This window comes from Hylobates moloch, unplaced genomic scaffold, assembly GCF_009828535.3.
Source record: "Hylobates moloch isolate HMO894 unplaced genomic scaffold, HMol_V3 SCAFFOLD_1, whole genome shotgun sequence".
In the NCBI taxonomy this organism is placed as follows: Eukaryota; Metazoa; Chordata; class Mammalia; order Primates; family Hylobatidae; genus Hylobates; species Hylobates moloch.
In genome coordinates, this window is record NW_026652276.1 from 138,033,502 (window position 1) to 138,299,151 (window position 265,650).

At 48.8% G+C, this 265,650-nt stretch overlaps 4 protein-coding genes across 4 annotated transcripts in view; all 4 read right to left on the reverse strand.

Annotated features, from left to right (window-relative positions):
* The window catches only part of GHRHR (growth hormone releasing hormone receptor), a 15,602-nt gene extending 5,322 nt beyond the window's left edge, over positions 1-10,280 (reverse strand). Inside the window, exons 1-7 of the mRNA XM_032758392.2 lie at positions 10,108-10,280; positions 5,159-5,261; positions 4,925-5,032; positions 4,121-4,218; positions 2,867-2,964; positions 1,990-2,122; positions 1-111 (exon numbers count right to left, since the gene is read on the reverse strand). The exon at positions 1-111 is cut by the window's left edge and continues 43 nt beyond it. Of these exons, the coding sequence (XP_032614283.1) occupies positions 1-111; positions 1,990-2,122; positions 2,867-2,964; positions 4,121-4,218; positions 4,925-5,032; positions 5,159-5,261; positions 10,108-10,164 (708 nt within the window). The 5' untranslated portion in view covers positions 10,165-10,280. The remainder of the gene's footprint in view (positions 112-1,989; positions 2,123-2,866; positions 2,965-4,120; positions 4,219-4,924; positions 5,033-5,158; positions 5,262-10,107) is intronic.
* Positions 10,281-47,768: 37,488 nt separating this feature from the next.
* AQP1 (aquaporin 1 (Colton blood group)) lies at positions 47,769-61,433 on the reverse strand. Its single transcript, XM_032758398.2, has 4 exons — positions 60,993-61,433; positions 51,034-51,198; positions 50,648-50,728; positions 47,769-49,842 (listed from the first exon to the last, which is right to left on the reverse strand). The coding sequence occupies exons 1-4, from the start codon at positions 61,374-61,376 to the stop codon at positions 49,663-49,665; spliced, it is 810 nt and encodes a 269-aa protein (XP_032614289.1). The 5' UTR covers positions 61,377-61,433; the 3' UTR covers positions 47,769-49,662.
* A 19,188-nt stretch (positions 61,434-80,621) lies between these two features.
* MINDY4 (MINDY lysine 48 deubiquitinase 4) lies at positions 80,622-201,698 on the reverse strand. Its single transcript, XM_032758395.2, has 18 exons — positions 201,553-201,698; positions 194,236-194,355; positions 190,577-190,812; positions 186,991-187,234; positions 181,526-181,935; positions 144,009-144,067; positions 135,950-136,056; positions 133,394-133,510; positions 131,867-131,955; positions 122,134-122,235; positions 120,399-120,462; positions 119,209-119,274; positions 113,644-113,711; positions 100,711-100,774; positions 97,367-97,528; positions 90,669-90,849; positions 90,040-90,112; positions 80,622-81,052 (listed from the first exon to the last, which is right to left on the reverse strand). The coding sequence occupies exons 1-18, from the start codon at positions 201,643-201,645 to the stop codon at positions 81,004-81,006; spliced, it is 2,304 nt and encodes a 767-aa protein (XP_032614286.1). The 5' UTR covers positions 201,646-201,698; the 3' UTR covers positions 80,622-81,003.
* A 15,977-nt stretch (positions 201,699-217,675) lies between these two features.
* Positions 217,676-222,801, reverse strand: INMT (indolethylamine N-methyltransferase). The gene is given in 3 exon segments (XM_032758399.2): positions 217,676-219,570; positions 220,995-221,208; positions 222,648-222,801. Coding segments are annotated over 3 exon segments (795 nt in total). The 3' UTR covers positions 217,676-219,143.
* Positions 222,802-265,650: the final 42,849 nt, after the last annotated feature.

A 265,650-nucleotide genomic window follows, 5' to 3' on the forward strand; every position in this document is an offset into this window, starting at 1 on the left:
GGGGGAGGTGGAGGCCAGGAGGCAGGTCAGGTAGACGGCTTCTGCCAACAGCCAGCTGAAGTTGGTCATGGTGGCGAAATGGGAGGCGGCCACGGAGACCTTGCATAGAACCTGGGGGCCGGGACCTGGGTGCTTCAGAGCTGGGACACCCACTGGAGCCCCCCGCAGTCTCCTCTACCCCACTCAGATACAGAACCTCCAGGCCCCTCCACCTTAGGCTGGGACATCCAGCTCCTTGGGCCACCCGAGAGGGGATGTGGTGATATACAGTGAGCGTTAAGAGCACAGATTTGGGATCTAGACAGCCTGGCTTCTAATTACTATCTATTTCCTGTGCAAATCTCCACACACCTTAGCTTTTCATCTGTAAAAGGAAAAACCTCCAATACCTAGCTCAAGTCTTTGTCATAAGGATTAAATGGAAACTACCTAAGACTTACTTCTATTTTCACTTACCCCCATTCTTCCTGAGCTGAAGTCAATCACTAGAGCTGTGACTTATTCAGCCACAGTTCTGTCTTGCAAAAAACACACACAGGCACCCTTGCATTCACTCACTCACTGCATGACTTGATCACCTGCCAGCAGGGGAGCAGGACCACCTCTGAGTTCAGTTGGCTCAGGTTTGATCCCAGCCCCACCCGTGTGCCACTGGGTGACCTTGCCAGTTGCCTCTCCTCTACAAAATGGGATTAAAGTGATGCTTTCTTCTTTAAGCTGTTTTAAAAATTCAAGAGATAATGCCAGCTGACTCTTGAACAACAAAGGTGTGAACTGCTGAAGTCCATTTACACATAGATTTTCTTCCATCTCTGTCACCCCTAAGACAGCAAGATCAACTTCTCTTCCTTCTCCCCCTCAGCCTACTCAACATAAAGACAATGAGGATGAAAACCTTCATGATGATCCACTTCCATTTAAAAACAGTCAATTTATTTTCTCTATGATTTTCTTACAATTTTTTCTCTAGCTTACTTTATTGTAAGAATACAGTATATAACACATGTAACAGACAAATATGTGTTAATCGGTCATTTATGTTATTGGTAAGGCCTCAGGTCAACAGTAGGCAATCAGTAGTTAAGTCTGGGGGAGACAAAAGTTATACTTGAATTTTCAACTGAAAGGGGGCTCAGCACCCCATGTTGTTCAAGGGACAACTATACATATAAAGCACTTAGTGCAATGCCTGGCACAAAATAAGTGCTCAGTATGAAGTATGATTAATTCTTTCATCAGTTAATTGAGGTCATGTGTTAGTTTGCTAGCTGATTTCGCTGTTCATTTCCAGCACACTTGTAGAGGATCTAGCAGGCGCTGGGTCTCCACATTCTGCCCAACTTCCCTTTAATTTCAGTTGCCTCTTATTGTCTCCACCCCACCTCTCTCAAGGTGCCTTCCCAGTTTCTTGGACATGGCCCAGGTCCTCCTGTCTTTGAGAGTTTGTTCACCCTGGTCCCTCCTCCTGAAATGTTCTCTTTCCCCATCTCCCTATCGTTGCTGCCAACATAGCTCCAGGGTCCCCTCCTCCCTGAAGCCCCCTCTCGTTCTCTTCTAGCTCTCAGCTTCCTCCACTCGGGAGTCCCCTAATCTGTGTGCATTCTGTCCCATGGGCTCTTCCTGAAGGAGGGACCCAGCTCCTCCCAGCCCCTTGCATACACACCGCCAGCACAGACCAATGAGTGCTCAGGGAGGGATGAAAGGAAAGGAAAAGGCTGTGCATAGTGAAACGTCGTCTAGGTTGGACTACAGAATGCGGAGTAGAGCATGCAATGTGGGAAATGACATGGATCGACACCACAGTCCAGGAAAGGCATGAGGACTTAGGGAGTGACATGGGAGGGGAACATTTTCCTGTTCTGTAATTGGCCATGCAGGAGCCCCAGGGTCAGCCCATAGGGCAGGGAAGGCTGGGGCAGGCACATCTGGGTCTGTAATCCCACCTCCTCTGTCCCCCACCTGCCCAGCCCCTTCACCCATGGCCATTACAGTGGAGAAGCTGCAGTGGTCAGTGTCGTCGCTGTGGAAAAGGGCGGCATCCTTCATGAACACAGCTCCCGCCTTGAGGATAAAAGTGGTGAACAGCTGGGTGTGGACATAGTTCCGGGGGCAGTGGAGCCTCCTGGGGGTAATGGGAGAAATGAGGAACAAGAAGCAAGCGGGGAGAGGGGATTCTGGTGTGCTGCAACTGGGCTGAGCAGGGCAGGAGGTGAATCGAATCAAGGTGGAGGCAATCAAACTGAATTGAATTGAGCTGAACTTGAGGCTTCAGTTTAACCCTTGCAGGACAGCTGAGCAACCATTCCTGTGCTCAGGGTAAGTGTGGAAACACAGGAATGTCTTGTCCCTGTCTCGAGAGTGCTCATAATCTCAGGGAACAGAGACAGAAACGGCAGGTACTGCCCATGGGAGCCCCCTGGATGATCAGAGACACTCATCCCCATGAGACCAAGAACGGCACAGGCCAGATGCAGTGCTCAGACTTTGAAGGCTGGAGGAGGGGGTGGGGTCTTAAAAGGGACAATGGTCAGAGAGTTGTAACAGTCAAGAGGGGCTCCAGGCAGGAGGCAGAGGACTGTCAGATGCAGATAGGAGCTGGGCTTTCTCAGATATAAATACACTGAGAACAATGAGAATTCCAGCAAATAGAATGAGTGCCACGTGAGCAAAGGGGCAGAGGTAGGAGTGAGTTCTGGTGTTTGAAGAGATGGGTCTACATGGTGGGGAAAAGAGAAGGGAAAGTTAGACATGGGAATGGTGCCTAGATGTGGGAAGTTCATGGCTATGCAGGCAAGGAAGCAGACTTGGCCCTCTGGGAAATAGGGAGCCAAGGAAGGTTCTTGAGCTGGTGATGAGGATGACAAACCTGAGAGCAACCAGGATGGTGATGGCCACGAAGAGGGCTACAATAGAGATGCTATGGCCCATGGTGTAGATAATCTTCACCGTGGAGAAGTAAGATTCCTGGGAAGGGCAGAGACAGAAGAAAGTCTCAGCTTCTGGGCCTTTGGGGGAAAGAGAGGCTTGACAATCATCAAGCAGATGAAGCCTTTGCCATTCCACCCCAACACTCCCCATCTGGAGGCAGAGGTGTCCACAGGTACCATGGAAAGCTCCTTCTATGCACTGGAGCTTTAGTTTACAGCCTGCCTTCCACCTGACCTGCGGGTGAGGGAGGGGCAGTGGCGAGGAGTGGAGATGCTTAACACTCATGATGCTCTGGGGGTGAGGAGAGGCGGCCACAGAAACTACATGTCCCTGGGGAATGACAAAAGCCCAAGAGGAAATCAGCTTGTTTATTGACATCCAGCTTGCTCACCGGCTTGGGAACACAATGTCCCCAAATAAAGGAGATAGCCAGGGACACCTGGGGACAGCCACAGGCAGGCAGGCAAAAGGTTTCCATGGCCAAATGTTTGGATCAGTCAGAGTCCAGCCTGGCCCTGAAGATAGAGGGTGCAGGCAAGGGAAGGGAGCAGGGGCCTGGGCACTGGCCCCAATCCCAGCTCTCCTGTGGGGTCCAGGCAATCACTTCCTGTCCCTGACTCAGTCTTTCCATCTGAAAAATGGTTACAGTCATGCTTTACCTTTCAGAGATCAAGGGGACAGAGAAATGGGATGATGGGTGTGGGAGTGACTTGCAAAGGCCCTGCTGGATGCACAAGTGTGGGGTGTGCTGGCTGGTGTTAGGAGCTCTCTGCAATTACCCTGGGCTTGAGTTTCCCTCACTTGCCCACACCACAACCATGCACACTGCTCCACAGACTGAGGGCCAGAGAAGGAAAGGAGCTTCCCAGGGCTGCCAGGAACCTTGTTTCCTCTGGAACCACTTTAAGCTCCCTGTCCTGGAGGCCTGGGCACAGAACCAAGACAGCAGCCGGCAGATCTCCCACCTGCCCTCTGCCCCGCTTCCCCTCCAAGTAACTTGGCCAGTGGGTCACCCTTGAGTAACTTAGCAAAAGACCTCCTCTCCTCCAGACACTTCACTGCTCTCTGCTGGAACACTACTGTAAGTGGTGTTCCAACCTGCAGGCTAGGGAATGATGGCCCCTACAGTTATACACCCACCCATACAAATATCCATGGCAGTCCTTCCTCTAAGATGCCAGGAGACTCTTACCTCCTCAGCCAGCAGCTCCAGAGGCACAGGGCAGGCCACAGGGTAAGGTGGAAAGGGCTCAGACCAGCCAGTGATGGTACAATCCCGCTTCACAGCCCCTGGGAGGCAAGCAAGACTCTCTAGCCACAACTCCTTCCCTCTCCCCAGGATGGGGCTGGGGGTGCCGTGGACCATCCAGTGACCCTGGCAGGGTTTGCATGGACAGTTCCTCTGAGCAACAGAGAGAGTGGCTCCAGAGGCCTGGGGCCCAGGTCTAGCCTGCCCAGGGACACACTATGGGGCCTTCCATCTCTGGCTTCAAAGGTGCCATCTCTTCACAGAGAGGATTATTCCCCTGAGGGGTGAGGAGTGGTGAGCTGGGCTGCCAGCATCCTAAGGGCAGTAGGGGGAAAAGAGGCCCTCACTGTCCAGGCACCCAGGCCAGGGAGGTGAAGCAGAGCAGGCAGAGTGCCCCACCCTCTCCGTCCTGAGCAGTTGATGGTGTCTTGGCAGTCAGGCAGGCCTGCCCGCCTCCACCCTTGCAGCCAGCCTCCTGCTAACACCTGGAGGGCATCCAGGTCCAGCACTTACAGGTTCTGCACTCTAATACTTTCCTGCGCAGTTAATGCTCTTGTTCTCCCCAGTTCACAGCTCAGGAAGCAGAGGTCAGGATTGACTGACTGGCCCGAGGTCACCCCAGAAGAGGGGAAGTTGGTATACAAACCCAGGTCGGCCTGCCCCCAATCCAGTGATGTGTCTGCCAGATTCTGCCACTTCCAGATGAAAGCACCTCCCTTTCCCACTGCCACACCCAGGACCCCTCACCTGACTCTGAGCTGAAGCGAGAGAAGAAATCCGGGCAGGGGAGGGTGACCCACTCGCCAGAGCCTGCCGTTGGCCAGCACAGCAGCCCATCCCAGGTCCTAGGGCAGCCTGGATAGAGAGCCGGGAGCAGTGGAGACTCAGCCCAGGTGCAGGGCTGCCCCAGTAATCCAAGGGGTGAGGCTGGAGGATATAAAGGAATCAGAGAAGCCGCCACCTGCCTCCTAGGCCCCATACCCAGGGTGGTGTTGGGCATCTCCTCTGCTGCTTGTAGACAGGCACTCTCATCCTCTCTCAGCTGGGTGATGAAGTCACATTCTGGGTGCATGTGGCCCAATACCTGCTGGAAACAGTGAACAGGATGAGCCAAGCCAGTTGGGTGCCTTTCTGGGCTCTGTGGTCCACATGACCTGAGAACAGGGACAAGGCCTGATTCATTTCTGTGCCCTAATCCTAGGCAAAGACCTGCTCACAGTAGTTTCAGGTGTGTTTGGCGGATGTTCAGATGGAAGGAAGGAAGGAAGGAAGGAAGGAAGGAAGGAAGGAAGGAAGGAAGGAAGGAAGGAAGGAAGGAAGGAAGGAGAAAGAAAGAAAGAAGAAAGAAAGAAAGAAAGAAAGAAAGAAAGAAAGAAAGAAAGAAAGAAAGAAAGAAAGAAAGAAAGGAAGGAAGAAAGAAAGAACAGAAGGTCTAATCCTCTCTTGTGCAGTTAATGCTCTTGTTCTTTCCAGTTCACAGATCAGGAAGCAGAGGTTAGGGTTGACTGACTTGCTCGAGGTCACCCGGGAAGAGGGGAAGTTGGTATATAAACTTAGGTCTGCCTAGGTTTGGATGGATGTTTCTCCATTCTGTCTCATGGAAATAAATTCTGAGACACATTAGACAATGTGCTTCCGAAGATCTCACAGGGATGGCCAGCTCCATCCTCATCAGGGCCTTTCCTCCTTCCCTGTGTCACTCTCTTTGCTCTCCACTCCTGCTCCCTGGAAGCAATTCTGCATAAAACTACCTTGGTAGACAGAATAATGGCCCCCAAAGATGTCCACATCTTAATCTGCGGAACCCGTGAATGTGTTACCTTATACGGCAAAAGGACTTTGCAGATGTGATTGAATTCAGGATCTTGAGATGCGAAGCTCATCCTTGATTATCTGAGTAGGCCTGATGTAATCGCAAGGCTCCTTACAGGGTGGGCAGTAGGCAAGAGAGTCAGAGTCAGAGGAGGTGACATGAGGATGTGTGCCGTGGGAACTGAGATTTAAAGATGCTACACTGCTGGTCTGAAGATGGAGAAAGGGCACCAACCCAAGGAAAAGGCAGGGAAATGGATTATTCTCTACAGTCTCCAGGAGGAATGCAGCTCTGCCAATACTTTGGATTTACCCCACTGGAAACCATTTTAAATTTCTGACCTTTGTCTCAGTCTCTGCTTTTAGGGGTGCACACAGGGAGGAACACACGAGCAAATGGGTCACTTAGTAAGTGAGAGAGAAGATGGATGAATGAATGAGCACATGGATGAGTGAGCACATGAATGAGGTGAAGGTGCACAAAAAAGGAAGGAGGGAAGGAAGGCAGGAAGGCAGGAAGGCAGAAAGGAAGGAAGGAAGGAGTGACTGCCTAGGCAGCTGGCTGGTGGAATGGATGAGTATACAGACAGACAGACAAATATATGGCTGGGGAGGTGGATGGATGGATTTGGACGGATAGATGGACGGACAGATGACTGGCTGCGTGGATGGGTGCATGGTGTTTGAGTGAGAGAGCTGTGTAAGGATGGATGCGTGGCTTCATGGATGTGTAGATGAAAGGATCATAGCCTTGATGGCTGAGCAACCCTGAAAGATTATAGTTTAGGAGCCTCCCAGATCTTGTGCTGCAACAGTGGCCATGAGAAATGATCTCTGGAAGCTGGAAACAAGTTGGGTTTTTTTGGGGGGAATCTTCTAGCAGTACTTCTGAAAGTGTGCCTCAAGAACCAACTAGAGATCCACTGGGATGGAAGCAGGAATACGCAGAGATCCAGGGTGGATCCAGCACTTTGCATTTTAACAAGTTCTCCAGGGAACTGGGAGTGAACAGCAGGAATTTCTAGCACTTCTCCTTCCCACCGCCCCAAACTGGAGGAAAACCAAAACTGATCTCCCAGCAGGCCAGAGCCCAAACAGATACATATAAGGGAAGCCAAGTTTACAAAACATACTTTCTGCACTGTGAACTGGGTATACAGCATACACATTTTTGTATAAAACACACATCCAAGTCAACCAGCGTAGATGTCTGTTCCCCCAGGCTTTCACAGGAGAGGAGGGGCTGGGGGAGGGAGAAGGGCTGGATCCTAATAGACCCTGTGCAAACTGTGATCAGAAGCAGGACAGGGGCCGGATGCAGTGGCTCATGCCTGTAATCCCAGCACTTTGGGAGGCCAAGGTGGCGGATCACCTGACGTCAGGAGTTAGACACCAGCCTGACCAACGTGGCAAAACACTATCTCTACAAAAATACAAAAATTAGCCAGGTGTGGTGACACGCTCCTGTAATCCCAGCTGCGCGGGAGGCTGAGGCGGGAGAATCACTTGAACCCAGGAGGCGGAGGTTACAGTGAACCAAGATTGTGCCACTGCACTCCAGCCTGGGCGATAAAGTGAGACTCCGTCTCAGAAAAACAAAAAGAAGCAAGACAGGTACCGTGGGAGGGAGTGTCCCTCTCACAGGGATTGGGGAGGTGGCATTTGAGCTGGACCTGGGGACAAAGGAGCATTTTTTAGAGGCAGACACACACAGTGGGGAGAAGAGCGTCTGGAACCGAAAGAACAGCATGTGCAAGGACAAGGGAAGTGGGAAAAGGCGTATTTGGGAAGTATCAGTTCAGGACTAATGTTTCTCTCCCCATGGCCCACCCCCTCTACACGCACACACCCTCGATGTCTAGCAGGATCCGTGTCAGCAAATGTTTAATTAACAGCTAGTGTTCTTTGGGAGAAATGCAGGCACAGCAAATAGCATAGCAGATGTAAGACCAGGGCTGGGGTCAGAGAGTAGAGACTTTGACCACCAGAGCGGGACAATAGATGGTGGGTGACCACATGGAGAGACCCGAGAGCTCTGCTGCAGATTTGTGGGCTAGGAGAAAATCTGGAGAGCCAGCCCAGTAAGGAGGGTCACCCCCACCAGTGCTACCCTGGCAGGAGAAGTCACTCCTGTCCCGCCCTGCTGACCCCATGGGTCCATGGCTTGGACGCAGCTCTGCCATCGCCTGCTTGGCCCTGCAAGGCCCCAGGGTGCAGATGTCACCCACTACCCAGGCTCCAGGTCTCATTTTGGTGGGTGCCCCAGACTCAGCTCTTGGCTTCCTCCCGAGGACTCAGTAACCTCAGGTCCATCTCAGGGCAGAGCCCCGTTGTGTCTCCCCCACATCTCCCAACAGACTGAGCGCACAAAGCGGGGAAGGAAGAGCAGGAGGGCAGACGGGCCTGTATGGGACTTTCTCACACCATCAGCCTGACATTGACCCTGGGCTGTTGGAAGAGCTGTGGTCTCTGCCTATCCTTCTGCCTACTGCACAGTCTGGCAAGCCCCAACCCTGCCTGGGAAACTTTTCAGGGCCAATCTGGGGAAGCCACTGAGGGCAAAGGATGCCAGGTGAGCAGCCTCGTGCCAAAAGGATGGACAGACAGTGCCCACACCTCTAAGAGAAGGAGGGAAATTCAGAGAAGCCCCACTAATGACTCAGGATGTGTGGTCACGGGGCCAGATGTAAGGAGAGATTCTAGGGAGGGAAGTGGTGGGAGTGGAAGGATAGATCGTTCTAAGGTTTATCCAAATGCTCCTGCTGAATTAGGACTGGCGAAACATATCCTGGGGCTCCCAGTCACCCCCACACACATCCTGGACCCCACCCACCCCTGAGGGGAGGCTCCATTGCCCTGGACCCCCAGGCCTTGCATTTGTGCCTGCTGCTCTTCCTGGTATCTGCAGGGGATGGAGCCCACACTGGCAAACAGTGATTGAGTTCTAGCTTTGGTGCTAGCACCATCTGCTGAATGGCCACCACTAGGTCTTGGGTACCCCTGCTAAAAATACAGCTTTTGCTGTAGAGCGCACACAGATGGCAGCCAGGGGGCAGTCGAAGTTTCCTGTGTTGCACCCCTATGCCCAGCCCTTGACAAATCAGATTCTACTCAATGCACAACGACCCGGGCCAGCGGATATTTCCTCTTTTAACAAAAGAGATAAAAGCAAGGCTCAGGAAGGCTGAGGAACTTGCAGGTCACACGGCTAGTTTCATGGGTCCAGGATTCAAGCCCAAAGCCTGTGCACTTAGGAGCAGGTGTAGCAAGGTGCTCGGGAGGGGCAGCACCCTCCAATAAGGCAGCGGAGGAAGAATGCTTCAGGCCCCCACCATCCCAGAACCTTGTGACTCCCAGCCTGGTCCCTACTGTCACTTGCAGTAAACTCCTGGAAAGTTACTGGGAAACTGCAGCACATTCAGGAAGGGCCCTCTCTCCTGATGCCCCATGCTCCAGCGCTCTAGCCCACGGAGTACTATTTGGTTGCCAAAAGCCTCTCCAGCCCTCGGCATCGTGAGAGGATGATGGATCCCCTAACTCCTGGAGCAGAAGCAGCTGGTCTCCACCAATTCCTTAGGTTCCACTCCTTCCCTGGCCACACCCTCTTCCAAGGAAACCACCAAACTGGAGAGTGGCTCAGAGAGTCATGGGGCTAAGGAGGGGTCCAGAAATCTTACCACGGGAGCGTGTGGAAGCATCACAGTGCACAGCTGAGAGAAAGAGCAGACTGGGAGGACTAAGAGGGGGGCCTGACTTTGTCTCCCCAATTCTGAGGCACTGTCTTGAGGCAGACAGAGTCTCTGTGGCCCCCAGAGGGCACAGCCAGGCCCTGGGGGAAGCAACAAGAAGGTGAGCTCAGCTCAGCCCCTGGAAGGACGTGTTAATAGCTCTACCTAGAGTCACTACAGACTGCTGGGAGGAGGGAGATGAGGGAGGGAGATGACGGAGGGAGCCCCAGCGTCAGGGGCTCTCCAAGCCACAGCCTGCCACCTGCTCGTAGGGAGGGACTCTATAGCCGGAGAAGATCAGTAGGGTCTCCGCCAGGCTCCAGTTGGCCCTGTGGCTCCCAAATCTGGAGCCCAGTGGGAGAGGCAGGAGGGTCTCAGCTGGCTACTCACGGTCGGTAACGGGCTCAACACGCACAAGACATGGGCCCCCCACATCCGGCGGTCCATGGTGAGCCCAGCAGCGGCTCCCTCCACCAGCCTCAGTAAGCCTTGGCTATCTTCCTTCCCCTGCCGTCCCCTGACACAGCCGCTTCCACCGCACCCTCTGCCTCCCCTTCTCAGGTGGCTGTTTGCATAGGCAGGAGCTAGCCAAGGGGACACAGACCGCTGAATATTCACCAGGATTGCAGGACACCTGCTCAGCTCAGCGCTGACCCTGAGGTGGGACTCTGTTTCCGGCAGGCAGGGGCTGAGCCCCCACCATCACCACCTTCTACTCTGGCTGTAAGTCTGCTTGTGTGTCTGCCCTGATAGCAAGGGCCCAGAGAGGTGATAGCCACAGGTCACTTGGTCAATATTCTCTACCACTTTCTTCTCTAAGCCCAGGTCTCTGGTGGCCGTCATTGGAGTGACCCCTCAGATTGATGGGATCTTAGAGAATAGGAAGGGGACCTAAGCCTGCCCTTGGGAAGCTCCCAGGTTATTTGATGTGTGCTCCTAGCCTCATCCACAGGGCTGGAGAGTGAGGTCAGAGCTGTGTGGAACTGGTGGGGAAGGGGAAGGGTATGGTATTAGTGGAGATGGAGGGTTGGAATGGTCTTAGGAAAGGAAGTGTGATCTGTAAGCACTGGCATGGGCTGGCCAGGAATGTGTCATTTCAGCAAGACGTGGGTCCTTTACTGGGCAAGGACTCTGGCCTGGTTGGTGAGCTGAAGCTGCAAGCATCAAGGCTCTGGACTTCACATGGGGGCTTATCAAAATCTCTCCAAAACTCTCATGGCAAGAGGGGAAAATGAGGTTGGTTGGAAGCCTTGTGAAGGATTCATGGGTCAAGCCATCTTGAATAGGGGGAGGACAACTCTCATCGGTAGCAGAAATGAGAAGACTTACACAGCCAAACTATATCGAACATTCATTGCCTGGTCGCTTTTATTACAGTTTTAGACTTTAAAATGCAGGGTCTCCATTGGCCAGGCTAAAGACAGTGTTCTAAATGCCCCTGGATCTTGAACAGCATTTTGAAATGTCAAAGATGTCACCTCTGAAAGACCTGAATATCCCAATAGCCGAGAGGTCCTGGTGTTTGTGTGCACGTCTCCACTCACAGAAGCTGCTGGGCTGCGTGCTAGAACACCAGACGTGTTTACAGCCCGATCACATCATGAATGTTGAAGGCTCCTCGCCCCCGCTACATCTGGATTTAGGGCTTATTTTGACATCAGCAGGGGTTTATTTTTCCATTTTTCTTCATTGTCAACAAAATGCTGAAAAAAAAATATTTCGAAAAGAAAACATGAACCACCCCAAGCTCCAAAACCCTCCTACCCTGTGCAAGTGTTTTCATGAGCTTAACTGTGAAAAGGGTGCAAGCAGCATGCCACACAGAGCTCTGCACACTTTTACACTTTTAGGGGAGAGCAGAGCTCCTCTCTTGGCAGGCTGAGAGCTCACAGGTTGGAAAAGCAGAGTGCTGAAAAGGTATAACTTGAAGAGAAAGCTAGAATCTTCTGTTCCTCAGCTACAAAGAAGCAACAGCACCAGGAAAAAGAGTCTTACGATTAATCACTGTTGATAATTAGCATCAATATCCTTAGCATTAATGATGGCTAATTATTGAGGTTGATAGTGATAATTAATAATAGTTATTACTATCTAAATGAGTGGTTCCTAACCTGGAGCAATTTTGCTTCCCTAGGGGACATTTGGAAATGTCTGGAGACATTTTTTATTATCAAAATAAAAACTAGGAGTTGGGGTGAGGAGTGGGGTGGTGAGTTGCTCCTGGTATCTAATGAGTAGAGACCAGGGATGCTATTAAGCATCTGCAATGCACAGGATGCCCCCACCCTCGACCATACAAAGAATTATCCAGTCCCAAAGAGCAATAAGACCAAGGCTGAGAAACCCTGCTCTAACTGTGCATGTTCCCCAAGGATCCCTGCAGGCCTGTTTCTTCATGGAGCTGTCTTCTCTAGTTAATTCTGTATACACTCAGGATTCAAATTCTGCCTCCATCACTTGCTAGCTGTCATACATTTGGCAAGTCATTTAGCCTTTCTGAACCTCTGTGTTAGTCCATTTGTATTGCTATAAGGGAATACCCAAGGCTTGGTATTATATTTTTAAAAAGAGGTTTATTGCGGCTCACGGTTCTGCAGACTGCACAGGAAGCATGGCACTGGCATCTGCTCTGGTGAGGGCCTCAAGAAGCTTCCATTTATGGTGGAAGGTGAAGGGGGAACCCCTGGTATATCACATGGTGAGAGAGGGAGCAAGAGAGCAAGGGAGATGTCTGGCTCTTTAAACTACTAACTCTTGCATGAACTAGCAGAATGAGAACTCACTCATTACCATGGGGAGGGCACCAAGCCATTCATGACGGATCCACCCCCATGACCCAAACACCTCTCACCAGGCCCCACCTCCAACAATGCAGGTCTATTTCAACATAAGATTTGGAGAGAACAAAACATCCAAAGCATATGAGACTCCGTTTTCCCATCTAAAAAGTGGGGATGATACTAACACCTTCTTTATAGGATTGGTGGGATAAGTGGACAAGGAAAGCCTTGTACTATAAAGAACCTCATACATAGCCTAGATCACAGTGGACAATCATTTATGACAGCATGTAACAAAGATGGACTAACAGCAAATAAGACTGGAACAGCTGATTCTTTGTATGAAAAAATAAGATTGAATCTCTAGCTCACATTTATGAAATATAAATTCTAGGTTAAAAATTCTAACTATAAAACAACAAAATCATGAAAATGCTTCAAAAAATAGAAATTCATTTTTATGGCCTTAGAATAAAAGAGAGTGTCATATAAAATAAAAATCATAAAGAAAAAAATCAAGTGTGACCACATCAACATTTTAAAATGTGTGTTCAAGAGAGGATGCCATAGATGAAAACTAAAAGCATTTTTCTGCTACAAACTGAAAGAAATATTTGCAACCAATCCTGACAAACAAATCTGTAGTATCGAAAATGTATTTTAAAAATATCTAAAAATCAGCTGGTCGTGGTGGCTCACGCCAGTAATCCCAGCACTTTGGGAGGCCAAGGCGGGTGTATCACGAGGTCAGGAGTTTGAGACCAGCCTGGCCAATATGGTGAAACCTTGTCTCTACTGAAAATACAAAAATTAGCCGGGCCTGGTGGTGCACACCTGTAGTTCCAGCTACTCAGGAGGCTGAGGCAGAAGAATCCCTTGAACCTGGGAGGTGGAGGCTGCAGTAAGCCAAGATCGTGCCACTGCACTCCAGCCTGGGCAACAGAGTGAGACTATGTCACAAAAAAAAAAAAGAAAGAAAGAAAGAAAAGAAAAAAATCAGAAAGAAAGATAAAAATAACTCAGTAGAAAAGTAAGCAAATGATATAAATAGGCAATTCAGAAAAGAAGTGAAATATACAGGCCAATAAACAGATGAAGAAATGTTTAACATTACTAATACTAAAGAATATTAAAATAAAAATAATAATAAGCTACCCATTTTCACCTATCACATTGCCTAAAAGTTTAATGTCTACTAACACAGTGTCTGGAAGATGATGTAAAGAAATGGGAGCATTCATAAACTGCAGATGAGAGTGAATTTTGTATAACCACTTTGAAAAACAATTTGATATTATCTAATGAATTTAAGAATGAACATACCCTATAAGCCAGAAATTCCAGTTCTGGGTATTTGCATTCTGAGTTCAGTGTTGTTTATAACATGTAGTAAAAACCAGAAAACAGCACAATTGTCCAACGAGAAAGGAATAGCTAAACAAAATGTGATCTCTTCATACAATGGAATACTATGAGCAGTTAAAAGGTATGAACTAAATCTATTTGTACAAGAGGACTTCACAAAGTTCATGGAAATATAGAATTAAAAAATAAAAAATATAAACTTTATTTCTCAACATAAGCTTTCAAGACACTTTTGTAAGCAATGATACCAACCATGTAGTTCATCCCTAAAACACTAAGAGTCCTGGGAATTTAGCCATGTCAACACAGTCTTTTTTACATTATTACCTAAAGAAAAATGGGTGCCCTTAAAAGATTTTTTAAGATTAGAAAACAAAAAGACATCATGAAAAGCCAAATCATGGCTGTGAGGTGGATGTGTAATGATTTCCTATCAAAACTCTCGCAAAACTGGCCTTGTTTGGTGAGAAGAATGAACAGGAGTATTGAGGTGGTGGAGAAGGATTCTCTAGTGAAGGTTTCCTGGGCATTTTTCTGCTAAAGCTTTGGCTATCTCAAAACATTTTCATAATAAGCAGATGTTATCGTTCTTTAGCTCCCCAGAAAGTCAACCTGCAAAATACCTCGAGCATCCCCAAAACTGTTTTCATCATGAATTTTGCTCTTAACCGGTCTGCTTTTGCTTTGACAGAACCACTTCTACCTCTTTGTAGCCATTGCTTTGACATGCTTTGTCTTCAAGATTGTACTGGCAAAGCCATCCTTCATCTTCTCTTACAAATCTTTGAAGAAATGTTTCAGGATCTTGACCTGCTTGTTTAAAATTTCTGCTGGAATCTCTGCTCTTTCTCCAGTTGATCTGGGTGCAATGCTTTTGACAACCATCAATTGGGAAGTTTGCCCAACTTTAATTTTTCTGCTGGAATTGTGTAGAGTGAACTGATTGAGATGTCTATGGTGTTGGCTATTGTTTCTGCCATTAATCATCAGTCCTTTTCAATTAGGGAATGACCAAATTAATTCTTTTCCTCACAAATTGATGTGGATGGTCTGCTGCTACAGGCTTTTTTTTTTTTTTTTTTTTTTTTTTTTCTGAGACGGAGTCTTGCTCTGTCACCCAGGCTGGAGTGCAGTGGCGTGATCTCAGCTCACTGCAAGCTCTGCCTCCCGGGTTCACGCCATTCTCCTGCCTCAGCCTCCTGAGTAGTTGGGACTACAGGCGCCTGCCACCATGCCTGGCTAATTTTTTGTATTTTTAGTAGAGACGGGGTTTCACAGTGTTAGCCAGGATGGTCTCCATCTCCTGATCTCGTTATCGGCCCGCCTCGGCTTTACAGGCTTTATCTTTAACATCATCTCATCCTTTCTTAAAGGGAATTATCCACTTGTAAACTGCTAATTTATTTGGGGCATTGTCTCCCTAAACTTTTCATAAAGTATCAATTATTTCACCATTCTTCCACCCAAGCTTCATCATAATTTGATATCAGTTCTTGCTGCAATTAAAGCATAATTTATTTTGCTCTGAAAACAGCTTTTTTTCTTTTCTTTTTTTTTTTTTTGAGATGGAGTCTCACTCTGTCACCCAGCCTGGAGTGCAGTGATGCGATCTCAGTTCACTGCAACCTCTGCCTCCCAGGTTCAAGTGATTCTCCTGCCTCCGCCTCCTGAGTAGCTGGGATTACCAGTGCCTCCCACCACACCTGGCTAATTTTTGTATTTTTAGTAGAGACTGGGTTTCACCAGGCTGGTCTCGAACTCCTGCCCTTAGGTGATCTGCCCACTTTGGCCTCTGAAAGTGCTGGGATTACAGGCATGAGCCACGTCACCAGGCCTGCTCTGATAAGAGCTCTTTTCAAACTTATGTCTTACCCTTCTTAGTGCCTCCAACTAGATCCTGTTCAGACACATTATAATAATTTAGTACCAGTTTTTTCAGTGCTAAAAAATTTTGAAACCTATACATAGTTTTTTTCATAATATTTATTTTCCATGAGCTTTCTGGAGACCCCTCACATCAACATGGAGATGTCTTAAAAATATATATTGAGGAACTGCTTCCAGCCAAGATGGAGTAACAGGAACTGTTACCCTCCTACCTTATCAACAAAAATTTCAACCAAAATATACAAAACCTTTTACTTTTAGACATTAGTAGACAAGCTGATCCCTAGAAGCCAGTTTTTTGTTCTTTGTTTTTCCCTAGAGGCAATTTCCAGGCCACAGCTCAAGAAGAGAAACCCAAACATAGTCTGGTGATTTTTATAAGTAAAGGAAATAAAGATTAGCGACTGAGAAAGTCAAGCTTGGTGACATTTTTGAAGCAGAGCACTAGAGAGAGAACGATGACACAGAGACAGAGTTCCACGGTTGTGAAAACAGGTCCTCCCCAATGTTTCCGCCTGGCAGTCTTTGGCTGGATACCTATCTGAGAATGTGTGAGAAGAAGCTAAGGCTGGAGAAAGAATAACTGGAATGGAGTAGGCAGAAAATGCTCAAAACTCACATAGGATTAAAAATAGTCTGTGCTCTCATTAGCCCAAGTGGAAAAAATAAGACGTGTAACACACAGGGCATGAATGTATAATAGTAATGACTTAGTAGTGTGATGAAATTAACCTTAGAGTAAGGTTGCTCTGGACCCATTGTAACAAAGCTTAAGTGCAAACCTTAAAAAGATCCAAAATATAACTTCACTGAAAAAAAAATCCAACACCGCTTAAATAAACAAAATAAAATATAGAAATCAACAGTGTAAAATTCACAATGTCTGACATCCAACAAAAAATTTATCAAGCAGGCAAGGAAGTAAAAAACTATAATTCATAACCAAGGGAAAAATAAATCAATAGAAACAGACCCAGGTCTGACAAAGATGGTGAAATTAGCAGCCACAGATGTTAAAACAATTATTACAAATAAGCCTCATGTTTTACAAAGAGTAAAACATGGTCATAGTAAATAGAGAAGGAAGATATTTTTAAAAGACCAAAATTCAATTTATTAAAATAAAACATACAATATCTGAAATGAAAAAAATAATACACTGATTGCAACTAATAGCAGATTAGACACTGCAGAATGAAGAGCAATGAGCTTGAAGACAACTCATTTAAACTATGCAGAATAAAATGCAAAGAGGAAGAAAAGACTGGGTAAAAACTGGAAAAAAACTTTTTAAAAATAACAGAGTATAAATTAATTATGGAACAATATCAAGGGGTCTAATATATATGGAACTAAAGTCACAGAAGGAAGGGAGGTTCAGAAAAATATTTGAATAACAAAATGGCTGAGCCTTACCAAAGTTGATAAAAAATATATATCAAGGATTCAAGGAGTTCAATGAACAATATAAGCAATAAACTAAAAACACTCCAAGGCACATGATAATTATTATAAATTACTGAAAACAGTAATGAAGAGAAAATCTTATCAGTCACCAAAGGAGAAAAGACAAATTGTGTACAGCAGAACAAAAATAAGAATGGCCATAGATTCTCATCAGAAACTATGCAAATCAGAAGACAGAGGAGAGATATTTTTAAAGCACTTCCAGAAAAAAACTTTCAAACTATATCTATTTATTAATGAAAATATCTTTCAAATATGAGGGCAAAGACTTTTAAAGCGAAATCAAAGATGAGATAATTCATTTTCAGCAGAGCTGCACTACAGGAAATGCCTAAGAAACCTTTTCAAGTCAAAAGGAAAATGAGAACAAACGAAAATTTGGAACTACACTAAAGAATGAAAAGTGGCCAGGCACAGTAGCTCATGCCTGTAATCCCAGTACTTTGTGGGGCTGAAAAGGGAAGATTGCTTGAGGCCAGGAGCTCAAGACCAGCCTGGGAAATGTAAGAGAGACCCCCTTCTCTACCAAAAAAAAAAAAAAAGAAAGAAAAGTATTAATTAGCCAGGTGTGGTGGCATGCATCTGCAGTCCCAGCTACTGAAGAGGCTAAGGCATGAAGATTGCTTGAGCCCAAGAGTCCAAGGCTACAGTGAGCTATGACTGTGCTACTGCACTCCAGCCTGGGTGACAGAGTGAGACCCCATCTCAAAAAGGAAAGAAAAGGAAAAAACAAAAGAGGAGAGGAGGTGAGGGGAGGGGAGATGAGGGAAGAGAAGGGAAGGGAAGCAGAGACTAGAAAAGGTGAATAAAACTGAAAATAAAAGGTCTTCTTTCTCATTTTACACTGTTTAGAAGATAATTGATCTTTATGAATATAGATGCTAAAATACTCAACAAAATACTAGCAAAACAAATGTAACCACATATTAAGAGGATTATACAGCATGGCCAAGTGGAATTTATCCCAACAATTCAAGGGTAGCTCAACATTTGAAAATTAATCAGTGTAATACACCACATTAATAGAATACATTTTTTGAAAAAGATAATCTCAAATGATGCAGACGAAGTATGTGACAAAATCCAACACCATTTCAAGATTAAAAACACTCAGTATATTAGGAATAGAAGGGTGCTTCCCTAACATAATGAAGGCCATATATGAAAAAAAACCCCACAGTTTGCACTCAGTGAAAGACTGAAAATCCCCCCTGCCCTCACCGAGATCAGGAACAAGACAGACTTCTTGCTTTCACCACTTTTATTCAACATAATATTAGAAGTACTAACCAGAGTAATTAGGCAAAAAAAAAAAGAAATAAAAAACATCCAAATTAGAAAGGAAAAAATAAAATTATTTGTTTGCAAATGAAATGATCTTATATGTAGAAAACCCTAAAGAATCCACAAAAAAACTGTTAGAATTAATAAAAAAATTCAGGGCCATACACTTATCTGCATTAGTTCAAATCCTACATCTGCCTATTACTAGCTTAATCACTCTGTGCTTCAGTTTTTCCTTCTCTAAAATGGGGATAACAAGGTAATCTAAAAAGTTCTATGTGGGGATGAAATAAATTGATTCATATAAAGGTGTTAATCAACTAGTCACGGGCACATAAAGCACATATGTTTGCTGTTATGTCACTTCTTATTGCTTCTTTTTGACATAAGTGTCTTAGAAAAAGTATTTGAAATTTCTTATGCTAGCATTTAACTTTAAATTTTTGTCTAGATGGCTTTATTTTGGTAATGATATTGAAACTCTAATACCAGACAAGTACTATGACGACTCAGGCACCCAGACTAAGTAACGAATAAAATAGTCTCTCCGGAAAGGAGCTGAGCCAAGCAGGGAGTTGGAAACCATACATGTTAGACACTCGTGATAACAAAAAGGGTAGGAGTGATGCAGAACACCAACTACTATGTAAATCGTGTAAACTTCCTTGGCTAGTGCTGTACTCTCCAAGCATTTGCTATGTAAATGCCAACTATGTCTGCGTGAAATAAAAACTTGGACCATCTTAAAGCTTTTTTTTGTTTTTGTGGAATTCAAAATCATTTTTGTGGTTGCTGAGAATAAAATTTAGACTATAATATTTCTTTTTATTCATTAAAAAACAAATTAAGAAAAGTTTAAGATACAAAATTAACATGCAAACTTTAGTTGTATTACTGTACATTAACAATGAGTGCTCTGAAAAGCAAATTAAGAAAACTATTCTGTTTACAGTAGCATCAAAAAGAATAAAATAGTTTGGAATAAATTTAATCAAAGAAGTGAAATACTTTTACATAGCAAACTACACAACTGCTGAAAGAAATTAGAGATCTAAAGCAAGGGAAATGTATCCTCTGTTCATGGATTGGATGACATAATATTGTTAAGAGGACAATATCACCCAAAGTAATATATGGATTCAATGCAATATCTATACAAATTTTATTGCCATTGTTTTCAGATATAGAAAACCCCATGCAAAAATTTATATGGAGTTTCAACAGACCCCAAAAAGTAAAAACAATCTTGTAACAAAGCCAAAACTGGAAGTAAGCTGGAAGTCTCACATTTCTCAAATTCAAATCTACAAAGCTATGGTAATCAAAACAATGTAGTGCTGGCACAAAGACGGATATATAGACCAATGGAATGGAATACAGAGCCAGACATAAACCCTCATAGATATGGCCAATTTATTTTTGACAAGGCTGTGAAGGTCGTTCAGTGGAGAAAAGTCAGTCTTTTCAACAAACAATGTTGAGGAATACTGGACGCTCATATGCAAAAGAATGAAGTTAGACCTTTACCTTACACCCTATACAAAAGGTAACTCAAAATAAATGGATAAAGATCTAAATTTAAGAGCCAAAACTGTTAAATGAAAACATAAGGGAAAATCTTCATTACCTTGGGTTTAGCAATGGTTAATTACTTATGATACCAAAAGTATAGGCAACAAAAGAAAAAATAGATAAATTGGGCATTGCCAAAATTAAAAACTTATGGGAATCTAAGAACATTATCAAGAGAGTGAAAAGACAATCCACAGAATCAGAGAAAATGTTTGCAAATAATATATCTGATAAAGCATTAATATCCAGGATATATAAAGAGCACTGTGATGGTTAATATTAAATGTCAACTTGATTGGATTGAAGGATGCAAAGTATTGTTTCTGGGTGTATCTGGATGTTTCTGGGTGTTTCCAGAAGAGGTTAACATTTGAGTTAGTGGACTAGGAGAGGAAGACTCACCCTCAGCAAGATCCATCCACACTGTGGATGGGCACCATCCAATCAGCTGCCAGCATGGCTAGAAAAAGCAAGCAGAAGAAAATGGAAAAAGTTGACTTGATGAGTCTTCCAGTCTTCATCTTTCACCCATGATTGATGCTTCCTCACCTCGAACATCAGAACTTGGAGTCTTATGTCTGAGGACAGGAGGCATCCAGCATTGGAGAGAGATGACTTTGGGCTCTTGGACTTACACTAATGGTTTGCCACAAGCTCTCAAGCCTTGGCCACAGAATGAAGGCTGCACTGTTGACTTCCCTACTTTTGAAGTTTTCGGTCTTGGACTGAGCCACTACCAGCTTCCTTGCCCCTCAACTTGCAGACGGTCTATTGTGGGACTTCACCTTGTGATCATGTGAGTCAATTCTCCTTAATAAACTCCCTTTCATATATACATATATTCTATTAGTTTTGGCCCTCTAGAGAACCCTGACTAAAACAGATTTTGGTACCAGGAGTGGGATACCCAGGGTCCCCACTCCTGCTCTGTGCAGCCTCAAGATTTGGTGCCCTGTGTCCCAGCCATGGCTAAAAGGTGCCAACATATAGTCCCACTGTTGCTTCAGATGATGTAAGCCCCAAGCCTTGGCAGCTTCCACATGGTGTTGGGCCTGCAGGAGTCAAGAATTGAGGTTTTGGAAAACTCCACCTAGATTTCAGAGGAAGTACGGAAATGCCTGGATGTCCAGGCAGAGGTCTGTTGCAGGGGTGAAGCCCTCATGGAGAACCTCTGCTAGGACAGTACAAAGGGGAAATGTGGGATTGGAGCTCCCACACAGAGTCCCCACTGGTGCACTGCCTAGTGGGGCTATGAGAAGAAGGCCACCATCCTTCAGACCCCAGAATGATAGATCCACCAACAGCTTGCACTGTGTGCCTGGAAAAGCTGCAGACACTCAATGCCAGCCATGAAAGCAGCTGGCGTGGGGGACTGTACCCTGCAAAGCCACAGAGGCAGAGCTACCCAAGGCCATAGGAGCCCACTCTTTGCATCACCATGCCCTGGATGTGAGATATGGAGACAAAGGAGATTATTTTGGAGCTTTAAGATTTAATGACTGCCCTGTTGGATATTGGACTTGCATGAGGCCTGTAACCCCTTTGTTTTGGCCAATTTCTCCCATTTGGAATTGAAGCATTTATCCAATGTCTGTACCCCCATTGTTTCTTGGAAGTAAATAAACTGAGTTTGATTTTACAGGCTCCTCGGTCTCATCTCACATGAGACTTTGGACTTGGACTATTGAGTTAATGCTGAAATGAATTAAGACTTTGGGGGACTGTTGGGAAGGCATGATTGATTTTGAAATGTGAGAACATGGGATTTGAGAGGGGAGAGGCCAAGGTGAAATGATATGGTTAGGCTTTGTGTCCTGACCCAAATCTCGTCTTAAATTGTAATCCCCAGGTAGGGAGAGAGCTTGTGGGAAGTGATTGGATTATGAAGGTGAATTATGAGGGTGATTATTATGCTGTTCCCATGATAATGAGTGAATTCTCTCAAGATCTGATGGTTTTATAAATGGTAGTTTTTCCTGTGCTGACACATGCTCTCTCTTGCCTGCTGCCATGTAAGATGTGCCTGCTTCCCCTTCCAACATGATTGTAAGTTTCCTGAGGTCTCCCCCACAATGAGGAACTGTGAGTCAATTAAATCTCTCTCTCTTTTTTTTTTTTATAAGTTACCCAGTCTTGAGTATGTCTTTAAAGCAGTGTGAGAATAGACTAAGGCAAGAACATGCAACTCAACAATAAGAAACTAAACAACCCAATTCAAAAATAGGCAAAGGACCTGAAAGACGTTTCTCCAAAGATTACACCACTGAAAAGATGCTTAACATTATTAGTCATTAGGGAAATACAAATCAAAACCAGAATGAGATAGAACTACTCTGTTTGATATTGCTACAAAGAATACCTGAGGTTGCGTAATCTATAAAGAAAAGAGGTTTATTTCATTCACAGTTCTGAAGGCTGTATAAAAAGCATGACACCAGCACCTTGTGAGGGCCTCAAACTGCTTCCACTCATGACAGAAGGTGAATGGGAGCTGGCATGTGCAGACATCACAAAGTAAGAGAAGAAGCAAGGGGAGAAGGTGCCAGGCTCTTTTAAACAGCCAGCTCTTGTGGAAACTAATAAAGTGAGAACCGATTCACTCACTCCCACCAGGGAGGGCATTAATCTATTCATGAGGGATCTGCTCCCATGACCCAAACCATTAGACCATTAGGCCCCACCTTTAACATTGGGAATCAGATTTTAACTTGAGGTTTGGAGGATTGAAAGAAATTATAGTGTTCCATATCTGGACCCCCAAATCTCATGTCTTTTTCACATAGAGAATATAATCATTCTTTCCCAATAGGCTTCAAAAGTCTTAACTTGTTTCACACCAACTTTAAAGTCCAAAGTCCAAAATCTTATCTGAGACTCAAAGCGGGTTTCTTACAGATATGATCCTATAAAATCAAAATCAAGTTATTTACTTCCAAGATACAATGACAGAGCAAACATTGGGCAAACATTTCCATTCCAAAAGGGAGAAATTAGACAAAAGCAAGGGGTAACAGTCCCCACGCAAGTTCAAAACTCAGCAGGGCGTACATGAAATTTTAAAGCTAAAAAAAATTCTCCTTTGACTCCAGTCCTACATCCTAGCCCCACTGCTTCAAGGAGTGAGATCTCAAAGCCTTGGGCAGCCACACCCCCATGGCTTTTCTGCAAACATTCCTGTGGCTTCCACCATGGGTTAGACTTGAATGCCTGTGGCTTTTCCAGGCTGAGGTGTCATGCTGCTGGTGGATCAATAATTCTCAGGTCTGGAGGACAGCAGTCCTGCTTCCACATAGCCACTAGGCAGTGCCCCAGTGGGGACTCTCTGCAGGGGTTCCAACTTTATATTTCCAAGTAGCATTGCCTTAGCAGAGTCATTCTGTTGGGGTTCCACTCCTTTAGCAGGCATCCTGGCTTTCAGATACATTCTGTGAAATATAAGCAAATGCTGCCAAGCCTCTACCGCTCTGGCATTCTGTGCACCTGCAGACGTAACACCACATGGAAGCCATGAAAGTTTATAGCTGCACCCTTCAGAGAAGCACCTCAAACAGTACCTGAAGTCATTTGACCCTCAGCTGGAGTCAGAGTGGCTGGGATGCAGGAAGCAGTATCCTCAGGCAGCATAGGGCAACAGTGCCACAGACCTCTCCCCCAAAATTATTCTGTCCTTTTAGGTCTCTGAGCCTATGCTGAGAGATGCACATTGAAGATTTCTGAAATGCGTTCAGGAACTTTTTTCCATTGTCTTGACTATAGCAACATCCCACTCCTCCGTAACCAATTTTCTGCCTTAGTTCATTTGTACTGCTATAAAGAAATACCTGAAGCTGGGTAATCTGTAAAGAAAAGAGATTTCTTTGGTTAATGGTTCTGCAGGCTGTACAAGAATCATAGCACCAGCATAGGCACCTAGTGAGGGCTTCGGACTGCTTCCACTCATGGCAGAAGGTGAATGGGATCTAACATGTGCAGGGATCACAGAGTGGAAGAGGAAGCAAGAAGGGAAGGGACTAAGCTCTTTTAAATAACCAGCTCTCACAGGAACTAACAGAGTGAGTACTCACCCACCATCCCCAAAGGGAGGACATTAATATGTCCTCCATGAGGGATCTGCCCTCATGACCCAAATACCTCCCATTAGGCCCCATCTCCAACATTGGGGATCAAATTTCAATATGAGATTTGGAAGGGTCAAACAAACCTAACAATGGCAACTTTATATCCACTAGGGCGGTTATTTTTTTTTAAAAATTAAGGAAAATACCAAGTGTTGATGAGGATGCTGAGAAATCAGAACTCTCAGGCATTGTTAGTGGAAACGTAAATGCACAGCTGCTGTGGAAAACAGTTTGTCAGTTTCTCAAAAAGGTAAATGTTGAACTACCAAACGACCCAGCAATTTCACTCATATATATATATATACACACACACACACACACGTATATATGAATGAAATTTAAAGGAGAGATGCCAACAGATATTTGTACACCAATATTTATAGCAACATTATTTATGATAGCCAAAGGCGGGTGACCATCAACAAATGAATGAATAAACAAAATGTGATTTATTATACCTATAATGGATTATTATTTAACCATAAAAAGGAATGAAGTTCTGATATATGCCACAACATGGATGAACCTTGAACACTTTATGCTAAACAACATAAGGCAAACACAAAAGGACAAAGACTGTATAACTCCATTTATATGAGGTATCTAGAATTGACAAATTTATAGACATAGAAAATAGAATAGAAATCACCAAAGTCTGGAGAAACGAGATAATGAGGAGTTGTTGCTTTAATGAGTACAGAGTTTCTGTTTGATATGATTAAAAGTTAGATAGTGAAGATGTTTCCACAACATTATGAATGTATTTAATGCCACTAAACCGTACATTTTTAAATGGCTAAAGTGGCAAATTACGTCGTGTATATTTTAACCACAATTTTAAAAATGAAAAAAAGAGATGATTGATTGCTTAAAGCACAACTAATAGTTATGTTATGGAGTTTGTGGCCTAGGCAGAAGTAAAAAGTATGAAAACATGGCAAAAAGGATTGAAGGAGGAAAAGAGAAGTATATGATTGTAAAGTTTTTATTCTATATAAAGCAGTATAATATAATTTGAAGGTAAACTGTTATGTATATTTGAAATCTGTGAGGTTCTACTTTTAACAAAATAAAACAAAGAGATATGATTAATTAGTCAATAGTGGAGATAAGATAAATCTTATAAAAAATGATTAATCAAAAAAAGGAAAAGAAGCAAGACAAAACAGAAAGCTGATGAGACAAATAAAAGGCAAATAGCAAAGTTGTAGGAATAAATCAAACAACATCAATCAATAAATTACATGTAAATTACATTACTCCAGTTAAAGAGATTGTCAGATGGAAAACAAAATCAAGACCCAACTACATGCTGCCTCCAAGAAACCCATTTTAAATATAAAGCAAAGATAGGTTAAAAGTTAAACAAAAGAAACAGACCATGCAAATGTAACTGAAAGAAAGTTAAAGTGACTATGTTAATATCAGACAAAGAAAATTTCAGTAAAGTAAACAAGAAATAGTAGCAAGGATAAATATGGACATTCCATAATGATAACAGAATCAACCTATCAAGAGGTCATAACAGCCCTAAATGTGTGTGCACCTAATAACAAAACTTTAAAATGTATGAAGAAAGCACAGAAAGAATTTTTTTTAAAAAAGAAATAGACAAATCCAAAATTATAGTCTGAGGTTTCAGTACTCCTGGGTAATTAATAAAGCAAATATAAGACCATAGAAGCAATGACACCCCAGTAGCAATGAGTATATCCAATGCCCAGATCTTAGTGTGTAATATCATTCCACAATAAAAGGAATCAGGAATCCTTTAAAAAATTGACCAATTTTAACTCTGGGGCAGGAAATTTACAAGATGAATCTGGAACTTCTTATAGTTACAGGAAGTAAGGAAGCACTCAAAAGTTCCACAATAATGGGATTATATCAAAGGGACACAGGAACCAACAGAAAGAGCTCCCAGTGGTCAAAGCTGAAACAATATGAGCAACAAAATTAATTAAATAATATTATATTATAACCCAAAGTATCAAATATATATCCATGAATCCAAACTTATATGAATAAACAATTAGATAAATAGATAAAAGGGAAGAATAGACTAATGGCCTATGCAGACTTCCAAATAATTTATGTAGCTACTCCAGCCTCAAAAAGTGGAGCATAACTCTCCATGCCTTAAACATAGGCTTCCCTTACCAACTTCCTTCCAAAGAGCACAAATGGGAAGGAGGAAAAAACTTTACACTGGAGAAAATTTACAAACACTGTATCAGCCAGGTGATTAAGGATAATATTGACTATGATAAATTATACTCATAGTATATGCTCTTGATATGGTATGATAACAACTGCACTTTACCTCTGTGGTCTTTCTCCCACAAATCCAGTCTAAGTATGAGGAAAACATCAGACAAATCCCATTTATCTTAGTCTGTTCAAGCTTTCATAACAAAAATACCATAGGCTGAGGGGTTTTAACAATAAACATTTATTTCTCTGGAGGCTGAGAAGTCCAAGATCAAGGTGTCAGCAGATTCTGTGTCTGGTGGGTGCCCTCTTTTTGGTTCATAGACAGCCATCTTCTTAGTGGAAAGGACAAGTTAGCTCTCTGGGGTCTCTTTTATGAGGGCATTAACCCTGTTCATGAGAGCTCCACTCTCGTGGCCTAATCATCTCCCAAAGACCCCACCTCCTAATATCATCACATTGAGGTTAGGATTTCAGAAACATATGAATCTGGGGCGAATCACAAACATTCATCCCACCACATCATTAGAAGAGCATTGTACAAAATACAAGACCAATATTCCCTAAAACCGTCAAGGTCATCGATAACAAGGAAAATCTGAAAAACTGTCATAGCCCAAAGGAAACTGAGGAAATATGAAGAGTAAATATAATGTACTGCTTTAGATGGAATCCTGAAACAGAAAAAGGACATTACATTAAAAACTAAAGAAATTTGAATAAAGTATAGACTTTAATTAATAATAATGTATCAACATTTGTTCATTAGTTGCAACAAAGGTATCACACTATTATAAGATGTTAAAAATAGGGGAAACTGTGTGTGAGGTAGGTGGCAACTTTCTGTACTACCTTTGCAATTTTTCCATAAATCTAAAACTATTCTAAAACTAAGAGTTCATTTTAAAAATAACAGTTCATTTTAAAAAATAAGTAAGGATATAGATAATTTGAACAACACAACCAATTTGACCAAATTGACACATATAGAAAAATCTTTATAAATATTTTATCTAATAAAACTTGTATCTAGTATTTTGTACAAGAGAATACACATTCTTCTCAAGTACACACAGAACATTAACCATGATAGACCATACTCTGGGCTACAAAACAAGTCTCAATAAATTGATAAGAATTGAAATCATACAAAGTATGTTCTCTGCCCGTAATGGAATTACACCAGAAATCACTAATAAAAAGGTGTCTAGAAAATCCCCAAATATCTGGAAGTTGAACTGTATACTCTAAATACTATATTGGTTGTAGAAGAAATCACAAGGGCATTAGTAGATATTTCGAACTGATTGATAAGAAAAATATAATGCATCAAAATCTGTGGGGTGCAGCTAAAGCAGTGCTTAGAGGGAAATTTGTAGCACCAAATGCTTACATTTAAAAGGAAGAAATATCGAAACCAATGACCTAATGTTCCACCACAAAAATAGCAGACAAGGACAACTTATGTACAAAATAAGCATAAGAAAGCAAATAATAAAGATAGCATAAATCAATGAAATAGGAAAAAGAAAAACAACAAAGAAAGCAAATGAAACCAAGCCTGGTTTTTTAGAAAGATCATTAAAGTTAATAAATATCTGGGAAAACTCCTCAGGGGAAAAGGAAAGACAGGTTACCAATTTCAGGAAGGAAAAAAATGTTATCACTATAAATCCTATGAATGCTGAAAGAATAATAAAGGAATATTATGAACAATTGTATATCATTAATTCAACAACTTATATGAAATAGACTAATTATGTGAAAGATTTTAATAAAACTCACTCAAGAAAAAAATTATAATCTGAATAGACATATGCATAATTAAGAAATCTGATTTGTCTTTTAAAAAACCTTCCAACTAAGTAAACTTCAAGATTAGAAGCTTTCACTGGTGAATTTTTGCAAACATTTAAAGAAGAAATAATACCCATTTTTTTTACAATCTCTCCCAGAAAAAATGAGGAAGGGGTGCATTCCCAAGTCAGCCAATGAGGTCAGCATTGCTCTGATACTAAAACCAGACATTCCAAGAGCAGAAAATTGCAGACCAACATCTCTTAAAAACATACACAAAATAACCTTCAACAAAGTATTCGCAACTTGAATCCAGAAATACATACATATATATTTCTGGCTCAAAATTCAAGATCCAATCAATATAATTCACTATATTAACGAACTAAAGAAGAAAAACCATATTATTATCTCTAGATACGTAGAAGAAAGCTTTTGACAAAATTTTACATCTGTTCATGACAAAAACTCTCAGTGAACTAGGAATAAAAAGAACCTTCCTTTACCTGACAAAGGAGCACCTGTAAAACACCTACAGTCATCATGTTAAACAATGAAAGAGTGATGCTTTCCTCCTAAAATGGAGAACAAAAGAAAAATGTCCTCTTTCACTACTCCTATCCAACATCAAGTTAGAAGCCAGGAAATAGAAATAAGAGGTATACAGATTTCAATGAAAAAATAAAACTGGCTGTTTTGGTTGAAACCCTAATTTATGTAGAAAATCCAAATAAATCTACAGAAAAAGATCCTGGAACTAATAAGTAGATTTAGCAATGTTGCAAGATCCAAGAATACGTACAAAATCAATGATATTTCCATACATTTGCAATTAACAATCAGAAATCAAACTTTTAAAAGTACGACATATAATAGCTTCATAAAATAAAATACAGATAAATATAACAAAATATGCTGAAAACTATAAAACAGAAGTGAAAGAAATAAAAACCTGAAAAAAATGGAGAGCTATATTGTATTCACAGATTAAAAGATCCAATATTATTAAGATGCAAATTATCCTCAATTTGATCTATAGATTCAACATAATCCCACTTAGCTGTTTCTATAGATATAATTGAGCTGATTCTAATATTTGCATGGATAAACAAAGAAACTAAAATAGCTAACACAATTCTGGGAATTGTGGGAAAAAGTTAAGAACACACGATCCAATTTTAACACCTACTACATAGCTACAGGAATCATGACTGTGTGGTATTGGCAAAAGGATAGGCACATAGATGAATGGAACAAAATAAAAAGCCCAGAAATAGACCCACACAAATACAGTTAACTGATTTTTAAATAAAGGTGCAAAGTCAATTTAGTGGGGAAACTACAGTATTTTCAACACATGGTGCTGGAGCAACTGAATATTTGTTTGGAAAAGCAAAAATGAACTTCAGTCCATACCTCACAACTTTTACAAACTTAACTCAAAATGGACCATAGACCTAAATTTAAACATAAAATAATAAATTACCTAGAAGAAAATATGGAAAAAATCTGCATATTCTTGGGCTTGGGAAAGACTTGTTAGATACAATACTAAAACCACAATCCGTATGGGAAAAAAGCTTGATCAATTAGACTTTAACAAAATTCTACAAACTTTTGCTTTGCAAAGAGAAGAAAAAGACGAGCCACGGACTGAGAGAAAATATTTGCAAATTAAATGCCTAATAAGGAACTTGTATGTAGAATACATAAAGAACATTCAAACCTCAGCATTAAGAAAGACAATGCAATTTTTTAAATCAACAAAAGAATTGAACAGTCAATTCATCAAGAAAGATGCACAAATGGTAAATAACATCTAAAAGAGCCTCAACGTCATATTTCATTAGGGAAATGCAAATGAAAGCCACAAGCTACAAACCACAAACTACACACCTACTACGATGGCTAAAATTTAAAAATTGACAAAACCGACTGTTTGCCAAGATGCAAAGCAACTGCAACTCTCTGAGAACTCTAACGAGAATGTAAAATAGTACAACCAATTTACAAAACACTTTAGCAGTTTATTTTAAAGTTAAATATATACTTACTATCAATCCTTCTCCTGGGTATTTACCTAAGTGAATCAAACATTTATGCTTACCTTCACACAGATGTTTATAGCAGCTTTATTCATAATTATTAAAAACTGGAAATCACCTTTCTTTCTTTTTTTTTTTTTTTTTTTTTTTTTTGAGACAGAGTCTCGCTCTGTCACCCAGGCTGGAGTGCAGTGGCGCAATCTCGGCTCACTGCAAGCTCCGCCTCCCGGGTTCACGCCATTCTTCTGCCTCAGCCTCTCCGAGTAGCTGGGACTACAGGCGCCCGCCACCACGCCCGGCTAATTTTTTGTATTTTTAGTAGAGACGGGGTTTCACCGTGGTCTCGATCTCCTGACCTCGTGATCCGCCCGCCTCGGCCTCCCAAAGTGCTGGGATTACAAGCGTGAGCCACCGCGCCCGGCCTCTTTCAACAGATGAATGGTTAAACAGACTGTGTAACAGTGACACAATATAATATGACTCATCAATAAACAGTAATAGACTATTGATTTATGCGACAATGTAAATGAATCTTAAATCCACTTTGGTAGGTGAAAGAAAGAAATCAAACCCTGAAGGCTACATACTATATTATTCAGTTTATGTGACACTCTAGGAAAGATAAAAACTGTAGAGACAGAAAGCAGATAAGTAATTGCCTAGGGTCGGGAGTGGGGGAAAGGTTTGACTACATAAGTACAGCATGAGGGAATTGGGAGGGTTAACAAACTCTTCTGTATATAAAGTGGTTTTGGATATAAGATTCCATGCATTTGCCAAAACCCATAGACCTGTACACCTCGAACAGTGAATATTACTGTAGGCAAATAGTTAAAAACAACAACAAAAAAAACAAAACAGGATGTCAGGGGTTCCCAAGATGGAATGCAGACTGTGATAATGAAACTGACTGTATTACAAACATATGACACAATCACTCTGGAGATGAAAAAGAAAGGATCGGATCTAAGTATTTTGCCTGGATGCTGTGAGATTAAAGATTAAAAGAATGGTCCATAAACAGTGCACTCTACCTGTCAGGTTTGTTTTTCACGAAAGTATGAGGTGACAAGTCGAAAAATATTTTACTTGTATAATAGAACAGGGCAAATAAGTAAACATACTGTAGATAATAAGATCCAAAGAAAGATTGTGGTTAATGAGAGCTAAAGTTACAAATAAGTAAAGCGAAAATGCCAGAATGAACACACTGTGCTGGATTGTAGTCACAAGTGTCAGTGTAAAGTCATGCTTTTCTTTAATAGATAGATGATGGATCAATAACTTGGTGGATTGATCGACTGATCAATTAATAGATAAACAGACAATTTGCATACAAATGAATTAGTACACATTCATATACTTCCTAGCTCTGTCTGACGAGAGAGCCACCGCATAGAAGCTGGCACGTAGATCTTGATATCTATTAATGATATTTACCATTCTCCAATAAAAAAAATTAAGATTGCTTGACGAAGTTGGTTCCAGGTCTGGGGCAAAAATAACTCAAGATAATCCTGGAGCATCTCATGGTTCCAGAAAGATGGAGAATGCTCGAAAGAAAAGAAGGCAGAGGAGGGGGCTGGCGGCATGCCAAAGAACACGGGAGCAAACCTAGAGGAGCTCCCGACAGCCAAGGCTGGCCATCTGAGCAACCAAATAAATAGGATTGGATTACAATCCAAGGAGTAAAATAAACAGCCGTGAGTTCACACATAACAAATAAACGATGGAGAAGAGAAAACTCTTGCAGAAGGATTCCAGTTAATAAAGGTAGCTGGAATGAGAAGCATAGAAAATTGCCATTAGAACACCCTAGTAATAATTGCTGCAGGCAAACTCACCAATGAATGCAAAAGATTTGTTTGTTTCTTTTCTTTTGTTTGTTTTTGGTTTTTGTTTTGGGGACTGCATCTCACTCTGTTGCCCAGGCTGGAGTGCAGTGGCACGATCATAGCTCACTGCAGTTTCTAACCCCTGGGCTCAAGCCATCCTCCTGCCTCAGCCTCCTGAGCAGCTGGAACTACAAGCACGTGCCACTATGCACTACGCTTGTCTAATGTTTTTTTTTTGTTTTGTTTTGTTTTGTTTTTTTTTGAGATGAGGTCTTGCTTTGTTCCTGATGCTGGTCTTAAACCTCTGGCCTCAAGCGATCCTTCCACCTTGGCCTCCCAAAGTGCTGGGATTACAGGATTGAGGAAAGCAAAGGTTTAAGGAAAGAAAGGATAGTTGTTTGGTCTCAAAGTATCTCCCTTAAACTTTCAAACTAAATGCAAAGGGAAAAAATTTATAACTTTTTAGTGAAGAAACCCATCAGACACCAAGTGATGATGTCCTATTCTTATCATGTGCCTCATGAAATGATGTAACCAGAAGGGCATTTGGTATTCTTCCCCCAAATCCACAACCTCAATGCAATAATGAGAAAATATCTGACAAACCCAAGTTGAGGGACACTGAACAAAATACTTGACTGTCACAGATAGAGGAAACCAAGGGGATATGGTCAAATGCTGGAACAGAAAAAGAACATTAGTGGAATCTGAATAAGGTCTGTGGTTTAGGTATAGTGTCATACTAATGTTAATTTCTTAGTTTTGATCATTGCACTGTGGTTATGTGAGATGTTGCCATTAAAGGAATTTTTGTACTATCTTTGCAACTGTTCTGTAAGTCTAAAATAATTCCAAAATAAAAAGTTAAAGAGACATAGTTACATTAAGAAGATGAAAAGACAAACCACTGAAAGACAAACAAATTTCTAAAATATATGTCTTACAAAGGACTCATACCCAGACTATATACAAAATTCCTACAACTTAATAATAAGGAGATAATTGATTTTAAATGAACGGACAAGATGTGAATAGACACTTAACCAAAGAAGATGTGAATGGAAAATAAGCATATTTAAAGGTATTCAACATCATAAGCCATTAGAGAAATATAAATTTCATCATAAGATACTACTACACACTACTAGAATGGCTTAAAGTAAAAACCCGACAACACAAGTCTTGGCAAGGGTGTGGAGCAACTAAAACTCTTTTACGTGGCTGGTGGGAATGCAAAATGGTACAGCTTCTGTAGAAAACCATTTAGCAGATGAACATAAAGTTAAACATACACTTATACCACGCAACAATCCTTCTAAGTATTTCCCCAAGAAAAACAAAAGTATACATTCACCCAAGGACTTGTACCGGAACGTTCATAGGAGCTTCATTCATAGTGGACAAAACCTGGGAACACCCCCAAATGTTCATCACTGATGGATGGATAAGTAAATTATGGTGTGTGCATACAGTGGAATATTACTTAGTAATAAAAAGGAACAAACTACTTACACACAGCTATATAAATGAATCTCAAAAGCATTATTAAAGCTAAGTGAAAGACATCAGGCTCAAAAACTCCATGCAGGACGATTCCATCTATATGAAATTCTACAAAAAGTAAAACTATAGCAACTGAAAGCAGATGAGAGGTTGCCAGGGCGCAGAGGTGAGATTATGAATTGACTGGAAAGGGTTAAGAGAATATTTCAGGAATGTCAGAAATCTATACAGTGACCATGATAGTGGTTACACTATCGGACACATTTGTTAAAATTCATCAAATTGAACACATAAAATTGGTGATTTTTATGATACCTAAATTTATTCCTCAATAAAGCTGATTAACATTTATAGATTTTTAGTAGAAAAAAGCAAGTTGTAGAATGTATGTGCTTTTTGAATTTAAAAAACCCTATATTTGCGTATATTTTAATATCTACAACTATAAAAATAGGGAAAAGAGGAAAGGGATGGGATGTGGGGGGGATCGTCAAAGGAACATGATCTTTAATTTCAATATTTCAATTGTTAAGAAAAATTTATTTGTACCCTCACTACTTGCACAATTAAAAATATTTAAATTTAATATAGGGGGTAGCTGGTGTTATGGTTTTTCCGTGTGATCTTGGCGGATATCAGAGATATCGGCCGAGATTTTAAGCCGGCCTGTCTATCCCATTAGCAGATGGACTCCTTAACCGCCAGGAGGGACAAGTTCTCAGAGAGCGCGTCTGGTGGATGATGAAACTCCCAGGGTTTAGTCCCGCCTGTACTGGTGCCCCCTGGTGGTGCTGATGCGCAACGGCCGACAGCTCCCGGTCTCAGGATGGCACCAGGCATGCGCAGGCTGAAGGACGCCCAGAGCTGGGGCCGGGGCTTGGAGATGGTCGCTGGGCCTTGGGGATCAGCAGTTTCTGGATATTTGGCCCAAATCTCCCTTGCTGGAGGGCCTGGAAGCGACTCCTTTCCCTGGCTGGGGTGTAGTCCCTCTCCTGCGCCCCATGCTGTCCTTTCTTCAGGCGCAGGCAGCAGTCCTGCAGAGACACAGGGGCCCTGGGACCTCAGAATGGATCCCCACAGACAGGAGCCGCCAGCCCCAGCCCTCAGTTAACTGTGGCTCTGCAGGGCTGCAGGGGCTTGGCGGCCTGGAGCCATCTGCCGCTCTCACATGATCCCCTGAGAGACCCAGCTCTAAACAGGGCTGCAGTCAGGACTGCCAGGGCTAGGCTCTGGCCAGGGTCAGGTGCAGGATAAGGACCAGGACTGAGAGTCCTGGGGACACTCTTAATAATGACACTTAGATGCTTTAGGTTATTAAGACTTTTAAGTCAAGAGCCGAGAGCAGTGGCTCATGTCTCCTAATCCCAGAGACTCAGGAAGCTGAGGTCGGAGGATCACTGGAGGCCAGGAGTTCGAGACCAGCCTGGGCAACACAGCGGACCTTGCCTCTAAAAAAAATTTTAAATTAATTAAAAATAAAAGAAAAAAAGACTTTTGAGTCAACTTTGCTGTTCCAAAGTGAATTTGTTGCTGAACAGAAATGATGGAACTGAGGAAGGGAATCCCTTATCCCCCACTGGGGCAGAGGCACTATCCTTAAGGGCCTGCCTAGCCCCACTGCCCCACAGGCCCTGGCTCCTTCCTCAGATGCCTCTTTCTCCTTCTCCCAGCAGCAGACTCAACCCCTGCAGTCATTTAGGAATGTCTAAAAATGTCCTGTGCAGGGATCATAATGATTGTCACCCTATGATCCACGTTTGTTAAAAATCACCAAAGTGTACACATGAACTTGCTGAATTTTGTTGTGTGTAAATTATTCCTCAATAAAGCTTATTAAAATGTAAAGATCTTTAGTAGAAAAAGCAAGTGGCAGAATGTGGGGGATTTTTTCCATTAAAAAAACTGTATTTGTGTATATGAGAGTTTTTTAATGTCTGGAAGTTTCCACATCAAAATCATTAAAAATAGGGAAAAACTGGGGGAAAGCAGGCAAAAGAGGTAGCACCTGTTAGGGGGAGGGGTGAGGGCGAGGTGTGGGGGGGCAGGTGTGCGGAAGAAACACTGGCCTTCAGCCAGACAACATGAGAACAATGTGACACTTTGTTTTCCTCCAAGCGAAGACGGTGCTTTGATTTGTGCATGGATAACTCATTTCTTTATAAACTTTAAACTTCACTGCAGACTTTGCCCTGTTTCTCCTGGAGCAGGCTTTCACTAGCCAGCCCTGTGAGGGGAGTGGGGCTAGAGAGGTGAGATATATACACCTGTGAGATACGCAGACCCAACTGTTCCTCGCATGTGCCCAGCATGGAGAATTGGCCTCATTTTGCAAAAGGAGAAACTGAAGTACCCAGGGTCTCACAGGAAATTGTTCTCTGAGCTGGGACTTGGACTCAGGCCCCTAGGTTCCCAGCCTTAGGTGCTGTCTGCAGCCCAAGTTGCATGCTGTAACTCCCCTCGAGGCTTTGATTCAAAATTTCAATGTGCTTATTTTGGTTTGAAGTGTTATTACACACTAACTCAAGGCACAGAGGGAGCAGAGCCCCCAGAGTACGATGGGAGCATCCTGAGGAGAGGTGCCTCCCAGGCCCCAGCTACACCCCACACATGCACTGTCCCACCTGCCCCCACTCCCCGGGCATTCCAGATGAGGCAAAGCACCACCTCCAGGCCAGGGAGGGACTGGGACATCACAGACATTCCAGAGAAAGGACCACTTCACCCACTCTCCTTACAGGTGGGGAGACTGAGGACCAGAGAGGGCAGGAGGCCCACCCAGGGTCACACAGCCAATTAGAAGCAAAGCAAGGACTCAGGCCCAGGCTGGTGACCCCGGCCAGTCACTCCTTGCAGAGCAACATACAGATGGGAGAAAAGGCAGTGTCTAAAAATGTGGCCTGAGTCTGGGTAGAGACAGAGCTAGACAGCTAGGGGTAGGGTGCTGAGGAAGGGGACAGCCAGACTGCTGCAGAAGAGGGAGTTTGAGGGCCTGGAGGCTGGGGCACACAAGGTGGGCTTTGTGCTCTCCCTGTGGTCAGGAGTGGGAAACAGTGGCCGGGAAGAAATCAAGGGTGGTGAGTTCCCCAAAACAATGAACAACTGCCACAGGTACAGCATGGATGCATCTCCCAGAAGCTGAAGATTGAGTGGACAGCCCGCAGGCTATCTACAGTATGCTCCCATTTTTATAAAGCTCAAAAATCAAGTGAACCAATATATTGATTAGGCATACAGGCATGAATACAAATGTTTTCTTTTTTAAGCAAAGAAATGACAAACACAAAATTCAGGATAGTAGACACCTTTAAGGGATGCTAGGGGAGTGGGAGAGATGCACAAGCTAGATGCAAACTTTGGAAATGCTCCAGTTCCTGAATTGAGTGTTGGGATCATGAGTGTTTATTATGTTATTAAACTTTATAATTTACACCTCTAATAATTCATACTCATTTAGCGCTTACTATGGGCCAGGCCCTTTAATAAGCACTTTATGTATATTAGCTCATTTAATCTTCACAGCAACCTCATGAGGTGGGTCATTTTCCAGATGAGGAAACTGAGGCACCAGTGATTTGTTGGAGTTCACACACCTGGTATCTGGCCCCAGATTCTGACCCAGGCAACCTGATTCCAGAGCCCGTGGTCTGAACCATTCTACTAAGTTCCATGCATTATTATATAAGTAACAAATGTTTTATTATTTTAATCAAATAAAAAACGTAAAGTGTACTGGGAGAGGCAGGAAAGGAGGTAACCACTGTATCACAGGCAAGAGGGGCAGGGCCTGAGATGGATAGAAAATCCCCCACCAACCCTCCCCTTCCCCAGGTTAAATTCCTCCCCTCCCTCACCCTCCTCTCCAACTGCCCAGCCTCTACCCTTTCTTCAAGGCTCCTCTCCCCGCAGTAGCCTCCCTCATTGCTGACCCCTCTTCTCTGAGCACTGAGGGCTGATGATCCTGTGCTTTTGTTTACAAACGTGGGTGGCCTGGTGCTGTGTACTGGTGTGGTCAAGATAAGCTGGACTCAGCGTGGAAGACTTCATGGAGGAAGCAGCCCTGGTACCCTCTGGGAGGACCTGGAGGGCTAGGCCAGAGCTCCGGCCCCTGGTGCCCCCTTCAGAGATGCTGAGCCTGGGGCTAGACACAGGGGATGCTGGAGTCAGCTCTGACCAGAGGAGGGGGCTGCCCCCAGGGTGGTGGGGGCTGGTGAGTACCAGGAGCAGATGGATGTCTCCTGAGGCCTTCTCCTGGCCTCTCCCTGCAGCTCAACCTTCATCCTTCCCACCCGATCCATCCCTGCCCCACCCAGCTCCCTTATTTATAAACCATACGTCCCTGTGTTCCTGCTTGCCCCTACTGTTTGTCCAAAGCTTCAGCTGCTTCCCTTGATAACCCTAGGACAAGAGGTCCTGGAGAACTGGGGAGGGCCCAGGGGCAAGCATAGTTCAGGGATGCTCCCCCGACCCCTGCTCAGGAACTTCAATGGCTCCCCATAGACACTCCAGGGTCTGATGCATAGAACATGCTCAAAAATCAGTAGCTATCCGATGTAAAATTTTAATTTCAGTTTTTGTGCACAGGAGCTATTCCAGACTGCTTGGCCAAAGGCCTCAAAGTCTGCTGAGGAAATTCAGGTCCAGGGAGGGGAAGTGACTGGCTCTCGCTCACATAGCAAGGCCATTGGGCCCTCTCTACTCCACCGCCCTGCCTTTCTGCCCAACCATTATAGACAAAGGCAAAGAACTTAGGCCCAGACCTTTCCAGCTGTGTGACTTTGGTTGCTTGCCTAACCTCTCTGATTTAGAGTTTCTTCATCTATAAAATGCAAACATTGTCTGTTTTCTTCAATACCCAGCACCCAGAATGGTGCTTGACAAATAGTAGGGCTTGATAAATATTTCTTGGATGAATGAATGAGTAATCCCTAACTCTCAGCTCGTTTATGAGTATCAAGCCAAGCAGTAAATATGAAATGAAGTTCCTGCGCAGTGCCAAATACACAGCAGGGACTTTGCAAACGGTGCTCCTCTTGCCCCCTCACTGACCACGCCGCGATTGTAGCCTCCCTTCTGACCCAAGTCAGGGACCCCTGATCTCCAAAGCCCAGACTCCATCCTGAAATCACAGGCACCTAGAGCTCTGAGCCTCATAAGTTTGCTCAGCTCCCCCAGGCCAGCCTCCTCCCCAGCAGCTCCTCTGGCCTCTGCTCCTACACCACAGGCCTTCCACTCAGCGCCTGGGGAACCAGTGCCCCTGGCCTGGCCAGAATGCCCAGCCTACAAGGCCCGGGCCCCCTGAACACTGTTTTCTCCTCTTCTCCTTTGTTCAGCGAATGTTTCTTTGCCCCTGGAACTGTCTCCTGGGACTCATGGTGGAAGAGAGGCCGGCAGGGATGGCGGTGCTCAGAGCAAGGACAGGTGAGCTGGCGATCGTGCCTCTGCTTAGGGCCGTTCAGGGGGCTGTAAAGGCCTTGGCAGGGATGGTGTGGGACTGTCCTCCATGGACAGAGAAAAGCAGAAATGAGAAATGGTCACAGTAAAAGGCAATCAGAGGTGAGGGCCAACACTAGCTCGGGGCAGCAGAAAGAGCTCCAGTCCCATCTCTGCGACTGAGCCCAGAGGTGACTTGGGGCAGGTCCCATCTCTCTGGCCTCAGTGTTCCCAGCTCTATGACGGTGCAGGCGTCGGGGCTTTGGTCAAACCCCATCACCTCCAGCTCTCATCTGGCTTTCTCGTGTCCTCGCACCCAAGTATCCCCACAGGCAGACACGGCGGTCCCAGGACAACCACGCCAACAAGAAGCTTCCACCTCAGCCCCACCTGCTAAGGAGCCTAACTCCCTCCTCAATGCATTAAGCCCCAGAACCTGCCCTGCAGGGATCCCCGAAGGATCAGAGTCCAGCAGCAGAGGGTAGGGGTGATGTGGGCACGTGGGCAGGGCTTTGAAGACGGTCTCCCTGGGAGTGCTGAGCTCCCAGCTTTGAAAATGGTTCCCCTGGGAGGACCCGGGGAAGGGGCCTTTCTGGCAGGTTCCCCAAGAGTTGGGCTGAGGTGCCAGGGTGATGTTTCCACCCGGATAAGCCCCGGAGTGTGTGGAATGAGAGCCAGGCCTGTGAGGGTTGCAGGGGCTTCCTCCTCCCACAGGCGGGCAGGCAGGACTGGCTCTTGGCTCCTGCAGCAGGGACAGAGAGAGGCTCCTCCACAGTGAGAGCACACAGCAGCCACCTCAGGCCTTCCTCTCAGGGCTGTGTTATGGGGCCTCAGTGCAGGGAGAGACTGCCCAGGGTCACACAGGCAGGCAGCAGCAGGGGCAGCAGATCCCCTAGGGTGAGTGCAGGCCTACCCCTTTTACAAGTGGACCGTCACAGTGGCCCCACCTAACGCTGGTCGCTGGGATGCCAGAGCCTCTGAGAAAGGTCCCCAGACCCCCAGCCCTCTGTGTGTCCTTGACAGTGAAGCTGAGCAAGCGTGGAGCCCGTGAGGTGTGATTTAGGATAGAGCTGCAGGAGATCAGCTAGGGTCTCGATAATAAGGCCCCAAGGCCAACACGTAGACTTCCAGGCATGAGGCTTTGAAAAGCTTTTGGACAAAATCCTCGAGCCAGGAGTGTCTTTCAGGACTCTCAAATTCAATCCCCATGTCTACATGGGGACACTGAGGCCGAGAAAGGAGAAGGGGCTCCTTCAAGGTGCCACGGTGAGTCAGTAGCAGAGGGGAGCCTGGAACTCTGGGCCCCGACTCCTAGCCCAGTGCTCACTCTACTTCCACTGGCTGCAGGGGCTCGGGATCAAGGGAGTCTCGGTGTGCAGAGCTCATCCAGATGGGCTGGGATTGGCCTATTTTGGAAGCGTCTGGATGAGGCTGTAGTTCTGCCTGGGCTCACCCCCAGCCCGCACCACCTTTGCCCACAGCTCCGGGAGCTTGGCACGGACACCAGCCCCAGCTGGTTCCAGCACAATAGAAGGACAGTCAATGATTCATGGAGCCTTCGTTCCTGGGGACCTTCTCCCCCAGGAGAAGCTGCTGGCTCCTGTACAAGATACCCCAGCAGGGCAGCACAGGGATTAATCAGTGATGGGCCTGGAGGGAGAGTGTGGGAGGGTCACAATCTCTTCCTCTCTCCTTCTCTTTCTCCCTGCTTCTCTCTCTCTCTCTCTCTGTCTCTGGCACACCCCATACCTGCCCCCTCTCCCCACTACCTCACCAGCACCATCACTGGGAACTCCAAACCTCACTTTCCTCCTTCTTCCCTCACACCTGCCCTCAGAAGAGGTTTTGATACACTAAGCCACCCTGAGGTTTTATACAGGGCAATCTGAAAGTTAAGGGGCCCTCAGAGATAACACCCAGGTCAGCATTTACAATAGGTACTTTATAGACATCCAGTTGTCTGAAATGGTAATCCATGTTACTTCCGAAAGAAGGTTATGTGGACAAACAAGTTTGGTGAACACTGGCTTAAATAAAATGAGTTCTTACTGCGGGACTTGTCAGAGCCTCTACTCTGCTGACTTGAATGATGAGGCTCCAAGAGGCTGATGTGGTTTCCAAACTTACCTCGCCACCTGTGAAAATCAGTCGATAGCTCCAAGAGCTGGGACCCTCACGGGGCGAGGACCACAGAGGGCAGGTGACTTCCCCAAGCCACTCCACTCAGGCCTTAGCCAGGAGCATGGGTGGCACCTATTGGTAAAGTCCCCTCTGGCTGCTAAGCTGTTTCAAATCCAACTCTCCAGGGTATTTCCCTCCAGAAAAATCTCCCCTAGGGTGGCCTGGGTAGCTTCACACTTAGGGAGAAGGAGTGAAAGGGGCAGGGGTCCGGAGCCTTCCGAATTTTCTGGAACCGAAACTGCAAGCCCATGGAGGCATTCCTGGGCATGGTGTCTCAGACCTCACATTCCCGGAGGCAGATGCAGCTGCTCCTCTCAGCCCTGGAGGTCACTGCCAGCAGCGGAAATTCTTGGAGTTCGTCTGGGATGGAAGCTGCCACCGGCCCGTCAGCTACAATCCAGGCGCAGTAGCGGCTCACCGGCTCCAGGGAACTTCACGAACAGTTTAACAGAGTCACTCCCACCCAAGGGCCCAGGAATCCTCCCGCAGGGCGTGGAGTGGAGACTCCTCTTTAGGTCTGAGAGACACAGATGGGAGAGAGGGGGTAAAGTGAGGCAGGACAGAAAAAGGTACAGGCATAGGAAGGCGAGGAGATCCCTGAGTCCATCTCCTCGCTGCTGAGACCCAGACACAGGGTGAAAGCACAGAACGCTAGAAAAGGGCACCCTGAGGTGTATTTCAGAGCCGCGGCGCGTGCTTGGCGTTGGCACGCGCTTGGCATTGGCACGCACGAGATGGCCTATTGGAACTATGGGGCCACATCCCCTGTGACCAGCCTCCACAACCTGCCTCTGTCAATGATTTCACTGGGACATGAAACTAGCTCTGGCCACGCTATGCCGTCTTAAATATGGAATTCACCTCCCAGTGCCTGACTTCACAAGGAATGTCAGCTGAGGAAATGTGATCAATGAATATAAAGGTTACTGACATTCTTATCACATTTCAAATTTGTTATATATTTCTTATTGAAAAAAAATGTTCACTGACCCAAAAAAATATTTCGTGTATAATCAGTCCGAGGTTAGACGTTGGATCTGGCAAAGAAGATGGATGAGAGCATTGGTCCTGCCAGCCTCGTTTGGCAAGTGAGGAAGGGGAGCCCAGACTCCCACCAGACCCCCAGGAACTTGCTCTTCCCAGCAGGAGAAAGCAACATCAGCTGCCCACAACTCGGCAATGTGCCTCTATTCTGCGACTGGGTCTGGATAAAGTGCCCTCATATTGTTCAAAGGCTAGAGTTAAAGGTTTCCTTGGAGTCCACATGAATCCTGTCATCCCCTGGCAGGCAGTAGCCTGACACAGTCCAGAAGACCCTGCAGCTGGGCCCACAGGCAGCTCACAGACGTGCACAGATGCAGCGTGGGCATTCCTGCTGACAGGCCTGACATGACTCTCCGAAGAATTGAACCTCCTACGCACATGCACATGCACACACACACACCCCCAAAGAGATATTCCAAATGTATTAACACCCTGTGTGCCATGAGCACCACCCCCAGCCACCAACTTTACACGTACATGATTAAAATAAATTTTCTTAGTTTCATTGGTTCGATTTGTTTTGGTTTCCAATTTGAGTTCCTTAAAGGCATAAGTTATTACATCTATTTAAGTTGCATTATGAAAAATATAAGCTAAGTTTAAAGAAAAAAACACTCATATGAAATAAAGCACCAGGGACACGTTGACCCCTTTCAGAATGTTCAAGACTGCTGTGAATCGTAAGCTTCAATCCTTAAGAACTTTTTCATCTGCACTAATTCTCTGATTTGCTTTTTTTGGATTGGACTCATTTGTTGAATCAGCTTCCCTCATATTACTATTTCAGAGGGAGAAAGGATAATACTCTTCTACAAATTATATATCTACTTACCTACTTAAGCTTATTGAGAAATGTATGCCAATTCACCCTTAACGAACACAAGCCAGGCCAGCCTTCTCAAACCAACATTCTACCTGGAGAGCATGCTGGCTCTAGGCAAACTGAGTCTAGTACCTGGTGGTGACATCTGTTAGGAAGAACATGTCTCCTGAGTTCCACATAACTCAAGGCATAGACGGAGCAGAGCCGTCAGAGCGCAGTGGGAGCATCTTGGGGGAAAGATGCCCCCAGGTCCCAGCTGCACCCCACACACGCACTGTCCCACCTGGCCTCACTCCCTGGGCATTCCAGATGAAGCAAAGCACCACCTCCAGGTCAGGGAGGGACTGGGACACCACAGACATCACAGAGAAGGGACCACTTCACCCACTCTCCTTACAGGTGGGGAGACTGAGGACCAGAGAGGGCAGGAGCCTTGGACTCCAGCCTTGGACTGTGTGCCTCAATCTGCTGACACACACATGCACATACACACACCCTTTTTCTAACTTGGACCTTGCTGGATAGGCACCTCTTACTCCTTCCCACCCAGGGTTGATGTGTAAAATATATACCATCCTGGTATGGTGGGGACACCAATCCATCAGAACTATCCCACAACTTTAGTACTGGACAGGGTCTGAGGGCCCCGCTTAACCCACTGAGTGCTGGATTGTGGGGAGGTCTGGGGGAGAATAGAGAGAGGCCAGGAAGCTAGGAAGGCCAGAGAGCAGGGATGGGAGGATGTTACTTGGATAGCTCAAAACAGATGAAAAGATTTTAATATTTTAAGAGCAGGTGGGCTGGGCATGCTGGCTCATGCCTGTAATCCCAGCACTTTGGGAGGCTGAAGGGGGTGGATCACCTGAGGTCAGGAGTTTAAGACCAGCCTGGTCAACATGGTGAAACCCCATCTCTACTAAAAATACAAAAATTAGCCAAGTGTGGTGGCACACGCCTGTAATGCCAGCTACTCAGGAGGCTGAGGCAGGAGAATCACTTGAACCCGGGAGGCAGAGGTTGCAGTGAGCCGAGATCGCACCACTGCACTTCAGCCCGGGCAACAGAGGGAGACTTCATCTCTAAAAAAAAAAAAAAAAAACAAAAACAAAAACAGGTGAAGCTGTACTAGCCCGTATGGCTGAAGATCCGTTGTGCTCTCACCCAGTTCCAGATAGATGCACTGGAATCAACAAAAAAATAAGCAAAATCCTACATGCAGAGAACATGGCTTTATTTGAATGAAGCAGAATCACCTAAGCAGGATGAACTCATTGAAATTGCTGGATACCCTTCGCCACAGGTCTCTCTGCACACCAGGGCCCAAGGTATCAGTGGGGACTAGCGGGCTCTTGAGGGCTAGGGAAGACACCCCTGTAAGCACGGGCTTCACCTGCCTTCTCTACCTACATAATCGCCCCCTTTTTGGCAGTAAGGACAGTAAACATCACTACCTTTGGGTCTTCGGGCCCCCAAGAATGGCCCCACCCTGGCCCCCAGCTCGGCAGCAAATTCCACTCATCATCCTCATTGTATTCTAAACCTAAAGAAAACAAGGCGTCATGCCCAGCAGTTCCTCCATGAAACATTAATCACTGTCCCCTCCTAGAGAGGCTTCTGACCAGTGAATGTGTGACCTACAGGAGTGATGGAAAAATCCCAATGGGCCAGCACACAGCCTGGCCACGCCATGGGTGGGGGCCCCAGCACCAGTTCCTCCGGTGCTTTTCCAGACTCCTGGCTTGGGTTCCAGGGATACTGAGGACCGCCTAAGAATCCCGAGAGAGAGAGAACCCTCCTTGCATCTACCGCATCCCCCAAGAGTGCCGTGGTCCTTGTGGTCAAGTGGCCTTGAGCCACCCACACCCTTCTATTTGGGCCCTCAGAGCCCACAGGAGCTTTGAGATGGATGACGGTGCTGGGAGCAGGGCCAGCACTATGGGCCACTAACTCTGCTGAAGTTTCACCACATCTCTGACCAGTGGACAAATCCTAGTCCAGGGTATTTGAGAAATCAAGTCTTCTCCCCATAACCTCTCAACACCTCTCCAGGGTCAGGAAAGATGAATCCCCTTGATTCTGGAGGAGAAAGTGAAATGTCAAAAAGAAAATATGGATCTGTAAGGATTTCAGACTCCTGAATGTTTAGAAACCCAGAAGAGGTTGATCCGATGCTTGAGATCATAAATATGTGTGGCTGAAGTGAACATTCACTGCCGGGCTCTGGCTGACCTGATCTTCCTAGGGTTCCTAGGGGGCCTCAGAATAAATGGAGCAATTGCAGAACCATAACTTCTTGCTCTTGTGAGTTTAATGGAAAGACAAATATTCTAGGATTCAGTGGCTGCTAGATTACATCCTGCTTCCTTCTGGGCCAGGTGCAGAGGGCATGACCTTCCAAGCCAGCTGAGCCATTCCGTGTGCAAGTCTCAAGGGGAGGGCCAGGAGGGTGTCTGATGGAGATAGTGACCTGTTGTCTGGTCTCATCAGGGACCCAGTCAGAGATGTGTGACAGGTGCCCCTCACCAAGTCACATCACATGTGCAGTTGCCTGAATGTTCAACAGCCTGAGGACAAAGATTGAATCCTGGGAGTTTTCAGGAAATTTACTACTTCCATTAAAGTCTGATGAACAAACAGACAAGGTCTCAGCTGCCCAAGGAGCCCCACTTCATCTGTTATTCCCTCAAACCTCTCCCTGTGTTGGGCTGTACAGAAGATGAGAAGATCAGAGTCAGGGGTAGCCCCAAAGAGATAAGGTGCCTGGAGCACTAAACCCACAGGCTGGAAGATGAGGAGGAGTCTGGGATCACTTTGGCCCAAAGTTATTGCCCCCTGGCCTGATGGGTAGCTGAGGGCCTGTCTTAGTGCATTATTATCCCTCATGGTGCAACATTGCCCTTCCCCTTCTCAGATACTCTGCTGGGTGAACATGGTTCTCAGACACTTTCCTCCCAAGGAGAGGCCCTGGAAGGCAGCAGGGAGGTTTGGGTGACACCACATCCAGTTAGCCCTGGAATGAACTGGCTTCTCCTGATGCTGGATGGCTCTGGGGCTGGCCCTTCTCCTCCCTTCCCCCTCCCCATGCCCACTCTGCAGCAGTAGCTGTCCTCTTCATGCAGCCTGGCTTCCTGGCTAGCCCAGAGCTTAACTTAGCAGGAATCATGACAAAACTGGCCCAGACCACATCGTGGGAAGAGCCTGATCTTTGAAGCCGAGCAGAATAGGTTCAAATCCCAATTCTGCCACCAACCTGCTGTGTGGCCTAGGGTAAATCACTTCATCTTCAGGGACCCTGGCATCCTCTACAAGTGGGTACACCTATCTCTACCTTCCAAGGATGTTGTAAAGATTGGAGCGAATGTATGCAAAATCTCTGGGAGATTCTTCACACATGGTAAGTGCTCAAGAAATACTAGTTCCCTAATGTCTTATTCAGGCCCTGCCTCGTGGCTCTAGGAGTCTAGAAATCATATCTAAGCAATACACGAAAGAAGGCTGTGCCATAGAATGGGGGTGAAATGGGGGTGGGGGTAGAAGCGAATGAGTAGGATTTGAGGTGGGGTGGCTGGGCCCATAGTGGTGAGGGAGGGCTTCAGGCCTAGAAGAATGGGACCAGTTAAGGAGACAAGCCAAGAAGGGCTGTGAGAGATAGCCTCGGCACACCCTCACAGGCAGGCCTGGGATGCAGCGGGCTGGCCCATACCCAATTCCCATAGCTTGGCTGGCACTCTGCCATTTATATGCCCCTCTTCAGCTGGGAGATAAGTTTCCTTATCTGTTAAATAGGCTGGAAGTTTTTGCGAGGGAACGGAAAAGAGTGTGCAGATGTGATGCACTGATTTGCAGGGACTGAGACAGCCTAGTGACCCAGGGCACACTTAAATTAGAAACCCTGTTCCATCCACACGGCCTCAGTCTTCATTGGGGGTGCCTAGCCCCTGGCTCCCTGAGACCCAGCCCCCCTTATAGCACTATCAGCTAGGCATTCCATAGAGGGGACAGGAACCATGTGTCTCCCAGGAGCAGTGCTGGGGCCCCAGGACCTGTCCATACACTATTTCCTGCCTCAGCCCACTGCCATGGTGATATCTGTTCCCTATTATCAGGCACTACTAAGTGTGTGTGCACGTCGGGAGGGTCAGGAGCTGGGGTCCCAGTCTTAGCCTGAAGTAGCCCTAACTGCACTGGGCTCTGACGAGCGAGTCTGTCTCCCATGAGATGCCCAGCCCAGGTCAGATGGGTTGCAAATGTGAGTGGAGGAAGGGAGGAAGGTGGAGCAATCCCTAGTGTTCCCTGGGCCTTGCTCTGTGGAGGGTAGAGGGGATGAGGGGGCTGTTAGACTTCGGGGCTGTTAGACTTCAGTCCTGCTTTCCCCCATCCCTTCCATACTCCAGAATCAGAGACGGCTCTCATTGGTCCATTTAAACTGATCAGAAGCCTGCCCCTTTTCCCTGCCCCCAGGTCTCCAAAGTCATCCCACTGGGCTCTGGAAGTCTCCTACTAGGGGTAGGACCCTGTGTCCCTCAGATGGGGTTCTGTGGTGTGGCTGTATCCATCACCTGAGATCAGGGGTCTTGAAGGCAGAAGGGGAGGCCGTGGCTCCTTCTCAGACTGGGTCTCTAGCAGTGCACTGATTTCCTTGGGGAGGAATCCAGAAACATTTGTGGGGACACAGCATCAAAAGAAGAAAAACTACAGGAAGCCCGAAGGACCTTATAAGTCATTTTCCTTTATTTTCTTAACATATAATGAAATTCCAACTCCAAAGAGACATATATGCAGAGCAGACAGATGCAGGGCCCGGTGTGCAGCAGCCTAGAACCAGGCAGGGGATGGGTGTGCCCCCTCTCCCCTTCATCACAACTCTCCCCACTCCTGGCCCCTGGCCACTGCCCAGGCAGAAACTGAGAAGCTGGAAATGAGAGGAATCAGCCTCATGGTCCAGGGAGTAGCCAGAGACAGGGCCTTGGTTACTAGGCCTGGCCAAATCATTGTCTAGCTGAAACCACGGGCCTCAGTTTCTTTATCTATTAAATGGGCCAGAAGTTCCTGCTAGGGAATGGAGGAGAGAGTGTGCAGATATGATGCACTGGTGATAGCTAAAGGCCTTCTGGTTGTCCCTCTGCTTCTAAATACGTGCGTAATTGTGTCTCTTGGTTTCTGTTGCCATCATGGCTAAGTGCACAGTGGTGGAGCTGCTCTGGCCCTGGTGGAATTGAATGGACTTATGTAGATACAATTCAGCCTTCAAAGCTGATTCTGATCTCTGAACTGTCCTTGGGCTGCAACTATAGCTACCTTATCAGGTCAAAGCTGACCTTTCCCCTCCAGGTCAATGCAGAGGGAAGGCTGTGGCCAGGGGTCACACAGCAAACCTGTGCAGGTTACTCAGCTGCTCAAATGCCTCTGATCAGGAGCTCATGAGCAAGAGAAGAGCTTGCTCCATCCTGCTCAGGACCAGCTGAGGGCTTGGAAAACCCCCAGGCCCAGCAACGGCATCTGCCTCCCTGGGCTGACCTGCATCAGGGTCTTTCTGTCCTCAGGCTTTGGGCTTCAGACAGCTCAAGCGCTCTTTGATAAATATACACCAGCATAATGGTGACCTGTGTCTACACTGACCAGAGGGAGTAGAGAACTGAAAGAATGAGCAAGATAATGCAGTGATAGATGGAAAGACCAACTAAAACTCAGAGAATTAACATGGGTATTCCTCCTTCACCCTCTAAATGGCTTCATTCTGCAACAGCAGGCCCTGTGTAGGGAAGCCTCTCCATAGGGAACACAAAGTTCCAACTACCTGGCTGTCTGTCGATCTCTGCTTTGTAGCCTGTCTGCTCTGTGCACATGTACACAGAGGCGTGTGGCGACAGCCATGCCCCTGGGGAAAGAACACAGGGCAAGTGGAAAGAGCAGCCCTGGTCTAGACCATGTCTTCTGGACCCATGCTGTGTCTGCACTTGGGGGCTGCAGGCCCGTAGAGCTCTGCCAGTCCCTGCCACTTTGCAGAAGGAGGTCGCTGAGGCCCTGAGATAGGGGCGATTCCAAGGTCAGGCAGTAAATCCGAGCGGGTCGGGGGCCTGGGAGCAAGCAGAACTGAAGGAGCAAAGCTTGCCCCCTCCACTGCACCTCCTGGGATCTCTTCCTCCTCCAAGCACCACTGGGAGCAAGGTGCGTGTTAGGAGAAGAAGGAGGGCGGTGCCCAAAGGCACAAAGCAATTACGGTAGAATCCCAGGCATGTGCGCAGGTGAGTCGGTGAGCAACTTTGGGGCAAGGGGGGACTTTCTGGCACACCTCCCATCACACTCTGAGGGGGCGACTAGCAGGTGGGTCCCTTTCTTTCACCTCCTCCACGACTTCAAGGGAGTGAGTTAATTGGTAAATCTTGGTCCCCAGGAAGCTCTGAGGCCAGGAAACAGAAAGAGAAAGAAAGAGATAGAAACACCCCCAAATGAGGCTTGACCATGCAGGTCTGGCAGATCTTGGGGAAGTGACTTTGGCCAGCTTGTCAGAGTGTCTACAGTATGGATTTCACCCCTCCCCTCCCTCCGCCCGCCCCTGCCCCTGCCCCCGCCCCCTACGTGGATGCCCAGGCCAGACCCCTTCTATTTGGGCTTCATCTCCACCCTGGAGTTGATGTCGTCGGCATCCAGGTCGTACTCCTCCACCTGGCCGCTGGTCCACACCTTCACGCGGTCTGTGAAGTCACTGCTGCGTGGGGCCAGGATGAAGTCGTAGATGAGTACAGCCAGGGCTCCCCCGATGAATGGCCCCACCCAGAAAATCTAAGAACAGAGCAGGTGTGTTTAGAGGGCTCCACTCAAAAGCCCCTGGGAAGTGTTCCCTGGGTTACCCCCCAGCCCACTACCCCGTTGGACAGGTTTTCTCCCACCTGGGATGGAGGCAGGTAGGAGAGCCAAATCCTAACATCCTGATTCCAGTGCCCCTCAGAACTGGCCCGGGCCGGAGTATGTGGTAGGGGCACCTCCTTGCCTCTGCGTGGCCCAGCTCAGGCATGGGCAGTAGCAGCCCCTTCTTGAGGAAGGCCACTGCCCCCACACTCCCAGCTTTGGAAGGGCCCCAGAGACCATTGTCTAATGCAAAGCTGGCCTAGCACACCCACATCCACAACCATAAGGGCTAAAATCCACTGAGTGCCTCCTCTGTGTTGAGCTCAGTTTGCAGATAGGGAGTGAGCCCTTTCCTCTTCTCGGCCACCCTGAGAGGTGGGCACCACCATATCACCCTCCGTAGCTCAGGAAACCAAGGCTCAAGCACGCTGCGCAAGGTCATGCTGAACTCGAAAGTGGCTGAGCCAGGATCTGGAGCCCCACTTTCAACCATGCAGCTGGGATGACCTGGAGGCCAGGCAGCATGGGGCAGGGCCAAGCTGGGAGGGCAGAGACTAGGCCTGAAACTGCTCGCAGTGTGACCCCACCCTGCCTCTACATGGCAGGCCTCAGTTTCCCGATTTCCTGTCCTCTGCCTGTCTCCCAGAGCCTCCAGGACAGGAAGGGACACTGTGAGGGTGGGGTCAGGCTTACCATGGGACATCAAAGCTTCCCACCCCACCCCCTGTGGGTCTCCTACCCAGTGGTTGCTGAAGTTGTGTGTGATCACTGCGGAGCCAAAGGACCGAGCAGGGTTAATCCCACAGCCAGTGTAGTCAATCTGTGAGGGAAAGAGACAGAGGGAGGGGCGAAGGCAGAGAGTCGCAGGTGAAGAGAGAGTGAGAGGAGGGAGAAGGTGGAGGGAGAAAGAGAACAATCAGGGTGGGGGACAATGAGACCCAGGGAAAGAGGAGTGCTGACCCCAAGCTGGGCAGGGCCCTGCCCCCAGTCCCCAGCGCTGACCCGCCATCCTCCACCCAATGGCAAGAACCCTGTCGGGAGTCCCACTGGTTGCCCATGGCAGGGCACCCCACCAGCCCCCGCCCTCCCTTCCCCCACCTCCATCTGGGAGGGCCCCTGACTCACAGCCAGGAGGTGTCCAAGGGCTACAGAGAGGCCGATGGCAAGGGGGGCTGAGCCACCAAGGTCGTGGCGCCTCCGGTCGGTAGTAGCCAGCACGCATAGCACCAGCTGGAGGGTCCCGATGATCTCGATGCCCAGGCCCTGGCCTGAGTTCACGCCATCAGCCAGCTGCAGGGGAGAGAGGTGGTGAGGACTGGTGAGGAGGGTAGGCGGGGACTATGTCCAGGACCCCAAGGATACCCAGGTCTCCCAGGCCCAGGCATGAAGGGCAGACCCTCAGATGGACCTTCAGAGCCCATCACAGGGTCCCCGGCAAGCATACAAAACAGGTAGTGGAAATCAGGCCTTGAACCCACCCACTGCTGTTGATGAAACTCCAGCCCAGCCCCTAATACCTGCCTAGACCCGGGCCCCACTCTGCCTAGAAGCTGGAGAGGCCTGGGGTGAGCTGGGGCCTTTGCATCCAGCTGCATCCAGGCCAGGGTATTCTGGGGTACCAAGGCCAGAGGCAAGGGGCGAGCCCCAGGCATGAAGGTGATGGTCAGGAGCACTCCTAGGAGAAGAGATGCAAAAAGGTGGGAAGGCCAGCAGGGGACATGGCTTCATACCCAAAAGTCCAGAACATTCCACCCCATGCCCGACTGCATCTAAATTCCAGGGCTGAGGAGGCCTTCAGTGAGGTCCTGGCTCCCTCCACCCTCTTTCTCCTCTGTGCCTGCCTCCCTTATTGTCTCCACCCTCTCTCTCTCCTTCTCCACCCCTGTCTCTTTCCTTGGTCCAAGGCCTGTCTCCCATTGCTTCTGGCCCTGCCCTCCCTGTCCCTCCTTCTCTCTTCTTCCTCCCCACTGCTGGCCCCAGCCTCACCCTCCCTCTGCCTGGCCAGATAGGCCCTGCCACCACCGTCTGGCTGCCACTTACTCCTGGGCTACTTTTAGAAACATGACTCATGGAAAGAAAAGGGAATGGGAGCTGCCGCGAGGTCATGAAAGCCCTCCCCATGCAGCTGCCCCTAGAGGACCCCTCCCCAGGAAGCCCCAGCACCTTCCACTATGCTTTATGGCCGTCCCAGGGGCTAAGTGCACTCACACAGGGGAGCTGGACCACATTAGCAAATGCTCACTTGCAAAGATGCCCAGATGAGGCCACTTAGGCTGCCTTCTCCCAGGCAGCGCTGGTGCACCCAAACACTTCCCAGCTGGGAGACTCCCTACCCAGCTCCCATCCTCAGGATATGGGAGTGTCTCCAAGGCCATAGGGAATTTTGCAAAATCCAAGGTAGGGGGGCACACCTTGGAGGTTTTCCCAGCCTCACCCTGAGGCCATCCTACAAGAACAATTCTCTTCCCGCTTTTGTCTGCAGCCCTGGGTTACAGGGAATGACTCACATCCCCTCCCCTGCCTTGCAGCCCCAGCTTTGGGCCTTTCCTGGCGGACCCCGGGGCTACATCCCTTAGGTCTGCCAGCCCTCTGGCCAATGACCAGTTTCCTTCTGTCCCAAGGTTGGGCCAAAGAGGCAGAAGCCCTGTGTTCAGGTTCTGACTCTTCTACTTTCTGGCACCATGAGCATGGCCTATCCCCTCTGGTCTTCAGTCTTCCCAACTGCAAAATGGATCTCATTGTCCATGCCTGCTCTCCAGAGCAGCTGGGAGGTTCAAAGGCCAAAGGGGCCGTCTCAGGGCATTTGGAAAGAGTTGTCGACGCAGGAGGGATGGGGCAGTGGTAGTGACTCTTGTTTTGGTTCTTCTCATTGTGTGTGCTGGATCTGGGGACAAGCAGAAGGAGTGACGGCAGGTGGAGCTGCTGGCAGAAGCCTGCCCAGAGTTAGGACAGGCTGAATGGGGTTGAGGCTGGTGAGGCCAGCCCGGCTAGTCCTGATGCCCACCCACACTTGCACCCGTGAGGCCCCTGTCCCTCTGTATCTGAGCCCTCAGGAAGCTCGCGGCCCCTTCTATTCCTCTCTCTTCTGCTCTCCAGGGTTGGCCTAATTGCTAGCTGGCAGAAGTCCTGAAACCAGCCCTTCCCCGATGATTAATGGAGTCATCGCTGTAAGTGGCTGCCGCCTTGCAGAACCCTCCCAGCCCCATCCCTCACAGATGTGACCAGAAGGAGCTCATCTCTTCTGGTTTTTAACCAGGTGTGAGAGCCCCAGCCCCTACCCAAAGACAACATGCTTTTCATGCAAAGTGGGCAGAGCAGAGGGTGATAGTTCCAGGCCCTGTACTCTGAGTCCTCGGGAAGGGGAGAGGTCAGCCAACTGCCCTGGGAATTCTGGAATGTGCCTTCCTGACTGCTGAGAATCACATGGGCTGACAGCCTTCCTCTCCAATACCCACTACCACCACCACCAGGAAGCCTCCCCTGATTGCTTCAACATCTACTGACAACCTTCCTTCAACTATCTAATACACTTGCATTATTTACATCTGGAAACACTTGATAATTCAGAATTGGAAGGGGCACTCAAAGGCCTGTTGAAACTCAATGTCCAGGAAAGAGCAGGTAAAATACTTCAAAATGTACGTTACTGTTTACAACCCATTAAATTTGAAAACTTGCTTAAACAAGGCCAGTTCCCATTGTAGTCACTTGTTTTATATATATATATATACACATATATGCATATATATACATATATACATATATACTATATATATATTTGCACATCCCCAGGTAGTTTTGCCTGGCCCGGGTCTTATTAAGGCAAAAAAAATGTAAGAATCAGAACAATTCTCAATTCTCAATTGTCTTCCCGCTTTTGTCTGCAGCCCTGGGTTTTGTGAATGCAAGTATTACCAAAAGAATAATCCACACATTTCTTCTGAAGCGTCAGAAAGACACAAGCTCTCCATTTTGTGCTAAGCCCTTGTAAGCCCACTACTCAAGGCCCAGTTCAGACCCCACCAGCTCCTAGAAGCCTTCCCAGATCCCTGGCTGGAATTAACTTCTGCTCCCACCCACCATGCCCTCACTGAATTCTCTGTGCATCTTGTAGGAAATCAACCTTCCTGCGGCCTATGTGGGTGCATCTCCTCCTGGCCTGGGAGTTTGGTGAGGACAGAGTGGGGGACCTCTGCCATTTCTCTGCCCACACCTCTGAGGGGAGGCTTACTGTGTGCTGATAGAAGTGGCAGAGAATGCTAATTTTCTAGAACTCCCACCCTCGCTAGGGGCAGCCTGGCTCCAGAGATGCTCTCCGGACCCAGGGCTGTCTTCTTCACTTTCTAGCTGGGAAACAATGGGCCAGTCACTAGCCTCTGGGAGCCCTGGAGGGCAGCCCCTGCGATGGCTCAGTGAGGTGATGATGTGGAGGCTGAGGCCCAGGGAGGATGCAGCAAAGCCAGGATCCTTGCCCCATAGTCTGTGCCACCCTACACTCACAGGTCAATGGGCTGGCCACTCCTGGGCCCAGTCAAGGGACCTGGCTATTCCCAGCTTGGACTTGGGAGCTGGCAGAAGGTGGTTCTGTGGCTGCCAGTGTGTCCTGGCTCTAGGGCAGCCCAGGGATGATCTCTCCAGGCAATGTGCTCTAAGCCCTCCCTGCTACCCATAGGCCAACCAGGGTGGCTTCCAAGGCATGGGGCTCCTGGCTTGGCCTGGGCACCCTGGTGCCCCGGCCTTGGGGAAGAGAAGGCTCCAGAGCCAGGCCTGACTGAAGCTCTGAGCATTCGTTCTCAAGGGACAGGAGACATCAAGGCCTGCCCTGCCCACCCCAGTGCCTCTAGGACTCAGCACTGGGCAGTGAGGGGACCTATGTGGGCCCCAGAGTGTCACTCCTCCATGGGTGTTCACACGTGGACATGGGGGTATTCCTGGTTTTGTGTGCCTCTGTGTGTCTTTGTAGATAAGTGTCTGCTGTGTCTGTGATGACCACATGTGTCCAGGGCTGACTCTCTCTTTCTCTTTTTTGTTAGATTGTAAGTGGTTTATTACACAATAATTAAGTTTTAAAAATCTATAAAAGAACTGGCCAGGCGCGGTGGCTCACGCCTGTAATCCCAGCACTCTGAGAGGCCAAGGCGGGCGAATCACAAGGTCAGGAGATCGAGACCATCCTGGCCTGGCTAACACGGTTAAACCCCATCTCTACTAAAAATACAAAAACAAAATTAGCCGGGCGTGGTGGCCTGTGGTCCCAGTTACTTGGGAGGCTGAGGTGGGAGAATGGCATAAACCCGAGAGGCGGAGCTTGCAGTGAGCCAAGATAGTGCCACTGCACTCCAGCCTGGGAGACAGAGTGAGACTCTGTCTCAAAAAAAAAAAAAATCTATAAAAGAACTACAAAAATCCCCCACTTGTATGCACCAAACAACATAGCCTAAAACTAAATGAGGGGAAAACTGACAGAATTACAAGGAGGACTGGATCACTCTACCACCAGAGTGAAAAATTTTAACAATCTTCTATTAGAAATGTATAGAATAAATGAAGCAGCCAAAAACTACCAATAACATGATCAGGGAGGGTTTGAACCCCATAATTACCAAGCTTGATTTAAGAAAAATACAAAAACCCTGTACCCCTGAATTAAAGAATGCACACTCTTTTTCATCAACTGATGAGGTACTGATCAAGTGCCTCGGCCTCCCTGGGAACAGCTATACCATACAGGCGTCTCTGCAGGACATGAGGTCCTGCAGGCCATGCTGTGTGTTTGCACTGGTATGTCTGATGGCACTTCTGAGTGCCTCACTAATTCCCTGTGTCACACACCCACACAGCTGCCACTACCAGCTAGAGAGGGAAGAGAAGAGAAAAAAAATGAGCCCCCGTGTGAGAAAGCAGCAGGTCTCAACAAGCCCTTTATTTGCTCCCAGAAGCCATTTCATCTTCCTGACAAGAAACAATACACAAAGCAATGGCTTCCTCCCTCCCTCCCTCCTTCTTTTCCTAACTCCAGGGCAGGGAGAGGAAAAGGCTCCATTGGGGAACCCCTGCCCAACCCTCCTTGGGTCCCAGAGCCTGAGTGGCACCACCCAGTCTTGAGAATGTGCTTTGTGTACCGCGTGTGTGTGTCCCCCATGTGAGAGCACATGTGTGTGCATGTTTGTGTTTGTGCCATGTGTGTACACTTTGGAGCAGCAGGACTAATCAAGGGCTAGGAGGCAGTGCCACCTTGACAAGTCTCCACGCCTCTGTGGGCTTCAGTTTCCCCATCAGTAAAATGGAGGCCTTGGCCCAGATTTGAGCCCCAGGCAGTCTCCAAAAGTGCCTCCGGCCTCACATCGGGGTGGTCACTCTCCAGCCCCAGATCCAGAAACCTAAGCACAGGATCCCCCGCAGGCCATCAGAATTGCTGATCTCAGCGTGACACAAAGCCTATGTTGCAGAACCTGTCACCCACCCCACTGGACCCCCGCATAGACTGGCACCCCCAAAGCAGCCTCCCCCCCAGAAAGCATCTACTTGCACACCCCTAATGGCAGGGAGCTTATTGACTTAGAGGCAGCCCCTTCTTCATGTCAACAACAATATCAACAACAACCTTCTTTACACTGAGTAGAAATCTGCCTTTCAAGGGGCCCTGACAGCGAGATTGCAGGCACTGAAAGGAGCTGCTGAAAGGGCCGGGGGCATTTTCCAGCCTTTCTGAATATCTTTTAAGTTGGAGATTTCAGCCTCAGAGTCTGCCCACCCCACTGAACTGTAGCTCCTGGCTGAGTGAAGATAGCCCCTCATGATCCCCCTGGGCACCATTCCATGTGGGCACTAAGCCCCTCCGTCCCCAGGGGGAAGCCCTGACTGAGGGGATCCTGGCCACTTGCAGGGTCTCTGGGACAGCATTTTCCTGCCTTCACCTCCCGGTGTGAGGGCTCAGATCCCAGCCATTCAGGAGGCTCCAGACTTGTTGGTGCTTCCAGAAGGTAAGGGCCATGGCCCCTGCTGGGTGGGGGCCCTAGACTAAGTGGGGGCACCATCTGGAATTGGCTTGCAGTGAGCTAATGGCCACTTCACGCTGCTAGAAGGTTGCCTGGGGTGGAGAAGGGAAGGCAAGGTGTGACAGGAGGCTGTGGCCTGGGAGTGGTGAGCAGGGGGTGAGCCCCTCAGACAGGCATCCCAGGGGGCCTTGTCCCCTCTCAAAGCATGGCCCCTTCGGAGTTCCCAGGGCAAGTCCCGGTCAGGGCCAAGCATCAGGGTGGGCAACACTGCGACCGGCTGGGCTGTTCTGAGGGCCCTAAAGGGGAAGCAGCGTCAGGTTTTTCCATGGTGAGGGAAGTCTCCACCACAAAGCTCCCGCCCCATCTCTGTGCCCTCCCCCTCATCTGGGGCTGGCGGAAACAGTAATTATATGTCCCAGATGTGGCATCACCACCCAGCCCCCAGCCCCTCCCTGGGCAGGACGGGCTGGGCAGGGACATGGAAACTCTGCCTTCCTTTCCCCGGCCCTCCCCTGAGCTCTAGAGGAGGCAGAAGCGCCCCCAGGAGAACTGGTGGCATGAAGGGGCCTCTCACTCTATGGCTGGGGAAACTGAAGCCCAGAAAAACGGGATAAAGGGGAGAGCTTAGGGCTTCAGTCAGGCCCCTGATGCTGCAGGTAGAAACACTTCTTGAGCAGTCAGGCCCCGAATTAGCAGGGCTGGGAGAAGACCCCAAAAAGGGTAGCTCTGCCCTCTGCCTGAGCCCAGCGGGCTGAAATCACAGGCTCTGGGAATCCAGACCCCTTTCCCTGGATGCAGCCCCTGGCCCGAATCCTGAGCCCTCACCACCCTCCTCCCATGAACCCCCAGCCTGAACATAGGCAACAACTCCCGCACCACGGCCCCCACCTCCTCCTAGCCTGTGCTCACACAGTCTCTCTGCCCCTTCCCTCTGCCGGTGTCTCCACATTCAGGCTCCTAAGAAACCTCCTCCTTGATGCCTTCCTGGCCCTCCCACCCCTTAAGTTCAAAAGTTCCCGGGCCCGTCCTGACACCTCTTATCGCACCTGCCTCCTGCTTCATATCACAGGCAGCTGGGCACTGGCTTATCTTGACCTAGGGCTGTGGGCTTCTCTGGGGAGGGAGCCGGGCTAACCCAGCCCTGCAGTGAGCACCCAGCAGTCCCTGGTCATGCTTGCAGGGAGCCGGCTGAGCAGACCAAACAGCAGAAGAATGAAAAAAGCCAGCAAATGCCAGGAATCCTGAGTCCACCAGCATCTCCTACTTCTCAGAGCCCAGCCACACCCTGCTATGTCTCTAGCTCATAGACAGGAACTAGGGCCACACAGGCCGGTCTGTTGTGTGATGCCACATGGTGTTAGTGGCTGAGCTAGGACAGGGACAGGCAAGAGTGTCCACCCCAGCCTCAGAGCCTCTCACCCTTGGCCAAAATTGGTATTTGGCTCTTAGAACTAGCCGGGACCTTGCAGGCTGGATGGAGGCCCACGGTCTCTCTAGGGTGTATCCTGAGCCCTGACTCAGTCAGGAGAAAGTTGTCCCCAACATGTCCTGAAGGGATACCCCCTGACTCACCCCAACCACTTCCTGCCACATCTTTCTCTGTTTTCCTTGGAAATCTCCATGCCAACCACTTGCCCCACCCAGGTTTTGGCTGGGGTGGGGCTCAGGGCCAGAGAGGCTGCAGGAGCCTACCCCAGGTCATGAAGCAGAGTGTGTCACCTGCTGCCCAGACTGTTCCCTGCTCCTCTTGAGGCATCCAGGCCACCCCTGAGGCCCCTCCAGTTCCAGGGCCAGTGTCTGACGGGAGCCCTTAGGGGGGTACCTTCTCTATTTCTAGGCCCAGAGTTGAGGTCCTGAACCCCACCCTTCCACTGTTGGGACAGGACAGCGCCTGAGCCCTCACCATCATGCTTAGCGGCCTTATGTTCAGCACTGCCCCTGCTGGGCTGCTCTTAGCCAGCCGTCCTGGGATGGGTGATAAGCTCAAAGCAATGAAGTGAGTTGGCTGTCTGGGTGTGGCTGTGAGGTCACAAGACCTAAGTCCCCTCTCGAGGGTCAGGGTCCGCAGCTCCAAAGAAGCTCAACAAGTTAGCAGTGGACAGCTCTTGAACCCAGGTGTCTGCTTCCCAGCCCAGGGCCGGCCCCCACACTAGGCTGCTCCTCTTTCTCTCCCATTTGCAACACGCCCAGCCCAAGTATTGGGGTGACTATAAAAAATGAAGGCCAGGGAGGGAATGGGGCACGGGAGTCGGGTGTGGCCTCTGATCCAGATGGCACAGAAGGGGCCCGCCCTCCCGCCTCTACCTCGGATGCGCATACTAGAGTGTGAAGCCTTCGCCAGCAGGTGCAGAGGTTCTGCCCTGTGAGATGGGAGGGAAGAGACGGGGCCAGAAAGCCTGGGAATCACATCTCCTCCCCTACAGGGACGCTCCCCCAGCCCATCATACCCAGCCAAGCTTCAGTGTGAGCTTGACCCTACCCAGCGGAACTCCCTGAGGCCACAAGCTCTGCCCCCACTGGAAACTGAGGCCTGGGGGGCAGAGCTTGATGTGGCCTGCCTGAGTTCTGTCCTGTACATCCCCCGCAGCCACGTCTAAACTGGCTAAAGTCTAAACTCCAGCCCACGGAGCTAATCTTCAATCTTGGGCCGAGCAGAGGTTGGCTGCAGAGGAGGTTGGGTGAGGTGTCACTGTGACACAAAAGTGCTAAGCCCCCCATGGCCAGGTTGAGCCAGCTGCCCTCTGCACCAGACCTTTACCTAGCCTCCCCCAGGCTGCCAGCTGCAGGATCTGAACTTTGGCTGAGAAGCGAGAGGACAGCTGCTGTAATCACTATCTGCCATCTCTGAGGCGCCCTCAGAGATGGCCCACACCGTCCCCACACCAACATGCCCTACCCATAGCCCCGCCAGCCTCATCTCTCTAGACGAGTCCTCCTCTCTGCTCCTTAGCATCTCTCCCTCCCTGTGAGGGCACCCCCAAGCCTGCTCACTTGTCCCTTGGGTCCTCAGAGACATCCTCCAAGCCTTCCTCAGTCTCTCAGGCCAAATTGTCCCCTGCTGTGGCCCAAGCCCGGCCTGAGGTTGCACTTGTCTGAGGAGCTGGGAAAGGCCGTGTCTGGGACAGCAGGCAGCTGCCACCAGGGCCAATTTGCCATGCTAAGCAGCCCAGGAGACATTCTTTTCCACAACTGCCACCCAGTCACCAGCATCTGCTTGTCATTAGTGACCCCAGTCCAGACCCCATTCAAGCCAGGAGCCATGGGAACGTGTTGCAAACTCACCCCCACACACCCTTACACAGCAGCACAAACATGCACACAGTTGACACAAGCACAGAGACTCAAGGTGGCAAACACATGCACACATACACACCTTCACACACACACACGTACACGCACATGCACACACACGCCACACCTCTCAGTGCCTGGAGACCATGTAGCCCAGCGCTTGCCCCCCAGCCCATACTGTAATCCAGGAAAACTGCCTTCAAACAGCCCCAGAAAGTGTTTTCACTCCTTTATCTTTGTCTAATCCCCAGGGGCAAAAGAGTGGAAGAGGGCCTTTCTCTTGATTCCTAGAGGTGGTTTGTTTGGAAACCTGTGTGAATATCGGGGGCTCCCTGAGGGAGTCCTGCTCACACACTTGCAGAGCCAGCTGCAGACAGGCTGGGCATCTGGTTCAGGGTGGCTGGGGACAGTGGGCAAAGTTTCCCCGGGGTGCAGGGCTGCAGGAGAGAGCTGGCGGCACAGGCAGGACTGAGAAGGGCCAAAAAGCTACAGCCAAGGGGCGAGGACCTGCTGGCCAAGCTTATTCCCCATGATAGATGCCCTGCAGGGGACGTTGGCAAGACCATTATTCTCTGGATCTCAGCTTCCCACAGTGCCTGGCAGAAAACAGGCTTTGGGAAGCATGCATAGCTGAGTTCCAGCCCCAGCTCTTCCCCCCAGCTCTCTACGTGACCTCCAGCAACCTCTTGTCCTCTCCATTCCTCAGTGTCCCCATCTGCACAATGGGCAGAGGATGGAACCGGTGCCTTTCAGCATCATTCCAGAACCCCCCAAGCCCAGGGACACCCCACTCACGTCATTGCGGCCAAGCGAGTTCCCAGGCAGGGAGGAGGTGATGCCTGAGAGGATGGCGGTGGCGACGATGGCCCCCACGCACTGGGCGATGATGTACATGAGGGCACGGAAGATGCTGATCTGGCAGCTAAGCAGCAGCCCCAGTGTGACAGCTGGGTTGAGGTGGGCGCCGCTGATGTGGCCCACGCTCTGCGCCAGCGTGGCGATGCTCAGCCCGAAGGCCAGCGACACCTTCACGTTGTCCTGGACTGCCGTCTGGTTGTTCCCCACTGGGTATTTGAAGCCCAGGGCAGAACCGATGCTGATGAAGACAAAGAGGGTCATGGCCAGGAACTCGGCCACCACTGCCCTCCAGAAGAGCTTCTTCTTGAACTCGCTGGCCATGCTGGCAGGGGGCTCGGCCTGAGACCGCTGCCGGGTGCTCAATTCCCTCTGAGAACTGAGCCACAGCCTGGGCTGGGCCTATTTATAGGGCCAGGGGGCGGGGGGAGCACAAAGGGAGGAAGGCCTCTCTTCGCTCCTGGCCCGCCCCACACCGCACGGACCTCCTCTGGATGGATGCAGACACGGCTCTGCTGTCGGCCTGCCAACTTTTTCCTTCCTCCTCTCCCCCTCCCTCTCTCTCTCTCCCTCCCTCTGCCCTCAGCCCTGCCCAGCCCAAGGAGGCAGGCAGGAGGCAGCCGTTGCTCTAATAGGCTTTGGGAAATTCTTCCAAGCTGGCCCCACTCAGGGGACCAGAGAAATCCAGGTGTCTCTGCCCTGTGTGCAAAGCTCAGGGAGTTCCTGAGGGCACAGCCAGGTGCTCCGGAGTGGGTGGGGTGGGCGGGCTGGACTCGGTGGGTGGACGTTGCCCTCCCTGGAGGCAGGCACCATGATCCTGCTGGCCTGACATCCCCATCCCAACCCAGAGAGGCACTGGCCTGGAGTCCCTGGGCCCAGGGCTCCAGAGGGGCAGTCAGGTCCTCTCGCATGGCCACTGCATGCCATGTTAGGGATGTCCCAGAGTCCCCAGTCCCCCAGAGCCAGGCCTCTGTGGATGGGGGCACGGAGGCATCAGAAGGTGCAGAGAGGTTGTCTGTGGCTGCCCTCCGTGCTGCGGTTGAGGGCAGGCCTGAGCTAGGCAGAGCCGTTAGAAAGCCCCCGCCCTGGGAGCCCCCAAACTTCTCGAGAGCAATTTGAACCAATGATTTGCGGGCAGGTTGGTGAAGATGGAGACAGTTTAGGACTTTCCTCTCAAGGCAGTCACACTGGCGGGTCACTGGGAAGGTAGAAGGAATGGCAGCCCCACCTGGCATTGGAAGGTGCTGGAGAGGAGGGAGGGAGGGAGCAGGAGAGAAAGGGAGAGACAGAGAGATGCAGCCTGAGGGGAGAAGAAGAGACAGACAAGGAGAAAGGAAAGACAGTAGCAGGGAAATAGAACAAAAGTGGAAGTGAAAGAGACAGATCCCCAGCCAGAGACAGTGAGACAAGCAGGGCCGAGAGAGACAGAGAGAGCGCAGAGGGCTAGGAAAAGACAAACTGAAGCAGGGGAGATAGGACTGGACCCAGTGCCAAGAAGCAGAAAGGGAGAGATAAACGAGGAGAGGCAGAGAGCGGGAGGGGCCAGACGAGCCCCTGCAGAGGGAGGGGCCGAGGCCCTGCTGCAGATCCCCGTGGGCCGCCTGTGCCCTGGGCATCTCCAATCCAGAGGCCTAGTGTCAGCCAACAAGCAACAAGAATCTGGACTCCAGGGCCAGCAAGCTGTCGGGAATCCCTGGGCCTGGCCGTCTTGCCTGCTGCATGGAACGTGCTGGAAGAACCAGACCCTGGAGGGAGGGTCCCCCTGCGCCCCCTAGGGAGGGCCTGGGATGATCTGGGCTCTCCTCCCACCTCCTGCCTGCCCCACCACAGTCCCACTCGGGAGTGTTGGCATCTTCCCATTTATAGGTGGGAAACTGAGGCCTGGTGAGAGGACTTCTCTAAGTGTGCCTGGGGCAGGGCAAAGATGAGTGGGTCTTATGCCTCTTGTCCAGGGGCCATCCTGCAGAGAATGACACCAGCTGTTACTGGCCACCCCTCTGCCCAGCTGTGGCCTGGCTCTCGGGGTGAATTGCCAGGGACCAGCCTGGTGTGTGTTTGCTGGGGCTGCAGGTGGGGAAGATGCATTCCCCTAAGTGCCTGTACAGGACGGTGGTGGCCAGCAGGCCCTGCCTGCTCAGACAGCCCGGGTGGCCGAAGGTCATAAGTACTTTCTTAGCTGTCCAGGAGAGGGAACTGGCCCCACTGGACTACTTCCTGCGCCCTCCTCTACATCCTTTCCTCTAAGGAGCCCTGGCTCAGCATTCCAGGCTCTGGGAGGCTCCCTCATGCCCCTGGCCCCATGCCCTGGCAGGGACACTGACCCACATGAGGAGCTCTCTGGTCAGTTTCAGGGGCGTCCAACCAGAGCTCTCTCTGCAGGGCTAGGATCCCCTCACCTTGAAGTTTTGGAGGGCAAACTGTTTCTCCTGCAGACCTGGCTCCTGAGGGCAGGGGCGGCACGCCTCAGACCAGGGTCCTCTGGAACATGGCCATTTCCCTTCAGGCCACAGGCTCCTGGGTGTCTCCCGCAGACCTTGTCTACTGAGGGACATACACACCTCCTCCTCCCCTCACCTGTCCCTGCCCTGCTATGTTCTGAGGCTGGCAGGTGCTGGGACTCAGCCAAGAAGACTTGAGGAAAGAAGCAGGGGCAGAGTTGGCACCAGGCCGCAAGGAGCCACTGAACTCAGGCCAATGTGGCCATGCAGAGTGGCAGAGACAGGAAAATGGGCCTACGTGGACCCAGGCATGTCCCGTGTGTCCATGATGGTGTCCGTGGCTGGGTCAGCATCTGTGCAGCCGAGGACCCATTTTTTTCCAGGGGGCCCATGTGGGTAAGAGTCATCTGGAACTTACTAATTTATCCAACGTATAGTTGGATAAATGTTTAGTGTGTGTCACATGCCAGACATTGCTCTGTGTACAGGGGAGACAGCCACAAGCTAGACAGACCAGCTCCTGTTCACATGCAGTTTCCCTCTTGGTGTGAGGGCCCGCAGGTTAGGTGAGGACATGGTGGCTGATGATCGAGGTATTGTGGAGTGTGTGTGTGTGTGTGTGTGTGCGCTCAGCAGAAGCCCCTGTTCTGCATTGGGGCAGGAGGCCAGGGGGACCAGGGGGAAGTGGTCAGGCAAAGCACTTTTGTCCAGGCAGGTAGGTGCCCACCAGTCTCAGGAGGCTATGAGGGTCCTCAGGGTGTCACTCCACCACCCCCTGCATCTCCCACCCTCTCCCCCTTGTGAGTGTGGCCTCTGCCTTTAATACCACCATTATGGCTCCATTCTTTTGGAGGAAGGCATGGCTGTCACCAGGAGGCGCCACCAGAATGCAGGCACGGCCAAGAATGCCAATACAGAGCTCATGTGCCCACCACCTCCGAGGGACCCTCTGGCTGTTACCTGGCCATGTGGCTAAAAAGGAGAAAGGCTTGCCGCTGGAGCCCCAGGCCCAGGGACGTCTCCAACCCCTCCGCCTCCTTCTCCCTGATCTGCCACAAATCCAGGCCAACCAGAGAAGGAAGGAAGGAAGAAAGGCCACAGTGTCCAGCTGGGGCCTGTTTCCTGCAACCCCGGAAGGCTCAGATTGTAAGTGACTTGCCAAGGAAAGGCAGAGCTGGCACTAAAACTCAGGACGCCCCCATCCCAGAGCCCAAATGCAGTTCTCTGAACACCTGTCAGTAAGGGCCCCCGATGACCTGGTTACCAGACAGAAACCCCAGTACAAAATCTGGGGGCTGCAGGCCCAGAGAGGTGCCAGGATGGGTTGGGGGTGGGGAGGGAGGGAGGGGACAGCCTCCAACAACCCTGTATAATTAGGGTGGTGGGGTGGGAATGGAAGCACCGGGCTAAGAGTGGGCACCAGAGGAGCTGAGGGCAGCCAGAGCCACCCCTGTGGTCCCAGTGAGCCCTAGGAGGCTGGGCTCCAGGGCAGGTGCTGTGTGCAGCCCAGCTCTCTTCCAGGACTTCCTGACTTGGCAGGTGCTGTCCCCTCGCCCTCTGCTGGCTCTTGGGTCCTCCCATTGACTTGGGCCTGAGCCAAGCTAATAAAGGGGCTGCCCCCACCCCCACTTCTGAGCCCTGGGCGGGGCTTGAGGCCACTGAAGCTGGGCACTGCCTGGCCCTGCTGACAGCAATGGTCTCGGCAAAGGCTTTTCCAGATGTGCCTCATTCCTGACGTGCCTGGGAGACCCACGTTCCAGCCAGAGCTGGCTGTTCCCAGGACTGTCTGGGCCCCATCTCCCGGTGGGAGAGCCTTGGGCTTCATCCAGAGGAGGGTGGACAGAGCCTCGGATGTTGGCTGAGGGTCCAGACCTTGGGTGTGGCTGAGGCTATCACTGGCCAGAAGCTTCTGCTAAGTGCAGGGCAGAGAGGCTGAGGCGGGATGGACCATTCCTCTGGGGCCAGCAGTGATTTCCCACCCACAAGCCTGGCTAGGGGAAACAGTGACTTCATTCCCTCCAGGAGGGCCATCAGGAAGATGGAGTTTGGGGTAGGAGGGGACTCAGACAGCAGACTGGTCCTGACCATCTAGTCACCATCAGCTCGCCCACAGCTTGGATGAATTTTCCAGAATCATTCAGGCTTTCCTGAATTGGGGCAGAGAACCCTGATGGAGGGTGGGAAGAAAGGACCCAGTCCCCGAAGCTGCTAGAAAGGAGGTGAAAATTCAGAAAATGCTCCTCCCAGCGAATCCATCCCAACTGACCAGTGGCTCCTGGCTTTGCTTAAAGATCCTGCACACAGCATCGGCTGCCATCCCTCTTCTGACTCTGACCTGCCGGCTCTAGCTCTCAGGTCACCCGCACAGGCCTGCACCCACAGGAGGCCATGGGCCAGACTTGGTACCAGTCTAAGAGTGGTCCTTTGCATGAGGCAAGGCTAGCCCTCTCCAAGCCCGGGGGAGCAGGAGGGGCCCAGGCCCAGAGCACACAGACCCAGAAAAGAGACAGGATGGCCCCAGGGCCTCTCAAGTTCCTCTGCCCGGAGCTCTCCACTGACTGTCCTTTTGAGGTCCTCACCACACCTTCCTGCTCTAGACAGAGGCCCCGGCTCCATACCCTAGGCTGGCCGTGCCTAGGTGCTGGCACCCACACTCTTCCTTCTGCCACAGTGCTGTCGCCCTCCTCCCCAGCTGTAGCAGCCCCTCCTGACTCCTCCTCCACAAGAGAACCCTCGGTGAAGGCCCAGGCCGTGCTCATCCCAGGCCCACTGTCCCCGAAGCAGGGCCTGGGCCTCTTTGTCTCTGCCCACCATGCCCTGCTGCAGAGCTGAGCACAGGGCTGGGCATGGTGGGGGCTGATCCTGGTGGCATCTGCTGACTATCTCAATCCCCCAAGAGAAGAGATAGGCACCCACCTCTCAAAGCCTGTGAATTCCTCCCTGTCTGACAGATAATTCCTGAACATTTAGGTGTCACACGATCTCTCTTAAATCAAAAGCAGATTTAGCGGGCCACCAGTGATTCACCAGAGCTGGAACAATTTAGTAATTTTCTAGGCTACTGCCTCCCATGCACTTCTCCTCTCCCTGCCCCCATCCCCTCCTCACCCCCGCCACTGCCTGCCCTGAGCACTGGCCAGGCTTACTGTCCTAGGGGTGCAGGGATAATGTTGCACTCATTTCTTTCTGGAAAGCATGGTTTTCTGATGTTTTACCATCAACTCTCCAGCAATGGTCCCTGCTTCATGCCATAGAGGATGAGCCACAGAGACAGTATGGGAAAAAGTTGCCATCAGCCAGGCTGGGGTCCATGAGGGCTTGAGGTGCTGCATTCAGGGATGGGGGCAGAGATTTGAGAGTCAGACTGAACTCTCAGAATGAGGGTGCCCTGAGGAGGCTGGGCCCTACTTCCACCCCAACTCTGTGGGAAGGAAGTCCAGGAAGGGGTGAAGTAACATTTTCCCCAGCCCTGCCCTGAGGGTGAGGAATCCCTGCTGGCCCGAAAGGGCAGGCATTCCTCACTTGCAGAAAAAGCTGGGGGTGGCTTCTGTGCCACGCTGCCAGCCCACACCCTTAGGGAGGGCAGGGCAGGACAGGGGCTCTGCCTGGAGTGGCCTTGGCACTGTGGGGCCCTGGAAGGAAGCGTCATGTGTGTAAGTGGCTTTGGAGCACATCCTTACGCCGAGCTCCTCCTCTCTCCTAGGCCCCAGCAGCCTCCCATTCTGCTCCTCCCCACCTGGGTTCCCTCAGAAGTCTCCCACATTGGCTTGTTAGATTACAAAGCACCAGGATTGGGAGAGGCGGTCAGATAGCACCGGATCTGACACCCTCCTCTGGTGCGTGGGAAACCGAAGCTCAGAGGGTTTTCTGGTGGGGCACAGTGGAGCCAGGCTGGAACCCCGGGTCTCCAGTCCTGCCTGGCTTGTTCTGCTTGCCACACCCAGCCTCTTCCTCCTCCTTTCTCTGCTTAACAAGAGCCAAGATAGAGGCCCGTCAACCCCCGCATTGACACCGCAGTCCCTGAAGAGTCAGCAGCCACTGCCTCATGGCTCTGGGCCATCTGCTGGCCTTTTGAGGTTCTCATGCTCCCCTTCCCCACCCCCTCCCACCCTGTACCTCCAGCCAGGTGTCCCCACAGGGAGTCTCTGGGTGCTGGACTCTCTGTCCACTTCTCCCTCTCCTGGAGGCTCCCATGACATCTGTCCCCCTGGCACGAGTTCCACCCTGTCGTTGGTGGCTGCTGCCTCTGCTACCTCTCACTGCATCTTCCTTGGCTCTGTCTCCTCCTGAGAGCACCGTGGCCACTGACACTGCTCCCACCGCCTCCTGGCCCAGTCTGATCTTCTGGGAGCTTCCGGGTTCAAGCCAGCTGCTTCAAAGGCCAAAGCTTCCCTGGCTTCTTCGGTGTTCCCAGCATGCAAAGCCCAGTGAGTTTCAGCTGAAGAAACAGATGCCCTGCCTGGAACAGTCTCATGTTCCCTCCTGGGCCCAATGGTGGAACGGCCTAGATGCAGGTGGCCCCAGAGCTTTGGTGAAATTCCTTCTTCACTGCACTCAGGGCTGTTCAAACAGGCCTCACCATCAGGATTCATATATTCATCTTAATGCCAATGCAATTGTAAAATTGAATATCTAATATCTTAATGTCTGGAGGAAAGGGCCCATGAAGGCCAAAGAACCCTGGCACGCAAAAGTCATAATGTGGCCCCGACACCACCACTGCCACCACCACCACCAGCCAGCAGTGCACAGGGCGGGGCTGGAGATGGGCACACTCCAGCTGTGCTCACATGGACCGTGCAACAAGCTCCAGGTGGAGGGTGGGTCCCTAACCCTCTCCTCCCTCAGGATGGGTCCGCAGTCCCTGCCGCAGGCCCTGCCAAGTCACAAGCAGGCAATAGACCTGGCAATAGGCCTGGTTATCCCTTCCTCCACCTCTGACAGTGCATGGGCTTCATGGACACACAAACACATACTTGCACACACACATGCACACGCACGGACAACACACATCTGCACACACGCAATGCACGTTTCACACCTGTACATGTGTGCACACACATACAAACGTGTGTGCCTGAACATACACATGTGAGGACACACGTGCATACATGCACACACCTGGAGCAATGCACACTGTGGTCACTATCACCCTGCCACCTCTGAAGGCCTGTGTCATGTACACTGTGGCCTCCACTACCTGCAGCCCTGAGCCTCTCTGGCCCCTCTGAGTGCTCACAGCGGTTGCCACCTGTGCTGCCCCTCATCCAGGGACCTCCCTCACCTGTCCTCACCGACAGCTGAGTTCAAATGGCAGAACAGAGAAGCTATGGGTGTTTCTGTGACTGCATTGCTTCCTGGGCCCACTCTTGGGGATACTCTACTTTGCTATGTGTGTCCTGGTCTCTATTTCCAGACGGTACCCCAAACCCTGAGTAGGGCAGGGACCGGGCCTGATCCAGTTCTCTACGCACAGCCAGGTGGGGAGTAGGCTCCGTGTGCAGGCAGCTTGGGAAAGTGTTCAAAGCTGAACGGGACCTGCCATCTGCCAGCCCACCAGGCACTGTTAGGAAGGTATGCTGGGCCACCAAGAGCAGGGATGGGGCAGGGCCACCTGTGGGGCAACACTCCTTTGGTCTTTCTCCCCTAGGATGTTGTGGGCAGGGGCTGGGGGGGTGAGGCCTAGAAGGGTGGAAGGAAGAGTGGGCAGGGCCTACTGTGGCCCCCGCCCACCCAGAGACCCCCCTCCCTCTGAGGTCCATCTGGTAAATCTATTCATGTGAAGCCAACATTCCTGGAGCCCACAGGGCCAGCAAGATCATCTCACATGGGCAGATCACTGTGTCACCTAATGAGAAAATGATGACATGGTCCCCTGCCCTGGCCCCCCGTCTCAGCCAGCTCCCAGCTCCCCAGCCTCGCCCCAGCACACACACCTCCTGCTTTATGATGTTGCTCTACAGGTACACAGGTCCTGGGAAGCCACCTCACAGGCCCCCCATGCCACGTCCTGCAGGCCCTCCTGTCACCAGAGCGTTGGAACATCACAGCAGCAGGATCTGCAGGCCATTACAACCCCATAGCACCAAAATAAACTGAGGTCATGGGCTCAGGTAACTTCCCCAATGTCATACACAGTGAACCAGTCTCGACCTACTCCTCCCCAGCCCCATAAACAGCAAAGTGGCCCCTGGCAGGGCACGCGGCAGGGCAGAGGACTTGCCTCATGACCGAGGCAGGACTCGTGTCCCCACTTCCTCCCTGAACACCCCACTCCAGGCTGGCACCACAGGGGCCTTTGAAGAGCCAGGGCCAGATGGGGTTAGGGCTGCAGGACCTGGAACTCAGGAAGCCTGGGTCCCCACGCCAGGCCCGTGAAGAAGGCTAAATACAGCACTAGCAGCTGCCTGGGTGTGGGGGATGAGGGTCCTTCCCCAAGCCCTTGGTGTTCGAGAACCAGAGGCTTTGGAAGTGGCCATTTTTCAGGGCTAGCCAAGATGGAGGGGCCTGCCAGGCCTGCATCATGGGTCTGCCCTTGTCTCTTGCCCATCCCTACCCACTGAGCCTGAGGATGGATGGACAGAGGAGGTCCAGGCCCTGGGTTCGAAGGCTGGAAGGGTGCCCAGACTCACAAACACCTGGAGTGGTGGGGAGAAGCTGATCAGGAGGGCAGAAGTCACAGAGCCTTCCAGGAGGAGGCAGAGCTTGGACTCATGGAGCCTGGGGATCTGAAGGCCTCGCAAAGGCAGCCTGGGAGCACACATGTTCAGACTCTGGAATCCCCTGGACAAATCCCTGCTGGAGGGCCACTAACCCCCACGTGGGTGCTCCCCTGGTGGGGCCCTGGTCATTTTCCTGGGCAGCCGGTCCCACCGTGGGCCAGCTCCGAAGGCTGCTCCTTACATGTGGCTTCCGGGAACTCAGCCCTCTGTCCCAGTGCTGTCCTGCAGGCCACAGATCCAACACTTCCTGCACCCTCCACCTAGTGACAGCTCTTGGAGCAGAAGAGGGACTAAGGACCCACTCCCTGGGGCTGCAGCTCCCCAGGCCAACCACTCCCAGGTCTCTCGAGCCCTCCTTGCTCCTGCCTCATCCTGGCGACAGTACCTGGGCCCAGTGTGACCACCTATGATGTCCCATTCACCAGGAGTGCACCACACATGTGCACGCACGGACAAGGCATCTGAAGAAACAGTTGCCCTGCCTGGAACAGTCTTGTGTTCCCTCCTGGCCCAGGAGCAGAACCCTGAGGGCCCAGTGCCATAGGAGGGTCAACTTAGTCTGTGAGGGATCAGCCAGCTTCTGGAGGGTCCCGATCCTGGGGCACAAGCTTGCTATCTTCCTCATCCCTACAGACCACAACACAGAGGGTCCCCTCCCACAGCCTTCAGTAACTGACCCTGCCAGGGAGCAGAATGAAGAGCAAAATCAGAGCAAGGGCTGGTTTGGAAGGGATGGGGCTTGGAAGGGATGGGGCTTGAATGGGGTGCGGTTGGGCTTGGACAGGGCTTCGTGGGAGGCCCCTGGTAGGGAAATTGGGATAGGAAAGGGGAAGACGCATCACAGGTCTTAGTTCATGCAACTTCGATTTAAAAAGTTTTTTGGGATTCCATCAGTGCTTCTCAGACTATAATGTGAGCATAAACACCTGGGGGTATTGTTAAAATGAAGATTCTGATTCAGTAGGGCCGTGTGGCGCCTGAGATTATGTATTTCTAACAAACGCTCAGGCGATGCCAATGCTGCTCGTCCCAGAACGACACTTTGAACACTAAGGGACTGAATTACAAGAAAAACTCCTAACAACAATCTAGTGAAAATAAAACCAAACAGAGGAAGGAAGCTTCTCGTGGCATCAGAGACAGATTGCCATTGAGCATCACTTTCCATCTGCGCTTCCTGGAAGTCATGGTAAGAAAGGAAAGAAGTATTTACCAACTCTTACTCTATGATAACAGAGACAGCTGCCTGTCATCAATAGGAAGTCTTTTCCCCGATTCTGGCCGTCCAGGGAATTGATCAAGCAGATCTTCCTATCAGGAGATTTGAAAAGCAGGCTGTAGCAGGGCTTTTGATGGAAAGGACTCAGACCGGGCACCTCAGTAGGGTGAATCCCTGATGCGGAGTCGTCATGGTTCTGATAATACAGTGCCCCGGTGCCAAGCCTGATCTAGTGCCATGGTCAACGCCCATAGGAAACCATCTTGCCACCACTTACTGGCTCAGGCACTAGTGGACTCAAACGCCCCTGCCAGTGGAGGAACCCTGGAGCTGTGATGCTCTACCACGCTGCCCTGGTGTGCAGGGGTGGGCAGCTGGGACCAGGCCTGAGCCACAGGAAGGGGTGAGGTGGATCTCTGGGCTGCGGAAGAGCCCCACCTCTTTCCAGTAATCGGGAAAGGCTTCCTGGAGTGGGGAACATGGCAGACAGATTTGTTTGTATAAAGGAAGGGAGGTGGTTTGGGGAGAGGAAGGTCCAAGCAGAAAGAGGGCCAGGAGTGGTGGGCTTCTAGCCATGGCAGGAGCAGGGGAGGTTCCCTCACTGCCCCTCTCCCCACGGTCGGCTCTGACTCTCAGGGAGGGGCTGGTGGAGTGGGGATGGCATGCTGCCGCCAGGATGTGGCCACGTGAGCCTGTCTTCTCTCCGTAGCCTGAATTGGAGCCATGGGGATGCTCTGCTTCCCATTCCTGGGTTGGTGCAGATGAGGAGGACAGGCTGTGCCTCGGGAGCACCCGGGCTGGGGTGTAGAGGTAAAGATATAGGAGCTCTGCCCTCAGGGAGTCCGACACCACCTAAGTCCGTCCAAGCGGGAGCCAGGGCTGAATGAGAAGCTCAGACAATTAGGGCCTCTGAAGATGACTGTGAGCATAGTCACGAGCAGGGGAGGCCTGGCAGCCTCGTGCCATGAGGCCCTGGGGAAGTCACTGCCCTGGCCTGGGTTGTTCACTCCTAAAACAGGTTTATTCCTATAACAGGCCACCCCAAGAGGCCTTGAGCATCATCACAGCCTCAGGCAGGTGTCAGGGTGAGCACTGCTGAGTCCCACAGGTCTTGGGTTCTCAGCCTTCCCCACTCTCACTTCTTGGGGACACGTGCCTCTCTTCCCAGCCTCCTTTGTGGAGACAGCAACGTGCAGGACCCAAACGACTTTCCAGAAAAGGAAATGGAAAATCCTTAGATAAATAAACCCAAGGTGTGTCTGCCTTAGCTGGGAAGAAGGAAAAAGTGCTTGGCATTTTCTGTGGTGGCTTAGGGGTGATAGGAAGTGGGTTTTGCAGGAGGCACTGGGGCTGCGTCACGTCCCCGGGCTGGCTGCCTTCTAGGTGGGCCAGACAGGGGCACTGACCCATCTCTCCCTCCGGACTGCTTGTGAGGGGTGAGGGGAGGGGTCTGAATTGAAGGAAAGGCTGGGCTCTCACACAATAGCACACGGGTATAGAAACCAAGACACTCACAGATTTTTCCAGAGTCCCCAAAATAAGTCTCAGGAAATAAAGGAAGATAGGAGAGGAGGGGTTCCAGGAAGCCCCACCCTCTCCTCTGCCCTGCTTGGGGGCCTTCCAGAATCCCAGCAAATCCTCTGGGAGGCAAGGAATGAGCAGGGAGAGCTTGGGCACCTGCCATCTGTTAGCCTCAAGCCCTGAGCAAGCACCTGGCTGGCTGAGCCTCAGTTTCTTTATCTGTCACCAGGGAGGTGTGAGTGCCAGGCTCATTAGGGGCTGCACACAGTGTCTGCCCCTGTTGCCCTTGATCTCAGTCTTGGGAGTGGTCACTGCTGGGATTGCTGGCCCAGCCGCTGTGCTGGGCCTCCTCATCCAATCACCTCCTTTCACAAGCAGAGAACCAAAGCCCAGAGCAGGGAGGAATGGCCTTAAGGGGGCAAGCAGAGAAGAAGCCATTTATCCAGCTGGCCCAGGAGCAGCTATGGGGCCTGGAGAGCCAAGGAAAGGAGGAGAGGGCCTTGCCTTTCAGGGCTGGGTTTGGAGAGGTACAGGGAGGGACTGACTTCCAGGGGTCAGTATACAGAGACAATGCCCAGCAGGCCTCACTACATCACAGCATCTCATATGGTCACCCTTCCCAAATCTCAGTGAGGTGAACTTGCCCCAACCCCCGCGCCCTCCTATCGGCTCATGGCAAAAGAGCCAACATTTACTGGGCACCTACGAGGCGCCAGGCGCTCTTCTAGGCAACTTACACTTAATCCTCACACCGATCTTATAAAGTTCATGCTGTTATTATTCCCATTTTACAGACATGGAAACTGAGGCTCAGAAAGGTCACTGTGTGTGTGTGTGTGTGTGTGTGTGTGTGTGTTTTGTAACTTACCTAAGGTGACACAACTGAGAGGTTGGAGCTAAGATCTAAACTCAGGTGGTCCAAATTCCAGTACAAGCTTTAACCACTCCGTCATCCAACCCAAGCCCCTTTTCTCACAGCCCACACCCTACGATAGGTGCAGCAAGGATCCCCAAAACCAAGAGAGAGGGAATGGCAGGCAGACTTGGGCCTCTGATCCACAGATCCAGGACAATGGCCCCCAACAGCAGCAGACACAGGAGAAGGTATGGGTCTCTGTTCTGGGGCTGGGAACTCACTTTCCTGCCTAATAAGAGATTCCTGGTCCTCAGGAAATAAACGGTCTCCATAATGCCAACTGGGACCCCCAAGAGCTGGGGAAACTAAGTCTCTCCACGGGCAGGGGCCCTACTCAAGGCCACCTAGGGACTGAAAATCACCCTGCCAGCCTGGCTGTCTTCCGCAATGGACTTGGAGGTGGGAGCCAGCCAGTCCAGTCCAGCTGGCCCAAGGTCACCAACGGCATGGAAAACAATAGACAGTGGGTCCAGCCATGGCCGGAGCCAGAACAAAGCCCTGGGCGCTTCCTCGAATTGAGGCCCCCTCCTTCATGGTTTGCCAAGGCAGGGGGGCAGAGGAAGCCTTCCTTCATCATGTGGCAGGGATGTTTTGTAAAGATGCTCTCGGGAGAGCTGCAGCCACCAGTGCTGACAGAGAAGCAGGCAGAGGGAACCGCTGCTGGAGGCGAGATCTGCCGACCAGGAAGCAGGGAAGAGAGCGGGGACTTGGGTACGGGTCCATGGGCCCACCACCTTGCTCCTTTGGCTGAAGCACTAAAAGGCAGGATGTCTCTGGGAGGCCAGCACAGGAGGATCACTTGAGCTCAGGAGCTCCAGAACAGTCTGGGCAACACGGAAAGACCTTGTCACTACTAAAATAAATTAAAAAATTAGCCAGGCATGGTGGCATACACCTGTAGTCCCAGCTACTTGGGAAGCTGATTTAGGAGGATTGCTTGGGCCCAGGAGATCGAGACTGCAGTGAGCTGTGATTGTGCCACTGCACCTCCAGCCTGGATGACCCTGTCTCAAAAAACAGAAAAAAAGAAAAAAAAAAAAAAGCAGGCTCTCTCTCACAGCCAATCCTCCTCGCCATGGTCCCAGTGAAGAAGTTAGCGTCTTCCTTCTGATCTGTCCTCCACATTGTTGCCGTATCCGTCTTCCCAAACAGCTTGGACCCATCACTGCCCTGCTCTGAAACCCTCCATGGCTCCCTAGTGCTCACAGCTCAAGCTCCTTAACCTGACATTCGAAGCCCTTCAGGATCCAGCCCTGACATCCTTAACCTTCCCACCACCCCCAGACTCCCCAGGCCCCTTGCCCCTGACAACCCAGACCCTCTGCTTATCCTACCTGGAATGCTCTCTGCCCCTTGTCCCACCCATTTTCCTTCAGGGTCCAGTTTCAATCCTCCCCCTTCAAGAAGCTTTTGACTGCTCCAGCCCATCAAGAGGATTCCCCTCATCTGAGCTCCATCCCCCAAATACAATCCAAGGATCTGAGCCTGGAGTTTGAAGGGCAGGGTGGTGGGAGATCAATCAGTAACAGAACAATCCTCTCACAGACTATAGTTCCCGTGCACGGCAGTTCCTGATTACGAAACTGTTCTGATATAATTATTAATAGCACTCCTCAGGGTCAGTCCTTGTGCTGGGGAGGGGAGGGGCAGGGCCCAGGGATGGTGCCAACCCTGGGCTACCCACAGAGCAGGCCACGGGGAGGTGGACCTGTGAGTGCTGTGCTTATCACGGAGGGCTCTGAGGGCTCTGTGGGAAGGCGGGACTTTGCTGAACCTCAGACAGGCCTTAAACAGAAAATGCCAGATAAACACCCAGGATCACCCTTATCAAGGGCCACAGGAAAGGTGCCAGGTTTAATCTCAAAGCCACACCTGGAACCAACGGTTTGGAGCCTCAGGCAGCACCTTCCCACCCTGACACCCAGCTGCGGAGGCTTTCTGCCCGGAGTGGGTGTGAGCAGGGGAGGGGCCTCAAAGTGGGCAGAAGGAGCTTTGGGCTTGTCCCCCAGGGTGGGACAGGTACCTGAGGGAGGGAGGGAGGGAGGGAGGAAGGAGCCCCGGGCCCGGGGTAAGGAAACAGCACTAGAGGTGTACAGGCGTGTGTGTGCATGTGCTTGTGTGTTTGCTTGTGTATATGTGACAACAGAGGAACCTGTGGCCAGGTGACCGACACCCTCTAACTATTAAGACCTAGGCTTGTGAAAGAGGAGGTGGTTGAGTCCTGTGGGCACTCAGAGGGGAGGACTTGAACTTTCAGCTGGGTAATCCAGGAGGGCTTCTCAGAGGAGGGGCCTTGGAGCTGGCCTTGTGGGATGGGTAGGATTTGACAGATGGACATGGGGAGCCAGCGGGCAAGGACCCAGGTGAAGCAAAGAACACCAGGGAAGCCTGCAGGCAGCCAGGGGCAGTTGGGGAAGAGACTGCTGGGGTCTGTGGTAGGTGAGGTGTGGGGCTGGAGGGGGAAGCAAGAGGGGAGGCAAAAGGAGGCAGGTTGGAATCACCCCCACCCCCCATCAGATTTATTCCATCCAGCCCCAAGACCATCTGGTGGTCTGGTCTCCAAGAGACCCCTGTGGAAAAGAAACGCCCAGGAGGGCTCTTAACTAACAATTCCTGTCTGGGCCTCGGTTTCCCCATCTGTATGGAGAAGGCCTTCAGTGACTTCTTGGAGGAACAGGACACAGGATGGGTATTTTGTGGGAAGGTGAGCAGGAGAATGGAAGGAAGCGCCGCAGTCTGGGAGATGGCATGAAAAGGAAGGGCAGGAAAGGCCACTCACAGGCGTTAGTAGCCACTGGCCCTTGACCAACAGGGTCCTGATCCCTCTCTGTGCATAACAGGTCTGCCGGGAGCACACGCACAGGCACTATAGCAGCATTCTGCCTGGCCCCTCCCCCACCCACCTATCAGTCCACCCCCTCATGCTGGAGTTTGCATTAAGCAATCTCTATTATCGCAGATGCCTGGCATTTTTGCCTGGTAATTAAAGCTCCCACAGCCCCATGAGGATTAGTGCATGATTAGGGAGTAGGGCGGACTGTGGTGGGTGGAGAAATACCTGCAAATAGACTTGGCGGCCTGATTGCCTCCTGCAAATTTTAGGATCCCCTAAGAGCTCAGTGGCCATGTAAGGATGGTCCACTGGGCCTCCAGTAGCAAAGGCCACCAGCCATCTTTCACTTCCATCCCCTCAATGTGCTCCCAGCCTCTGCCCCACACCCCACTCTCCTGCCAGGGGGAGAGAGGTCTGAAGTAGCACGCTGAGAAGTTCTCTCCCAGGGAAACGTCCCAGCCCCAGACCATCTGAGGCCCTCTCCTGCTCTTTGCCTCCACTCCTACTGCTCTGGGCCTCCCACACTGTGGTCACCACAGAGGAGACCTGCAGACATCAAGGACTTCCCTGGTCTCTCTGCTTTCACTGTTCCTCTCAGCTGGAATGATCTTCCATCTACTTCGCCACTTGTTAAAACTGCTCATCCTCCAACACCCGGATGAGACACCATCTCCTATATCATCGGAAATATTAGGAGCCAACATTTACCGAGTCCTGATGCTGTGCCAAGCCCTGTTCTAAGCACTGCACCATGTAGTAACTCACTTAATCCTCATCCCAGCCCTAGGAGGTTGTAATTCTACAGATGAGGAAACTGAGGCCCAATGAGCTCGAGTCAAGTGCTCAAGGCCCAGAGGCAGGAAGCAGAGAAGTCAGGGCTGCACTCAGGCCTGGGATCTGATGCAGCTTCTTCCTCGTGTGCCCATGAGCGCCTCCCACACATGCCTTCAGTACTTCATTTTGGGGGCTACTTGTGCATTTCACACTGTCTCCCCACAAAATCACAACCTCCAGAGCAGGGCTTTAAGTGAAAGTGCAGACTCTGATCCACTAGTTCTGGGCACAGCCTGAGTCCGCATTTCTAAGCCTGGACATCAGGCGATGCTGCTGCTGCTGCTGGTCTGAGGACAGTACTTTGAGTGGTGAACCCGGACTAGGGCAGAGACGCCTTGCTGTGCCACCCTTGCTTAGCAGAGCCTAGGGCCTGTGGAAGCCTCTCTGAGACTTCACCAGCCCTGGCCCTCACGGCGGGCGGGAGCACTGCTGCTCCTCTTCCAGGGCTGGTGCTCTGGATGGGCTAGGTCCTGCCTCCATCCCTGTGTTCCCTCTGGGCTCAGACATGGAGACCCTGGGGAGCAGTCAGGTAGAGTCTCGACAAACCTTGCCTTAGGACAGCCTCCAACGCCCCTCCAAGCCCTGGCCCAGCTCTGACCCCCAGGGAATTCTTGCAGTTCTGGAAACCGCTCTTCTGACAGGTGCTCCCTCTATGCAGAACTAACAGGGAGAGTGCTGCAAATGATCCTCCCACCATTCGCATGAAGATGAAGAAAGTATTGGGCTGGCAGTCGAAGAGGTCAGGGGCTAGTGAGGATGTCTCTGGAAAGAAGCATCAGTGTGCTGGGGTCCCTGGGTCCCCTTCCCCTAGCCATGGGGAGCAGAGAGGGTGAATCTCTGCTTCTAAAGCCAAGTGAGGGAGGCTTCAAGGAGACTGCCCGAAAGCTTGATGTGTGTCCCCAGGATGTGGGACACTCGCATGGAGTGGGGAAGGTTAAAGGTGAGAAGCTCCCGACAGGGCAGGAGATGGGCTGAGTGGGGAAGGTCTGATCTCCAGGATTTTGGAGGCAATGATATGTTGGTGCTTTGCACAGTTCAAGTGTGGATCCTGCAGAAGGAAGACTCGGGTCTTCCATAAAGGTGGTGGAGGAGAGGTTGGCTCTGGCAGAGGGGATGGAGAGCTGCCACAGTAGCAGTTAGAGGGGGGATCAGCTGACGTGGGGCAGTCCTTAGCAGCGGGAAACCCCCTCACAAAAGAGGAGGCCAGCACTTCCTATGTGCTCATCAGAGGGCCCACAGCAACACCCAGCACCGCTGCAGGACAGGTTAAGACCTTGCTGTCCTGCCCCTCCTCCCCGGAGGAGCCACAGCCAGCTTGGGCATCTGGGGAGGACTCCAAGGGCAAGGTGGAAAGGTGACAAAAGCTAACCACAACTCCCTCTCCCAAAATGACCACTGCAAGGGGAGGGGAAACTTTCACATAATCTGGGCGGCTCTGGACCCTCTGAAGCCCACCCACAGTCTCCCTAGAAAACTCTGCCCCTTGGATGGAGATCGCCCACAGGTGAGGAGTCAGGGGCCTGTATTTCATTCCTGCAGGCTTGGCGGCAGCACCATGGACTTGTCCCAGGGTCTGGGTCTGGGGGAGGATGGTGCTGGGCTGTGCTCATCTTCCATTCCAGGAAAACCTAGGCAAGGAACATCAAACTGCACAATGTACCTGGCTTCTAGATAAGCAGGTTTGTAATTTGTTGGAAATGGTCTTCTCAAGCAACACTGGGAATGGTTTGTTTTCTCCAGCCCTGCCAAAGGGACCTTGGTCAGGAGGTTAAGTGAGTTTCATTGAAAAGACACACTTTTCCTTCCCAGGCTGATAAACAAGGCTGCTGCTGGGAAACCGATTTCCTCTGCCCGGGTGCTCAGCTGGAGCGCCCTATCCCTGGCCAAGGAAAACAAATGCATAAACATTTCAGGGATATATAGGAAGCATTTCTGCTGGAAGCCTGCTGTGAATGGCTGCTGGAGTTTACATAGCAAACCCCACCGGGGCCTCGGCACAGCCTGGACAGAGCAGTCCCTACCCTCCCACTTCCCTCCCAGCCTGACTGGCTCTCTGCCTGCCTCTCCCCAAAGACCAACAGTCAGGCCTCTACACATGCCCCATCCACAAGAATACAAGACAAGTGCTTTCGCTGTCACCACCAAATGAGTTTTACCCCTGACATGCCTGGCGCCTAAAATAAAAGGGGTCTCCTGTAGCCAGTACTGCAGAGGGACACAGCTCCTGAGCTGCTTATGTCCTGAGGGGGCACATGGAAGCTGGGGACAGGCTGCTGTCCAGTGCTGGTGGCTCTCCCAGGCTTCTCCCTGGGCCAGAGCAGACACAGCAGGTGTGCATCCCCTGGTTCCTGTGTGTACACACCCACCTCTACACAGCCCCCTCACAGTCCCAACTGCAGCACTCACTGGGCACAGACAGGGTGGGGTACAGGGATGGCAGCATTCATATGGGCAGCCATGTGATAAAAACCCTGAGAGGCTAGTGCTCTGCCCCGGGCTCCTGCATCCATCCCATTCTTTTAAACCACTGCAGAGGAGTCCTTCACTGTGCTTTTCACACAACCTCTCTCCTCACCCCCTTCTTCATCAGCAGGCCACTGTACTTCTGCATGTTTTCATCTTCTTTTTGAAACTGGTGGGATATCAATAATGGAACAAACAAGGATCAGACTACTATATCCCCTTCATGAGTGATTATCACACTTTTCCTATTCCAACTTATGCCACCTTTGTTCTGGAATGTCAGGGCTCCACAGGCTCTGCCTACCCACATTTTCAGTCAGCCCTTTCCCTACATGCTCCCCTACAGGCACCAGGGACCTCACCCAGTCCCCAGTCCCTCTGTTTATCCCTGTCCTATTGTCCCCCCCATGGCCAAGAGGTCCCTCCTCCTTGGAAGGCTCTTTTCCCACATCTACTTGGCCAGGTCCAGCCTACCCTCCAGGTCCACCTCCATTCTCCTGGGGCCTCACAAGGGCTCTGGGGCGAATCATCCTACCACATTCCCCATACCAGCCATGATCAGCACAGACAGTGCACACCATGCTCTTTGCAGCTATAGAACAAATGAGCCTGGGCCCTTGACATGGGTTTGACTCATTTTATAGAAAGCCAGCTACCAGAAATAATGAGTCCCCGGGGCCAACCACATTGGAGGCCTGGGTGAGGGGCCACCCAGCGAGGAGGAAGGGAGGGATGCAGACAAAGGCAGCAGAGACCCTGGCAACCTCCTTCCAGTACTCAGCAGTCACAGCTCAGCTGGGAGGGGACCCAGCAACACACTGGGTCCCCAGTACAGTCCTGGGTGGGCCCTTCATGGAAGGGGCAGGGAGGCTCTGGATGCTTCTGCAGCCATGCTGACCCAGGTTGGGGTTGCATGAGACTTGCCCCAGAGGCCTGGGGTTCAGCTGTCATCCTCGGTGATGAGGTGATGAGTGGTGAACCACAGGGTTTACCCACATCCAACGGTCACAGGATGGGGTCTGAGCCGTTCCAGTTCACTGATGCCCCCTTCCACCTAAGCGTAGAGTGAGGAGAGAGACAAAGAGAGATCAAGCTTCAGGGTCCCAGATGACAGCCCATCTCTTGCCTCCACTTTCTGAAGGTTTTGTCTTGGAGGCTTTGAATAGTTCGGTTTCCATTCTGCTCATCTCACCCCTCCAAATTCACACAAACCCACACACCAGTCTCTTACAAAACACAAATACACCTAGGACCCCAGAGAGTAATGGAGAGGCCAAGCAGCAGGTGATGCATTCTTTTGTGCCACAACTTACTTTGCGCCTGGCACTGATGGGCCCTCCACTGAGGCCCTCCACTGACATGAATGATCCACACAAATCTGGACCAGCTGCTCTCCAGTAGGGCCCAACGATTGGCACTTTAGAGGCACCTGTGCAGTCCTAGATATGGCTGAGTGCAGAACAATGGGGAGAGAGGGCAGGGAGGGGCCGGGAAGCTGGCAGGACCTTATAAGGGTCTGGGCTTTACTGAGAGCCACAGAAAGGTAGTGAATGGCTGTGAGCACTGCAGTAACATGACAGTTTTTTATTTTGTTTTGTTTTTTAACCTGAAGAAGCACGGAGTATAACTAAATTGTGGTCCAGGGTTAGAGATAACTGAATAACAGTTCAGTTGCAAAGCGAAAGTTACTGTAGGTGAGACCATGACATTTCCTAGCACTTGATTTTAACACATGGTGCTAATTTTCTAAAAACACTCAGAGGAATCAAATGTATAGCAGATGGAGTGTTTACGTAAAATCTGGCACTAGGTATATTATACAGATACAGATATCCTAAGATTATATATGAACTAGGAAACAGATGTTAAATATCTCACAGCAGTTCTACAATGCAGAGTTTGAGGCCGGAATTCATAAATGCTTTTAAAGTATGAGGTTTTGGCAGGGAACAGACATCTTGTTTTCAAAACCTGAAGATTTTCTTCAGGATTGAAGAAAATCTAACTGCCACAGAGGAAGAAAAAGGGGAAGCGTTTCTCACTTCAACTGAACTGTACATCTACATCCAGAAAGTCTAGGATTCCTGACATTGGAACTGCGATGAGAAGGGTGGGAACAGGTTCTCCCAAAGTAACACAGTTGCATTTTCCAACAGAAGGCTTGGAACCACCAAGAGGTTTCAGTCAATGGTTCATCCTTAACCCGCTGTTCCCCATGTTTATGACATAGCCTAAACTTCCACTGAATCTCTTTCTTCCTTTCCTAGGCTTTGGCTCTTTGTCTTTCTTCAAGTCAGTGCTTTCCTTCAATTGCTGCATCAAAGTCTCTAATTTTTAGGTTGAAAGTGTCCCTTCCAAAGGCAGCAAGGTTCATACTTACTCTGTTCTTCCAACTCACTTCCCTCTTGGTTACAGACAACTTCTTGGTATCTGTAAAGACTAGATTTCCCCTTGCATATTTTGAATACTTTATACCATTCCATTTCCCTTCCAATGAGCAGAAAGATTTCTTGTCATTTGGAGAAAAAAATCTTCACGGCAATTTTGTGCTTCTTGCTCCTATAGAAAGGTTTGATGTGGAAGATATTTGCATACAGCCCATTTGGGAACAATTAATATTGCATTATCCTCCTAGCTCTGCCCAGGGCACTGTGAGGATAGATCATGCATACCATCGGGGAATGTAAGAATGTCACGTTCATCCTAGCCTAGACACAAGACGCAGTCCTGCCCTACGTTGTGCTCCCTAGTCAACAACCCAAGAAATTTTGATTTGTCCAAATAGGAATGCTGAATTTTATCTTCTTGTTAAAACACTCAGCATAAAAGGTTGAAACAGGTGGATGCTGGAAAACACGCTCAGCCAGGAATGTTACACTGTTTGGGGCAACTGTGTCCAAAACTTTCTCCGCGTCCTCCTCCGTGTCCATCCATTTGGTGATGTTCAGTGATGCTGAAAGATCTCACCCAAAATCAGGTTGTATGGCCTTTTGGCAATCAATCCTTTTCTGCCTGCATGAAAAGCTGGGAGGTGCCCTTTTAACACCTGAACCATTTGGTTCCTGGGATCCTTCTGGTCATAAATGCCTAGAAACAGATCTGGATGTGCTAAAATATCTGCATACATTTTTAAAAGATATTTCAAGAATAAATACTGAAAGAACAACCTTAGTGAGATCCATTCCCAGTCTAACCTGTGACAAGAGGTACACGATAACACTTTCATGTTCATCCACAACCCCACCTCCCCTTCATCAATCGTTTTGAAGTGAAAAGGCCAGCATCATCACTTGTTCCATTGGATGTGGAAGAATTAAGTGCTTCTACGCTATCCAAGTGCTTCAGACTATTTACTGGGCTTCTGTGTGTCAAGCAGATCCAGAGGAGTCTATCGGGTTTTGGGGTTGAGCCACTTTGATGGAATTTATCCGCATCATAGTGTTCATCTTCACTGCTCAAATAAGAGACACTGGGGCCGTATTCAGAGACAAACTGGCTTGGCTTGGCGAAGTTAGACTTCTCCTCAGCGGTGAGTGCCCATTGCTGATACTATTTGGCGGTGGAGTCTGATGATGTCCTATACTGGCTAATATAGGTCCAACCAGCAGGAAAATGGCCACTGCTCTGGCTTATACAACTGAGCAGGTTCTGGAGGTGAGCAGGCTGGGAAGGCATTGTGCTGACCCCAGTTCCTGGGTACTGAGTTAATCTATTACATCTGCTGGGTTAAAAGCACCTTAGCAATCTGCAGCAACACAATGAGGGTTTGAGATTTTCAATTTTCTTGTTCTGTTCATCATCTTTGCAGTTTGGAGTGTGTCATTAAAAAGCTTTTATTGTTCTATTAAGATTTGTGGGTAAGCATTGAAATCTTGGACACTAAGGAACACATCCTGAGTCCAGACTCCCAGAGGGTGGCAGAAGGGAGGCAGGAACGAGAGCAACATGCCCGCTCTCAGCCTGGTCCCCAGGCCCCTTCACCCCGCCCCTCTCTATCCTTTCAAGCCTTTACCCTCCCCATTCAGAAAGACTGAAGTACCTCCTATGAGCTCCCAAGTTACAAATTCCTTGAATCCTGGCAAGCTGCTTCAGTGCAGGGGTGAGTCACACTCATCTACTCATCTAGACAACATCTGTGTCACCACAGTGGCTGAGTCTTACTATCAGGCTGTTGAGTTTGGGCTTGGTTTTGAGGCTTTCCACAGACATAACCAACCCGCTCCATCCAGCCAACAGGTGCAAATGCAGGGAGAGTACTGGAAACACCAGAGGGAAACAGTTTGCAATTACAATAGAAAATCAAAGCAGAGACATTTTAAAAATTGAAAGGGCTGAGCCATGACGCATGTTGTGCTAGTGTAGGGGGCGAATCAAATTGTTCCCCAATTGGAGTGGTTCTGAAAGCTTGTGAGTCAATTACAAGGACACGTAAGAAGGGCTCTGCATATGCAACCAACAACTGCGGACAGGCACAGAAAGGGGAGGGATGAAATGGAAACACCTCTGAGGAGCAGAAGAGACAAGCAAAGTTCCAGACTCATTCATCAGCGCTAATGCAGGAGGCGGCTGACAGCCAGCCAGTTTATAGCCGGGTCTCTCATCCTCCATACCTTAGGCATTTTGGCTGGGTAATTCTTTGTTGTGGAGGCCGTCGTGTGCACTGTGAAATGTTTAGCATCCTCTCCCAGGGCTGTGACGACCAAAAATGTTCTCAGACATTGGCAGATAACCCCAGGGGCACAAAATTGTCCCGTTGAGACCACTCGCTCCGTAAAAACACCATGGTCCCTGGTGCTCAAGTCAACTCAAAATCACAGAGAAAGGCACTTCATGGTGGAAAATAAGGCCCCCTCCCCCCAGAGGCATCACTGCAATAGAGGGGTGGTTACCTGCCTTAACTGCTTTTCAACGTTGATGGATCTGGTGTTTTTCATGGGGAAAAAGATGCCTGATAGAGCCTGTGTCAGCCAGGACAAGACAGCAGGCCTGAGTTCAAAGCTCCTGACTGGTAGAAAAGCATCCAGGGACTCCTCTTGCACACTTTGAATCTCCAGACAAATAGGCCTGTGTGAAAGTTTCCGTTCCCGTGCTCCAGCCATTCGGAATGAGGAGCAGCTCTAGGATGAGCCACGTGGGTATCCCTCACCCCTGGGCCTTAACCCCTTCTGGGCCCTGCCCAGTCCGCCATCCTGCAGGATCAGATCCAGATTCCTCTTTGCAGAAGTGTTCTCCGACTGCCAGGCCACCCGCGGGTCCCCGTCAGCACCCAGGCCAGGCTCCAAGGCAAAGCTGGTTTCACCAGTGCCTGAAGCCTGGGCTCCAGGTGGAGGTGGCAGGTGGGGGTGCTGTTGCATGAACACAACCCCCCAGGCCAGCTGCTCCTCCTGGACACCTGCTTAGGGAGCGGCCCCGCCCTCCCAGGCACTCAGCAGGGAAACCATGGTCCTCACTGGCTCACGATTCAAAGCCCTGCCTTGCACTGAGCCCTGGCCCAACTTGCCACCACCTGATTCCTCCTCCTCCCCAACGCATGCCCAGAGGCCACTGTGGCTCACAGGAAAGGCAGTGCTTCCACAGATCTTCTCTCAACCTCACAGCAACTCAGGAGAGGGATCCTTAGACCCCAGGGACAGATGGGGAAACTAAGGCTGGGAGCAGAACCAGACCTTCTGGAGCTCACACAGATTGACAACTGCAGAGCCAGCACAGGGCAGGTGTGTGTGTGGGGCAGAGCATCAGAAGAAGGCTGGCATGGACAGTGGGGAGTGACAGCGCCCAGAGAATGCTCCTCCGATGGCTGGGAGGCACTATGGACAGGGAGCCTGGGCAAAATGGTGTCAGCACAGAAGCTGAACGGGAGGTTCCGCAGGGAGTGGGGGTAGCTGAGGGAAGCGGGGGCTCTGCCTCTGCCCCTCGAAGGCACCATACCCAGCTGGAATTACATTTTCAATTTCTTGTCTGCACCTCCGAACAGAAACATCTGTGCCCCAGCCCCAGGCTCCGGTTATGCGTTCTTTCCTCTTTTCTCTGGACTGTTGACAACCGTTTCATTCTTCTCACTCTAGCTAGGCTGGAAGCATGAGAGAGGTCACTGTGTGTGTCTTGTTTGGAAATGACCATAAATTAGCCTGTTTTTTGCTGAGATGGTTACAGTATAACATGGGGAGGGGGGCAGGGGACAGCCCCACATTCCTGACACAAGCAAAGGTAACAGGAGACTCTCTCAGGCCGAGGTTTGCGTCACAGCAAAGGGCAGAGACACATGGGGTCTGGGATGGTTTGAATTAGGATGCTCTTCTCTGAAGGCGAAACCAGCAGTCTGGGCTTGTGCAATGTCACCGAGGCAACAAAGCCAGGTGGTGGGAAGTCACTGCCCACTCAGTGACCTTCCAATGGGCTGGGACAGCAAAAGCGTAAGCCGCAGTCCCTGGAGCTTGTGACTCAAAGTGTGGCTGGGACACGGACCTCCGTTCTGGAGGCCCCTATCTCCCTGTCTGTAAAAGAAGAGGTGATAACAGGGGGTACCCAAAGGCCTTTCTGTAGAGCCAAGCAAGCTGCCAGACAGCCAGCTGTGTGGCTTGGGGGTTCTTGCAGGGCAACAGAGCTGGGTTTAAGGGTGGGTGGTGCATCTTTCCCTGGACTGTAACAGGGTTGATTCCAAACTTGACTTTAGGCTGATGGCAAACTCTCTGAGAGCAGGAGCCAAGTCTTACTCAGCTGTTTCTTCCGTGGTGTCCAGTCCAGGGGTTCTATGAGGGTTGAGCTGATGTGGGGGAATTCCACCTGCCCACCAGGCTGGCCTACCCTGCAGCCCCACCTACCGAGCAAGATGGACAAGATGCTGTGGGCACACAGCTGCATCTTATCAGGAACTTGGGCTCTCACTGCAGCCTTTGAAATGACCTGAGCTCATGCCGCGATGTCACGTGTATCCCCTTCCTGACACGGTAGGGCCTTCCTACAGACAGCAGGACTTACCCCTAAGCCTGCTGTTTCTCATTGCAGTGGTATGTTACCTGGCGGGTACGGGGGCAGTGTTCCCACTCTCCACTCACCCACTCAGCTTTTCTAGGAATAACTGCCAAGGTGGACCCACCATGATGGGGGATTGATGGGAGAAGTGGAACAGGCAGGCAGCTGGTGTCAGCAAAGTTCTAGCAGACATGGAACACAGACCTGGAGATGAGGGGATAGCTAATGGAGCCAGGAAGAAGGTTCCCCTGGCCCAGTGCCTACGGCGGGCCAGAGAATCAATGCCTCACTTGATACCCGACTCTCACAAGGCAGCAGGGTTGGGGGGGCGGTGGGTGGGCACTGCCCTTACCTGGTTCTCAAAGTGTGGTCCTGGGACCAGCAGCATCAGCATTACTCGAGAACTCCTTAAAAATGCAAATTCTTGGGCCCTACCCTGGACCTACTGAATAAAAAGCTCAAAAACCCTTGGTGTGGGGCACGGCGCTTTGTTGGTTTTGGGTTTTTTTTTGTTTGTTTGTTTGTTTGTTTGTTTTCGAGATGGAGTTTCCCTCTTGTTGCCCAGGCTGGAGTGCAATGGCATGATCTTAGCTCACTGCAATCTTCGCCTCCCAGGTTCAAGCGATTCTCCTGTCTCAGCCTCCCGAGTAGCTGAGATTACAGGCGTGTGCCACCATGCCCGGCTAATTTTGTATTTTTAATAGAGATGGCATTTCTCCATGTTGGTTAGGCTGGTCTCAAACTCCCGACCTCACCTCAGGTGATCTGCCCGTCTCGGCCTTCCAAAGTGCTGGGATTACAGGCAGTGATCTGTGTTTTAACATATTCTCCAGATGACTCCGATGCCCCTGAAGCTTGAAGGCCACTGCTCTGGAGCAAACTTTCCCCATGCATGAGCCACAAATGCATATGGGCTCCCCTTAGCCCCTGTGTGCTACACAAATAGAATTATTTTCCATCCATGACTGCTCAAGAAGGTGGTGGGGCTCAGCCTTGTCCAAGCTCACACAACAATAAGCAGATGTGAGGGCAGAGAAGGGCAGGGCCCTGGCCCAAATCATGCAGCCTCTCTGCTTCCCACATAACCTCACTGTCACCTGCTTGCAAGTGAACAAGGGGCGGGGGAAAGAAGTACTGGGAGATGGAGGCAGCCAATAGAAGAGGAAGAGGAGCTTCAGGCCCGTGTCCACACACTAAGACTCTCACTCTGCATGGACTGAGCTCCATGCGGGCCAAAGCCCCACGTTGATCTCAAATAATTGTCAATTAGGGCTGAGCCCAAGAAGTCCAATCCTGGGCCCACGCTGGGAGGTGCTTGGTGAGTCATGCAGTGGAATAATTTCTGGGGAAAAAGGAGTTACTCCAGAAGAGGCAGTGGAGAGGTTTCAGGTGGTGGGCCACCCCCTGGGAGGGGTAGAGAGACACAGAGTCAGATGGAGGCCTTCAGAGAGGGTCCCAGGAGTCCAGAGGCAAGCTGAGGCTGTGTCCAGGGTGTTGGAGCCCTGCTCAACAGGCCCACCGGCAGGAAGGATGCCCTGTGGCCTCCCACACTGTCCTGTACAGATGCCAAGGCTGGTGTCACCTCCTGTCCCCACTGCTGCCTTTCTCTCATCACTTTGAATGAGTGGCCCTTTGTACATGAAAGGAAAGCGACCTGCAGGTGCCCTTAATCCTCCTGACGAAAGAAGCACCAGCACATGACCCTGCAAGAATGCTTCATCCCTGGCTCAGGGGGCGGGCAGGTGGATGGACGAACGGATGAATGGACGGACGGACAAAGCATGTCGAGGATGTCTCGGCGCTCCTCCCATTTCCCCTTCCTGGTGTTTCCACCATGTGAACATTTCTCTTTCTCTGCAGCTCCTCTCAAGGGCTCCCTTGCCTGTGGTGGGCATCAACCCTAAGCTCGCTGTGCCCCCCGGATCTCAGGCAGTAAGCATTGCAGGGCCTCGCCATTTTGCATCCCCCTGCCACAACCCCAACCATTTCACGGGCAGAGAAATGGAGATTCTCTGAGATCACACCAAATGAGGAGTGGCTGAGGTCATTATCGTGAGCACAAACACCATGGAGCACTTAGTAATGTCCCAGACACTCTTCACAAGGTCCAGTGAGCAAGGTATGCATCACCCCCATTTTACAGATGCCAAAGTGGGGTGCAGGAAGGTGAGGTCCAGTAGCTCACACCAAGAAGCAGCAACACCAGGGCTGGAACCCAGGCAACTTCTCTCCAGAGCCCACACTCATAAAGGTTACCAGTTCCACCGCTCCTCCAGAAGGGACTAGGATCCAGGCCTCTCCCTCCCGGGCTGCTCCTCTCATGCATGCTGAGGCCTCTGGGTCATTCCCCAAGGGCTTTGTGAAGGGCCTGCCGGGGCAAGGGGAGCACTTCTGACAGCTACAGCCCCACCAGCCCAGGGGCCCACTCAGAGAACACTGCAAGGAGGTGAGCCCCAACTCACCCCAGTTACTGAACATTCCCCTCCCCTGGCCTGAGCCTCAGCCTCCCCTTAAATACAGAGGGGCTGGGTCAGAGGAGTTGAAGGTCCCACCTGCCTCTGAGGCCGTAGGCACGCTGCTCAGTGTTCAGAATGGCGGAGCTGCTCCTCCAGCTCCTCCGCAAGCAGAGGGTGCCGCTCCAGGCAGCACCTCCCGCCACCCCCAGGCTGGGCCAGGCCTCCCAGCTTCCCATCCTGCTCAAGCCTCCCCCACCCTCAGGTAAGCACCCCAGTCCTGCCTCCTTCGGGCCTAACGGTACTTGCCACATCTGCCTGCTGCTGCCTTAAGGGAGGAGGGGCTTCAAGAGGTGCCCATTTAGCCCCCACCCCCAACCATGAGGGCAGTCTCAGAAGCTGTCTAAAGACACATCACCACTGTAGACCACACACTCCTGAACCTGGGCCCCAGTGACCACGAGTGGAGAAACCTGTGTCTTTCCAATCATCACACCCCTTTGAATCAGGGTGGTCCAGGAACCTATCCACCTTTCTGCAGGCCTGACCACCCCCAACCATGGCTCCTCAAAGCTATTCGGGGTGAAGCTCAAAGCCAGAGAGGGGTTTGACTCACTTGGTTCTGATGCAGAGCTCGAGGGGTGGGACAAGGTCCTTGTCAGTGTCCTCAGAGATGGTTTGGGTGGTGTCTGGGAAGGAGGAGAGAGGCACACACGTCACCCAGGGCCCTGCACTCACCCTGAGGTCAGCACTGACCACTCCCGGGACCCGCCCCCTTCTAGTCCCTGTCCCCTCCTCTCCATCTCAACTGGACCCACCCTCATCCCTGACATCCATTCTCACCTGCACAACTCACTGGTCCCCACCCCTGTGTCCCACTTCAACTACCACAACACTCTTTCTAAAAATACTTCTGATCTCACCACCCTGATTCCAAAACCTTCCATGGCTCCCCACTGCCTGAAGAATACATCCAAACTTGTCAGCATAGTATTCAGGGCTCTCTGCCATGTGGTGTAGGCTATACCCAACACCCTTAATGCCACCCACTGCTCAAGGCCCAGTTCTGGCTGCCTCCTGCAGGGAGGTCCTGCTGGCATTGGCTCTCTGATCCCCCAGTCTGGATGCTGGCGTCTGCACTGCTCTCTGTCATGGGGGTTGGCGGTGGATAGGAAGGCTGGTTTCTGTGACCAGCCTGGAGGCTCCTTGGGAACAGGGTTGGGTGGGGGGGGTGAGGGCCCGCACCAATGGTCAGCCGGATCTGCTCCTGCTGGTTGGCCAGGCCATCGTAGTAGTACAAGTCAAAGAGCCTCTCAGTCCTCCAGTCACGCAGGAGCCCCGGCTGCAGGCTAAAGAGGATGCTGAAGTGGCTCTCGCTGCAAACCACCCAGATGGGGAACCTCGGGGTCTTCAGGAAGCAGCCAACCTGGATGAGGGAGAGGCCTGATGTGAAGTGCGGTCCCTGGGAAAGGGGCCCGGGCATTTTTCTGTCTGACTCAAGGCAGGGCTGACCTCGGAGAGGCCCTGCTGAAGATCACCTTTGTGTCTGATGCTGGGAGCCCCTCACGCTGCTCAGGCCACCGGGCTGTTTCCCAGGGCCATCCCTGCCCTGCCACCCCACCTGCTGCTGCTCGCAGGGCCTCTGCCATACAGACCCGAGACCTGGTATCACTCGCCCCCTCATCTCCCACATCTAATGGTTCCCAGTACTGCTCATTCTGCATCCAAGAGCTCCCCCACTGCCAGCCTTTCCTCCTGAGATCTATTCAGCCTCCAACCTGCACCACCACGGCAGTGACCTCCTAACCAATTCTTCCCACTCCCCTCAAACAAATTCAGCTTGTCCACTAGCCTAGAGCTTGCTTACCATTGCACAGCCTGCATCTCCCAAATCCCTTGTTGGAGCAGAAATAGTTTCCTCCTTCCAGCTCCCAGGGGGCACATCACTGGGTGACCGCCCACCCACCTCAGCCGCAGCACCTCTGCCTCATGCTCGACAGATCATACCCTTAAGTTCCAGGAGCCCAGGGTAAACAAATGTCAGGTGAATGAAATTCCTCATGGATGAAGCAGGACTTGAACTAGAACTGTACGGTAAAGACAAGTAGGAATAGAGCCCTGGGGAGCCAGGAGGGAAAGGTCTGAGTGAGAAGTCCGTGGGGGGTGCCAGGAATGGGGGACCAGAGAAGTTCAGGGTGCAGCAAGGCACTGAGGTTGCAGCAACACTTGGATAAGGAGCATTCTGGGCAGGGGAATTTCATGGTGGAAGTGTTTGTGGAAGAAGACACAGAGGAATAAGCACCAGGGCCCTCAGCACATTGCTAGCATCTTGCCTGCAATGGGAAGAGAAGGGACAAGGGCCCGCTGTGAAGCCCCTGAATGCCTGGCCTCCAAGCACTTTCCCCCAGCCCCTGACACTTCTTGGGCGGCGCCTCTCCTGACCCTGGGCCCTGGTTTATCCAGCTATGTACGTGCCACGGGCCAGGCTGATTCTGGCCTAATCCCTACCAGCCCCAGGGAGATGTTTGCATGCTCAGGTATTTACAGCTACAGCCTGTGGATTAAAGAAAGAATGGGAATTATTTTTCCAGTGGGGAGAAGGGCATACTTTTTCCAGAACCCTTCACAGGAGAGTGGTTGAGCAGCTCCCATCTTGGTCTGGGATGTCTCTGACAGAGGGGCTGTGCTCCAAAGGTCCTGAACCAGGTCCCCAGTGACATTCCTGCACATTTAAAGCTGCCTCCTCCAGAAGGTAGGGGGACAGTCTTTACAATGTGCTCATCCTTTCTTACGGTTCAAGTGTCCCCTCCCCCGACACCGAGGCCTCACCCTAGCCCTGTGTGCCATTCAAGTGGACTGCAGAGCTCATTCCTTAGTGAAGTGTGGGGGAATTAGATGTCTTACAGGACGTGGCTGGACGTGCCTAAACCCCACGTAAACTTGGCTTCCATTCCATGCTTCAAAGAGGCTTTTCTGGTGAGGGCATCGCCACGAACAGGGAACCCTGACACAGGGACCCAGCATTCATTCACGGCAGGGAGAGAGCCCCGCAGCCAACCAGGGAGCAGGCCTTTGCATAATCAGCCACCCTGAATTTTCCAACGGAGGGACAAAAGCGCAGCTTGCCACGCAGAAATAACAGTCGAGAGATTAAGGGAAAAAAGCTGCCCATAGACTTTATAAATGAGTTTCCTCATTCAGGAGCCTCTTTCCAAGTGGGTGACATTTTCCAGAGATGAAATTCACTTCCTCTAAATTCTTGGGTAACCAAAGGCTTGGGGCGAGGCCAGAGTCGGGGGTGGGGGGTGCGGGGGAGGGCCACATTTCCTACAGCACAGTCTGAGACTTTGTCCTGGTGGGGGAACATGTAGCACAATTAGGGATTACTTAATCTTCTAGGGCGGGGGTTGTGAATGGCCTAAAGCCATCCGTGGACAGCCAGGTTAGAAGCACTCATTTAAAAGGATCAGCATTTACTTGCGTACAGTTATGGTGTGGCATTTCTAAGGACAGAGTTATGGTGTGGCATTTCTAAGGACAGCAATGGGGACATAGTGCTAGAGACAATAAGAACAGTGCTGTCCTTATGGAGCTTACCAGATTGATGGGGATGACGTATTAATTAAATATCAAACCCATACATTTCCACTGCACTTCAATGAATCCAGGATGCCCTCAGATTCGCCATTATTTTTTGTATCACTAAGTAAGAAAGAAAAAGCAGGTGTGTCAAAGTCTGACACACCATCAACTGTAATAATGCATCAGAATTTCAGGAGTGCTCAAATGTGGGCAAGTTTACATCTTAAAGGCAGTGAAATGCGATGCTTAAAATCCAGAAGAGGCCCTAGGAAGGACAGAATTAAGATACCCTGATGGTGATTGACCAGGTATGGAGGGGACAATGAGAAGGACCCCCTACTTAGATGGGGTTATGAGGGCAGGAAAGGCTGGCTTTTAGGAAGTAACGTTTAAGTCAAAACGATAACAGCGAAAAGCTGGGCAGGTGGAGGGTGCAGCGTGCACAAAGGCCAGGAGGTGGGAGAGAGCCCGAGAGAAGCCCCAGCCTGTGGGAGAGAGTGGTGTGGTCTGAGGTGGGAGAGGAAGGCAGGTGCAGGTCTGACAGGGCGTTGGGGGTGGTGGGAAGTTTTGGATTTTAGTTCTGCATTAGTCTGCTCGGGCTGCCATAACAAATACCACGGACTGGATGGCTCAGACAGCAGACATTTATTATCTCACAGTTCCGGAGGCTGGAGGTCTGAGATGTCACTAGGGTTGTTTCTGAAGGCCTTGCCCCTGAGCTTGTAGGTGGTTGCCTTCTCTGTGCCTTCAGAAGGCCTTCCTGCTGTGTGACCTGTGTTCTAACCTCCTCTGCTTAGGAGGATACCAGCCATACTGGATTGGGACCCACCCTAGTGACCTCATTTTACCTTAATCATTTCCTTAAAGGCCCTTTCTCCAAACACAGTTATTAATACATTCTGAGGTACTGGGGGTCAGGGTTTCAATACAGGAATTTTGGGGAGACATAGTTCAGCTCACAACAGTCTCAGAGGACTGGAAAACCACTGAGGGTCCAGAGAAAAGGAATTATATGATCGTGTGTATATTTTTAAAGATCACACTGGCTTCAGTGAAGGGACAGGATTGGAAAGGGGGAAAGCGATGGGGACAGGAGCTGAATTTGGCTGGGCTGTCACAGGTGTCAAAAGCAGCGATGCTGGTGGCTCTGACCTGGTTAAAGTGGATGGGCTTGAGAAACAACTTCAGGGGGAGGCACATGTCCTCCTGATGGAGAGGACGTGCTCCTGGTTGAGTAAATGGGTGGATGGTGGCCATCTCTGAGCTGGGGAGGATGGGAGGAGGATGGAGCTTTCAGAACTCTGCCTGTCAAGCTGTTTTCCTTTGTGGGTCCCTTCATGAAGACGGCAATGAACGTGCCTTGCAGGTCACGAAAGAAGTGCTGAGGCTAAACTCCCTGTCCCACCCCATCCCTCCTGGACTGTCAGTCCCCCATCACCACCATGACCATCAGCCTGGAGGGGCTTGGCCTCCAACTGCAGCCTAGAATGCAGTCCACCCCTTACTGGTGAGCCTTGTCCTGGGCCAGCTGTGGGACTGAGGGAGCCAGCTGGAAGTCAGATGGGCAAGACCAGCTGGTGGGGTCACAGACAGCCCATGGAGGTCCTGCAGGACACAGCCAGGCCGGGCCAGTTACTTATGGCAGGGGGTGAGTTTCTCCAGCCCAGAGTTTCATCTGTTTACCCCAGGTACACCCTGAGTATGGGTCATCTGGGTAGCTCACTTTTAGGTAGGACCTCCTCCTCCCACACACCCAGTGAGGGCTCCAGAACCCCAGGCTGCAGCGAGAAGCCTGGAGACAGGCTGCAAGTGAGGGGCTTCACCTGCTAGTGAGTGAACGCTGTGGACGTCATGGCCCAGGCTGTTCCAAATGCCAATCTTCCCCATGGCTGTGTCTGTGCTGCCTGAGGAGAGGGCCAGGCCAGGCCAGAGCAGGGGCCCTGGCTCTGAGTCCAGGTCCAGGCTTGGGTGCTGGACCCCCTTGGACTCCTTCTATGTCCAATGTGGCTAACTGTGTAGGGTCCAAGGGACTTGGGGACAGAAGGGATGGAAGGTGGTGTTAAAGAAGAGGGAAGGGGCCAGGCGCAGTGGCTCACGCCTGTAATCCTAGCACTTTGTAAGGCTGAGGTGGGTGGATCACTTGAGGTCAGGAGTTCAAGACCAGCCTGGCCAATATGGTGAAACCCCATCTCTACTTAAAAAAAAAAGCATGCCTCTGTAATCCCAGCTACTCAGGAGGCTGAGGCAGAAGAATTTCTTGAACAGAGGAGGCAGAGGTTGCAGTGAGCTGAGATCACTCCAGCATGGGTGACAGAGTGAGACCTTGTCTCAAAAAAAAAAAAAAAAAAAGAAGAAGAAGAGGGAAGGGCTTTGTCTGAGCTGCTGGGCCCTGAGTCTTCAGTGGAAGGCAGGGGTTGAGGCCCAGCCCTCAGTGAGCTCATGGAGGAGAGGAGGCCAGGGCTCCTTCCTTAGTGAGCTTGCAGTTGCAAGGCAGAGGAAGGAAGCATCCACCTACTGCAGGGAAACAAAACTCCCAGTCCTCAGCTGGGCACAGAACAGCAGAGGGTCTATGCGGATCCAAGAAGCCCATGAGGAGGGGAGATGGTTGTAGGGCCTGAATTTCTTAAATTTTATTCCAAGGGAAGGATGACCCCAACTGGTTTTCCCATCAAGTACCCTCCACAGACCACAGGAAAATAGTTTACTCTCTGACCAACGCCCTCAACCCAAGAATGAAACCAGAGCTCATGGTGAGCCTGGGAATTCCATGAGCCTGGCCAAGGTTACCTCTCTTGGCCCATGGAATTTTGAGCTGAATACTTTCGGAGCACACCCAGGGTCTGGTGCTCGAGAGCCTGGTGCTTCTCACCAGCCACATTCCTGGGCTCCCTCCTAACACCAGCACAGCCAGGAAGCAGCCACTCTCATTCTTTTTCCCCCAAGTCTTTGGGACCCAGAAGTCTGCTTTTGGCGTGCTGGGGGTATAATCCAGAGAGGGGATCTGGGGAGGGGGCTGCCCCACATGGGTCATTAGCAAGACACAGCACACCCCAACATGTGGTCATGTGGGAAGGGTGGGTAAAACTGAGCCCTGGCTTAAAACCCTAGTCTTTTTCCACACTGGAAATCCAGGGTGGAATCGCCTGGCGCTATCTGCATGGCCCCGCTGAGTCAATCTCTGTGTCCTGGTTCTGAGGATAGGTGGTGAATGAGGCCTCAACCAGACCCTCCAAGAATCTTTGCAGGGGGTGGCCACTGTGAAAAGTGCTCCTGCTGCCCCTCAGGACAACCCTTCCCATTTAATCAACCACAGAAAAATGGACTCTCTGAAGCCATGGAAAGCAATGCTCAGAAAAATGTTCCATGGCAGCTGGAACAAGAAGGCAGGGTCCAGTGCTCCTCTGCCCAGCCCCCTCAGCCCCTGGCCACATTCCCCAGAGGTACAGTCACCCATGCCCTATCCAGCTTTACCTGGGGGCCCAGCCCTTTCTGAGACCCTGGCTGCAGTGACACAGGATGCAGAGGGACCACATGCCAGCAAACAGGATGCGTGAGGCCTACTATGAGTTGAACTGTGCCTCCAAAAAGATATGTTGAATCCTAGCCCCCAGTACCTCAGAATGTGACTGTATTTGGACACAGGGTTGTTGCAGGCATAATTAGTTAAGACGAGGTCATATTGGAGTACAGTGGGCCCTTAATCCAATATGACTGAGGTCTGTATAAGAAAAGACACAAAGGGAGAAGGTGGCCCTGTGATGATGGATGGAGGCAGAGACTGGAGTGATACATCTATAGAAGCATCACTATATGGTCAAGGAATGCCAAGGATTGCCAGAAAACACCAAGAGCTAGAAGAGACAAGGAAGGATTCTCCTTATGGGTTTCAGAGGGAGCATGGCCTTTCTGATACCTTCATCTTGGACTTCCAGCCTCCAGAACTGTGAGACAGTAAGTTTCTGTTGTTTCAAGCCACCCAGTCTGTGGTACTTTGTTAGGCAGCCCTAGGAAACTAACACGAGGCCTAAGACCTCAAGTTCCTGTCCCTTGAGAAGGCTCCCCCACCACACAGACACCAGCTGCAGCCACTGTGACCCACAATCACAGCAGAAATCCCTCAAAGTCGTTTTCAAACAATCTTCCCCAGAACACGGTATCAGCTGGCTTTGGGTCAGAATTACAGGCCTGTAGCCACAGCAGAGAAGCTGTACTTCTTCCCAAGCCCTCTGTGATTCCAACTGGACCCGAATTTCAGCCAGCTCTGAGAAGTGGAGTCCAGCTTTCCTTCCCCCCTTCCCTCCTTTTCATTGCTCTAGAGAGTCAGGCTCCCCTACTCGTGGTGAACGTGAGCATCTGGGTACCTGGCACACGTTGTAATGCTCAAAGAGAGATAAGAAGCCAATATCACTGCGTGCAGCAATGCCTCTGAGAAGTGTGATGTTCCCGTCCCCAGAATCCAGCTCAACCACATCGTTGAAAACGTTGGACACAGCTTTCCCAGTCAGGAGCAGATTGACAAGTTCCTGCAGATGAGAGAAAGGGGAAAGACTCATCAAGTCTGAATCAGTTACTGAAAGAGTAGAGAGGAGACTGGGGAAAGAGAAAAAGGGTGGAGAAGGAAGGAAAGCAAGGAGGGAGAGAGCCTGAGAGCAGAGGAGGCTGTAACTTCAATTCTCCCACAAGCCCTGTGGGAAAGGCACCAACTTTTCTCATCAAGGTAACTCCAGGCACCCATCCACCTTTATTCCACAAGCACTCATTGAGTACCAACCATTCACAGGACCCTGTCCTATGCTGTAGGCTACTGGGGGCACTGGTGAGAGGGTCAGACATGGCTCTTGACATGTGCTTTGGGTCTAGACTGTGGAGTCAGGTGCATGCCTGCACATTGACTCAATGCAGGATGTGGCTGGGACTGTAAAAATGTGTGCATGGAGTACTCTGGAGCCAGATGAACACGAGGCCACATGACCGAGTCAGGGCAGCTTTAAGGAGAAGTGACATTTGGGTGAGTCTTAAACAATGTTATTTTTTAAAGAAACCTTTTTATTTTGAAATAATTTTAGATTCAAAAGAAGTTATAAAAATAGTACAGAGAGTTCCTGTGTACCCTTCACCCAGCTTCCCCCAATGATAACATCTTACATAACCTGAGTCCATTATCTCAACCAGGAAACTGACCACAGTGCAGTACCAATAACTAAACTCCAGGGCTTGTTTGAACTTCATTAGTGACGGTGGGGTTCTAACGGGGCAGGGAAAGCTGAGGAAGGTACTTCAGTAGGCAGCAAGAACAGAAGCAGAGAGGTGGGAGTAGGAAGCCCAGGTCTGAGTTCTAGCTCTGCTTCTGCCATTGTCTTGCTGCGTGGCATGAGGCATTGGGTGGTCCTGTGACTCAAGCTACACACCTGGCAAGCCAACAAGCATGCCAACCCTGGAACTTGGAGACAGTGACATGTGGAGCAACATTCCTCCAGCAGTCACCTGCAACCCATGCCTCCCACATTTTGGTGTACCAATATGGCTGGAAGGTCCCTTCCTTATGCAGGGTAACCAGGAGTCCAACCTCCTGTTAGGAATGGAGAAACTGGGGCTCACAGGCTGGTTACCCAAGCCACACGGCCCATTAGGGCCAGAGCTGAGCTTTCACCCACATCTGGCTCTCTCTGTCCCATGTGACTTCCCTCTTCCCCCAACCCTGTTACCCTCATGGTACTATCTGCCTGGGAACAGATTCAAGATGAAGGGTGGCCTCTAAGGGCCTACTGAGGAGGAATTTGAGTGAGCCCAGCCCCAGCACTAGGGCAGGCAGGTCTCTCTGTCTCATCCACTTTCTGCCACAGCTGGCGCTGCCTGTGACGCAAGAAGGCAGGCAGTACTTCCACAGTGGAGCACGTAGGAATGGCCAGAACGGCCCTTGACCAGTGTAAACTCTGGAGGGCAGAGTTTATAGAGGTGTTTTCCCCTGAATCGTGAAAATGACATCGGGGGTTAATAAATCCCTCAGTTAACACCAATACCCCTGTCCCAGTGACAGTAAAAGAGGCCTCCTCTGATTGCCGCAGAGGGACCCCCACTGGAGGGAGATACCAAAGGGGACTTATTGTGTCCTTGTAGAGGAAATGAGACAGAAGAATTTGGAGGAAATGTCTGCAGTAAAATAATACACCTCAGGGGCAGCAGCTGCTGAGAAAGGCACAGCCTTTTTCAGCTGAGTTCGAGTTTTCCCATTTGGTTTTTCAAGAGGGATAAAAGCCCCTGCTCCCTGATATGTGTCTAGAACCTTCCTCATAGCAGGAAGCCTTCTTGAGATGGTGAAGAAGGGGCATCAGGCCTCTCCCTGCTCCTAGACTCCAAAGTCACACAATGGCAAAGCTTAGCAGTCCCTTTCTACTCAGTGTGGTCCGTGGACCAACAGAATCACCCTCCCTGGGGAGCCTGATAGAAATTGAGAATCTTAGGCCCCAGCCCAGACCCACTGAATCTGAGCCTGCTCTTCAACAAGACCCCTAGGGGATTCATTCAAAGTGTAAGCAGTCCTGGTCCAGTCCAAATGCCTCTTGTACAAATGAGGAAACTGATGCGCAGGAGGGGAAAAAGACTGTCCCAGCTCATATTGTGAGTGAAACAGAGAACAGGGCTTGGGACCCAGCCCCAGACTCTGATATGGGCTCCTCTGCACCCTGCTTGACTGCCTACACCTGGGCAGCATCCTTCGCTGAAAAGGGGAAGCTCCCAGGGGGCAGGCAGGTGCCTGGAGTGAGAGTGAGGCCACCCCGGGCAGCCAGAAGAGTAGAGACTCCCCGTGAGGCCTTCCTCTAGGGTGCTGGGCAGCAGCCAACCCCACGGTCCCTCTGTGGGTGCCCTGGACAAACCACAGGCCCCAAGCTTGCCTTGTATGGTGCCCAGGTAGGTTTCCAGAGCTGGGTGCAAGTGAGCCAGGACCCCCAGGACAACTGAGTCCTCAGTTGGGCCCAGAAGATGTGCAGCTCTGTCCAGCCCATCCATGCTATGCATTGTGGCCCCCCATGTGCTGACAGCCAGATTTCACTGTGGCCTGTGTGGCCGCTCTGGGAGGCCTCATCATGGGGAGAAAGGCATGGATAGAAGCCAGGTGTAGAGCTGAGCTACCAGTTTTGATGCTCACTAGGTAACATCTTGAAAAGGTCCCTTCCCTGGTGTCACCTGGGTGACTGAGAGGACCGATGACAAGCAACTGTGCTCAGGGTCTTCTTTGCCCCTGGGAGGTCCATTAAGGGCCCCTTTGTAAAGATGCAGACAGAAGGGTGGCTATAAAGACAATACCTTGTGCAAACGTAAAAGAGGCCAGAGCCATCATCTCCCCAGCTGGACCCAGGGTCCCCTGGCCCATGCCTGAGACATCACACCCTGTGTCCTGGGCTCCGGGCTGTGTAGCACTTTGGTCTGAGTTCAGTCTCTTTTGCATCCTCTGCAGCTCTGAGCACATAGATCAGTGCACAGAAAGCTGTCCAGAAACAGAAGCTAAACTGAGCTCTCTTTCTAAGTCTCCATGACATGACAGTGAAACCCAGCAGAGGTGGGCACGGGAAAGCTGCTTGAAGAGTGTTGGCAGAGGCAAGAAGGACTTGCCTTTTTCTTGGGCAAGAGGAGGGAGGAGGACACTTCCCTCTCTGAGGAACAGAGGAGGGGGAAGGACCACCTGGGCCCCACAGCGCTCCCTGACCTGTGTACAGTAGCCATGTGCTCCAATCAGGTGGCTGGTGGGGACATCAAAGTCCTGGCGGATGCTGGAAAACACAAGAAGAAGCATTGTTAGCACAGCTCTGCCTGATCCAGGTTGCAAACTTCGCTAGGTGACCAGGCGCTCCCCCTAGGTTCCAGGCTAAGACCCAGAATTCCAGATTTGGTGGGAACCTGAGCACTCTGTTCTGTGCCCTCCATGGAGGAGGCTCCCACCCAGAAGGGATGGGGCTAGAGCCCGGGCCTCCTAGAGTAGAGCTCACTGCATTCTCTGGGCAATGGCCTCCACTCCAGCCGCACCAGGGCTCTGCCTACACCAGAGAACAGCGACTGAAGTGTGACACAGAAGAGAGGACCCTGGGTTTGGAATCCAGTGTCCTGAATTCACATCCCAACTGTCACTACCAATGGTGTAGACTGAGGAACCCTCTTCCACCTCTAAGCCTCAGGCTGCCAGCCTGTAAAATGGGAGGAATGGACTCTAATGATTCCTTGAGTTATAGAGTAACAGTCACCACCACCTGCTCCTGCACCAGGCACTGTACGCACATTATTCCCTAAAACCCTTCGAGAAAACCAAGCCTCAGAAAAGGGATGTCTTGCTCAAGGGTGCCCAGCTCTGAGGCCTGTGCCCCCACCCCATGGTACCACTGTGGTTCCACCCTCAGAATGGAGTCCTTCAAAAGGTGCAAGGTGAAAACCTACTTTGCTGAAGACCTTCCCCAAACTGAAAGAAATGGGCTGAGCACTGCTAGGAACCAGAACAATTCAGTATCCCGGTAAGCAGAGGTGTGCTGCACGTGAGGCAGAAAACCCTCCCAAGTCTCCATCCTCCTTCCTGGTTTGCTGTCCTGCTAGGAAGCCTACCATTAGGACATGGTTCCTTTTAGCCACCCCAATGTAAATCCCTCTGGGAGATGAAAACTCTGGTGAACAGAGCCCTGTAAGGAGCACACAGGGAAGCAACTGCTATCTACTCACTGTGCTCAGCAGGTGGCAATTGCAACCCCCAGCCCCGAGTGAAGTAGGAATTCCTGTCTCTATTTTATAGACGTGGGAAGAAGCGCAGAGAGGCTGGCTCTGGGGGGCAAGGTGAGGCCAGGGAGCCTGGGTCCCAGGCCTTTCCCCCCAACTTCTGCACATGACCCTGGGGGGCACACACAGCCCTGGGGGCACACACAACCCTGGGAGTCACACTTGAACCTGGCGGTCACATGCAGCCCTTGGGGGTACACATGACTCAGGGGGGTACACACAACCCTGGGGGGGCACATACGGCCCTGGGGGTCACACTGGACCCTGGGGGGCACACATGACCCTGAGAGGCACACTTGACTCTGGGAGGCACACACAGCCCTGGCAGGGGCACACACAGCCATCCAGCACTGTGTTCAGGGCCTGGCCCCCTTCCTTCAACCACACCCCAAAGAGAGAGGCCAGGTATAAGATTTAGAGAGGAGACCCAGGGGTAGGAAGAGCTTAGCAGTCAGAGCATTTATTTTTCCTTTCAGTAGAGGAGAAGAGAAACTTGGTCTCAATTTATGCTTTAAATCTAAGATCTGCCATAAGCCCACAAGCCTAAAATACACGCCTGGGTCTCTGTCTGCTTCCAAAACAAGTTTAGAAATTCCAGCTCCACAATACTTGGGGAAAACACTTGCTTGTGGTTTTTAACAACCATGGCCAAATACGGAAGGTTTATGGTCCACATGAGAAGATGAGCTGGGGTTACCTTTGCAGGAGCTTGCAGAGAACCACTAAGGTTTGGGGGTCTTCTGGGAAGGGTGGTTGAGGCTCACCCACCAGAGATAGCCCAGCAGGCCTGGGAAGGAGCCAGCGGGGAGTGACTCATGGCAGAGCATAGAGCTCGGCTGGCGCTAGCTCAGGCAGAAGAATTGATGGAAATGCTCTCTGCAGCATATACAAGCATCTTCTGAAGAGAAGAAAATAACCTCAAAAGGGTCCTGAGGGGGGCCGATAAGCATCACTGGCCCCATGCCACCCGGAGCTTTTAGAAGCAGTCCAATCTTCATAAGCTCATTGCCTCGTGTTCACCCAGCGGGCTCGAGAGCCTGCGTCAGCTGGGAGCAGGGGGACAGGCAGAAAGGACAATGGGAGGAAATGGTAATTGCATCCTTAGGTGCAAACACGATGGGAAATTCAGCAGTGTGCGGAGATCTTAAAAGGGAGAACATCTGCATTTCACATCAGGGCATTCGAGAGAGAGACGCCAAGGAGTGGCTTATGGTTTAAGAGATTTACAACTTTGGCAAATCTAGATGCCCAGACCTCCCTCTAGGGGAATTCTCTGGAGAGCTGAGTGTGAGGAGTCCTTGAGCAGAGGAACAACAGCCTCAGCACTGCCCCAGAGAGAAGGTAATCCACATGGCTAGTCCCAGCCTGCTGTGTGGCCTTGGTCTCCCCTCCTGCAGCACGAGGGCCTGACAAGATGAGAGGTGTAATGGGATGAACTGCATCCCCTTAAAATTCGTATGTTGAAGTCCTAACCTCCAGCACCTCAGAATGTGTATTTGGAAAGAGAGCCTTTCAAGGGGTGACTAAGTTAAAATGAGGCCATTAGGGTTGACCCTGATGCAATCCAACTTGGAAGAAGAGGAAATCTGGACACACAGAGGGACACCAAAGATGCACACTCACAAGGAAAAGATGAAGTGAGGACTCAGTGAGAAAGTGGCCACCTGCGAGCCCGGGAGAGAGGTCTGACAAGGTACCAACCCTCTGGCACCTTGATCTTGGACTTCTCACCTCCAGGGCTGTGAGACACGAATGTCTGTCATTATGGCAGCCCTAGAAACCAACACAAGTGGCCTCCAACATCTTTTTAGATTCAGAGCCCTTTCTTCAAATGCAATACTACAGGCAGAAGCCCATTATATGAAACATACATATGGGCTGAAGGCAGTGTGGAGGCTTGTCCCATCCTTCTCCTCCTCTATCAGCCCCTGGATCTCCAAGGACATGCAGCATCCTAGGAGCAGGGGCCACCTGAGCCACAGCTGTGACTGTCCCTTACCAAAGACTGATTTAACCATCCAGTCTAATGAGCAGCTGTCTCCTTCATGTCCTCCTAGGGGCTGGACGACCCTGGGCCCTCAGAGAATTCTGCACAGCCTGAGGAACCAGGCACCAAGCTGGATGACAGGAGCCAGGAGGGCCCAGGACCAGACAAAATGGAAGCTGTCCTGCACTGGGGGCCTCTCCAGGGAGCAGAGCTTGCTGGGATTTTAATCCAATAAGCACAAAGGAGAGTTGGGCTTGACCAGGGGGTGAAAACTCACAGAATAGGCTTGGTCCTGGCTGCCCTGACACCAACCTCCGCAGCATTCTGGGAGCGAAGGGTCAGAACCCTGAACCAAGGGTCTGGGGTGATGACCCAGCCTCCAGGGATGCCTGTATCACCCAAAGACAGAGGAGGAGGAATAGAGAGCTTTGCCCAGGATGCCAGCAAGGACCAAACCTCCCAACTCTGTCCACCATCAGAAGGTCCCTGAGATACTACGCTGTATCAAGAAACAGAACAAAGGGGATATCAGGGCTGGGAGAGTTTGCAAGGCTCGGAATTTTGCAGAAGGTAAGATGAATGCCCAGAGAGAGTAGAGAACTGGCCCTGAGTTAGTGACAGATGTCAGCCCAGACTCAGGGCCCTCTGCTTCCCTTCTCCACTTGCCCTCTGTCCATACATCCCGGAAGGGGAAGAGGCTCTGCCACTGAGCAGGCTGCACAACGCATGGGCCTTGAATCTACATAGTCTCAGGCACCTTCAAATGCATCTTTCTCTCAAAAGCCTTGTAAGGCCAGGAGGGTAAGACCACCATCTCTGTTTTACTGATGGGGAAACTGAGGTCCAGTCAGTAAAAAGGACTCGTGGTTTTGTGGTCACACAGAGTAGGCAGGACTAGGACTCTGTCCCTAGTACCAACATCACAGTGTCTGCTGTGGCCTGAAATACAGGATGATCAGCCAGGCCAGCCAGCTCCAAGCAAGCCCCGGGGTCCCAAAGCCCTACCCCTAGCCCCCACCATTGCTGGCTCAGGCACAGCTTGTCCCTTCATCTAAAAGCCTCCCTGTGTGAATCTGGGCATGTGGTATAAAAGTTTCTGAATAAGAAGGAAAATAAGTCCAAGTGGCCTAGACACCAGGTCCCAGCCTACAGTCACAGCCATTCACCTAACAGCAGCGTCCACTCGGCCCCTGACTGGTGAGTGACCTCAGGCATGTCCTGACCTCTCTCTCAGCTTGTGTCTTCACCTAGAAAACCAGAGAACTAGAGCAAGAAATCTCTAGGGGCCTCCTAGGATGTGCACAAGTGTGCCTGGTCCATGACTCTATTGAAAACATCAAGCCTGAAGTAGGCAGTACTTACCCTGGGGAGACCCAACCAGCTATCCCCCCTCCACCTGACCACTAGGGCACCAGGCCCTGGAGGAACCCTGTCCTACCAGGCTAGCTCCTGCTTGCCGCTCCCAGAAACTGACCCTTGACCACACTTCCCCCACCCACCAGCAGCGACCTCCAGAGATAACAGCCCTTTCGTGGGGTTTATATTGACTTTTAAGGACAACATCAATAGTGTAAGGGCAGCTGTGGTACAACCAAGAGAACTTGGGCTCTAAAGTCAGAGGGCCCTGGTCAAATCCAATTACTGCCACTTATCAGTTATTTCCCTCTCTGAGCCTCAACCTCCCCATTTGCAATACAGGTACGATGATGCCTCCTTCTATTAAAGACTGCTGTGAGAACTGAATGAGATGAACTATATAAAGCATTTGGCATTCGGTAAATGTCACTTCCTTTTTTCTACTATAACAACCATAATAACAAAAAACAAAACAAAACAAAAAACAATGACCAAGAGGTCATGATTCCTGCCATCTCAACCACTCATATCACGGCCAAGAACCCAGAATAAACTGAGACCTCCAAGCAGTTGAAATGGAGCTGTGAATATCTGAAGAGGATTTGGATAGAGCGGATATCAACTGTTTTCCCAGGACGGCCAAGAGAGAGTAGACGATGAGTCAGAACCAATGGGTGTCAGGCCCCTTCTGCCACCTGCACTACGTGACCTTTGGTAAATCGCTTTCCATTTCTGAGCCTCCGGTGTGTCATCCTGACAGGGATAACAATAATTACCTCAAAGGGCTGTTGCAATAAGGGACTAGACCATATCAGGTCTTGCAAACTGCAGAGCGCCCCACAGGCTAGAGGGTCAAAGTTGTTTCCATTCTCAAAGCAGTAAGAGGAGAGGACTAGGATGGGAGCCCAGGAGGCAGGGGGAGAGTTGGTGGAAGGCTCTGCAGGATGGAGAAAGAGGGACCTGCAAGGAGGAAGAAGGGAAAGCAGGGCCCCAGGCTCATCAGCAGCTGGCCAAAGCCCTTCCCAAGCTGCCTTCTGCCACCCACCTCTTCCCACCCACCATGTCCAGCTCCTTCCCTCCCAGCTAGACCCTCTGCAACTGATCCCTGCAAACCCCTACCAGTGGCCTTTGCCTACTTTGTTCTTGCTGCCTGCCAAAACCCTTCCCACTTATCCCTCAGAGCCCTGCTAAATGTCACCTCCTCTAAAATCTCACTCACCCCAGGGACAGAAATGCCCCATCTCTCCTCCTCTTCCTAAGGGTACCCACCAACTGCTTTTCACACACCTGTCTTGCCTCTCCAGGTGGCAAGGACTTTGAGGGCTAGAACTGGTCTCCAGACCCCGCAGGTGCACAGCAACTGTGCCCCTAAATAACATGACCCTACCCACACCTACCCCAGGTGACACTGCATGTGAGAAAGGCCCTGGTGGAACAGCTTCCAGGAGCTGGAAGAGGCAGGTGGAAGTGAGCACCCCACCTGCACAGTTGAGGCTGGTCCGGCACAGGAGACCCTTTCAGCAGGTTAATTACGTCTCCCTCCTTCTGAGGCCTGTCCTCTTTCTCTGCGCACCTGGCCCTTCGTGAACATGTAGGTAAGGTCCCTGGGTGAGTGGGTAGGGGCAGGAGATGCACACAGGACCGAGGGTCAGGAGACCCCCCCAGCCCTTCAGCAGCCTGGGTGTGGCCCCCCTTCTCAGCTGTGCCAGGTGGGCCCCTCCCACCCAGCTCTCAGGCTTGGTGTCCACGGCAGAATGACTGTCCTCACAGCTCAGTGGCTGTGACTTGCCACCTCAGCAGCCTAGGGGTCTGGCCCAGGCACAGTTGGCTTGCTTTAGCCCAGCCCATGCCAGCTGCACTGCACGAGGACAGCAGGTAGTCAAGCACCCAGCTGGTATGGGCCTATCTAGGGCCTCATTTGCCACCTCTCTTTCTAAGTCAGCAGACACAGCTGAGCAGCTCCTATTACCCCTCCCACAGTCCAGGGAAGACAATGCAGGCACAGGGTCTTCGACTGAGAGCCAGGAGCCTCGGGTGATGCTGCCAACTGTGCCATTAACTGACCCTTCACTTCTCAAAGTTCCCACACCTGTAAATGAGATAAGGGTTCCAGCCTGTAGGCCCATCCCTTGGGTTGCCACAAGACCACAAAGGCCCAGGATGGCAGTAAGGGCCCTTTCCCTCTCTCCTCCACCTCCAGCTCCCGCTGAGGCTAAGCCTCCAGATTCAGTCTTCCACAGGGTCAGGTGTCTGCACAGGGTCTCCAGAGGAAGTGAGGCAGAGATCTACAGGACAGAATTTGCTTCCCTGTAAAGGGGCCTGGGGACAAAGGAGCAGGTGGCTCCCAGGGATGGGACCAGGGAGAGAGACAGAGTCAGTGTAAGGAAGTGGAGTCTCAGTGGTGGGCCCACTATTTCCATGACACTGGCATCCATGCCCCCATGGGTCCACCTTCCATTGTCACCTTGGTCTCTTGTGACATTGCTGAAAATCTTCATTAGTGGGGACTCTGCCCTAATCTGAATCAGTGTTAAAGTTCAGCTGGAGTTTATTGAGGAAATTCCTCTCCTCCTGTTTCCCAGCTAAGCTTCAAAAGGTCTTAGCACGCTGGGTAGGAAGGATACTTACCCAACCCACCCTGCCTCACATGTGACCTGGGGGAAGACTCAGGTGAGAGACGGCAAGTGAGCCATAAAGCCAGGGTGTCTGTGCAGAGACGGGAGCCCAGGGGTCAGGCTCCTGGTCTGGGTGGCTCTGTTCACACCTCATTATTCATTATCCTGGGCTGGCAGAGGCTCAGCAGAGTCCCAGGTAAGCTGACGAGCATCAAATGGACCCCCCCCATTCAGAACAGCACATTTGAACCTCCAAGAACCCATGATTCTCAAGGGGAACAGCCTCTGTTCACATCTCACCCCATGAACCACCCACCCCCGTGATTCCCCCCAGAGGGTCTCTGATGGGGTGAGTGCTGCCCGCACTTGCTGGAACAGAAAGCTTGGTGATCTCTTTTCTCCACTACTGAGAGGAGCCTGGGGGCCTCCATGAAGGCTCAGCCCACCCCAAACCCACATCTGCTCTCCTGTTCTCAGATATTTGTTTCTTGACTCTACCCTATCCCTTTGCTAGCGGATGTGGTGGCCTTCTCTGGGCGGTGACTGCCTTTTGGGGATACCCCATGTCCATACGTATGTGATGGTGCAGCCTAGGCCTGGCCACGGCAATCACACCAGGAATGGCAGCCAGCAGCCAGCACCCAGCAGGCTGAGGAGCTGCTGGAGAAGGGCTCCCTTGAGCCCACCGTGCAGGAGGACCTTCCTGAGAATGCAGCTGGGACAGAGGAGCCAAAAGTGAAGACACAAAAGAACAGACACCAATTCCCAAAGACAATGTCTGGGTTCCTGGATCCAGCCCCTCTTAAAGCCTGGGCTTCTGATAGGAATCAGTCAGTAGCTTTGTTTCTGCTTACACTGGCTGGGAATTGAGCTTCTGTCACTGTCTTTCCAATCAACACTCACGGTTGGCTTTTGTTTCAGGACTATTTGCACAAAGGAATCAACTATTTTGTTGCTGCCATTGCTTTTAATCTCTTGAGGAGAGTTACGAAGAGCCACAGAGTGACATGGTGTGAGTTCTGCCCAGTGTCATCCCTCACCCTCAGCACCTAGCTTGTGCTGTTCTAAAACTGTTTCAACAAATGACAAGCTACCACCTCTTCCGGACTTTCAAGACTGCCTTTGGGCAGCTGAATTTGCTGCTGTAATGAAGGCCAAGAATCTACTGCATGAAAAGGTTTTCACCCTCACTGGACCTTCTCAGGGCCTCAATGACCTGGCCAGGTCTGTGCTCCACTGAGGCACCGGAGTAGCCCATGCTCAGTGCTGCCCAGGTCTGGTTCAGAGCTGGTCCTGACCCCAGGACCCTGAGCATCCTTGGGGCTTGTGAGAGCTCCCTGGGGAAAGTTGTAGCCATGTGGTTTGAAAAGCAGCAAAGCTTGGCGAGCATGAAATCCTGCATGAGATTTACCGTAAGCAATTCGAGATATTAGAAAAGAAAATAAACGGCTTGAAATCAAGTGGAAAAAAAACCTTCACAAGGCTTTGCACAGCCTGGGATAAACAAACCTCAAAGGTCTGTTTCTCGACTGTTCTTGAGGCCTCTGACGATGAAGTGGCCAGGCAGGCAGTGGTCGGCAGCACTTGGCTAGGTTTACATCTGTCCATGGTGTCCTCACCCTGGTTCTGGTCTGGGTTAGGAATGGCCAACAGACAGGAGGCACTGACTTTGGTGCAAGGGCCAAAGAAAAGAAGCCTCCAGTGCCCAGGCATGAGTGAGAGAACCCTCACCAGGGGGGAGGGACCACCACACCCTCTTCAACACATATCACAATCACATGCACATGTACACAATCAAGTCACCCTTCACACAATCTCCAACACAACCACCAACACCCATGTCATCTCACACCCGGCCATACAGTGTCACCAATCTCTCCCATCCACACACACACCATCACACCACCACAAATGTACACATACACACACTGTGTTTGTAAAGAACTGGCTGGGTTTTCTCAGCCCGCCACTCTGCTTCTCTCGAGCTGAACCGCAGTTGGTCCTGGAGACTCAGCTGTCTCCTTTTGCTACCAGGACATGTTTTCAATTGCCCAAAGTGGTAACAGATTGCCCTGAAATGGCATCAGAGGATTCTTTGGTAAAGCTGAATCTGAACCCCAGAACAGGAAAGCCCTCGGCGATCATCTGGTCCTGAGGTTTTTAAGCTGTGTATGCAGAGCTGGGGCTTCTCCAAAGGGGGGTCTCAGGGATGGTGGCTGGAGAGCAGGGGTTGGTGCTGGATTGGCAGCCTGGGGAGGGGCAGCAGGGACCTCTCCCTCCCACCTCTGCTGCTCTAATCAAAGTCATTCTGCTGCATCTGCTTCACACAGTGAGCTTAAAAATAAAGCTTATTTGAGAAAAAAAAAAATCAGATTTTGTTTTCATTACAAACATAGTTTTAAAAGCACCAGCCCAACCCCTCCTATTAGATAAAGAACCTAAGGCACAGGCTGGGTCAGCCACACGGCTGTGGGTGACTGAGCTGTGCTGAGGAGCTGGGTATCCTGGTGCTCTTCTTGTGGTCACAAAGTGAGTTCTTTCCTGTGACTTGCCACCCCACTGGGCTTCCCTGGACAAACCTAATGGAGCCTGAGGTGGGTGACATTTGCACCCAAGTGTCCAAATGTCTGTAGAGAAAGGCCTTTGCTGGCTGCTAGCCCTGGAGGCAGCAGGCAGAGTTGGGATTCCAGCCCCAGAACTGTTATCATTGCCCTGCGAATCACTGCAAACCTTCAGCAGAGCCTGGTATCCCTCAGAGAGCCAAGGCTGGAGGTACCGGGATGCAGGGAGCGCCGCTGGAGTGCAGTGTGCCTGGCACGCGAGAGGAGCAGGCTGTTCTGGGGACTACCCTCTGGAAGGCCAGAGAATGGCTTATTCACGGGCGCACTCCCACATGCAGGAATGCTAGCACATTATCTGAAATAATTTCAGTGTGGCTGTCTCATGGGATCTGGGCAGCGCCATGACTGCCCAGGCTATTCCCATTCTTGCTGGCATTCCTGTCTTGCCTCTTCAGGAGTCTCCCCTGGGCCCCAGGTGGGGTGGGAGGGTTAGCTCCACTCAGATGCCCACATCTCCTGCAGCCCTTCAGGGGAGGCATGCAACAGTCAGGAGGGAGCACTGGAGGAGCCCCCAGGCAGCACAGACTGCCCAAGGCCTGCCCTGTTCCTCACTTGAAGCCCTCAGTTTAACTAAAAGCTTAACTAAAGTTCTCTTGAACTTGAACAAATCAGAGAGAGCTGGGTGTCTTCTCAAGTACACCTTTGAACTGCATGCCCCTGGGCGGGGCTTGGTCCCAAGGCGCCTCCTCACCCCTCCGGTGGCCCTCAGCACAAGGAGCTCTCGGTTGCTCTGGACATGCCTGCCAAGGGTGAGTGTCACCACAGAAGCCCCATCAGGAATTGCTGGACATCCCTGTGGCTGTGCCTACCGAGATGGCAGCATGGCCTCCACCACAGGCCAAGGCTGCAGGCAAGAAAAGACAAGAAGGCACACAGAGGCATCTGAGCTCCTGGGATAGGGTCAGACCAGCCGTGGCCATTATTCCCGGCTTGTACCCACCAGGAGCTGTGCTAAGCACAGCTACATCTTATGAGGCAGGAATTCTCACTCCCACGTTAGAGGAAGAAACTCCAGCTCTATTCAGAGGAGTAGAGAGTCAGGCCTAAAACCAACCAACTTTTTCCAAAGTTCAAGTTTTCAAACAGCAAGCCCAAAAAGCCAGCTCTGGGGCCAGATGGCCTGGGTGGGGCCCAGGGCCACCAGTTTTACTTGCTGTAAAATCTTGAAGCCTACTCACCTCCCTCAGCCTTGCTTCCTCCTCTGAAAAACAGGGATGGTGAGAGCACTCACAGCGGTGCCCACCTAACAGGGCTGCTGTGGACTCGATGCATTCGTGTGCAAAATGTTAAGGCAAAGGGCCTGGCACACGGGAAGCTTCACAGACGCTATCCTTACCGCTGGCAATGAAACCTGCCTACACACTGTCGTCTTAGGAGAAGAGAAGGGGAGGCCACAGGGTAAGATGAAGCCCAACTCATGCCTGCCTGCCTGGCCCAAACACCACAGCAGGGCTCTATTTGGGCCCTCTGGGAGGCAGAGGCCTATACTGCCCCAGGGCCTTGACCATCTGCCTGCAGGACACAGGGAAGGGCCTCAGATGTCCTGGAAGAACAGCTGGACTATGTGTCTCTGTGTGTGTCCACGTCTTTGTGAGTTTTTGTGCGTCTGAGTGTGTGTCTCTGTGTGTGGCCATGTATGCACATCTGTATATCTGTGTGTATCTATGTGTGTGTTTGTGTATGCGTGTTGGCAGGGGTGTGACTTCAGGCCCATAAGCATGAGGCTGTGCAGGTCCAGCAGGGCAGCATTCCCCACACTAATTCCCCACAGGTGCCCAGCTTGATTGGAAAGGGTAGGGAGGGGGAAGAAGCAGCCCTAGTCCCCCAGCCGTGCACAACATGAAGACTGGCCTGGGCATGGAACCCTGAAGCCCCTTTCAGAGGGACAGGGCTACATGCAGGAGCATGCATGTAACAAAGCGCCCACTCCCAGGCTGCCCTGGTGACCACCAGAACTGACACACTCGAGCACAGAGCCCTAGACTCCCAGAGCCAGAGGGCCCCCACATGGATGGGGGCGCTGAGACTGGCATCATTGAGCCTGGCCCTCCTGAGAGTGCAGCTTCCCCTCAGGGAGATCTGGAGATTCCCACCCAACCTCTCAGCCCAGGAATGAGCCAAACCAGGAGCAAACCCAGTCCTGGGGAGAAGGTGGTGCAGCTTATGGTCTCCATGCACGTGAGTCCACGCCAGGAATGAATCATATCATTACGGCAGGATTAGAAGTTGGAAAGCGCTGTGCGCTCACCGCATTTAATAAGGTCAGAAGCAGCAAGCAGCAGGCAGCCTGGCGCACGAGGCCACAGAGCCCCCACTATCCTCCCCCGAATCCACAGCAGAGGCCCCTGGAAACAGGGAGGGCACCGACCAGACCCAACCAGGCCAGGAAAGAAGTGTCTCCTGCTGTGACCTCCGGCCCCTGGGCACCACAAGGCTACTCACCCTGCCTCCCCACTTCCCAGGGCCCACCTGCTGAGAGCTGTTCCCAACTCCTCCCCTCCATGTACCCCTCAAAGTAAGATTCACTCTCCCAGGACTCCAGGCCACCAGGGCTCTGTCCTCTGCTTGAAAGTGAATGGGGCAATCGATTGTACTTTCCACAGCCATTCATGCGCTATTAATCTGCTATACTTCCTGGTGACATGCCCGGGTGACAAATACAAAGAGGCCTAAAAAGCTCCTAGCGAATGAGCTTCACGGGGAAACTCCAGCTGTGGAGCAGGCTGGGGGGCCATGTTCCACCTGATACAGAGGCAGCATAGAGACCCTGCCAAAAGGGGTCAGGCAGGGGAGATTAGGACAAGCCGCCCTGCCACCTCTCCCTGCCTCCAGGGCCTCCTGGCCACTGCCCATTCACCACCCGGGATGCCAGCCTTGTCCATGCAGCTGCAGGGCTGCCTTGGTCTACAGCAAGGCCTTCCTGTCCTGAGCTCTAGAGGGCCCTCAGCCATCTCCTGGGTCTCAGCCTCAATTGTCCATCCCCTGCACAAGTGCCAGGGGCATCCCCCTGAGTGCTCATGTGCACACACTGCAGTTCCAGGCAAGCTCCTTCAGGGCTGGTGGCGTGTCTTTCAGGTTGTCCGCCACACACATGGTAGCCCTGGACACGTGTATATGTAGAATGTGACTGCTTTCTCTCCTCCACCAGCAGACCGTCCCCTACTCCACTGCTTCATTCATCCTTTCCACAGCACTCACGGAGCCCTCAACATGTGCCAAGCACCATCCTGGGCTCTAGGGAGGCAGCAGTGAACAAGACAGACCAGCATAGCCCCAGGGAGTTGAGGGAGAAAGATACTCACAGCTCCGTAGACCTGGACAAGATGGCAGACAGGGTGAGCAGGATGCAGCCATAGGGGCCCACTTCAAACTGGAGGGGGGAGAGAAAAATGAGCTCCATCCCATTTGCACCTCCCTCTTCCCAGCCCCACACCTCTGTGGGAGCCATACCCCAGGGAGCAGCCTGCCCTGAGCCAACTGCCTCCAGCCCAGCCGCGGGGTTGCTGGGTGACCCGAAGGCTGACCTCCTAAAGGATGGAACATTGGAACAGCCTGAATGATAATGACAGCAGAGCGAGGGTGATGCAGGGGCCACCATAGAGAGCATCAGTGACCTCAGAATCGTCAAAACTCATGAGACAGCAACAGTCATGGCCAGCTCCATTATGGTGCAAGCCTCTAATGGGCATTATCACCCCGAACACTCTAACAGGCCTGGGGGACAGTACTATGATTACTGCCCTCTAGCATATGTGGAACTGAGGCTCAGAAACTGAGTGACCAGCTTGTCAGCAGCACACTGGGACTCCAGGGACCTCTAATTCCAGATCCCTTACTCTGAAGAACTGTGCTGTGCTGAGAGCAGCAGAGAGCAGGTTTGGAGCAGAGTCAGGATCCGGTGAGGCGAAGGAGGCAGCCATGTAGATGCATGTCTTAAATTTTTATATATATATTTTAAAACATCAACATTTTGGTATTTTGTTCATTGTGGATTTTTCTGATTAACTTTGATTTTTAAAAAAGACAGGTTTTGCTAATTTCTGAGATTTTTGGCACCCCCTTAGATTTTGCATCCAAAGTGAGTCCTCCTCCCAACTCTGGTTTGGAGCTGGTGTCCCGGGGCCTGTCCGCCTAATTTAAATCCTCGCTCTGCCACTCCTTGCTATGTGACCATGGAAACATTCCTGGACTCCTCTATCCTCAGTCTTCTCATCTGTAAAAAGAGGGTAATAATCACAGCACCTACCCTCATCAAGTTGTGAAAATTACGTGAGTTAATCCTTATAAAGCACTTCACACAGGGCCTGGCACCTGTGTTAGCTGTTAGAACAAAGCTGGCTCTGCCCTGCCCATCTGTCCAGTGAGCCCAGTGGGCCACAGCCTACTGGGATGGGCCATGTCCCTTCTGCTCCCCAGAGAAACACCATCCCCACCTGCAAGTCAGTGTGGAGGCCTCACCCATTCCACTTTGGAAACCATGAACTGTGACTGAAGACACCGCCTGTTATAATAGTCAGTGTTCCTTATGTGTAGTCACATTTTGGACTTAAAATTAGAAACAAAAATCCCAACTTGTTTCTCCTGGAACAGACAATGAAAATTATAAAACTTACCGTGTTTACATTTTTGCCTTGGCTGCCAGGAAGCTCAGAGCCAAATATGGTAACTATTGTAGCTCAAGCTTCTGATAAAATTACCTTTTCTTTTCCTCAAAATATACTATTTATTGTCATCCAGGAATTCACTTGGTCAATCAGTCTTTAAAAAAAAATGTATTGGTGAAATTTCTGTGCCGAAGATTCTCCTGGCTAAGGCTGTACTTGTTAACAAGGTGGATATGGATCTCTCTTCTTGGGGAAGTAACTTAGGGAAGAAAAAACGATAAGCAACTTGAAAAGGCTGGGAGAAGGGGTCCTGCCATGACAGAAATGCAGGCTCCTTCAAAAACACACAGGAAGGGCCTTCAACACACACTTCAAGTTTGGGGAGGGAGTATCAAGGAAGGGTTTTTGGAGAAAGCGATGTCCGAACAGAAACCTAAGGGACAGTAAGGAATCAGAAAAGTGAACGTTGTTCCAAAAGGAGAAGCACGTGCAAAGGTCCGCAAGCAAGAGAGGGCAAGCTGACTATGCGGGGGCACAGCAGAGCCCTGAGGACATCATTTTCTTTTAAAAGCAACTTCCAATCTTTTTTTGGAAGTAGGAATGGAATGAATGAATCAACAACAATCTTAAATCAACCTCATCTTAATTCTGTGATCTCAGGCCAGCCACTTCATTTCTGCTGCCCTCAGTTTCCTCTTTGCAAAACAAGAATAATGAAGACCCACCTGGCCTATTTCCTTGGCTTACGGTGCACATTCTTGAGACAATGTCTGTGGAAGTGCTCTGACAATGGCAAAGAGTAATGCTGATGTCTCCCCCTGCACAGGGCGATGCAGGCTCAGGAGGACTTGGGCCACCAGCCCCTTGTCCCAGCTCTGCATGCTGCCTAGGGAAGTCACGAAGCTCTTGGTCTCGGTGTCCCTTTCCATAGAAAGCCTATCTAATTTGCCACAAATTTCCATCTCCCCTTGGACAGTCACAAAGTGTTCTTGGTCTCAGTTTCTCCTTCTAGAATTCTTGCCTACTTCTGCCATGGACATATATGCTGTCCTGGGGCAGCTGCAGTACTTTCTTGGTCTGTGGTCTGTTTCCCCTTCCGCCATGCCTGTAATGCCTACCTACCTGCAATGAAGTAACGGAAACAGAAGCCCACTGTAAACCCCAACTCTGTGTAAATTTGGGGAACTATTATGACATTTATGCCAGCATTTCCCCCAGTCCTAGGAACACCCTCAAAGGGACCCCCTGAGCCCTGGACATGCCTCTCTGCAGTGGGTGGGGAAGAACCCTGCTTGAGGCTTCTTGCCCTTGCTGGAACACAACTAAATGGCACCAATATTCCATTTTGTTTTTTAAAACTTTCATTACAATTATCTCATCAAATTCAAGCTGCCAAGACATGGGAGGCCACAGGGCAACATGCCTGCATTGAAAGGCGAGGTCAGGCAAGGCGACTGGCCTGAAAACTGCCATCAGGGTCTAGAAAGTGGGGCCATTTGGGAAGAAGGGGCCATTCTTCCAGTGCTGCTCTGCACTCCATAGAGACCTGAGTCTACCAAGGAACTCCAATGGGAGGCAGAGGCGGGGGCATCCTCCAGCTTGCCAGGAGCCTGCCAGACACCTTGCCCAGAGGGTGAGCAGTAATGAAAACACAGCAAGGAGGCTATTTATTTTGGGCAAAGATGGCTTGGTGTACATTTCCAGGCCTGGCACGAGGAACCCCTCTTAGGCCCAGGCCATGAAAAATGAATTTGGTGAGGGCAGTGCTGAGGCAGCTCAACTGCTTCCAGCAAAAACATGAATTAAACTGCAGGGCGAGAGCTGCCTTCCAGAGTGAGGAGGGCCAAATATTGACCGCCTGTACCAAGGACCAAAGCCAGGCGAGGAGGCTATTGCTTTGAGTCCAGAGGCATCACTGAAAGGAGGCCCCTTCGCCCTGGAACAAATCCCACTCTCTGAACCCCATCCACAGTCCCTGTCTTCGTTAGGCTTCATCAAAGCCCTGGGGTACGGGCTGAGGGGGAGGCTCTATCTCATGGACAAGGATGCAGAGGTCCTGGTGCTGAGGGGCCACCCCAGTCCATCAGTGGGCAGCTACAAGCCTCAGGATCTGTGGTCATTTGAGCAATCACCCTCAGGCTCCACCTTAACCCCTGAAGCCTCACCAGTCACTTCCTTTTCCTGGCTTTGGTGGCTCCACGTTCTGTTTCAGCTGAGAGTGTGACCAGGTGATCCCATTCCTGGCCAACCTGGCCAGATCCCACACACGGATGCCATCAGGCTCTGCTCGTCTCTCCTGTGACTGCTGCACTCCCACGACACTCTAGATCAACAGCAGGTCTCCTTTCTGCTCCTTCAGACTGCCTAGTACTGCATTTGGAAGACACCCTTCTTCACGTGTTTAAGGTTCTTCTTTGAGAACCACACCGAGATGACGAAGAGCTGGAAGCTACCTGATAACTGCTCCATCTTCCATTTTCCAGATGAGGAAACTGAGACCCAGTGACTTTCCCAAGGCTACATGTGACTAAAGAATAAGCCAGAGGAGGCCCCCAGGCCTCTGCTCCAGGCCTCCTCTGCACAGGCCAGGCGGTGGATGCACCGCATCAGCAAATGGCCTGCTGAGTGACTCCAGTGAAAAACCAGAGCTGGGGACAGGCAGCAAAGGACAGACAGCCTGGGGCTCCCGATGCCCCAGCCAGCACTCCTTCTCCCACGCGCCTGGACAGAGCAACTCACGTAGAAAGGGAGCCATCCTAATCCATGCTTTTGGGACAGGCCCTGAGCCCTCTCCCCAGGCTGAGGGGTGAAAGCACTTCAGGTGGATTGCCCCTCCGGTGACCTCACCTGACTCCTTTTGTTCCTAGGGTAGGCTCCATTGCCTACCCAAGGGACATCTGGTGCTGCCAGGGCCTGATCATTCCCCAGGGCTGTGCCCAAGCCTTCAGGGTCTTTGGGAAAGTTCTGCGGAAGGCAGTCTGACAGCAGGAGCTTTAGTCCTGGTCCCATTTCCAGCAAGTTCTCCCACTCTCCGGCTTACCACCAAACCCTCCAGTGCCTTCTGTGGGGCCGAAAAGAATGGAGCCCACATCCAGAAGGCCAAAGGCAAGGCAAGGGGAAGCTCAGGGACCAGCCAGCACACCAGAAGAGAAAGGTCTGTGTTCTTCCACTGCTTCAATCCTGACACACAGATGTCAGAATTGTGAGGCCTCGTAGTGGGGGTCTCAGAGGTCGCGGGTCTGCTGGCCTTAGCTCAGGCCACACCTGCCTTCTGTAATGCTTCCCTCTCATTTCTACATGTCTACAAGGAACCCATCTCAAGGCTGCCCTTAGAGCATCATTACAATGGCAATCCTAATGTCAACAACAGAAGCTAACAACTACTGAGAACATCAAGCACAGGCCAGCTGCCCTAGGCTCTCTGCACGATGCTCTGAGGCAGGCACTGTTCTTCTGACCCACATTTTACAAATGAGGAAAGTGAGGTACAGAAGGATTCAGTAAGTTGCCTGAGGTCAGCGAGCTACTGAAGGGTGAAACTAGATTCAAAGCCAGGCCAACCAGCTCCAGAGACCGCGTTCTTTACCCCTGGAGTGTGTAGCCCCTCCCCACAGAGCCTGTGATACCACAGCTCTGCCATGACTTCTCGGAGCCCTGCGATCTGCTGCTGTCTGGCCCTGGCCATGTCCCGCCCAGCTCATGGCCAGGAGTGGATGTACAGCTCTCCTCTGGCAGGCGGAGGGGGCTCCAGAGCCCCCACCTAGAACAGCCCTGCCACCCCAGGGATACTAATCAAGGTGTGTATCACACTGCTAAGCCCTCCAACCCACCCAAGAAGCCGCTTTCTGGTCACCTCACCAGCTGTTCCCAGGACGCACTCCACTGATAAAGAGCTCCTGTATTCCAGTGGCGGCTGCTTCCACTCGGACAGAGAGAAAGCTCTGGTGACCTCCACCTAACAGCTGCTTCCTGTGTCCTGACCCCACCCATCCAGCTCTGCTGTCGGTAGCCCTGGCTGTGGCTGCTCCCTGTGCCCTGCCTCCAGGACCAGCTCTTGAGGATGCAATGGCAGGAGCCAGATCCCTCACCCCAAGTCCATTCTCCTCAGCCCCCAACCAGGGGCCAGCATCACTCCTTCCCAGCTTCCTCGCCATCCCAGGGTGGGACGACAGGGAGAACAACTCCAGTTCACAGCATTGTTCCCACAATGAAATCAGAAGGCTTAGTGATGCACATCCCACAGGAGTAAGGCATGCTTCATACCTGATGAATGCTTTGTTGAAGAAAAGTCACCAGGTCCTCATAGCAGGTCAAACTGTGAAGCGTGAGCTGAGAAGACACAAACACTCAGGATGAGTGGCCCAAGCCCCGTGCAGTGCCCCATCCTGAATTAGCTTCTGCTCCCTGGCTTTAGTAGCTACAAAATCCAACTTGGGAATGTCCCTGCGTCAGAGAGCAGCGTCCCCAGGTCAGGGCTGAGAGGCACGACCATACCTGTATGTGACTGAAAGGCTGGCCGGTACTGCTGGAGTCGCCAGGGTTCAGGTGGCCCTATGGCAGCTCTGGGCCTGAGACCCCAGAATTCCAGCATCCTGTGTGGCCCCAACAGAGGAGGGCTGCACCCCATGGGTGAGTCACTGATATCAGAGAGGAGGCTATCAGGGAGGTGGATCAGGCAGGGGCCATATCCAAATCACAATAGCCAGGCCAGGTGGAAGCCAAAAGGCCATGTCCTGAGTTCAGCAGGAAGCAGCCCTTAGGAGTCTCCTTTGCTTTTTCAGGCAGGCCAGGAAAAAACACTTCAAGAGAAAACATTCAACAATGCGAGACCCTCAATTAGGGTCACAGGGCAACACGTGCCCAAACCGAGGTCAAACGAAACTAATTTGTTAAAACAAAAATTCTCAGTGAAGAGGTTGGCAAGAGGTAGCTGAAAAACTTCACTGTTTTTATATTTTACAAAATACAAAAATGTATGTCTCCCATTATTTCCCCGATTGTGTATGACTTAGATCTGGCTTTATGGCTGGTGTTCCATGCTATTAAAGTTCCTCCCCACATTCTAACTTTCTCTCCCTCTCCTTACCACCCCTGCCCCACCCCCTCCCACAACAATCCTGGAGCAGATGCTAAAGAAAGAGGAAGAAGGACACAGGGAAGCACAGGGAAGCCCGGGGCTTAACCAAAAGGCATTCCGTACAGACTTCAGCTCTGCACACCCTCGAGGGGACAGGGAGCCAGTCAGCCTTTTGGACGTAAAGCCAGCTGTAGCAGGAGCCCATCCCCAAAGCCATCCCACGTCTGTCCCCACCCTAATCCCAGGATGAGGATTCCTGGGACCTGGGCTGCGGAAGGCCAGCCTGTCCCCAGCTGAGGAAGGATTTACTGATATGAAAGGAGACAGTCCCCAAACAAAGCCAAAAGTTGCGTGATAATTTTCCAGAAAGCCGTACTGTTTCTAAGACTCCATCTGCTTTGTATTTCCCTGTTGGACTGAACTGCTGTGTTCTCGAAGCCCTAAAAAGGAAAGGAAGGTGCATGAGTCCTCTGAGTGGAAAGAAGGCGTGCCTTCCAGCTGGGGCGAAACCACATGTGTCATTAAATAAGGACAAATAAGAAGGTGGCTCCAGAGAGAAAATGGAGCCAAGAATTTCTCCTTTTTCCCCACTTTGAACTCACCCACTAGGCAGGGCCCAGAGAACTCCAATAGCAGGATTTAAAAGAAAAAAAAAAAAAAAAGAAAGAAATAGAAAAAAGACCGCAAAGGGAGAGCTTGGAATAACCAAACCCAAACCCAAGCCCTGACAGTAGGAAGTCTGACTCTCACCCACAACTGACAAATGTGTTTCCAGACTGCGGAATGCTGACTTGCCCTTTGTTTTCACTGATGGAGGAACTCCGCCTCCGTCCTCTCTGAGGCTCCCCCTGGGTGTGCAGTCCCCAGGGGTGTGCAGCCCAAGATGTCCAGGAATTGGAGCCGGGTGTGGGGCCCCGTGCTCCTCTAGTGGCTGTGTAGCCTTGGACCAGCCACCCTCCCTCTCTGGGCTTCTGTTTCCTAATCTGTAAAACAGGGAGAAATTGAATTCCTGCCCCATCTGTTCTCAGGGCTGCCCTGCAGACCGTAAGGGCCAGGGTTAATAAGTTAACGGGAAGGTGAGTACCAAAGACAAGTGACAGTAATAATAACAAAAACAAATAACGATATCCAACACGTGGTGCTTAGTATGTGCCAGACACTGTCCTAAGCACTTCACAATTATTATTATTTATCAGCTATTCATATCGACAAAATGATTTAAACTAAAAATCATATTTATATCATTTCTTTATACTGACTCATTTAGGTCTCACAGCCATCCAAGTAAGTAATTGTTATAATCATCCCCATTTTCCAGATGAGTAAACAGAGCGATTACATCAATTGCCCAATGTCACACAGCCAATAAGCAACAGCATTGGGAGTCTGACCTAAGAGTCCTTTCTCTGAAGCAATATGCTACAGTGACCAATGTGCCCCGAGTATGGTCCTTGGCCCCAAAAGTGATCTCCTTTACTATCGCTTAGCCTCACAGCTGGGACAGCGATGCTTCCACTCTGATGGATCAGGCTGAAGAGCCAGCAAACCTTGCATGTGGGTTATATGCAGTAGAATGGGGCCAGTGGTGAAGAGACGATGCGGGTCAGGATAACTGGGTCCAGGGCCTGGGCTCCACCTCACCTCCCTGAGTCTTTATGGGATGGGGACCCAAGTGACAGAGCAAATGGCAGTGTGCTTTGGGGACTGGGAAGAGCAGTACAGTGGGGTCAGGACTGACTCAACCTGAGGGGCTATTTCCCGAGGCCTCCAGATCAGAGAACTACAGAGAGGAGCTGGCTGCAGGGGTCAGAGGCTTCCTCTGAGGGGTCACCCCAGAGCTCCTCAGGAGGAAGGCAGGGCAGACAGACGACGCCTTCTGACATGAGAACTGGAGCCCAGAGAGGGCATCGCAGGGCCGCATGGAAGGCCAGGGCTCTCCCTGAGTCTGCAGCTGCTCAGCACATCAGGCTGGCTTGCAGGGTTCATCCCAGCATGTGGCACAGGGTGGGTACCGGAAGGACCCAAGGATAGGAGCACACACAGCCAGCCAGCTTGCCGGCAGCTGCCAGCAGACGATAAGCCACGGCAACACAGACCTCGGAACCACTTACAGCGCGACAATGGCTCTCTCTCGGCCCCCTGCCCGCCACACAATGTCTGCGAGGGCCAGGGCGAGGCAGTGGGTCCGGTGGGCATCTGAAGGCTGCAGTCCCCTGTGGACAAGAAAAGGAAGGCATTTATGCTCATGTGGACACAAGGCTGAGATGGTGCAGCTCTGCTTAGTGTGGTCAGGCAGCCCCCTCCGCAGATGGCCTGTTATTTCCCTGGCCTGCAGAGGGGCCACCTGCAGCCCAGGAGCCCCAAGGCAAAGCCCAGAAAAGAGGGATCTCCACAGCTGAGGGCCAAAGGAGGTGCCTTCAAGTGGGAGGCCCTGGGTGGGGCTGGTGAAGGAGGAGGCAGAGGAAAGGGCCCACAGGAGCAAAGAGGGCTCTGCAGGCTTGGTGGGGCCCAGAAGTGTGTGAGAGAAAGGGCTATGAGTTCTGGCAGGGACTGGGAGGCCCAGCCAGCAGTGCTCAGGAATGACTGCCATCTCAGGACCCTGCCTTGGCCCTGGCCATGCCCATCTCCAAGCCCCTGGAGTCAGTAGCATGTACAGGCAGGTGCTCTTCACTCCCAGTGCCAAGGGGACAGCAGCCTCACTTGCCGGACATTTAGACACACAGAGTGGGGGATGAGTGACAGGACAGATTCAAGGATGAGCTCTGTGTTTTGAGTGGGCACATGGCGGTGCCATCAAGTGAAATAAGGACAATGTGGCTGGGAAGAGGTAGCTGCAAATAGAAGATAATGAGTCGCACTTCAGACTTACTGAGTTTGAGATGCACTCAGATCTTTAGATAAGGCTGTCAGACATGTAGAAAGCCCAAGAGAGCAGCTGGGGCTGGGCACAGATTTCCCAGAGACAGAATGAGGAAAAGCAGAGACAGTGGCCAAGGGTGGAACCCTGCGGAACTCTAAGGAATCAGCGGAGGTAGAGGAGGAAGGGTCAGAGGGGCAGTATGAGGAGAGAGTGCCACGACACAGTCGTAGGAGCAAATGGACAGGCAGTCAGCTGTATCAAACATGGCAGAGACCTCTCTAGAATAAAAATGGTAACTAAGAGGTCCCCGGTGCCTGAACTGAATGAGAGGGAAGGAAACAGCCAAATATACATATTTCTTTCCATTTCACATTCCCAGGACTCCTTCGAGGTGTACTTCTAGGCTTCTCTTGGATTCTGCAAATTTTTAAAAAACTCATAGGGAAGCTAGCTGGTCTCTCCCTAACAAACAAAAGGACTTGATGAAGACCCTGCTAGGGCTCAAAGGAATACAGAGGAGGGGGTTCCCTGCCTTCAGTCACCAAATAATTCCTGAGCTCCATGCGGAACTGTGATGGGGAGGAGGAATACTGAAGTTTGTCCCTCTTTTCCAGGGCAGGAGAAAAGAAACCAGGAGACCAGGGCCCACCCCACCACAGTGGGCAGCATGTGGTCACTGCCCAGTGCCTGGGACACATAGCCAGTGACCTACACCCAGGGTGCTGTGGTCCAATTACTTTAAAAGGTGACAGAACACAGTGGCCCCTCAGTTTCCTCATCCATAAACTGGCAATGACCACTGCACCTCCCTTGTGGCTTTAAACGAGATGTTTGTAAGGTCCATGGACCAGTGGCTGGCACGTGGTGACTATTCAATCAGTGGTGCCTATTACTATTGTCTTTATGAAAACATCAAGTCCCCACTTGGGCCATGACAAGGGGAAAGTGAATTTCCAACATCTAACATGAAAGTTGACACCAAGCCTCTGACACTGGAAATCCTTCAAATCCAATGAGACAAGCAACGAGCACTCGAGCACTTAAAATAAAACAGCGACTGCCTGACACTTCTTTGGCCTCAGGAAGCCCATCATGTTCCTTGGAGGAAATAGTTACCAAGCATTCACCTAACCGGATGCCCCAGCTGCTGGGAGCACTGGCCCAGGTCATGGTTCACTATGAAAACAACCATGAGAAAACATTGCTCTAGGTTTCAGGAGAGCCCACACCAAGGACTAAGTGGTCCCTGGAAAGCAGAGCTTATCAGAAAAAGGAGAAAGGACTGGACTCAGAACCTGCAAATGTGACTCCATCACCCCCACAGCTCCTGCTTCATGCCCTGCTCTCATACAAATGATGGCCATGTACTGTCAACTGCACATCCTGAGTACCTCATGCCCACCCTCCCCCTGCTGTGTGGCCCAGGCCAGGGTGTTCTGCCCCTCAGTTCAGCTGTTACAGCCAGTGCCCCACCAGCAGTTTTGCTCCATCTCACCCCACCGTCCAATCACCATTGCACATACACATGGGGTGGGGGTGGGGGTGTGTCTTCCTACAACACAGGTGTGACCAGTGTTGCCCGACATAGATAGACGTTACACAAAATCATGCCTGGAGTGTACTTTCTGCCTAGAACACCTATGCTAGAAAAGCTCCATATCTGGAAGTAAGGAGACCCCCTGTCAAACACTTCTACACTAACTTACTGAAGCAGGTAATTCTCAGTTGGAAGCTTCTCAGTGTAGCAACAAATAAGATTTTGAAAGCCAACATTGGCCAGGTGCAGTGGTTCATGTCTGTAATCCCAGCACTTTGGGAAGCCCTGGGTGGGAGGATCGCTTGAGGCCAGGAGTTTGAGAATAGCCCGGGCAACATAGCGAGACTCTCTAGAAAAATTAAAAAATCAGCCAGGTGTGGTGGCACGTGCAGTCCCAGCTACTTAGGAGGCTGAGGCAGGAGGATTGCTTGAGCCCAGGAGTTGGAGGCTGCAGTGGGCCATGATCGTGCCACTGCATTCTAGCCTAGGTGACAGAGTGATACCCTGTCTCTAAAAACAAACAAAAAAAACAAAAACAAACAAACAAAACACACACACACATACAGAGTATTTATCATGTGCCAGACACTGCTATAAACTCTTTCCATGTTATTTCATCAAATTGTTAAAGCAACCCTATGAGGGAGGTACTATTATATCCTCTTTGTAAAATGGGAAAACTGAGGCATGGAGACACAGTGATTTACTCAGAGCAGATCGTTAGTAAAAACTGGAAAAAATAAACACTGAGGAAGGAAGGAGAGCTTGGGTAAGTAGAACCAATCACCCTGGGCACCTGGTTTCAGGAACCAGCCTCCTTTGCCTTTGACCCTGTCTTTTCAGCACCATGTAACACAAGAGATCTTGCTCTTGGGCGGGGCCTGTCCCCTGATCCTACAGGCTCTGCTTACAGCCCCTTTGAACCACCACATCTCCAAGCACAAGTCCTCATTCTTTTCATTGGCTTCCAGTTAGTAACTCTGCCAGTCTCTCTATTCTTCCCTGGGCCTTCTCCATCTTTCTCTTTTGAGACACAGTTTTCTAGAAAACACAGTAGAGTTGGAAAAAGTACAGTGGTCAGACAGGTAAGAGCTTGGGCTGGATTCCTGGCTCACAGGTTCTGGTGAAACCGTTGCCCTCCCTGGCCTTTGTTTCCCTGCCCACCTACAAATGCAGGCACTGGGTCAGATGCCCCCAAAGCATCATTGCAACACTGCCATTCTGTCTTTAACCCAGGAGTTCCCAACCCCCAGGACACAGACCGGCACTGGTCCGTGGCCTGTTAGGAACCAGGCTGCACAGCAGGAGGTGAGCAGCGGGCGAGCCAGTGAAGCTGCGTTCCGCCTGCTGTCAGATCAGCAGTGGCATTAGACTCTCATGGGAGCAGGAACCCTATTGTGAATTGTGCATGCGAGGGATCTAGGTTGCGCGCTCCTTATGAGAATCTAATGATAAATGTAATGTACTTGAATCATACCGAAACCATCCCACCCCCACCTCCAGTCCATGGAAAAATTGTCTTCCACAAAACCAGTCCCTGGTGCCAAAAAGGCTGGGGACCGTGGATTTAACCCACCCCAGATTAGCCAGGGCTGTATGTGCCTGCGTGAGAAGCTGCACCCACAGATGACGACAGGGAAAGGTGCTGCGTCTGAATCGCCCAGGCCTTTACCAGATAGCTCAGCGCACGCCTTCACTGGCAGAACCCGGGTGACAAACAGGTCTGCATTTCCTGATCAGTCAGACTCCTCCCAGGAGGCTGGCACCTGGCCAGGCTCTTAAACCAAGAGAAGTTTCTCTAAGAGTCGAATTCCTCACAGGTGAAGTGCAGGAAAAAGAATTTATCTAGAGATAGGGAAAATAAATGATCTTGAGGGAATAATACATCCTGCTTTTACCTAAATTACCCAAGTGTTTCAGATGAAAGAGATGTTTCTACCCTAACTTTCTCAAAATAGCCTCAACTGTCCACCGTGACGTGCCCACGAAGCCATGTACAGAGTCTGTAGACAATTTGGGGGAGCTCCCTGTCTGCTTCCTCTCAGGGTCAAAAGCTGCAATAGGGGGTAGAAAGGCTGGCCTGGGGCTGCAGGACCATGGGTTCTGCTACCAATGTCCACAGAGGCCTTGGGCAAGCACTCCTCCTTATTTGGGCCTCGAATTCCCCAACTTCAGAGGGGAAGTGGAAGTGAGACGAGGACTTCCTGGACTCCCCGACTCTCAGATCTGCACCCGCCTCTGAGGGCCGTTCCTGGCCTGTGGCTCTCTCCAGGCCTTCAGGGGGATCAAGAGCTCTTCATCTCTTTCTGTGAGCTGAGCTGGCACAGCATCTTCTCAAGTGGAAAAACACCAAGTCCTGCCGCCCAGCTCTGTCCTTCCCGACTGAGGAGAGGCCGGCTGCTGGCCTGATGGAATGAGTCTTAATGAAGCCAGACCAGTCCTGCAGAAAAAACACCACCGCTGCCAAGATGCCTTTATTTCAGCGTGACTTCCCTGGAGGGTGCGATCCCATCCTCCATCTGCTTTCACAGAACCATTTCCCCACCAGTGGTGGTGGGAAACATCTGAGGTGGGGGCCTCCAGGGCCAAGGCAGACCCAGCACACAGGCAGGAAAGTGCAGGGGCTGCCTCTGGGTCCACAGGGCCTGAGCTCCCCAGAGCCGCAGAGCAGATGGCAGCTGATGGCAGGTCATTGTGGTGTTCCTGAAGAGAACAGAGGAGCCTGCCTTTTTTTTTTTTTTTTTAAGCTGGATCATGTCTGAAATCCTAGAATTTCAGAGTCAAAAGGGAGTGCTGAGGCCTCACACCCAACCATTCACACATGGCTTTTGAAGGAACATCAATAACACAATCAATGAATGTGAAAACTATATAAGTCAATGAAACCAAGAAGCTGAGGACTGAGAGAGGTTCCTGACCACATGACCCAGTGTTTCCCTTTGCTTGTGTGGGGCAGGGGCTCTGAAGGTGTTTGCTGTGTTGCTCTCTGTGCTCTTCTGTGTTCATCTTTTCTAACTTAAAGCCAAAGGGGAGGTTCCACCGTGAAGCCGTTCATGAACAGAGCCACCCCTTGGTCCCTAGGAGTCTGTGTGGGTGTCCAGCGATGGAAGTCTAAAAACTCAGAGCCCTCAGCCTCCCTCCTGGCCTCCCTGGGCCCCCACTGCTCCATGCCTCTTGCAGGGCACAGCAGCACAGTGTGATATAGGGGCACCAGGTGCCAGTCTTGGTTCTGCCAGGGATGCCAGATGTGACCCTGAACAACCATCTTTCCCTCTCTGGGCCTCAGTTTCCCCATCTGTACCATGGCAGGCTGAGTTCAATGGCCCTACTCACTTGTAGAGCCCTTGAAGATTTACAAAGGACTTTGCATTTTCTTATTGAGTCTAATTTAGGCAAGCCAGAGATGACTATTCCTAGTTCGCAAATGGAGAAGTGATGCCCTGTTTCCATACAACCATAATCCAGGTCCTGACCCGGTCCGGTACCCTCTTCAGCACCCTTCCCCTCTCCCAGGGTGGCTGAGGGGCACAAAGCCAGGCATTCCCCCTCCCAGCCTGGGCACCAACATCTACAGGCTAGACACCCATCCACTTGGCAAGGACAACCTTCTGTAGCCTCTGACCTTCAGGGCCTTGGCAAAGCAGTGACATGGACTCCACCTCCCTTCTCTTCTCCAGGCCCCAGGCAGCAGGCCCTTACTCCCTGGTCTTCTGGGTCTTCACTTGACAGAAGCCCTAACCTGTCCTCAGGAGGGTTCTTCCTCCCCAACCCCTATCTACCTGCGACCTGAGGCAGGACCACTGCAGGAGAGTGGGAGGAGACTGGGCTGGGAGGGCTGGGGAGGGCATCTGGTGCCTGCTGCTCAGGGCCCACCACCAGGAGGAGGCCAGTCCTTGCTGGGGTCAGGGGAGATGGTCTCTGGGCCTCCCCAGCTTGTCTCCCTGTGACACCTCTGCCTGAGTCCCCTGAGGCTTTTTCAGCAAGCTCCATAACTGAGCCAGGCTCTCCACTCCTCCCTCTCAGCTGAGTCTGAAGAATGTCCCCTGAGGCCTGCTAGGAGGTCTGTGGGAGCAGGAAGTCAGACCACTTCACTCAACCTGCACAGCACAGCACCTCTGTGATGGGGCAGCAGCCGGTAGGGTGGGCTACAAGCAGCACCCAGCCCAGGGGGTGGGCTACAAGCAGCACCCAGAGTTGCAGGGCTCCAAACAAAGGCGAGGTCACTCTCCTATACCATGAATCCTTCCAGGCTCGCTGGAGGTGGCGGCCCTGGCCAGCAGGCCATGCTCTCCTAGCTACACAGCACAGACTTCCTCTGGTCCAGCCAGGCAGGCCCCCCTATAAGGTCTGGCTCCTTGGCACTTGGCACACTCCCACACATGATGACCCCCAACAGGCCAGCAGCTCCTTCTTCCCTCCTCCTCTGCCCACCCCCATGGCACCAGGACCCACTGGGCTGCACCATCCTTGGCCTGCAGCTAGGAGGTACCTGCCTGGCCGGCAATGACAGATAGAAAACCTCACTCCTCCAGCTTAGCAGTTTTCTTTCTACCCAGAGACCCCCTTGGGATCCCAACCTGGATGGCTTTTGCCTTCTAAGGCCTGCCTTCCCTCCCTGGTGTGGACAGCAGTGGGCTTCCACCCCATGGATGTGGCCTGGGGGATACAGAAGCTCTCACATCCCCTTAGTAGGGTGGGGGTGGGGTAACAAAAACCAAGTCTGCCTTGTGCCCTGAGCAGAGTCGGCTCTTCCTAGAACATGCTTAAATGCCTTGTCCTGACTGTTGGGAAACCATCCACAAGTTCCCCCAGAAGCCCACATTGAAGTTCAAAAGGAACTCTGAAGGAGCACTGGGCCTAAATGAGTTTAGAGACAATCTCCTGCAAGGGCCAAGGCTTGATCCAAGCAGCTGGCAGCACCCAAGGCCCCTCTGGCAGCCTGGCACTGACCTGCCACTACCCCAGATCACACCCTCCTCCTCCAAATGCTGCCCTAACCACCCCCAGTGACTCCTCCACTCCTCTCCCTGCCCACAGGCTTTGCACATCTTGTTCTCTTTACTGGAATACCATTCTGCCTCCCCTCCCTGTTTGGATAACTCATTCATTTGTCCATGTGTTCTCTCAACAAAAATTCTGAGGGCCTCTTCTGTGGACCAGGCACAGGGCTGGATGCCAGGGCCCTGGCTGTGAACCAGCTCAGGAAGGTCGCTGTTCTCACGGGGCTCGTGTTCTGGAGTGGGGTGGGCAGTAGTAGGTGGCAGCAGATGTGGACAGGTAACCACATCGATGAGCAAGAGCACCAACTGGCAGTGGAGTTATTATAGGCAGGGCCTGGCTTTATCTTAATCGGGGAAGTCCCAGGAGGCCTCCACAAAGATGTGGCCTCTGTGCAATGAAAGGAGCCAGCAGGCACAGTGCCTGAGCACAGAGCCTGAGGGCTCAGGAAGGAGTTTGAGAATATTTGCCGGGAAGGGGAAAAAAATTTGAGGGGAAATAAGAGTGTGCAAGGATGCACATGAAGGGGAATCAGGGGTTCTGTCCATCCTTCATATCTCCGTAAGATGAAAATGTCAGTCCACCAGGCTGCCCGCCCTGAGCCACTTCATGTCCAGGTGAACCCTTAGCACCATGCATATCCCCTGTAACCACCTGTTCCTGTCTGGCTCTCCTGTTCAATCATAGGTGCCGTGAGGGCACCTGCATGTGTCTTGTTCAGCCCTGTATCCCTGCTAAGGACCTGGTAAGTACACTCTGCACATTTTTTTCAGTGCAAGGAAGGAAGGTAGGTAGGTAGGTAGGTGCATATGTGCTCAGTATCCCTGTACCCTCTGAGAGCTGCCAGCGGTTCTCACTTAGCAAGTTCCACCCAGTCAGGAGCATTCCTGAGCATACAGGACTGTGTTGAGCCCACCAGGGAGAGCTGATGGCAGGGTCTCTGCCTATGACATTCAAACCTCCCAGCCCTTTGTGGGGCTGAACTTCCAGAGCAGGCAGTGGGGCCTGATCCTGTACAGACAAGAGCCATGAAGGATAGACCTGAGAGCAAAGGGGAGGGGAAGCAGAGAGAAGAACAAGGACAGGTGAGATCTTGCCACGGAAGTGTTACATTGCTGTGCTGCTGATTAGCATTTTTGGTTGGAGAGGAAACACCTCGATTGTGCAAAACCATTGGAAAAAGTTATAAGATGCCAAGCATGAAAAGCCACCTTAACTTGAACCCTATCTAAGACAAAATCATCCATGCTGGTGAAATGTGTTTCATGGGAGTACCAAGCTTGGCTGGATGGCTCTCCCAGTGAACAGTGTCTTTCCCAGGAATGCATGGGAAATGGGCCTTGTTGTCTGGGTAACACCTAGGCTTTTTTAAAAAAGATTCTCAAATGCTTATTTCAAAGAACAAGTATCTTTCAATAAAGTTCAGGAACTGGTAAGATTAAGCTATGGTTTTAAAATCCATTTAATTATTAATATAACTTCAGGAGAATAGGGGTACCTGCTGGGTACCAGAGGATTATTCTGGAGTACTAGAAATATTTTTTCTTTATCTAGACAATGTATTCATGGATGTGCGGTTTTGTGATAACTCATTGAGCAGAACATATATAGAATAACTACTGTGTATATGTTATATTTTAACTAAAAAAAAAAATTTTTTTTTTAAAGGCCAACTGCCAGAAGTTCTGTAGCTCTGAGGGTGACTCGGTACAAACTGGTAACTGGGCCTGCAGGGAGGGAAAGAGAGGCAGATCACTTCCTCAAGGAGGCCTCGCCTCCAGCCCCACCAGTGCCCTGCCAATCCTTTCATCTTGGCACCAACGATGGTATGGGATTGGGGTTTTCTATCTGCCTCTCAACCTCAAGGAGCATTTCTGGAGAGGACAGAACTCATCTAATTCTCCCCTGTATCATTTGTGCCTGCACACAGATGTTCCAGGAATGTGTGCTGAATGAATGAGAATAAGGTGCTCATGTGCAAACACTTAATGTGTGAAATGGAAACTGAACGGCTGCAGGGAGTGGAAGTGACGATGTGTGGGGCGGCCTGGAATGTGTGGTTATGAATGTTGGCAGAGGGGAGATAGAGTGGGGAGGGAGGGGAGGCCTGGACTCAGTCAAAAGGTCAGCAGGTCGACCTGGTGGGTGGAAGGGATTCGGGCAGCTTGCCGTCTGAGGAGGGGAAATTGGTTTCGATGTCGTTTCTGCAGCCCCTTCCCAGGTGGAGCACCACTGAGAACTCTCCACACTTTCAGAAACAAACGAGCACAAGTCCCCTTAACACTGGTCTGCGCAGGCCTTGTCAGCTAGCTGCCATTAACCTCTCCTTTCTTGACCTGCAGAAGACAGGAAATATCAGGGAACACACACGCTTCCTTGCTTGTTTTTTCTGGACACTCTAGGGAAGACTTGGGAAAATAAGATATTGCCAGAATGAGCACTGACTTACCGAGCACAGTCAGCTTTGCTATCTCCTTCAAACAGGAGTTTCTGTAGGACACAGCCTTGGACAGCTGCCAGGACTCCGCAAGGACCACCCTGCAAAGAATGAGACCATTGCTGCCAGTGAGAACTGGCCTGGGGCAGAGTTTTTGGTTTCACCCAAATCCACCCCAGAACCCAACTGATAGAGTAAAGGGGCCCTGCCTTCTGCAACAGAAGGGTCTCTCATGTGGCAACTGCTTCTCCAACACACTAACCTTGGGTCACAGAGAGGGAGTGACAAGGCCCTGTGTCCACTCCTAGGGGAAGGGGACAGTTGGCAGTGTGTCATGGGAGGAAAGTGACTCTTCATAATCAGTCAGCTGTGAAGCCAAGGACATCACCATAGGTTTTCCATCATCTAGGGAAATGTTTCTGTGTCTACAGGTTGAGGGTGTTAATTGTCTACCCAGACTTCAAGGCCCATCCTAAAGGCCTCCTCCTCCAAGAAGCCTTTCCTGACCATCGCAGCTGGCAGTGAGCCCCTTCAGCAGCCTGTGGTTACGTGAGCTCTGTGCTCTCTTCTGCCCCACTCGTGGCCTGCTTCAGCACCACATTAGGTGTATCTTTGTCCTTTCCCACCCTGTAGTGCAGAGGCTTCTTGAGGAGCTCATCTCTGTAGGCATCACGGGGCTTAGCACAGGATCTGACTCCTGGGACACATTGGCAAAGGCTAGTGGGACTGAACAACACAACAGACTTCATCCAGTTTAAGGATTGTCTGAACAGCAGGCTGGGGTGCTCATGAAGACCAGCTGAGTTTGGCCACGAGAGGGAGGGACAGAAGCTGGTGGTCCTGGGGCTCGACCTCAGGCAGTGTGGGGCAGGGGAGGTTCCTGGGGCTTAAGAAACTGAACCGGACCAAGCTGCCCTGCTCATCTGCTGATTCTTGATCCTGGGTTTAGCTTATTTTCTGCCCATGAGTATAATGTGGGAACTGGGTATAAGCCATGTTCTAGGCCTGCAACCATTGGCCTCCGCTAGCCCAGCTTCTATTACATCCTTCTCTTCAAGCACTTGCTCTGCACACTTGATCCCTCTGCCTTTTCCTGCAGCCCCTAGACTTTCAAACCACCTCCCCTTCATTAATGCTGCCACCTGCCTGGAGTGCCCTTTTTCCAGCTCTATCTGCAAAATCCTGTGAATCTCTCAATGATCAGCCTAAGAAGGCCCCTCTAGTGGCCCCAAGCAGACTTAAGGCCTCCTACTGCTCTCTCCTGCTGAGGATCCCAGCACCTGCACCACTCACAGCAAGTGTTCTTAAATCCATGTTCAATTTGAACATCTCCAAAGCAGAGGGTCTTATTCCCCAGCTCTCACTCCACCAGCCACATCTGAAGTGCCTGTACCAAGTGACAACTCAGCACATGTGGGGCTGGATGGCCCAGAATAGCCCAGCTAATGCTCACAGGATTAACCAAAACTGGAAGATACACCCGCCCCTATGCATGATGGCCCCGCAGAAAGGTCCCAAGGAAAACTAGGAGCAACCTGCCTTGTTCTGCACAATGCCGTATTTTAATGAGGCTGTGTTACTAAAGGAAAAACTCTGAAGTTTCCATTCTTCATTGAAACAGCAAAAGCTGGAACCAAACAGAAGGGTCTTTATTTCCTATAAAAAGAAGAGAGAGTTTTACTGGTTGTTTTAAAAGCAAGCAACAATACGATGTTCAGTGTGCATATTCCTGCAGAAGTTGTTCTTGAATTCTAGCAGGGAAGTCCATTTTCTAGCATGGTTCATCTCTTTTCTTTTTATTTTTCAAGCTCATTCTTCTTATATTTGAGGAAAGAGAAAACTCAATCCTGAGGGTCTTACCTCTGGAACATCTTTAAACCAAGCTAGCCTGTGCTGACGTGGGCCAAAATCTTTGTAAGCTCCTTACAGGGGCCTTGAGAAACAAAATTTTAGATTTGCAAGGGATCTTGGAGGTCCTCTGATCTTCCACAGGCAAGACTAGGGGTTTTCAAACTCGACCTCACATTAGAACCATCTAGGATACAAAGTTCCTAGAAACAATCTTGATGTTGAGAAAACACACCAGCCAATTAAACCCCAGTTGCTAAGGGTAAGACTCCAGTATCAGTAGTTTTAAGATTTCCCCAGGTGATTCCACAGTGCACTGGGTTTGAGAGCCAGTGCTCTAGTGCAGGGTTAGTATACTGTGACCCATGGGCCAAATCTGCCCCCACCACCTTTTTGTAAATAATGTTCTACTGGCACACAGCAAAGCCCATTTGTTTCCATACCATCCGTGGCTGCGTTCATACCATGATGGCAAAGTTGAATAGGTGCAGCAGAGATCACACGGCCAGCAAAGCCAAAAATACACTATTGAGCCCTTTACAGAAAATGCCTGCCAACTCCTGGTCTCGTACAACTCTCCACCATGCGTAAGAACCTCCTCTGTGATGCTGCTCATGAGCGGTCCCCCATGAACTCTGCCTGAACCACCCCAACCCCGCAGTGAAGGGGTTCCCACCACCTCTCAAGGCAGCCCCTCTGCTTTTTCACATCTGTCTTCTCCAGACTTCTGGCTGATAATGAGTTCACTGTTCATTTCCCATCAACCCATGCATCACCCTCCAGAGCCCCCAAAATGGTCAATCCCTTCCCCATGGACAGGCCCTCAGATGAGAAAGGCAGCATGTCCCCACCCACTCTCCTCATGATGGGCCCGCCCTCTCTCTGCCATGGTTTTACATCTGAGGGGGTCTCTGAAGCCTTGAGTGAGCCCCAAGACCAGCAGGTGGATTCTACAGCCACTTCCCTGCACCCCCTCTCTGGGCCAGACCTTTCCTGCAGACTCATTATTTTCCACCAGAATCAGCTCTTTTTTTCCTTTTCATTAAATATAAGGAAAAATCTCTTTGACAGAAGCATTTGTCCACATGTCATCAAATGTGGGCTGGTGGCACACAGGAGAAAGGATGTGTGGATTCATCTGTCAAGGCTCAGAATGACAGCTCCCGCTAGGCACAGTGTGGTCAACAGAGCCTGGGAACCTGGACTCTGCTTTCCACAGAGGCCACGTGCCCTGGGCCCTCCTGTTCTCTCTGCAGGCCTCACTTTTTCCAGTTGCTTTTGGAGACGCTACTGCTGCGTAGTCTTTAGGAGCCTAAGGGGCCTGCCCCAAGCATAAGTGCGCTCTGCAAAGACTCACTGCGTGGTGACAGATGACAGAGCACCTCCTCCCAGGTTTGGGGCCACTTAAGTATATCTGACCCTCTGTAGCTTCAAAAGAGAGAAAGGAAGGAGAAGGGGGAGATATGAGAGAAAAGGGGAGAGGGGAGGAGAGGGGAAGGAAATGAAAGGACAAAACCTCTAGAAAAATATTTTGCTCTTTGATTTGTATGCTGAGTAAATATGTAGTAAGTAGAAAGAGAAGGAGGTTAGCTGTGTCCCTAGGAGTTTTATTTTTCCCTCCTGGATCTTGGTGAAAGGCCAGAAGAGGACAGCAGGAATGACATTCCATCCTGCAGGAGCCTCTGGTCACGGGAGTGGTGAGGCCACCTTGGTAGCCGAGGATGGTGAGCAATCCAAGACACCCCTGCAGAGGAGGCTGCTGTGGCCAGGAACCTGCTCCTGGTCCCGTGACCACGGGGCCCTTTAAGTGGCCAAGGGAGGGCACCTGGACAGTGCCCAAGAATTGTTAACACCTCCCTGTCCTTCCCTCACTGCAACCTGGCCAAGGCTTAGGAGACCAGTACAGGAGCAGCGCTGCTCTAATGAGGACAACTGGACCATTTCCATCACACCCTAAGGGTGCCCACAGGGACATGATGAAGCTGCTCTATTCCCACAGTGGTTGGAGGGGAGGACATAACCTCCTCCCTCACCTTTTGTCTTGGAGAGGGAACGAGAGCTGCCAGGAGTAGACTGCAGTTTTCCTGACTCTCAGTTCACATTTTCTTCTACATCACACCCAAATTTCCATTTCAACAATGACCAAGAGATTACAATGAGCTGGATTGGGGCAGAAACACCAAAATCACACCATCCATATCCATTCAAATCAAGACACATTTAACCCAGGAGTCTCCTTACACTTACCTTTGCTACAGAGAGGTCGATTGGTTTTGATGCTGTCTGCAACTTGAGCACCGATGGGACTGGGGACAGGATGACCTCTTCCCTTATCAACTCATCCTCCACATCCTCTGAAAGAAAACCATGGCCATGTGAATCCCTCGTTATGACTCACGGAGAACAGAACATGAAGTCACTGAACACCACAGACATTGCTAAGTTTGTAGAAGGTTTGAGTGAAAGGAGGGTTCCTCCCCGCATTCATTCACCCCAGCTCTGTTTTGAAGTTCCCAGACCCTCAGCGGAAGGAAAGCAACCAGAGCAAGAAAGTCCACGCTCCTTGTCACAACCCTGCCCTGTTCATACTATGCGGATGTTGCCAAGTGAGACTTAGCTACTGGTCCCACTAGAAAGTTCCACGCATGGACATACAGTGGAACAAGTGTCTGGGGCCTAAGCCATCGAACCAGGACCAGGAAAGCTTAGCTCAGACACATTTCTTACAAAAGGTGGGCATGACTCGAAAGATCATTCCCCTGAGGACAAAGGTGAAGAGGACAGGACTAGGAAAGAAAATGGAACCATTGCTGATAAAAGAAGTATTGCAGATGATCACTATTGTAACTTGCATTTATTGACTGCTTGAATTTGATCACCTTCCTCCACCACAGCCTTATGAGAAAGTAATTATTATTATCCCCACTTATAGATGAGGAAACTGAGGCTTAGAGGAGTTAAGTAACTGGCCCCAAGTCAATCAAATGGAAAGTGGCAGAGAGAGTGACTGCTAGTCACTCTGCCATCCCATTGTTCTGGACCTCCAGCAGGGACCTTAAGCCATATTCCAGATATTGTTATCTCACAGTGGGACAACTGAGGCCTAGAGAGGGTCCCACCTGGGTCTCCGGTAGCACCAGCTGTGACTTCCCAGTTAGCTAAGGCCCCCTTGTCATTACACCTGCTGCTGCTGCATTCACCAGAACACAGTGATAAAGGACCCAGGGAGAAACAATGCCAAGGCAATGGTGCCAGCAAGGCTGAGCAGAGTGAACTCCAGAGGGTAGCTGAGGGCTTAGCTCTGTGAATCCAGCTCCCTAGAGGGGCCTGCCAGAGCAGGCCTATGTGGGCAGGGGTGGTATCAAGGGCCACCATTCCCAGGACACACAGCTTATATCTTATGCTATAGCCTCCTTTCTCCCCAGCGAGAACCAGCCACAGCACAAAGGGAACTCCTAGAGACTCAGGCCACTGAACAGGCAGATAGATTCTACTGTTGGGCTGGGGACAAAAAGTCTGGAATTTAAATATGAATCTGAATTTAGATGAGAATGCTTCTGATATGGTTTGGCTCTGTGCCCCCACCCAAATTTCATCTTGTAACTCCCATAATTCCCATGTGTTGTGCAAGGGACCCAGTGAGAGATAACTGAATCATGGGAGTGGGTCTTTCCTGTGCCATTCTCGTGATAGTGAATAAGTCTCACAACATCTGATGGCTTTAAAAAACGGGAGTTTGCCTGCACAAGCTCTCTTTGCCTGCCGCCATCCACATAAGTTGTGACTTGCTCCTCCTTGCCTTCTGCCATGATTGTGAGGCCTCCCCAGCCATGTGCAACTGTAAGTCCAATAAACTTCTTTCTTTTGTAAATTGCCCAGTCTCAGGAAAATCTTTATCAGCAGCATGAAAACAGACTAATACAGTAAACTGGTACAGTAAAGTGAGGCACTGCTGAAAAGATACCCGAAAATGTGGAAGTGACTTTGAAACTGAGTAACAGGAAGAAGCTGGAACAGTTTGGAGGGCTCAGAAGAAGACAGGAAAATGTGGGAAAGTTTGGAACTTCCTAGAGACACGTTGAATGGCTTTGACAAAAATGCTGATAGTAGTATGAACGATAAGGTCTCAGATGGAGAGGAGGAACTTGTTGGGAATTGGAGCAAAGGTGACTCCTGTTATGTTCTAGCAATGAGATTGGCAGCATTTTGCCTCTGCCCTAGAGATTTGCAGAACTTGAAACTTGAGAGATATGACTTAGGGTATCTGGCGGAAGAAATTTCTAAGCAGCAAAGCATTCAAGATGTGACCTGGGTGCTGTTAAAGGCATTCGGTTTTATAAGGGAAGCAGAGCATAAAAGCTCAGAAAACTTGCAACAGAAAAGAAATGTAATAGAAAAGAAAATCCCATTTTCTGAAAAGAAATTCGAGCTGGCTGCAGAAATTTGCATAAGTAGCCAGAAGCCAAATGTTAATCCGCAAGACAATGGGGAAAATGTCTCCAGGGCATGTCAGAGGTCTTCGTGGCAGGCCCTCCCATCACAGACCCAGAGGCCCAGGAGGAAAAAATGGTCTCATGGGCTGGGCCCAGGGTCCCTGTGCTGTGTACAGCCTAAGGACTTGGTGCCCTACGTCCCAACCACTCTAGTGATGACTAAAAGGGGCCAATGTACAGATCAGGCTGTGGCTTCAAAGGGTGCAAGGCCTAAGCTTTGGCAGCTACCATGTGGTGTTGAGCCTGCAGGTGCACAGAAGTCAAGAATTGAGGTTTGGGAACCTCCGCCTAGATTTCAGAGGATGTATGGAAACACCTGGATGTCCAGGCAGAATTTTGCTACAGGGGCGGGGCTCTCATGGAGAACCTCTGCTAGGGCAGTGCAGAAAGGAAATGTGGGGATGGAGGCCCCACAAAGAATCCCTACAGGGGCACCACCTAGTGTAGCTGTGAGAAGAGGGCTACTGTCCTCCAGACCCCAGAATGGTAGATTCACCAACAGCTTGCATCATGTGCCTGGAAAAGCCACAGACACTCAACACCAGCCCATGAAAGCAACTGGGAGGGAGGCTGTACCCTGCAAAGCCACAGGGGCAGAGCTGCCCAACTCCATGGGAACCTACCTCTTGCATCAGCATGACCTAGATGTGAGACATGGAGTCAAAGGAGATTACTTTGGAGCTTTAAAATTTGACTGCCCTGCTGGATTTTGGACTTGCGTAGGGCGTGTGGCCCCTTTGTTTTGGCCAATTTCTCCCATTTGGAATAGCTGCATTCTCCCAGTGCCTGTATCCCCATTGTATCTAGGAAGTAACTAACTTGCTTTTGATTTTACTGGCTAATAGGTGGAAGGGACTTGCCCTGTCTCAGATGAGATTTTAAACTGTGGACTTTTAGGTTAATGCTGAAATGAGTTAAGACTTTGGGGGACTGTTGGGAAGGCATGATTGGTTTTGAAATGTGAAGACATGAGATTTGGGAGGGGCTAGGGGCAGAATGATATGGCTTGGCTCTGTGTCCCCACCCAAATCTCATCTTGTAGCTCCCATAATTCCCACATGTTGTGGGAAGGACATTGTGGGAGATAACCAAATCATGGAGGTGGCTCTTTCCTGTGCTGGTCTCATGAGAGTGAAAAAGTCTCATGACATCTGATGGCTTTTAAAAACAGGAGCTTGCCTACACAGGCTCTCTCTTTGCCTGCCACCATCCACATAAGATGTGACTTGCTCCTCCTTGCCTTCCACCATGATTGTGAGGCTTCCCCAGCAACGTGGAACTGTGAGTTCTCTATTAAACTTCTTTCCTTTGAAAATTGCCCAATCTCAGGTATGTTTTTATCAGCAGCGTGAAAATGGACTAATACAGTTTCTTAGTTAGGGTCTCTGAAAAGCTACCCTATGACCATGGCCTTACATAAATAACCTAAAACAAAGACCAGATGTCTACCCAGCAACAAGAATGGGTCTTAAAAACATGGTGCTGGGTAGAGAAAGTAAGAAACCAAATGAGATATATAACACAATGCTATCTATGTTAAGTAAAAATGATGCACACAAAACAGTATAGATTTTGCAAGAACATATACAAGAAAAAGATATAGATTAAGCATAAGAGAATGGTTGCTTATGGGAAAGGAAGGTAATAAGAGTATAAGGGGTAGGGCTAACGATAAATAATGAAAGTAAGTTAAGAGGGAGAAAGGGAAGGAGAGAGGAAAATGTAAAAGGGAGGGAAGGGGGCCAGGCGCGGTGGCTCATGCCTGTAATCTCAACACTTTGGGAGGCCGAGGTGGGTGGATCAACTGAGGTCGAGTTCGAGAGCAGCCTGGCCAACATGGCAAAACCCCATCTCTACTAAAAATACAAAAATTAGCCAGGTGTGGTGGCACGGGCCTGTAATCCCAGTTACTCAGGAGGCTGAGGCCTGAGAATCACTTGAACCCAGGAAGCAGAGGGTGGAGGGTGCAGTAAGCTGAGATTACACCACTGCACTCCAGGCTAGGCAACAGAGCAAGACTCCATCTCAAAAAAAAGAGTGGGAAGGAAGAAAGGGAAGAAGACTGATAGGCAGGCTTTGCAAAGACCAACACTGAGAATGTTCTCTGGAGGAAAAGAGATGTGTGATTAACTCCACCTTAGACATCTGAGGCCCCAAACAAAGAGGCAGGATAACCTGAGTGATTCCAGATTATTGGAGGACTGACCCTGAAGGGTTTCTTGCAATGCCTTGAGCCAGATTGTTTCCTGGAGGCACAAAGTGACAGTATTTAAGCCTATTTAGAGGTTTCTATTTAGTCTGAGGTTGTCAGGGAGGGAGCCAGGCCTGAAACATGCTCTGCCTGGGTCCCATGAAGTAAATCTGGGAATGAAGGCTGGGGGCCCAGGAAAAGCAGATGCCAACGGAGCATAGGCCAGGGTGAGCCCCTTGGAAAAGGCAAACTCCTTTGGCTTCTGCAGGGAGGAATTGGCCCGAGTGCAGGGAGTTGGTTCAGGACCATATAGCAGGCCTCGGGCCCAGATGTGGTGGGAACGCCATGCAAGGGAAAAACAAAACACTCCAGAATGACATGTTGGCCAGGCAGACAAGGCCATCTGTAAATGTCAGTGGTTTGAGAATGCTATTTTTAAGGTCCTGGTTTAAATGTCTGATTGAAAAGAAGCAAGGGGTTTTGTTTCCCATACCATTTTATGTGCTTTTTGTAGGATATATGTACATATGCATAAAGTAATTGGATTTTATTTCAATAGGGAGTCAAAGATACCAAGGGGAATGATATTCATAGGAAGATTCCATAGGGAGAATGGGCCACGTAGCTTTTTTCTGGGAGCCTGTGCAGAATTTCCTACTGACCACAAGATATCTTCTGGAAGTGCCCCAACACCAGAAACTCAGAACCCTTCCTGGCTTCAGTTTCAATAAAAGACCCCATCTCTCCTCTAGCCTTCTACCAGAGTCCCAGACTGAAACCTCCACCCTCTCTCACCCACCATGCCAGTCCAGCCTCTGGATCACTCTGCCTCCAGAATGTCTCATATCCTGTCCCCCCATTGCCTTTGTCTCTCCACTGTTACAGGAATATGTCCTTATCTTTCTGTTTTCTCAGCAAGTGCATTCTTTAGCACCCATGATGTACTAGGGATGATGTGGGACAGAGGTCAGAGATGACTAAGGCCCCACCCCTTCATTCAAGCAGCTCCCTGCCAAGGGAGAGACAGAGCCCCCTGAAAAATTACAACATAACCCAGTAAGTGCTGAAAAAGGGACGAGTGCAAGGGTTTTCAGAGCAGAGAGGGAGGCAATTAATTCTGCCATAAATGCTCAGGGAAACTTCCCATAAGAGGTGAAATTCGGGCAGGTCCTGAAATACCCATTGGATTTCCCAGGTACAGGGGTCTCATTAGCTCTTCTCTGGACTACACCAAGAGCCCCTCACCAGTATCCCAACATCTAAGCTTGTATCCCTAAAGTCTATTCTACACCTAAGTCCAGATATAGCCCCCAAATGCGCAGCCCTAGATATCTCACTAGCACAGAATCTCTGCCCAATGACTTGCTGTCCAGTTCTTTAGCACAGCACTCAAAATCATCTTGCCCAGCCCACTCTTCACTTCAGCCTCCTCTCACACTGACCCCCATACCCTCCCCGACAGGGCCATTACCTCCAACCAATCTTTCTCATACATACACCAGGCTTTTGCCCATGTGGCTCCTTCCACATCGCTATTTGACAAGACCTTGCTCATTCTTCAGAGTCCAGACTAAATACCTACACACTATGGAAGCTTCCAAAACTGATATGGTTTGGCTGTGTCTCCACCCAAATCTCATCTTGAATTGTAGTTCCCATCATCCCCATGTATCATAGGAGGGAACTGATGGGAGGTAATTAAATCATGGGGGCAGTTACCCTCATGCTATTCTTATAATAGTGAGTTCTCCTGAGATTTGATGGTTTTATAAGGGGCTTTTCCCCCTTTTGCTGGGGACTTCTCCTTCTTGCTGCCGTGTGAAGAAGGACATGTTTGCTTCCCCTTCTGCCACGATTGTAAGTTTCCTGAGGCCTCCCCAGCCATGCTGAACTGTGAGCCAATTAAACCTCTTTCTTTTATAAATTACTTAGTTTCCGGTATGTCTTTATTAGCAGCATGAGAACAGACTAATACAGAAACCCATCACAGAACTTGGCTTATTAAAGCACTTAGGCACGCTGGGCATCTGCTTCATGTGTTGCTATGGGAAGACACCTCTCTTCCTTTGTCCTACCCACCCCACCCTCCAAAAAGGCAAGGCCACCTTTTATTTACCTTGGTCTGCCTTCTACAGAGCCTTGCATATGCGCTGGCAGGTAATTACTGACAAGAGTTTACTGAACTGAACCAAAGTAAAATGAACGGGGGTGGAGGAGTGCTGTTCCTCTAACCAAATTTGATTTTTGTTTCTGAACTGCTCAACCCCTAACCCCCTGACCCCCACAAGACTTCTCCTTCCTTTCCTTTCATGAACTCTCTCCATGACTGGGTTCCATGGTCTCCTATCCTTCACCTTCTTCTCCTTTCCTAAATCATTAGCTGAGCCCTTGGCAAAGAGAGGTCAGCCTTCCTCCAGAAAACATGCACACATACACACACACTTCAAACAGCTGCTTCTGAGAATTGCTAACAGCCTTCCTTCCAGTAGAAGCTCTCTGGGTTCTGAAGACCAGGAACTGCTTTGCTGGTGTCCAAACACAAGCAGCTTTCACAGCAAAATCTTAAAGTGCAGCGGTGCACAAAAAGGGTCTGGATGCCAGCACCTCCTGACTCCATGGTGTACTCTGCACAGCCATGCACAGAAATCTACCCCATCTGGGGAGCTCTGAGGATCTGCTACTTCTAGGATGAGTTATGCAGAGTAAACAAACCCCCACCTCCGCCTCTGCAGCTCAGAGGCCTGCACCTTTCTTTCAACCTCATCAAAGCAAACTGTCAGACTACACGTCTCACACAAGAGAGTTCTAAATAGGGGAACTGCTTTCTTCCTTCAGTTTAAAAGGGAGAGTTCAAAAGGGAGAAGAAGAGCATGTGAACAGCTCTTGTCTGCCCAAATGGTGCAATAGGTAAACTGTTGGCTCCAGAAAAGGAGCAAATGTTGGCAGCACTCAAGCCTCATCCTCTCACGGCCAGTCCTTGGTCTCAACATCCTCAGTCTCTAGCTGCTTCTGCAAAACCCTGCAAATGCATCAGTCTTTGGAGAGTAGGGAATTACAGAAAGAGAGAGAAAAAAAGTTTGCTTCAAAACTAAAGAGTGGAAGGAAATGTGCTCTATCTTGATCTCAGAGAGCAGTTACACAGATGTACACAGAAGTGAAGATGCAGACCAGGGCACTTAAGGTTGTACACTTAATGCCTTCACTGTTTGTGTCTTATGCCTCCATAATACACTGATAAACTTTTAAAAAGGATGGGCCTTCCCAGACAGAGCCATACAGATACTTTGAATGAGAACTGTTTTCTGGAGACCTTAGTTAACTTCCTAAGAGGCCGTTACTGAATGGCCCTAAAAAAAATACCAAATGCAGAAAGAGCTTCTCTGGCCCCACAGTGTAGATCCAGAAATGACTGGTCTTCTTACAAGGATGTCCCCAGGAGAGAAGGGCAAGCAGTAGAAGACACAATCAGAGAGAGAGTAGTCTGCTCTACTCACTTGACCGGCCCCACTTGCTGAGGTCAGGTGGAAGGAAAGGGGCCCCCCACCACCCATCACCCAGACAGAGCAAACGAGGACCCCTTGGGCCCTGATGGGCACAGCACAGAGGCACCCGCTGCACCTACCGAGCCGCAGGGCACCCAGCTCACTATCCACCTTGTCAGACGGCAGCAACTGATTTTTCCTGGAAAATAGAAAATATCAATGTACCAGAGGAGACTGACAGAGAAATGTAAACGGCAGAGAAGACTGTTAAGAGCGATGGACAGGCATTCAGGAGACAGGTCTCTCTAGTCTTGGCCTTGCCTCTGTGTGCCTTGAATACTCCCCCTCTCTCAGCCACAGGTTCCACATGGGATGGGACCAAATAGCCCCCATGATGCTTGTCAATTCTGTGTTCTCACAAACAGACTCATACACCAGCCAATACAGGATGGTCAGCTCTGTAGGTTGGCATTTGCCAAGCACTGCATGTAGGCTGTCTCGCCAATTTCACTGCAATACTTCTGGGAAACACATACACACACACACACACACACACACACACACACAAATTGAGTTCCTGTCATCATTGCCTAGAATTTGTTCATCTCATCTCCATGTTTTTTGTTTGTTTGTTTCCTCTCTCCTAGCTTTCTGGTAAAGCCATCAGCAGCTATTTATAAGAAACCTCCGGCATGCACGAAAGGGTTTAAAGGAACCCTCCTGTATCTTCCTGTGACTTAAAACATTGCCCTGTGATTCTGATTTGTAAATTCAAGTATGTGCACACAGAGCTTTCTTAAAAGGTGGACCCTTTGAGGGAGCATTTTCTGAAGCTCCCTTTAGATTTTTCTGTTCTCCAGCATGCATCAACCTGAACTAAAGTAAAATCATTTCTAAAGAGAATGTATTAAAAATAACAATATTACATCACTCTCTGAAAACCCATTTACTATGTTAAAAAATGACAGCTCTTTTGAGCGTGGCATTGAAATATATTTTCCTCCAACATCCTTGCAGGGTAAGATATGATTGAAGTAACAATCGTAATCTTGCCCTGGTGTACTCCATTGAATTGGTTTCCTCCTGAAGATGTATGAAGGGGCGTGAATGGAAGACCTCAGAGGACACACAGTACCAAATCCCTGAGTACATACTTCTTCAGACTCTGGGTTTCTTTCACTGGCGCTAGAACACAGAACTCCCTCACCCTCCCTCCCAGGCAGTCCTCATCCTCCATGTGTCCTCCTCGACTCAGTCAAGTCATTTGCCTTAATTCAAAACCACAAAATCCCTCCACCCAACACCACCAGGATTCTACAGGCATTCTTGTGGGGACTGGTGGAAGAATGAGCTGGAAAGAGGAGTTAAGGCATAGGGGGGTGGTTAGAGGGATGTGGAAGGGGCAGTCGACACTGAGGTTGTCAGAGCACCCCCACCCATGAAGAACTGCACTTTCATCAGAAGCCTCTTCCAGCCACACTTCTCCCACCTCTGCCCGCTCTGCAACAAAGGGCTGAGGACCTGAGTTCTACCCTGCCTATCCTGTCTGTTACTGTTTCATCTGGAGATGAAGGCAAGGAATCCTCCCCTTGCTGTGCCTCAGTGTCCCTTTCTGAAAATTAAGGACCAAGGCATTGGTACTAGGCCTCTAAAATCCTCCTTGAACCATTTCAAGCAGGGCACAGCAGCAGCAAAGACATCTCTCCAACATCCTGCATCCAATAACATCTCTCTTGAACCCCCACCTCTGCTCTCTGCCTCTTCATCTCTCACCTAGATTAATAGGCTCCTAACTGGTTTCCTGACCCTTAGTGTCACCCACCCTTGGCCCCCAACATTTTCATATGGCTACCAAAGTCATCTTCCTAGAAAGCAAATCTGACCACGACACTGAAGCCTGGCTGAAATTCTTCAAAGAGTCCCCATCATCACCATCAACAATAACAATAATCACATGTATTAAAATAACAGCAAGAGTGCCAATACATTCCTAAAGGCTCCTTTGACTGTTCCACACACTGTGCTAAGTGCTTTGCAAGCCTCAGAAGTCATCTGCTTCTCAGAACAGGTTTATGAAGCACTTATTTCACTGAGTCTCAAAAATGTTTAGTAATTTTCCTAGGGTTACACAGCAAGTAAGTGGCAGCACAGGAATTTAAACCCAGGTGATAACTCCAAAGACAATGGCAATAACTACATTTACTGCTTCCTTATAAAAATAAAATCCAGGCCCATGAGGGTATTCTGCAAGGCTCTCCATGACCTGGTCACCTACTGCCCAGCCTCATCTCACTCTAGGCCATCACACTCCGCCTGCATTTCCTGCATGCTGAGCGTCTCAGCTCATGTCTCTATCTTTTCATAAGCTGCTCATTCCATCTAGAATAGTCTGGCAAACAAACTCACACTAATCCTCTAAAGCCCAAGTGGAACATCAGCTTCTTCTCAACTCCAAAGAACACATTTATTCATTTATTCACTCACTCACCCAGCACACGTGAGGCTATCTGGCAGGCCTACCTCACTGCCCAGAAGAAACACATTACACAGATACGTAAAATGAACAGATGTTACATGAAATGTCGCGTGGTGTTGTAGGCTGAATAACGGCCCTCAATTATATCCACATCCTAATCCCTGAGTGTTACTTTACATGGCAAAAGAGATTCTGCAAATAAGAATAAGCGGAGGATCTTTAGATGAGGAAATTATCCTATATTGCCTAAATGGGACCAATGTAATTACAAGTATCCTTATCATAAAGAGGTAAAGGGAGATTTGACACAGAAGAAGAGAAGGCGATGTGAACATGGAAGCAGAGATTGGAGTGATTTACTTTGCAGACAGGAAGGAGCTGCAAGCCAAGGAATCCAGGTGGGTACTAGAAAGTGAAAAGAGCAAGGAAACAAATTCTCCCCTGGATCCTCAAGAAACAACCAGCCCTTTCAACACCTTGACTTTAGCCCAGTGGAACTTCAGCCTTCCAGAACTATGAGATAATAAATTCATGTTGTTTGAAGCCACTTAGTTTGTGGTAATTTGTTATGGCAGCAATGGTAAACTAATACCATGGTAAGAGTTACAAGCAAGGAAGAAAAAAGAACTGCAGGATTCTCTTGGTCTCCTCTGGATCCCAGGTGTCCAGCATGTAGCCAGTGCTGCATAAATGGGTGCTCAATGCCAGATGATTCTCACAGAAGCTAGGTGGCTTACACAAGGTCACATGACTTAGAAGTGCCAGAGTCAGGATTCAAACCCAGGCTGCTGGCTTCAAATGCTCTACTTTGCTCTTGCCTCTATTTTCCACATCCTTCCCCTGCTCAGAAACTTCCATGGCTTCCTGAAGACCACAGGACAAGGGCCAAATCTCCCAAGTGGTTCCCTTGGCTCCTGAGGGTAGGCAGGTGGCCATGAGCCCGCTGAGATGGTGGGAATAATGTTTCCACTGGGTAGGGTACAGCTTGGCCTCTCTCTCCAGTCATGGGACTTCCACCCAGAGGGCCATCCATCAGCTACAAGAGCCCAGCTCAGATGCTTTGTGCCGGGTTCCCATAGATCTCATCACCAGAGGAGACTTCAATTATGCTTCCACATAGAGAATGTGCTTATTGTTCCTTTCATGTGTCTCTCTGTGGCATAAGCTTTACAAAGTTTAAAAGGTCAGTTTAAAAGCATGTTCCTGCCTTTGAGTGAAAACTATTCTGAACAACAATGACAAAAAGATAAATCAAGGGACTCAAAACACTTTTTCAAAGTGTGATTGTGCTGATAACCCAGAGACATGTGTCAAAGCATGCAACTAATAAATTCATGGGGGCCAACTGGCAGAACTCGGCTCACTCCTCTTCTAAGGCCTCCACCTCCCACCACAGCTCCTCTCATGCCCCACCAGGGAGAGGCACGAGCCAGATCACTGCTGGTGTTCTGGGCTCCATGGGACCAGGACTCAATCTCTGAATAACTGAATCCTTGGGTTGGTGGAAAGAGCCACTCTCACATAATAACAGAGAAGAAGCCAGGTGTGGTGGCTCATGCCTATAGTCCCAGCATTCTGGGAGGCGGAAGCGCGATGATCACTTGAGGCCAGCCTGGGCAACATATCAAGACCCTCTCTCTACAAAAAATAAATAAATTAGTTGAGCATGGTGTCACGCACCTGTAGTCCCAGCTACTCAGGAGGCTGAAATGGCAGGATTGCTGGAGCCCAGGAGTTTAAGGCTGCAGTGAGTTATGATCATGCAAGCCGCTACCTCTAAAAAATAAAAATAAATAGCAAAAAAATAAAAACTGAGAAGACGAGATGCTTATTCCTCTGTGTTTGTTACTAGATTCTTAGCTAAATTAGTTATGGGTTCTAAAAGAAAGGCATCTCATGAAAATAAAGATACTGATCATTTACTGCTATGGTTTGAGTATCTGACCCCTCTAAAACTCATGCTGAAATTTAATCCCCAGTGTGGCCAAATTGAGAGACGGGGCATTCAGGAGATGATTGGGTCATGAGTGCTTTGCCTTCATGAATGGATTAATGGGTTCATAAATTAACAAGTTGTTATGGGAGTGGAATTAGTGGCTTTCTAAGAAGTGGAAGACAGACCTGAATTACCACACTCAGCCCCCCCATCATGTGATGCCTTGAGCTACCTCGGCACTCTGCAGAGAGCCCCCACTAGCAAGAGGGCCCTCACAAGATGTGACCTCCCATCCTCGGACTTTCCAACCTCCAGAACTATAGGACACAAATTTTGTTTCCTTACAAACTACTCAGTTTCAGGTTTTCTGTTATATGCTACAGAAAATAGACTAAGACATTTGCTATATATTTGACGAACTATCAGAACCCACTGTCAAGGGAGTTCAAATTTACCCCATTTATATGGCACAAGAATCTAGAATATAAGAAATTAACATAAATTTTTCCCAAGTCAATGATACCCCAGCACACCTAACCAAAGTAATGTAAAATTATCTGGCAGAGCACTTCTACAAACCATTTCAAACAAGATTCCCTGGAAGAGAGAGGTTTTTTTTTTTATTATTATTATTTGTTTTTTTAAGTCCTACCAAAATATGCTCAAACTGAAAAACTCTTAAACACATGAGAAACGATGTACCATGAGTGAAAGCCAACAGACACAGCAAATAGGACTCCCAAAGACTCAAGATGGAGCAAAAATCTTAGAGAGGCTGTAAATTAGAAAAACTAGAGAAACTTTTTAAAAACAGGAATGGAAATCATAAGAAAAGAGCTAGACATTATAAAAAAAGAATGGGCAGTTTTGAGGAGTAAATGCAGTCATTGAAATAACGGGCATATAACAATGGTGATAGATGATATATTAAATATTGAAAAAAAATTCATGAGTCTGCTACTGAAGGAGGAAGGAATGACGGACAAGAAGGAAGAAGGTGGAGGGAGTGCAAGGAAAAGACAGAGAAGATGGGCAAGCTCTTTTCTACAGAATACCGTCAATGAATGTAGAAGGAATTATAAAATTAGAAAATCATCATTTTACACACTCCAATTTAATCATTTATATAGGAAAGGGTCATCAGTAGATGCCAATACAACTGGATGGAAGGTTTTTGAGGAACAGGATATTCATATGATCTGAAAGTTTCAGATTACTTATTAATTGCAAAAGGGAAAGTTATCTTTACAATGACAGAGAGAGTGACATACACCACCTTAACAGAGTGATCCAACTTAGCATCATCAAAATAAAACAAACTGACATTAATGTGGTCCTGATGTGATGTAACAGGAAATACATAACATCACTTATGTATTGTCCTTGCCCAAAAAAAACGCTTAATGTAAACCTAATAATGAAACAAACCAACAAATCTAAAATATGGGTGTTCTTCGGACAAGCCCATTCTCTTCATGAAAAACTAAAACTGAGATTAAAATAGACTAGAGGCTGGGCACAGTGGCTCACACCTGTAATCCCAGCACTTTGGGAGGCCAAGGTGGGCAGACTGCTTGAGCCCAGAAGTCGGAAAACAGTCTGGGCAACACAGTGATAACCCGTCTCGGCAAAAAAAAAAAAAAAAAATCAAAAATTAGCCAAGTGTAGTGGTGCATGCCTGTAGTCCTAGCTGCTCGGGAGGCTTCAGGTGGGAGGATCACTTGAGCCTGGGAAGCCAAGACTGCAGTGAGCTGTGGTTATGCCACTGCACTCCAGCCTAAGCAAGAGTGAAACCTTGTCTGAAAATAAATAAATAAATAAATAAATAAATAAATAAATAAATAAATAAATAAAATAGAGAGGCACGTCAACCAAGACAATGGGCAAACCTCGAATGGATCCTGGATTGAAAAAAAATAAAGCCTAAAAGAATATCTGGGGAACACTTGAGAGAGATTTGATTATGGGCTACATGTCAGATAATGTTATTGAATCAATATGAAATTTATTGGGCCAGGTACAGTGGTTCACACCTATAATCCCTTTAGGAGGCTGAGGCAGGAGGACCACTTGAGGTCAGGAGTTTGAGACCAGCCTGGACAACATGGCAAAACCCGGTCTCTACTAAAAATAGAAAAATTACCCAGACTTGGTGGTGTGAGCCTGTAGTCCCATCTACAGGACTATGGGAGGATCCCTTGAATCTGGGAGACGGAGGTGACAGTGAGCCAAGATCACACCACTGCACTCCAGTCTGGGTGTCAGAGCAAGATTCTGTCTCAAAAAAAAAAAAAGAAAGAAAGAAAGAAATTTTGTAAGTACTGTGGTTGTGGAGGAAAATGTTCTTGCCCTTAGGAGATGCAGGCTGAAATATTTACAAGTGAAATGTCAGTATATCTGTATTTTACTTTAGAATGAATCATCACAAAAATAAGTGTATATATAAATACATATAATATATATGGGGGGGAGGAGATGAGAGAGAGAGCGAAAGAACAAATGGGACAAAATCATACCAATTGCTGAATTTAAGTGAAAAGTCTACAGATATTCATTGCACTCTTCTTTCAAGCTTTTTGCAGGTTTGAACTTCTTTAAAATTTGGAAAAATCTTTTGGTAAACATAAACAGTAGATTAGATATAGTGAAGACATCATTAACTACTAAGAGCTATCAGATGACATTACTCAAAATATCACCAATCAGGAGAGAGATAAACTGCATGAAGGAGCAAATAAGAGACATGGTGGAAAAACTTCTAAAGTCCAACATACATATAAAAGAAGCTCCAGAATGAAAGAATAAAGAGAATTTTAAAACTACTGGAATACAAAAGACAATGAAAAAAATCTTAGAGAAAAGGCAGATTACCTATAAACAGTTACAGCAGACTTCTCAATAGCAATGACAAGGGCATAAGACAATAAAATAACATCTCCAAAGCTGAAAGAAAAAAACTGTCAACTTTGAAATTCCCAACTAAAACATCATTAAAAGTAAGAACAAAATGAAGACATTTTCAGACAAGGATTAAAACAGTTTACTATCACAGACCTTCACTGAATGAATGATTAAGGACTCATATCAGGAAGAAAAGAAATCAGTAAGCATTTAGATAAACCTGAATGAGAACTGACAATAAAAACAATTAAAATAATAACAATAGCAACTAATTTAAGAGCAGTTAAAAACAAAGGGAAACTAAAACACCAGACATAATAAACAGGAGCATGGGAATGGGAAACAATCATCAGAGTTAAAGCTTCCTAAAATCTCACATTTTTTTGAGGGGGTAGAGGGATTGATTAAAGTCAAGTAAGATTAAAAATTTAGAAGTAACCACTAGAACAATAAAAACATGACGTATAATTTCTAAATGTGAAAGGAGTAGAAAAAAATACATTTCAGTTAATTCACAAGTAAGTGCCACTGTGGAAAACAGTCTGGGAGTTCCTCAAAAAGTTAAAAATAGAATTATTCTGCAATTCCATTTTTCAGTATGCACCCCCAAAGAACTGAAAACAGGGACTCAAACAAATACATGTGCGTAAATGTTCACGGCAGCACTATTTACAATAACCAAAAGGTGGAGACAACCCAACTGTCAATCAACAAATGAGTAAATAAATAAAATGTTATATACCCATACAATGGAATATTATTCTGCCATCAAAAGGAATGAGGTATGGATACATGCTACAATATGGATGAACCTCAAAAACATTATGTTAAGTGAAAGAAGCCTGACACAAAAGCTTATATATTATATGATTCCACTTATGTGAAATATCACAGATTGGTAGTTGCCAGAGACTGGGGGTTGGGGGAGGAATGGAGAAAAACTGCTTAATGCATAAGGGATTTTACTTTGAAGAAATGAAGACGTTCTAGAACTAGACAGAGGTGGTGGTTATACAACACTGTGAATGTACTAAATGCCACTGAATTGTTCACTTCCAAATGGTTAATTTAAAAAATAAGAAAGCAAGAAAAGAGGAGAAATTATATAAAGAAAAAATGTGGCAAAAGGGAAGTATGATATATAACAGGACAAATAAATTCAAGTAAATCAGCAATTATACTAAAGGCAAAAAAAATTAAACTTGCCAGTTAAAAGAGACACAGATTGAATTTTACTTTTAAAAATTATCTATATGCTGTTTTAAGACACATGATACAAAAGTTTAACAGTAAAGCATGGCAAAAATATACCACTTGTATACTAGCCATTTAAAAGGCGATATAGCTAAATGCTATCAGATAAAAACAGATTTTGGAATAAAAAGTGTTATTAGTGATAAACTTACTCATTAGAGAATAATAAAAGGAAAAATTCAACAGAAAAATGTAGCCATCATGAAACTCTATGCTCCTAACAACAAAGCTTCAAAACATATTATCAAAAACTTGACAGAACTACAAGGAGAAACTGTTCAATCCGTGAGCATGATAGAAAATTTTAACACATCTCTCCCAGCAACTAACAGATCAAGCAGAAAAATAACATTAATAAGAATAAAGACTATTTGAACATTAAAATAACATGTTTGATCCAAAACATCCAACTGTTAAATAATATATTCTTGTCAAGCACAAATGTACAAATATTGACCATACAGCAGTCCACACATTATGTCTCAAAAAATCCCAAACTGTGTTTCTGATTATAAAGAAATAAAAAAAGAATTAAATGATAAAGAGATAGCTCCTCTACACTCCCCCAAAATAACCCATGCATTACAAAATTTTAAAGAAATAATGGCAGAAAATATTTCAAAATGGCTAACATTAAAAACACAACTTATAAAGTCTTATGGGAAGCAGTTAAAGTAATATGGAGAGGGCAGTGTATAGCATAAAGGCACCTATTATTGTGGAACAGTGGAAAGCAAAAAAGCTAAGCATCCCCCAGCAAAAGAGAACAACAGAATAGACCAAAAGAGAGTAGGAAGGAGGAAAAATAAATGCAAGATGAAAAAGTTACTGAAATAAAAAATAATAGATTCAACAACCTTCAAAACTGATTCTTTTAAAAGATTAATAAAAAGGCAAACCTTTGGCAAGATTGATAAAGAGAAGAGAGTATAAACAACAATACTAAGAGTGAAAAGGAAGGATAAAACTAAACATTATCAATAGGAGCTTTTCAGTAAGAAGAAAATAGTATGAATAAGTTCAAACCAATATATCTGAAAACCGACAGATGGGACCATTTTCTAGAAAAATCACAAATCTGAAGAAAAATGAACAGAAAATCTGAAACTACCTATAATCATTTTCTTAAATCATTAATTTAAAATTCACCATTTCCAGCCCCAATATACACACGAAGAGTTTTACTGATGTGTTCCACCAAATATAACAAAATCTCCCCAGTTTACATTCCCAAATAGAGTGCACTCGGACTCTGGAACCACCCATCCCAGCTATGAACCTCACTGACACACTAAAAGTCTGTGCAGGAGAGGCAAGTGTCCAGCTTCTCTGGGCTTCAGATTCTTCATCTGTTCTTTATTTTTCATCTAATGGGGCTAATAATAGTCTTCCCTCAAAAGATTGTTGTGAGAATTAAATGAGTTAATACATCAAGTACTAGGAATAGCACCCTACATACAGAAATTGCTACGTGTTAGTTGAGATAATGATGATTAATGAGGTTACCACAACCTTGATTCTAAAAATCTAATACCTGTAAACATAAAATACAAAAATATAAAATACAATAGACAACTGTATTACCATGAGTTGGAGAGAAATTATGACCAAATAGAAATGCAAGACTATTTTAACAGTAGAAAATCTAATAATGTAATTCATACCAAGAGATTTAAAAAATATAAAATAATCTAAATAAATGCAGAAAAAGCACTTGATAAAAATAAATATCCATACATGTTTCTTTAAAAATAATTCTTAGCATGCTCAAGGGAAGGAAAGGATTTTATTTGAACGCTGAAGAACATCCTACCTAATGCTGAGGCATTGGAAGCATCCCTGCTAGAGTCAGTAACAAGGTGAGGATGTCCAGCATCCCACACATACCCAATATGCTGGTTATATACATACTAGAGGCCAAGCAACAAGGCGAGTGAAACTGAAAACCCCAGGACCAGAGTCCAGGTTTCCTGACTACAAATTCAGCACTCCTACCACTCTCCCACGTGAAACAGAACATCATTTTGCAATGAACAAGAGGGTTAGATTACAATGAATGAGAGAGTTGTTCAGACATGGACAGACATATAGGAACTGGATGGACATGCACATGCTAGGTAAGACTGGCATCACCTGGCAACAGATGCATTGCCTCTAGTCTCAACCTCCCTTTTGCCGGAGTTGTCTTTGAGGGGCTATAAGAACCACAACACTTCAGGAACCTGGGCTTCTGCTCTTCAGACCCAGCCCCTCCCCACCTGCAAGCACTTCTTGACCATGTACGTACACAGCAAACACTGGTGGTGCCCACCAGGGACAGCAGTGCTGTACTCCTTCCTGGCTTTTCCATCAGTGACTCTGCATAACCCCCATCACTTCAACAGCTCTCATGAATGACTGAACTGCTGGAGAAGCAGTAAGTTTTTGTGAGTCAGATCCCTGAGGGCAAGTTGATATAAAAAGACTAAAAAAAAATTTTTTTAATGTAGAATGCTAAAAAAAAAAAAAAAAAGACAAACCCAAGTTCTCCATGGAAGAAAAGCTTTTTTTCCTTTCACTTTCCTGCTCTCCTTTTTTCTTTGGTTTCCTGTAGCTCCTCAGCCAAGCTCCTCTAGGTATAGGTGGAGTACAGAGTTGTGGTTAGAGCTGGATGGCACTTAGACGTCACCTGGCATGACCTTTGGTGTTACAGACAAGGAAGCCAAGCTCCAGGAAGAGGATGGGAGTTCTTCAGTGTCTTCATCTCCTGGGAGCTCAGTGGGACTCTGAGCCTCTGGAGGGGCTTCTTCTACCTCCCTTGGCCACTGGATATTCACAGGCATTTTTCAAATTAAGCCATAAAGAACATGAGGTCTCATGAAGGGTTGGGTTATCGAGAAGTCATCGCGTGCACTAACTATCACAATGTGTAGCAACTTTAACAGATCTTAGGTTTATACCCTGCAGTTGCCAGTTCTCAAACGGTTGACCTACAACATATAAAAGGAATATTTTTTTCTCTCTGTCTTTTCTTTCCTCTTAAGGATGTGGAAAACCTGACTGGAATTGCTGGCCTGACATTTCCTGTGAGAAAAGCTCTCTGCTTGGAATCCTGTGAAAACAATCTGCCTTAACAATTCAACTCAAATAAATTATCTTCCTGAAACCAGTGAATCCCTTAATTGGGAACTGGGCTGCATACCCAAGTCTCTCTCTCCTGGGTCCATGATGACAAAGGTGGACAAAGATAGGGATCGCCCAGTGAGGATCAGAGACAGATTTGGGAGGAAGGGGGGCGGGAGGGAGGGAGAAACGGATGGCCCCTCATCCTCCTGGAAAAGCCATCAGGCCCAGGCTGTTTGGCTGCAGAGAACACATGCTGTACTCCAGCCTCCTAAGCCATTGTTCTGTCGGGGTGATGGTTTCTCAGCTTAACTCTCTTTCCGTATGTGTCCCTCCCGACAGGCCTTGGCACACGTCCTTCACAAGAAGTATGCAGAGCCAGAGCAAGATCTGAAATCAGTTCCAACATTTCTCCCTCCTGTATCTCTGCTCCTTGAGTCAGGCTGGATTCTGGAACCTTCCAGGAACGGAGAAGAAATTTACCACAGTCTCAGACTCAGAAGTTTTCTTCAAGGGCATGCAGTTTGCAAAACAAAACTGTACAAAGATGTGACCTTCCCTCATATTATTTCCCTATTCTTCCAATTTGGCATACGAGACCCGGGCATGCAATTGGTATTCAATGGATGCTCCCTCTGGAAGCCGAGGAGTACTCAGAGATCACCTAGATACAGCTCATCCAGCTGGAAGGGCTGAAAAGGCTAATCCAGACCATCTAGTCTAATCCTGCAGCCCCGCTGGAGGTGGGAGTCAAGGACAGAGCTTTCCCAGGGCCCCTGGTTAGTAGGCAGAAATAGAGTTTTAGGCTCCTGACTCTCATCTTGGTTTATTTTAATCTATCCCATGCTAGATATTTGAGGCACTGCCTTCATTTTCTTAAGACCCAAAAATGCATTAGGACTGATTGCTCTTCTCTTGGGGAGACACACACCAGGACTTTGTGGCCCTCCCAATTCATACCTCCCTGCCCTTCTCTCAGGCTGAAGTTTCCTGGGCATGGCTGAAGTCAGCTCCAAAAGGTGACTGGTGCAAGAGGCAGGAGTTGCTCAACAGGCAGTGAAAGGGTGGGTAGACGTGATGTTACCCCGGGGAGAGAAAAATATCTCCTCAAAGGAAAAGTGATCTCTATGAAGCATGTCTCTGGAACACACTCAAATTTGTTGACTAACCACTCTGGCCTGGGGTATGCAGTTCACCAAGCAAAATGTTGCTAGCCCATGATCTCCCTTCATCTTGGTCTCACCTCCACCCCTCTGCACACTAGCCCGTGGCTGCTGGACTTGACCAAACCCACCCATCATGAGATGCAGGATGAGCCCAGTGACCAGGGCCAATGCTAGAGATGTGATGAGATGCCTGGCCCACAGCATGAGGTGTCCCAGGTGTGGGTGGGCCACAGGCTGCACACCCAGTGGGTGGGGCCACTAAGGCTGCCTCTAATTAGGGCTTCCTGGCAGCCCAGCCTCCCTCCCCAGCGGTCTCTGAGGCTGCCTCCCAAGGATGGTGTAAGAGCCCAGGATGGAAAGGATTGCCTCTACAGCCTTGGTCCTGTCCCAGGGAGGTCTAAAGTCATCCTTGGCATGACAAAAGCGAAGGTTCTGACAAGCTGCCTGAAGGAGTGGCTGCCTGAAGGAGTTGCTGCCAGTTTCCACAGTGGACTGAAAAGCTGTGTGGAGATGTTTACTTAGCTGCTAGGAGAAGCCACTCTGGGGCACCAATCCTGCCCATGACTGTCCTAATAAAGGCCAACCAACATGTCAAGGAAGTAAGCTGCACCAACAAGAGGCTGAGTCCCACAAAACACTAAACACTTAGGCTCTGTTTGGTTAAATATGTCAAAGCATGGCTTAAAACAACTTCCAGGATGAAGTATCTTCCTTTCAAACTTATAAGGCATTCCCCTACATAAGCATTTATATAAGAGCTGTGAGCCACACGTTCGAAACAGCTCTGACAAGGTCCAAGATTGACCTCATAGGCATTTGAAAAGAAAGAAATTTGGGTTCATTTACTTTTAGAAAGGTGAAGAGGCTTACATTTAAATACCACTTATTTTTGGAGCTCATGCCTTTCTCTAAGTGACCCTGGGCAAATATTCACCTTCCCTGAGCTTTGATTTACCTTTCTGTGACCTTCTAACGGTGCTAAATGTTCTGTAGCTTTGCCCTTACGATAATAATTGCTTATCTAAGCAGCACCTTCTACTTTTCCTGGCACTTGCTAAGCACATTTTAAAATTTAATTCTCACGAAAGTCCTGTGTAGAAAGCAGCATAAGAACTTTTTAGCCCTATTTTTTACAAATGAAGACACTGAGGCTTGGAAAATTACCAACTGTCCAGGACACACAGGTCCATGGTGACATGAGAAAAATAAAAACCAACGCAGCAAAATGTTTCGCAAAGCTTAATTTGTTCATTTTAAAGGTTGACATAATCTTGAAATAAGATTATGTCTACCTCAACTTGTAAAATTTTATGAAATTGTTTTAATGTCCTTACTTGGCCAGAAAAAAATAATAACAACAACCCGAATAGCATTTGATTTACCATGAAGCTAATGAAGCTTAAGCTTCAGGGACCTTTCTAAGAGGCCCTAGAAATGTATGTTCACATGGTCTTGTATTTTTGGAAAATTTGTGGAAATTAAATACTTTCATATTCTTTCTCTTAAAAAGGTCACTCACATTGTGTAAGTTTCAGGCCCACAATGTCTGACTCTGCCTCTGAGCCTGACGCTGGTCCTCCAGTATTTTTTAAAGTAATTTATTTCACTGACTGCACCAAATGGATGACCCAAAGGTCTCCTTGGGCACAGAGACTGTGATTCTCTGTCCTGCCCTGGTTTGGCCAGAGCAAGATCAAGTCAAGACTGCTTCCTAGAGCTATGCTTCCTTCCACCCCACACTGCCCCATCATGAAAAAAGAACCTCCAGGAAATTTTGACCTACTCCCAAAGCACAGAGAAATGACTATTTTCTGGGCATTTTTAGAAGAAGGAGAAAGAAACGTGTTGCTTTAAACCCGAGTTAGCTTTGCAAATTTTGAGCATTACACCACTCATACACATAAAACCAGAGAGCTGTGGAATTTCCATGAGGGAGCCAGCCCCAATTTGGACAAGTACACCCTGGACTAAAATTAGCTGTGTCCCTGAGCCAGCCTGCCAGCCCCCTGTGCCTCTCCTGGCAGTCATCTTCCCTGGAAATGGGCTGTTGAGGGTCCTTGGGTAGCAAACTGTGGGTCCCATTCCTCCCTGCCCCCACTCTGGGGTTACTGCCTCCTGCCTCTGCTGAGGTTCCACAGCTGTTCATCACAGGTGGCTGTGAGTGGAAAGCCCAGCAGGTGAGGGCAGTCACTGAGGGGCTGGACATGGCTGAGAATCCAGCCACTTAAGGGTAGAAAGTCTATACTGAAACTTTCCATGAACCCCACAGCACGGGAGCACAAGGCCCGCCTCACATAGAACTCAGGACCTAGGGATTGAACACTTTAACATAGGGCAAGTTTCCCTCCCAGATCCTTAAAAGGTAACAATAATTCACATGAGTTTGTAGAAGTAGAAAAGAAAAAATCGAAGCAGCACAATCCCTTTTCTCCTGACAATGAAACTTCTACAGAGGCGGAATGAAGCCCTCTGGCAGGGCTCTGGTTCTCTGGTTTTTAAGGATCTGAATCTAATGCAGGCATGAGGCTGAAAGTACCCCCTCCAAAATCCTGAGTCCTTGATTCTCCAAGCTGCACTCTCCCACCATCGTCTCCCTCCCCAGTAGGACAGATGTGCAGGGACCTACAGACGGCAGCCCCTTCCAGATGGTGTGGGCGAGAAATGGCCCCAGCAAGGCAGACACCGGGAAGAGCACTGACCAAAGGTATCTGGAGCTTTTTCCAGAACAAATGGAAAACCATCAGAAGCAGCTGGACCCATTCTGGGCAATCTCCTGTTGGAAATGTCATGTTGAGCCTCACAATGGGGGTGGAAGCAAAGGTCCAGAAGTTTTGAGAAAACAACCAGAAGGTTGGGTGAGGATTCCAGCCCCAGCTGGTTAGAGGGGGTAAGATTGGTCTGGAAAAGGGAGGTGGGAATCAGCTTCCCAGGGCTCAGCAGACCTACATGAAAAAGCCTGTTTTCTATGCACCTGGAAAACATGTGCGAGCTGTTGTTTCTGTAACCACTGATTCTTTGGAGTGCAAGAGCTTGCAGATGCCCATGTAACAAGAAATTCATCAGCTGTGTTGAGGTGCTCCCTCAGCGTGTTTTGGGCTAGGCTTGGGTTTTTATACCATCACCTCACCCAGATTCCAGCATTGAATAACAAACCTGGTTACACTTCTTTATGATCATTACCCAGAGATAAGAGATAGATCCTATTAACTATTCATTTTTCCTATCTATTCCGTGTGTTTTTTAATTCTCTTTTTTTTATTTTGAAAAATCTTAGACTAACAGGAAAACTGAATGAAAAATAAAACACACACCAGCATATACCCTTCACTTATAGTGATAAATTGTTAACATGCCTTACTTGTTTTTTCTCTCTCTCGATGCATACATACGCGCGCGCACACACACACACACACACACACACACACACACACACACACACACACCCACACACACACACACACACACACACACACACACACACACACACACACACACACACACACACACACACACACACACACACACACACACACATTATTTTTCTTTTGCTGAACGCTTTGAAAGTCAGTTGTGGACATCATGACATACCATCCCTAAATATTTCACCCTGCATCTCCTTAGAATAAGGACGCTCTCCTGCTAAATCCACATGGGGTTTGTTTGTATGACAACACTTTTTAAAACCAAGATCCTTGTCTAAGTTCTCCCAGATCCTTGCATCTGGCACACGTGCCCTTTTGTAGATATTTTCTTTAAAAAGAAGAATAATAAATCAGTAGTAATGTCTTTATTAAATATTAAATGGACCTGTAGCAGGACAAGCTGCAGACAAAACCCCTCAGACACCAAGTTAAAGAAGGAAGGGCTTTATTCGGCCAGGAGCTTTGGCAAGACTCACGTCTCCAACAACTCAGCTCCCCGAGTCAGCAATTCCTGTCCCTTTTAAGGGCTCACAATTCTAACAGAGTCCGCGTGAGAGGGTCGTGATCGATTGAGCAAGCAAGGGGTACATGACTGGGGGCTGCATGTACCAGTAATTAGAATGGAACAGAATAGGACAGGGATTTTCACAGTGCTTTTCTATACAATGTCTGTAATCTATACATAACATAACCGATTAGGTCGGGGTCGATCTGTAACTACCAGACCCCGGGTGTGGCGCCGGGCTGTCTGCTTGTGGATTTTATTTCTGCCTTTTAGTTTTTACTTCTTTCTCTGGAAGCAGAAATTGGGCATAAGACAATATGAGGGGTGGTCTCCTCCCTTATTCCCCACTTTGAGAATCTCACTCAATAGTGGGAGTTCTCACTTTCATTCTCACTACCCATGTCTTCTTGCAAGACAGATCGGTAGTGATTCATACAGTACACTTGTGCTGAAGCATTTTGGTGAATGAAGGTAGTGATGAAGCTTTTTACCATTTGAAGAAGTACAGGTAGCAAACAAGGGAGCAGTAAGCAGGTTTCTATTACTATTATAACTCCTATTACAAGAGTTTTAAATCTTTTTAGTGTTGGGAACCATTTTCCAAACATGGCCCCAGGATCAAATCCATGCCACACTTGCAGGGGCACATGTACCAGTTTTGTCATATTTCTATGTCTTCAACTACTTGCCGTTGATCATCTATGTGTAGACAGCAATTAGTAAGGTTAAATTTTTTACAGCCCCCTCCTTCAGTTGCTAGCAAGTAGTCGAGAGCCAATCTATTTTGACAGATAGCATTTCTCATCCGAGTTTCTTGCCAGGCCAGAATAGTCAAGGCTCTGCCAGCCTTATTAGTGATTATTTCTAAGACAGCTTGTAACTGTATGATTCAGTTGAGCATGTAAATGGGGGTTGGGTAACCCCACAAGCCATCTTGTGCCCAAGTACCAGGCCCATAATATTGTATGATTCTCTCAGGGAGCCATTTATCATCTTTTTAATTTTTTATAGCTATGCTTCTCTTTTTGCAGGAAGTACAGACAGGGAAGCCCAGGAGTTCACCTGTCTTTATGGGCAGTAGGAAGAAAGATGCTTTAATAGAGCTAATAACACAACTACCTGCCCACTGGTCGGGTAATTTGGTGTAAGCTCTATGCCCACATATCCAGTATAATCCAGTGGGGGCTGTCCAGTCCCAGTGGGACTCTGGGTGGGTTTACACAGTTTGCATCTTTGGGAATTTACTAAACGGATTTTTCTTAGCGTGGTTTGAACTCCACTAGGTGGCTGTTTTTGTAGTATTATTATACAGTTTTTGCCCAAGGCAGCTGTCTTCCCACAGGAAAGGTGCCTGTCTTATAGTATAAGTTACTATAATACATGTTACACTGTTAACTGTTAACATGTTGACTCGGGTGTGATGAGTCCATCCCTTTTCCACTGAATGAACAGCAGTCTCAGTGGTTAGCAGCACAAGGCAGGGTCCTTCCTAGGCTGGCTTGAGTTTCTTTTCTTTCCACCCTTTGATAAGAAGGTGATCTTCAGGCTGGTGCTGGTTTACTGTAAATTCTAGGGGTGGTACCTGTGCTAAAATACTTTTAGTTTTGAGGGAAAGAGAAGTGGAAGATAAACCAAGTACATAATTTCTAAGAAATTGACTTTTTGTTTCAAATGTGGGGACATCAACAGTGGACTATATAGTCTTTGGTGCCTTCTTACTGAGAAATTTCCTTTAGCACCTATTTTTATTAGTTTTTAGACCAAAGAAAGCCAAACACCATTTTATATTTAATAATGCTTCTTATATGATTTTTATACCAGATAAGCTAAATTTCACCTTTATATTAGTGTGCTATTAATATTAAACTTAGTTTTAATAAAACTTTGTATACATATTTATTCAATTTTGAATGTCGGACCATAAGGTAAGATTTTTATAGACTCTTTGTAACCTTTTATAATCTTTGTTAGTGCTTTATGAAAAACCCATCGTGTTTTTACTTTAATGAACAGTTCACAGAAAAACTGGATGATACCCCTTTAACTTCAGCTAATATGTTTACACACAGAATTTTTTTTATATAATTAATGTTTTAAAACTTGCTTAAACCTTCAAAACAATTTTTAACCTTTTAATATAGGTAAAAATTTACATTCTTATGCCTCCTTATAATCCTTTTACCAAAGGTATATTTTACTTTCCTTGTACACCTTGCACATAAACTTCTTTTTTCAATAGTTTTATATTTAGGAGGTCTAGTTACTTTTAAATTTTACAACATTTCTTGCATAAATTTTTTTTGTAACATTTTTCTCTTTCACGACGTTCGCAGACAATTCTTTGACATGCCTCAACTTTCTGACTTACTGCAAAATTTTTTTTTTTTTTTTTTTTTTTTTTGAGATAGAGTCTTGCTCTATCACCCAGGCTGGAGTGCAGTGGCACAATCTCACCTCAGCACAACCTCCACCTCCCAGGTTCAAGCGATTCTCCTGCCTCAGCCTCCCGAATAGCTGGGACTACAGGCGGGCACCACCATGACTGGCTAATTTTTGTATTTTTAGAAGAGGCAGGGTTTCACTATGTTGGCCAGGCTGGTCTCGAACTTCTGACCTCATGATCTGCCTGCCTTGGCCTCCCAAAGTGCTGGGATTACAGATGTGAGCCACCTCACCCAGCCTAAACATTTCTTTCTTTAGACAACCAGTTAATTTATTTCAGGACAAGAATGTGCCATATAACACTCTTTTTACAAAAATTCTGCCCCCCCCCCTTTTTTTCCCCTTTTTTTTTCGAAGATGATAACCATTCTTTTCCAAAGCAAACTTCCTTTATGTCTGTGGACTAGACTGTCTAAGGCCACAAGATTAGAAGTTACTATAATACATGTTACACTGTTAACTTTTAGCAAACTTTACTTTTGTTGAAACACTTGTAAGTTTGGGATTTTAATTATTTGCTATTAATAAGACCTTGTTTTGTCCAAATTAACTTAGAATTGTATAGATGGCTTTTTTTTTTTTCCTTCAATTACCTGGGAGGAACCATCGATGGTCCTGTCCTGAAGGGAGTTCCTCCTAGGTCTGGTCGGGCCTTTGTATGGTAATTAAGATTTAGATCCCCTGTTAGGAAATCTGCTGGGTTAAGGGAATTTTCAGTGGTTAATGTTAAATTATCCTTTTTTTTTTTCTTAGGATACTTCCAAACTGGTGAGGTGTGCTCACAATGAGGTTTCCTCTAACAGTTATTTTTTTACTTTTTTCTGTTAGCAAAGCAGTTGCCGCTATAGATTGAATGCACATGGGCCATCCGCAGGTTACTGGGTTAAGGATTTTTGATAGGAAGGCCTCAGTGCTTTCGGGATACACCCTTGTTTACACTGACAACAAAGTGGTATTGGAGCGTTATCGGGTTACAGAGAACACCTTCAATCATCAATTATAGGTTTTAAATTTACCTTGGCTTTTAAAGGAATAGGGTACACTTTTTTTTTTTTCTTAACTACTTGTATATCTCTCTCTCTTTGATTTTCTGTCTTTTTCTCTTTTTCCTTTTCCCATTTGTCTCTTTCTTTCTCTCTGCCTCTCTCTCTCTCCTTGACTCCCTCTTTGTCTCTCTGTCTCTTCCTCTTTCTCTCTCTGTTGGTCTTTCCTTGTCTCTGCCAACTGCTTATGTTGCTGTTGTCTCAGCCACTGTGCCGCGGTGGGTGGCAACAGGGCTCTAAAACCAGCTGTAACCAAGTGTCTATGTACGGGAACTGGTCTGGGTGCCCTGGCTTACAGGTTACCTTGTGCCATACCTTTGAAACAAGGGACCTGTCCAGGCTTCCTTCTGATGGCCAACCCACCTCTAATGCTGGCCAGTCTATCTTACACAAAGTTTTAAGTTTTCCTGGTGTCACAGTACTCCATAGTCTCCCTTAAATCCTCTCTTGAAATTTTTCAACATAGTTCCTAGTGGGGTGGGCTTACTTTGTGCCTGACCCATGCTTCTTCAAGACAAAACACCACGCTCACACCACATGCACACCACAAAACAAAGAACGGGTAAAAAGGGCACACACACACTTTTACAGTTTACACCAAACCAGAATCAAAACCAAAATCAGAGTATCAAGAAATCCAAGCCAGGTCAAAACCAAAACCAAAGTATCAAGCAATCCAAGTCAAGTCAAAAACAAAAACCAAAGTGTCAGTACAGGCATGCCATGGGTGATCAGGCCACACTTCCACTCAAATGGAGTGGGCAAGTTCCAAAGACTAGTCTTACCAAGCTTCAGATGTCCGGACTCCAAGTGCCAATTCCTTCCTGGTGTTCAGTCACCGCATTGATCCTCCACAGGGGCCTGCCACACACTGCTCTGGTGAGGCATTCCACCAGGGCAATTGCCTACCCGGGAGCACTCTTCAGGATCCGCATCGCTCAAGCTGGCCGGAGTCCCCCACAGGGATGCTCCACAGGGCAGGCCTAAGCCGCCTAAGGGGCTGCCTCAACCATTCATTAATCACCTTGCTTCCCGGTCAGGGAACAAAGAAATGTAGCAGGACAAGCCACGGACAAAACCCCTCAGACACCGAGTTAAAGAAGGAAGGGCTTTATTCGGCCAGGAGCTTCAGCAAGACTCATGTCTCCAACAACTCAGCTCCCTGAGTGAGCAATTCCTGTCCCTTTTAAGGCCTCACAATTCTAACAGAGTTCACGTGAGAGGGTCGTGATCGACTGAGCAAGCAGGGGGTATGTGACTGGGGGCTGCATGCACTGGTAATTAGAACAGAACAGAACAGAACAGGACAGGGATTTTCACAGTGCTTTTCTATACAATGTCTGTAACGTATAGATAACATAACTGATTAGGTCAGCGGTCAATCTTTAACTACCAGGCCCAGGGTGTGGCGCCGGGCTGTCTGCTTGTAGATTTCACTTCTGCCTTTTAGTTTTTACTCCTTCTTTCTTTGGAGGCAGAAATTGGGCATAAGACAATATGAGGGGTGGTCTCCTCCCTTAGACCAGACCTGCTTTTTTTTTTTTAATCTAAAATGGATACTTTCAACTTCTCTTTTCTTCTTTTAATATACTCCCAGGAGTGTGTTGAATTTTAAAGATATCTGATCTTCCATGTCAAGGCTAGAAAGTGACTTGAGATTTGTTAGGGAGCTGAGCAGGGGCAGAGGGAGACTATGGGTGGGAGAATTCTGTGTGTGGATGGGTTTCTTTGGCAGCTCCAGGGGTTGACTCCTAGATACCTGCCAAAATGCCCTTATAAGATCATTTGCCCTCCATACAGCAGCTTCTGGAATATGGCCACTCAGTGTGCCATTGCTCCATGAGGAGGTGGACATGAAATAAAGGACGTGGCTCTCAGCCTTGCCAAACAGCCTCTAATCCTCAGATGGTGGCAAAGTGCTTGGTCTCAGTTTCCATCTGGGACTTTTTCAATTTACATGATTTCCTTTTCTTCTCATTCAAAAGAAATTTTATTTAAAGAAGAAAGGCTAAACAAATGACACTGGGAACAAAGGAAGCAACATCAGTTACAGAAATGCCACTGTCCTCCCTTAGACTTTCCATGCATCTTGACCCTTCACACAACTGAGTGAAACCCTGGGCTCAAGGCAGAAGCAGGGACATGGAGGACCACAGCCACATGGGCCTAGGGAAGTGGAGCCAGTTGTGCCAGCCCATTGTCCAGGCCTGACCTGGGAAAACCTTCTAGAAGAGAAGAGGATAGGAAGACACATCTGCCTCACCCTCCAGAGCTTTCAAACAGACCCAGCTTCCCCCAGCCTTCAATAAAAAAAGAAGGAATGCCTCAAGGCAGGCAAATTCATTCAATCAACACAAGTTTCCAAAAGACCATATGCCTGACCCCAGGGGAAAGACATGCCCAAGGGCACAGGAGCCCTTGGCCATGGCTCTCACAACTAACCTGAACATTTCTCTTTTGACCATACAATCTTCCATAATCTGACTCCAACCTCACTTTCCATCCTTCTCACAAAATCCCCATCTATTCAGGAATATATCCATCTATTTTTTTTAATGGGTGTTTTGGCTAACCAAATAGCTAGAGTGGGGGAAAGCTAATATTTATTAAAATAACCATTGTGGGCCAAATATTTTATATATTTTATTTTACTTATTCCTATGACAATCCTAAAAGAGTTAAAAGAGGCTAAAAAGTTTTTGCCTTTGCCCTGTTGGTATATGGCAGAGCTAGGATTTGCACCCAAATCTGTTCAATTCTAAAGTGGGGCCCTTTCAACCTCACCATGCCAAGAGTTACTAAATATGTGAAAGATGGCGAGCCAAGTTTCGAAGTCTCAGAATACAATACAGTGCAATGTTTCCCAAATAGCAGATCTCAATAACTTGACTTAACAAAGCTTTGCTTAATTGGAATAAATTTCAAGTAACTCAACAACTCTGCTGAGTAGAATTGACTCTTTCATTAGAGATTTAAAAGGCACTTCGGGAACTTGTAATGCCCTGGGCCCATCATTACAGACATCAATTATCGTTACTGAGCGTAACAGCAAATGACTCTGGTATTGTCAGCACTGTTCCCTCCCGGGCCCCGCCCGAGCACGTGCACCCTGCCTCTGTGAATGTTGAATTTCTTGTCCCTGCTGCTGGTGCAAACATGGCTCGAAAACATGCACACATTTTTCTTGTCCTGAATAAAGGGCCCTATTCCTTAACCTTCTTCTTTCTTGAGCTGCCACCCTGTTCCTGTGTACCCTTCATCTCTAAACTTATTTCACAAAGGCTCTCCACATGTGTCCTCATCTCCTCCCATTCCTCAACACACTACAGTTGACTTTCTAACCCCAAGCACTCTGCTCAAGGTGCTCTCTCCAAAGCCACCTGGGAACCGCCATCACCAGGCCCGGCGACCTCCCAACCTCTCCTAAGGGTCCGAAAATGCAACCTCCTGCCTCCAGGAGACTGGCTCTTCCCTCACCTTGGGTGGGGCTCTGCTCTGACCACTCCCTTTTCTTGCCCTGCTCCACACCAAGCATGTGGTCTCCACTGCAAGATACTGACCTTGGCAATGTCCACCCTCCAGGGAATTGAGCTTTCAGCCCATGCCAGCTCCTCCCAACATTCCCTGGGACCTGCGTTTCTGCCCCACTCTTGACTGTGGAAACAAAAGCTCCACTGGACATATCCAGAAACAACTCCTCATCTTCCTGACTCAACCAGCACCTCCCCTTCAGTTGCCCCTACTCCTGCTAACTACCTGCCCAGCCTCCCCTTCCTCCAGGCCCACAGTGCTCCTTGACTGCCTCGTCCTCTGGATTCTCCTCCTCAGCTCCCTGGCTCCTTACCCCTCTGGCACATCCAGGCCAGAGCCCACTTGCCTTCCCGGCAGGGGCCCTGCTGTTAGTCACCTTGCTCAGACCTGCTGCACCCCTAGACTCACCTTGCGGCAAATCTTCCTGGTTAAAAAACAACAGAACCCAAAACACAAGAGAACTTTCTATCCCTCTCTATTGCCTAGAGAAGAAGGTCTGGCTCTTGGGGCACCTGTCGGGCCTGCAGTCCACCCTCTTCCCACCACTCACACATCCCCTGGGCTCCAGCTACACCAACTTGCCCACCTCTTTGCTCACAGCATCCCCTCTGCTTGGGATTCTTCCACTCTCTGAACTGCCAGACCTGCCCTCTATGTCCTTGCTAATGCCAGCTCTCAACAGTCCTCTTCCCCCAGGTCAGGGCCAAGGATAATGATTAAGACTAAGGTCCCAAGAGCCAGAAAACCTGCATGAACTCAGATTGCTAGGTCATTTTGTGCCTCAGTTTCCCCACCTGTAAATATGTAAAGTTGCTGTCAGGATTAAATGAAGTAATACATCCAAAGCTCCTATAACAGGGCCAGTCAGATAGTGAGGACTCAACAGATATTGACAGCATAATTATCCCTCAAACTATCCAGACTCTATCTCTGTGGCACTCTGCCAGATCCCTTATCACACTCATCTTTTTCTTAATCCTGTAGTACATATTTGTCGGGATGTCTCAGCCTCTTGGGAGCAGGAACCTCATCTTCAGCATTTCTCTCCCCAACACCATTCGAACAAGCAAGAGGCACTCTATAAATGCTTTGTTGAATAAAATTAAATACCATATATTTAGATTGAGATCAAAAACTGTTTATTTGATCGGGAAAAGGCCCCACTTCTGAGGGACCTATGACCACAAAACTGGCCTCAACAGGAAATGAAAGAAATCCCATGGCTTTACTAACTTCTTGTGGAATGAGTAGAGAAAACAAAGTAGAATTTTCTGGAATGAGGCACACACATGGAATCTAGCCATACAGGAAGCTGCCCTGGCAGGTCATCTTTGTGATTTGAGGAACTCTGCCCAATATGCCCCTAACAGAACTCAGCATCAGAGGCCATCTTTCCAAAATGGAGACACAGCTCTGACAGTCACAGCAGAATTCCATCCCTCAGCCACCATTTGAGAAAACCAGCCCAAGAGTCATGAGGGAAGGCATCCACCCAGTACTCCAGCAGGACTGAATGGGATTTGGCAAGGGAAAGACTTTGGCTCTCTCTATGTCAGGCCCCAAGGCATCCAGCCTATCACAGGGTAGGAACAAGGATGCCCATCTTTTCCCTAAATAAATGCCATGATCCTTAGGTGGAACTATGAGCTTAGGTTTTCTCCATGACCCACCATAAGTGTACATTATGCAAAAATGTCTGCAAATGCAGCAAAACCCAATGCAGGCCGTAGAAAAACACGCTGGGGAAGAACAAGAGAGCTGCTTCAGTCTTTAGGAATGAGACCCCGGGGATACTAGTAAACTTTCACCCCTACCCCCCCAAAAAAACCTCAGGCTTAGAGCAAGGCAGAGAAGAGTGATGAATATGTTCCAGGCACAGCAATAAGGCCTGAAGAATAAGACTGCCCCCTGCCACACAAAACTGGGCTATTCAAACCCACTCAGCCTTCAAGGCTCAGCTCAGCCCTGCTTCATCCAGAAAACCCCCTCCCTCTCCTCTAAGCTCCTATGGCACCTCAATTAGCACCATCCATCTGACCCTGAAACAGATCTGCCTGCTATTTTTAGTTGACTTTTTCTGTGTGCTAAGTCACTAACTCTGCTCTTCTATGAACTTCTTGAGTTAAGGAAAGACCTCATACTTCATTCTCCCCTCCCAAATTCCAAGCAAAGTCAAGAATCCATCTCAATTCTTATTTATTGGAATAATTCTGAGCAAAACTCAAAAAGGTAGGGACACAGACAAGTCACCCCTATACTCAGGCAGCTGACAGTCCAGCAGGAGGAACAAAGTAGCCTGCCAACTCTCTCCAGTGTGACATGTGCCATGAGAGGTCTGAGAAACAGATCATGTCCAAGTATAGGTAGAGTGAAGAGATCAGGAAAGGTTTCTTAAAGAAGGCAACATTCAAGACGACTTAAAGATGGGGCATCACAGTTGGGACAGTGAGTTGATTGGTTTGACTGGGTGGGTTGGTTGGTTGGTTGGACGGATGGATGTTTGGATAGTTGGCTGGTTGACTGGATGGTTGGTTGGCTGGGTTGGTTAGGTTGGTTGGTTGGGTGGGTTGGTTGGGTGGGTGGAATGATTGGGTGGGTGGGATGGTTTGTTGGATGAATGGATGGTTGGATGGTTGGTTGGGTTGGTTGGTTTGGTCGGTTGGGATGGTTGGTTGGTTGGGTGGTCAGATGGCTGGTTAGATGTTTGGTTAGCTAGATAGATGGTTGGGTGATCAGGCAGTCATGTAACTAGTTTTGTATGAACAAAAAAAATTACTGAGTAAATTAGGCAAACTAAAGTTCAAATTGTTCCAATTATATGAAAAACTTACCACTTTTAAGTTTCATGATACTATCCCAGACAGATTAGCATAACTTTCCCTTCCATTCTCCTTGCTGAGTGCACTCTCTCATTTGCTTGGCACTTATTATTGCCAGGTCCAGAGACATGGCTGAGTAAAGACAGAGAAATAAGGCCCCATTCCAGGCCTCAAAAAGTTCATGAATATAAATATGAGTTATCAAATCATTGTTCTATACTGAGGGTTGTCCAAGATACTGAGGGAACAAAAGAAAGCAGCCAGACTCTGCTAACCAGGATAGGATTAGGGTGAGATAATCAAGAAGCCTAAGGTGCAAAATTTAAAGAGACCTTCCCTCTCAGGTTCATGCAGGTGTCCAGCCTGCAGCTGAACAACTGTGAGAGTGAGTAGCTCCTTACATTTTGCATCCTAGATGCTTCACCTCACTCAGCCTTGTCGTGGTCCTATTAACCTCTATGTGGGCCTTTATTTGGGGTTCTGGTAGCCAGGAACTGCTGGAACATAGCTAACAGAGCAGCACAAAAGCATCTTGGAGTGAAAAAAAAAAGGAATACAGGAAAGATTCTCCATAATACCACTCCTGCTCTCTCACACTCATCTCCCAAATATTATCTCAGAGCCTCAACAACTTCCTTCCATCTAACAGCTGCCACTTCTGCATGGAACATCTTCCCAGCCTGTATCCCAGGACTCAGAACCTAGGATGGAGCTTGCAAGGGCCCAGGTGTGGTCCAAGGGAGATCTCAGAGCTGCCATGCTGTCCACAGATGGACAATACAAGATCACTCATCTTCCCTTCCAGTGAGATGTGTGGCCACTCTCTCACTTCCTTTAGCCGCACTTTCTAGATCTCAAAGGAAATCTGAGTCAAGGGAAATCTCTTTCCTTTGACAGATGCATCAGGTCAGAGACTTGGAAACCATGGAACTGAAGGTACCTTGGGGTTATAATAACCACACAAGGTTTAGGGGTCATCAACCCCATTTTTGGAGGGCTCGGAGTGGCCTGTAACATGCACTGGAGCTGTTTCTCATGTTTAATCTCCTGTGCCTACTTTCAGGAGGCCAGCAATCAGAAGGAGAGAGAAATGGTGTTCCACTGTGGACTGGGGGCACATGTATAGGGTAAAATGTGATCAACAGGCTGAGAAGTGGGGAGAAGTGGCTGAGCATCGGGCATCAATGGCAGGTGTGGAGGACAGGGGTATCCACCACAGAAGAGAGGTCTCCAGAACAGGTTAAGAAGGTGAGGCTGAACCAGTGCAAGAGCCCAAGCAGGCCACTATCCACACAGGATGACCGGCATGCTAGAAAGGAACTAGGTATTGTGTGTCTCAAGAGTCAGATTTTGAACCTTAATAGTCTGATGTGAAGTCCAAATAATGCATAAAGACAAATTAAAATGAAAATTCTCCCCATTACTCATCCCATGAGGTGCAGATGTTTTCAGAGCTGGGATGCTCAGAAGCAGGGAACAGTCAATGAACCTCAAATGCCACATCCTCTGTGAAGCCTCCTCCAAATCCCGGCTGGCACAATTCATTCCCCCTCAGGACACAGAGAAGCATCTGTGCGCCCGTGGCTTTCACTCCAGATCTGGGGGCCTCCAGAGGCACTAGAGGACCTGGGAGAGTTTGGGATGCACTTGTCTCTCTCCCCCTGGACTGCTTAAGAAAGGTCTGGTAGGGGCCTGGTGAGTGTCCACTGAATTAAATTATGCAACAAGGGCAACAAGACTAAAGCGCTGGGGTTGGGAGGATTGATGAAGATCTGCTGCCATCTACTGTCCATTCTTCTGCAAAACCTGAAAAACTGCCAGGCATGCCCAATGTCAGAGGAGTGTTTAGATACAAAGGCAGAAACACTGAGGCTTTGGGACCTTGGCTGTATCAAGGCTGCAGAGACCCACAGCAGAACAAGGCAGGTTAATCTTCCCCTGGATCTGTGAATTAAAAGTACAGCCATTCCTTCTCCAATGTTACTGGTTCACCAGGAAGTCTTTTGCATTAAACACTGCCTCTCCAAGCCCCCTCAATAGTGTCCCTTAACTGCTCCCTGAACTTCCACTCCTCTGTGAGGGCCACAATTTAGCACCCAATTACACAGGGCATCCCAGTGCACCCTGGGCTTCTGGAGGCAGGGAACCATATCATGCACTGGCATCCCCAGTGCCTACCTGGGCTATGACACCTCTCACCTCACTAAGACAAAAGGACGTAACCCAGCCATAAAGCCAGTAATGGGTTAATATGATGCTCTTGCAGAGGGCTGCAGACGTCATGATAGGAAAGGCTGTCTGAGACTGGAAACAGTTTCATTTCAGTCTCCCCTTCTGGAGTCTGTATACTAACCTGTAAAAGATCCCTGCTTGGCCCACCTCACCAGGGCATCCAGTGCACCTAAGGTGATATCCAGGGACAGGCTTTGCAGTTTATCTTTACTGTAATACACAGGGGTTGGGTGAATGCAGAAGGAGCCATGAGAACTGACATGGAGGCCACAGGTGTCCTGCCCAGCTGCCTCGGACAGGTACATACTTTCCAGCTGCTGTCAATGTCAGCTGCTAAGGGCTCACAGCTGCATCCTTTTCTGGAGAATTGTCCTTTGCCAAACTCATCTAGGAGGTTGCACACTGCCCGCCCCACTCCAGGATGGGCAGCCCACAGCCAATGACTAAGAGGGGCACAAAAAGCTCACTCCCTTGCTTAAACATGGGACTAACTCTGAGTCAATTCATGCTCCGCATCTCCCCAGGGGATCAGCCTGAGCCCTTAGCCCTCACACCTTTGCTGAGCTACTTCCCCTGCCCAGTTCCACTTTCCTCTCCCCACTTCCTCCTGAGAGCATGCCCCCAACAAATTACATGTACCAGAATCTGACTCAGGCTTGGCCCCTAGGGCATTGCTTCCCAAAGCTTGACATGCATGACATCACCTAAAAAGCTTGTTACAACCCAGATTCCTGGGCTCCACCCCCAAACTTCTGACTCAGTGGGTCAGATAAGCTGTTTCTAACAAGTTCCTAGATGATGCAGATGCTGCCAGTCCAGAGATCACAGTTTAAGAACCATTGTTCTTAGGAACCTAACCTGAGAAACCATTCAACAAGTAATAGGCGAAGGGGTTAGGGATGGTGGAATTTAACCTTGCCCTAGTCAGCCTGCCTTCAGCTCAAAATGCTGCAGCCAGGAACAGCCTGGAACAGGCCTCCAGTGACAGACGCTCATACTCAGGGCTGGGGGTGATTCCACGTTGCTGTGTCCTAAATCCATTTACTATATAACCATAGATGCTCACAGGAGCCCACAGTCTAGGAGGGACTCCAAAGTCACAGGACCCTGGTTTACAGGCTCATTATTTACATAAGATGAGCCTTTAGAGGTCAACTGAATCAAGGTGATTCAGAGATTACAAAAGAAGTCAGAAGTCTGGTCCAGGCATGTGTAGAGGGTAGAATCGGAGAGCCATTACAGAGCAGCCCATCCGACCCCTTCATTTACAGACAGGAGCACAGAGGCCCAGAGATGCCTGGAGGTCTGCTCAGCAAACTGCAACCTGCAAGCACAGGACAAAGAAGTGCATGACGTAAAGGCAAGATGGGGACTTGCTTTTACTGTCCTCAGACAGTAGCTGTGAGCAATCCTACTAACTTGGGCTCTAGTAGTAGTCCTGGTGTGGAAGCTTCTTAACAGCTTCAATAAAACCCCAGTGCCAGAGGAGAAATGTCACAGCACAACAGTAACAGGACAGCTCACTGCTCACATGTGTGGACTGCAAGCACATGGACCCTGAACTAAGGCCACAGGAAGGCCAGTTCACAAAGAAACACCACTGGCCTGATAGAAAGTAACATGCAGGGCCGGGTGCAGTGGCTCACGCCTGTAATCCCAGCACTTTGGGAGGCCGAGGCGGGCGGATCACAAGGTCAGGAGATTGAGACCATCCTGGGTAACAGGGTGAAACCCCATCTCTACTAAAAATGCAAAAAAAATTAGCCAGGCGTGGTGGCAGGCGCCTGTAGTCCCAGCTACTCGTGAGGCTGAGGCAGGAGAATGGCGTGAACATGGGAGGCGGAGCTCGCAGTGAGCCAAGATCACACCACTGCACTCCAGCCTGGGTGACAGAGCGAGACTCCATCTCAAAAAAAAAAAAAAGAAAGTAACGTGCAGACCAGAGGTATAAATTATGGCCCAATGACCATGACCTAAACCTGCTTCTCCCACAGTCTTCATTTCAGGGAACGGCAACCCCCCTTTTACAGTTGTTCAGCAAAATCTTTGCAGTTATCCTTGCCTCCTTTCTTTCTCTAACACAGCACATCCGTTCCATATGCAAATCCCAATGAGGTATGTGGTTTCGGTCAATATCAGACCACATATATGACAGTGGTTCCATAAGATTATAATATCATTTTGTTACTGTACCTTTCCTAAATTTAGATGTGTTTAGATACACAAATACTTCTCATTGTGTTACAATTGCCTATAGCATTCAATACAGCAACATGCTGTCCAAGTTTGTATACTAGGAGCAACAGGCTAAGCCATTTAGCCTAGGTGTGTAGTAGGCTGCACCATCTAGATCAGTGTAAGTACACTCTATGATGTTTCCACTTCAGCAGTCTCGAGGAGAGAGACAGGTGCACCCCAAACTCTCCCGGGTCCTTCAGTGCCTCCAGGGGCCCACAGATCTGGATGTGCTTCTGAAAATGCATTTCTCAGAATGTAGCCCTGCTGATGTGTGTCTGTATATATGTATACACGCATATTCTAGCCCATGTCTCACCACCTTCACTGCCATTTCCCTGATGCAAGCCACCATCAGCAATGTTCTACTACTGCAGTTGCCTAACTGGTCTCCCTGCCTCCACACTTGCCTTCCTCCTTCCACACTTGAATCTACTCAACACAGCAGCCAGAGGGATCCTATCAAAACACAAGTGAGATCACAGCATGTCTCTGCTTGACCTCCAAAGGCTCCCATATCTCCTAGATACAGGAGTATCCAAAGTAAAAGCCAATGCATTCAGCAGCCTCCAGGCCCCACATGACCAAGCCCTTGCTTCCTTCCTTGCTTCTTTTCCTCTCTCCCTCATGTGCTCCAGCCTCAATCAGTAACATGCTCCCACTGCAGGGCCTGTGCACAACTGCTCTCGGCATTTGCGTCCAGAGATCAAAGTGCATGTTCCCTGTCTCCTTTTTGGCCTCCTCTCAAGTGTAACCCTCTCTGGTAGGTCTTCCTGGCTACCTCTTTATAAAATAGCAGCTCTGTCCACAGGGCTCCCTGTCACTCTTCCATGATTTATTTTTCCCTTAGCACTTGTAATCCTCAGATATGTTATATATTTCCTTGTTTTGGTGTTATTGTGGCTGCCTCGTCTCACTGGAAGTGGAAGCTCCAAGAGGGCAGGGACTCAATCTGCTTTGTTCACAGCTGACTGGCTGGTGGGTCTGGCACACAGTAGGCCATCACAGGTGGTGTGCTAGTAAATGTTAACAACTGGCTCTCCAGGGATGGGGACCTTGATTTGCTGCATTTGCCAATCTCCACGGTATAAATATTCTAACCATGACCAATTCCAAGCTACCAATGTGATGTCACTGAATGCAAAGTTGAGGAGGGGCACTAAAAATCAGCATTCGAAGCCAGTACAAGCCACCTTTAACATATTGCTGGTCCTTGCTAAATAGCTGTTAAATAAATTAACTGAATAAACGAGTATGTCTGTGAATTGACAGGGTCTTTTTTTTTTTAGAGGGTATGACTCCAGGAATTCAGAGTCTGAAATCAAGTCTACCAAAAACCAAAGGATCTGTAACCTGAAGAGCAAGATATCATATGTTGGTTAGTGACATCTGTGATGGAGGCTTTAAGTGAATACATGAGGAGCATACCTATTTAAAAAGAAAGCTTTAAACATTAACTACAAAGTGAAAACAGAGTTTATGAAAAAAACTTTGCTACACCTGCAAAAGCTCAAGTGAGTCATTTCCTTTCTGTTCTCTGGGGCTCTATTTTCCCCGCCTGCCAAATAAAGGGCTTGGATTCTAAGGATCTTTCCAGCACTGACAGTCTATGAAGTTAAGAATGCAAACAAGTCCTAAAGATGCATGTATTCCACTCTGCTTTTTAAAATGCTCAATTTAAAATCTTTTTTAAAAGTCTAAATTAGACTTCAATTGCATGGACCATATCATACTTCAAGGTTGTATTCTGGGAAGATATTCACTTTCTCCCAGACAAAATCCATTTCATGAAATTAATGATGACCCTAAGCTCCATGGCCCGCCACAGCAGGCCCCAAAGCTAGACATCCTCCCCTCACCTAAGCCTGCTGCTTCTGGGGATGGCATGGCTGTGGGTTTCCTGTTGCCTTTTCCACACAAGGCCCAGATAAAAAGAGACAGATGTGACAATGAGACAGGGGGAAATGTGAAAAACACAAAAAAATCTTTTGAGAGTGGTCAGAAGGGAGACAGAGAGAATAGGTGAATATTTTAAAAACCGTAGTGAGACCAAAAAAAAAAAAAAATGTACAGTGCTCCAACAAACAGCTGCCCTCTGTGGCAGGCATAATAATGACCCCCTCCCTCAACTATGTCCACATCCTAATCCCAGACCCCCTGAATGTGTTAGGTTACATGGCAAGGGGGGATAAGATTGCAGATGAAATCAAGGTTGCTAATCAGCTGACCTTGAGATGTGTTGAGTGTTCTGGATCAACCAGGTGGGTCCAAGGTAATCACAAAGGTTCTCAAAGGCAGAAGAGGGAGCAGGAAGGGGAAACGCAGAAAGAAAGCGGCCTGAGCAGGATTCAGCCAACGTCACTGGCTTCAAAGGTGAAGGAAGGGAGCCAAGGAATTCAGGTGGCCTCTTAAACCTGGAAAAGGCAAAGAAACAGATTCTCCCCTAGAGGCTCCAGAAGGAATGCAGCCTGCTGACACCTGGATTGCAAACCAGTGAGACATACTTCAGATCTCTGACCTCCAGAACCATCAATCTGTGTTTGTCCTCAAGCCACTAAGCTTATGGTAATGCTACACCAGCAACAGGAAAAACATGCACCCCTCTATTTGCCTATACTGTCAGGTCATCTGGTCCCTGATCCTGATGGTCTGTGTGACCCTGGAGAAGTCTGTGCCCCTCTCTGGGCCTCAGCACCCTCATTTATACCATAGGCCTTCATGTCTTGGTACCCCTGGATCCCACGGCTCCATGGTTGAAGCCATGTGACAGGGCACACATTTGCTCACCAGCCCTGACCCTTAGATGTCAGTGCTGTGGCAACTGCTGTGGGTTGAATTCCTAAGGGAGAATAAAACTCTTTTCAATTCATGACCACAGTTACACCCAGGTTTCTGAAGCAGACTGAGCAAGTAAGTGGCTGGAACTTGTGCAGCCTATGCCTACACCTATTGCTAGATGCCCAGCATGGTGTGTTTTGAGTTAATGTGCAGAAAACCAACCACAGGAGTGTCCATGTGGCCATCTGCAGGTCCAGAAACTCACTCTGAGGGACCCTCAGACAAATGACAGGCCAGCACACCCCAACAGAGGGCTGTGAGCAACACAAGTGAGGTGCCTCCAAACAACCCACCTTCACGAAGTGCCCCTGAGGAGCCAAGAGGCTTGGAAGACCTAGCCCTGGGGGGTTGTAAGTAAACATTTCCTCTCCCATGCTCCGTACTACATCTGAAGTTTCCCGAGGGTCTACTCAGGTCAGGTGTGTGGGTGACAGCAAGAGCCACAAATGTGTAGAGAAAGGCCCCTGCCCGCAACACAGCACTCTAGCGAGAGGGAGAGAGAGGCGAGGGTTAGAGGACTGCCCAAGTCAGGGCCAGAGTCCCCATAGTTCTGAGTGATGGTGAGAGGAACTCAACGAGGGCAGCCCTGACAAGCCAGTGACAAGTGACAGGTGGCCCCAAACAGCCACAACCCCCACAATGGGAGTCCAGGTGACATATTTTCCAAGCATCTTTTGATATGAAAGGACACAGAAGAAAAACAAAAAATAAACCAGAAAATAGTCCCTTCAGCCCCCGGGGTCAGATCTGAGGAGTCAGAGTTAGGAGGGCGTGACTGCACAGATACTCACACCCCCTAACATCTCAGCAGGTTGCATCCTCCACCTGCGCCCTAACCCCACCTGTGCCCCTAGGTGTGACTTCCATGGATTTTCCTGAACCTGATGTTTGGAGGCCCAAAAAGGGCCCCAAGTAGCCCCCTCTCCTCCAGCTTCCTTAGGACAGAGCAGTGGAGCTGGCTCTGTGCATATGGCCAGCTCTGATGTCATCTCACTGTACTTTCTCACGCTTTAGAAGAATTATATGTGCACATGTGTGTCTCCCCTTGAGGAACTCACAGGACCTGGTACACACTAGGACTGAGACCCATGTTTACCAAACTGAATTAAACAAAGAACAAGGGGAAGGGGGCACTGATGGAGGGGAGTTGGGAAGGGCAGGGGATGCAGATATATTTACCATTGGGATTACTTTGGCCTTGGTTTCAAATCAAGAGCACTGTGTAGAGTTGTGTAGTATGTGCACTACACAAAGACGCCTCACTAAGGCAGTGAGAGAGAGCTGAAATCCAGCCCATATTCCATTTGCCAGTCTGTGCGCCCTTGGATCTGCATCCACCCAGAACCTTGTCAGGTTCCTTGGATTCTCTGTGCCTCAGTTTCCTCATCTGTGAAATGGGGATAATAATTGCTGGGTTGAAGGATGCTTTTTCTCAACTCCCAGTGTTTTCTAGAAGTTTGAAGAAGGCTCTGCTGGTCTGGCACACCTGGCCATTCTCCCCCTCTTTAATGACTCCACCCTAAGGGAGGAAATGTGAATTATATGACTGATAAATTCCATAAAAAATAAAAGGCATTTAGGCTCAGCTTTGCCCTTTTTCCTCTTGGAAGTGGGCTGCTCTTCCACGAGCAGCCCCTCCTCACCATATATTACATGAGAATACCTGCCCTGGGCCCATGATGGGAGGTTCGCTTGAGCCCAGGAGTTCACAACCAGCCTGGGCAACATAACAAAACCCCGTCTCTACAAAAAATACAAAACATTAGCCAGGTGTGTGGAAATTAGTGCATCTGTGGTCCCAAGTACTTAGGAAGTTAAGGTGGGAGGATCGCCTGAGCATGGGAGGTCAAGGCTGCAGTGAGTTGTGATTGCGCCACTGTGCTCCATCCTAGGTGACAGAGTCAGACCCTGTCTCCAAAAAAAAAAAAAAAAGCAAACCAAAGACTTTCCGAACAAAAACTAGGAAAAAAAATTTAACATACCTGCTAAAAAAAATACTAAAGGAAGTTATTTGAGTAAAAAGAAAATATAAATGCCATAATTATTCCAACTAGAATAATTATCAGACTGGATTTAAAGTTCCAAATACATGCTGTCTATCAGAGATAAGCTTTAACTATATACTAGAAGGAAATCTCAGCAAATATCAAAGGATTGTAATCATAAAGAATAATACATATATAAACAATTATATAAACAAAAAATAAACAATATATATAATATATATATAAATATAAACAAAAAATACCCTAAATGTATGAAATTAGTAGTACATGTCTAAATAACCCATGGGTTAAAAAAAAAAAAGAAACCATAATGGGAATTAGAAAATATATTAACTAAGTTATACGAATATGTAACATATTAACTTATGGAATACAGACAAAACATTACTTACAGAGAAATTTGCAGCTTTAAAACATATTACAAAAGAAGAAGGCTGAGAATCAATAAACTAGAAAAAATAGCAAATTAAACTCAGAGAGAACAGAAAGAAGAAAATAATAAGAGCAGAGGTCAATGAAATAGAAAACAAACACAAAGCCAAAAGTTTTCTTTGAGTATATTACACAAATGATAAATTCCTAGTGAGACTAGTTAAGAGAGAAAGAACATAAATTACCAATCACAGGAATGAAACAGAGACATAACTACAGATCTTACAAACTTCAAAGTGATAATAAGAGGATAATATAATTACACAATTTTATACCAATAAATTTAAACACACAAATTAAGTGGCCAAACTCTTTGAAAAAATACAACTTGCCAAAACTTACACAAGAAGAATGTTGAAATTTGAATTAAAAAGTTTTTAATTGAATACATAATTTAAAACCTTTCAACTTAATGCACAGAAAATTTCTCCAGTAAATTCTCCCAAATATTTAAGAAAGAAATCACATCAATCTTACACTCACTCTTCAAGGGGACAGAAAAAGAGGGACCACTTCTAGCATAACCTAGGTATCAGCATCTGACAAAGCTGTTGCAAGAAAGGAAATCTGCCAGCCAATCTCCTTCATAAACTTATACACAAAACCCCTACACAAAATATTAATAAGTCAAATCCAATGATATATAAAAAGATAATATATCATAGCCAAGTGGGATTTGTTCTTAGGATGTAAGGTTGGCTTAACATTCAAAAATCAATCAATGTAGGAATCATCAAGGCTTATTGTAAAGAATAAAAGTAAGGATAGGATGAAAAATAAAATAAAATAGAAATAATGCCCAAAGGGAGCCTTGTGAGAGCTGATTCATCACTGTTATATCTCTGGCTTCCCACAAGAAACTCTTAGCCACGTCTGCCTGGCCATGTTGCTGCAGGTATGTTTTGTCCAACCCGCAGCCCACATGCAGCCCAGGATGGCTTTGAATGCAGCCCAACACAAATTCATAAACTTTCTTAAAACATTGAGTTTTTTTTTGCAATTTTGTTTAGCTCATCAACTATTGTTAGTGTATTTTATGCGTGGCCCAAGACAATTGTTCTTCCAGTGTGGCCCAGGGAAGCCAAAAGGTTGGACACCCCTGTCTAGAGCATTCTTCAGCTTTCCAGGTGTGTGAGCTCTTGCTGAGTTTTCTTCCTGGTTGACCATAACAAACTCTGCCTTGCTGGTTACTTCGCAGGCTTGTTCTGAGAGACCAAGGAGACTAAGAAGTCCCCTTGGGAGCCATAAGGGACTAGACAACATGTGCGAGGTGGAGCTTCTTTTTGAAAAGCCGTCACCTTTGCATAGCACACTTACCTGACAGGTACGGGCTGGCTGCCCTGCCGTTTGAACGCTCTTTCCAGCCTCTCCTGGGTCATCCTGGAATTACCACCAGGCAAGTAGAGCTTCAAGGGCATCCTGTCCGCATCTGTGCTGCCGTCCACTGCTGAGGTGTCCTCGGAGGGATCTCTCGGCCTGGCCCTGTCCCGTGGGGTCAGCCATTTGCTGGGCAGATGGGGAGGGCTGCTGGCAGTGGTTTTCTGCTTTTCTACGGTCAGTTCACTAAGCTGACCCAGGGAGGTCCTGGAGGGGGAGCTGTTGCTCGAAGCCAGAATGTCCTGTTGGGTGCGGACAAAGAGCTCAGGGACCTTCCAGCTCTCTTCTTGGGGTTGGGTGGAGCTGCTTGACGGTGAGGACCGTCTCAGAGAGCATCTGTGAAAAGAATCCTAAAGGGAGTAAGGACAAAAGCAGTGAGGACCCTTTGAGGGGAGCTGGAAAACAAAGATCCCACTTCAAGCATTTGCCCATGATGTGATGTCTCTCCCAGGAATGTCTTTTCCCACCCCTGACTCTTTCCCTTAATATCCTGCCTATTATTTAAGTAGCTACTCAAATGCCCCCACCTCTGGGCTTTCAGTGATGCACAGCCCGCCTGCTGGAACCTCAGAGCAGGCCTGGGCCTTTCTCTTGCAGCCCTTACAGAGAGCAGGTTTATGCAGCAGGTGAAGCTGTCGCTCCAGTCTGCATCACCACCTACCAGCTGTGTCACCTGTGGCAAGCTGCTTAACTTCTCTGTCCCTGATTTCCTCGCCTGTAATATAACCAGTCCTCAATCCACTACCTGTCATTTCTAAATCCCAAAACCAGGCTGGGCATGGTGGCTCATGCCTGTAATCCTAGCACTTTGGGAGGCCGAGGTAATCTCAGCTACTCGGGAGGTGGAAGCAGGAGAACCACTTAAACCCAGGAGACAGAGATTGCAGTGAGCCGAGATCGCACTACTGTACTCCAGCCTGGGCCAGCGAGCCACTATCTCAAAAAAATAAATAAATAAATCCCAAAACCTCTGAAAATGAAAGGTTTTTTAAAATCCTGTGGTAAATTCTTAACTGCTGTGAGGCTGCTTACAGTCTTTTTAAAGTGTGAATATTCATACATGGAGTTCCTGAAATGGTCATGTTTTTTGCTTACGGGGTGCTACCACAAACCCTAGTAAAGGCAGTAAGTGGTATGTGGCTCATGCACTGTACTTCCTTTCCAAGATTTAAAATATATATATAAATTCCAAAAGATATCCAGCCCAAAGGTTTTGGACGAGGGATGAGGCACCTGTAGTACTTCTCCCCAACAAGACCGTAGGGAGGATGAAATGAGACCTGTGCAAGGCACTAGCACAGAGCCAGACATATTGCAGCAGTCAGCAAACGCTCACTACTCCTATGCGTATTTGCCCTGTGCCCATTTACATATGGTCTTAACCCCCTCCTGATGGCAGAAGTCATTCTTAATTTGCCTCTGGTGTTCACAGAGCACCCAACTCAGCAGCCTATACCTAATAGGCATTCAAGATTTGCTTGGTTTTTGCAATGAATTCTAGAGGAGTCAACTGAAATATCCAAATATCCTCCCTTACCGTCAAAGATTAGTGGAGGAAATGGGAACTCATGTTGTTATTAATGGGAGGGTGGGGAGACAAAAACAACCTACCAGACTTTTCCTTGGTTTAAAATTCTGAACCTTTCAATATTTCCAGAAATAATCCACAACCGAATAGTAAAGCCTGGGCTGGAATAAGGAAACCTTAATTTTGTAGTGTTCTGGCTAAGCAGACATTACTAAGCACTATACACCTCCTCCCAAAGCCACTCAGGACATCCCCTCCACAAAGTGAGGAAGACATTAGTCACCATTCCCGAGGAGACTCAAACTTCTGGCTGAAGGGAGCTGGAGCTGCTGCAGGGAGCCCAGCCTCTTAAGTCATTCTTAAAAACAGAACTGATGTAGTAAAAATGATGAAATACCCAACAGTCTTTGGCTCTTTTCTCCTGAGCAACCAGTAAGTATGGCCAAGGTACTCAAAGGCCACAATGTCCCTTCCAGAGAATCTGGCGAAATTCTATAGCAACCCATGCTTCAACATCCTTTGCGGGTTTCAGATACCACCTCCCAAAACAATTACCAAAAGGAGAAGTCTGCAGCAATGCCCTCAGCAGCGAAGCAGGTCCAAGCCATCTCCTTCACACCACAGGTATAAAGGGGGTCTCCACGGGACACGCTTGATGATCAGGATGTCATGCTAGGACAGGACCCTGGTGCTCCTCTGGTTCACCGGTCCTCAGAGTAGTCCACCAACCCCTAAGAGTCCCCAGATCCTTTTAGGGAATTCAAAACTATTTTCATAGTAGTAAGATGACACAATTTGCCTTTTTCCACTGTGTTGACTTTGTGCACAAAGCAATAGTGGGAAAAACTGCTGGCCCCAGGCATGAATCAAGGCAGTGGCACCAAACTCCACTAGTGCCCAAGGCTCTCTTTACCACTGACACACTCACAATGAAAATAGGTGAATAAAGTGCTGACTTCACTGAGGAATGTCCATGCTGACACAAAAATTATTCATTTTATGCCTTTAGACTCTCCAGCACACCTCTTCAACACCCTGAGTGACACAGTGGGAGGGACGTGCAGGCATTCCGCTGAGCGTGGAGGATGGCAGCTGGCACTGCACGACCGTCTAGGCTGCGAGTGAACTTGCTGGTTTTTTCATGGAACCACTGACAGACAAACTATGGTTACTCAAGCGTGGGTATTTGGCAGGCATTTTCTTGAAAATCAATTGAGCCTGTCACCTCAAGGGAAACAAATGGTGTATTTTTGTCAGTGATAAAACACAAGCTGTCAGGTAAAAATTAGAATTTTGGAAAACTTCTATCTGCCACCGTGAGCTTGAGAGCATTGCAATACTTAAAAACTTCTTGGATGAGCTGGGGGTGACATCAATGAATGAAATTTTTTGGTGTGATTTTCTTTTTGTCTAATGAGACGTGTCCACATTTGGAAGATCTATATAACTCAGTAACCAATATTTTCCAAATGGCCAATATATTATGTTACTAAATCATTCGGGGGTAAAAAATTCAAAGTGCAAGACATATCAAGGGAAACTGATAAGGTACAAAAAGTTCACTGATACGGTTTAAGATTTCACATTAAGAAACTACAACTTGTCTCGTTTTGGTGTAGTATCAAAGAAAAACATCTCAGTTTTCTGAAAAGACTATTAAAATACTTTCCCTTTTCCAGCTGCTTATCTGTGTGAGGCCAGATTTTCTTCATACACTTCAACCAAAACACCATATTGCAACACGCTGCATGCAAAAGCAAGTATGAGGCTTCAACTGTCTTCTACTAAACAAGACGTTAAAGGGATTTGCAAAAAAATGCTACTCATCTCACTAATTTTTTTGTTTTGAAAAATATAGTTATTTTTTCATTAAAATATACCATGTTACATGTAATAGGTTTACTACTGTTATTTTTAATGATTTTTGTAAGTAAATATTTTTAACTTCTCACTTTTAATTTCAAATATAGTAAATAGCAATAGACACACCCACATAAACAAAAGCTCTTTGCACTCCACAATTTTAAGAGTATAAAGAGAGCCTGAGGCTAAAAGTCTAAGAACCACTGATGTAGTCTAAACTGTCACCCAGGCAGGGCTCCTTCCACAGTGTCCCCAGCAGATGGGTTACCTAACTTCCTTCTTACACAACTAGCCGAGTCCCTTCCAAAACAACCTTTTCCACTGCTGAGGTGGCTCTGACTAATGGAGGGCTCCTATACCAACCTCCATCCGCTGGTCCCAGCTGTGCTGTCTGGAGCTACTAGGCAAGGCTATACCACTCAACCCAATAATGGTGCCAGCAAGCACACACGATGCACTACACAGAAACACAGCAGTGTCCTGCTCTCAGGAGGCTTACAGACTAAGCTCAAGATTGCAAATAGAGTTTATCTCACATGGAGACAGGCTATTCCAACCTCCATATTCGAAGAAATCTCTTACATTCTGCCAACCTCCCACAAGATTAAACATCTCCAAATCTTTCAATTTCCTCCAAACTGTTCACTGTTCTAGCCCCTTTCCCCTGGACAGGGTTCAGTTTATGAATGTCCTTCTCCAACAAGAAGGCCTAGGATGGGGTATGACATCAAGGTGTGGCCTGAACTACACAGTGGCGGGCAGGCTCTTTCTTGATCTGGACCCCAAGACTGCATGATCTCGAGAGCACTGAAATCCCCAGAGCCCTAAGGGGCCTTAGACAGCTGGTCTAATAGAAGAGACTGCAACCAAGAGAAATAAAAACCTTGACCAAAGATCCCACAAGATAGAGCCAGGGACAGGGAGAGGACTCACTTCTTTCCATCCTAATTCCAAATGAATTGGGAGAACAGTGCCAGCACCTACACCCACACCTAAACACACAGCAGGTAAGTGAGAGTGCAGGTGGACACAGACACCCTGTTTTTGGTTGGCTCAGGCTCCCTGATTTGACTGATACGGCACTTTGAGTTTGGTGTTTGCTTCTGTTTTGCTTTTCTGATTGTTGTTTTACAAACTTCTTTTACATTTGTCTCTGATTTTGTTTTGTCTCTCTGCCTAATGGAACTCTACCATGGTCATCCTGTAAGGGAGACTATAAAACAATAATGTGAAATTTTTAGAATCTTTCTTTGAAAGAGAAAAAAATAAAAGCAGAATAAATGAAACTATAAGGCTTGGGGGGTTTAGTCCCTTTTAACTATCGTGTTTTAGATTTATTTTAAAAGATGTTGTTTTTTCCTTTTTTCCTTTCTTTTCCTTTTGAGACAGGGTCTCAGTCTTGCCCAGGACAGAGTACAGTCACATGCTCACAGCTCACTGTAGCCTCAACCTCCCAGGTTCAAGCAATCCTCCCCACTCAGCCTCCTGAGTAGCTAGGACTACAGATGCACACCACCACACCTGGCTAACTTTTTTATTTTTTGTAGAGATGGGGCGGTGGGACAAGTGTCTCCTTATGTTGCCCAGGCTGGTCTCAAATTCCTAGGCTCAAGCGATTCTTCCACCTTGGCCTCCCAAAGCGTTGGGATTACAGGCGTGAGCCACCACACTCAGTCTAAAGATGCTCTCTGAACCTGGATAGGTTCTCCACTCCTGAACTGCAAAGACAAAGCTAAGTAGGTATTCTCACCCAGCAGAGGAACAGAAAACCATGGCATCCACCTCACAAACAAAATGGGTAAGCTAAGGGCAGGAAAGAAGACCTGCTCAAGGCCCCATGTGTCATTGACAGTAGAGCCAGGGAGAAAACAGAGGCACTGTTCTTCCCACCCCACACACAGACCCTCTTCTCGGACTGCCCTGTGGGGTACCCCAAATAAACCCAGGTGTGCCTTAAGCCCAGCCCAGTTCTCAGCCTCCAGTCCCATAACAACAGAAAGAGCAACAGCCCCACCTGTGGGGAGCTGGCGACGGGCCCAGACATCATGCCTCGCACAATCAGACCAGACTTTGGCCTGGAATTCTCTCCCATCCTCTTCACATCCAAGGAAGACTCCGAGTGAAGCTTGTCCATCTTCTCCCATGCAGAAGCCAACATAGGAGTTTCACCCGAGACCGTCTGCATGGGCTTGCTTTTGTGTGGGGGCCTTTTAGATGATACAAAATTACCAAGTACATCTCCATCAAGATTGTCATGTCTGTGAAAAAGGAATTATTTCCATTAAAACAGACTTCCCAAAAGGAATCAGTAACAAAGACAGCAAATTCCACATTCAATGGGCACTCAAAGCAAGCCCATTAATAAATCTATGATGACCTCTAACCAGCCAGTGCGTTATCATGAAAGACAAGGAACAGAAAATACTCTGGTATCAAGGTGAGTCTGCCCTACAAAATAAGACCAGTAAACAAGCAAACAAATTCAGAGATGATTATCCATAACAGGACCCCTCAAGTCCTTAAGACTAAAGAGCATCCTTAGTCTTCCAGACCTGAATGATTAAGGAAAACTATAACCTTTCAGTACAGTCATGCGGTATGCGAAGCCCAGCCCTGCCGCACACCACTGAGAGGCGTGGAGAAGACCCATAGCAAACTTGGCATTCCCCACTGTTAAGCTAAAGCTGAAGTCAGGTGTGCCAATGGGTGTGTGTGTGTGTGTGTGTGTGTGTGTCAGAGAGAGAGAGAGGAAGTAAGAGAGCAAGAAAGAGCAAAAGAAGGTAAGAGACAGTGAGAATAAGCACAGAGTGAGAAAGAACAAGAGTGAGAGAGTCCACAAGACAAAGCGAGAGACCTAGGCAAAGGGGAATCTTACCTCTGATCACCCAGAAGCCAGCACTCCTGTGACACAGGCTCAGCTATTTTCTACCGCTGGGCTCTGCCATAAATGGGTATTGCCCCCTACCCTATGCCAAGCTGCTTACCAGGCCCTGGGTCACATGTGGGAGGGCAGTCGTGTGTGCTGTGATTGCGGCATGTCAGGCAGAGGAAGAGGCTGGAACCAGCCTGGGGAAATCCCGAAGGGCTCCCAAAGAAGGCAGCACCTGAGTCTGAGAGAATCAGGCAGCAAGAGGTCCCCAGAAGGCCCAGCCCCAGCACGCAGGCCTCTAAGGCAGAATGTGCTCAGGGGAGCAGCTGGGGCTGGTATTCTAAGGAGTTTACCCTGAAAGCTGCAGGGAATGTCTGAAGCCCTTCAGCAGGATAGCGGCATGGCCAGACTCTTTTCGTGGAAAGCTCACGCTATCTTAGGGCAAGGGTGGATTTGAGGGGAAGATCACTAGAGCCCTGGAGACCAGGGAGGGGCTGTGGGAATTAACCAGGAAAAGAGGATGGGAGTGTGAACTGAGGCCCTCACCGGTGGGCAGAGAAAGGAGGAAAGAAGGAAAGTGCCTATTATCACTCTGGGTGAAGAGCTCACAGGACTCACAGACGCAGAAGATGACAGACGAGGCGGAGGCAAGAACACTAAAATTTTTGGCTTGGGTAACTGGGTGGGACTCAGGAGCTTCAACTTCCTAGTTGCCTTTTTATTGTACCAGAAGTATTTCACTTCCCAGCCAGGTAGTAAGTGCCTTGGAGGAAGAGCTTCTTCATAGCCCCTTATGACCCTCTACCTCCGAATCCTTGTGCTAATTGCTTGTCATGGTGCCACCTTTTGGCAGCTCGACACCCATGCCCTGAGCTTCAGCGACCCTCAGGAAAGGAAGTGCTTTTCAATGGAGCCAGAAGAAAGCACCCATTCCCAGGAAGTTAAGCTCACTACTGGGGACTGCAGTGTCTTAAGGTCATAATTTAATGTCATTGTTTCCCAGATAATAGAGGTTCAATCAATAATGCCAATTCATTTTCTTCATAAGATTTTTAAAAGAGCTTATTTTCCAGATTTTTCCCATCTCTACAGTGTTCTGTTGCCTTTTAGAATACCATACCCCTGTTTTAAAGAAAATCAAATAAAGCAAGTGCTTGAACCTTACGATCATGGAATTTAAAATAAACACAGTGAATTGTAACTACTCTTCATCACAAAGTAGTCCATTCTCACAGCCTCAACAGGAAAATAACAGCACTTCACAGCAGAGATTTTGAAAACACAGAGTGTGGGAAGTTGAACAATGACCCCCCCCCAAAGATTTTCACATCCTGATCCCCGGAATCTATTAATTCATTTATGTCAGAGGTTGCAATTTTTAAAATTTTTGCATGAGTGAAAAATCAGATCTTGGCAATGACCTTCAGCAGTAGGGTATAAATAACTCCCTCATGCTTAGTGTTCCAATAATGGAACACTGGGCATAAGTGGGTTAACCCACTTTTGGTTAACTACATAAGTGGGCTAGCTACAGAGTAAAAAGGATTTTGCAGATGTGATTAAATTAAGAATTTTAAAATGGGATTATCTGGTGGGCCCAATGTAATCACAGGGGTCCTTCTTAAAAGGAGATATGAGGATCAAAGGTAGTAGTAAAGTTAGGAGATGTAACAACACCAGCAGAGGCTGGAGTGATGTGCTTTAAAATGGAAGAAGGGGCCAAGAGTCAAGGAACATAGGTGGCCTCTAGAAGCCAAAAAAGAAAAGAAAATGGATTTTCCCCTCAGAACCTCCAGACAGAACCAGGCCTGCTAACACCTTGCCTTTAGTCTAGTGAGACTGATTTTACACTTCTGACCTCCAGAACTGTAAGAGAATAAATTGGTATTGCTTTAACTACTGTGAGGATTAAATTTTATGTGCCAATGTGGCCAGGCTATGGTACCCAATTGTTTAGTCAAGTATCAATCTAGCTGTTGCTGTGAAGGCATTTTGTAAATGTGATTAACATTTACAATCAGTTGACTTTAAGTAAGGCAGATTATCCTCAATGACGTGGGTGGGCCACAATCTATCAGGTGAAGGCCTTAAGGGCAAAATCTGATGTTTCTCAAATAAATTCTTTCTCAAGATTGTAACATAAAAATCCTGTCTGAGTTTCCAGATTTCCAGCCTGCCCTATGGATTTCAGACTTGCCAGCCCTTACGGTCCCATCAGCCAGCTCCTTAAAATAAACCTTTTTTTTTTTTCTTTTTTAAGAGACAGGGTCTCATTCCATCTCCCAAGCTACCGTGCAGTGGTGTGATCATAACTCACAGCAGCCTTGAACTCCTGGGCTCAGGTGATCTTCCCACCTCAGCCTCCTAAGTAGCTGGGACTATATGTGCACACTGCCACCCCTAGCTAATTTTTTTTTGTTTTTGTAGAGACAGGGTCTCTCTGTGTTGTCCAGGCTTAACTCGAACTCCCAGCCTCAAATGATCCTCCTGCCTTGGCCTCCCAAAGTGCTGGGATTACAGGCGTGAGCCACTGCACCTGGCCAAACTTCTTTATATATACATACAGGTACATATGCATATAGATACATGCACACACACACACACACACACAGAGAGAGACCATATTGATTCTGTTCCTCTAGAGAATACTGACTGACACTGCCATGAAGTACATAGTAATTTGTTATGGCAGCAATAGGAAACTAATAAACACAATAATGGGAAAAGATACCTGGCTTTGCTTGTTTCTGACAATGATGTTCTCCATCCTGCATCTTCGTCTGAAAGGTCATATATATTTACCAGTGTAGTCTCTGAGCATCTCGATGGCACTTTGTTATTTTTCTTTGGAACTGAGAGTGCAGGGATTGGGGTATCTTGAGTGAAATTGTTAGCCGTATTTCCAAAGTGATCCAGAAAGTATCTGGTGATGAGTTCAAGGCTTGTTTTTAGAGGATTTTCCTTTGCCTATCATTGGGAGAGAAAAAAAATCATTATATACAGCTTCAGGGAACAGTGGAAAAGACAACTATTCCACTTCTTTGACTAAGTTTATCAACTTCTCATTCATTCATACAAGCTTTCAGGCAACATTTACTGGCCACATACTATATATGTCAGGTACTATGTTGGGTAGGGACACAGAGACAAAAACAAAATCTCTACCCTAAAAGAACCAGCATCCAATGCATGAGGCAGGTGATTCAATAAACAACTAGAATAAAATGTGATAGGAATAGAGGCATGCCCAAGCAAATTTCCTCTTGATTTTTTGCTCCAAGGAATAACTTTATAAAATATATATCCCTTCATTTAAAAAATGGAATCTGTAGGGAACACTAACCCTACAGATTCATAAGTATTTAGGGCCTGAATATTTTTTTAGCTTGTAAGCTCTGCATCTAACACTGACACCAGTGATGATAGAGACAACTGACGCAGAAGGTTAATGTGAAGAGCATAGAGAGGCAGTCAGGACTGACTCACTTTACACTCCAACCTTAAAAACAAAAGGCAAATGAAAGTCTTCAGTAGTAGGTTTTGGAATTAAACGATACCAGTATTTTCCAGCCCTGCCTATACCAAATATTCCCTTTGGACGTTTTTTAAAAATACAGATTCTCACACCCTACTGACACTTACTACACCAGAACAGCAAGGATTTAAATTCCCCTAAGTAATTTGGATAAACACAGCTATTCATGCAACAATATGCAGGCTGGCCTCAGGGACCCAGCCATATGTCAGTCCGCAACCCACTCGCCCAGTGACACCCAGGACTTGCGGAGCCGTGGCTGGACATGGGGCACGCTGTGATTTTGCAGACTAGCAAGGCACCTGACAAGGAGTCTGGCAGAGCAGGCCCTCAGGGCATGCCAAGTCCTCCCCCTTCGTACTCCTCTCATCCATGCAGCAGGACTCCAGGACTAAGACCCACAGCCCATGGACTACGACCAAACTCAACAGATTCATCAGACAAAAACCGGGACAGTTTTACTATTGTTTTCAGTAAGAGATTAAAAACAAAAACTATTTTGTCCAAGATTAAATGAAGCTTACAATAAAGAGAGTTAGGGGAAAGACACTATATTTATTGTAGCCTTCTTGCTTTTTCTCTCAGTAAGAGACACTTAAGCCCCTGAATTGCCTGATTATCCCTTATGCTTTTTCACATCACTTGGCTCACAACAGATATAGCCTTTATATGACTCAAGATATTGTTTTTCAAAATCTCAATTTACATAGGCATTTTTATCTATCCTATATCTAATAGGTTAGAACAAGTTACTGGAAATATTAACATTAAATTGCAGGGCTTTCCTGGAATCAGGCTAGCTTTGTGCTGAATGAATGTCAAAATTATTATGTAATAGATATTAATAAGTAATTTTCCTGTAAAATATATACTCCGATTCATTGTATAACAGCTAATAACTACTGTATAAATCAGGGCACTTATCAGTAGCTCATGAAAATATCTTAAGTATCTTAAGATAACAACTACTTTAGGAAGACTATATTACAATGAGGGAATAAAAATAGCTTGAATGTCAAAGACACTTTTGGGAAATTAGGTAAGGAACATTTACGTTAAAAGCCCAATGTAACCAGAATGGTTAATTGAATTTTCTGGGTAGTTGTCTCACTCTCTGTGCAAAATTCTCCTAAAGTGTACAGTCCACTCTCCTGCCTTAGAATACAGCAGACAGAGGATTGCAGAGCATCTGCTGCCTGGGTCATCAGTCTTTCCACAGGACTTAGAAAGTACTTGCTACAGGACAGGAGACAGAGGTGCCTGCATGTCACCCCAGGACCCAGAGGACAAAGACCTTCTATTTGATGTCTTTACTGAGCCTCTGATAAACTTCACGGGGCTGCCATTGCCTACTTCTCCTCAAAGGGGAGCAAGAGAATTTCTGGCAACCTGAGTGCTCCTGTAGGTGCCAGTTGTTTTTAGTTTATATGTTTGCCTGAAATTCCATCCTTTACTTTATTGAGAGATGCCTGGCCTAGGTTCCTCCCTGGCCTATGACATGTACTTGCATAGTTTTCAAGTGGTTCAGTGGATCTTCTGGGTGTCTTAAAAAATAGCCTTGGTCCTACCACCATACGAATCCAATCTGCTAAAGTCTCATTTGAAAAAAGGACTACAATTAAAATATGCTTGATCATCACTCCTACAATAGGACTGGGAATCAAAACACCTGGTTCTAGCCTCATCCCTACCTGGTAACTGACCGTGAGACCTTGGATAGCCAACTCTCTCTGGCTCACAGCTCCCCTTCCTGAGAGGAGGGAATTGATCGGTGGTTTAAAGCTGGACCCTGAGAGGCTAGCCAATAAAGCAAGACCTCCTTTTCCCAACTTCAGATAGGGCATTTTCCCTTCTTTGCTTTGCGTATTGGACTTCCACATGAGATATCATTTTATTGTTTTAAAAAATTGTGATAAATGCTGAACTATATCATTTTCTTTTTGACTCTGACACTATGCCCAACCACACGGCAACATTTGCTGGACAGCCCATTCTTTTTCTGTCTTCATAACAGATTAAAAAAATTAAGTAGAAAGTGTAGTTTCATTCATTCATATAGTCATTCATTTATTCCACAAATATATACTGACTATTCACCAAGCCGTCGGACAACACTTTATGTTTGGGGATATAATAGTGAACAAAAAAGACTGCATTTCTGGCTTCTGCTGTGTCCAAGGTATTGGGGGAGGCAGATACTAATTTTAAAACCACATAAATATTCTATTGCCAATGTGATAGACACAAAAACAGGAAAACTATAGGGTGCCATGAAAGCCTATAATAGCAGGTTGGGGGAGATCAAGTCTGGGGGATCAGAGAAGCCCCCTTCCCGCCCAAGAAAACACAGTTCCATTGGCTTTCCCAACTCTAATGCACCTGGGTTAGATGAACCCAATTCCGTCCTCTACCTAAATTATATGTCACAGGAGACTCAAGACTAAGGTATTACTCAGAACTGAAGAAGGAAACTCTTACATAAGCAGGGAATGGAAAATTTTAGTATAACTGGATATGATATTCTTAAGTACAGTCTTACTAAAAATAGCCTCATGTTGGGAGGAGGGAGCACAGGGAATAACTGTGGGAGGCTGAGCACTGCCACAGGCTCTGTTCAAAATGAGCCCGACAACCACACACACACAACACGCCAATGGGCGGCACCAGCTGACCGAGATGGAAAACCCACTCCCGCTGGTATCTGTCCACATTTGGGGGGTCCGTTTCTCTCTGACCGCAAGTGTGACAGGCCAGGAGCACCTCAAGCCTCTCCTGTCACTGGCAGGGCCCGTGAGTGCTTTGGCAGTGCCAAACTCAGTTCCAAGACTCCACACCACACCTTAGAAAGCACATACCTTGTTCTCCTTATAGAGAAATTCGAGATGCAAAACCTTTCGAAGATCATTTCTGTTGTTTATGCTGAGGTCAGAGCGTGGGCGTTCCTGGTCCATGGTCACACATGTCTTCTTTAAGCCCTGAGGGAAGAAATCTGAATCGCTGTTTACCATCTTAAATCAAAGCCCACTGTTCTCATAAAGCACAAGGAAAAGATTCCTGATGTTCACCAAGATAATTCTCATATAACCTTTACAATTGACATCACCTTTGCAATAATTAATATTATTCTGATTCTTACAACAGCCTCATGGGCTAAGTGAAGGCTGAAGTTTTCAGGCCATTTCACAGATAAGGAGTGAGTTCAGGACTCACGCACAGGAGTCCTGGGTTTGGCCCTAGATTTGGAACCATAGTATGTGAAGCTTTAAAAATAAACAAAAGAGAAAACATAAACAAAAGGCTAATATTCATTCCCTTCACTCTCAGATGGGGAAACCAGGAGATGGGGTTGCCTTGCCCAAGGTAACACAATGGAATCACATCACAGGTGGGGGTTGTAACCATCCCAATCTGTGAGTCCGTGACTCTGGGACCCAGTCCCATGAGAAGCTCTTGGTAAATGCTAAGTCATGAGCAAAGCCACTTTCCATCGTCCCACCCAGAACTGCCAGAAGACCAAGGTTCAAGGCCCAGCTGAGACATGCTCTAGCAGTGGAAAATCTGGGGTTGGGGAAGTGAGGGTCCTGTTCACAAGTGCCTGGCTTCTCCATCTGAAAAACAACCACAGCAGTTGCTTTCTGCCCACCTCACTGGGCCATGATGATTGTCAAATGGCTGAGGCTGAGAACATGCCTCACCAACAGCTCAGCCTGGTGTTAGGGGTATTCCTTGTTCTTAATGGATTCCAGACCCCCAGTGCTACACAGGCTTCAGCTTCTCTCACAGCCTTTGTGTTCAGAATTTTACAGAGGCTCTAGCTGCTGGGGAAACATGACAAAACCCATGCCCACCATGAATTTAGCCAAGAAGGTCAATTTGGGAAACTAAAAGAACACAATCTTGAAACAAACAGAGGAAAGAGGAGGCCGTAGGGAAGGGAAATGGAAAGAAATGGATATATGTGTCAGAAAAAAGGTGGATTAGGCGCATCGGGAAGAGTCCATTTGAAGGAGAGGTGGGGTTCAAAACCAACCACGCGCATTTCATCTGGGCTTAACCATGGCTTTCCCTCCAGTCAAAGTGATGTGGAACATGCTATAACGAGGGTCTCTCTCTGATGGATAACTCTTTATGTCTGTCAACAGTTCAAATCAGCAAGCCCTGCACATTTAACAAACCCCACCCCCACCCCGGCTCTAAAGTGTGATGCACACCAGCATTTGAAAACCACCGGAGGCCTGGGCATGGTGCCATAGGCCTGCAGTCCCAGAACTTTGAGAGGCCGAGGCAGGAGGAATCTTTGAGCTCATGACTTCAAGGCCACAGTGAGCTATGATTACACCACTGCACTCCATCCTGGATGAAAGAGTGAGACCCTATCTCTATAAAAAAAAAAAAAAAAAAGAAAGAAAGAAGAAAAGGAAAGAAAAAAGAAAAGAAATACCACTGGGTTAGAGGACAAGGGTGCCCTTGGGAGTCAGCTAGTCCTCAGTCCCATCCAGCCCATTCAAACTTCATTTGCCCAACAAACACCTGTCATGCACCTCCTATGTGCCAGGCTCTGTTCTAGATGCAGGAGAGAAAGAAGGAATAAGAGCTGATGTTCTGTTGGGAAAGCAGACCATAAATGTATAGTGCGGCAGCTGCTAATATGCACTACTAGGGAGACAAAGCAGGGAGAGGGAAGACAAGGATGAAGGCCACTGTTTTAGATGGTCAGCTATTTGTTCAGCATCATCCACATGCTTACTCCTGTACCAGTTTCCCTATCTGTGAAACGAAGGGAACAGACCACTAGTCCGTAAGTCCAGTTGCTAGAGGCAGAGCAGTGAACAGATGAAAGTCCCAGTCCTCAGGGAGCGTGCACTCTATAGGGGGAGAGACGACAAGTATAGTATGATATGGGGAAAAAACATACAAAGTAGGATAAGGAGACAGAGAGGGCTAGGGTGGGTGTGGGGATGGGCTGCTACTTTATCAAAGGTGGTCAGGAAAGGCATCATTGATTGATGAGGGAATCAAAAGAGCAGGCCACACAGACACTTTGGAGAAAAGTGTTCCAGGCAAGGAACAGCAAGTGCAAAGGCCCTGAGCCAGTTGCAAAAGGCCAGTGCATCTAGAGCTGCATGGCAGGGGAAAGGAGGAAAGGAAGTCAGAAGTCACCTAGAGACTTATAAGGAAAGGCCTTGTGGGCTTTTATGAAATGGGAAGGCTACTATTTTGAACTGATATATTTTTGAAAGATCACTTGGCTGCTAGGTTGAAAATAAACTGTAGGAGGCAGGAGATTAAGGAGAAACCATTTAGGAGGCTATTGAGCAATTCACAAATCACATGAAACAAAGGGGTGGCTTGGAGCAAGGTGCTTGCAACAGAAGTGGTAAGAAGTGGCTACGTTCTGTATGTGCTCTGATGATAAAGCCAACAGATTTGCTGATGGACTGGATATGAGGTGCACAAGAAAGGAAAAAGCCAAGAATAATTCCAAAGTTTTGGGCCCAGGCAATTAGAAGGACAGAGATGCCATTTATTCCAATGGGCACAGTTGTAGGAGGAACAGGAAATCAGAAATTGAGTTTTGGACATTATGATAAATACATATTTGTTCTTTGTCCCAGGTTCCTGGCATATAGATTCTAAAACGCTTGGAATCTCCAAGGTGATAAGAATGTCTTCTGTATGCTAATGTGATGACTAGTGGCTGGGGACCCCTAGATAGCTTCAGGATGGGGGCTGGTCACCAGAAAGAGTAAACCTTGATTAGAGGGCTGGAACTTTCAGCCCTACCTCCCAATCTCCCAGAGAGGGAAGAGAAGCTATAGATTGAGCTAACCACCAATGGTCAATGATTTAATCATTCCTATATAACAGAATCGACATAAAATCTCCTGAATGATGGGGTTCAGGCAGTTCCCAGGTTGGTGCTGGGAGGGCAGCATGCTGAAGAGGGCACGAAGTTCCATGACCCTCCACCCACACCTTGCCCTATGCATCTCTTCCATCTGGCTGTTCCTGAATTCTATCCTTTATAGTAAACTGGTAAATGTAAGTAAAGTGTTTCTCCAAGTTCTGTGAGCCATTCTAGCACATTATTAAAACTGTGGAGAGGGTTGTGGGAACCCTCAATTTATAGCTAGTTGGTCAGAAGTTCAGGTGGCAACTTGGGACTTCTGACTAGCATCTGAAGTGGGGGCAGTCATGAGCCTGACTTAACCTGCAGGGTCTGCACTAACTCTAGGTAGTGTCAGGACTGATTTGAATTATACAACACCCAATTGGTGTCTGGAGAGTTGGAGATTTAGTTTTTAAAACATCCCACATACATTTGGTGTCTGAAGTATGAGCAGAAACACTATCAGAGACATGTTGAGATGCTTGTTAGCCATCCCAGTAGATATGTAGAATAGGCAGTTGTAATAATTCAAGAGTTCAAGGAGAGGTCTCAGCTAGAGACAGACATTTGGGAATTGTCAGCATATAGATGGTATGGGAATCCACAAGACTGGCTGAGATGTCTTGAGAGTGAATGGACAGAAGAAGAGAAGAGAGCCATAAACTGAGTCCTTGAGCCCACCAGAATGCACAGGACAGAGAAACTAGGGGGACCAGAGAAGACCCTGAAGGGAGCACCCAGAGGAGTAGGAGGAAAGCTAAGAGGGACAGTCTCCTAGAAGACAAGCAGAAGGACACAATCAACTGTGACAAATATAATCATTAGATTAAGAAGGGCGAGGACTAAAAATTCCAGGTTAATAATGGCCCTAAGAAGAGCTATTTCCGGCCGGGCGCAGTGGCTCACGCTTGTAATCCTAGCACTTTGGGAGGCCGAGGCAGGCGGATCACGAGGTCAGGAGATCGAGACCACGGTGAAACCCCGTCTCTACTAAAAATACAAAAAATTAGCCGGGCGTGGTGGCGGGCGCCTGTAGTCCCAGCTACTCGGAGAGGCTGAGGCAGGAGAATGGCGTGAACCCAGGAGGTGGAGCTTGCAGTGAGCCGAGATTGGGCCACTGCACTCCAGCCTGGGCGACAGAGCGAGACTCCGTCTCAAAAAAAAAAAAAAAAAAAAAAAGAAGAGCTATTTCCATGGAATGGTGGGGACAAAAGTCTGATTAGAATGGGTTTGAGAAAGCAGAGAAAAGAATTAAAATGAGAGTAGACACAGCTCCTTTATGGGGTTTCTATATAAAGGGAGGAAATAATAAACCAGTAGCTGGGGTTTGGGGGTCAAGATGGGATTCTGCAGGAGCACGACATGTGCTGATAGGAGTAACCTAGTAGAGGAGGGAAATGCATGGTGCAGGAGACAGTGACATCCCTGAGCACACAAGAGGGGACATGCACACATGGAGGGGCAGGCCTAACCAGGGGTGTGGAGAATTCATCCACAGGAACACCAGAGAGAGCAGAGTGAATGGTGCAGCCCAGGAAGGTGAGGTGAGTAAGTGTAGTAGTGGGAGCCTGCTGGACTTCCCTCATAACTTCTGTTTTCTCAGTGAAATTAGATGGGGAAGGAGCTTCAGGGTCTGAGGAGAGAGAAGGTATGAAATGGTCATCCAGGATTTGAGAGATACTTACACCTATCTTTCAGGACTGTTACGAGGACTCTGGAGAGTTGCAATCAGGTAGGCAGGCACCCATAAGGCACCACAAGGGTGAGTGGCCATGGATTTAGAGTGACACCATCAACATGGTGGTGTGTGTTTCTCTCCAATCTCATTCAGCTCTGTGGGTGCAAGTGTGGAGCAGGACAAGTGGAATTTTACCATCAGAAGAGAATGATGAAGGGAGAGAAGGGCAAAAGAGCTGTACCTGTTATAGAGGATGCAATTACAACGATGGGTGGGTGAGAAGTAGATGGGTTATGGTAGGCCCAAGGGACTGTGAAAAGTTGGCAGGAACAATGCAATATAGATGTGGTGAGGCTGGAGAAGAGTTTACATGGGGCTATGAAGGGGGACGAGCTAGAAATTTTGACAGGTGGGAAGCTTGGGATTGAGATTACGGAAAGGGAGCAGTACTGGTAACGACAAGCCCAGCTCATGACCATGGGGCAGGGTAGCAGAGGGAGGATGGCACAGTCACTGCAGGAGTGGAGCCACAGACCCAAGAGGCTTGGGCAGCAGAAGAGTCACCTCAGTGGACCCTGCCATCTCCAGCAGACTATCATGACTCTCCCTGAGGGCAGACCACACTTGGTGAGTTCAAGTAGGCCAAAGTGGCTGGAGGGTAGAGGGCAGAGAAAGCAGTCATGGAATATGAGGTCTGAGGGTAGCCAGGGCCAAGTCATGGAGAGACTTGAAGTCTAATTACGATGGGAAGCCAGTAGAGGGGTTTGAGCAGGGGAATTACGTGGTCTGACCTGCTCACCCTGGGCAAGTCTTGCCCTCCTGGTCTCACGATAATCTTACGTGAAAGGGAATACTTATACCTATCTTTCAGGACTGTTACGAGGATCTGAGACAACTTCTAGGTACCTGGACCAAGGTGGCAGCTCTCTTGGTTATGACTGCTGGGTGCAATGACTGCCTGTGCAAAACTCTGTGGGGAGCACGGTGGTCTCTGCCCTGGAGCAGAAGGTGATGAGAAAGCAGTATACCTGGGCTGCAGTCCCAGCTCGCCGTGAACTTCTGAGTAACTGTGGGCAACTTCTTTCTACTCTTAGGGCCTTAGTGTGCCCAGGTAAAACATGGGAGGGAGAGGCGACCAGGGGAACTTGGCCATGTCAAGTGGGGGGTAGGGGGAAGGGATGTGGGAGAGGCTAGAAATGAGATTGAGATGGGAAGCTGGGGTCAAGCTACAGGACAGGCTTGGATGTCAGTGAGGACACTGGATTTCATTTGTACTCAAGAAAGAACATGAGGAAGCCCTCTCTAACAGTTCTGTTCACTGACCCAGACTTAAAAGAAATGATGGTAACAGTCAGCTTTCCAGAGTGTGTCAATTGATATCCAACAGGCAGCCAGGACTTGGTGATGGCAGGTCAATTAGCATAAAGACAGGGCAGATGCGACAAAGCCAAATGCATTTAAATTTTCTTCAAATAAAAATAAATCATAAAAAACACACAAAGACACTTTCCAAACAGGTGCACTTCAGAGACACCTGTTTGGTGTCAGAAACAGTGAGGGTGCGAGGAGGTATAAAGTGGAACACCTACGTGCACACTGTATCTATATGTCAGATCCAATGCTTGGGAGCTGCCCATATGTTAGTATTAAGCCTCATTATAAATCTGCAAAGGGTAGGTCTTATTTTCGTGTTTTACAGATAACGAAATTGAGGCATTGAATAAAGTACGGAGGTTCACACTGCAAACTAGTAGCAAATATTTGAACCCTCTCCGTCTGACTTCAAAGTCCTTCCCCTTTCCTCCATTCAAAAAATTACGTGTATGTGTTTTCATACCAGACAAGTGCCCATCGCCCCAGCCCAGTATGACACTGCAAGGGTAGACAAAACACACATGAGTGCAGCCCTCAGTCACCATGTGTTGAATGAACTAATGTATGTCCCCCTTCACTACCACGCCCAAGATCTCCCGGCGAGCTCCTTCCCCACCGAGGTCCCCATCTCCACCCTGAGGCCGGATGACAGCTAAGGACCTTTTAAGCTTGGGAAGGAACGCTGCAAAAACTCTCCTGAGACAAGACAATAGGAAAACTTAAAAAAATTAAAGCAACCGCTGGAATTCCCACTGTTGACTAAAATGACTAAGGGCTTGACCGTCAAGAACTTTTCTGGGCCTTTGGGGTTCACTCTGGGGAGAAGTTCTTTCCGAGTGGGACCCTGACTTGCGTGGGTCGCGCACGGAGGCCGGCAGCCAGGCTGGGGAGCAGGCCTGCCCGCTGTGCGCCCGCGCTAGGATTGCTTGGCGCGGCCACCGAGCCCCCTCCCCAGCTGCCGACGCCCCGGAGCGCGGATGCCCCAGGAGGGCAGCGGACGGGGCTCAAACCCTGCCTTGCGGAAGCGCCCGGTGACGACGGCAGAAACGCCTCATGGGAAATGTAGTTTCCCCTGTCCCGGGAAAGCGGCGCTCTTCTGGGGCATCTCTGGAACAGGCAGTAGGCAGGGAACGGACGCCCTCCCAGAAGATGCAAAGCCTTCAGGGGAGACCCCGATGGTCCCCCCAAATTAGAGCCACTTCCAGGGCTTTGGAAGGGGCGAGCCGTTACCTTTCTGCTGAGGAACTCTCTGACCAAGGAGGCGGCCACCTCCTCCACGAAGAGGCTGTCCATGGCTCTAGCTCTGGCTCTGGCTCTGCCCATGAGGCCCACGCCGAGCCGCAGCACCAGGCGGCTGGGACTGTCCGGCGCAGTATGGCCGCGTTGCCGTGGCGACGGCGGCGTCGGCGCGGCGAGAACTCCTCCCCTTCCCTGGGGCTGGCGGGCTGGGGCGGGAGGGAAGGGGTGGAGCGTCTTGCAAACTCGCGTCTCAGAGTGGGAGGCCGCAGCCAGGGCACCCCGGGGTCGCCCAGGGCCCCGCCCACGGGCTCCGGACTCGGGGCCTCACCCTGACCCTGACCCTGGTCATCTGAGAGGCCTAGGACAAATTACCGCTCCGCTCCGAGGCTCCATTTTCCTAGACATAAAATGGGAAGGATGCCTCCTTGTTTTTGGAGGACTAAACTCACAGGGAAGTGACCCCCTCAGGTCCACCCTCAGCACCACGGCCCCCTCTGGGGCCACCAACGCTACTGACCTTGGCGGGCCGGGACCGTGGGGGCAAGGAAGCCCAGGATTCTGCTTCTTGGGCACCGAAATTAGAGGACATGTTCCTCGCCCCCTTGGTGCCTGCTTTCCCATAATGAGACTGCTATTTATTGATCACCAAGCTCTTAACTCACGATTGCACTTTTAATCCTTACAACTTCCTGGCTAGGTGATTACTGTTGGCCCCATTCTTTAAAACGGGACACTGAGATTCAGAAAGGCTAAGATTTTGCTGAGGCCCACACAGCTGGGTACTGGGAAAGTTGGGTTTCTAACCAAGCCCAGTACATTTTCCCCAAACTTAGTCACCTGGGTTCCACCTTCACAATCTTTGCCACTTCTGCATGTTACCTATTGTATTCCTTTGCCTGGGCTGCCATACAAAGTACCACAGACCAGGTGGCTTAAACAACACTTTTATTGTCTCCCAGTTCTGAGGGCTACAGACCAAGATCAAGGTGTCAGCTGGATGGTTTCTTCTGAGGCCTCTCTCCCTGACCTCTATTATAGATGGCCACCTTCTCCCAGTGTCTTCATGTGGCTAGCCGTCTGCATGTGCCTGTGTCCTAATCTCTTCTTAAAAGGGCATCAGTTGTATTGGAATAGGGTCCGCCCTAATGACCGCATTTCCACTTCATTACCTCTTTAAAGACCCTATTCAACAGTCACATTCTGGGGTACCAGGCATTAGGACTTCAACACAGGATTTTTTTTTTTTTTTTTGAGACAGAGTCCTGCTTAGGTGCCCAGGCTGGAGTGCAGTGGCGCGATCTCAGCTCACTGCCAAGTGAACCTCCACCTCCCGGATTCAAGCCATTCTCTTCCCTCAGCCTGCCCAGTAGCTGGGATTACAGGCACCCACCTCCATGCCCAGCTAATTTTTGTACTTTTAGTACAGACGGGGTTTCACCATGTTGCCAGGGCTGATCTTGAACTCCTGACCTCAGGCAATCCGCCCGCCTTGGCCTCCCAAAGTGCTGGGATTACAGGCGTGAGCCACCGCACCCGGCCCAACACAGGAATTTTGAAGGACACAATTCAGCCCTTAACCCCTATACTGTTACTTATGTATTATTTTCTTTAAATCCACATAGATGTTTTACAATTTATTTTAAAAGGAAAGTGTTCCCAAGCAGTAATAGCCACAAGATCTTGGGTTTTATGTGCTTATTACATTTCTAATACACATTAAAACAAACACAAAACCAGAAAGGTATGCATTCACCTAAATCACCTTACAACCACCACTGGCACATGTACCACACTTGGGAAGCAACTGTCTCACCCTATACAGTCTCCATAGGATGTGGCTTTAATGTGGCAGATTGCACCATAATCTCCAGGCAATTTCCCCTCTCAACTTGCGATGGTTCTTTGAGAAGCCTCTTTTGAACATGTTGTGCTATGTGAGAAAGAGCCATATGCTCTTATATGTAGAGAGAGAAGGGCAGAGTTGCAGGAGACAGTGTGATGCTTGGTCCAGGGGCCCTCGTGTTCCATCTGTGAAGACACACTGATGGATGATGTGTAATAATGAAAGAATAACATGAGACAGATTTGTGCTCCATAAGAGACTGTGTATCAGGGGTCCCCAACCCCCCAGGCTGTGGACCAGTATGGGTCTGTGGCCTGTTAAGAACCAGGTTACACAGCAGGAGGTGAGCAGCCACAAAGGAGCATTACCACCTGAGCTCCACCTCCTGTCCAATCAGCCACAGTGAGAGGTGACAGCATGCTGGCAGCCCTCACAGCCCTCACTCGTTCTTGGCGCCTCCTCGGCCTTGGCACCCACTCTGGCCATGCTTGAGGAGCCCTTCAGCCTGCCGCTGCACTGTGGGAGCCCCTTTCTGGGCTGGCCAAGGCCAGAGCTGGCTCCCTCAGCTTGCGGGGAGGTGTGGAGGGAGAGGCGCGGGCAGGAACCGGGGCTGCGCGCAGTGCTTGTGGGCCAGCGTGAGTTCCGGGTGGGTGTGGGCACCCTGCTGGGCCCGGGCAATGAGGGGCTTAGCACCCGGGCCAGCGGCTGCAGAGGGTATGCTGGGTCCCCCAGCAGTGCCAGCCAACCGGCACTGTGCTCGATTTCTGGCCAGGCCTTGGCTGCCTCCCTACGGGGCAGGGCTTGGGACCTGCAGCCCACCATGCCTGAGCCTTCCCCCACCCCCGTGGGCTCCTGTGCAGCCCCAGTCTCCCTGAGGAGCGCCGCCCCCTGCTCCACAGCGCCCAGTCCCATCGACCACCCAAGGGCTGAGGAGTGCAGGCGCATGGCGCCAGACTGGCAGGCAGCTCCACCTGTGGCCTGGGTGTAGGATCCACTGGGTGAAGCCAGCTGGGCTCCTGACTCTGGTGGGGACATGGAGAACCTTTATGTCTAGCTAGGGGATTGTAAATACACCAATCAGCACTCTGTATCTAGCTCAAGGTTTGTAAACACACCAGTCAGCACCCTGTGTCTAGCTCAGGGTTTGTGAATGCACCAGTGGACACTCTGTATCTAGCTACTCTGGTGGGGACGTGGAGAACCTTTATGTCTAGCTAGGGGATTGTAAATACACCAATTGGCACTCTGTATCTAGCTCAAGGTTTGTAAACACACCAATCAGCACCTAGCTCAGGGTTTGTGAATGCACCAATCAACACTCTGTATCTAGCTACTCTGGTGGAGACTTGGAGAACCTTCGTGTGGGCACTCTGTATCTAGCTAATCTAATGGGGACGTGGAGAACCTTTGTGTCTAGCTCAGGGATTGTAAATGCACCAATCAGCATCCTGTCAAAACAGACCACTTGGCTCTCTGTAAAATGGACTAATCAGCAGGATGTGGGTGGGGCCAGATAAGAAAATAAAAGCAGGCTGCCCGAGCCAGCCGTGGCAACCCGCTGGGGTCCCCTTCCACACTGTGGAAGCTTTGTTCTTTTGCTCTTTGCAATAAATCTTGCTGCTGCTCACTCTTTGGGTCCACGCTGCCTTTATGAGCTGTAACACTCACCGTGAAGGTCTGCAGCTTCACTCCTGAAGCCAACGAGACCACGAACCCACTGGGAGGAACGAACAACTCCAGACACGCCACCTTAAGAGCTGTAACACTCACTGCGGAGGTCCGCAGCTTCACTCCTGAGTCAGCGAGACCATGAACCCACCAGAAGGAAGAAACTCCGAACACATCCAAACATCAGAAGGAACAAACTCCGGACACGCTGCCTTTAAGAACTGTAACATTCACCCTGAGGGTCCACGGCTTCATTCTTGAAGTCAGTGAGACCAAGAACCCACAATTCCGGACACAACAGCATTAGCTTCTCATAGAATCACAAACCCTATTGTGAACTGCACATGCAAGGGACCTAGGTTGCACACTCCTTAAGAGAATCTAATGCCTGATGATCTGAGGTGGAACAGTTTCATCCCAAAACCATCCCCCACCTCCCATGGAAAAACTGTCTTCCATGAAACTGGTCCCTGGTGCCAAAAATGTTGAGGACCGCTGTTGTGTATCACAGATAGTAGGTGTTATATAGTAGGTCAGAAGAAAGAGAGATTTCCCCCGTGGAGGCAGACGAAGGTGAAAAGAGAAAAAATCATTCATTCCTCCATTCATTTACTCCTTTAAAAATATTTGTTGAGCCCTTACCACATGCCAGGTGTATGAGTGCTGCAGATTTAACACTGTAAAATATATGCCTTCTTGAAGAGAGAATGGGGAAAGATGGAAATGGGGAGATGGACAGAAAAAAATTTATAAATGCATAGAAAACACATACAGAGCACTGCAGATGGTTTAAAGGGTATCATAGATGTATGTATGTATGTATGTATTTATTTATTTATTTATTTATTTAATTTGTTTATTTATTTATTTATTTTAGAGGCAGCATCTCATTCTGTCACCTAAGCGGGGTTCAGTGGCACAATCATAGCTCACTGTAAGCTCAAATTTTTGAGCTCAAATGATCCTCCCGCCTCAACCTCCCAAGGACCTGGGCCTACTGGCATGCACCACCATACCTGGTTGTTTGTTTGTTTGTTTGTTTATAGAGATAGGGTCTCACTATGTTGCCCAAGCTGGTCTTCAACTCCTGGCCTCAAGCTATCCTCCTGTCTGAAGGATGGCTTGAGGATATGCAGCTTCCCAAAGTGCTGAGATTACAGAAGTGAGTCACTGCAGCTGGCCCCCAAAAATCATAGATTTAAAGAGGAAAAAAAAGTACGGAAGGAGTTATAGGAGGACTTTTTATGGCGAGCAGAAATTATAATTTTTAAAAGTTGACTGGATAAGATCACTTTGATGGTAGAACTTCAGCAAGGAAGAGAGGATGTGAGCTATGCAGAGACTTGGAAGGGGAGCACTGCAGGCAGAAGAAACAGCAAATGCAGAGGCCCTGCAAGGGCGACCAGCCTGAGTGCTTGTGAAATTTGGAGGCCAGAGGGAGTGGAGAGAAGACGGAAACAGGGGCCTGGTGGTATAGGGCCATCAGAAGGGCTTGGCTTTTCTTCTTTTTCTTTTTTTCTTTTTATTTATTTATTTATTTTTTTATTTTTTGCAACAGAGTTTCACTCTTGTTGCCCAGGCTGGAGTACAATGGCGCGATCTCGGCTCACCGCAACCTCCGCCTTCCAGGTTCAAGTGATTCTCCTGCCTCAGCCTCCTTAGTAGCTGGGATTACAGGCATGCGCCACCACGCCTGGCTAATTTTGTATTTTTATTTTTATTTATTTATTTATTTATTTTAATTTTTTTTTTCTGAGACGGAGTCTTGCTCTGTCACCCAGGCTGGAGTGCAGTGGCGTGATCTCAGCTCACTGCAAGCTCTGCCTCCCGGGTTCACGCCATTCTCCTGCCTCAGCCTCCCGAGTAGCTTTTTGTATTTTTAGTAGAGACGGGGTTTCACCGTGTTAGCCAGGATGATCTCGATCTCCTGACCTCATGATCTGCCCACCTCGGCCTCCCAAAGTGCTGGGATTACAGGCGTGAGCCACCAAGCCCAGCCTAGGGCTTGGCTTTTCCTCTGAATGGGGAATCCTTTGGAGAGTTTTGGGCAGAGGAGAGACAGTATCTGACTTAGGTTTTGACAGGATCTCTTTGGCTTTTGTTTTGAGAATAGATTGTAGATTAAGGGCAAGTACAATGATTCTCAAAAAACATTGCTTCCTTCAACATTGTTTCATTATGACGTTGAAAAGAAAAAAAAAATCAGTTCCCAGCTGGGGCTACTGTCTGTGTGGAGTTTGCGGGTCCTCCCCATGTCTGCATGGGTTTCCTCCATCATCCCAAAGGTGTGCACATTGGGTGAATGTGTGTGTCTACATGGTCCCCATGTGAGTGACTGGGTGAGTGACTGATGTGGGTGTGGGTGTGAGTGCTTCCTGTGATGGAATGTTGTCCTGTCCAGGGCAGGCCTTGTGCCCTGACCACTCGTGATCCTGAACTGGAATAAGCAGGTAAGTAATTATCTTACCTTTTTAAGTGAATTTTTCTTAATTGTATGTGTAGCTCACACTTATTTCAATGTTTAGTATTTGAAGCATCTTGCTGTTTATTTAGAAGTTTGGTGATCTTTTGGGACCAGAAATATGCCAGGAACTCAACTCTTGTTTACAGCAATTAGCCTATGGTAACACTGGTTTTGTTATATGTCATTTCGCTGAAAGCTGCAATTTCCAAAAACCTATGGATGATGCTAAATGAGGACTTACTGTATGGAAGCAGGGAGACTAGCTGGGAGACAACTGCACCAATCAGTGGTCCAGGTAAAACTTAGGCTAGACATGGTTAAGTGCATGTGTGTGTGTCTGTCTGTCTGTCTGTCACTTTCCTGGCCCTGAAACTCTTTTTTCACAATGGAATGAGAGGTTAAGCAAGAGAAGTGCAGGAATGCATTCTTTTTCCAGGCACATAGCTGGCTCCTGGGAATAAAAGAACCTTAACCCAACCTTAAGGTGGCAAGTAAAAGGCGCAATCTGGTCATCGTGGAAGGGCAGACGGTGTGCTGCCAGACATCTGGGAAAGACTGGGTCACATCATGTGTCCCATTCTTTTCCACCAGTCCTCCACAAGGAATCCTCATTTCTCTACATCGTGTTTCTGTGATGTAGAACATGATATGAGCTGGAACATTCTCACAAACCTAAGGGAGCCCTGCTCTCCTGCCTGAACATGAATGGTAATTGAGGTCTTCTTATTAAAAAAAGCATGCTGGAGATAAAAACAGCAATGCCATCAAAATAAGGACCCAATCATTGTAAATATCTACAAGCACTTAAAAAGAAAATGCTTTTCCAGGTTTCATAAAACAGGGATAAACCCACGAAGCCTGCTAAATAAGCAAGAACTATAAAACATGCTTGCCTGGTACCCAGAAAGTAATAATTTCTCCGTGTTACCCATTGACCTAAAGCCGGATTTAGCCAAGATGAGCATGCACCTCATTAGTGATGGGCAGTCATTTCATTCACCTTCTCAACAATGCAATGGACTACACATGAAATCTTAACAATGGGAATATGAGTGCAAAGGTTAACTCCCAAAAGATGACAGATAGCATAAAACCTTTGTATAAGCCTAAAAACAACTTAAACCAATAAGTCATAAATTCTTGTAGAAAAATAGAGCTTTGGTAAAGCTTTCTAAAAATAAAAGCAAGGAAATGAAGCTATGATTCAGGTCAGCAGTTACCTGGGAAGGAGGAGGTCAAGGACATGGCAGATGAGAACGACGCAGGTATTCGTATTCGTCAATGCTCTGGGTGTCATGAGTGTATTTGTTTCTTAAGCATCTTATATATTATTTCTGTTGATTCATTAGTTAATAAAAGGTGGCCTCTCAAGGGCCAGTGATGGCAGGATATCATGAATTGACAAGAGCTGTGTTATTAATTAACTCCATGTCCCTGAGGTAGAGAAGAAAGGGAGGGAGAAAAATTCAATGGACGTTACATTGGAGGGACAATTTAGATGGCCTTGCCTCATAACACAGCTGTCACACAGAGGAGAAAGGGGTGTGCGTGTGTGTGTGTGTGTGTGTGTGTGTGTGTGTGTGAAATCATATCCATCACCATACTGCTGTGGCTCTGTGCATCTCTGAGTCGATGAGCTCCTGTATTTGTGTGAGTCTACCCACAGGAATTTCTGGACCCCCTGAATCCTGTCTGGTGCCCTGTTTGGTTCTGGCAGCAGGATGCATCTGGTGTGTTGTGGGGCTTGGAGCAGGAAGGTGAGGCCTGCTACATGGGGGCCAGATGTTTTGCAAGATTGTGAGGATCAAGCGTTGCCTCCTCCAGGATGCTCCAGGGACGTGACTGACCGAATGAATCCCCCCCAACCGAGGGTTCCTTGAGTGTCTGGAGGGCTTGGATCAGGGGGTTCCAGAGAATAGAAGCACACACGCTTGTCCCCATAACCATGTCCTCCCAGGGACTGGCTGTCAGGGTTGGAGGCTGGGAACAGGGATCTGACCAAATGCAACATGTCTGGACTAGCGGGGTTGGAAGAACATTGTGAAACTCCTTCTAATGATGTGACTCTCAGACCTTCCCAGCTGTGTAGTCACCATCCCCAAAGATAAGGACAGGGGGTCCAGCCCAGGCCACTGTCCTTGGCAATATGAAGAAACAGCTTATTCACACACTCCCCCCATAGCTCTATCTTATCCACCACCTCCCAATCTCTGCTCCCAGGCCGTATCCACATGGTCGCCAACATGAGACTGGAGATGGAGGGGGGACCCAGGCCCCAGCCAGGCTCCAGTAGGAGGAGATAGGACAGCCACCCCCCCAGTGAGATTGTTGGTCTTTCACTAGGCCTGGCACATCCAAGACCTCCTCACTGTCAGGAATGATGAGGCCCAGCCATTTGTGCAGGTCTGTGCATGGGGACTGACTGGGGAGAGGAAAGAAGATAGCAGAGGTGTCCCATGGGGTTTGAGAAAATGTCCATTTTAATCAAGAAGTATGTATAATTCTCCACCAATGTGATAGTTAATTTCATGTGTCAACTTGGCTAGGTCATGATACCCTGCACTTTGGTCAAATGCCAGCCTAGATGTTGCTATGTGTAGACTTTGAGTAAAGCAGCTTACCCTTCACAGTGTGGGTGGGCCTCATCCAATAAGTTGATTGACTTAAAAGCAAAAGACTAAGGTTCCCCAAGGAAGAACGTGTTCTGTCTCCAGCCTGCCTTTGGACTCAAGCTGCAATATCAACTCTTTCCTGTGTCTCCAACCTGCCAGCCTGCCTTGCAGGTTTCAGACTTGCCAGTCCCCACAATCATGTGAGCCAATTCCTTAAAATAAATCAAGGGAGGAAGAAGGTTGTCCCCAGAGAAAAAGAACCAGTTAGTTCACACACACACACGCACACACACACACACACACACACACCCCTAAATAATATAAACCCAACCTACTTTGCTGCACACTTGCCCTGGAATGGCCCTGGGAAATTCTTGATCAAAGCTCCTTGGATGCTGTCCAAATAAAGGTGCCTTCTCTGGGGCCAAGCTGAGACTTTTGGCAGTTGCTTCACATTCTAATGTTTTCACTAGCAAGTACAGACCCTAAACCTTCAGACATAGCTGTCAGTGCCTCCCTGTGAAAAATTCCTATTGAAATGGTGTAGACATTCTTTGGAAATCATAACATAATCTCCTCCAAAGTAGGATTCTGCATAAAAATTCTAGTCTGAGTAAATGAATTGAAACTGCTTCCAAAGTGGTGAAGTCCTGTGTGAAGTCTGCTAGTTGCCCAACAGAATCCATTCTTTCCGTCATGCATGGTTATATGTTTGGAGCTGAGCAAATGACTTCCAAGCCACGTGGTATTTCCCAGCCTTTCTTGAAGTCAGAGGCAGCCATGGAACTAAGTTTGTCACCAGCAAAATAAGAGGGCCAGCACCTTAAAACCAGGCCCTATGTCTTTCATCCTCTTTTCTCTCCTGTAAGCCAGAGCACCAGCTGCAACAATGAGCATGTGCTGTGACCCTAAAGGCAAAAGCCACACCTAAGAACAGTGATTCTCGGCCCGGCGCGATGGCTCACGCCTGTAATCCCAGCACTTTGGGAGGCCGAGGCGGGCGGATCACAAGGTCAGGAGATCGAGACCATCCTGGCTAACATGGTGAAACCCAGTCTCTGCTAAAAATACAAAAAATTAGCTGGGCGTGGTGGCAAGCGCCTGTAGTCCCAGCTACTTGGGAGGCTGAGGCAAGAGAATGGCGTTAACCCGGGAGGCGGAGCTTGCAATGAGCTGAGATTGCGCCACTGCACCGCAGCCTGGGCGACAGCGCAAGACTCTGTCTCAAAAAAAAAAAAAGAACAGTGATTCTCAAAAGTGTAGCTGCCCCCCAAACACCAGCATCAGCACCACTTGAAAACTAGAAATGCAAATTCTCAGTCCCTACATCAGATGTACTGAATCAGAAACTCTGAGGGTGGGGCCCAGTAATCTGTGTTTATAAGACTTCCAGGTACTTCTGATGCTCACTCAAGTTTAAGTGTGCTATCCTGGGGGATGGCAGAGATAAGATGGAAGGAACCTGGTTCCCTGAATGGCTGCATGGAGCCGAGAGAGTCACATGGTGACCTGGACTTCAGATGGTTACAGGTGAGAGAAATACACTTTCATCTGGTTTGAGCTTAGTGTTTTTATTTTTTTTACTTTCTTTTTCTATTTTTGGAAGTGGAGATGAGGGAGTCTTTTGTTAAAGCAGCTTATCTTTTCAACCTAAATACTATAAATCTCTAAGAATGAGTGAAAACTCAATCAATTGTGGGGCAGTGGTCTCTTTCTCCAGGGTTTGCTAGACCAGATATTCCCACAGGGATGGTCCATACTAATGTATCACAAATTGATTACAGGGATGCTGGAGTCACAATCTCCTCAGGCTTCAGGACAGCTAAATGGAGCCTGTCTGGCCAGAGACCATAGGCCATTACTACCATGAACAGTCTTCTCCATTTACCCCAGGCTGTACAAATATGATTTTCTATATGTGCCGTGGAGATGCCTCCTGCTGCTCACAATTTTTAATCTTCTGCCTCTTGCTCTCCCTCTCCCCTGGTTCTCTGACTTCTTAGTCTACAGCTCTGTACAAACCCGGCTCCCTTGCTCTGATGGTTCAATTGGAACACTTTCCTCTAGGTTGGTTACCTGAATATTTGAACTCCATGCACCTGGGCTGATGGTTGTAGGGATTTTTCCCTTCTACTTCAGTCTCTCTGCAGAGACCATGATGTATCCTCAGCTTTAAGGCAGGCCTTGAGGATAGTCACAGGGTTTCTTCTCTGTGACTATCCCAGGTTTCCTGGCTTGAGTCCTTCACAAAAACAAGGCTGTTTGGAGCAAGCAGCAACCAGTGCCTTCCCAGCTCAACTCTGGCTGAAGGGTGACTGCTTTGTGAACCCCTTCCTGCCCCTGGCATGCTAAGTGCTGGGTCTCTAGGTCCAGAGCTGAAGGAGGCAGCCCTAGAGCCCTCATCCATTTCTTTTACTTCTATGCCTAATTGTAATGGATAGTACCCATTTCCATTCAGAGTGACAGAGAAACTTAAAATAAGAGTAACTTAGTAAGGAAGTACTCAAAAAAATGAGGGAATCATGTCAGAAGAACAAACCACCCAGCTTAGAAGGGCTCCTACTGGCTAAATCTTTACATCAGAGTAAGTTATGATAGTCATAGATTATAACCAACTGAATAAAATAAGAATCCATGAGTCCATGTTTATATATATGAATAAAGGAGAAGGGAAAACCTCTCCTTACATTTGAATGTCAACTCATAAATGTAGAAAAGATGATGGAGTTTGCCAATCATCGTTTGGCAATCAGGATAATGATAATAATTCATTCAGACAAGAATCATCAATGGATGCTAAAACTAGTGGATCCAGGATATTTATGTAGTCTCAAAGAATCTCTCCATAAGATACTGCTTAATTACAAAGGAGAAAATGTTCACTTTATGATGGAGAAGTTGGCCAACCCATTAACCAAGTGATCAAAGTTATCGTCCCCAGCCATGGGACTATCAACGTTATACACCTCCTTATGCACTGAAAGAGACACAACACCACTTCTCTGGCATTTCTACCATAATAATAATAAGGGTAACAACAATATCAGTGACTTAACAAGATGAAAGTCTATTTGTCTCTCACATAAAAACCCAGGGCTCATGTAGTGCTTCACATTATTAGGTTCCCAGTTTCCCTCTGTCTTGTTTCTCCGCCATGTGTGGCCTTGACCCCCTAGACCAAGATGCCAGCAGCCACATTCCAGATCACGGGACAGGGTAAAGGATGAAGAATAAATAGCAGAGTCCAGGTTTACCACATCTTAAGGAAGGCGTCCAGAAGCTGGTACGACACTTCTGCTCAAATCCCTTCGGTCAGAACTCACTCACTTGGCCGCACAAAGCTTCAAAGGGGACTAGGAAATGTAGTCTTTGTTTAAGGCAGCCTTGCCCAGCTAAATGGAGCCCAGATAAAAAAATCTATTACTATGAAGAAGTTAATGGGCATACTGGGCACAGGAGAACAACTAACAACCTCTGGAACACTGGCGTTCTTTTGTTTCAAGATGACATGTTTCTACACCTCCAGTTCTTTTTTTAGGATCTCAATTCATGACACCCCACACACTTATTGCACATATAACATGCCCACATGTGCAGAATCTCAGAGCTCAAGTCTTGCAGTCCTTGATCTCCACACGAGCCTGGGCCCGTCTCACTTCTGTGCTTGTACGCAACTATATGTTTTTATAGCTTTTCCCGTAAGTAGAAGCAGTTGCCTACAAAAATTTCTCCATGACCTCTGTGCTGCCTAAGCTGAGATGACCAGAATGGCCAACATTTTTTTCCTTTCCTTTCTAGATAAGCAGTTAAAATGCCTCTGGTAAACAAGCATGTTCCCTGAGCTTGGGTTTTTTCAAAGTTCTAGGAAAAAGAATAAATGCAGGGTTTTTGAGATTAGAATGGAGTCGCAAGATAAGCAGCATTTCTCAGCAAATAGCCAAGAATGCATTAGGATAAGATAGGCTGAACTTACAGGCAGAGGGCAAAAGAGCTGTGGGGGTTTCATCCTCCTCTTCTCCACCTCCCCCACAGCCCCTTCAACCTCCAGCTCCGCCCCCATAAGAATACAGGAGTTAGAAATAGGTCAGGAAGCGATTGGGAAATGTACATCCGTTTGAGCCTATGAAATGCTTCTACTGGCATCTCTCCAAGTCTGGCTTGGCCTTGATACTTGATTCCTATGATGTGGTGGAGGTGGATAGGTAGGAAGTGGGGGGTACCACACAGATAATAAATCTCCTGTGTCCTCTGTTTTCAAATTCATGTTACTTCAGGACCACAGGGGCCGTGACTTAGGAGTGGAGATGGGTTTTTGTGTAATTAGCCACAACACACAGGTTTTCCCTCTGCTGGGAATCGCTAGCCCTTCTTCTCTCCATCAGCCATCAGTGAACTATTCACTCTTTAGTCTCGGCTCACAGATCACCTCCATGAAGGATTCCTGGACTTCCCCCAAGCCTGGTTAGATGTTCTTCTGGCACCCCTGTGAGATGACAGTGTGGGGTCCAGGTTAAGCTCAGGCTCTGGAATGACAATGCTTGGGTTCATAAGCCCAGCTCTCTACTTAGTAGCTACTTTGAGAAAGTCTGTGCCTCAGTTTCCTCACCTGTAAAATGGAATTTCAAAATAATACTGTCCACATGAGCTGTTGTGAGAATTCAGTGAGTTTTACCTGTGGCTGGCCTCATAATGGCATTATTCACAATAGCCCAAACACAAACACAACCAAGTGTCCATCAGTGGATGAATGGATAAACAAAATGTGGCGTATCCATACGACAGTATATAACTCAACCTTGAAAAGGAAGGAAATTCTGACACAGTGCAACATGGATGAACCTGAAGGCATTATGCTAAGTGAAATAAGCCAGTCACAAATGGACAAATACTGTATGATTACACTTATATGAGGTACTTAGGGTAGTCACATTTATAAAGACAAAGTAGAATGGTGGTTGCTGGGGGCGAGGTGAAGGGAGACCAGGAGTTACTGTCTAATGGGTACAGAGTTTCAGTGTTGCATGATGAAACAGTTCTGTGGACGGATGGTCATGACTTACAAGTCCACTTCTCTGCCCCAAATGGAAGGTTCCTTCCTTTAGTCACAACGGGGTTTTCTTCTCTAAAGACTCCTTCCCCCCATAGTCTTGACAGCATATCACAGGTTCTGCCCACTGGATAGAGTAAAACAAAATGTTTTATTAGAGCATGTAGAGAGTACTTATGGATAAATGACAGGAGCACAGCATAGTCGCTCAGTCCATCTTGGTCCTGTTTCACAGGCTAGAACAGTTTCCACAGCCCCCAAAGATTCCCTCACACCCTTGCCCACTCTCTCCTTCCAGGCAGCCAGCTGACTCTCTGCACTGAGCCGTCCAAGGAGCAGAGCCCTGGGTCTGGATTCTGTGTCTTTTCCCTGTGTCTTGGCCAGATCGCTCCCTAAAGGGAGATCCTGACATCACAAGGAGGCGGCATTTGTAGCCTCCTTTCCTTGGCAATCTCCTCTCCTGGACATTGCCTGGCTGCCACCTGGCAGAAGCTGGCCCCTTTTTGGCTGCCTCAACAGACACTTCATCTGTCTTTAAAATTCCCTGCAAGACCTATTTTAGCCACTATTCTTCCCCTGTTTGTGGACATGGGCTCTCAGGGATCCACATCAGCTGGACCTCCCGCTTCTTCCGCCTGTTGATCATTCTGCCATGAGCATGTCTAAAACTGCCCATATTCGGCAGTGGCTCACACCTGTAATCCCAGCACTTTGGGAGGCCAAGGTGGGCGAATCACCCAACATCAGGAGTTCGAGACCAGCCTGGCCAACATGGTGAAACCCCGTCTCTACTAAAAACACAAAAATTAGCCAGGCATGGTGGTGGACGCCTGTAATTCCAGCTGCTCAGGAGGCTGAGGCCGGAGAATCACTTGAACCCAGGAGGCGGAGGTTGTAATGAGCCAAGAACATGCCATTGTACTCCAGCCTGGGCAACAAGGGTGAAACTAGGTCTCAAAAAAATAAAAATAAAACTATCCATATTTAATGCCTCTCCAGACAAGGCTGGAGAGGGCTGTACTGAGAGAAGAGCTGGGGTCCACATGCTGTCTGGGGTAAAGCATGAGCCAGGAAGGGAAGGAATGCTGGCAGGGATGTTATCACAGAAACGACTCTATGCTAAAAGAGAGCCAAAGGGAAGCAGGGCCCCCTGCCCTTCCAAGCCGGGTGGGGAGACCTGATGGAATGAGGGTACACTGGGTGAACGAGGAGTCAGAACACCTGAGTTCTTACTCCAGCTCTGTCACCAGCTTGCTGTGTGTCTCTGGACAAGTTGCTTTCCCTCTTAGGACCTCATTGTCCCTGACTATAAAAAAAATGGAGATTTGGCTGGGCGTGGTGGCTCACGCCTGTAATCCCAGCACCTTGGGAGACCAAGAAGGGAGGATCACTTGAGGTCAGAGGTTCAAGACCAGCCTGGCCAACATGGTGAAACCCTGTCTATACTAAAAATAAAAAAATTAGCCGAGTGTGGTGGTGCATGCCTGTAGTCCCAGCGACTTGGGAGGCTGCAGCAAGAGGATCACTTGAACGTGGGAAGCTGAGGTTGCAGTGAGCTGAGATTGCACCACTGCACTCCAGCCTGGGCAATAGAGTGCGACTGTGTCTCAAAACAAACAAACAAAAAACCCGGAGATTAGAGTGGGTAATTTTGAAAGACCATCTCAGCCCTGACCCTCTGGGGGAATAACATCAATGGGTCAATTTGTGCAAAACCTTTTACTTTTTAAAGCACAAAAATTTGTTGGGCATGGTGGTGCACGCCTGTAATCCCAGCTACTCAGGAGGCTGGGGCAGGAGAATCACTTGAACCCAGGAGGCGGAGCTTGCAGTGAGCTGAGATCGCACCATTGCACGCCAGCTTAGACAACAAGAGTGAAACTACACCTTAAAAAAAGCACTTTCACCATCCTGGCTAACACGGTGAAACCCCGTCTCTACTAAAAATACAAAAAATTAGCCAGGCGTGGTGGTGGGCACCTGTAGTCCCAGCTACTCGGGAGGCTGAGGCAGGAGAATGGCCTGAACCCAGGAGGCGGAGCTTGCAGTGAGCTGAGATCGTGCCACTGCACTCCAGCCTGGGCGACAGAGTGAGACTCTGTCTCCAGAAAAAAAAAGCACTTTCACATCCATGACTTCCTGCTGTTCTTATGATGTTCCTGTAGATTATTAGATTAAATCTCATGGGTAGGAATACAAGGCCCAGAGAAGTGAAACAATTAGTGGCAGGGCTGAGAGTAGATTCCAGGTCTCCTGGCTCTTATCAAGGTTGCTGTGCCCAAGGTGTACCCACACAAAGGCACAGATTGGGGTTGAGGGAAAAAGGGAGGCTGACAGGTGTTCAGTAGTGCGACCCAATCAGCCTTAAGGAAGGGACACCTTTCTCTAATTGGTCTGCCCAGAAGAGGCACCTTGTTCTCATAGCCCTTCCACAGGGAGATGGAACAGCTTTTCTCAATTAATCAGCCCTGAACACTCCTTTCTGCAATGCGTCCATCTGCAGGAGCACCTCTTCCTAATTTGCACAACGGTACCTTATGTATGAGGAATACCCTTGATCCCTGGGCTGCTCCTCTTCTCAGTTGGTGTCAGGTCCTGGGGTCCAGGTCCAGCCCATGCTGAAGTCTGAGGGCAGTGGGTAGATGGACAGAAAGAACACTTGGGGCCCATAGGCAGGTGAATATGGCTTTATTCAGCAACAGCTCTCATCAACAGCTTACTCACACTAGCTCTCTCACACTGTCCGCCCTGTCTTGGCTGCTTGAGCCCGCGGCTTCCACACACAGCTGTGCAGCCTGCTCTCTCTTGCCTTCGGGGTCAGCAGCTTAACTTTTTCTCTCTCTGGGCATGAGCAAGCTGAGCTGTGTCCTGGCTCCTTCCTGTCCATCTGCAAGACGGACAGCTTTGGCTCTCTCTCTCTCTTTCTCTGGGCGCCAGCACGCCCGCCATGTCAAGCCATGTTGAGCCGAGCCGAACCCCAAGAGCCCCTGTACAGCATTAGCAGGGCAATTACCTTTTACAGACAACAGTGGCTCAGACCAAGTATGAACTTACACAAACAGGTTATATAACAAGTGGAGGTGTGTGCCTGTGCACCAAACCCACTGAGTCATGCAGGCATGGATCTCTGCCTTGGCCTATTCCTTGACCAAAGCACATACATGTACCTTACACTTGGATCTGAAGTAGGGTTGCCAGATGAAGTACAGGACACTCAGCTAAATTTGAATTTCAGGTGAACAACAAATCATTGTTTAGATTAAGCATGTTCCATGCAGTTCTGGGGACATACTTAACCTTAAAGATTTATTTCATTTCTCTAAAATTCAATGAACCGGGGCAGTCTGTATTTGCTAAATCTGCTGACCTTAGTCTAGAGGCAGTGGTATGTTCCAGCTGACTCCAATCAGCTCGTGAGAGTCAACTGTAAAATGTTTAGGAGATTTATGAGCTGGTTATTAAACCACCAGTGGCTTGAAATCAACCATGGTGGGAGTATTTACACCACAGAAATTGGTGACTGCCACACATCAGTGCTTTTCCTTTACAGAGCTGGTTATAAAACATTCCCCAATATACCACTGTCCAGAGGTTTCCTTGTCCGTAACATATTAGGTAGACTCAGAGGTTTCCTTGTCCTTAACATATTAGGTAGACTCTGAAACCACGTCCCTGGGTGCTCCACAGTCACACAGGAGTCAGATCGCATCTAAGACAGCTGTAAGGCTTAGTATATTAGAAAATGGAAAATTCCACTCCTAGGATCCTAGAATGAGGAATGTTGGAAACTTAGAATTCTAAAACAAGGATGTTAGAATCTCAGGATTTCAGATGGAATGTTAGTGGTGAAATCAGAGGCTGTTAGACAGTATCCATTCCTCACCCCTCTCTAGCATACAGATGGCCAAGGCCTCACAGCCTGACCAGACTTCTGGCTGGCCCTCTGGCTCAGGGACCAGGCTTCTTGCGAGCCACAATGAAGCAGACCCCAGTGTTGGCAGCATTGGTGACAGAGTAGCTCTGGGGACTGTGTAGGAGCTGTTCAATGTCAAAGCCAGCATCCAGGACAGCCTGCTCCACCTCCTCCTTCTCCAGGGCCACGCAGGAAAATTCATGCTTCCCCACCATGTAGGACGAGAGCCGAAGCGTGACCGTGGTCACCAGGTGGCCACCCGGCTTGAGCAGTGATGCAAGGTTGCACAGTGCAGCGCGGTAGGCATCAAGGCTACAGCAGGCACACTCCATGGCCAGCAAGGTGAGCACACAGTCGGTGGGGGGCAACACAGCTGGGGCCAGTGGGTTGCCCAGGTGGACATCGCACTTGAGCACCCGCTTCACCGATGCCCGCAGCTTCTCCTCCTTCTCCTCCCATCGGCTGCCGCAGAGAGAGAGAGAGGGAGTCGGGGAGGCACTTTGAGATTCTGAAGGGAACTCTCAGTCCACTGTGACCAGCAGATGGAGATGACCTCTGGATCCCCAAACGATTGCTGTCCCTGAGTCTCTGTGTGACCTGACAGCAGGCTCTTCTTCAATCTGAGCCTCAGTTTCTCCCAAAGAAAAATGCTTAGGGAGAATGGCCAGAACAATTATAGGAAACTTTCTCGCTCTGATTCCATGTGAGCCCCCTTCCCTTAATCCCCAGGAGGGACAAAGCCACCCCAAGCACAGATGGGGCAGTTAACAAACATTATTGGATGGATGGATGAATGAATTAATGAATTTACTACAGGTAATGTATGAATATAGCTATCTTAAAAATATAATTTTGAGTGATGAAAAGCAAATCACAAATGACACAGAGCAAATTACTCTGCTATAAAGCTCAAAGGTGACTAAAACTAAATTATAGATTGTTTAGATATACATAAGTATGCAAGAAAAAATTTTTTTAAAAAGGGAATGATAAGCATAAAATTCATATTAGTGATTACCTTAGGTTGGGAAAGACAGAGGCAAGGAGTCACACAGAAGCACAGGTAAGTCTTCATTATATTCGAGTACTCAGGTTGGGTGGTGGGTTCACGTCATTATACATTATATAGTCAGTCACACAGGTACAGACAATAGAGGGAAGAAGGAAAGATGGATGGATGGGTGGGTGGATGGATGAATATGGTTGGATATGGATGGATGGATGGATGGATAGATAGATATGGATGGATGGGTGGATGAATTGATGGATGTATAGATGGATATGGATGGATGGGTGGATGGATGGATGGGCAGATGTATGTGGATGGATGGATGGATGGATGGATGGATGGATATGAATGGGTGGATGGATGGATGGATGGATGGATGGATGGATGGGTGAACGGCTAGCTGGCTGGCTGGATGGATGGATGGATATGGATGGGTGGGTGGATGCATGAATTGGATGGATGGATGGACGGATGGATGGATGGATGGATAGATGGATGGATGGATGAATGGATGAACTGGTGGGTGGATGGATGGATGGATGGACATGCATGGATAGTTAGATACATAGAAGATAGAGAGGTAGATATATAGATGAGGGTAAGGAAGGAAGAGAAGAAGGAAGAGATGAAAATCATCTGGTTTTCAGTGTTCATACTTGACTATATCACACCTCAACATAGTCCTGTGATCAGAGACTTGCCCCTAAAACTGCTGTAATCCTGAAACTTGGGGCTCCATCTACTCTATCCCCACCACAGGACATCTGGTCCTATACCTGAAGGTCCTACTGTCCTGAAAATGTCAGAGACGACCAAGAGGCCAGGGAGACTTTTAAGAAAGAAGGTTGACTGGGAACCCCCTCCCCAACCTCTGCACCCCTACCTGTTTCCTTCCAGCTCACAGGCGAATTTCACCACCGGGGTCCAGTCATAGGCTCCTGGCTCCTTCTTCAGCCACTTTTCCAGCTCCTCCCGGTTGCGGTCGGTAAAGTCGGAGAGAGTTATGTCTTGGAAGGACTCACAGGCAGCGAGAACTTGGTAGATGGTAGGACCTGAGCCAATGTCGATCAGCGTGTCCCCTTGGAGGCTTCCTGTGGGAGGGAAAGACTGGTAATGGATGGGTAAAAGAAACGAGACCCAAAGCACAGGGGTGAGGACACATACCCTGGTCTTACCCAAGGGGCAAACGTGCTTGGTGGTTATCACGGATTGGTGGCTCCCTGTAAGCCAACCTCATGCCAAATATTTTATATGCGTTGATTTCCATTTACACCTCAGAACTACCCTGTGTAGTGACTACTATCACTATTTTCATTTTACAGATTAGAAAACTGAGTCTGTAAAAGGTTAAACAATTAGCCCAATATCTTTCAGTCAAGAACATAAGCCAAGAGCATAATATTTCTGGGACAGAGAACAGAGGCCCAAGCCCTACTCTGGGGAAGATTCAGGCTGGAGAGTTCAGAGAGGACATGCTGGGGGCAGTGGCCCTTTAAGTTTCAGGCTGACTGGGAGCTGGGAGCCTCCCCTGGAAGTCCAGCCCTTCCTGGATGGGTTTCTTGTTCCTTGGAGTGGGAAGGGGTGTAAGCATACAGGAATAGGAAGCTGGGGCTAAGGAGATGATCTGGGAAGATGGCCCCAGGAGTGAATCCAGGGTCACCTGGAAGCTGGAACGAAGCATGACTTCCAACATTCTGTCTGGAGCCCTGGCGTGGGGCCATCACTTGGCCTTCCAAGCTTGGTCACACCCAGTCTGGCTGTTCTCTGATTTCTGCCTCACACACCAGCCTGCTCCTCCAGGCTCAGTAGCCTTTTAACCTCCTCTTATCCCCCAGACCACCAGGAGACTCACCCTTACTGTTCCCCAGTCAAGTGCCCAAAGTGAGGACATGGCTGCTTGAGTTTAGAAGACACGATCAAATCATGGGGTCACCGTGGGGAGGGCAATGATCATTGGGAGACAGGCAGAAGTCACCATCCATCGTACAGATGGCTCAGTTGAGGTCCTTGGGGCCTGAGCCCCTTGCTCAGGGTTGAGACCCCACCTAGCAATCCTTGTCCCAGGGCAGGGCTTTTCCAGGTCCTCATCACAGACACATCTGGGCTGCACACTCCGGGCACAGGCGATCCCGTCCCACTGCAACCCCACTGTTTGCCCTTGGCCTTCTGGGGGCCCGAGAGGCCTGGCTGTGCAAGGTCAGGACTGAACTTGATGATGACCTGGAGAGCCTTTTCTGCTCCACCCCAAAGACCTAGGGGCTAATGGAGAGCAGTGTGGGAACTGCACGGGGCTGTGCTCTTCCCATAGGTCCTAATCCTTCAGCTGGCACACAGCTCCTGAGCCATGGGCAGACAGACTAAACCTCCAGCATAACAGCTGCCCAAAGAGAGGGGCAGGGCCCCAGAAGCTCCCCCAGCCCATCCCCAAAAACCCCTAGAGGAGACCAGACTGCCCCCAGGACACCTTCTCCCCATCCCCATCCAGGTTCCTTGGAGAGAGGCTTGAGGGGAAGGGCCACCCTCTGCTCACCAGGGCCGAAGGTCTTGTGGAGACATTCCAAGTTAAACTTCAGCATCTCGGCCTCGGGTGAGGGGCTGCCATCGAGGCTGTAGTAAGTAGCCAAGTAGTCCCTGGGCAGGAAGTGCTTCTGGTACTCATCACCCCCAGTGAAGCCACCCTCCATGGTGTCCCTGAAATGTGCCCCCTCCTGGCTGTCAGGTCTTATGAGGGCTCCAAGCTCTCCAGGCTCCACCCCCAGCATTCCAGCCTCATCCCATGGCTCCTCCCAAGTATGCCTCTCCTTGAGCTTCTCCTTCTAGGGGGATGCAGAAGGGAGTGCATCTCTCACCACCTCCCAGCCACACTGACATACCTGAGGTTTCCCCAACCCCAGAGCTATGACAGCTGGGGCTGCAGCCGCCCTGGCCCTGCTGCCTCTAGGGACCAACCCATGTCCGTCAAAGGCAATTGATGGTACCCAGCCCTGGGTGCAACTCTCAGCCCTGGCAGCAACATGCTGCTGTGTGGCCTCCAGTATGTGTCAGACCCATGTTTCCCCACCTGTGTGCCCACTTCACTGATTGTAAGGCCCAAAGTCATTCCTCTAAGTCACTGGTGTTGTGACCTGAGTGCACAGTGAGATCCCCATCTTGTCCCCTGGTGGTGAGTGGGGCCCAGTGGCTCTCTCTAGGCCAGGCAGTGGGCTTAGCTTCATGCATCCCCCATCCCTGCTGGAGAACACAGTTCAGACCCCAGGAGGCAGAGCAGAACGGCTGACTTGGCATCACTGTGTAGGTCACTGGGAGAAGAGCAGAAATTGTCGTCAATCTCCATGAATGAGAACAAGGGCGCCTGGTCATAAAGCATAAACTGTTAGAGGGGTCCTGGCTTCCTGGCCGCTGACTCACCAGGCAACTCCGGGTAAGACACTCCTGGCCTCAGTCTTCTCTTTGAAATGGGACTGGGTTGTAAAATCTCCCACAGACAGAGAAAAGCTCAGTCTCTGTTTTTGGCACTAGGAAATGGCTCTGACTTGGCCACAAACCAGACAGAAATGAATCTGCTACATTGGAGGTTCAGGCCTCTTGCCCTAAAAGTGGGAAGGACAGGAATGCCTTGTTCTGGCTTTAAGTAAACAAACAATTCTGAATCCACAGGGCCCAATAGACAGGGGAATGCCACAGAAGCAGGAACACCCAGCGGTGGTCAGGGCCTGGCTTCCAAGGGGCGGGTACCTGGGCAGCCTCCAGGGAGGCCTGCGGCTGTAGTGCTGGCCTGCAAAAAGCATACCGAGCAGGCGGGAAACTGCAGGGCTCACGTTACATGATTTGAGGCGTGTGCAATAAACGCGCGGTACTAACTAAGTTGTGGGCAGGGTGGAAGGAAGACATATGGTACCTCTATTAGTTAGGGTTCTCCAGAGAAACAGAACCCAGGATGTGTACACTGAGAGAATCAGATCTATTTTAAGTAATTGGCTTGTGTAATTGTGGAGGCCAGTAAGTCCAAACTCTGAAGGGTGGAACCAGGAAAAGCCAATGTTGCAGTTCAAGTCCAAAGACCAGCTGCTGCCAGAACTCCCTCTTGCTTGGAGAAGGCCAGTCTTTTGTTCTACTTGGGCCATCAGCTGATTGGATGAGGCCTGCCCACATTATGGAGGGCAATCTTCTTTACTCAAAGTTTAAATGTGAATGTCATCCAAAAACACCCTCACACAAACAGCCAGGATCATGACTGACCACCTATTTGGGCACCATGGCCTAGCCAAGTTGACTCATAGAAAGCACCATCACAGAACCTGAGGGCTAGCAGCATGGAGGAGCCATCATCCCAGCGAGACTGAGACAGAGCTGTGCAGAGAGGGCCTCCTGCAGCAGCCAATAGCAAAAGATCTGATATGATTTGGCTGTGTCACCACCCAAATCTCATCTTGAATTGTAGCTCCCACAATTCCCACATGTTGTGGGAGGGACCCGGTGGGAAGTAATTGAACCATTGGGGCAGGTCTTTCCCATGCTGTTCTTATGATGGTGAATAAGTTTCTTGAAATCTGATGGTTTTATAAGAGGGATTTCCCTGCACATGCTTTCTTTTTGCCTGCTGACATCCATGTAAGACATGACTTGCTTCTCCTTGCCTTCAGCCATGAGTGTGAGGCCTCCCCAGCCATGTGGAACAGTGAGTCCATGAAACCTCTTTCCTGCATAAATTACCCAGTCTTGGGTATGTCTTTATTAGCACTATGAAAACGGACTAATAGAGTAGCTAAAGAATAAATACCCAGACCTCCTTCTCCTATCTTCCTCCAATATCCTGCCAAATTTAGAGGGAAGGGAGTGGTGACTACAGTCCACATGTCAGCTTCCTGGCACTTGAAGTAGCCTGGAGAGGATGGAAAGCAGAATGGAGAGGCACATGGAAGATGCCCAGCATTAACACTTAAAGAGTTGAACCATGGACATGCATGTACTATCCAGGGATTACACAGAGCCCCTGCGGCAGGACGTGGGCATCTAGGGGGTCTGTACAGGGCGGGAAGAGACCATCCTTCCCAGAACTACACATCCTGCTGCAATTGGATGTCCTTGGATGGATAGAGGATGCCCCTCCTAATGCAAGGCCTCCAGTGCCTCCTGCTGCCAGAGGAGTGAATCCAAACTCCCCCTTGGCATTCAGAGTCTCTACCCTCTGGCTTCCACCTGCTTCTCCACCACTCAGGCCTTCTCCATCCCTACATGCCTCGTGACTCTGGCCTAACCAAGGGTCCTAACGGCACTAGGGCAATCTTCTCAAGGTGAAGCTTCTTACGGATATATTCTAAGAACGAGTTTCTCAACCTCAGTACTATTGGCTCTTCAGGCCAGATAATTCCTTGTTGGGTGTGGGTGCGGAACTGTGTTGTAGGATTTTTAGCAGCATCCCTGGCATCTACCCCCTAGATGCCAGTACACTCCAAAGTTACAACAACCAAAAATGTCCCCAGACATTGTCAAATGTCCCCTGGGAGGCAAAATTGTCCCCGATTGAGAACCACTGTCCTTAGGTTTGCCTTCATCAATGTGACAACACTTTGTTCATGACAGGGCTAAGCTTCAGGCCCTTTTAAGAATGTGCACCTCATCTTAGTCACCTTTCTATACAATGATTTTTTTAAAAAATAGAGCAAGGAAATTTCCATTCAAGAGGACTTCTGTTGCAATAGTAAGCAAAGGGGCAAATTTCAAGCTGCCTATCAAGAAAATAAGACCACTTGAAAAGTCAGACAGATAAGAAAAGTATCAAGCTCCTTTTCAAGATTAGGGAAACTACCATCTCAGCATTCCACGCTCCCTGATACCTTGCTACTTCTCTTCCTGCCTGGCTCTGTGGGGTGAAGAAATGAGTCCAAAGAGAGAACTTGCCAGTGTAAATGAGACTGTTTTCTCTGGTGAGTTGCCAGCAATTACTCAGACCCTTGTCTCACACCAAACACCAAAATAAAGGCTAAATGTCCTTCTAAAAATCAACCATAGAAGCTATCACGGTCAAATTGTTATCAAACTTCTGGGTAAGAGAGGATTTTCTAAACCTAGATTGAAGAAAGCCTGAAGAGAAAAAAACCACATTTATTATTTTAAATTATATTACATTATCTCATATTTTGTTAGAGAAAAGTTAAATATTTTTCCTAAAAAATTAAAAAGAAAAAACACTATTTTCCTTTTGGAAAAAAATTTGGTGATTATTTGCCTAAATTATTTATACTAAAAGTTTTCAGAACTCTGACCCAGGAATCCTACGTATGGGAATCCAAAATACAGAAAAATACAGAATGCAGAAATACAGAAAAATAATCCAGATACAGAAAAAGCAAATGTACAGGGGTATTAATTACAACATTATTTACAGCAAGGAAAACCTGCAAGTCTCTTACCTGCCAAGCACTGGAGAGCAATTAAGTCAACCTTACTTGAACAGCCCCCAAAACTGACATTCCCGAGCCTTCCTGGTGACATGGAGATGAGTTTGGCCCAGGGCTGGGAGAACAAAGCGATCCAGATAGGTACACACAGTGAGGAGATCACAGCCCTGCAAAGACTTTTCAGATGCAAGAGGGCAGAGGCAGAGGCCAATTCTGACATGAGAAATGCTGGGACAAATATAAGACCCTCAATGTCACCAATCATTTTAACCCACCTAGAATTCATGTTAATTGGATTTCAATACGAATTTTTTTTTTGAGACAGGGTCTTGCTTGGTTTCCCAAGCTGGGGTGCAGTGGTGGGATCATAGCTCACTGCAGCCTTGAACTCCTGGGTACAAGCAATCCTCCTACCTCAGCCTTCTGAGTAGCTGGGACTGTAGGCACACGCCATCCCACTCAGCTAATTTTTATTTTTTTTGCAGAAGCAGGATCTCGCTATGTTGCCCAGGCTTGAAATTCATTTTTAATAAACTGGGTAGACATCTAATTTTATTTTCTTCCAACCAGATAGGCAGTTATGCCATCACCATTTATTATGTAATTGACACTTTTCTCACTAAACTGAAATCCCACAGAGTATGAGCTCTGTTAATTTCAGGAAAGAGGAAAATTTATATTTAACACAATAAAATGACAAGAATTATGATGAAAAATGGATTAAAATCTACACTCTTTTGAAATGTTTTCTTGTGAACTGAAAACCTAAAGAAATAAAAAATAAGGCCAGTCGTGATGGTTCACTCCTATAATCCTAGCAATTTGGGAGCTCAAGGTGGGAGGATCACTTGAGCCCAGGAATTCAAGACCAGCCTGGGCAACATAGGGAGACCCCACCTTTACAAAAAATAAAAAAATTTAGCCAGGTGTGGTGGTGAATTCTTGTAGTCCCAGCTACTTGGGAGGCTGAGGTGGGAGAATCACTTGAGCCTAGGAGGTCGAGGCTGCAGTGAGCTGTTGTCGTGCCATTGTACTCCAGCCTGAGTGACAGAGCGAGATCCTGCCTCAAAAAAAAAAAAAAAAAAAATGTTGACCATCTTTGATTCTGGGTGGTGGGACGGGGACTTAGTGCTCAAAGTGTGGTGGCCTCAGTAGTGTCTGGGAGCATATTAGACATGCGGAACCTCAGAACTAGAGCCTGCATTATAACCCAGTCCCCAGGTGACTCCTAGGCACAGTAACATTTAAGCAGTTCTGTGAAGTGATGAAGACAGGAGGACAACGTGAGGATGAGGCTTGGAGTTGGTCTTTATTTTGGCATTGGGCATACAGCCTTGAATTGGAATCTGAATTCCATCCTTTGCTGGGTAAGGCATGTCACCTTCAGCTTCCTTATCTCTAAGGGGGCGCATCGGCATGTACTTTGCAGATTGTTGTGAAGATGACAAGGTGATGCCCAGCACACAGTAGGTACTCTGTGAGTGCTAGGGACCTTCCAAGGTGTCTCCCTCGATCTGCTGTTACAGCATCTGCAGAGGGGCAGCTCATCACCAGCCAAGGCCCCAGACTTGCCCATTTGCAAAAGACATGACAGTCTGCTGCCTGAAATCCCTATAAGATGAATTTTGGAAAGAGCTTTGGCAACTCTCTTTTAATAAAACTTTTTATTTCAAGATAATTGTAGATTCATGTGCAGCTGTAAGAAATAATACAGAGAGATCCAGTGTACCCCCTACCCAGGTTCCCCCAGTGGTAACATCTTTCAGAATAATAGTACACTATCACAACCAGGATATTGACATTGATACAATCTACTGATCTTATTCAGGTTTCTTGAGTTTTACTTGTACTCATTTGTGTGTCTGTGGGTATGCATGTGTGCACACACACGTGTGTGGGTGGGTGGGTTTGTGTGTGGTGTGTAGTAAGTTCTTTGCAATTTTATCACATGTTCTGTTCATGAATGGCAACACTTTATAAATGGTTTGTCCAAACATATGGACCCTGGCTAAGTTTACTTCTGCACTAGTCAAAAAGAAGAGATTAATTAAGCAAGTAAATAAACAGGATTAAAGGCAGCAGAGAATAGTGAATCAAGTTAAGGACAAGCTGTTTATTTATTTTTATTTTTTTCTTTTTTAGAGAGACGTGTGGTCTTGCTGTGTTGCCCAGGCTGGTCTCCTGGTCTCAAACTCCTGAGCTCAAGCAGTTCTCCCACCTCAGCCTCCAAAAGTGCTGGGATTACAGGCATGAGCCGCCATGCCCAGCCAGGACAAGCCTGTTTTCAAGAGCAAGCTCACTGACCTTCATCAGTGAAATCTTAGCCACCTTTAGATCCTGTTTCCTCCCCCAAGGGGCCTTTCCACTCTGATTCTTGTTTTCCGACCAAACTCCAAGAGTGAAACATCCTTGAACTATTGCAGACCCTTGATCTCTCTTTGCCTCTGTCTTTGTCTCCGTTTGTCTCTTTGCCTGTCTGTCTCTCTCATTCTGTGTCTCTGTCCCTCTGTGTAAGTCTCTCCCTCCCTGCCTCCAGCAGCCCCTACACTCAAAACACCATGTCGAAGCAGGAACTCGTGCGAGCCGGCCCTGGTGATCCTGTTGTGTTCTTATGATTTTGGTAATTTATCAAGCAGATAAACTCCAGCCAGAAAAGCTCACACTGTGGCTCTGGCTTCATCTGTGAGGAATCTGAGCACCTCCCTGAGAGGCAGGCGCTGGTTCCAGGAGGCTATGAAACTCCTGGTGGGAAAGACTGGAAGGGCAGGGGTGGACATACCATGACTGAGGAGTGGGAAGGCACCGAGGGGTCCTCAGCCAGTTGGAGGGCAACCTGTATGCAGGAGGAAAAGACCGTGAGAAAGAGCTCCGCCCCTGGGACTACTTACTGACCTACTATGCCTTCGACTCAGCACTGTGGCCAAAAATGAAATCCTGAAATTTAACCTGGAAACCCTCTTCCGAAGCTTCTCTTCAGGTGAACGGCCGGTCTCCACTTTGGGGGCAGTACAGGGTTACAGCTGACAGCAAGAGCTGCGGGTTGGAGGCAAGCGGCTACGGCTCACCAAAGATGCTGCGAAGTCAGCCCAGCCAAGCTCTGTGAACCCATGAGGGCCTCTGCCAGGTGGCAGCTCAATGGGTCTGAGCACAGACCTTGGAGGCCAAGGAGCTGGGCATGAGTCTCTGGCAGTGGGCCTCAGTTTCTTCACCTATAAAATGGGAGAAACTGTGGGGCTCACAGGCTTATGCTGAGGGAAAATTAGAGAACAGACATAATGAACACACTGCCGGCTGTCTGCCTGTCTCTGCCGGCCTCCCCTGCAGACAGTCTATAAAGCCAGGCTTTGTAGCCTTTCTGGGCTCTTGAATCCCTCTGAAAATCTGATGAAAGTTCTGACACACACACACACAAACACACACAAATTTTCTACACAAAACTGACAGAGTTCATGGATATCCAAAGGCAAACCGCATAGCTCAGTTTACAAATCCCTGCCCTGGGGTATCAGAATGGGGTGAGTCAGTAGAGACTATCACCAAGTCCTTCAGTGCACACAAGGGGAGACTGAGGCTCAGGTAAGAGAGCAGGGAGAGAGGAGGCCAGCTCAGGTAAGATCAAACAGCCAGTCAGTAGTAATAGCAAGAACTAAAGCTCAGATGATTTAGGGCCGCCATGCACAGTTGGGCAGGGTGTGCACTGCAAACTCTAGGAGTTGCCAGAGCGAGGTGGGGCACTGTGGGAGGTGGGATGGTGGGAAAGGGCCTCTCCAAGGAGCACTCCAAGTAGTGTCCCAGTGAAGGAAGGGAGAAAGGGCATAAAGACTCGAGAAAAGGGAGTGTCAGGCAGTGCAAGCAGCAGGGGCAAAGGCCCAGTGGTGGGGAGGAGCCGCCCGTGTGTCGAGGACAGTGAAAAGGGCACTGCGGGAGGGGTGGAGTGAGGAGGAGAGTTAGGTGTCAGGGAGGCAGTGACCACATCCTGTGGGGCCTTGAGGGCCATGGTAAGGAGGGAGGATGGTGCTGTGGATCTCCCGGGCACTGGAGAAGAGAATGGCATGATAGCATCTACATTTCTTAAAGAACCGTTCATCATGCTAGGCCTTGGGAGGTGAGGGCAGCATTGGGCAGAGCAGCAGCAGGTGCTGGCATCCTCCAGGGAAGAGCCAACAGCAGGAGGCCTGCAGGGGCTGGAGGTGGCTGGAATTTGGAATCACTCTGACAGTGGAGCCAACAGGATTTGCTGATGGTTTGGATGTAAGAGAGAGTGAAGAGTCAAGGGCAACTCCGAGGTTTTTGGCCACAGGCACAGGAAGGATGGAGTTGCCAGTATTAGGAGGGAAATGACACGGAAGGAGCAGGTGTAGACAGCAGATGTTGATTTCTCAGCCTGGGCAATGTGTTGGAGTCGCCTGCCTGACGCTGAAGTGGAGCTACCCACGGAGGGGCCACTGGGTGTACATGTCTGGGCCTCCCGGAGACTCCAGGGCTGGAGCCTGACTCTGGGAGTCATCCGTGGATGGCTGAGGCCATCAAGCGGCAAGTGTGGATGGGGAGGAGATGCTGTGTTCTAAGGCTAGGGAGTGGAGGAGGGTGTTCAGGGAGACATAAAAAGGGAGAACCACGAGGGTGCAGTGCCTCAAGAAGCCAAGTAAAGAGTGTGTTTCAAGAAGCAGGGAGTTCCGGCGTGGCTGAACCTAAAGATGTTACGCTAAGTGAAATGAACCAAACAGTGAAGGACAAATACTGTAGGCTCCCCATACATGAAATGTCTAGAATAGGCAAATCCAGAAACAGAAAGTAGATTGGAGGTTACCAGGGGCTGCCGGGAGGGAGAATGGGGAATGGGGAGTTACTGTTTAATAAGTACAGGGTTTCCATATGGAGTGATGCAAAAATGTTGGAAAGACAGTTGGTGATGGGTGCACAACTGTATGAGTGCAATTAATGTCACTGAACTGTATACTTTGATCAAAACGACAAATTTTGTTATATAATTTACTACTTGATGAAATTAATAATGTAATATACTAAAAACTATTCGATTGCTTAAAAGAAGGAGGCGCAGGAGAAGGGGAAGGGGAGTTATCGAATCCGCTGTCACCTACAGCTGTGTAGACGTGAGCAAGTCTGTGCCTCAGTTTCTTCATCTTTATAATGAGGAAAATAATAATCTCGCTCAAAGAGTTGCTGAACAGGATGTCACAGGTTTTGCCCAGAGGGTGGTGGTGGGGGCTGAGGGGCTGCTATCATAATCATCATGTCATCTCTGTGACCCTCCTCCATAGAAGCAGGTGGCATGAGAAGGAGAACCAGCTTTGCTGGACAGTCACATGGTTGCTGAAGTGCGATATGACCAAGCTGCATCCACTGGGGTCAACCCAGGTGTCCCCTGAAGAGTGCCTGTCCTGATGTGGACATGTACTGGACAGCCCTGCAGAGCCTGGCCAGCCTGCTGAAGGAAGATGGGAACCTGGTCGCCATGGCTGCCCTGCACCCCCACTATATGGTAGGCTCCAAGAAGTTCTTTGGACTCCACCCAGAGAAGGAGACGGTGGAGAAGGCCATGCAGGAGGCTGGCTGCCAGGTGCTGAGGTGTGCCTCATCAGCTGCTCTGAGACATGCTCCATCAACGAGGGCATCTGCTTTGTGGCTGCCTGCAAGGGCCCCATTGTCTGAGGCCAGCCTGGCAGAGGAGGGCCTGCCCCAGAGGGGAAGTCATGACCAGAGCATCTACAGTCTTGCCCCACAGCCCCCCTAAAAGCAGGTCAGGTCTCAGCCCTACCGCTTCATTCCTGTTACCTGGTCCCAAGGTCACAAGTGAAAAGCAAGGGTTCCCCCAGCACCCCGCCTAGGGGGTCTACCCTTACACTACCCCACACCAAAGATCATGAACAAAAAGTGGCTTAGCTGGATACTATCTCGGTTTGGATTCCAGTAGAAGCAGACTCTAAGACAAGGATTTCAGTGCTGATAGTTGATTTGAAGGGAGATCCCAGGAAACATCAATTAGGACGTGGGAAGGAAAGCAGAGCAGACAGCCACACAGGGTGTGTCATCAAACCCTTACCACTGTGGGCAATTGGAACGCCGTTGCGCTGGGGGCTCTGGGGCCAGCGTAGAGCACATGGCTCGGAGTTATCCCACCCGGGGAACTGCAACACTTGCACAACGCCTCCTGTCATCATGACTGAGGGCTGCTCCTGAGGGGCGTTAATTCCCCAGCATGTCCAACTTACCTGTATTTGGACAGTGCAGCTCAAGAGAGAAGCCTCGAGTGAAGACTCACAGGTGCTGGCTGTGGGAAGTTCAGCCAGCATGCTGAAGGAATGGGAAGAGGCAGCAAGAGCATCTGCAACAGACATGAAATGTCCCGTTGGCTGGGGTGTGTGACAGGTCCTGGGGAGCCTGGTTTTTCCACCAGAGGAACAGGATCCCAGGTTCTTAAAGTGGAAAGGCACCTGCGAGAGCTAGAAGACATCTAGGCCAAGCTCCTGTTGCCGCAGGTGAGGAAGCCGAGGTCTGGAGGGGGGGGGACTGGCTCCACCCAGAGTGCTAAGTGATCAGTGGCAGGGGCAGCATTGGAGCCTGGGCTCTGTCCAGGTTATGACGGACCTGGTGGTGATGGAGCCTCGGGAAATTGTCGGCTGAGGCTGACCAGCAGGGCAGAGCCGGGACTCAGACTGTCCATCCATATGGTCAAGAACCCAGGGCCTCTGACCTCTGGGAAGGCCTGGGGCCACGTCCCTAGAAGGACCTTCACAAGATCGTACATCTCTTCTTACTCAAACAGCCAGCTCAGTTCCAGCCAGCTCTTAGCACTGGGTTTCCTCATTTTCCCTGGGACATAGGAGGGGCATCAGCATTTCTCCACCCGGGCCAGGCCTACATGAAGCCCACAACTACTTTCCAAAATGTGGCATGGCCCCTCACAGGTCTTTCAACTCCCAGTGTCCCCAACCCCAGTCTGTTCTCCCCAGAGAAACCTTCCAAAGCTGGTGCAGGCCAGGTCCCTCTATCCTGCTTTAAACTGTGCCCCGCGGGGATAAGGGCCCAGCCCAGCAACAGTGCATAAGGCCCTGCACACCCTGGCTGCTGCCTCAAGGCCGGTACCCACCAACAGGGCTCTCGGAACCAGTCCAGCAACCTCCTACCTGCATGTCCTTGCAACACAGAACTCCTCCCCTCCTCTCTAGCCCATGCCCCACCTCTGAACAGATTCCAGCAAGTGGTACAGGAAAGAGCTGTGATGGGGAGAAGGGTTGAGCCAGCACCCCTGGCCCATTTGCCATCCTGCTGCTGAAGATCAGTGCTTTTCAAACTGCCTCCATCATGTTTTTGGGGTCCCTGAGCCTTATATCAGAGGACAATGACGAGTCTTCGTCCATCCACCATAAGCAACACACAGTTTCATCCCTGGGTCCTGGATCTGCTGGAGACGGGGGCAATGCCAGGTGGCAATGGCTTCCGTGGCCACCAGAGGGCAGTGCAGGGCAGGAAGCAGCAGGCGGAGGCTGGAAAGGAGATTCTGTGTGGATTCTGCTTAGGAGAGAAAGGTCCATTTCCTGCCACCTTTTGATTCATGGAGGTTCTGCCAGGCCTAACCAGGCAGAGGAACCATGAGGCAGCCCACCTGGAGGAGCCTGGAACCCTTTTGACAGGCAGGGCCTCTAAGAAGCTTGGACCCACCTGTCTCGTGGTCCTGGACACTGTATTTCAGCTGGGGACCAGGAGACAAGGTTTTCCAAACTAATGTGCCTGTGCATCACCTGGAGATCTTGCTAAACTCTGAATTCTGATCCGGTACATCTGAGCCAGTAGGGCTGAGATTCTGTATTCCCAACAAGCTCCCAAGTGACGCTGACGTTGCTGGTCCAGGGACCACGCTTTGAGTAGCAAGGAATAATAGAAAGGAATGCATCTTAAAATCTGAATTTTCCCAGAAATAATGAGGTTCCTGGGCACATCCTAGAGTTGGCACCTAATTTCTCCAGCTTTTCTCTCCAGGTGAGAGAGGGAGGAAGACCTGGGCACTCTACCCAGAAAATATCCCTACCCCTTCTCTTACCCTGGCATGGTGGGCTCTCTTCCCTTTGGTCTTCGAAGGTCTTCCCTGCCAGCTAGAACTTCCCAGGGCAAGGACTAGGGATGCCCTCCCAGATTCTTCACCTTGGCTGTTCCCTGTCTTGGCCTGGCCTGCAGTAGGGCCTGGTGGGGGGGTTTGCAGCTGGTTGTGTGAAGAACCAGCTGGCTCTTCACGGCTGAGGTTTCTGGGACTGCCCAGAACCCTCCCACATTGCCTGCCCTCCTCCAGGATCCCACCAGGCACATGGGAATGGGGATGGGGGTAGTTAGAGGGGTTGCAGGTTTCCAACTTGAGGCCCAAAGATGCAAAGTTACTTCTACAATGTCATTCACCTTCAATATCCCCAGATGTAGTCAGTCAAAGAAGGTCAGGTGGTGCCAGGGCAGGGGTTTTCACCCTGGATATGCATTAGACTTACCTAGGCAGCTGTAAAAGTCCTGAATCCTGGGCCTTACCCCAGACCAATTAGATCAGAAATTCTTGGAGATGCCACGCAGGCATCAGTACCTTGTAAAGCTCCCCTGGTGATTCAAATGTATGGAAGATTGAGAACAGCTGGCCTGGGCTGGTGCTTCTCAAACTGTACTGAGCTCACGAATTACTTGGGAGTCTGTCAAAATGCAGATTCTGAATCTGTAGATCTGAGGGGGGCAAATAATTTGCATTTCTGAAATGTCCCTAGGGATGCAGATGTTGCTGATCCAAGACCCATTCTGGGTACCAAGGGAACAGAGCACAAAGTACTTCCTTTCCATCTACCCCCAGCCCAGGCTTCACACTGTTAGTAAAGCAGGACTGTATAATAAGGTGGTCTGAGTGTAGACCGATGATCCCTGATGTCCTAGATCCTTCAGGGCCTAGGCTCCTGAATGATTCGAAAAGGTCTTCTGAATCATGACAGAGCCATCTGTGCTGCCTCTATTGATATGTCATTGGGAGCATCCAAGAATCACTCACTCCTTCTAGAAGTTCATCCATAGAGCAGCTCTGTATTTCAGACCTACTTGCTGTCCTTTCCCCACCACTACAGTATCCAGCTGCCTCTACTGGCCTAGCCTGTGGACCCTCAAACTGAGCAGGTCCAAATGCACACTGCCCATCTCCCGGTCCCCCTGCCCTGCTCCTCCTCCCCTCTCCCCAGCCCAGCAAGGACACTCCTGTACAAGCCTTATCCATGCCAGACACATGACTGCCACCCTAGCTTCTTCCTCTCTCACCCTTGGTCTGCACCACCGGCTTCTCCAGGCCTTGACGTTACCTCCTAAACAGCTCTCAAATCCACCTAGTGGCCCTCATCGCCCCGCCACTGCCCTGATTCTGGTTCTATTATCTCGCCTCAGCACCTACCCCACCTCCAGGCTCTTGCTATGTAAAGGGTGGTCCATGGAGCAGCAGCAGCAGCAGCACCAGGGAACTTATTAGAAATGCAGCATCTCAGGTCCCAGCCCAGACCTGCTGAATCTGATCTGCATTTTAACAAGCTCTCTAGGTGATTCATACCTACATTTAAGTCTGAGAAGCACTGATCTGGAAATAGAGAGATGATGACAGGAAACAAGAAGGGAAAGAGAAAGCAGAAGAGAAGAAGGGAGGTCTTTTTTAGCAGCCTCCATTCCTGGCCCCCTCCTTGTATTCCACATCTCAGCTCAAATGATACCTATCCCTACTCTTGCCACATAGAGTAGATGTTTCCCCTCTCTTTCTCCATTCACTATCACATCACCCATTTATTTCCTTCGTCTCACATGTTATTCTATTTTCTGTCTCTCAGTGACATAGAAATTCTAACTGAGGCAGGAAACTGCTCTCCCTTGTTCGTAGCTGTATCCCTAGTGCCTAGCACATGGTACGTGTTGAATAAATAAATTGAATACGTGAAACTTATTATAAACTTCTGCTGCTACAAACTTCACCTTTTGAACTAAGAAGTTTCTGAAGCCATCTAGTCTAATAGCTTTGTTTTATTATTTGTATCGCAAATGGGCCATGATCTAACAACTTGATGCTTTAAGCAGAACATCAAGACTTCAAAAAGCAAGCATGTACCAGAATGGGATCAATTGCAAAAATGACCACAGATTCTTCCCTTTCCAGTGGGCAAAAGCATTTGCAATATGACTTTGCCTCTTCTTCCATTAGGAGGTAGAGCTATTTCTCTCCACCATCTCCCTGTTCCTAATCTGGACTTGACCACATGACTTGTTTTGGCCATTAGCAAAAGTGATGCAAGCAGAAGTTTGAAAAGTGCTTACACACTGGAGCTTGTCCTCTCTCTTCCTTCTTGGTATTTCTCCAAAGAAGTTGAAAACTCATGTCCACACAAAAATTCATGCACAAATGTCTACAGCATCTGTATTTATGAATTGATAGAACCTGGAAGCAACCAGGATATCTGGGACTGCCTAGATAAATGCATAACTATAGTGCATCCAGACAATGGATTATTTTTCAGGACTAAAAAAACAATGAGCTATCAAGCCATGAAAAGACACAGAGGAAACAAACTTTCTTAATTGAAAGAAGTGAATCTGAAAAGGCTGCTTACTCTATGATTCCAACTATATGACATTCTGGAAAAGGTAGAACTATGGAGACAGTAAAAGATTAGTAGTTACCAGGGGTTTTGGGGAAGGAGGAATGATCAGGTGGAGCACAGAGGATTTTTATTTTTAGGGCAGTGAAACTATCCTATATGATACTACAATGGTGGATATGTGACATTATACATTTGTCCAAACCCACAGAATGAACAACACCAAGAGTGGACCCTAGTGTAGACAATGGAGTTTGGGTCATAATGATGTGTCAATGTAGGTTAATTGATTATAACAAATGTACCACTCTGGTGGGGGATGTGAATAGTTGGGGGTGGGGACAGGCAACATATGAGGAATCTCTGAACTTTCCACTCAGTGTTGCTGTGAACCTAAAACTGCTCTAGAGAACAAAGTCTATTAAAAAATAAGTGCTTTCACAGTGGGACTTTTTCCCTTCCTTGCTGCTCTTAGGAACCCTGTGGCCCTCAGTGTATTAGTCCATTCTCACGTTGCTAATAAAGACATACCCGAGAATGGGTAATTTATAAAGAAAAGAAGTTTAATTGACTCACAGTTCAGTATGGCTAGGGAGGCCTCAGGAAACTTAGAATCATGGCAGAAGGGGAAGCAAACACGTCCTTCTTCACATGGTGGCAGCAAGGTGAAGTGCCGAGCAAAAGGGGGAAAGCCCCTTATAAAACCATCAGATCTTGTGAGAACTCAGTATAAAAGAACAGCATGAGGGTAACTGCTCCCATGATTCAAATACCTCCTGCCAGTCCCTCCCACGACATGTGGGGATTATGGGAACTACAATTCAAGACGAGATTTGGGTGGGGACACAGCCAAACCATATCACCCAGCACGTGGGAAAGCCCAGACTGGCCTGCTGGACACTGAGGGCTCTGCCATGCCATTGCCCAAGCCAACATCAAGTCACTGCCAGACATGTGAATGAGGGCATTGCAGACCCCCAGCCCCAGCCAAGATGCCAGCTGAGTGCAGAGAGTAGCCCAAGCAGCCCTGACCACTGTGCTGCCCTGACCACAGCGTGGCCCAGCCAACCCACAGCATCCTGAGAAATCATAAATGTACTAAGCCTCTATTTTGAGATGAGTTGTCACTACACAAAAATAACTGAAATACAGATAGCTTTTTCAGATAAGGACAGCAGATTGAGCATATTTGAGCCTTGTCGTTCCTAAAACCCCACTAAATGGACAATAAATAGATTATTTAAAAAGCAATAAACCGGTAATGACAAGTGGGAGAGGAGACAACAGCAACACGATGTTGGAAGCTGGGGAGCAGGTTGATGAGCAGGTACATTAACTTACCAGGCCAGGGCAAGCTGCATCGTAAGCTTGCCATGGTGGAAGTTGGTAAGCAACTTGACTTCCTCTAGGAAGGTTGCAAGATTGGACTGGCTACTTCTGGAAAGGGTGAGGATGGGCTGAAGGTGGGCTCCCAGCAGGTGGACTGCTGAATGCTTTGTAGGAAGAATTTCTCATGCCCTGCCTGTCAGCCCATAGCAGCTGGTGCTCCTTGCCCCACCACACCCAGGACCAAAATCCTGTTCCTTAGGGAAGGCAAAACAGAGGGTGTCTGCACCGAGGGCCACCAGACACAGTTGTTGCTGGAAGCACTGTTCTTGACATAAGAAGATTAACTGAAGATTTATATTCTGGATATCAACATCATCCGGTGCCCCAGCCTTCTTCCCTCTCACTCTACTCTCAGGATGGTGGCCTCTAGGTGTCCTATGCCTACACAGGAGACCAGAAAAGTCTTTTCTAGATAATATAACCAGTCCTAGGCCAAGTGCAGTGGTTCATGCCTGTAATCCCAGCACTTAGGGAGGCTGAGGCACTGGGATTACAGGCATGAACCACACTGCACATGGCCCAGGCTGGTCTCGAACTTGTTTTCTCTGCTGTTGGGCTTTCATCATGTGTATGGCGATCCTAAGCTGCCTGCTGATACTTGCAGTGGGGTGCTATGGAGATTAGCAGCTCAGTACTCATTGGGGGTCCAGTCTGGCCCTAGAGCCCTGATGTCCATTTCCCAGATCATTTCTCCTGGGCTGATCAAATTCTTTGGGTTTTGTTTGTTTGCTTGTTTTTGGTTTTGTTTTTGTTTTTTTAAGAGAGACAGTGTCTCGCTCTGTCACCCAGGCTGAAGTGCAGTGGCCCCATCATAGCTTACTGTAACCTTGAACTCCTGGGCTCAAACAAGCCTCCTGCCTCGGCCTCCTGAGTAGCTGAGACCACAGACATGCACCACCACACCCAGATAATTTTCTTTTTCTTTCTTTCTTTCTTTTTTTGGTAGAGTTTGGGGGTCTCACAATGTTGCCCAGGCTGGCCTCAAACTCCTGGCCTGAAACGAGACAAAGGCAACCTGGAAGAAATGGATTGTGCAGGGAGAAGAAAACTTTCTATAAAGGATCATCAGTATGCTCTGGGAGATGGAAGACGTTTAATGCATGAAAGAACAGGATACACAATCCTGGCTGCTGGTGCTAGCTCTCCCTGCTCCCTCATTCTTGCTTCCTTGCCTCCTGGGGGCACCCCCCAAACCATCACCTCTCCCCAAGCCCTGGTCTCAGGTTCTGCTCTCAGGGAAGCTGCAGCAGGAGAGCTTACATCCCCCTGGGCCAGAGGGCAGTGAGCGTTAAGGTCTTGGTAGGCCCGGGAGTTGAGGCAGCAGAGGGAGCTAGGAGTGGGGGGATCAGGCCCTACTGGTGTCACTGGGGGTGTTTACACAAAATGCTGCACCAGTGAGCGCCTCCTTCAGCCATTGTCCAGCAAACGCTCACTGACCTCAGTGCTCCTGCTCCAGAAAGGGCCCCTGGAGACCCCGCCACCTGTCCTTCCCATCGCTAGAGCACAGGGGACAGCAGAGAGGCAATGTCAAACACGTCCCTGCCTGGGTTTCAACCCTGACCCTGATGCTCAGGTCTGATCCTGGGCAAGTTACCTAACCTCTCTTAGCCTCTATTTAGTCACATGCAAAACAAGGGTAATGGGGGAGATGAAATGAGTTCATATGAAGCATGCAGCACCAGGCCTGACCCAAGGTAAGGGCTATGCAGTGTTAGCTGTCAGTGTGAGGCTTTTCCCCTAAATCCGGCACACATTCAGTGAGCTCAGAGGAGGAGCCCCCAGCCTGGAGGGGAATCTCGTGATCACACTGGCTCCATCAGAGCGGGGCTGGAAGGTGGGCTAGAGGAAGCCCTGAGGAGATCAGGGGGACTGGGGAGCCCCCAAGAGGTCAGCGGGGCCTGAGGGATCCCTGAGAAGGTCAGTGGGGTGTGGGGAGCCCATCTGGAGGCAAGGGGAGGGCCCAGAGCTTGACCCTGAAGAAGGAAGGCAAGGTGAGCATTGGAGGTTTCCAGAAAAGCATGACCACAAGGAAGGAGGGCAAGTGCCTGGGGTATGAGGGTGAGGAGACCAGCTGGGGCATAGGCTTCATGAGGCATGACAGGAGAGGAATCGGGGACATGAGAGGTGGCAGAGCCAGCCAGTCGGGTGGACTGGGTGGGCCGGCTGGCGGGCGAGCCGTCCTGTGATGGGCATGGATGGGCCAGCAGGCGAGCCGTCCAGTGGCGGACATGGATAGGCTGGCAGGTAAGCTGTCCTGTTGCAGGCAGCATCGTGGCAGGTGGCGTGGGATCCTGCTTCATGACTGCCCTCATCGCAGCAGCCACTGACCTCCCTGGGGATGCACACAGCATGTGCGAGGTGGAGCCTGACCTGCTCCCCAGCCTACTTGCCAAAAACCAGAGAAGAGGGTATGCTCTGGGAATGACTGAGTTTGGAATCCAGACTGGGAGGGTCAAATACTGCATGAATATTTCCAGAGTCCAAGAATCCAATATGCATGTTCACCGAAGCTGGGTGTTCTAAAGAGCTCCAGAAGACGGATGTGTTCAAAGCCAAACAGATTCTCCCATTTGGCCTGGGTAGTAGGAACCTGGCATGGAAAAGACCAGAAAGTAATCTGGTTTTCAGATTCTTCTGAGGAAAGCAGGAACCCGGGTGAGGCCAGGCTGTGAGGCTGCTGGGCCCCTGGATGGTGCTAGGTGGATGCTGCACCCCGGCTCAGTGGGGCACAGTCAGCAGGGGCAGTCAGGGAGGCCCCAGGCTCCCTATGGCCCAGACCATATGCACTGTTGGAGGGTCTGAGCGAAGGACAGGGGTGGTGAGGATGCGCCCAGACCCCCTGCCTAGTGTGGCCTTGAAGGCCATGACCTCCTGCCCAGCTTGCTCTCCCAGCAGATGGGAACCACCTCCCAACAGAAGCCAAAGTTGGGATATCTGAGGGGTCAGGAGGTCTCTCAAGGCAGGGTGATGAGGGCTGAACACAAGGAAGGACAACAGAGTTGCCCCACGTGGCAGGGCTGCCTGGGGAGCCAGCAGAGCATGTAAAGGGAGTGAGTTCCCCACTACTATGGGATGTGCAAGCAGAGGCTGAGTGGGCTCCTGCTGGGATGGTGAAGCAGGGCTCCCACAGCCCAGCACCCAGTGGGATGCTGGTCTACAGGAGATCACTTCTGGGCCTCCTTTTAGGCCTGAGGAGCTCAACACCCCTGCAGAGGGTGGGAACATGGCCTGGGTGTGGCTGGCTGCCTCTGGCAGGAGGCACAGCCAGGGCAAGCACCAGGAGAGACGGGGAGGAGCACAGCCACTGGGAGGGTCCTTGAGGGCTCCTGTAGAGGCCCATGTGGGCTGGGGGCGGGCTTCCACAGGCAGAGCGGTGACAACCAAGGAGCTGGGGGCTGGAAAAGGGGGCAGTGGGGAGGAACTGATGTCCTGGCATAGGCATTTCTGTGATCAAAGGTGGCGGGACGTGGGCAGGAGTGGTGTGCACAGCTTTAGGAAGGCAGGGCAGCTGGTGAGATGAGCTACAGTGACAGGAGCTGGAGAAGTACATGGGCCACCCAGCAGTGTGGGAGGCCGAGGCGAGTGGATCACCTGAGGACAGGAGTTCAAGATCAGCCTGGGCAACATGGCGAAACCCCGTCTCTACTCAAAAAAAAAAAAGAAAAAAATAGCCAGGTGTGGTGGCACATGCCTATAGTCCCACCTGTTCAGGAGGCTGAGGCAGGAGAATCACTTGAACCCTGGAGGTGGAGGTTGCAATGAGCTGTGAGCTGAGATTGTGCCACTGCACTCCAGCCTGGATGACAGAGCAAGACTCTCTCTCTCTCTCAAAAGAAAGAAAAACAAAGAAAGAAAGAGGAAGGAAGGAAGGAAGGAAGGAAGGAAGGAAGGAAGGAAGGAAGGAAGGAAGGAAGGAAGGAAGGAAGGAAGGAAGGAAGGAAGGAAGGAAAGAAAAAGAAAAAAAAGGAAGTGCATGGGGTCAGAGTTAGCAGAGCCTCCTCTGCCAGGGCTCCTGCTGTTCCTTCCCTGGGAAAGAGGCAGAGATGACTCTCTGTGGCTTTGGAGAAGGGTAGGGCATGTTCTTGGGGAGGTGGATGATTTTTTTTTTAAATAAAAATATATCGATTGTTTTTAACCACTGCAATTGGGGTCTTGCAGTGGGGGACATAGTGTGCACTGAACTCCTCGGTGGAAGACTTTCTCATGGAGGCGGCAGCAGTAGGCCTGAGCTTGGGTGGGCAGGCAAGATGTGAGCAGCATCAGGAAGGCAGGGCGGGAGCATGCCGGGGTGGAGGGGACACCCCCTCAAAATACCTAGGGTGGCAGATGCTGACCATCTGCTGAAGAGTTCAGCCTGGCTGTGACCGTCGGGCCACGTGGCTGTAGACAGAGAGAGCACACATCCTGTAATTAAGCAAGCCATCCATTTCCCGCTGTTAGACTGCAGACTGACTACCCGACGCGTTGAGAAGAAAGCAATGTGTTTTTTCTTTGTAATGATAACTTCCAGATCCAAGAACGATGTCAGCTGTCCATTCTGCTAGCCAGCAAAATACCTGCTCCGCCTCTCCCCTGGGGTCCTGTGCCCATTTTAGACCTCAAAAGGCATAACTGCTTGCTTCTCCTTCAGTACTGCAAAGGAAGTCATCTTTTCTACCAAGGCAGCAAAGGCAGAAAGCTTCTGACAATCCAGTCAGAGAGGCCAGCCGTTTGGCTTTCAGACAGCCAGATAAGCCCCCTCGCTCCTGCCTTGCCGTGGGGGAATGACAGTAGAAAGGTGTGCCTGGAACCCCAAAGTCGTGGGGAGGGAGGGTACCCTGAGTGGAGCCCACCCACTGCCTCATCTTCCCAACAGCTGGCAAAAAGGGGGGAGGGGTCCCCATGCAGACAGAACCTTGAGGACCAGGGAGTCAGCTACCCAATTCACGGATGGGAAGACTGAGGCTCAGAGAGGGAGGGAGCAGCCTGCGGTTTTGAAGCTTGGTGGTTACCATGTGCAGCAGAGTCTTGGCCTGCAATTGGGACACCTGGATTCTAGACGCAGCCACATCTCTCATCAGCTGTGTGGCCTTGGGTGAGCTCACATGCCCTCCATGGGTAAGTGGTTACAGGAAGATGTTGCCCCGGATCTCCTCTGAGGATTGCAGGCCTCTCAGCCCTGCTTCTCCTCTCCATCTCAGCCCCTCTTGCACAAGAAAGGCTTTCATCTCAAGGCTTTGGGCAGGAGAGGTGGACAAGCCATCAGCAGTGTGGTGCCACCATGGCGGTGCAAATGTTGGCAGGAGGGCCAGGTACTGAAGGCCGCAGCCGTGTGGTCAGCAAGTCCCGACTGCTTTCCTCGCCTCAATTTCCCCAGTCACACCAAAGAAGCAAAAGAGGCGGGAAGCTAGAAAAAGCCCAGGCTTAGTCAGAAACAAAGTGCCAAGTTGGAGGCAGGATTTTAGCCATTTTCAGCTGGGCTGTCCCCAGCAGTTCCTCCTGGCCCTACTATTCGCTTCTTCTGGGTCCTGCTCCTTCCTTCACTTGCTTCTCAGCTCCACTCTATTTCCAGGGGCAGGTTTGCAGAGAAGTCACCTCACGCGCACTGAGGTCCCTCTCCTGAGATAGACATAACACCTTTCCTAAGCCATGCGATCCATAAAATGAGGCTGTGAGGTGCTGTATTTTATGCTCTTCTTTGGCGTTTAATTATTTGGAAGAGTTTGTCTAGTTTGTCTAACAAGTACACGAGGGCAGAGACTGTCTATGTTTGATGCTGTATCCCCAATGCCTAGCACAGTGCCTGCTGAGTGATTACAACTGTCCCTATCTTACAGATGTGAAAGCTGAGGCTCAGAAAGGTTAAGGAATCTGCCTAGGGCCACACAGTAAGCAAGGCGCAGGCTGAGTTTCCATTCTAGCTGTGCCCGGCTGCAAAGCAGGGTGGGTGGATGGGTGAGTGCAGTTGGTTCATGCGCTCAGTAACCAGGTGGGCTCTGTGCACCAGGGTAAAGGAACCAGAGAGGTGCTCCCAGAGTCTGCATAACCCCATGGACAGACAGACAGACAGACAGACAGACAGACCGACTGACCGACGGACCGACCGACCTGGGCTTGAATCCTGGCCCTGCTGTGCAGGCATCATGGCTGAGCTTTCAGTTTCTGCATCTATAAACTGGGTGATCCTAAGAGCGCCCCCTTAGGTTGGGTAAGGATTACATGAGGGGTGATGGGGCAAAGAGTGTTCTGGGCCCTAGCCTGCAGGGATCTCAGCAAGAGCTGCCTCTCATTCCTAGGATTGTTCTCGGTCTGAGGAAGGACCTCAGGGGCAGACATGGTGTTGGCATGGTGCTAGGAAAATTTCCTCCCACTTCTAGGAACTCCCCTCTGCTGCTGCCATGATTAGGAGAGGTGACCTTTCAGAAAAGCATCCTGTGGTTTTATTTTTTAATTTTTGAGACAAGGTCTCTCTCTGTTGCCCAGGCTGGAGGGCAGTGGTACGATTTCGGCTCACTGCAGCCTCAGCCTCCTGAGTAGCTGGGACTACAGGTGCATGCCACCACGCCTGGCTGATTTTTGTATTTTTAAAGTAGAATCAGGGTTTCGCCATGTTAGCCAGGCTGGTCTCAAACTCCTGACTTCAAGTGATCCGCCTGTCTCTGCCTTTCAAAGTGCTAGGATTACAGACTTGTGCCACTGTGCCCGGCCTGCGCTTTTAGCATAAAGCACTTTGCTGCAGGACAGAGCCTAAAGGCCTAGCACACCCTTGCAGCTCTTGCCTCACCTGCCCTCCATGGCGTCACCCTGAACCCCGAATGCCCTGCTTGCAGTCCCACTCTGCTGCCCTCCCCAGACTTCCCTCCTCTTCCTCCTCCTGTAGCTGGTCCCCACCAGTCCCCAACCTGTCCATCCCAGGAGTACTCCCTGAGCCCAGCCCTTGGGTACCTACTGCACTCACAGCTATAGCAATACTTAATCCATGAATACATTCATGCAATGACTATTTATTGAGCAGCTACTGTTTACAGACTGTGAACAAAGGCAACAAAACAGACAAAATTCCTGCCTTCTAACTAAGGCTTTACCTGCTACACAGGGCAAAAAAAGAAAACCAAGAAATAACTGAAGGTATGTATTAGAAGATGATAAGTTAGGAAAAATAAAGCAGGGAGTGAAGGGGATGCAGGTGAGAGATACGGTTTGCAATTTTAAATAATGTGAGCCTTGCATCCAGTTCCCTAGAAGCGGAGCCTGAGATGAGGATCTGGGCACGTTATGTATTGAGGGAAGTGAGGAAGCAGGGCAGAACGGGGCAGCAGAGCAGGGACTGGAGTCAGTTTCAGTCTGGTCCCACGGGGAGCTCCAGGACATGGATTGCACGCACTCAGTCCCCACTTGAAGCCTCTGCAACCCTGAGTCTGTGAGTCCGTGGTTGTGAGTTGCCCAGAGGTGGAAGTGTTACAGGAAAAGGGTCCCGATCCACACCCTGATCCAGATCCAAAAGAGGGTTCTTGGATCTGATGCAAGCAAGAATTCAGGGCAAGTCCATAAAGTAAAGTGAAAGCAAGTTTTTTAAGAAAGGAAAAAAAAGAATGACTATTCCACAGACAGAGCAGAACTGAGGGCTGCTGGTTGCTCATTTTTATGGTTATTTCTTGATGATATGCTAAACAAGGGGTGGATTATTCGTGCCTCCCATTTTTAGACCATATAGGGTAACTTCCTGACGTTGCCATAACATTCATATACTGTCATGGCGCTGGTGGGAGTGTAGCAATGAGGACGACCAGGGGTCACCCTCATGGCCATCTTGGTTTTAGAGGGTTTTAGCTGGCTTCTTTACTGCAACCTGTTTTATCAGCAAGATCTTTATGACCTGTGTCTTGAGCCAACCTCCTGTCTCATCCTGTGACTTAGAATGCCTTAACCATCTGGGAATGCAGCCCAGTAGGTTTCAGCCTCATTTTACCGAGCTCCTATTCAAGATGGAGTTGCTCTGGTTCACACGCCTCTGACAGAAGGGGAAAGGTAGAGGAACCTCCTAGGCAAGGCAGCTTTCATTCTGCAAGGGCAATGCTCTGGTTCCTTCTGGGCAGAGGGAGCAGCTGGGGCACAGGCCCTGAGATGGGAGAGCACCCGGCAAGTTCCAGGAACAGCAAGGAGGTTGGTGCTGTGGAGGGAGAGTGAAAGAGGGAGAGGGTGGCAGGAGTTCATGGGTGTGGAGAGCCTTGTGGGCCACTGTAAGGCCCATGGTTCTTGCTGTGAGTGAGGTGGGAGCCATTGAAGGCGCTTGAATAGAGGAGTGACCTGATCTGACTTATCCTTCAAGGCTGGCCAAAGGCGGCAAGTGTGGAAGCTGCTCCCCCAGGGGATCCTGCTCCTCTGCATGGGCATCTGCCTGCTGACCCCTGTCCCCCCACCGACGTACACCTAGGACTGTGTGCAACAGTACTTCCCAATGCTTTATTGCTTGAGGAAAGAGGCAGGGGTTGCAAAGAGAAGGGGAGGGATGAGGCAGCAGTCAGGGATGGGAGGAAGTGGTTAGGATCAGCCTGGGTCCTGGACGATTTACAGGGCATATTATTGTGAATAGCAGTCAGAACAGGACTCGCTGGAGAATCAAAATCACCCTCAGTCCTGGGCCTCAGCTCAGAGCGCTTTGAAAATAATACCCCAAATAATTAAAAAGAGACAGTGCTCTCCTTCCTCCTCCTGCCTCCGGGGAGGGATATTCATCTGCAAATAAATGAAAACCTAATCTAGCAATTTGCATGACTCAAGCTATCGGTGTAAGCTGCCAGGATCTTTGCAGAAGATGCCCGTGGACTGTCGTGTGGTTATACAAATGTGCTGCTCCGAGGTGCCGCCCTGTGTGGCATCTTCTATCTTCTGGCTGCAGAGCCTCTCCCTGCTCTGTGCTCAACACCGTTGGAACACTAAGTGCTGTCCATGCAGATGAGGCAAAGGGAATTACCCAGGTAACAAGGTCCCCATCCTTCACTAAGAGGCACATCTCTGTTGGTGGTGGGGGGCTGTCTATACGGATCACTCAGTAGTTATCAAGCTGCTCTGACTTGCTGAGTGGTGACGGGAAAGCCCCTTACCTTGTGGAGCCTCAGTTTACCATTTAGGGGAACAGAAAGAGGTTTTCACTGATCTACAGGGCAGGAAGAGGTGCTGGCATTGAATGGATTGATGTGACAGGGCTTCAGTAGGAAAAAAAATGGCTATGCAAATTTAAGGTGGAATTGCATCATGCAACCTAAAATATCAACAGACACCAGGCTGTTGCTTCTGGGTAGCTGGCAAACCATCTGAAGTCCCATGTTTATTGCCGCTCAGCAGCCATTTTTTCTCAGGGAGATGGGGCCATTTTGGTGGGACTAGGAGTCCTGGCCCCAGAAGAGCCTTCAAGAAGCTATGGGGTCCAGGCCCCCACCTTAGAACAGGACCCTGTGGCCTCTGCCCCCACCTGCTGGTGACAGTGGCACTGGCCCAATCACTGCCTACACCATGGCTAGGACACCTTTTACATGAAAGAGGCCAGGGAAACTCTTGGGGCCTAGAAGGCCAAGGGGGAGCTTTCCGAGTTCCCAACACCTACAGGCTCTCCAGGGGATGGTGGCAGAATAACTACTCTGGGGCCTGCAGCCTCACTTGCTGAACATCACTGCACCCCAGGCGGGCATGGTGGCTCATACCTGTAATCTCAGCACTTTGGGAAGCCAAGGCAGGGAGATCATCTGAGGTCAGGAGTTTGAGACCAGCCTGGCCAACATGGAGAAACCCCATCTCTACTAAAACACAAAATTAGCTAGGTGTGGTGTCGTGCACCTGTAATCCCAGCTACTTGGGAGGCTGAGGCAGGACAATTGCTTGAACCGGGGAGGCAAAGGTTGCAGTGAGCCAAGATCATGCCCCTGCACTCCAGCCTGGTTGACAGAGTGGGACTCTGTCTCAAAAAAAGAAATCACTGCACCCCATGTTGTCCTGAAAGAGGCTCAGAGAGGAGTCATAATTCTCAATCTCTCTCTCTCCCTCAGACACACACACACACACACACACACACACACACACACACACACACACACGAAAGAAGTCCCATTCTTCCCTCACAGCTCTGGGCTCCAGCCACCTTTCCCCGTGTATCTTCACACATAGAGCTCTCCATCCCCAAGAGGCTGTGACCTCCCCAGTCCCGCAGCCAAAACCAATTACCGGCTCCCAATTAATCAACCCTTCAGGAGACAATGGACTCTGGCAGACCCCGGCCTGCCTGGAAGCGTAAAAGCATGCTGGTTTAGGTGTTCTGAGCCAGGAGGCTGCAGAGGCCAATTTATCCCTTTTGCATCTGCTTAAAGGAACAGAACTCTCTAGAATTCTGTACCACCTGCTGGCTCCTAGGGAGCTGGAATCTGATCAGATGGAGTTGCTCTGCAGCTACCTGCCCAGACGAGCATTGCCTGGGCAAACTTTTCTTTTAGGTTCTTGTTGGAGGTATTTGCAGGCTGCAGTAGTAACTGCTGTCAATTATAAAGCACCTCCTATGTTCTAGGTACTTGCTTTTCATTATCCATTAATCCCCCGCTTGAGTCAGGTGCCATTATCCTGATTTTTAAAGAAGGCAACGAAAAGTTGGTGAAGTAAAGAAATTTGCTGAAGCTCATTGCTGGGGCGCAGCCTGCCCCTACACCACCCACTAGAATGGACCCTCCAGGTATTGGTTTCCTGGTACTGCTGTAACAAAGCGCCACAGACCAGGGGGCTTAAACAGCAGAGATTTATTCTCTCACAGTCGTGGAGGCCAGAAGTCCAAAATCAAGGTGCCGACAGAGTCATGTTCCCTCCAAAAGCTCCAGAGGAGGATCCAGGTTCTGGCAGCTCCTGGCATCCCATGGCTTGTGACAGCCTAATTCCAACCTCTGCCTGCGTCTCCACGCGTCCTTCCCCGCTGTGTGTCTGTGTCTTCTGTCTCTCATAAGGACACTCATTATTGGAAGGAGGACCCATCCTAGTAATCCAGGTTGATCTCAAGATCTGTTCCTTAATTACATCTACAAAGACCCTGTATCCAAGCAGGGTCCCACTGTGAGGCTGCAGGGAAGGGGCATCACTCTTCAACCCACGACACTCTACAGGGTGAAGATTTTGTCTTTGTTCACTCATATATTCCAGGACACTAGAGCAGTGCCAGATTCATCATACGTGTTCAATAGTTCGTTCCTGAATGGGTGAATGAATCATGACAAAACTGAGCTTCAAAACCTGGCTTGCCAGCCTCCAAAACCTCTTACATGAGGCTTCCTCCATTTCTTAGGCTCCTAGGCTTCAACAACTCCGCATTGTTACTTTTAAACACCACTGGTTTTCTGAAGCTAATCATGAGGAAACATCAGACAATTCCAAATGGAGGGACACCCTACAAAATAACAAGAGTGGCAAGGTCATGAGAGACAAGGGAAGGCTGAGGAACCACCCCCAATTAAAGGAGAACAAAGAAACACAACACCTGATCCTGGAGGGGATCCTGGGCAGGGAAAATGCAACTGGAAAGGACTTTATTGGGACCACTGGCAAAATCCGAATATGGACCATGTGGCTTAGCTAATAGTACTATGTCAGGGTTCTAGTTCCTGATTGTGATCACTGTACTGTGGTTATGTAAAAGAATGTCTTCGCTTTTAGGAAATGCACACGGAAGTGGGAAGTATTTAAGGCATGATGTGCATATTTGTGTATGCACGACTGTCAAAATTTTTAAGTGTATATATTTATACATATACACGGGGCAATGATGATAACACAAAGATGGCAAAATGGCAACAATTGATGAATCTGAGTGAAGGGTAGATGAGAGTTCCTTGTACATTTCTTGCAACTCTTCTGACACTTGAAATTACTTTTTTTTTAACAATATAAAACTTAAATAAGTTACACATGAACATGCAACAAAATTTACAAGGCAGAAAGGATCCCTAGGCACCCGAAGGCAACCACCACTGTTGCCAGCCTCTCGAGTGTCCTTGGGTGTCCTCGCACTCTTTCCTCTCCTATTGGCTGGAACTTACCTTCTGACACCCAGTAGTAAGCCCTCAGTAGCAGCAGCAGGGGAGGGAGGGGAGCAGGGGGTAGAGGGAACAGCTCTTGAAGGGAAGAGGGAAAGTCATGTGCCCAACCCAGCCCCAAGGTAGCTGATGAGGCTGCTGCTTTTGTTCTGGGACTCAGGGGCACTGGGTAGGCAAGAGGTAGCCCCTTCCCTGGTTCCCAGGCCCCGGTTCAGGGTCCTGCCCACCCCTCCAGCCCCTGCCCTCACTGCCTCTCCATGCATCCAGCCACTGCCCAGGGTACCAGTGAGGTTCCCCATCAGTGGTCCTCAACTTGGGAGGGCATAGCCCTCTCCAGGGAGGTATTTTCCATTATCAAAATGCCAATGGAGTGCTACTGGCATTTAGGGGCCAGGACAAGAGACGTGGAAAGTTCCAAATTACTTGTGAGCATTTGAGCCTGCCACCATCCCTAAAGGATGGATCTGACCCAAGTAGATGGAAAAGAAGCTGAGCCCCATCTCCTCCCCCAACATAAAGCCTTCCATGGCTCCCCATTGCTTTTATAATTCCAAACTTCTCAATGCAGTGGGTCAAGCACTGCAGCTCAGTGGTCTCTGGATTCACCATGCTTGTCCTCATTGTTGGGCCTTCGTATGCACTGTTCCCTCAGTTTAGGACTCCTGGCTGCCCCCAAGCCTACAGATGGGAAATATAGAATGTATCTGGGGAGAGTCCAGTTGAGAATAGATTGAGAATGAGGCAGGATGAGAAGATGGGTTCAGATGAAGGCAATGGGTCTAGCTAGAGGGGCTTAAACGATGTTCTGAAACAGAAAGAAGAGGATCAGGGCCATAGTTGATGGCCTTGGCTTCTAGGAGGGGTGAGGTTCTTCCTGTTCAAACCCACACGGGCCTTGACCCTTCTTAGCATCTCAGCCCTCCCTGCCCTGTCTGGTCCTAGGACTAAAGCCAGACTGTTTATTTCCACCTGCACCCCTTTTCTCCTTCCTCTCTGCTTCCCTTGTCCTACCCAGGAGGCTGAACTGCGCAGATGAGCTCATTCACTATCTCAGAGGTGAGTGAGTGACAAGTCTGAGCCCCCAAAGCTGAGCAGGTCACAAGCAGAGAATGCTGGCCCCTGATGCCATCATGGCCATGAGACAGGGCCCCCTGCCCTCAGCTCCAAAGAGGTGCAGGCAATCGCCTCTTGATTCCAGACTGGGGCTTCCTCTAGGGTGGTGGGCACCAGGGGAGGCAATATAGGCAGTCAAGCAATAGATAGCATAAGCCCCATTCCACAGAGGACCCTGGCTCAGGGCTCCCCAGCAGCAAGTAAGTGGCAGAGCAGAAACTAGAGGAAGGGGAAGTAGTGAGGAAATGTGGGTATCTTGGTTTGGATTCCCCAAAAGCAGATCCTGAAACAAGGATCCAAGGTTATATTTTGGAGATCCCCACAATAAATAGTGTTGTCCCTCTGAGTAAGTAGAGCTTCATCCTGCCAGGGAATGCTGAGAGCCAGTGTAAGACACGTGCCTTCCAGTTATCCCACCTGAGGGGCGAGGGAGTGGGGGTAGTTATATATCATTGCCTGCCAGTCATAGATTGAAGGCTGATCCAGAAACCTTTAAATCTCCAGCCCTTGGCCTGACATGCTTGCGGGGAGGAGACTCTGGCTGTCAGGATAAGTCTTTAGGCAAAGAGTTGCAAATGTTTACAGTACAACAAGGGAAGGGCCCAGGGAGATGTGGGCGGCTACTTCAGCCTCTGCTGCAGGCAGGTAGATGGCAACAGAAGGGAAAACTATCCAGAGCATTTTCCAGTCTTCTGGTGGATTTCTGATGATGGCATTAAACCCTCAAGTTTTCCCACTTTTCAGATGATAGCACCATCCAGGCTCACATCCAGCAGACAGTCTTCCAGCCTCAAGAAAGTTTGTTTGAAGCAGGAGAGAAACAGCCCTGGTGGCCTCTGACCCTGGAGTGATGTTTCCCCAAGAATGAGGCTGTTGTGAGACAGGCTGGTCCTATACTTGAGACTGGAGAGGCAGACCCCAGGCTGACCTGTCACTCTGGTGGCTCCTGGTTCCCTTCCTCCAACATACTAGTGGAACTCATGCCCAGTTTATAGAAAACGCCAAGACCCAGGATGTTGAAGCTGAAGGGCCCTTAACCGAACCCCAACTGCAGAGATGGAGGGATGAGGACAAGAAAGCAAAGGGGGCATTTCCAGGGTCCCACAGCCAGTCAGAGCCATTGTGTATGGTTTTGCAAGTTGTCAACTAACAGGACAATAATGTCCCTGCAGCCAGTCACAGGGAACTGTAACACAAGCCAGAGCGTCAAGTGAGAGAAAGACCAGCTAAATGGATGAATGTATTCATTTCTGATTGCTGCTGTAACAAATCACCACGAACTTAATGGCTTAAACCCACAAATGTATTCTCTCACCACTCTAAAAGTCAGATGTCCAAAATGGGTTTCATGGAGCTAAAATCAAGGTGTCAGCAGGGCTGCAATCCTTCTGGAGGTTCTAGGGGACAAACTGCTTCCTTGGCTTTTCCAGCCTGTAGAATCTGCTTGCATTCCTTGCCTCATGGCCCCTTCCTGCATCAAAGCCAGCAACACTGCCCCAAGTCTTTCCCACACTGCCGTCTCTCTGCTTCTCATTCTCCTGCCCCCTCTTCTACTTGTAAGTATTCTTGTGATTACAATGGGTCCATCTGGATAATCCAGGATAATCACCCCATTTCAAGTCAGCTGATTAGCAACTGCTACGATTTAAATGTGTCTTCTCCAAAAATTCATGTGTTAAAGCTTAATCCCCATGGTGGTGATATTGGGAGAGGGAGATGGGGCCTTTTGGGCAGTGATTCAGTCATGGAATTGTGCCTTATAAAAGGGCTGGAGGAAACTAGTATAAGCCCTTTGCTTCTCTGCCATGGGAGCACTCAGTGTATGTCTCTTCCAGAGGACACAGCAACAAGGCACCATCTTAGAAGCAGAGACTGGGCTTCCAGCAGAGACAGTGAACCAGCCCGTGCCTCGATCTTGGACTTCCAACCTCCAGAACTGTAAGAAATAAATGTCTGTCCTTTACAAGTTATCCAGTCTCAGGTATTTTGTTACAGCAGCACACACAGACTAAGACTGAAATCTTAATTGCATGTGAACTTTAATTTCCCTTTGCCATGTGACCTAATGTTCACAGGTTCTGGGATTAGGACGTGGACCTCTTCAGGAACCATTCTTCTGCCTATCACAATGGATGCCCAGAGGCCTAAGAGATTGTTTTTGAGCAGAGGAGAGATGACAGAACCCAGACCAGCCAAGAGAAGAGGGACAAGCAGAAAGGATGGGCAAGGAAAGACAAACAACATGGCCTGATTCAGAGACACTAGCTGAGCGAGCAGGTATGCCCTGCCTGAGGAAGTGTGGGTGTGTTTGCTTGTGTGTGTCCCGTCTATCTCTGTATGTGTGCACGCACACATACATGCCTGTGTGTGTGCATGCATGCATAATCCTTCCTTACCCTTCCAACTGTCTCATATCAGACTTCTCCAAGGAGGTAAAATGTGAGCAGGACTTTAAAGGCAGGGCAGGGCAGTGAGCTGGGCTCTGTCATTCTGTCCTCAGTAAGCAGGCCTCCACTTTGGCTGGAGGCCATCCCTACTCCCTCTCAGGTCTCACCTCTGCCTAGGTGAGCAGCTCCATAGCCACACAGGCTCTGGGCAGGGCTGAGCTATCCAGGCAGGGATGGAGGTAGAGGGTGGAAATGAAATTTCTTCCCACACTGGGCCTGGTTCCTACAGCACTGAGCTCACACAAAAGGAAGGTGGGAGGGGCAAGCTCATGGTGTCCCACACTAAGGGCAGACCTCCCACCTGGCCTCCAGAAGGAGGCTGAGGCACGTATGCAGCCAGGGTTCTCCCAAGACCCCACATCCAGGTAGCAGAAACAGCATGGAGGTGGGGCTTCCCTGCCCCGAATGAGCAGGCCCTATAGCCAGGAAACATCAGAGTGGACTGACAACTACTAGAAGAAGCCCCCCTGAAGACAGAGAGGCTGAGGCCCAGAGAGGTCATAGGGCTAGGCAGGATAGAGCTGGGGTGGAATATGAGGTTCCTCTTCAGTTCCTTTTTCCCTCCTTTACAGAATAAGAAAAGAACAACAGGGAACAGATGAGGACCCCTGGTCCAGCATGGTCTGAGTACATAGGAAACCTCAAGGAATGCTAAATAGTTGGGTGAGTTGATGAGTGAATAGATACAGAGAGGGAGGGAGGGAGGGAGAAATGGAGAAATGGAGGGAAGGAAGAGTAAATGTATGTATGTATGGATGGATGGATGGATGGATGAGTGATGGATGGATGGATGGATGGATGGATGGATGATGGATGAATAGATGGATGGATGGATGGATGATGGATGGATGGTGTAGGGAAAAGAAAGAGAGATCAGACTGTTACTGTGTCTATGTAGAAAGGGAAGGCATAAGAAACTCCATTTTGACCTGTACCCTGAAAAATTGCTTTGCCCTGAGGTGCTGTTAATCTGTAACTTTGCCCCAACCTCTTTGCCCCAACCTTGAGCTCAGAAAAACATATGTTGTATGGAATCAAGGTTTAAGGGATCTAGGGCTGTGCAGGATGTGCCTTGTTAACAAAATGTTTACAAGCAGTATGCTTGGTAAAAGTCATCGCCATTCTCTAGTCTCAATAAACCAGGGGCACAATGCACTGTGGAAAGCCGTAGGGACCTCTGCCCCTGAAAGCGGGGTATTGTCCAAGGTTTCTCCCCATGTGATAGTCTGAAATATGGCCTCATGGGATGAGAAAGACCTGACCGCCCCCAGCCTGACACCCATAAAGGGTCTGTGCTGAGGTGGATTAGTAAAAGAGGAAATCTTCTTGCAGTTGAGATAGAGGAAGGCCACTGTCTCCTGCCTGCCCCTGGGAACTGAATGTCTTGGTATAAAACCCAATTGTACATTTGTTCAATTCTGAGATAGGAGAAAAACTGTCCTATGGTGGGAGGCAAGACATGTTGGCAGCAATGCTGCTTTGTTATTCTTTACCCCACTGAGATGTTTGGGCAGAAAGAAACATAAATCTGGCCTACGTGCACATCCAGGCATAGTACCACCCCCTTGAACTTAATTATGACACAGATTCTTTTGCTCACATGTTTTCTTGCTGACCTTCTCCCTGTTACCACCCTACTTTCCTACCGCATTCCTCTTGCGGAGATAGTGAAAATAATAATCAATAAAAACTGAGGGAACTCAGAGACCAGTGCTGGTGTAGGTCCTTGGTATGCTGAGTGCTGGTCTCCTGAGCCCACTGTTGTTTCTCTATACTTTGTCTCTGTGTCTTATTTCTTTTCTCAGTCTCTCATCCCACCTGATGAGATATACCCACAGGTGTAGAGGGGCAGGCCACCCCTTCATCTGCCGCCCAACGTGGGTGCCTTTCTCTAGGGTGAAGGTATGCTAAGAACGAGAGCATTGAGGACTGCCGACAAGAGATTCCCGAGTACGTCTACGGTCAGCCTTGTGGTAAGCGTGTGCGCTCGGAGGAACCCAGGGTAACAATGGGGCAAACTGAAAGTAAATATGCCTCTTATCTCAGCTTCATTAAAATTCTCTTAGGAAGAGGGAGAGTTGAAGCTTCTACAGAAAATCTAATTATGCTATTTCAAATGGTAGAACAATTCTGCCCATGGTTTCCAGAACAGGGAACTTTACATCTAAAAGCTTGGGAAAAAATTGGCAAAGAGGTTGGGGCAAAGTTACAGATTAACAGCATCTCAGGGCAAAGCAATTGTTCAGGGTACAGGTCAAAATGGAGTTTCTTATGCCTTCCCTTTCTACATAGACACAGTAACAGTCTGATCTCTCTTTCCTTTCCCTACAGATGGATGAATAGATGGGCACTCATCTATGAGATTCTGATACAGTCATGGCATGCACCACATTGTCTCATCTTGGGACTAAACATCCCAGTATGACAGCTAGGAAGGATTCGATTAATCCCTATTCATTAATTCAAGGCAGCATAAGAGATGATCCAGGGTGTGGCTTCAGGAATCAGGCTGCCTGAATTCAAATTCCTATTCCAAGATTTCCTAGCTGTTCTACCTTGGGAAAGTTGCTAAACCTCCCTGAGTCTCAATTTCTTCATTTGCAAAACAGAAATAATGAGAGTACCATCTCATAGCGAGGTTGTGAGAATTAAATGAGATTATTTATATTAAGTGCTTAACACTGTGCTTGGTGGATAGAGAAAACTAAAAATAATATTAATTATTATTATAAATTACTATTAGTTTCATGGTTGCTTACCATGTCCTTTTCTTTATTATTAATAATAAGATAACAGAGATAGTGCCCAGTAGCCCCATTTCCTTCAGTGTTAGAGTCAGTGGCCTTACAATGGCCCACAGGGCCCTGCATGACCTTGCCCCATGTCTTGGCTGGCCCTGCCTTCTATCTCCCTCCCTCTTTTCCTCTCTGCTCTTGCCACACTGTGCTTCAAACATGCCAGGCATGCTCCTGCCCAGGCCCTTGGCAGCTGCTCCCTACCAGGCTCGTCCTCTAGAGGGTCTCATGACCCACTCCCTCACCTCCTTCAAGTCTTTGTTCTGATATCCCCTTCTCAGTGAGGTCTTCCCCCACTCCTTTTAAATTGCCCATTCTGCCCTATCCCCAGCACTCTTATCTCCCTTCCCGCCTTAACTTTACCCCCATGACACCTACCAAGATGTGACTCACCATGCACTTAACTTAGTCATCTTGTTTATTGCCCACTTCCCACAGCAGAATCTCAGATCCATGAGGGCAGTGAGTTATATCTCTTCTGTTTCCTAGTGCTAGAGCAGTGCCTTCACAGAGTAGGCATTCAATAAATAGTTGTTGAATGAATAAATGATATATCATGAGGATATTCCAGGCCTTGCTGCCTGTGTCCAAAATCCCTAATCAAAGTTGAAAGGAGGCAGACATTCTAATGGAAGTGGAAACAGTTCTCAGAAACCTAGAGAGGCATCATGGAGGAGGTGGCCTTTTCCTTGAGTCTTAGAGGGTGAGGAGGATGTCCTTAGGTAGAGCTGGGGGTGGGGGACATTCCAGGCTATGGTTGACATCAGCCAAGGCCCTGCAAAGAGGAAGGGTCAGATGATGTGCAGCTCAGGGGTCCCTTAAAACAGGCCAACCCTTGTTTCAGGGAGAAAGCTTAGAAAGTGGTACAGGTGACTGTAGTGCCATGAGCTAGGTTTTTGCACAGACTGTAGGGGAGAGTGCCAGGTCAGAGGCAGCCCCAAAGAGTCTCATCCCAGCCAGGCAGGCAGACCCAGAGGGGTGCAGCTAGCCTTTCCATCAGCGTGGCAGCAAGAAGGATGGCCTGCACTGAGCAGTTGCAGAAGTGAGCTTTCCTGCCTGCCCCTTTCTGCACTGAGCCTCAGAACCTCCAGCCTACACTGGAGCTAGAGTGAAGGCACTCAGTTGGGGTGAGTGAAGCCCTTCCTCTAGAAGAGTTACACTCGAAATGGACCCACCTCTTCTGCATGGCAGGATGCTGCCCCCTCCAAGCAGGGCACAAAGGAGGCTGCCAAGAAGGCAGAGGCCTGGCCTGACAGACCCAGCTCTGCTCAGCCCCTACAGATCTGAGCTTGACAAGGGCTGCAGGAAGAAGAAGGGCAGGGCCCTGTGAGTGCTCAGCCTGCACTGAGCCTTCACTCTGCGGTGAGATGGGGGACCCACATTCAGAACCTAGCTTTGCTGCTTAGCTGTGCTGGGCAGTACCTTCAAAGTCTCTCAGCCTCACTTTCCTCATCTAGGACAACTGCACCAGGCTGGGCCAGTCTGGGGTTTGGAAGTGGGATTCAGAAAAACTTTCAGAAACTTGAAAACTGGGGAGCCCAGGGTGCTATTCTGGGGAAACCTATAGAGTCCATGAACATGAAAAAGCACAGAAAGCTGGTTCACAGGGAGAGGAGGAGGACACCTGAGGGAGACCAGGTTGCCCTTAGGGAGGCGAGGGAGGTGCAGCCTGGGTTACTGATGGCTCTTTCCAATCCATAGCTGCATTTCCAGCCTGGGGTTATCTGAGACACTCCATGTCCTTATAATACATTCTCCTTTTTTTCTCAATTTGCTTAGAAAGGATTTCAAGTGTGTTTCCATGTGGGGTAGGGCCCACATGCTCTTTTGCAAAGGGCCCTTGCCACCTCTCTGCTAAAGAGGTGGAAACTATTTCCCCTCCACTGGTCCTGTTGCTGGTTTGCAATGAATGAAGCATCAATGACATCCTGGGCATTCCTGGTCCAGGTATCAAGAAGACCTGGCAGCTTCCACTTTTGCACTCTTGGGGGAGCCAGCTACCATGTAAAAAGTGCCACTTCCCTGAAACCACTATGCTGTGAGGAAGCCTGAGCTAAACCACTTGGAGAGACCACATAGAGAGAGGTGGACCTGGCTGGTCCAGCCATCCCAGCCCAGTCTCCAGACAGTAAATGAAGAACTCTTCTTGAATGTTCCAACCCCAGCAGACAACTCATGGAACTGTCCATTTGAAACTGGCCCAATTTTCCCATAGAACTGAAGCTTGAGAAACTTACGAGTTCCTTTCTCAGGAAATCGACCATCAGGCCTCCCAGATAGGATCAAGAAACTGATACATTCCAGATCACCTTATCCAGACAATGAGAGGCCAGACCTCTCATCTGACCATCTGCTGCCTGTTCACTAGCTCTTCTTCCTTCCCTGCTCTACAAACTCCTAACTTTGGTCAACAAGAAAGTCAGATTTGAGACTTGTCTTCCATCTTCTGGTGGATGTCACCCATAATAAAGCCTTTCTTCCCTGGCAACACTTGGTGTCTCAGTGATTGGCTTGCTGCACAGCGAGCAACCTAGGCTGAACCCCTGACATTCGGTAACACGTTGACAGCTGAGCTGCCCTCATTGAGCCCTCCTCAAATTGCAGAAACATGAGCGAATAACTTATTTTTTTTTACCGCTACATCTTGGTATAGTTTGTTATGCAGCAATAAATAATTGAAGCAAGTTGTAGTCAAAAATGCTATAATCCTCACTATGCACATCTATTGGGCTCCTGGGTTCAGACAGTGACAGTTCTGATAGTGAGGGACATCCAGTTAGGAGGTGAGGTGAGGGCCCCAGCCTGGTCTCTGGCTGTGCCACTCTGTCATTCTACGTGTCAGAAATGTCTTCCTCACCTGCACCCCAGCCTGGTCCCATGAACATCCTTCCTGGACTAGGTCTGTGATCTGGAACCTAACAGACAACCTGCCCAGAGCCACACCACTCTTCTCCTCCCTTATCAGTGTCTTTACTAAGTACCTAATTTATTCCACAAGCAGTTCCTCTACCAATGGCCAATATGAAAATATGCTCTACCTCATGAGTAAGCAGAGACATGCCAATTAAAGCAAGAATGAGATTCACCTTCCTGCTTATCAGATTGGCAAAATGAAGATTGAGGGTTGTTATAGACTGGGGTGGGACGTATTGGGGGCCTCAGGTGCTGGGAGGCAAGCAATTTGAAGGGTAGTTTAGCAGCATTATTGAAATACAAAGTGTGCATAGCCTCCAATTCAGCAATTCCATTTCTGAGTTTACAACTTGGAGAAATGTTTACATATGTTACACAAGGGGGCACATGAAAAATGTTCTCTGCAGCAGAGTTCATCACTGTGAAACTGAAAATGTACCACACCTCCACTAATAAGGGCATGTATCCTTGCTCTGGTACAAAAGGCAGCCGTTAACATAAATGGTATTTTATGCCATATTTATGCCATAACATAGGTAACATATAGATGACACACAGGTGATATATAGCACAAAACTACTGGCTTGGACAGGTCTCTAAGACACATTGTGAAGTGAAAAGAGCATCCATACAGTATAATATTTGTGTCAACAGCCTCACAACAAATGAAAATACAAAAATTCAAATGTGAATGCAAAATTTTAAGTGTGGAAAGAAACTCAGGAAACTGATAAGAAGTCTTCTCAGGGGAGACAGATGGTTTTGGGAGGGCCAAGGGGGACATTTGTCTTATTTCTATTTTTTAATAATGATAATGTCTTTATGTATTTCTTATGTTATTAAAAATAATTCTCGAAGTAAGTATTTATGAATGTCCATGGAGCTTCCAAGATAGTGGGGGCAGCTGAGAAGAGTCCAGGCTAGGGAGAGAGCAAGGGCTGGAGAGCAAGACTTCGGGGGCTATAGGAGCACAGAGCTGGGAGATTACTGAGGGCTGGTGCAGTTAGGGAAGGCAGCCTGGAGGAGAACCATTCCCCCAACAAAATGCTGGTGGGATCTGAGTAGCTGATGAGGAGGACCTGTACAAGCCTAAGCAGGGTGCTCTGCTGTTGGGGAGCTGCATAGGGAGCCTCTGGCTCATACAGGAAATGGGATTGGGCAACCTTGGAGAGTTTGCCCTGCCCCTAGCCGCCCCCATGCTCTGATTGCTTAGGTTGCTGGGATGTCCTACTTGCTCTGCCTGTGAAGCTAGGCAGCCAGGACCCAGGACAGCAGTGATGCAGGACTTGACGGGTCACCATTGCTCACAGCTCAGGAGCACGCACACACACACACACACACACATACACACACACACACACACACACACACACGACTTGTTCTGCCCCCAGAAAGACTTTATGCTTGTCCTCATAACATCCAACCATTTTGCACCCATCCGTCCATTGACTCCTCCAATGATGATTGAGAACTTGCTATGGGCCTAGTGCTGTGCCTCAGCCACTAGCCCTCCTTTGGAGGCCCAGGTCATTACAGATGGAAGGACTCTAAGGGTTCATCTAGTCCAAACTTCACCCATTTTATAGATAAGAACAGGGCTGTGACTTACTCATAGGAAGGAGGGCCAGAACCAGGACCAGTCAGGTGCCAATCAAATCCCCTTACTCCCTGCACCTATCTTTTCTACCTACATCTTTCCTTCAACTCTGTATCTCAGACCCACATCACACCTGCATACACAGAGAACTCAAGAATCTTTGGTTCAACAAATGATTCAGTAAATGAATGAGTGAGTTATGAAGAAGTAAAAAATAGGTAATGCTGGATTTCTCATCAGAGAGAAGAAAGAAGAAAGAGATCATCTTCAGGGATATAAAGAGATTTCTGCCCTGCTCTTCAGGCGGAATCGTGGGTGGTACACTGGTATAGGGAGGGGAAAGGTTCTGAGCAGCTGGAGGGCATGTTTGTGCTTCAGTTCTAGATGTTCACTGGATCAGTATGTGCACATCTCTGCCTGTCAGGCCAGACCCACAGCAATGCTGGGAGACAGGAACTTAGTCTAGGGCAATAGTTCTCAAATGCCAGCTTGCATTAGAATAAACTTGAGGACTTTTAAAACACAGATTGCTGCTCCGCCACCCCCAGAACTTCTGATTCAGTGACTCTGAGGTGGACCCTAGAGTTTGCATTTCTAGCACGTTTCCTGGGTGATGCCGCTGCTGCTGATCTGGGATGGCAGAGTTTCTCAATCCTGGCTGCACAGTGGAATCACCTGGGTAGCCCTGACCCCAGCAGCTGCTCAGCCTGCATCCTTGACCAACTGCCTCAGAATCTCTGGAGAAGAGACCTAGACAGCAGAGCTTCTCAAACCTCACCTAAGGTGAAGGGCCAGAATTTTCATTCATTATTGTCAATCAATGGTGGATGAATATTTCTGAGAAATACAACAAAAACAGATCTTCAGAAAAAAAATGAAACAAACCATAAAGATCTACAAAATGTATGTTCACATTGTTCTTATTAGATTCAGCAAGCACAAAACTACTCTATCACTTGCCATAAAAGTTTCTAAACACTCTCAATTTCTGTACTTCTTGAAGGCTAGTGGCCAAAATTTCACAATGGCAGCATCTAGGAGCACCCTCTTTTGAGTAGTCCTAGGTTAGACCTTCTGTAATCTCAGAGCCGGTCACAAGTCAAAGATGACCAACAGCTTAATCTAGCTTTCTCCAGGGGAGTAATCTCTTGCCTCTCTCTATATATCTACAGCCTCAAATCTAGATGGGCATCAAATCCTCTTCCCTGTGTCTATGGGGTTTGTCTTTATAAGGGCCAGAGTTGGGGGATTTTCTGAAATATTTAAAAAAAACACTGGCCAGGCACAGTAGCTCATGCCTGTAATCCCAGCACTTTGGGAGGCCGAGGTAGGTGGATCACTTGAGGCCAGCAGTTCAAGACCAGACTGGCCAACATGGTAAAACCCCATCTCCACTAAAAATATAAAAATTAGTCAGTAATGGTGGTTCATGCCTCTAGTCCCAGCTATTTGGGTGCCTGAAGCATGAGAATCGCTTGAACCTGTGAGGCGGAGGTTGCAGTGAGCCAAGATCGCATCACTGCACTCCAGCCTGAGTGACGAGCAAGATTCTGTCTCAAAAAATAAAAAATAAAGACACTGCAATGCAGAAAATCACTGTCAGAAGACTTGCTTAAAGAGGTACTCTTTTGTTGCAGTTAGATTCCTAGTTGGGAAGTTAGCAGTTCTGGGTTCTGGTTTTAAATCTACCACTAAGTAGCTAAGATACAAATAATATTTCTCAGGGTGTCACTCACCCTCCCTGAGAACTGGGTAGAAAAGCATCTCTGGCTCCTGCAATGTCATCATCATGGTTCTAATGATCAGAACTGACCGATGGGCTCAGTCATCAATGACCAGGATGAAAATCATGGTGAGAACTTCTCAGAAGGAATCCCCTGGTTGGCTGGGTGCAGTGCTCATGCCTGTAATCCCAGTACTTTGGGAGGTCGAGGTGGGCGGATCACCAGAGATCGGGAGTTCGAGACCAGCCTGACTAACATGAGGAAACCCCGTCTCTACTACAAATACAAAATTAGCCAGGCGTGGTGGCGCATGCCTGTAGTCCCACTCAGGAGACCGAGGAAGGAAAATCGCTTGAACCCGGGAGGCAGAGGTTGCCGTGAGCCGAGATTGCGCCATTGCACTCCAGCCTGGCCAATAAGAGTGAAATTCCATCTCAAAAAATAATAATTAAAAAAAAAGAATTCCCTGGTTAACTAGTCACATGGCTTAGAGGCCTGGTTGTTAAACTGATGGCTGCCGTCCCTCCCTAGCAGTGTATGCTGGTACCTCAGCACCAAACATGCCAACTTGAGCTGTGATTTCTTTTCCCAAAGGCAGTATGTTGATTCTCTGACCTTCAAATCTTTTATTTGGTCACAGCCATGGATAAAGAAATGAACCTGGAGAAGCAGTGTAGCCTCTTCCCTGGAGGGACTTAAGTCCCAGCTCTGACAGGGACCAACTGTAGAAGCCTGAGCAAGCCCTTCCCCTCTCTGGGCCTCATTTTGCACATCTAAAATGAAGGAAATCAAGTTAGATGTTATCTAAAGTTACTTGCAAAATTCTCTATTTTTGTATACAATATTAATTTGCCAACTCTTGCTGGATTTTCATCAACAGTGCAAATATCTGTAAAAGATCAAAGTCACTTCTGGTGCCAATAATCAGGAGCAAGGTGGCCAGGGTGACCTCTTCCATCCAAGCCATATTTTGCACTCACTTTTCCACTTGAAGCCTGTCACAGTAGCAGCTAGTCTTGACTGAGGGTGTACGATGGGCCAGGTGCTGATTTAACCACTGGGCCTAGATTCATACACGTAGTTCCCCATGATCCAAAGAGGTAGGTACCATGAAATTATTATCAGCTCCACTTTACAAAGGGAATTTTGACCCAGAGAATGGAAGTCACTCGCCCAAGGTCACACAGCTAGAGCGCAGCAGACAGAATTCTCACCAGGCAATCTGGCTTTAGTCAATTCCTACTGAGCTCCTACTGTGTGCATATAATAAAAGACACTGCAAAGAATCAATATCTGGGGACACCTGTGATGGTATTTACGCCATGTTCAAAAACTAATTTCCCCTTCTTCTTGAGAAGCTGGGGGAAATTCAGGACAACCTGAATTTCCTTTGTCAATATTCTATATACCTGCCAACGAGAACATTAGCAGATTGTTCAAGGAGGCGTGGTTCTCCACACAAATACTTTCTATTATTGCTGAATCAATAGCTCTGGTGCTCAGTTTGAGAGAACTGTATTTCTTAAGGAAAGAGAAAGAGAAAGAAAATTGTACTCAAAAATTCCAATTTTGCCTTCACAAACAGCCTCCTGGTAAGAGCAGCAGAGGGGCGGGTAGTTGATGGCTAGATGGGCTCTGAAATTCAGCAGGAGGACTAGGGGCGGGGGATGGGAGAGTGATACTCTCATTTCATAGCAAGCCCTGGGAAAACAAAAGAGGTATTTCTAAGGACCTGCAGGTGTTGGGTGGCCCTTCCCACAGAAGGGCACCATAGCACAGTAGTTAAGAGCGTGGACTCCTGACCCAGACTGCTGGGTCAACTCCTAGATCCACTGCTTATTATTAGTGCTGTGACCTTGGGCCCATGACCTCAGCTCTCTGTGCTTCAGTTTCTTCATCCCTAAAACACAGATAATAATATGGTCTTATATAGGGATTATATACATTTATAGGGTACAAGTGAAAGAATTAGAATTATGCCTACCAGGGACCAAGGCTACGTATGCATTAGCTGTTATTAATACAGTTTCAGGTAACTCACCAAGCCCTGTATTTGGAAATGCAGAAGTCAAGGGTTTAGATGGGTGTGGGATTTAACTTTCCCATTAAATATGCTTCCTTCTTAGAATAGCATTGCGATGGCCTTCCCAGAGCGTAAAGCAATGGGAATGAGTTTTTTTCCCTTTTCTCCACCACCCAGTCGTTTCCATCCTGTGATTCCCCTGGGATCCTGTGCCGCGGGTTCCAGCCCCCGTGACCTCCCATCCCTCCTGCACAATCTCACAGCCTCCAGCTCACACCCAGCCTAGGCTGTTCCCTGACTGTGGGTACATCAGCCTCCCGAGAATGAGGCTGGATTTTTCCTCTGCTTCTCTTCCTTCCCCCATCTCATCTTCATGGATGGGCCTGGGTCTCCTCTTCCCATATTTCCTGATCAGAGCTGGCACAGAGCTGGGCCCACAGAAGAAATCAGAGTCTGGGAGTTCGAGACCAGCCT

Excerpts from the sequence above, each read along its gene's own strand:
- AQP1 (XM_032758398.2), bottom strand. The coding sequence starts at position 61,376 with ATGGCCAGCGAGTTCAAGAAGAAGCTCTTCTGGAGGGCAGTGGTGGCC. Across the intron at positions 51,199-60,992 it reads ACTCGCTTGGCCGCAATGAC|CTGGCTGATGGCGTGAACTC; the intron begins GTGAGTGGGGTG and ends TCTCCCCTGCAG. Across the intron at positions 49,843-50,647 it reads ACAACTTCAGCAACCACTGG|ATTTTCTGGGTGGGGCCATT; the intron begins GTAGGAGACCCA and ends CTCTGTTCTTAG.
- MINDY4 (XM_032758395.2), bottom strand. The coding sequence starts at position 201,645 with ATGGGCAGAGCCAGAGCCAGAGCTAGAGCCATGGACAGCCTCTTCGTG. Across the intron at positions 120,463-122,133 it reads GAGAGAGCCATTGTCGCGCT|GGCTTCGAGAACACAGCAGT; the intron begins GTAAGTGGTTCC and ends TTTCCTTTTTAG. Across the intron at positions 90,850-97,366 it reads AGCATTACAACGTGTGCCAG|GTTGGCTGCTTCCTGAAGAC; the intron begins GTACCCAGATGC and ends TCCCTCATCCAG.